General features: G+C 43.9%; 40 protein-coding genes and 2 long non-coding RNA genes across 74 annotated transcripts; 26 read left to right on the forward strand and 16 right to left on the reverse strand.

Annotated features, from left to right (window-relative positions):
• Positions 1-789: 789 nt before the first annotated feature.
• On the forward strand, positions 790-3,022 carry LOC6501310 (intraflagellar transport protein 56). Its single transcript, XM_001954933.4, has 5 exons — positions 790-1,029; positions 1,098-1,265; positions 1,325-2,209; positions 2,267-2,727; positions 2,784-3,022. Exons 1-5 carry the CDS (start codon positions 1,027-1,029, stop codon positions 2,980-2,982), a joined length of 1,716 nt encoding a protein of 571 aa, XP_001954969.1. The 5' UTR covers positions 790-1,026; the 3' UTR covers positions 2,983-3,022.
• A 7,427-nt stretch (positions 3,023-10,449) lies between these two features.
• On the forward strand, positions 10,450-11,983 carry LOC6501311 (heat shock protein DDB_G0288861). Its single transcript, XM_001954934.3, has one exon. The coding sequence runs from the start codon at positions 10,589-10,591 to the stop codon at positions 11,852-11,854; it is 1,266 nt and encodes a 421-aa protein (XP_001954970.1). The 5' UTR covers positions 10,450-10,588; the 3' UTR covers positions 11,855-11,983.
• A 6,024-nt stretch (positions 11,984-18,007) lies between these two features.
• On the forward strand, positions 18,008-19,675 carry LOC6501312 (protein FAM114A2). The gene is made up of 2 exons (XM_001954935.4): positions 18,008-19,121; positions 19,180-19,675. The coding sequence occupies exons 1-2, from the start codon at positions 18,082-18,084 to the stop codon at positions 19,565-19,567; spliced, it is 1,428 nt and encodes a 475-aa protein (XP_001954971.1). The 5' UTR covers positions 18,008-18,081; the 3' UTR covers positions 19,568-19,675.
• Positions 19,676-19,772: 97 nt separating this feature from the next.
• Positions 19,773-20,765, forward strand: LOC6501313 (uroporphyrinogen-III synthase). The gene has a single exon (XM_001954936.4). The coding sequence runs from the start codon at positions 19,907-19,909 to the stop codon at positions 20,666-20,668; it is 762 nt and encodes a 253-aa protein (XP_001954972.1). The 5' UTR covers positions 19,773-19,906; the 3' UTR covers positions 20,669-20,765.
• A 217-nt stretch (positions 20,766-20,982) lies between these two features.
• LOC6501314 (acylphosphatase-2) lies at positions 20,983-21,754 on the forward strand. Its single transcript, XM_001954937.4, has 4 exons — positions 20,983-21,217; positions 21,271-21,287; positions 21,344-21,453; positions 21,506-21,754. Exons 1-4 carry the CDS (start codon positions 21,034-21,036, stop codon positions 21,618-21,620), a joined length of 426 nt encoding a protein of 141 aa, XP_001954973.2. The 5' UTR covers positions 20,983-21,033; the 3' UTR covers positions 21,621-21,754.
• Positions 21,755-21,902: 148 nt separating this feature from the next.
• On the forward strand, positions 21,903-30,246 carry LOC6501315 (flocculation protein FLO11). Of its 6 annotated transcripts, none has more exons than XM_044714051.1 (9): positions 21,903-22,103; positions 23,198-23,978; positions 24,049-25,213; positions 25,600-26,111; positions 26,303-26,701; positions 26,959-27,283; positions 27,352-27,468; positions 27,592-28,486; positions 28,550-30,246. In XM_044714051.1, the coding sequence occupies exons 2-9, from the start codon at positions 23,312-23,314 to the stop codon at positions 29,120-29,122; spliced, it is 4,653 nt and encodes a 1,550-aa protein (XP_044569986.1). In that variant the 5' UTR covers positions 21,903-22,103; positions 23,198-23,311; the 3' UTR covers positions 29,123-30,246. The 6 variants fall into 6 exon arrangements, with proteins under 6 accessions (XP_044569986.1, XP_032307349.1, XP_032307351.1 ...); XM_032451458.2 differs by having other exon boundaries at positions 21,903-22,073; XM_032451460.2 differs by having other exon boundaries at positions 21,903-22,073; positions 26,303-26,641.
• LOC123256987 lies at positions 24,855-30,903 on the reverse strand. The gene is made up of 3 exons (XR_006506869.1): positions 30,767-30,903; positions 25,073-25,380; positions 24,855-24,996 (listed from the first exon to the last, which is right to left on the reverse strand). It is a non-coding gene; the product is annotated as an uncharacterized LOC123256987 (long non-coding RNA).
• Positions 30,199-31,616, forward strand: LOC6501316 (ficolin-3). The gene is given in 4 exon segments (XM_001954939.4): positions 30,199-30,337; positions 30,394-30,712; positions 30,786-31,022; positions 31,025-31,616. Coding segments are annotated over 4 exon segments (1,047 nt in total). The 5' UTR covers positions 30,199-30,331; the 3' UTR covers positions 31,510-31,616.
• A 466-nt stretch (positions 31,617-32,082) lies between these two features.
• Positions 32,083-51,934, forward strand: LOC6501317 (alpha-mannosidase 2). 3 transcript variants are annotated; one of them, XM_014911499.3, is made up of 5 exons: positions 32,083-32,567; positions 44,687-45,109; positions 45,166-47,167; positions 47,229-47,772; positions 50,005-51,934. In XM_014911499.3, the coding sequence occupies exons 2-5, from the start codon at positions 44,744-44,746 to the stop codon at positions 50,774-50,776; spliced, it is 3,684 nt and encodes a 1,227-aa protein (XP_014766985.1). In that variant the 5' UTR covers positions 32,083-32,567; positions 44,687-44,743; the 3' UTR covers positions 50,777-51,934. The 3 variants fall into 3 exon arrangements, with proteins under 3 accessions (XP_014766985.1, XP_001954976.1, XP_032307363.1); XM_001954940.4 differs by lacking the exon at positions 32,083-32,567 and adding an exon at positions 37,152-37,580; XM_032451472.2 differs by lacking the exon at positions 32,083-32,567 and adding an exon at positions 39,932-40,099.
• On the forward strand, positions 48,274-49,940 carry LOC26514320 (peptidoglycan-recognition protein LE). The gene has a single exon (XM_014911785.3). The coding sequence runs from the start codon at positions 48,516-48,518 to the stop codon at positions 49,554-49,556; it is 1,041 nt and encodes a 346-aa protein (XP_014767271.1). The 5' UTR covers positions 48,274-48,515; the 3' UTR covers positions 49,557-49,940.
• A 185-nt stretch (positions 51,935-52,119) lies between the features above and the next one.
• On the reverse strand, positions 52,120-60,145 carry LOC6499275 (DNA replication licensing factor REC). Its single transcript, XM_001954941.4, has 2 exons — positions 57,832-60,145; positions 52,120-52,622 (listed from the first exon to the last, which is right to left on the reverse strand). Exons 1-2 carry the CDS (start codon positions 60,075-60,077, stop codon positions 52,229-52,231), a joined length of 2,640 nt encoding a protein of 879 aa, XP_001954977.1. The 5' UTR covers positions 60,078-60,145; the 3' UTR covers positions 52,120-52,228.
• Positions 53,268-57,826, forward strand: LOC6501318 (nose resistant to fluoxetine protein 6). The gene is made up of 8 exons (XM_001954942.4): positions 53,268-53,721; positions 54,606-54,901; positions 55,775-55,940; positions 56,005-56,708; positions 56,767-56,960; positions 57,030-57,370; positions 57,434-57,576; positions 57,639-57,826. The coding sequence occupies exons 1-8, from the start codon at positions 53,658-53,660 to the stop codon at positions 57,741-57,743; spliced, it is 2,013 nt and encodes a 670-aa protein (XP_001954978.1). The 5' UTR covers positions 53,268-53,657; the 3' UTR covers positions 57,744-57,826.
• A 196-nt stretch (positions 60,146-60,341) lies between the features above and the next one.
• Positions 60,342-60,995, reverse strand: LOC6499274. Of its 2 annotated transcripts, none has more exons than XM_001954943.4 (2): positions 60,855-60,995; positions 60,342-60,796 (listed from the first exon to the last, which is right to left on the reverse strand). In XM_001954943.4, the coding sequence occupies exons 1-2, from the start codon at positions 60,906-60,908 to the stop codon at positions 60,389-60,391; spliced, it is 462 nt and encodes a 153-aa protein (XP_001954979.1). In that variant the 5' UTR covers positions 60,909-60,995; the 3' UTR covers positions 60,342-60,388. The 2 variants fall into 2 exon arrangements, with proteins under 2 accessions (XP_001954979.1, XP_014765996.1); XM_014910510.3 differs by having other exon boundaries at positions 60,342-60,784; positions 60,855-60,961.
• LOC6499273 lies at positions 60,983-63,329 on the reverse strand. The gene is made up of 2 exons (XM_001954944.4): positions 62,876-63,329; positions 60,983-61,481 (listed from the first exon to the last, which is right to left on the reverse strand). Exons 1-2 carry the CDS (start codon positions 63,191-63,193, stop codon positions 61,071-61,073), a joined length of 729 nt encoding a protein of 242 aa, XP_001954980.2. The 5' UTR covers positions 63,194-63,329; the 3' UTR covers positions 60,983-61,070.
• A 214-nt stretch (positions 63,330-63,543) lies between these two features.
• Positions 63,544-64,665, forward strand: LOC6501319 (actin-related protein 2/3 complex subunit 3). Its single transcript, XM_001954945.4, has 3 exons — positions 63,544-63,662; positions 63,808-63,981; positions 64,037-64,665. Exons 1-3 carry the CDS (start codon positions 63,657-63,659, stop codon positions 64,388-64,390), a joined length of 534 nt encoding a protein of 177 aa, XP_001954981.1. The 5' UTR covers positions 63,544-63,656; the 3' UTR covers positions 64,391-64,665.
• A 58-nt stretch (positions 64,666-64,723) lies between these two features.
• Positions 64,724-66,049, reverse strand: LOC6499272 (NADH dehydrogenase (ubiquinone) 23 kDa subunit). The gene is made up of 3 exons (XM_001954946.4): positions 65,665-66,049; positions 65,032-65,483; positions 64,724-64,961 (listed from the first exon to the last, which is right to left on the reverse strand). Exons 1-3 carry the CDS (start codon positions 65,702-65,704, stop codon positions 64,800-64,802), a joined length of 654 nt encoding a protein of 217 aa, XP_001954982.1. The 5' UTR covers positions 65,705-66,049; the 3' UTR covers positions 64,724-64,799.
• A 79-nt stretch (positions 66,050-66,128) lies between these two features.
• Positions 66,129-73,210, forward strand: LOC6501320 (probable ATP-dependent RNA helicase spindle-E). 2 transcript variants are annotated; one of them, XM_032451492.2, is made up of 12 exons: positions 66,182-66,197; positions 66,277-66,503; positions 66,565-66,813; positions 68,523-69,253; positions 69,328-69,980; positions 70,054-70,187; positions 70,240-70,829; positions 70,905-71,052; positions 71,116-72,252; positions 72,315-72,436; positions 72,501-72,713; positions 72,776-73,210. In XM_032451492.2, the coding sequence occupies exons 2-12, from the start codon at positions 66,309-66,311 to the stop codon at positions 72,906-72,908; spliced, it is 4,305 nt and encodes a 1,434-aa protein (XP_032307383.1). In that variant the 5' UTR covers positions 66,182-66,197; positions 66,277-66,308; the 3' UTR covers positions 72,909-73,210. The 2 variants fall into 2 exon arrangements, with proteins under 2 accessions (XP_001954983.2, XP_032307383.1); XM_001954947.4 differs by having other exon boundaries at positions 66,129-66,503.
• On the reverse strand, positions 66,977-68,290 carry LOC6499271. The gene has a single exon (XM_001954948.4). It carries the CDS (start codon positions 68,190-68,192, stop codon positions 67,044-67,046), a length of 1,149 nt encoding a protein of 382 aa, XP_001954984.1. The 5' UTR covers positions 68,193-68,290; the 3' UTR covers positions 66,977-67,043.
• LOC6499270 lies at positions 73,205-82,717 on the reverse strand. Of its 2 annotated transcripts, none has more exons than XM_001954949.4 (15): positions 82,406-82,717; positions 81,880-82,079; positions 80,610-80,837; positions 79,579-80,551; positions 79,130-79,520; positions 78,848-79,067; positions 78,550-78,781; positions 77,995-78,497; positions 77,825-77,940; positions 77,636-77,762; positions 77,360-77,578; positions 74,516-74,659; positions 74,272-74,451; positions 73,605-74,212; positions 73,205-73,547 (listed from the first exon to the last, which is right to left on the reverse strand). In XM_001954949.4, the coding sequence occupies exons 1-15, from the start codon at positions 82,434-82,436 to the stop codon at positions 73,286-73,288; spliced, it is 4,434 nt and encodes a 1,477-aa protein (XP_001954985.1). In that variant the 5' UTR covers positions 82,437-82,717; the 3' UTR covers positions 73,205-73,285. The 2 variants fall into 2 exon arrangements, with proteins under 2 accessions (XP_001954985.1, XP_032307376.1); XM_032451485.2 differs by having other exon boundaries at positions 77,995-78,512.
• LOC6501321 (arginine kinase) lies at positions 75,441-77,351 on the forward strand. Its single transcript, XM_001954950.4, has 3 exons — positions 75,441-75,736; positions 75,807-76,057; positions 76,112-77,351. Exons 1-3 carry the CDS (start codon positions 75,728-75,730, stop codon positions 77,220-77,222), a joined length of 1,371 nt encoding a protein of 456 aa, XP_001954986.1. The 5' UTR covers positions 75,441-75,727; the 3' UTR covers positions 77,223-77,351.
• Positions 82,718-82,926: 209 nt separating the features above from the next.
• Positions 82,927-86,535, reverse strand: LOC6499269 (ATP-binding cassette sub-family B member 6). The gene is made up of 6 exons (XM_014910509.3): positions 86,375-86,535; positions 85,692-86,016; positions 85,436-85,635; positions 85,056-85,375; positions 84,594-84,998; positions 82,927-84,535 (listed from the first exon to the last, which is right to left on the reverse strand). The coding sequence occupies exons 2-6, from the start codon at positions 85,989-85,991 to the stop codon at positions 83,148-83,150; spliced, it is 2,613 nt and encodes an 870-aa protein (XP_014765995.1). The 5' UTR covers positions 85,992-86,016; positions 86,375-86,535; the 3' UTR covers positions 82,927-83,147.
• A 201-nt stretch (positions 86,536-86,736) lies between these two features.
• On the reverse strand, positions 86,737-124,734 carry LOC6499268 (atrial natriuretic peptide receptor 1). 3 transcript variants are annotated; one of them, XM_014910507.3, is made up of 11 exons: positions 124,324-124,734; positions 118,905-119,631; positions 118,314-118,497; positions 118,051-118,253; positions 95,017-95,131; positions 93,100-93,244; positions 91,834-92,260; positions 91,041-91,769; positions 90,788-90,952; positions 88,962-89,145; positions 86,737-88,902 (listed from the first exon to the last, which is right to left on the reverse strand). In XM_014910507.3, the coding sequence occupies exons 1-11, from the start codon at positions 124,357-124,359 to the stop codon at positions 87,258-87,260; spliced, it is 4,560 nt and encodes a 1,519-aa protein (XP_014765993.1). In that variant the 5' UTR covers positions 124,360-124,734; the 3' UTR covers positions 86,737-87,257. The 3 variants fall into 3 exon arrangements, with proteins under 3 accessions (XP_014765993.1, XP_001954988.1, XP_014765994.1); XM_001954952.4 differs by lacking the exons at positions 118,051-118,253; positions 118,314-118,497; positions 118,905-119,631; positions 124,324-124,734 and adding exons at positions 99,194-100,302; positions 105,069-105,346; XM_014910508.3 differs by lacking the exons at positions 95,017-95,131; positions 118,051-118,253; positions 118,314-118,497; positions 118,905-119,631; positions 124,324-124,734 and adding an exon at positions 93,316-93,386.
• On the forward strand, positions 89,194-90,302 carry LOC6502683. The gene has a single exon (XM_001954953.4). The coding sequence runs from the start codon at positions 89,308-89,310 to the stop codon at positions 89,911-89,913; it is 606 nt and encodes a 201-aa protein (XP_001954989.2). The 5' UTR covers positions 89,194-89,307; the 3' UTR covers positions 89,914-90,302.
• Positions 124,735-125,673: 939 nt separating the features above from the next.
• On the reverse strand, positions 125,674-131,339 carry LOC6499266 (globin CTT-VI). 2 transcript variants are annotated; one of them, XM_014910505.3, is made up of 4 exons: positions 131,248-131,339; positions 126,456-126,694; positions 126,230-126,391; positions 125,674-126,170 (listed from the first exon to the last, which is right to left on the reverse strand). In XM_014910505.3, the coding sequence occupies exons 2-4, from the start codon at positions 126,612-126,614 to the stop codon at positions 126,030-126,032; spliced, it is 462 nt and encodes a 153-aa protein (XP_014765991.1). In that variant the 5' UTR covers positions 126,615-126,694; positions 131,248-131,339; the 3' UTR covers positions 125,674-126,029. The 2 variants fall into 2 exon arrangements, with proteins under 2 accessions (XP_014765991.1, XP_001954991.1); XM_001954955.4 differs by lacking the exon at positions 131,248-131,339 and adding an exon at positions 129,690-130,088.
• On the forward strand, positions 130,250-131,307 carry LOC123257000. Its single transcript, XR_006506893.1, has 2 exons — positions 130,250-130,428; positions 131,036-131,307. It is a non-coding gene; the product is annotated as an uncharacterized LOC123257000 (long non-coding RNA).
• Positions 131,340-131,425: 86 nt separating the features above from the next.
• On the forward strand, positions 131,426-136,234 carry LOC6498835 (poly(U)-specific endoribonuclease homolog). 4 transcript variants are annotated; one of them, XR_006506891.1, is made up of 5 exons: positions 131,426-132,988; positions 133,051-133,210; positions 133,272-133,477; positions 133,541-133,762; positions 134,370-134,641. XR_006506891.1 is itself a non-coding variant. In XM_032451555.2 (4 exons), exons 1-4 carry the CDS (start codon positions 132,859-132,861, stop codon positions 133,633-133,635), a joined length of 591 nt encoding a protein of 196 aa, XP_032307446.1. In that variant the 5' UTR covers positions 131,426-132,858; the 3' UTR covers positions 133,636-134,347. The 4 variants fall into 4 exon arrangements, 2 of the variants coding, with proteins under 2 accessions (XP_032307446.1, XP_032307451.1); XR_006506892.1 differs by lacking the exon at positions 133,541-133,762 and having other exon boundaries at positions 131,427-132,988; positions 134,370-134,487; positions 134,547-134,641; XM_032451555.2 differs by lacking the exon at positions 134,370-134,641 and having other exon boundaries at positions 133,541-134,347.
• Positions 136,184-139,568, forward strand: LOC116654911 (poly(U)-specific endoribonuclease homolog). Of its 4 annotated transcripts, none has more exons than XR_006506889.1 (5): positions 136,184-136,322; positions 136,385-136,544; positions 136,606-136,811; positions 136,875-137,096; positions 137,704-137,975. XR_006506889.1 is itself a non-coding variant. In XM_032451550.2 (4 exons), exons 1-4 carry the CDS (start codon positions 136,193-136,195, stop codon positions 137,715-137,717), a joined length of 510 nt encoding a protein of 169 aa, XP_032307441.1. In that variant the 5' UTR covers positions 136,184-136,192; the 3' UTR covers positions 137,718-139,568. The 4 variants fall into 4 exon arrangements, 2 of the variants coding, with proteins under 2 accessions (XP_032307441.1, XP_032307437.1); XR_006506890.1 differs by lacking the exon at positions 136,875-137,096 and having other exon boundaries at positions 137,704-137,821; positions 137,881-137,975; XM_032451550.2 differs by lacking the exon at positions 136,875-137,096 and having other exon boundaries at positions 137,704-139,568.
• LOC6501322 (poly(U)-specific endoribonuclease homolog) lies at positions 139,518-141,158 on the forward strand. The gene is made up of 5 exons (XM_001954956.4): positions 139,518-139,656; positions 139,719-139,878; positions 139,940-140,145; positions 140,210-140,442; positions 140,547-141,158. The coding sequence occupies exons 1-5, from the start codon at positions 139,527-139,529 to the stop codon at positions 140,787-140,789; spliced, it is 972 nt and encodes a 323-aa protein (XP_001954992.1). The 5' UTR covers positions 139,518-139,526; the 3' UTR covers positions 140,790-141,158.
• Positions 141,159-141,604: 446 nt separating this feature from the next.
• Positions 141,605-149,195, reverse strand: LOC6499265 (calponin homology domain-containing protein DDB_G0272472). 7 transcript variants are annotated; one of them, XM_001954957.3, is made up of 8 exons: positions 148,677-149,195; positions 147,704-147,911; positions 146,256-147,647; positions 146,118-146,202; positions 145,689-145,806; positions 143,335-143,459; positions 142,284-143,083; positions 141,605-142,222 (listed from the first exon to the last, which is right to left on the reverse strand). In XM_001954957.3, exons 1-8 carry the CDS (start codon positions 148,916-148,918, stop codon positions 141,710-141,712), a joined length of 3,483 nt encoding a protein of 1,160 aa, XP_001954993.1. In that variant the 5' UTR covers positions 148,919-149,195; the 3' UTR covers positions 141,605-141,709. The 7 variants fall into 7 exon arrangements, 6 of the variants coding, with proteins under 6 accessions (XP_001954993.1, XP_032307414.1, XP_014765989.1 ...); XM_032451523.1 differs by lacking the exon at positions 143,335-143,459 and adding an exon at positions 143,574-143,736 and having other exon boundaries at positions 141,605-143,083; XM_014910503.3 differs by having other exon boundaries at positions 141,606-143,083.
• Positions 149,196-152,295: 3,100 nt separating this feature from the next.
• On the forward strand, positions 152,296-165,059 carry LOC6501323 (F-box/LRR-repeat protein 7). Its single transcript, XM_001954958.4, has 5 exons — positions 152,296-152,782; positions 162,195-163,039; positions 163,100-163,912; positions 163,981-164,160; positions 164,223-165,059. The coding sequence occupies exons 2-5, from the start codon at positions 162,253-162,255 to the stop codon at positions 164,756-164,758; spliced, it is 2,316 nt and encodes a 771-aa protein (XP_001954994.1). The 5' UTR covers positions 152,296-152,782; positions 162,195-162,252; the 3' UTR covers positions 164,759-165,059.
• On the forward strand, positions 157,552-158,835 carry LOC26515261 (PI-actitoxin-Afv2a). Its single transcript, XM_044714402.1, has 3 exons — positions 157,552-157,790; positions 157,845-158,380; positions 158,435-158,835. The coding sequence occupies exons 2-3, from the start codon at positions 158,323-158,325 to the stop codon at positions 158,605-158,607; spliced, it is 231 nt and encodes a 76-aa protein (XP_044570337.1). The 5' UTR covers positions 157,552-157,790; positions 157,845-158,322; the 3' UTR covers positions 158,608-158,835.
• Positions 165,060-165,062: 3 nt separating the features above from the next.
• Positions 165,063-166,138, reverse strand: LOC6499264. The gene has a single exon (XM_001954959.4). The coding sequence runs from the start codon at positions 166,047-166,049 to the stop codon at positions 165,225-165,227; it is 825 nt and encodes a 274-aa protein (XP_001954995.1). The 5' UTR covers positions 166,050-166,138; the 3' UTR covers positions 165,063-165,224.
• A 1,899-nt stretch (positions 166,139-168,037) lies between these two features.
• On the forward strand, positions 168,038-168,943 carry LOC6501324 (mitochondrial import inner membrane translocase subunit Tim16). The gene is made up of 2 exons (XM_001954960.4): positions 168,038-168,516; positions 168,579-168,943. Exons 1-2 carry the CDS (start codon positions 168,354-168,356, stop codon positions 168,842-168,844), a joined length of 429 nt encoding a protein of 142 aa, XP_001954996.1. The 5' UTR covers positions 168,038-168,353; the 3' UTR covers positions 168,845-168,943.
• A 1,304-nt stretch (positions 168,944-170,247) lies between these two features.
• On the forward strand, positions 170,248-197,612 carry LOC6501325 (synapse-associated protein of 47 kDa). Of its 7 annotated transcripts, none has more exons than XM_032451606.2 (9): positions 170,248-170,463; positions 179,245-179,292; positions 186,838-187,095; positions 189,504-189,601; positions 189,950-190,050; positions 190,121-190,395; positions 190,518-190,636; positions 191,391-191,696; positions 194,694-197,612. In XM_032451606.2, the coding sequence occupies exons 1-9, from the start codon at positions 170,249-170,251 to the stop codon at positions 194,930-194,932; spliced, it is 1,659 nt and encodes a 552-aa protein (XP_032307497.1). In that variant the 5' UTR covers position 170,248; the 3' UTR covers positions 194,933-197,612. The 7 variants fall into 7 exon arrangements, 4 of the variants coding, with proteins under 4 accessions (XP_032307497.1, XP_032307501.1, XP_032307502.1 ...); XM_032451610.2 differs by lacking the exon at positions 179,245-179,292 and having other exon boundaries at positions 189,504-189,580; positions 194,694-194,928; positions 195,135-197,612; XM_032451611.2 differs by lacking the exon at positions 179,245-179,292 and having other exon boundaries at positions 186,838-187,086; positions 189,504-189,580; positions 194,694-194,928; positions 195,135-197,612.
• Positions 185,306-185,831, reverse strand: LOC26515167 (E3 ubiquitin ligase TRIM40). The gene is made up of 2 exons (XM_014911914.3): positions 185,580-185,831; positions 185,306-185,522 (listed from the first exon to the last, which is right to left on the reverse strand). Exons 1-2 carry the CDS (start codon positions 185,742-185,744, stop codon positions 185,481-185,483), a joined length of 207 nt encoding a protein of 68 aa, XP_014767400.1. The 5' UTR covers positions 185,745-185,831; the 3' UTR covers positions 185,306-185,480.
• Positions 197,613-197,626: 14 nt separating the features above from the next.
• On the reverse strand, positions 197,627-199,440 carry LOC6499263. The gene is made up of 2 exons (XM_001954962.4): positions 199,044-199,440; positions 197,627-198,990 (listed from the first exon to the last, which is right to left on the reverse strand). The coding sequence occupies exon 2, from the start codon at positions 198,982-198,984 to the stop codon at positions 197,995-197,997; it is 990 nt and encodes a 329-aa protein (XP_001954998.1). The 5' UTR covers positions 198,985-198,990; positions 199,044-199,440; the 3' UTR covers positions 197,627-197,994.
• A 77-nt stretch (positions 199,441-199,517) lies between these two features.
• Positions 199,518-200,402, forward strand: LOC26514712 (zinc finger CCHC domain-containing protein 10). Its single transcript, XM_014911837.3, has 2 exons — positions 199,518-199,704; positions 199,779-200,402. The coding sequence occupies exons 1-2, from the start codon at positions 199,658-199,660 to the stop codon at positions 200,260-200,262; spliced, it is 531 nt and encodes a 176-aa protein (XP_014767323.1). The 5' UTR covers positions 199,518-199,657; the 3' UTR covers positions 200,263-200,402.
• Positions 200,280-200,964, reverse strand: LOC6499262. Its single transcript, XM_001954963.4, has 2 exons — positions 200,653-200,964; positions 200,280-200,600 (listed from the first exon to the last, which is right to left on the reverse strand). Exons 1-2 carry the CDS (start codon positions 200,761-200,763, stop codon positions 200,394-200,396), a joined length of 318 nt encoding a protein of 105 aa, XP_001954999.1. The 5' UTR covers positions 200,764-200,964; the 3' UTR covers positions 200,280-200,393.
• A 63-nt stretch (positions 200,965-201,027) lies between these two features.
• LOC6501326 (retinoblastoma family protein) lies at positions 201,028-203,980 on the forward strand. Its single transcript, XM_001954964.4, has one exon. The coding sequence runs from the start codon at positions 201,160-201,162 to the stop codon at positions 203,518-203,520; it is 2,361 nt and encodes a 786-aa protein (XP_001955000.1). The 5' UTR covers positions 201,028-201,159; the 3' UTR covers positions 203,521-203,980.
• Positions 203,981-203,983: 3 nt separating this feature from the next.
• Positions 203,984-208,796, reverse strand: LOC6499261 (SWI/SNF complex subunit SMARCC2). Of its 2 annotated transcripts, none has more exons than XM_014910502.3 (8): positions 208,545-208,796; positions 208,323-208,448; positions 207,239-208,160; positions 206,851-207,181; positions 206,033-206,786; positions 205,767-205,977; positions 204,467-205,315; positions 203,984-204,407 (listed from the first exon to the last, which is right to left on the reverse strand). In XM_014910502.3, exons 1-8 carry the CDS (start codon positions 208,659-208,661, stop codon positions 204,274-204,276), a joined length of 3,444 nt encoding a protein of 1,147 aa, XP_014765988.1. In that variant the 5' UTR covers positions 208,662-208,796; the 3' UTR covers positions 203,984-204,273. The 2 variants fall into 2 exon arrangements, with proteins under 2 accessions (XP_014765988.1, XP_001955001.1); XM_001954965.4 differs by having other exon boundaries at positions 204,467-205,504; positions 208,545-208,795.
• Positions 208,797-209,509: 713 nt separating this feature from the next.
• On the forward strand, positions 209,510-219,397 carry LOC6501327 (TATA-binding protein-associated factor 172). The gene is made up of 7 exons (XM_001954966.4): positions 209,510-209,998; positions 212,517-212,599; positions 212,656-213,569; positions 213,753-215,863; positions 215,921-217,968; positions 218,030-218,270; positions 218,336-219,397. The coding sequence occupies exons 2-7, from the start codon at positions 212,589-212,591 to the stop codon at positions 218,774-218,776; spliced, it is 5,766 nt and encodes a 1,921-aa protein (XP_001955002.1). The 5' UTR covers positions 209,510-209,998; positions 212,517-212,588; the 3' UTR covers positions 218,777-219,397.
• Positions 219,398-259,102: 39,705 nt separating this feature from the next.
• On the forward strand, positions 259,103-268,140 carry LOC6501328. Its single transcript, XM_001954967.4, has 7 exons — positions 259,103-259,669; positions 262,783-263,288; positions 263,627-263,787; positions 264,283-264,484; positions 264,796-265,985; positions 266,639-266,863; positions 267,239-268,140. Exons 2-7 carry the CDS (start codon positions 262,804-262,806, stop codon positions 267,331-267,333), a joined length of 2,358 nt encoding a protein of 785 aa, XP_001955003.2. The 5' UTR covers positions 259,103-259,669; positions 262,783-262,803; the 3' UTR covers positions 267,334-268,140.
• The last annotated feature ends 4,156 nt before the right edge of the window (positions 268,141-272,296 follow it).

Raw genomic sequence — 272,296 nt, forward strand, 5'->3', positions numbered from 1 at the left:
GTTTCCGTTTTTCGGTTTAGAACGGTACTTGCGGCTGTGAAGTTCAGGAGATCAGGGAAGCATATGTATTATGCTTTATAGTCTAATAGATCAAACCCTTAATATTAAAGTTTTCAAGCTCGAACTGACAATACTCACAATTTGCCATGATTTTGTTGCATAAGATTGTTTTCGATTTTGCACTTATTTTTCCATTTGATGGCGTACGAGTTTGCTCTGGAATAACAAAAATTCCTGACTCATGTCTATCACCAGCGCACACACTCAGGGCTGGTGTGCGGGTGTTCGTGTGAGCCATTATGCTGTGTCAGCAAGGCAGAGGAAAAATACTCTCGTATCCCAAAGTATTGCACACACTAGTGGATCATGGGAGGCGCCCGGATTGACGCATGCATATCTCGCTTGAGGCTGCCTGCATATTTATGATTCGGGTGCGTCTTATAAATAAAGCAAATTTCAAAATGGAAATGCAACAATGCAGCAGCATCTCCACTGTGGAACTGTGTCAACAATGCGTGCCAGAAGGCTGCCACACAACAGCATTTTTCTTCCCCAGCAGGCAAGAGTCTGTTCAAAGTACCTTATGGCTTTCGGAAAATTATTTTCAAAGATTTTTAGGCGATTTCTTAAAAATATACATTCATAAAATATTTAAAATTTTTAAATATGATATAAGAAAATCGCATAGCCAAAAGCAAGCTTAAAATACTTACCAAAAAGGCAAACAAAAAACCATAACACATTTTCTGACAAACGCTGAATATATCCCCGGACTTAAGGGTGGCAGTTCTGTCGGATCAACAGTTGGTTACAGCTAGCAGATACAGTATATGCTCCAGTTACAGATACAGATGCCAAGGGGCGCTTTCTGGGCGCAGTGAGGCATGCATGAACTGCTTTATCGACGCTATGTGGGTTGCCAAGCGACCGTAACCAAGAAAAAATTCAAAACATAAGGCCCAAACACTGAGGAGCCAGCAAGGCGTAAGGAACAAAAATCCCAGGCAAAGGAAAAGCTGAGAAAAAATGGTAAGAAATGCGACAAGCGCCTGAAAAATTTTGTCAGTCCGAGATATACTTATGCGCTTTACAACCAGATACTTTCACGTGGAAAAACCGACTCGGCGAGCTCAAGGAACGCGGCCAGCGGAGGTCCTGGCAGCGGCCTCGGAGTCACCAGGCAGGCACGAAAGACTCCGGTGCCGGCATCCCTCGAGGATTTCATCATCAAGCGAGATTACACGGGTGCCAGGGCTTTTCTAGAGGTATATAGATATTGAAATAGTACAGGATATTAGTTTTTAACACTAGCAGCTCATTTTAGTACGCCAATGAGGACGAGGACGAGGAGGAGGGTGCCCAGGCCATAAAGCAGCGGCAAGTGGATCAATGGATTGCGTTCTGCAACTTTCACCTGGGCGACTACCAACAGGCTCTTGGCCAATACAAGTCTATTCAAAAAACAGCCCCGTTCCCCGATGGGAAAGTAAATCTTAACTTGGCCGTCTGCATGTTCTACCTGGGCCTCTACGAGGAGGCCCAGCAGCTGATGGAGAAGGCCGCGGACAGCCTGCTCAAGCAGCGCCTCCTGTTTCACTTGGCCCACAAATTGGGCAACGAAGAGCAGTGGACTGAGCTCCAAGAGGAGCTCCAGAACTCGTCCAGCTTGGAGCAGCAACTGAGCTTGGCTTCGATGCACTATATGCGAGCTCACTACCAGGAGGCCATAGACGTCTACAAGCGAGTTCTCGTGGACAACAAGGACTATATGGCCATCAACGTGTACTTGGCCCTGTGTTTCTATAAACTCGACTACTACGACATGTCCCAGGAAGTGCTGGACGTGTATCTTGGCCAACACAGCGATAGCACGATTGCCATAAATCTGAAAGCCTGCAATCGATTCCGACTATTTAATGGTCGCGTGGCGGAGCAGGAGATCAAGAACATAGCCGACAATGGAACCTTCGGAGCAGATCTTCTGCGGCATAATCTAGTGGTTTTCCGGAATGGCGAGGGAGCCCTGAGAGTTCTACCTGGCTTGCTGAACATCATACCCGAGGCTAGGCTGAATCTAGCCATTTACTACTTGAAGCAAGGAGATATCCAGGAGGCACATGCTTTGATGAAGGAACTGCAGCCCACCTCGCCGCATGAATATATTCTGAAGGGCGTAGTTCACGCTGCTTTGGGACAGCAACTAGGATCGGTAAGGCAATTTATTAGGGAAATTTTAATAGAGTTCTTTAATTTTAATCCCCTCCAGAAAGAGCACATCAAGACGGCCCAACAGAATTTACATTTGGTGGGCAGTTCGGCCACCGAATGTGACACCATACCAGGCCGCCAGAGCATGGCTTCGGCATTTTTTCTCTACGAACAGTTCGAGGAAGTACTCGTGTACATGAACTCCATAAGGAGCTATTTCGTCAACGATGATGTTTTCAACTACAACTTTGCCCAGGCCAAGTGCGCCACAGGGTATTACAAGGAAGCGGAGGAGTTGCTAATGCAAATTTCCGACATGGATATCAAGAATCAGCACACATTCTGCATGATCCTGGCCAAGTGTCACATCCACTGCGGTCATCCGGAGCTAGCCTGGAATGTGTTTATCACGAGGGACACAAATGCCGAGGCCTTCATCCTATTGCAATTAATTGCCAATGAGTGCTACAGGTGCGAGGAGTTTTGGGTGGCAGCCAAGGCCTTCGACATGCTTGAAAAGTAAGTTAAATTTTAGTGCTAATAACATGAATATTATATTGATATGGTTTCATCAGGCTTGATCCCAGTCCTGAGAATTGGGAAGGTAAACGTGGAGCCTGCGCTGGAGTTTTATTTGCCTTGGCCACTAAAGCTCATCGAGGTCGTCCTGGTGGGGGAATCACCGAAGTCATTGGACTCCTTCGCGATTCATCGAATGGTCAGGCAGAAGCTATGATTAAAACAATAAGAAAGCACATTAATAGTTTCAAATAATTCTTTTATATGGAAATATATATATTTTTACTTAACCAGACTTAACCTGTTTATTGAAAATGTTCTGAATTAATCAACAAGGTGATAAAATAAGTCAGATAATCAAATTTCATCAAGATGTTTCCATCTTAATCAATTGAATTCCTTTGATTTTACATTTGATTTGAGATAATTGAATTTAATTTGCCCAACCAAGGCTCTATTGGTTTTGATGGCTCATTTTAAATTTATTGAGTATCAAGCATTGAAAAATAATGCTAATTTATTAAGGATTCGCCTAGCAGCATTCTTGGCATTATTACTGATTAATTTGCGGCACACACGCTCATCAATTTGTATCCGCAAACCACTTTGGCTAATTAATTTGATAGAAATTTTGCGAAGAAAAGTGACGCTGGAAAATTGCAAAAGTTATGCCAGCCAGTGCCCACTTAATAAATCTGGCACAACAACTTTCAAAAACTAATTGATAATTAATGGAATAAAATCCCATCTTCGTCTTCTCTAGCTGCCGACGCTGCCAACAAAATTCTCTGCTCAATTTAATTCCCTTGAGAGGCAATTATGCTTGAAATGTAGCCGCCTTGTCCTCATCCGGCCCCCATGTTGCCCCCAAATGCCGCCTCTTTCTTTGCCTGCAGTTTGCTTTTGTTCAATTTGCTGGCCATTTTGCCTGCAGGACCTGGAACTGGAACAGAGACAGAATCAGGACCCATTGCCTAGAGTCGGGAGCCTGGAGCCTGAAACCGAAACGGGGCCCAGCAGCAAATGAGAGAAACGCATAATTAATGCGATTAGCAAATTGCGAAAGTGTGACAGCAATAACAACAATACAGACAATGATAATAGTGAAAAGGACACAAGTTTCCAGAAACACTCAGGACATTAAATACTCTCTTTTTATATTTGGGATTATCTCAAAGGGAATGGCATTTAAAGAGTCAAATGAAACTCTCAACTGATGAAATACCAAATTATAATAAAACTAGTGTTCTGAAAGCAGTCTTTAAAATCACTGTGGACGGAAGTCCACGAGGTGACGACCTGCATGCCTAGGCGTGCGCGAGGAAACTCTATATATAGCCGAAGAATTAAAAATTTTCTGTAGGCAACCGATCTAAATGAATGATATACCAATCGAAAGGTATTGTTTCAATTAGATAATTTTTGTCGAAACATATTCCAAAAGTTATTTGGTTTGGGAGAAATTAGGGTGAAAGTAAAAAAAAATTTTATCACTAAAGTGGGGCTGGTGGACACATTTTAGTCCCCAGATAGAATATTTTTATATATTCGCATTCTAGAGCTAAATACGCGTCGATTGGTACCTCAATCGACCCGATCCGACATTTCATTCAGAAGTTATTCAAAAAATTCGATTTTTTCTTCTTCTTCAAAATGAAGCCAGTTTGCGTCGGTTTGTCGGTTTGTCTGTTTGCACTATTTTTATCTTAAAAATCCTGAAAAAAATTGGAAAATGTTTGTTACTATCATATGAGCAACTATTGTTCTACAACTTTTTGAAATACCTTTAGCTTACGTCAAAAAATTAAAAAAACTTTGTTAATGAAAAAATTCATAACTTTATAATTAAGAAAGATATTAAAAAAAGCTTTACACCGTTGAAATGGTTTTTTAAATATCAATTTCACTTTCTTTGAGACCAAACGTCTATATAGTAAAAAAACAAAAATACACTGAAAATAAACTTTTTTTTTTAGAAAAAAAATTATTTTTCAAAATTGACTCGACTGATCCTTTTTTTTTATTGCACGTGTAGATAGCTTTTGAGATGACGCAACTTTCGATATATCGCTTATATCTGGCAAAATCCGTTAACTCAAGATATAGTCCTGTAAGTGCAGCTACCCATTTTGTCCAGCCTCTTGTGAAGCTTGCATTTACTTATACATGTGTGTGTATTTGATTGGCAACTTTGCTTTTTGGAGTCTGCTTATATTTGGTCAATACCCTAAAAAATATGGAGTATGTATATCTTTTCAGATTTTAGTTTATTTATTAAAAAATAAAATCCAAATAAAAAAGGGCTTGAAAAGCAAAACGTAAACATTGACTCAACTTGGACTCGAACCCAGGCCCTCTGTGTTAGGAACCACGACGCTCTCCACTCGACTAACCTAGAACTGTGTTGCTTGATGGCAACTTTTGTTGTAATTCTGCTTTGTGTTTCAGTGTCTCATGTCTTAATGAGAAGACTCAGAAGATTGGTACTTCAACCGACCCGGTCCGACATTTCTTTCAGAAGTTATTCAAGAAATTCGATTTTTACAGTTTTTTCAAAATGAAGCCAGTGGGTCTGTTTGTCTATATTTTTATACCCTTGCAGAGGGTATTATAATTTTGGTCAAAAGTGTGCAACGCAGTGAAGGAGACATCTCCGACCCTATAAAGTATATATATTCTTGATCAGGATCACCTCCTGAGTCGATATGAGCATGTCCGTCTGTCCGTCTGTCCGTCTGTCTGTCTGTCTGTCTGTCTGTCTGTCTGTCTGTCTGTTTCTACGCAAACTAGTCTCTCAGTTTTAAAGCTATCGAGTTGAAACTTTGCACACATCCTTCTTTCCTTTGCAGGCAGTATATATGTCGGAACGGCCGGGATCGGTCGACTATATCCTATAGCTGCCATATAGCTGATTGATCGGAAATGCCATAACTTTGGGGTTTTTTAAGATAGAGGGTTGGCACTTTCCACACATGTTATATTTGACCAACATTGAACATATTGAATTATTTTGCCCAAAGAGTAATCTGTACCAAGTCCCATCTTTCTTACTTAAAAAACACCAAAGTTTGCCAATTCCGATCGTTGTATGACAGCTAAAGGATATAGTCGGCCGATCCTTATGAAATTTTGCACATAAGATATGTTGGTCAAACATAACATGTGTGGAAAGTCCCAACTCTCTATCTTAAAAAACAACGAAGTTATGGCATTTCCGATCAATCAGTTATATGACAGCTATAGGATATAGACGGCCGATCCCGGCCGTTCCGACTTATGTACTGCCTGCAAAGGAAAGAAGGATGTGTGCAAAGTTTCAACTCGATAGCTTTAAAACTGAGAGACTAGTTTGCGTAGAAACAGACAGACAGACGGACAGACGGACAGACGGACATGCTCATATCGACTCAGGAGGTGATCCTGATCAAGAATATATATACTTTATAGGGTCGGAGATGTCTCCTTCACTGCGTTGCACACTTTTGACCAAAATTATAATACCCTCTGCAAGGGTATAATAAAAAAGAGCTTAAAAAAAGTAAAACATAAGCATTTTGCCTCAACTAGGATTAGAACTCAGGCCCTACCGTGTTAGAAACAACAACGCTCTCCACTCGGCTAATCTCGAACTTCGTTGCTTGATGGCAAATTTTGATGTGTTAATAAGAAGAATGCAAAATTTTATGAGTAGAAAGCTTTATATGCATATGCCCCCACTGAGCATATAATGCATATAAATTTACTTAAATTACGTGTTTCGGTCAAATCATGGATTAAAAGCTAAAAAAAAAACCAGGCAAACCAACTCCGCCAATACTTTTCTAATATTTATTATTTTATATCGCACACCCAAAATAAATTGTTACATTCAACAATTGGTTTAACTAAAAAAACTGGAAAAACGAAATTTCCAGTTTTTTTTTAATTTTTTATCTTTGCGCATTTATTTTAGATATAATACATGTTTATTATATGATTGATCGGATATGCAATAACTTGGTTTTTTTTTATAAGTTAGAAGGATGGAACTTAGTACAGATTGCATTTTGGACAATCTTATCCGATTTGCAAAATTTTATTAGGATAATTGGCTTAACTTTGTTGTTTTTGAAGCTAGAATGATGGGACTATCTATGGTTTCCGTTTTGGGCAATCTAATCCTATGTTTCATAAGAATCGGCCAACTATATCCTATACCTGCCATATAACTGAAAGATCGGAAATGGCACAACCATTCTATTTTTAAAGATGCTTGGGGCTGTTTACAATATTTTGATTAGAAATTTTGTTGATGGTGAAATTCTCATAAGGATCGGACAACTCTATAGGATCCGATATATATAATAATAATATAAGCTTCTGCTTAACTGCAAGGGTATATCAAATTCGGCTCCGCTTGAAGTTAGCTTTCCTTTCTAGTTTTTTTTTTATAATTTATTATATAGTGGAAATCTCATAAGGATAGGCCTCTCATCTGTTAATTTGTTAAAACAATTTGGTTTCCCACAACTATGAAACAATTTTGGATTTTAAATACATTTTTGAGCAAATTTTTAATTAAAATTTTTAAACTAACCAAATTCCAAAACCTTTGTAAATTAAAAATACGTATAACTTCAGAGCCACTAAAGCTATCGAAAAATTCTTTACGTCTTTGGAAAGGTTTTTAATTATTCCACCTTCTTGAATGTCAAAATCTATAGAGTTAAGCAAAAAAAGAGTTTTGATGTTTATCCTTACAATTAAAGTATTGCTAACTATGTGAATCGCCTGTCCAGAGGTTACTTCCATATACATATATTCTATATATTATGCGTTCTGTTTTAAATAATTGAAGATCAATATATACAAAAAAACAACTGATATCATATAAAAAAACCTCTTGACGAGGTAAAGTACCGGTGACGAACCTGCATGCGAAACCCAAAATATCTGATATCAATTTTAGTGACGAAAATATGCTATATAGGTGTACAAAATTGCATATAAAAAATATTCTTGTTCGGCACGTGCAAGAAAAACAAAAACAAATCAGTCACGTGCCGAACAAGAATATTTTTTATATGCAATTTTGTACACCTATATAGCATATTTTCGTCACTAAAATTGATATCAGATATTTTGGGTTTCGCATGCAGGTTCGTCACCGGTACTTTACCTCGTCAAGAGGTTTTTTTATATGATTGAACGATTTTGTTAAAATCCCTATTAAATATTAATACATATTCTTGTTATTTTAAAATAAGTTAATTGAGTTAAAGCTCATTACAAACTGAGTATCGTATTCACGATTCCCAAAATTACTTTGAATTTCTTTTTGAACAAGATACAACATACTATTTTGGGTCAGGAAAAATCAGGTTAAGACCCCATACCGCGACAACAGTTAACAGCCAGAAGATGGCTCAGCAAACCAGCGGAAATGTGTCGCAGCCATTTTGTCTAATTGGCTCTGCTTTTGTCCAACACCACCAACAATTTAGTTGAGAGATAAACCGGAAATGGCGCAGCATTGAGCTAAATATATAGATATGTTTTTTCTGATTTTGGCAACACTTTTGCTAATTAGGGAAATAAATATTTAAGCAGGAGCTGAGCTCAAAACTTTAACATCCACAGAGCGGCTGGCATTTTCCAGCAATGAATTTTTTTTTGCTCAAAAAACTTTGACCCGGCTATAAATCAGCAGCTCGCTGTATCTGCCACCCTTCCCGGCCATCCGCTCTTAACAATTCCATTACAAAAATTAAAAGCAAATGCAAAGAGAACTTTTTCCAACAAGCCCCCGAAAAAAGGAAGAAAATAGTTATTAAATATTTCTTTGGTTCAATTGCTGAGCAAACTTTTCCCAGCACCTAAAAATAAACGAAAAGAAAAATTCCCAAGCCAGCCAAAAGGGACACCGAAGTTTTGTACATGCATTTTTCCCATGGTCCTTTTTTTAAGTTCTTGTTAAATTATTAATTTAACTGATTATCGTTTCTGCATTTAAATATATTATACGAACCTCGTCAAGTTCAAGCACTGGATACCTGTTATATGTACACATGGGCAACAAAAAACTCTTTTTTCATTTTTCATTCAAGAAACTTGCTCAAGAACATAAACTTGTAAATTCCATTAAGTCCAATTTGTAGCCGATATAGCCAGACACCCAATGGCGTTAATTTTTTCTTAGCCAACTTAAAGCTGTAACTACCGATAACTTAAGGTCTAAAACTAAAACTAAAAAATATTTTGTTCTTGGGGTTTGATGCAGTCTACAAATCGATTAAGGTACTGCGCTCAAGAATCGGACGGAAATTGGCGAAGATATAGCCATCGCTGTGGGCCATATTGTGCCTCCCTGCGGCTTGTAGGGGGTCCATCCTTTTTGAAGGGGTTCCCCTGGAATTTTGACGAAAAAACTAAAAAATATTTTGTTGTTGGATTTTGATACAAATATATGAAGAATCAGTCTACAAATCGATTAAGGTATTCCGCTTAAGAATCGGATGAAAATCGACGAAGATATAGCTCTGGCTGGGGGCCATATTGTGCCTCCCTGCGGCTTGTAGGGGGTCCATCCTTTTTGAAGGGGTTCCCCTGGAATTTTGACGAAAAAACTAAAAAATATTTTGTTGTTGGATTTTGATGCAAATTTATGAAGAATCAGTCTACAAATCGATTAAGGTATTCCGCTTAGGAATCGGATGAAAATTGGCGAAGATATAGCTCTCGCTGGGGGCCATATTGTGCCTCCCTGCGGCTTGTAGGGGGTCCATCCTTTTTGAAGGGGTTCCCCTGGAATTTTGACGAAAAAACTACAAAATATTTTGTTCTTGGATTTTGATGCAGATTAATGGAGAATCATTCTACAATTCGATTAACGTATTCCGCTTAAGAATCGAACGGAAATCGACGAAGATATAGCCATCGGTGGGGGCCATATTGTACCTCCAAGCGGCTTCTTACTTTTTGAAGGGGTTCCCCTGGAATTTTGACGAAAAAACTAAAAAATATTTTGTTGTTGGATTTTGATGCAAATATATGAAGAATCAGTCTACAAATCGATTAAGGTATTCCGCTTAAGAATCGGATGAAAATCGACGAAGATATAGCCATCGGTGGGGGCCATATTGTGTCTCCATGCGGCTTGTTACTTTTTTTAGGGAATCCCCTGGAATTTTGACGAAAAAATTACAAAATATTTTGTTCTTGGATTTTGATGCAGATTTATGGAGAATCAGTCTACAAATCGATTAAGGTATTCCGCTTAGAAATCGGATGAAAATTGGCGAAGATATAGCTCTCGCTGGGGGCCATATTGTCCTTGCCTTTACTTTTCATAACTTTTGAAGGGGATCCCCTAGAAAATGTGAAAAAAAAAATTGAAAAAGTATTTCGTTTGTAGATTTATATAGGAATTGATAGGATAGGTATTCCGCTTAAGAATCGAATAAATAATGCCAAAGATATGGTTTTTTCTTACATCTTAGGACTTCAACAAAAATCTCAACTTAAAGGCAGCCAGGATATTGACCTTTATGAGTGGCTAATATATGCGCAGACCGACAAGGAAAACTCAAGGTTATCTGCATGATTAACGAGTTGAGTAAATTTGGCAAAAAAAAGTGAGAAAGCATAAAAACTTTGCAGACATTAGAGGAAAAACTGGCCACAGGCCAATAACATTTGAACGTAGAAGGCTAGGTAAAAAAACGTCGCCTTGAAATATGAAACGTTCCTATTACCTTAGTTTTGTTATAGAAATCAAATTGAACGGACACATTTCCCAAACGGCCCGAAAGGTTTAATTAAAATTTAACAAGTAGTTGTATTTCAAGATTTAGAAAATTTGCATAAAACATTAAGTGAAACAATGAGTTCGGATGAGAATAAGATGGAGGCCGCCTTCAAGAATATGGTGGAGGAGAGCCTCAAGACCCAGTTCGAGCAGAATGGAATTATGGCTAAACTCAGAAGCGAAATGCACGTGAAGGTCCTGCAAATGATGCGGGGGCAGCTGGGGATGACCAAGACGGAACCTCTGATGGGTGTCAGCACATCAGATTCCACCACTGATCGCGCTCTGATCAAGGTAATCAATCAGCTCATCATGGAATTCTTCAATTTTTTCGGCTACCGACACACCTTGGAAACTTTCCGCATGGAAACAGGCGAACGTACATTTTCACGAAGTGAGATCGAAAAGCATCTTTCCATTAGCCCTGTTTCCCCGGAAATACCCATACTGGCCCAGCTGACGATGCGCGTCTGGAATCAGAGTCTGGACCAGGCGATATCCAAAAAGGTGGTGCAGCTTCCCAGTCCAGAGAGTCCCAAGCCCCAGCCCCAGCTCCAGCCCCAGCCCCAGCCCCAGAGAATTCGCAAGTTAAAGGACGAACAGGAAATTTTGCAAAGATCTCCTGGCAAAGAAATCAAACAAAAGAAACTAATTCAAAACAATCAGAAACTGATTATGAACGATCCTCTCAGGAAGCGCATCGTGGGGCTGAAACCATCAAAGAAGCAACTTCCACTTTCCGTCAATAAACCTGACCAGAAAGCATGTACTGAAAGTTCAGAGTCGGAATTGGAATCGTATTATAGCGAGGATTCCGAGGATAGTGATGCTTATGCCGATATTCCCGACAGACACGTCTACATCGAGGAGCTCCCACCAGAGGGAAAGTACGATGCTGGCCATGGCGAAGAAGGACCCTACGACGCGAAACAGAATTTCGCCGAAAACCTCTTCCAGCGTTATCAGCGGGAAATCAGTCAGCGGAATGAAGGACCCAGCACATCCAGGAAGACAACTAAGCCAAAAGGATGCAAAGGTAAGCGTCAAGCCAAATCCACTGAATCCGAGAACAGCTCGCAAATGAGCGGCAGGGAAGCCTTGGAGTTGCAACTTAACACCTGTCGAAGTAAGGGTGCAACCTCCAATCCAAATTCCACTAGGAAAGCCAGAGGTACTCTTTGGGCAAAGAGCCATCAGGACATTGGAGAAGAAGCCCACCTGGCTGTCACGAAGCCCCAATGTCCCGAGACCCATATTGGAAGCGTCGATTTGAATAGCGATGAGAATAGCGAGGAGGCGGAAGGGGAAGACGATGAAGACGAGGAAGAGGTCAGCGATTAATTAAGATGACCTTAGAGACTCCATCTAATTTAAATATAAATTAAGATCATTGAATGACATTTAGTCTAGTGAAAATTCTAGTCTTCGTTATGAATAAAGATTTTCATACTTTTTATATAAAATATAAAATTATAATAGTTTTTACTTGCAATAGTTCTATATTTTATTTTCAGAAACTCCAAAAGCCAATCATTTAATTACAGGCAGTCCTCATATGCCCGTACTCTTCGTTAATATTCGAAACACAATCGAGAAAGTTAACAATTAGTTAACATGCCTTTGGGGCTCCACGGGGAATGGAATACTGAGTTGGAGGCATGTTCCTGAATGAGGGCCCAGCGTCCATTGTGCTACATCATTATAATTGAAATCAATATCCCCCAGATGCTCCAATGGGGGAAATGCAGTAAACGCGAAACGGATGCCGCCTGTCAATTGGATTGCATTAAAATGGCGTGCGAGTCTTAACACCATTAATTACAACGGCAATGAGTCAATATTATGACAGTTGCAACTGCGGCCCTGCCACAATGAGGCATTGAGAGAGAGAGGGGAGCAACGGGTAGAACAGAGGAATGAGGTGACCAAAGCCAAGGACATGGCTGACATCTTCAATCAATTAATTAGGCCTATTGGGCTTGGCTGTGAGGGTCCGTGACCCTTTCAAGCATTTTGTTCAATTGGATTGATTTTATGCAGATGGTGAAAGGATTTACAGGAGCAACCCCTAAGGGAGGTCCTTCACAATGTGGATTGGGTGTTGAAAATCAATATTGTTTAGGGTTATGGAGCTGTTTATCATAAAGGAAAAGTCAATGAAAATTATAGTACTTGTGGATTATAAATTATTTATAATTTTAAAACATTTTTATTTAAAGGTGACATTTTTTATTCTTTACATTTACACATTTTCATTTGTAAATTTAGTTTATCCTTTCCCATTCAAATTCCTTCAACTTCAAAGGTTCATCAAATTCCAGGCAAGTACTCACGAAATATTGCCAACTGGTGCCACGTTTAACCAATATCCTTCGACGCTCTACGTTCCTACCTATATGTATCTCCACATACATATGTATACGTATATATATATATACGTAGGGTATATATCCATGGCATATCAATAACCCGGGGGAAGCGTTCGAAAAATGCAATTTTAATTAGCCAGACGTGCGACAAACGCACGTAGAACGCATAACCGCAAGATGGCGCTGCAATTAGGCGAACCCATCAGGATCCTGACCCCGTACCGTCCATACCCTGCCATCCAGCCTGCTCCACTCCCTGGACACTGGCCGAGTCACTCAGTCATCGGCTACGTGCTCCTCCGCCAAACAAAATTATGTGGCCAAATGTTCGCGGACGACGGGAAGGACGAGAGGGAGCTGGTTGGCCGGCTATGGCCAAATTACTTTATCGATTTGCCTGGTACATTTGTACAATTTGGCTTGTTGCATACATTACCCGTCGGATGAGCCCACGTGGGTGGTGTGTGGGTGGCCTGGGCCGCATCTGAGGCAAACTGGACGACCACGCTAACGAGCCTCATTAGTGGCATGCGTGGCATCGGTGGCATCATTTTGTTCTTCTCGCTGACATGTGGAAGCGGCCAGATACGTGATTTCTTATTGCATTTCTCAAAGCCGTAATGAGTGGGGACCACGGAAATATTAAAGGACAAACCAAAGAATAAATGGGTCCTCTCAAGAAAAATGATTTAGTTTTTAATTGAAAAATGTCAGAGTTTAAAGCCCTTTCATTATGAAAAGACAACAGTAGCTACCCAATTTAATCTACAAACAATAATAAATGCAATTACTTTCTCTCACTTTAAACTAAGTTATTCAAAATTTGATTTCTTTGTCCAAACTAATCACATTTTCGACTCAAGCCTGCCAAGATATTAAGCCGGACATCAGAATCAGTTTTAAATAAAATTTCCCCAATTATGAACTTCCGATGTGTTTCGTCCAAACAAAATGCCTTGTGTTGGCCCGGCTTACATGGCGTATGTGTAATATTTGTGGTCAGTTTTCCTGGTCGGCCTTAACTCCTGCTGATCTGTCCTTGGGCTGGGCATGGCCAATGATTTGCGGTTTTATTTTGACCAGGCAAAAAGGACTGAACGGAAAAAGCTTATGAAAATTTGTTTTGTCGGCCCACACACTGTTTACAGCAATTTTATTGTGGCCAACTTTTGACTATCATTTTGTGGCTTCTGGCTTGGCCCACATATTTGTATATCCTTAATCCAATCAGCCACGCCCCCTAAGGGCGAAAGAAAGTTTCAAACTCTGATGAATTGCCAAAGACTAAACAAAAAACAACATTAATGATAGAGCGATCGCCACAAGTTTAATGACACTTCGTGTGACTTACTGTGGCCTGTGACCTTATGTGTACAGTGCGTGACATAACGAGCAGCCTGAAATGCGATAAACGCATTATAGTGATTTTTAATGTAAAAGAGATTTGGAAAGTTTCCATAAATTTGGAAAGAAAAACGTAGAATAGAATAGAAATAGAAATAGAAACGCTATCAAAGTGGAATCAATTTCTACAACAGCATTACATTTTTTTTTCTAAAAAAAGACCAAATACAAGTTGACTGCTACCCAATAACTATTTTCCAATCTCAGTTTGAAGAGCAACTTTCACCAAGTCGAACGAAAGTAATCAGCTTACCCTACCCACCCACACTACAGTAAATATTAATGCCACCGACAGGTGCGATTTCCCACAAACCAATTTAAGCAGATCATATATCGAAAGTATTGGCAATAATATCCGATTTTATGGGGATTATCTAACGAAGGAAAACAGAGAAGGCAATCAAACGAGTGCAATTGCTGAGATTAACATTAAGTTTGGGGGAAGCTCGGTGGAAGTCCTATGCGCTGCCTGGTGTCCTGTTGTCTATTAAGTTTTCCATTACAGGCGATAGCGATCAGGACACGCCTTCGCAGCAAAAATTTTCGAAGCGAAGAACACATGTGGGGCAACTTCAAACGTAAATCGAATAAAAGGCCCAAAGTAAAAGCAGTTACCAATATCTAAGGACTTCAAGCCTTCCAGTCCCAGTTCGCAAATGTGTGTGTGTGTGGGTGGGGGGAGGTCCTGGGAAGTGCAATGTGCGAGTGTGTGACAACAATGGCATTCTGATACTTTTGTGTGAGATTTAATGAAATTTGAATCCTTTTGTTGAGTGGAATGACAACAGCAAGGAAGTTCTTGTAGATGTTGTAAGAGAAGGTACAAGCGGGGGCTCTAAGGAGCAGGAAGTAGCAACGAAACGGGTAAGGATATGGAGCCTTCGCCTGTGGGCAAGTTTCGTGTGGCTGCACTGAAATAAATCATACGTATCAATTTCTATTTAAATTTTCATAAACTTGTTTTGTTATAGAATTGATGAAGCAAAGTTTATTTCCAGGAAACCCTTTTGTATTCGTTACTTTTTTTAATTAACTTAATTTTTTCTCTCGGTGTATTGAATATTCATATAGTTCAAGCATCCATGTGGGTGTGTTGGTATTTATATGTATAAATAAATGTGTACATTCGGGTGTCTTACAACAATAGTAAAACAATCTTCTTAATGCACACTTTGGCCTAAAGGAATTTTTCGACTTGTAAGCGATACTTGTAGGGCAGAGATATGTTTTTGGGTCCAGGACTCCCTCCCTACACCACCTACTTCCCCTTTCATCGGTATCGTCAATTTGGCATTAGATACTATACACTTTTGCGTTTATTTATAGATAGGGCACAGCACAGATATATATATTGACAGAGAAACATGTTAATAAACAGCTGGAAGTTTGGTTTATTGTCGTCAGGAACTCTTCAGAAAGAAACATCAAGTGGATGGGAATAAAATTTGAGAGATGGGAGCGAGACTCTGAGACAATATGCTCGGGGGAGCTTGCCAAAAGGGTTCCTCTGTTTGTCCGGGGTTCGGGGGTGAGGTATCAATAACAACGTTGTCCTGGCGGGGGAACTGCGGTGGGGATTGGGAGCCACAGTAACATAGCTCCTCTTCGGATATTAGTTGCCCGACGAGGATGTCAGCTGGCAGACTGGGAAGATGACGATGATGATGATGTTGAGGACCCCTCCATTAATGGGTCCACATGGGTGCCGATGATAATGGCAGAGTCTCATCTTTGTTGTCGACTCCCTGGCCCACATTTGCAGTTGACTCCCAGTTAAGACAAATTTTCAAGTTTAATTTCGAGTATATTCGACAAAGGACAAAATCAATTTGGCAGGGGCCGAGATCAAAGGACACTGCCGAGAGGACTTAATTGAATATGCATAAATTTAATGAAAATAATAGTTGCATTTTCAATATTACTAAAAAAATAAAAAGCAGAATTTGTTGAATTTTTTAAAGATTGACATTTATTTTAAAAGACAATTGTATCATCGTTTTCTTAAAGTAATTTCAATGATACCTAATATCCTGCTCTTGACTGTGTTACACCTACCTTGCCTGCTTCTTATGGCTATCTAGACAAGTGCCAATACATGTATACATATCCTTTAAACACACACATGTAGTATGCCTACAGATTTGCAAAATTTACATTTAATTTTTGGCCCAGACAAGACACCTAACATGCAATTACTATACAGCATCGAGAATATTTGGTTTGGGGGCGGCACTTTAAGGTAATTTCAGGATACCTTATCTGAAAGTATTTCATTGCTTAACTGACGTGTTAGCGGTCTGAATGGCTTGAGGGCTGTGGCATTCGCTTTTTGGCAAGTTTTTAATTAAAAAATAACTCATATCGCACGCCAAGAACTAGTTGCTTTATTTTTTGCTGCAGCGGAAGATACATTTTTTGGTTTGACGCAAATTTCTGGCTTGACGAAATATTCTTGTGGTTCGTTTTGCCTTTCGCCGGGAAAACTCGGCAAGTTTATGAAAATTCTTTGTTTATGTCAAGGTGTGTGTATGGAGAAGTGTGTGGGATGAGGTAGGTGCCAGTTTTCCACGGCATCTGGGGGCGTGCGTAGAAAATTGTGTTGGTTTGTTAATTTTGCTCTCTATGGCACCGTTGCTGCCAAATTTATATGCTGGTTGGCCCGGGTAGGAAAACTTTTCGGCTTTCGCCCGATGAATGTTCATTTGGAGACGTGCGTGTGTGATTTTCTAATTTATGAGCCCAGTTATATGTGGGACAAAAGTAGAAACTTCGGGTTTCCATTTAAACAAATGAATAGAGCAGAACTCATGCAACTGCGAATAATTAAAACATTTTCTGGCGACAAGATATAAAACACAAAAATTGGATGAGAGAATTTCCTTGTCAATTCAAATAAAATACATTCCAAAAACAAACTCTAATTTAATTATCTGTTAATTTAATTAAAAAGAAATATAGTTTAAGTTCAGCAAGGGTTCCAAGCAATGAAAATAACGCAAAAATCAAACAATATCCATGCAAAATATGGATTTTCATAAATGAAAACACAAATGAACACTGTAATTCTTTGTGCAATCAAGTCGGAGCAGACAGCAAAGTTTAATTGACCCACAAAAGCACAAAACAATGCTGGGAAAACAATAATGTTTGCATTTAATACCAAATAGGAATACCTTCCTACTCACCTCCCAATAGGAAACAAACAAAAATGCATGAAAAAGTAAGGTTTGCAGGTGCGTAAGCCCAAGAAAATACAGGTATTTGGCAGCTTAAATATTTCACAAACTAATATCAATTCAATTTGTATGCATTGGGGTCCTGTGTGCGTATGTTTATGTAGATGCTTGGGCAATAAAAAAAAAAAATGGAAAAATTATTTATGAGTTCTGAACCAGACTAAAATGTGAAACAAGAGGAGTTTTTGTCGCATTAGCAATTCGTTTATTGTCTTTTGGTACAATTGAGTTTTAACTTAAAAAACTTTTTAAGCAAATATATAATGTAAATGAAAGTGATACAACTCCCTTTTAGTTTAAAGAGTCTATTTATTAAAGATTATAAATTATTTATTTAAACGCCACCGTTATGCCCCCGCCAAATATCTATTTATCGATAAATAATACCAAAATTTCGCATCATTTTCCCGCCAAGTTGGCAGTTCAGCAAGGACACAAACCATATGCACTTGGAAAAATGTACAAAAAATGTGAAATATGATGGCATATTTATACAATGAATATCGATATATTGATATTTTGATAATTTATACGTGGAGAAGAAAGTCCAAGGCGAATAATGGCAAATAAACCTAAAAAAGAAGAAGGAAGTGGCAATGATTGGGACCAGAGCGATGAGGACGACAACTGGGACGATTGGGGCGACGACGAGGATAAGTTTGTGCATGTGGAGCCACAGGATGAACAGGAAAAGCCAGAGACAAGGAATCCCACCGCAAAAGCAACAGGACACTTGAGTCAAAAACAGGAACTAGGAGCTTCCGTGCAAGCTACAGCTTCTCCGGTAACGGCTACCCCCTCGACGTCGTCACCTTGGGGCCTATGGGGCGGAAAGTTGAGCTCCGTTCTGAGCACCGCCACCGAGGGACTGGGCACCATAACCACGCAAGTCAACCAGGGCCTGAACCAAATAATTGGTGTGCCCGATCCAGAGGAAATGGCTCGCATTAATGCCGCTGAAAGGGCCAAGGATGCACCAGAATCTGCCATAGAAAAGAGCAAAACTCCAGCGAATACGCCGGAAGAGAATCCAGAAGATGACTCCGAATCTGCAGCAGCCTTTGGTCTGGGCTTCGTTACAAATCTCGGCTCGAAGGTTATCAACACGGGGCTGGATACCCTCGAGGGCATTGGAAAAAAAACAATGACCATCTTGCAGGACAATGATCCCAAGCTGATGAACAAGAGGAAACTACTTGGCCTGGAGGCCAACAAACCCAATCTCAGTGAGGTGCTGTTGGAGGCGAAGAAGGATGCTGATCAAATGGAACAATCGCTGATGCAGCTGAGGCTTGAGAAGCAAAAGGCGCAGCTGCGATTCGAGATTCTGTTCGAGAACTACTGCGGCTTGGTCCACTTTGAGGCACTCGAAATCCTGTCCAAGGAGTCGCGCCTCAAACTGGAAACTCTGCTGGAGGCAGTCAGTGGAAATGCCCTCGCAGAACTGCAGGAAACAATCAACGAGGTGAAGGAACTGCTTGAGCTGGAGGACCTCGAGTGCGAGAGCGAAGGGGACTACGAGGCGGAGGAGTTAGGCGAACGCCTGGAGGCCACAATAGCTGATGCGGAGCTGGGAATTAAGTTCGAGGATGTGGTCAAGTGGGTATTCTCTATAACTTATTTAAACTTCCTATTACATCTTTAGTTCTTTTTATAGACACTGGTCCCAGTCGCTGGAATGGCTTAACTCCGAGGAGGCCACCTCTGCCGATCTGGAAGAGGCGTATGCCAAGAGCATCCATGCTCTCAGCGAAGCCTGCGCCCTGGAAATATGCAAGCTGCACAAGATCGCCGAGCTGCTGCTTGTGAAGCCACATCATAGCACGGCCAACGAAGTGGATGGCGTCGTCAATCTCTGCAAGCAGTTCAACGGCCACCTTCAAGGACTCAGTCACAGATACGCTGCCGTCCTGAGCAGCAAACCCGACAAGGAGGATGCCAAAAGCAAAGTCAGCACCTTCTTTGCCGAAATGCTATCTGCGGCACAATTCATTGAAAAAGCCTACAAACTATTTACTCCAATTCTTCAAATGGGAGCCGTTTAAAAGGATTCAAATTGTTGTACTTGCTATTTTTTACGTCTACTTAGTGTCCTCAATAATGCTTGTTTTCTATAAAAATTTCTTGCAAATCAATGTGATAACATTCCAAAACCAAATTGGGAATATCATTTTCCTGGGATGTGGGCTCCTGAATATGCAATTTATATATTTTCCTTATAAAATAGGCTCTTTGTTGGAATATTTCTTTTTTCTTCACATTTCTATAGTAAGCGAGAAATTTTATTCAAAAACTTTCTGTTAAATTCCCGCACAATTCAAAAGCACAACCAATCACGAAGTTTTCACGATTTTCATTTAGTTCGAGTAAATTATATTTTAACCATGTCAGAGCGAAGTAAGCGACCTGTTATCCTGCTGAAAGCGCCGACCGCAGATGACTTATATGGTCCGACGATGCGTAACCATAATCTGGATCCGATTTTTATAGCGCCTTCCCACTTTGTGTTCAAGAACTTAAGGACACTGCGAGCCAAGCTCATGGAACCGCACAAATATGCTGGGATTATCTTTCCCTCACCGCGATGTGTCCAGGCGGTGCACGAAGCACTGGACAGGAATCCCCTGCCCAGCTGCTGGCGCCCTTTACACAACTACGCCCTGGGAAGGAGCACCCACAACGCGGCCTGGTTTACCCTTCAGAATCTACCCACTATGGGTGATCATGCCGCGAACGCCCATAACCTGTGTGATCTGATTGTGGAGACATTCGGACCCAAGCGAGATCTTCCCCTGTTGATGCCATGCGGCAATGGAGTCGGTCAGACCCTCCGTCTGCGATTGGTGGCCCAAGGCTTTCGGGTGGACGGCTGTGAGGCATACGAGAGCCAATCCCATCCAGACTTTGCTGAGCAAATGCGCCACGCTCTGAAATACAAGCGCATGGAGACCATCGTGTTTTTTGGTCCCTCCAGCGTCCGCAGCTCCCTTCAGTTTTTCGAAAAGTACAATGTCTCTTTGAAGGACCGAAAGCTAATAGCCGTGGGAGCAGGAACCAGAAAGGCCATGGAGGACGCAGGCATGCAGATGGACGCCGTGGTGGACCCCACCGACCTGGGCCAGCTATTGAGAGCAATCAAATCCTAGTTTAGTTTGTTGTTTTTATTTGTTTTTACTTTGGTATGCTTTCCAAATCTGTTTAGTGTAATTCTATAGATTAAAGCTCATAAACGTTAAAATTTAATAATTAAAAATTTGAAATAGTTTATCGTTTCTATAAGTATACCGTTACTCCTTCCGATTGTCTCTTCGAGGTCTGAAATTGAATAAAAGATTTATTTATTAATAGAGTGCCAAAAATTTTCTTTTTATTTGAATATTTGGGGATTTAAGTTTATTTTTTGATGACATATTTAAAAAACGTTTTTTTTATTATTTTATTTTTTATTTTTTGAATATCAGAATGGTATATTTGTAGCGCACTGTCTACGGTCTTACTACAAGCGGTCACTATGGCATTGCGATGTGATTCTATTTTGGTTGTCAGAATTATTGTTTCATTGTCTCTATTGGGATATCTAGGTGCAAACAGTTCCAATTCGACGAAAATATACAATCAGGACGTCGCAATGGCAGGATCCGGAAGTGCCAAGCAGCTCTTCGCTTGCAACTTCGAAGTTTTCGGACGAGTTCAAGGTATGAACTTTAGCAGGTTTCCAAATTCTTTAATTACATTCTTTTTTTCGCAGGTGTCTTCTTCCGAAAGGTAAGTTTAAATACAAGAATAAGTGCAGATTTTTAAGAGATATAATTTTATTTTAGTACACGGAACAAACGGCCCAAAAACTCGGCCTCAAGGGCTGGTGCATGAACACCAAAGAGGGCACTGTGAAAGGGCAATTGGAGGGCCCCCTGCCCCAGCTAAACGAAATGTAACTATCCATATATATTTAACAGAAAACAATTAACAATATTGTTTTGCAGGAAACACTGGCTCCAGACCAAGGGCAGCCCAAAATCTGTAATTGAAAAGGCGGAATTCACACCATCCCAGGAAATTGATTCTGCAAGTTTTTCAAGATTCGAAATTCGACGCTAATCTACAGGACATTGTTACAAGACTGTTATTCGTTTAGTTTAGTGCTCCCATAGTGTACATAGAACCCCACAAAACATCCTCATAGCCAACCTATACAAAAATTGCACGCAAATAATACAAATTGCAAAACAGAATTATCGAACCACCCACAGGGTTGCATTTTTTGGTAGTGTGGCCAGTGCTGGCTTACGCCAAAAAGTAGCGACCAACACTCTATTTGTACTGCTCGCACACCCCACTAGATACGCCTTTGCCATTGAGAACCCATGCGCGAGAGCGAGACCACTAGCTGCGCGACATGCGTACTTTGGTCGAAATCGAAAACGAAACGAGTACAGCTTCGATACACGTCGTTTGCTAAAAGCGTAGCAGGGCAGCAGTAAAGCAATGAAAAAACTAAATGAGGAGGAAAATCCGTGAAGCGAGCACCGTACAATTCCAATCCGCCATTGTGTAAGCAAATATTTAGCCACTGTGAACCTTGTGCGTAAAAACCTAATAAAATATTTGATAATTTTCCCAAGAAAATTACACGAAAAATATTCTTGCGTGCGGTGAATGTGGGCATGTGCATGTGTCTCTCCTATATTCGTGTGTATGTGTGGGTGCGAGTTGAGTGGTATTAGTGAGAACTGGACAATACTTTGGCGCTGAAAACCTTTTTCTACTCCCGTTCCGTTGAAAAATGGCATTTGAATTATTCAGAGCGCATATATTGGGCTGTAATATACTCGAAACTAACAAAGGCCATGGGGAAGCAATGCAATGAGATTGTGTAAATAACTGAAAAATAGTGAGGCACACAGTCGTGTGTGTGTTTGTTGGTGTTGGTGTTGTAAAGGCGCGCTCCTACTAATTGCCGTCGAAAAAAAATTCAATAAACTAAATTACATAAAAACATGGAAGCCCGCACGCATGGCGGGAGGCTAGCCCGCCAATTTTCAATAAAAATGATGCAAAGTTTTCAAAAATTGTGATTTACGTTGCGAGGGAGAGAGAGAGCACCCTCTAGGATTTCGTCAGTATGTAAAAAAAAAAAAAAAAAATGTGTGCGTTTTTCTGTCTGCTTCTGCCAGGCCGTATGTGTGTGTGTGTGGGTTCTATACAGTATTTTTTTATTGCGCATCATTGTGTGCAATAGCGCGTTTTCTGGGTGTATGCGCGTGTGTGTGTGTGTGTGTATGTTAGTGTTTGTGTGTGGGGCCATTCCGTACATAACACGCCGGAAAAGAAATAACGAATTGAGATTTTTTTTTTTTTTTTTTTGTAGGAGGCGGGCGGCTAAAACGAGATAAAAAATTAAATATACAAAGAGAAAAAAAAGCGGCGTTTTTTTTATACATGCCTAGACTTGATTATCCATCCGCCAGGAACTCCTAAAAAAATAAACTATTTCATTAAAAAAATAATTTGTTAAAAATATTGTATTTAAATATTAAAATGAGACTCATTAATCAAGTAGCCCGCGCGTTTTCTTTAAAAAAAAAAAAAGTGAGCCTATCGTTTGCCTTCAAAACGTTGATTTTTGCGAGCGTTTGTTGAAATAAATTCGTTCGTATTTTATTTCGTTTCAAAAGCGACGATCTGTTCAGGATTAGCCCTTCGAGCGTAGAGTCCAAGTGAAGAGATTCCAGCGATTCTACCGTGAGAGAGAGAGAGAGAGGAGCGACCCAAATGCCCAAATCACAACGATGGCACCAGCGCTCACAGCCGAGCCACTAAGTCCCAAGGAGAAGCTGACCAGCACCGCCTCGCCCTCGGCCTCGATCCGCAGCTCCTCCTCCTCTGGCGGAGACGGCGGCGGCAGCGGCGGCGGCATTGGAGCGGGCCTGGCCAAGAAGCCATCAACGCCCACACCGGCCACGGCCACCACGCGGGTCACCCGTTCGGCGTCAGCTGCCCAGCAGCGGTCACCGCTAGTGAACAACAACAACAACAATAAGCGAAAATCAAATAATAGCATCAAGCCGACTAGTAATGATACAATGGGGCTGAGCACGGCCCCCAATCCGCATAGCAGTAGCAGTACAGTGGCGGCTGCTGCCGAGCCCGTGGTGGTGGCCTCCACCAGCGAGAGCAGCAACAGCGCCGCCAACTCCAGCACCACCTCCAGCCCCCTGAAGGACAACTCGACGGCCCAGCTCCTGGCGGATCTGACCATCAACTTCGAGGAGACCCTGTCCGCGGAGATCTGTCTGAGGAAGACCTTACCCGAAGTCAGTTTGGGTAAGGAGCCGGCGACGTCGGCCGCTGTCACGGGTGCCGGCCCAAAGTCCGCCGTAGAAGTGGCAGTGGCCGGCCAGTTACTGATCCCCGCCACGGAGGAGCTGCCAAAGATAGAAACCGATAACTTGGAGGGTAAGTGCGACTAGCGACATTTCTAACTTACCTCCCGTTTCAACGATTTCCATCGCCTGCTTGTTTTCAGAACGCCTTAGTCAGCTGGATGGCAACGCCAGTGGGATTCCCGAGGAGCAGCTGGCGGCCCAGCTGCCTCCGCCCCCGGCGATTGCCCAGCAGGAGCCACCAGCTGCGCCGAGCACACCCAGCAGGCCCCAGCAGCCAGTGCATCCACAGTTGGAATCGCCGCAGCAGGCGCGGCACCAACAGATGACGCCTCAGAGCACCACCAGCTCCATTAACTTCCTCAAGGACGGAGCTGCGGGCGAAGTTCTCGAGGACCAGGACATCGAGGAGGTTCTAAAGGCCCTGAAGACCTTCGACGGCGAGTTCTTCAGTGATGTGTGGGAGGAGGCCGCGCCAGCTGCGCCGATAGCGACAGCGGCACCGGCCAACCTCCCGGAACTTGCCGAGGATACCAAGCCGAGCATTTCCAGTGCGAGCGTGGTGACACCTGCGAAGCCGGAGCGGCCCTGGCAGGAGAGCCATGCCGAGCTAGAGCAGCAGCAGCACGTCCTTAACCGGCGGATCGAGTTCATGCTGCGACGCATGCGGAAGTATCAGGCGCGTCAGATGTGCCGGCACACCAGCGACGAGGTAGCCGGCATCTTCGAATGGTCCGCCCGATCTTCCCACAAGACACCCAACCCGGTGCGGAGTTCCACGCTGACGGAGCAGGAGGCCACGGTACAGTCCATTGTGTCGGGTCGACCCGGTTCCTCCTTTTGGGAGGAGCAGAAGAAGCATCCTTTGCCGGCCAGCCAGATGAGCAGCCTGATCCGCCACATTGCGACAGCGGCGAAGCACCAACAGATCTGCAACAGTGCCAGTGGAAGTTCGGCAACGCTGGCCCCATCGTCCAGTTGGTACAACAGCTCCAACTCCACCACGATCCTGGGCAAGCGTCCGCGAAAGAATCAACTGGAAGCGACGGCAGCGGCAACGGCACCAGGTGGAACGACGGCAGCATCGGGTTCTGTTGGGGATGTGAATGCGCCGAGGGCGGACGATATAGTGCCCAATTATGACACCTATGTGACCAGCGAACTTACCCACGTGGCCGGGCTCCTGCACACGGAGCTGCGAGAGGTCCAGAACGCCATCGATTCGGACGCGACGGAGTCGAGTTCGGGCGGAGAGTCCGCCGACGAAATGGTCACCTACAACAACACCCAGCAGCGCTCCCTGTCCATGTAAGTGGCTCCTCCCGTTTTGTTCGATATATTCCAACTTCCTTCCGACTGACTGTGTGTGTTCCGATGCTTCCGAGTCGAATGTGTTGTCATTTTCTGGCCGTTCCTTGCTGTCAGCTTTTTTATCGAATTAGCCGGGGGATCGATTGGAGTCGTGTCCGATAGACCTGTGGGAACAAAAATGTTAATTTCTGGGCCAAGATCTGGGCAAAGATTTCTTTTTTTTTTTTCAAGCAACCGAAAAGTAAACTATTTTATGACAGGACTGCATGATTTTCATATTTTTTTTTAAACTATCGCTTGAGATTAAATTTTTAGGGATTTCTTTAAAAAATATGATCAGTACTTTAGTCTTTAAATATTTAAACTCTACCCTTCTATTGCAGCTCCCGACGAGCTGTTTGGCGCTACTCGAGGGATCGGGCCGCCATCGCTCTGCGCTGGTCGTGGCTCTGCGCCCAGCTGACCGACTTGGAGATGAAGATCCGCCAGCACAGCGACCTCTACTTGGAGCTGACCCAGACCAAGGGCCAAGTGCAGCTGCTGCCGACGGGCAAGTCCGAAGTCGACCCCCCCGAACCTGCTAATCATCAAGGAGACCGCGCCGCGGAAGAGGCCGCGCCCACCGACTGGCTGTGCAGTCGAGCGCGACCCTTGGTCCTGTCGGAGTTCCGGAAGCGCAAGCTCTTCCAGACGACCAACATGCACACGATTTCGAAGAAGGCCGCCCGGCCCAGCAACATCAAGTGCGGCTGCCAGTGGCCCCAGGTGCCCTGTACCCTGTGCACCGGGCGAGCGGATCCGACGGCGCCCCGCGAGCTGGCCGAGACGATGATGCCCGCCACCCGGGTGGCGCTGCTAGACGCTGGCTACCATCCAGTGCTCAGTTTCGCCAGCGGTGAGTGCCAGATTCGGTTTCGGGTCTATTTTGGGTTTTCGGAAATGGAATGCCATGGACAAAATAAATGTTATTTGAAACCCATTTGCACGACTGTTTCGGTAGACTGTTCCTTTAACCCTTTCTGAATTCCATTTCCCCAAGCCGGAAGGCAGAGTCCGCATCAAAATAATAATCTAATTTGCTTTTAGATGTCAGCCAGAGTGTCCACTTGGAAGCCATTGCCCGCCAGCCGGACTGGCAGTACCGAGTGATGCGGAGCCAGGCCAAGGCCATTGCCAAGAGCGTGTGGAAGGCGGAGCGCGAGGCGCTGGCCTCCGGCGGCGGCACTGGCGGCCATACCGGCAGCCGGCGATCGGGCGATGGTGTCAAGAGGCGTTATATTCGACGCAAAGAGCGCAACAATAACTCAAATAAGGATGCGGGCAGTGGATCTGCAGCAGCAGGAGCTGGAGCTGGAGCTGGAACAGGAGGAGCAGCAGTCGGAGTTGGAGTCAGCGGCGGGGGAGGGGATAGCGGAAATGGTACTGGTACTGCTACTACTTCTTCTTCTTCTACTACGCCTACTACAACGCCACTTGTGGCCAACAGTAAATTATTGTAAACATGACGAAATTCGATAATTGTTATTAACATAAAACAACAACAATCTTTTGCATCTCTTCTTCTTCTTTTTCTTTACACGAACCAACAAAAAAAAATCAAAAAATATCCAAAAAAAACACCCAACAAACATCACAACCAACAAACAACAACAACCAACTTCTACAAATCCTCCACCAAATTGTTTTATTTTGCCATTCCGTTCTTTATCTCCGTCTCTCCGCGCACTCCGGACGGATTACAGCGGGCAAAAGGCAACAATCACACAACCAAAACCAAAACCCAACTGGAACGAACAGTTCCAGCTCGCCGTGGACAGACTCTCGCCAACGCCCACGACCACGCCACCACAGTCCCTCCTCAACCTCGATCTCGGCCTCGATCAGCGGCGCTAAAAAATCCCGCAAGTCCACCAATACCAACAGCAGCAGCATCAGCACTTCCACCCAGCACCACCACACCACCAACCATCATCTGAACGGCTACGGGGATCGGTTCGGAGATCATCAGAGCAACAGCAGCAGGAGTCGCCGCAACTCCTCGCCGTCCCATGGTCATCGAATCGAGAGGTAATAGCTCATGGAATGTGCTTTAATCTTGGGATCTAATATTACTTTCTTGTATCTCTCTCCGGCAGAACCTCGGATCGGCGCATTCGTCCTGTTTACGACATAGATAACATCGTGATTCCCTACAGCATGGCTGCCCAGACAAGAGTGGAGATCCTGCCCTACAAAGAGATACCTACACCCAAGTGAGTAACAAGTTTTCTTTTCAAACGCCTACTGTTTTTTTTTTTTATATAATATATTATATATTATATTCCGACCATATACTTATCTATTCTAATTCCAATTACACTCAACCATCGTTCCAGGTGGCGCATTGTTGACAGCGATGGTGATAAGGCGAAGCAGTCGACGCAGACGGATGAGTCACCGGCCGAGAGCAAGCTCAGCAATGGCCAGACAACAGGCGACCAGGCACCCCAACCACCAGAACAGCCTCCGAAAGTCAATGGTCTGCGCCAGAAGCAGAAACAGGAGGCAGTCAGGCACAACAACAACAACAATAACACAAACGTAAACAACAACAAGAATGGACTGGTGAACGGGAATGCCGGCACCGGCAAGGAGGAAGCCAAGGTGGAGGAGAAGACGATGCCAGAGAAGAGCGACGAGAAGACACCGGCGGAGGAGCCAGCGAAGAAGCCGAAGCTGAATGGAAAAATCACAAAGACTCCGAGTGCTAAGGCAGGCGAGACGTCGCCAGCAGCACCAGAGCCACCACTGCCGAAACGACCCAAGCTGGAGAAGGCGAATGGTCAGGTTGTGGACACACCTGGCCAGAAAGCGGCAGATAAGCCGGAGGAAGCCAATACCGAAGAGAAGGAACGGGAAGCTGAGGTGGAGGACCTTTCGGATGAGGCCTTCATTGCGCGACACCATCTGGCCATGCTCGAGGAGCGTCGGCGGTATGAGACCTTTCTGAAGTTTCCCTGGACACCCAGGCCACGTGCGAACCGGCGGATAGATAGTCGCGCCGAGTCGAGTGGAGCCAACACCCCGGATCCCGCATCCCCAGCTCCAGTTGGCGCCGGGGCCATGGACAACGAAAGCATCCCCTCGCCGCTGGCCCATCCGCTCGAGGGCTTCAACGAGAGCGGCGAGCTGATAGGCACGGGACAGTCGCGTCCCAACCGCCGCCGAACCACCTCCAGCAAGCTGAAGGAGCAAGCGGAGCGGCGCAGCACCACGCCCGACTTGAGGGAGGTCAGTAGACTTGTGTGTATAGTGAAGCAGTCCATTTCCTAACTCCCAGTGCTATCTTTGCAGGCTTATGCGCTGATGCCACCGTCGCCATTCGAGCCCCTGCACTTCCCGCTGTCGGAGGAGGTCTACCAGCGGATGCTGGCCGAAACGTACGCCACACCCAGGTACTTGAACGTCTCGAAGCGAGCGAAGAGCAAGTCAATATCCTCGAACTGCGACGGAAGCAGCTCCCAGGGAGCCGGTAGCAAGGGAAGCCGGCGGAGCAGCAAGACGAAGACAAAACTGAACGGCCAGCTGAATGGGCAGTTGAACGGACACCCGGCGGCCGCGAAGACCAATGGTCTGGGTGGTGGTGGTGGTGGGAAGGAAGGTGAAATTTCCGAGCCGGAGGAGGAGGATATGCTGCTGGAGGAGGAGGACGACGACTATCCCAAACACTACTTGGTGCCGCTGGACGATGAGCAGCAATCGGCGCCAGATGCGGAGCAGGACGTGTACGATGAGGCGATCAAGGCCTATCTGGGGGATCAGGAGGGGATCGATGAGGATCTGGGCAACGATCCGTTCGAGGACGACGACCCCAACGATCCAGAATGGAGGAACCGGACGGACGGCGTTCGCAGCCGGCGTGTCTAGAGTCTAGAGAGGGAATCCGGAAACCAGAGCCCTAATCCCCTAATCCGTAATAGCTATCGATTTCGTTATTTCACATTTGTTTTAAACGATTCGTCAACGTTTTTAAAAACAATTCAGAGTAGAGGACGCAAGCAGCGCATCAATTTTAATTTGTTTCGAAATGGAATTGTTCAACTCACCACAACTTTGCCTACTTTAAGCGATCTTCTAAGTTATTTAGTTCTACAAGCCACAAACACACAGAAAGTGAAGAAACACAGAAATGTACATACAAGATACAACACTAGGCTAAGGCAGTTATTGATAAATGTTAACTAATCGGAAGAGATAGGGACGTAGAGGTTCGTAGAGAGTATGATATGATATGATAGGCAGTTAGGCAGTTAGGAGATGCAGAAACCTTCGATTAAGAAAAAAAAAAACAACACCCGCTTGGGCTTCAAGCCAAAGTGCTTCGATAATAAATTACTAAGTTAACCTTAACACACACATATATATATACGCGAGAACACAGTAAATATATTAAAATGTAATATTAAATGTAATTACATTTGAATGTAAGTGCCGAGAGGGCAGTTGGCAGAAGATTTGAAATGTATTCGCACCTGCACCACACAAAACGATATAACTTACAAGAATCCAAGCAAGAAAATGAAACGTTATTCTGTAAATTGATGATCCAGCTTACCGCCTGGCCTGGCACTCTAGTGGCTCAGCACATTAGGCCTGGCTATGGGCCCGTATTTCTTACTATATATATTATATTTTAAAGTTTATCAAATGTAACTGTATAGAGAGGTCCTCCTGGGAGGGAGCGCGAGAAGCGATCGAACGATATATGTATGTATATGTATTTTTAGTTGCCTAGGCGTTTTCATTTCTACCTTAAAAGTTAGTTGCTAATTCTAGAGATTAAAAATTAAAACAAAAACAACAAAAAAAAAAACTAAAGAATACCTAGTGCGGCTATGTCCGGAACAAATGTTTATTCAATTTCGTTTTCTACTGTACTGCTAGAGACGAGTTTCGTTCGTTAATACTTGAGAAACAATTCAACCATAATGTGAAGATTACCAAGGAGCGCAGAAATACAGAAATACAAAAATCTATATTCATAAAAACTACCACACCAGATGTTCGGCATGGACTGCTCCGCTCGGAGCATGTGGTCTGGTGACTTCATAGTTGCTCTTTGAACTTGGAACTGAGATGAGGGTGAGATGGGGATGGGTTTTCTTAGAGCACTTTTTGCAAAAACTATTCAAAATCAGCTTCCTGTGGTGTTCCTGATGGCGTGGAGCTGCGCCTTCTTTGGCCAGAGTCATGAAATCAACCTGGACCCCGGCTTGGATTTGATTAAAACTTTGTTGGATAAGCAGGCCCAGAGTCTGAGGGAGTTGGAGACTAATCTGAACCGTGTTCTAAGCAAGGTCCTCTTCCTAACCGAACTTTCTGCCGGAGGAAGGAACTGCAGTTCTTCTGGGGTGGATCTTCAGGATCGTTTGGACAAATTACTTCTAAAACTTCAACAGGAAGAGAGCTCTATAGCTATACTTCGGAGGTTAGAAGATTCCCTGAATTCCAAGGTGGGTAAGTTCTACTTCTCAAGTAATCCCCCAAAAAGAGTTATAGCTTCCGACTCACCTGCAAGTCACCTGTCCAGACTTCAGCCAGCCCGACAAATCTGATTGCCACGAACTGGATGAAAAGCAGCGTGTCAGTGGCGTTTATAGGTTTCTGGAACCGGACCTTAACAAGCTCCAGCGGGACTTCAACGAAAGGTACTGCTTCTTCGCCAGGGAGGGACCCGCCTGGACGGTGATTCAGCAAAGAGGTTTCTCCGACACACCCGAGGACTTTCAACGCAGCTGGAACGAGTATCGCGCCGGCTTCGGCAACATGTCCGGAGATTTTGGTTTGGGAACGAGTTTACACACAAGATTCTCTACCGGGACGACTACGAACTCGGAGTGGAACTGACGGATGGAGACAAGCAGCCAAACAGTGACTGGGCGGAGTATTCGACATTTCGATTGGACAGCGAGGCGTACAATTATCAGTTGACGGTGGACGGTGGATTCCGGGGTTCCCTACCCGATGCCCTGGAGTTGCTCAATCAGGTGGACTTCAGCACCGATGATCGGTGGAGTGATCTCTCCGCCACCTCCGGAGCTGGAGACATCTGCAGTGAGTCGTACGGCGGTGGCTGGTGGTTCAACGGATGTACACAGTCTAATTTGAATGGCCACCAGGACGTCCACCAAGCAGCCATCATTTGGCCTGGTTGGGTTTCGGGGATCGGGCAACCCGGACCCAGGAGCTCGCGCATGATGGTCCGACCCGTTGTACGCGCCACGGCACCAACTACGGACAAAGACGAAGATTAAGGAATCTTTGAAAGATTTCATTGAAGGCACTCGGAGATTTAAATGGAAAGTTGAATTGTAGATGTTGCCTCGTATTTACAAATAAACGAACAAATATACGTTACCGATAGCTATTGCTGGTGAAAGCTTCGATAGTGCCATCTCTGGTGAAAGTTTCATCTCTCACGAAAGGGGCTCCCGGTCGATGCAGGAGTTTTGAGGGTTGCCCAGCACTAGTTTCCAGGGCTGTCAGGGTAAAGTATTAATTTTAATTTATAATTTTTAGTAATTTTAAAGAGCGGTAAAGATAATAATAATAAATATATGATATATAAGACTCACAATTTTTATAAACTATCTAATTTAAAGCCTTTAATTTGTGCTATTCATAGCACAATTTCTATGATGCTTGCAATTCCTTAGTAATTATTATTTTACCTAATTTTACCTTATTAAAGCTTCTTAATTGTATTTCTTAGTTGGATTTCTTAGATTCTGGGTAATTTCTTTGTTTTTATTATAAGCGCCATAAATGTTTAAATTTATAGAGTTGCCAGATGTTTCATCCTAACTTGTGTGGCATCGCCATCTCAGATGCAAAAGAAAAAAACTGACAAAAAAATAAACACTCGGAGCAACAACAACGCTCGCTCTCGCTAAAAGTATTTAATTATAAAAGGATAATTAGTTAAATTTATTTATTTTTAATTTATAAAAATATGAGCCACTTGAAAGCTTCTTAAAGTGCAATAAAAGCGTTGAAAAAATCAGTTTTTACTTCACAAGCCAAACGACACCAGCGCGTCGCGTATTTATTGATTCGCAAAGGCTAATATTAAGCTGCAACACAAGTGATAACTAAACAGTAAAAAATAATCGCGAATTAAATAAAATCCTTAATTTATTTAATTTAAAATTTAGAAAATCTGTATAATTTTTTAAAATTGCTTATCACTAGCGTGGGTGTTCAAGTACGTGTGTGTTTGTGAGCTCCTTTCAAGGATTACGGTAAACACCGCATGGTATCTGTGTGTGTGTTTGTGTGAAAAAGTTATTAACAAAATCTGGTTTCAAAAAAGGTGAGAAATAAGTCCCTGTTTTATTATAATTTTCTTAAAAATAAATTTTAATTTATTTATATTTTTTATTGAAACAATTAAGTGATGTCTTGAGCCAATCATCTAGCACCTGAGGCTGCTTATCTTCCTGTCTCGATTCAAAATGGCCAAAAATACTGGCCAAACAAAAAGAAAAAGAAAGAAAAATAAAATAAAATCGGAGCAGACGTCTGGCGCTCCTTAACAAATTGTTACAAAATTGCAATCGCAAGAGGAAGCAGCTGAACAGGTGGGGGGAGCAGAGGCGCAAGCAAGGGGGTCACACTCGGTTCTCAAAATTTGTATCTCAAAGATTGTATCTCAAAGATTGTAAAGCGTAGTAGTAGTAGTTCCTAAGAGATTTGTTATGATTTCAAAGGACCTTGCAAATAAAATTATTTTAAGATTAATATTTATAAAAATATTTAAATGTGAGTAATATTATGTTTAAAATAAAATATGTATTAAATATTAAAAATCTTTAATTTAAAATCCTTTGAACGCCACTGGCCAGATGAGAAGTCGGCCGCTTCTTTAATTTATGCAGCTCATCTTTATTTAGCCCGCTCGCGCTTACTTTATATGCCCATTCATTGAGAATCTTTTCAGATCGGATCCGATCCGAGGAGCGAAACCCGTTTGCCTCTGTTGTGCCATGCAATTCGCTTTTATTTGTGTGCCCTGTGTGCTGGGCATTGTATAATTCAATTTAAATTGATTTTTTCATTGTGAGTGGTGTGTTGCTCTGGCGTTTGTTTCACTTTTCCCCCCTATTCTGTTCGTTTGTTTATTTGGTTTATTTGGCCATTCCCCGTCTCTTTCTCAAGTGTTTGTGCCCTCCTTGTCTGTTCTTGAACCCCGACCGACTAGTCTACGAAATCTCCGCCACTAAGCAGATTCAGGTGTGGTTCGTTATTTTTACAACACCCAGGTGCTAATTGGCAGCCTGAGGTTTTGTTTCTCGTCTAATATTCTTCAATAATCAATAATATATCGGTTCTAGAAGCACTTATTTCTCTCAATGCACTCCAAATCCCAAGTTCCCAAGCACACACAAATAAATACACATGGAAGCCCCTAAATCTATCCATTCTAGTGTTTAGTTTTTTGCGTGTTTAGTTATTCGCACTCGGCCGATTAAGATCTGGCTTGTCACGAACATAAACACGAGATGTCGACTCTATTTGCTTTTTTGTTGGAGCTTCGAGCTTGGGGCTTAGGCTAATTTGCAATTTATAAGCATTAGCCATTTTAATCGGGAATGCCAGAACTGCCAGTTGGCCCAGAACTCGGCTCCCATCGAATCATTCGGCTCATTTGCATCGGCATCCCATTTAGGTGTCAGGGAGGCCTCCCTGCTTGAACATTTCTATAATCATAACCATCGATCGATCGTCAAATGTAATGGCCCCAAATCGTCGTCCTCGTCGCCGGTCGCCGGTGGTCAAGTGGAGCCAATGGAGCTGAAAAGCTCCTAGCCGGCTGCCTCTTGGCCGGTTCATTGACTTCCTTCGAGCACTCCGGGGATGATGACGTTGGACGATGACGATGACGAGGACGGAACCGCAACAGTTACACCAGCGACAACAAAAGCCCCAATAGAACCAACAAAAGCCCTGCCACTTGCAGTCAACAGCTGGAAAAAAAAAAACAAAAACCTACCACAAAAAATTAAACCAACAAAAAACAAGGAGGTGGAAGCAAGTGCAGTTGTTGAAAAAGTGTGAATACCCTTCCTTGGATTATTTTTGGACGAGGAACAGGTGTAGTCTAGGGTTAATGACAATCCAATGTAGAATTTCCATTTTCTGATAAAAAATAATTTAAATATTTCTCCAAACGTCTGGTGACTAGTTTTAATTAACTTTCTTATCACAATCCAAATAGAAATACTTGGCAAACCCTCTGGTAGAGTAAAAACCAAAACAAAACCCAAACTGCTGCTAAACGAAACAAGATTTCAATGTAGGAATCTCCATTACAAATGTTGCGGTTGTTATTGTTGATGTTGTTGCTTGGAGCCACCATGGCCCGGTGCTGTTGACGTTCCTGGTCGGATGGTCGGATGGTTGGTTGGTTGGATGGCTTTTGTCAACTACCGTTGGAGCTATGGGATGTGCTCGGGATTGTGGCCAAATCCGTCGGTTGTCGGTCGTCGGTCGTCGGGGCCCAGAGGGAGCCCCTTGAAAACTCTTGACTGGCAATTTGACAAACGCTGCACGCACTTGGCCAGAAAACAAGACTTTTCCACCGTGGCAAGTTGCACGTTTAGGCCGAGTGGAAAACTCAAATGTCGCTTTGGCTTCGAGTGCTGCTGCTGCCAACCAACTGGGATGCAATTGACCTGCAAAGGAAGTGGACAAAGAGGGGTTAGATCGGTCCGCAAAAACTCGTTCGGTCGAGTTGATTTGGCATCTTTGTATTCATCTTGTGGTCCAATGAGTCAGCTTCAGTCCGGTCCGCATTTTCGATGCTTGACACAGCCTTCTCTGCCTTTCTCTCCTTTCGCCAGAACCCCTTCTTTATTTTCGAATCTCTGCCCTCAATCGGTTGGCCAACAGATGCCATTTGGCAGGCAGGAAACCCCAGACCAGGAGACCCCAGAAAAAGATAAGCAGATGTTCTCATTGAAAATTCAACTTTTATGCAGCCCAGGAATTATCAATATAATAAAATGGATTAAAACTTTATAGACATCTGTCTGGCATTGATTCCAGAGGGCTCTGCAGATGTCTCTTTAAAAGTGATGGATTCTAAAATTTAAGAATAGGATGCTATATATATGTATCTTTTATTGAAGGGCTTATATAGTCTTTGTTGGAAGAATCCTCTAATTAGTCTCCAGCTCCCAGAGTTCGCACATATCTGCTAATTTCTTCACTTGCACTTGTCCGTCTCATCTTAATCAAAACTGCAATTATGGTGGGCTTGTCTGGTGGCCTCTTAAGTGTCGGCGTTCAGTGCTGGCTCATTTGCGTGGGCTTAGGAGACCAGGCCAGACCAGACCAGACCGAGACCCAGAACGAAAACAACAAACAACAACTTTTTCAAGGGCCTGTGCCAATTCCGGGCTGCTCTCTTTTCCGTCTTTGTTTTGTTTGCCATTCCGGGGTCTTGGTTGATGTCTTTTATGGCTGCTTTTACTTCGCAATCAATAAACAACGACCTTTATTTTCCTCTCCCGGCTTTTCACTTTGTTTCGCGTTTGAGCCTCAAAGTTACTGGGCTCTCCAGCGGATTCGGGATTCCTTTGTCTTCTCCGTTTAGGGGAGCTTATTCGCCACTCGAGGCAGCCAGCCAGAGCCACTCGAGATGCACTACCAGCCCAGCCCAGCCTCTTGCCACCTGCCGTCTGCCACTTGCCCCAGCTCAGGGCTTTTTTAAACGTTAATTGCTCGACGGCAATCGTCTGGGAAGATGTGGAAAGGTAGTTAAGGGTTTAGGCCTCTTTGGAGGAGGAGTAAAAGCCTTCTTTGGCTGAATGCTTTAAAGGAAACTGTGGCACAACATCTGCTATTCGATTAACAATTGAATTTAAAGTTATATAAGCGAACAGGAGGCTCATTTCTGGCCCTAATTCTTGGCAGAAAATAGTACCTCCATTAGTTCGCAGATTAAGAGATTTCGAAGTAAAGATTTCCACGTTGTGGCTGCAAGGAACATAAAATTAGTTCGCCAAAAGCCAACAACGTTCAAGAACTTTACAACAATATTACATTTTCTTATCTTACTTTACAAGCAATCCAAGATACAAAATGGACAAAGAACCAGAAATAAATTATTAATTTAATTGCAATTTTCTTCCGAATTTAATCGCAAAATGCTACAGTAATAATAAATAATTACAGCTGTCGCAACTAGACAAAAAGCAGCATATTTGGGAAATATTTTCTTTTGACAAACAAGGAACCAGCTGGAGCTGGAATCCCGTCTGCCGCCTTCAACCAGTTGTAAAACAAAATAATTCCAGCTACTGCCGGGTAAAGAATGGCCAAAGGAGTGAGTTCTGGAACACCTCCGCATTCCAAGGCGTACTTGAGCAGATGGAGGAAGGGATTGGGTTGTTGGGATGATGGGATGTCGGGGTGGTGGCGATGACGGCGCCGACAAAGCAAATAAAATCCCAAGGCATCTGCAGAATACTCAAGGAAAATGAATAAAATATCAGAGATAGCCAGAAATAATCTTAAATTGATTTCTTTTAAGTTCTTATAGTTTCTTTAAATAATCTTAACTTTATAGTTCCAGCTTTTTTATCCTCTAAGTACAGACATTTTCACCCAGACCCTGTATGTAATTTTAATTGAATTTTTCTCAAATCTCAAATCCTAAAAATAATATCCCCCTCATTGTTAAAAATGAGTTTATGATTTAATTTAACAAAATAGTCCAGACATTTCAGTGGCAATGTCTGGAGTTGGCAGCACTGAGCTGTAGCTGGAGAGACCCCCAGTGGGGTGCTGGAGCTGCAGCCGGCTGCTGGTGAGCCGAAGTGACCCGAACGCCGGCCGAAGCGCGACCCGAACGAACCCAGAGCCGCCCTAGCTTCCCGATACTGGGGCCTCAGTTGCGTTTTGTCGCTGGCAGAGGGCGCTTCGCGAGCTCCTCCAGGCTGCTACGGGCTTAGATCCTTTTTGTTCGCCGGTCCGGACAACGCGAGTGGAAAAGTACATGAAACTTTAAAGCATCGCACTGCTGAAGGAGAGTGGTAGCGCCAGGAAATACGAGTGAAAGGTCAACAATAGCTTTGTCTCTAATTACGAGAATCCCGCTGCCAGAGTGCCAATAGAAAGGATTCACTTTGCCGTGCATTCATTTAAATTACGGGAGAAAAGGTGGCAAACTTTTCACAACGTGAAAGTCCCTGTGAAACAAGGAGTAACTTCTAGTCCTGTGAGTGTGGCGGTGTGCGCGCGCGGTGATTTATGTGTTTTGTCCTTGTTCAGCGCCAGGGCGACAGGACTCGTTTTTTTTTACCACCATCCCGTTTTGTGTGTAAGTTGGTAGTGTAAGTTTATGTAATTGACATGTAAATTGTAGTTTATTTTTGGGGAAAACAATGAGAAATGAAGGGCTACAAATAGGGTTTCCCCACAAAGTCAGTCGAGATATAAAAGTATTATTGATTTCCCTTTGATGAAGAGGCATTGCAGTGCTAGACAAGGATATTCTTTGACTGCCAGACAGGCTTTTGTATTATTTTTATGTAAATTATCCATTGATTAAGTCATCTGCGATATGACTTGATTGATTAAAAGTTATAAGTTATAGTTTCTGTTTGTGAAATCAATTCCCAAACTTTTTTTTCGAGCCGGTAACTAAAGCTCACCGTATAATATTTCCTTTGAGAGTCGGGTTACACCGGCTCTGCATGCCACACGCCGCCGATCCCGGCCCCTTCCAGCCCAGCCTGTCACTTAAGTGGGCCCCCGTATCGATTACCTCGATAAGTGTGTTTTCTCGTTTTCGTGCCACTAAAATTAGCCTGTCGGACCAGAGCCGACCCCCAGCAAAGACAAGACTCCCCGGCTCCGAAACTTCGATTCCAACTCCATGTGGTTATTATTTATTTTCATTAGTTCATGCAGCCCGGCCTGGAGATGGGGCTATATGGCGTGCTGTCAATTTTCCGGTGGCAGGTTTTTGGGCTGTGGCAATGTCATGTCATCATGCAATCATATCGCTTTACCGCATAAACCGACTCGCACAAACTTATCGTTCGATCCTCGCCCGGCGGAGGAAGGGATGTGGAGATCCCCCTGCCTCCCAGCCACTGTTCAAGCCATTATCCAACGGCGGCTAATGATGCGTGACAAAAGCTGCCGAGTGGCGGCATGAACTGGCCAAATCACAAGTATGGGACACGTATGAGTTACCGCTGATGGATGGCAGAGTCACACTTCTAAGCTCGGATTTTGGGTTTATTTTTTTGCTAAATAGCGCAGAACCCACGTCAGGGCCTGATGGTCATCATTGGACATTGATATTCTGTGTTTTGTTAGCCGGTGATTAGTGACCCAATTGCTAATGACATGCCATGGGATGTGGGCTAAAAAGTGTCCAATAAGGCATGATTTCCTACACCCATCTAGGTATGTTTATTTAATACGAATAGCTCCATTAATGAAATAGGAATAAATGATCTAGTTTCAGTAGAAGACCTCTTACAAACTTTTTTTGGCTTCAAAAATCCTGGGGCTCTCAATTAGTTCACACTTTAAACAAACAGTGAGTCAGAAGTTTTATTTCTTTGGATAAACAAATAGATACAATGGGTTTGTTGGACCCATTTCACACCAGAGCCCTATCTGGGGGATCTTGGGGAGGGAACTGTGTCAAGCCAACTTCACTCCCAGTTCCCACAACGCCGCACGAATTATTTAACCCATATTTACTTACGTACATATATGGAGTGCGATTGGTAACAGTAAACCCGGCCTACAACCGTGTAGATGGCTTGTACGCATTTTCCCACCACTTGGCCACCTGAAATTGAAACGGAAAATTTCATAACCGAAGCAATAAGCGCTGCTATTGTTTGAGATTCCCCGCCCCGCCCCCGTGTATCTAAAAATGGCAAACAAAACAAGAATTAATTTTCATTTCATTTTCCTTAGCGGCAAACAAAGCAAAAAAGGAAAAGAACCCGAGACTAACAACAGCAAATTCTGCGGCGAAAGACCTTCCCCCGGCACACACAATGTAAAAAGTCTCACGTTCCTGGGAGAAGAAAAAAAAGAACGAGCGTTTTATGAGGCGACTTGTGCTCCAGTGCTCCAGTGCTTTGTCAGCGTTTACAGCATTTTATAGCTTTCGGCGTTAGGGTCTTAGCTCAAGCCATATCAATAAACTAATGTGGATATGGAGCTCGAATAGAATCGCAAATGGCAGTCGAGGGATAAAAGGATGTGTGGAATTAATATCCGCAATTTAGTTTAGAGCTAAGCGAGTAATTAAAATGGCAAAGGACATTGCCAGAGTTTAAATGCATCCACAATGTTATTAGTGGAAGCCCTTCCCTAATTCAGACTAAATTAAATAAACGAAAATAATTGCAAATCTGGGAAATGAAATCAATTAGCATACTTTGATAGCCAACTTGACCAAAACGTGAAATTCCACGGCAAATGTGGTTATCTGACAGGTCCGAAATGATATTATTTGCGGTTGATATGGACAAAAATAGTGGTGAGAAGCATTCGATTGGGGATATCTGCCGACTGGGCATAGAAAATCATTAATTAGTGGAAAATCAATTGGATTCGCCTAATTGGCGAAACATACGGAGCCATAAACCGTGGATAATTTGATTGATGTTCAAGTGGCTGGAACGGAAGTGCTTCCAACGCGTCCATAGTATCTCCATATCGCGGTGCTCGATGGGCCACTTTTCCGCCATCAATTGCAGATATTAGCCAATGAGTTGTGATTGCTTAACAACCGAAACCGCTAGAGTAGAAACCGAACGAGGAGGAAACTGCATCGGGCCACTTTCTCTTGTCGATCGGAGATCGGTGAGTGCTAGTTTATAGTTCCCGGCACCCAGAGGGGCTCCTAGGGGAATAGAAGCCCCGCCGATATGGATATGTCACTGTAGCTCCGTTCGCGAAATTGCTTTTTTCCCGTCGACATTTAATCAACAAACAATCCCTTTATGGTCTGGCTGGTCCGTGCTTTTGGCCAAGTTTATGGGCCCGGACTTTAATGTTGTTGCTGCCGCTGTCGTCTGTTGATGCTTTTTGTCCATATGTCACGAATGGCGTCGCTGCATAAGTGAGTAACTGTGAATTCTGGCCGGGCTAGCTTGGAGTTTCTACTTGTCTAACGGCTTTCGGTTCTGAATACATATCCCCAGCCCCAGCCCCAGCTCCAGAGCTCTACCGCCTGCCGCTTCGTTGGACTCCCATTGACATGGTCTTTCAACAGACACTTTTTTGTTGTGCTTCCATTTAGTCAATTGTGGCTGGCGAGTGGGTGAGTCGCGGGTTTTGGCTTATAGCTAGTAAACACAAACTGGGAAAGGTTTAATTCAACGAGGAGGAGAAGAGTTTCTGTTTTCTAGAATACCTTAAAGGGCAACTAATAAGTACACATTTCATGGCATAACAATTATTTCGCAATACTCATTATTGTGAATATTTTCTAGAATACCTTAAAGGGCAACTAATAAGTACACATTTCATGGCATAACAATTATTTCACAATACTCATTACTCAATACTCACAATTATTTCATTCTCATTTAATAGTCTAGCAGTTCCGAGAAGCAAACTAAAACCAGTTCAAGTGAATTATATAAACGTTTTCATGTTAATTAATGACTATTTTCAGTTATGCAATTACCGGCACATGCTCGACAGAAACAACTAATCTCTCCTAAAAGAATTCTAAAGTATATCTTGGTGAAATGTAATCTGAGAGATGCAAATTAAGCAGAAACCCTATTTTCTGGCTCAACACTAATGGGGCTCTGGATAGTTAAAAAGCAATTATGAAATATAAAAACAAAATTGGAACAATCTTGATCGGGGGAGCTACGTATCTGGGTTTCAACATCTCGACAACTTCCTTTGGCAGAACTGCTCCAGCTGAAACCATCGTCGCCCCCAACAAATTGCCATAATTCTTAGTTCTTGGTTGTTGGTCCGCTGGCTATGCTAATGGCTTATATCTGGGCCCCGGATGGGCTCAAGTTATTTGGAATTTTTTTTGTGTCTCAGACGATAATGGGGCTTGGTGGGCACATGCCAAGCCCACACGCTCGACTGGCGGCTCAACCGCCGCATTACTCATGCTCATCTGCCCCGGAAAATTGCCATAACTGGATGTGTTCGCCCTTTTGTGCCCCCGACTCGCCAGCTCAGCCGCTGCCCTTTGCTGCAACGCTAGTTTCTTTAATTAAAAAAGCGCCAAGTCTTTCCAAAGTTCTCGGGTCCTATAAAGCCCACATTCTGGCATTAACCGTCAAAGGCAGCCCCCAAGTGAACCTCAGCTGCCACTCTGAAAGTCCAAAGTCAGAGTTGAAAATTTCTCTGGTTTTTTTTGGGGGAAACTTTTTGTGTGTTGGGCTCTAAGAAAACAGCTTTTAACCGTTTCGAGTTGGCTGAATGAATGGCCGAAAGGAAAAAGGGTTGCCTTCAGCTGCAGCTGCAATTTCCGTGCCATTTATGCAAACTATTGTTCTTGGACTTGTTGTTTCTGGCCCTCCAACTCCGTGGCTTACCTTTTTTGAACTGAATTTACGTTCACACTTTTGCTCTCTGTTTTCGCTTCTTTTCTGGGCCTGGTTTTTTGGGTTCTTTAGGTGACTGGCATGACTTTCAATTAACTTTCCCAGAGCGAAACTTTTAATTAAAAGGAAATTAAATTGTTTCCATTTAAAGGTGTCGCAGTTGGCACCTTCTTTTGTTTGTCCATGTAAATGTCAGTAACAATAGCCATTAAGAACTTAAAAATGTTCCTTTTAAGAAGTGTAGCAGTAAGACCCTAATATTATATCACATTCAACAGTGCACTTTGTACGCACAAGTTATACACCAGTTCACAGAATATAATCAGAAAAACAGACAAAATTGCAAACAACAAAGTTTACAAATGATTCGGAGTGCTTTCAGAAAAGTTTTCTGAACACAAAACTAAAAATTTGGTTGGGGCGAGGACGTGTGTGAAGGATACCAATCAGTATATCACAGCAACAATGAGATACAATCCAAGAGCTAGACTAGGACTATCAGATACCCATTATTATATAATGGGGGGAATTATAAGTAGAGTACTTATGAATGAATACTTATATTTCATTTAATTTAGAAACATTAAATTATTGTAAAAAGTATAGCGATTCGTAGACTTAAGTCCAATATACCCTAAGCTTTTCTCAGCCATCAGGTATAAAAGATATATCCATTTGCATTGAGAACACATCCATCCACGTGGGTGCTTCAACCTGCAACTTGAAACGAAATTAAGCTACCTGAAACGAGGCGTCAAGGGGCTGAAGGTTAAAGGATGCGAGGCTCCCTTCTCAACAGGGAAGGTGCAGGCGGGTTGGCGGGAAAATTGACTTTGTGAGTTGGGTTTTCTGGTGTCCGGGGACAGAAAAACACGCACACGCCCAAGCCCACACCCACGCCCGCAATCATGAAAACAGGAAGGGCACTAACGGAAAGAGGAGCAACAAAAATCATTTCCCAACTAGAAATTATATTGTGCAGAAGGAGGTAACTGACGGGAAGAAATGGCATGAAAATGGAGAAAAAAAAAGGATACCATGGCAGAGGAAGCCCAAAGGATGCTACGTGTTGACTCCCAGACGAAGCTTGTCATCTATTCTGAGAACACAAAAAGGTTGACAGAGTGCAATTTGCAATGGAATCAAATTTGCCAGAAAGTCTCCACAACATTCGTGATAATAGCCAGAAATCTGGAGTGGAATTCATTCTTAACCAGATGCACTGTAAAATATTTAGTAAAAAAATAGTATTTTTTCATGTACATGGTACTTGGATGGGGGTCAAGGACATCTTATTTTGACTTCCTTTTCCAGGAAGTTATTAAGCTTGTTGGTCGGAAGAAAGTGAAAATGCTGGACTAATTGAAATAATTGAAGCGAACTCTTGAGGCTTCGTACTGGTTCCGGAAACTTTTCTCGCAACAAGGATCTTTAAATGTAGTTTAAGCCTCTTTCTCCTTTTTCATCCTTGTGTGTCCTGTTTCTTTTGACCATTTCCAGAGAGCTTAAGCTTTGGTTTCGCACTTTTTAGACTGTTCTGTGGGGGAAAAACGGTTCTGTGCGGAAATGAATGTGACGCTGGGGGAAAGCGCTTAAATTACCATGGCAGTGGTTTTAAGGGGGAGCCTGGTGGCAGTGTTTTGCATTCTGCTCGTTGCTCCATTGGGTGACAGGTGCTTGTGGCATCCGCACTTAATGTCCGCTGATTAGCATACGAGACCTGCTAGTGCCTCCCCCTTATCTATTTTTTTGCAGCCCTTTTCGGCTAATTGAAGGGAGCTGGGAAACCTGCACTGCCAGACCCTAAATGGCTCTTAAATTTTTAATTATATTTAATGCAGTATTCATTCGCGAATTGGGTGAGAGATAATGCTGTTGCTGCATGTCGAACAGAAATAAAAACATAAATTATCTCCAACGGCCGAACAAACGAAAATAAATCATGTGCAGCCGTGCAAATTGTTTTATGGCCTTTTTTTTCAGGTTCTGTTAACTGGGCATTGTTTTTTCACAAATTACACATATTTTTGCAATGGGCTATTAATTTATTTGTCCGCAGAGGGCTGAGCACTAAGCTCCTGGAGGGGGAGCGGTCGTTGGCAGAAAGTTTCCACCAAACTATGCAATAATTTCATCATTGCAAAAAGTTCTGCGAACATGTGAAGAGTTTTTGATTGAGTTTTCAGTTTGCACAGTTCGTTTAGTTAGTTTGACTTTTGTTTGCAAGAGCACACACCATACACACCATACACACAGTCCTGCTGACGTTAGCCTGAACTTTGAACTTATTCAGGCCTTAAGGAAGACCATGTCCTGCAGTTAATTCACTTCCTAATTCAGAAAGCTAAAAATTGATGCATTGTTTTAAACATTTTGCGTTTTAATGGCGCAACCGAGCTCCTAAAAGCATCCAAGCACAGGGACTTTAGTCTCCTTTATCCCCAGTAATGCTAATGCTTCCGAACCAGTTATGCATTCTTTACACCAGGCCCCAGGCAATGCGCCCTCCTTCGTCCTTGTTATGGTTTAATTAAATTCTACACGAAACTTCCTGCCCTCGTCCGCATGAAATATTCAAACACTCTTGCGGCAAGGACAGCCCAGACAGGATTAGAGCTGCAAAAATAAAATCACTACAAGGATAAGGCTCGGAAGCGAAGGAAAAAGGGCTTTAGCTTTCTAAAAACATAAATTGTTTTCATTTATTGTGCATACATAAGTGATTATGGAAGCATTTATTGATGTTTTTCTTGACACATTCAGGGCTGTTTACATTTTTTAAGAGGACTAATAGAAAGATTAAAAAGTGGAATGTATTATGTGTTATTAATTATTTAATTAACTTGTTTATTAAATTCCTGTTTTTCAGATGTAGAAATTAAACTAGGAAGTCGAATTAGAGATCGCAACTAGTCCACTCACAAGGATGTCGTTTAAACTATTCCGCCGTGGCTCGGCGAGATGCATTGGCCTCCTGTCGGCTTTTGTGACGATCCTCCTCTGCCTCTACTACATCTCCATTGGCCAGCCCAATCCGGCGCCCATCTCCGGCACTGGGCCGCCTACAGCAGCCTTGCGGGGCTCGCCCCTCAATGGCCTGTCTGCATTTAGCGTGGGAGGTGGTTCCTCCTCAATGCAAGTCCCAAAAACACACGTCAGCATCGCTTCGAACACGAGAAGAGCCTCCGAGGATGACTTCACCAACCGGCAATGGGGTAACAAGTGCTATGAGCTCCTCCAGAGCGACACCAATATAACAGCCAGAGAAGAGCACAGCAAGTTCGACTTTCAGGTGAGAAGTTATAATTAAAGTGGAGTTCTAAGTACAATAACTTTCATTTCTTCCAGCCCGAGTGGATGCGTTCGAAGGAGTACTGGGATCGTGGCTTTGAGGAGCGCTTCGAGGCCCAGAAAAAGGACAAGCAGAGACCGCCACTCAAGATCATTGTGGTGCCGCACTCCCACAACGATCCTGGCTGGCTGAAGACTTTCACCAACTACTTCCAATCGGATTCGCGGCAGATTCTCAACCTGCTGGTGACCAAGATGCAGGAGTACACGGACATGACGTTCATCTGGTCCGAGATTAGTTTCCTGCAGCTGTGGTGGGATCAGGCTCACCCCACCAAGCAGCGAGCTCTCAAGCGGCTAATCGACTCCGGTCGGATAGAGATCACCACCGGCGGATGGGTGATGACGGATGAAGCCAACGTGCACATTTATCCCATGCTGGATCAGCTCATCGAGGGACACCAGTGGCTGAAAAACAACTTAAATGTCACCCCGAAAGTGGGATGGTCGATCGATCCTTTTGGACATGGGAGCACTGTTCCCTATTTGCTCTCCGGAGCCAACTTCGAAGGTGCAATCATCCAGAGGATTCACTACGCCTGGAAGCAGTGGTTCGCCCGCCAGCAGTCTGGTGACTTCATCTGGAAGCCCTACTGGAGAAGCAGGAGTGGCAGTGACAAAGGCAGCCTTCTCACCCACAACATGCCGTTCGACATATACTCGATCAAGGGCTCATGTGGCCCCCATCCTTTCATCTGCCTGAACTTTGACTTCCGTAAAATACCCGGCGAGTATACGGAGTACTCCGTCAAGGCGCAGTTCATAACCGACGACAATCTGGAGTCCAAGGCACAGCTTCTTTTAGAGCAATACGCCAGGACTGCATCTCTATTCCCGCACAACGTGGCTCTCATCCCGGTGGGCGACGATTTTCGCTACAACAAGGAGCGAGAGGTGGATCAGCAGTATCAGAACTACAAAAAGCTGATCGACCACATCATGGCTAATAAGAGGCTATACAATACGGATATCCGCTTTGGCACACCCAGCGATTACTTCGAGGCCATCAAGGAACGGATGAGGGACCACACTCCAAGTTTTCCCAGTTTCAAGGGCGACTTCTTCGTTTACTCGGACATCTTCTCGGAGGGCAGGCCAGCCTACTGGTCGGGATACTTCACCACCAGGCCGTTCTATAAGCTTCTGAGCTCCGAGCTGGAGCACCAGCTCAGATCCACCGAGATCTTGTTCACTTTAGCATACAATACTGCTCGCCAGGCGAAACGTGAAAATGCCATAAAGATTTACGAGAAGAACTATGAGCTGATCATTAATGCCAGGCGTAATCTTGGCCTGTTCCAGCACCACGATGCCATTACTGGCACTTCGAAGGCGGCGGTGATGCGAGATTATGCCATGCGTCTGTTCGAGAGCACCCAGAACATGGTAAAGATGCAGGAGTCCTGCATGGAACTGCTGCTGCAGAAAGGAATACCTCGGCATCATGGTTTTCTTTTGAGCGAGTTCGAGCGGGACAACTTCAACAAGCTGCCACGTAAAATGCCCATCCAGATGGTGAACGGCGATGAATCGCCACCCACATCCCCGGCTGCAGGTGGAGGAGCAGCGGCTGCCGGATCCGTGGGCAGCTTTGTTATGTACAACTCGCTCGCCCAAAAGCGTCTGGAAATCGTCACGTTACGTGTTCAGCATCCCAATGTGAAGATCCTCAACGACCAGGGCGTGGAGCTGAGCCACATCCAGATCAATCCAGTGTGGAACATAGCGGATAGTAACGACCAGGGACTGGGTACGACTGCCTCTGGAACTGGTCGGATACGGACCTCGACACGGCAGTATGAGGTGATGTTTGTAGCCGAGCTGGAGCCACTTTCCCTAACCACCTACCGCGTCCAAGTGGACGAGACCAACTACAAGCGGAATGTTGCCACAATTTACTGTGATGACTGCACGGAACAACCTACCTTAGCATCAAGAGCACCGGGAGAACCAGAGCCATTGTCAACTGCAGTTTTCGAAGCTCGGGGCAAGCCAGCGGGTAAGTTAACTACTTCATAGCAAAGATGGAATAGTATACATAGACTTTCTTCCTCCGCCAGGCGACATCCAACTGGAAAATCTTCACATGCGTCTCCTGTTCGACGAGAAGAGCGGATTCCTGAAGAGCATCACTCGCAAAAACCAGAAGAAAGAGCTTCTGAAGCCACTGCAGTGTAACATCAAGTTTGCTGCCTACCGAAGCGCCCAGTTCCACTCCGGGGCGTATCTGTTCAAAACGGATCCCGAGCAGAGCGAGGCGGAAAAGGAGGTGCTCGAGGACGATGCTGACATGCGAATAATTATTACTTCTGGACCCATAGCCAGTGATGTGACCGTCATCTACGGCCAGTTCCTGGCCCACACTGTGCGCATTTTCAACACCCGCACTCACCTGGATTCAGCCATCTACCTGGAAAACGACATCGACTTTGAACCGCCGCCCAAGAACCGGGAGACGGAGCTGTTCATGCGCCTGGTCACAAACATAGATAACATTGCTCAGGCACCTCTGCCGCGGGATCCACTCAAGGAACCAGTGGAGCCGGGCCCCATGCCCGAGCTACCCATCTTCTACAGCGACCAGAACGGGTTCCAATACCATGAGTAAGTATAAAATAATATTTAATACCACAAGTAAAAATAATCTGGTTTTTAAATTGGGAGAATCGTCAAGATATTCATACAATTTGCTTTGTCTTTTTGTTACAAAACGGATAAAGATATTCTATATGTAGATAAGTATAAATAAACTTAAACAAAAGACTGAAACTTATACATACTAATTAAGAAAAGTGATTCATACTCACAAGTTAGCATATGCGGGACTATTTTCCGTGGGGTTTCCCCTAAAAAGTGGTTTTTATTTTACAAAATACCAACTATCGAATACTGACTTGGTTTAAGTTACAAAATTCCATAAAAACTAGCTACTACTTTCGTAATAACATTAAAAATGAATAATAATATTTATAATAATGTATAATAATAAGTATAATAACTTTTATGTAGGAATTATATTAATAATTTAAAATTTTAAATTAATCCCGCGACTCACCATCGATAAACATATCGATAAGGGACAGTGTAAATTCAACATTAAGGTCCGGTTGGTTGAGTTCTAGAGGAATACCCCTAACGCATTAGTTGTCAATATCTAATGCGAATATACATTTCACCACCAAAGTCAGGCTGGCCCAGGTGCCTGCTAATCTTATCGCCCGTGACGGACACTTTGTGAACTTATCAGAGCAGAATGTATATTTCCAACACATTTTATTGATAAACAAACTGGGCCCAGTGTCGAACGCAAGTGATTGGCGAACGGAGTGCTTTTAACCGCCGCAGCCATGTCCACCGAGAAGCCCACGACGACCCCAGCGGCCACGGCCCGGGAGCTAAGCCAGGAGCGGACCCGGGCGTGGCTGGACTCCATGGACGACGAAGAACTGGAGTCCATAACAGAGTCTTCCATTGTGGATAGCCTGGATGACGAATACTATGACGAGGAGTACGAGCATGGGACCAGTGACGAGATAACCACAATGGCCCTGGGCACTCAAATTCCCGCCAGCAAGCAGTCCCTGATCAACGAAACCCTTCGCGACCTGATGAACTCCATCAACTCAATTCAGACCGTGGGCAATGTGAACATCAGCAACTCCACCAACGTGCACATCGGCAACGTGACCAACATCAACGGAAACATCCAAATCATAGCCGACACCCTGAGTCGCAACAGGCCGCGTCGGGAGCGGAGGAAGGTTTCCATCACAGAAGTGCCGGCGCCTAGCCTGGATCCGGAAGAATCGGAGGAGCGAGTGTCCTCGGATGTGTTCATTAATAGCCAAATGTTTAAAATACCCAAAGAACTCTGTTCGATAAATCCGCGGCACACTTGGCTGGCCCAAGAGCCCATGGAAGAGCCGCTGCCACTGAAGCTGCCGGTGAACTATGTGGTCATCCTGCACACAGCCACCGAGAGCTCAGAGAAGCGGGCGATCAACGTCCGCCTCATCCGCGACATGCAGTGCTTCCACATCGAATCGCGGGGCTGGAACGACATTGCCTACAACTTCATGATCGGCTGCGATGGGAATATCTACGAAGGACGCGGCTGGAAGACAGTGGGTGCCCACACCCTGGGCTACAACAAGATCGCGCTGGGCATTAGCTTCATTGGCTGCTTCATGCGACAGCTGCCCTCCATGGATGCCCTGAATATGTTGCGGAATCTGCTTGCCTTCGGCGTGGAGCAGGGCCACATTGCCCCCGACTACCGACTCGTCTGCCACTGCCAGTGCAACTCGACCGAGAGTCCCGGCCGGAGACTGTTCGAGGAGATCCAGACGTGGCCCCACTTCTACAATATCGAGAAGGAGCAACAGTGACATAGACAAAGTTGTCGAACTAATCGCACGTAATCGTAGATAACATTATTTTCGAAAAGATAGTGCTACGGAGCTACGAAAAGACTTACGTTGGTTCTTAATTTCTTTACGGGTATTTAAAATGCGACACTGAACGAGTTTATTATTAAGTTAAAATTGTTAATTTATGTTTGAACTTATCCTTTATTTTTTAAAAGAGTTGATGCACTGTTTGAACACAAAATATAGAATAAGAATTGTTTTACTGCACTTGGATACGCTTACGTTTCTAACAAATATTTGATATATTTTTTAAAAGTTTGTTATTTCTACACTGCACTCCTATGAAGTTCAACAGAAGAAAATAATAAATGAAAAGAAAATGACGATTTTCAAAATTTCAAATCAGTTTATTTTTAAAATATTTAATTTTAAATATTTACTAAACTATCCTCTTTTTTTTTTACAGACGCATCAAAGTGCCTGCCATTGGAATCGAGGGCAACTATTTCCCCATCACTTCGGGCGCCTTCATACAGGACTCACGTCTCCGCCTGACCCTGCTGACCACGCACGCCCAAGGAGCTGCCAGCTACGAGCCTGGCCAACTGGAGGTGATGCTGGATCGAAGGACCCTCTACGACGACTACCGCGGAATGGGCGAGGGCGTGGTGGACAGTCGGCTGACTCGCCACAAGTTCTGGCTCCTTGTGGAAGACATACCCGGGGGTCAGCACGTGGTCCAGCCGCCTAGCTACAAGGTGCTCAGTCAGCAGGCTCAGCATCTGGCTAACACGTTGCGCTACCCACCGAATATATACTTTGTGAACAGCTTGGAGCAGCCGGATTTGTCTGTAGCGCTGCTGCCCCTGGTGAAGCTCCTGCCCAAAGGAGCACTACCCTGCGACGTGCATCTGACCACCCTGAGGACGCTCTCGGATCCGGAGCTGCAGCTGTTTCCGTCCGCCTCGGCGCTGCTAGTGCTGCACCGCCAGGGATTCGACTGCAGCGTCAGTGCCGGTGCAGAGCTCGGCCTGGAGGACGTGTGTCCCCTGTCAAGCAAAGGATTGGGAAACGTGCAGCTTGGCCGACTGTCACTGCACACCATCGAGGCCACCAGTCTTACGGGGACGGAGCAGAAACCATCGACGGAGAGCCTCCACATCCGCTCCCTGTCCGAGATCAGCCTCGAGCCGATGGAGCTGCGCACCTTCAATCTCACTTTCCGCGCGGAAGTGTGAAGCGATCCACGTAGCGGATAAATGCATTGTATTTATTTGTGGCTTACTTCGAATGACTAGTTTTAAGCGCAAGTTGCAAAGTTCTTAGCTTTATTTAGCTCTCGTCACGTCTAAAGTCTGTCTCTCCAACAGTTTTGAAAGTACAAAGCACTACATAGGTACATTTATAGATACACAGGGTGGGTAGATACTTTTTTTTATTTTTTTAGTCAATGAGGATGGAAGTAGTCTAAGAACTAACAATTTCTAAATCAATTCGTCTTGAAGACTGTAACATTTTTCGAACTAATGACCAAAATCAACAATTTTCCATTTGTGATAAGCCCTTCTTTGTTCTGACGAAAGCCTGAAGGTTAAATGCTGAATCCCATAATATATTAATTATTTTGGAACATCCACCCACCCAAGGAAGAACACAAACACACAGGGAAACCTGCAATAGGCCAAACCAAAAACCCAATACGACTGCATTCCGTTTAGATAATCTCCCTCAGAATTGTGCAATAATCACCAACTAAAGGGCGCGATGGAAGTGGTATGGAGTAGCCTAAGGAGTAGCTTGATTTTAGAAGGAAATATTTAGACAGCATATTAGACAAATTTTCGTTTTCGTTGCGCGATTTGCGTTATATTGATTTTTTTTAGACTGATTAGCCTAAAGCAGTTGCAAAATTATACACACTAATCCCATTCACTATCTCAAGCCTAGACATAATTCAAAACTAACAGAATCGAATTGATATATCGAGTGTGAGGCCCTGAAATGTAGGATATAAGTTTTAAATCAGCAACTTAGTGGGGTAGCGAAAGGATAAGCCAAATATAACATTACATTCACTAGAAATATTGTACATAGTCGTATAGGATTTGCAGGCACGGTATAAATAGCTCTAATAAACGATAATCCACTTAGGCATTAGCCTCCGGTCACGTATTCTAGGGTCAATCAAACAGTTACTACTGATTACGCAACTACGGAATCAATGCATCCAACCCAAGCCCAAGGAAGACATCACCCCTAGGATACCGGAATGTGAGGCAAGGCAGGAAAACTATTGACGGAAAGGATACAAAGGATTTGTGTATTTATTTACGAAAAACTTATTACATTATATGTAATTTTATGATACTAAATAATAAAGTATTAAATGAAACCAATTTAAAGTATTTTTTGATTATATTTGTACAGAAAACTATGTTTTAATGTAGATAGTTTTAGTAAACAGAGTAACAGGTTCCATTTAGTCTCAGCACCCCAAAGTATACTTCGAAATGCAGAACTCACGGATGAACAAAAACGATATTCGTTTGAAAACTAAAAACAATATTCTTTTTACAATGGGAAAAATTTTAAATTATATTTTAACTCTAAATAGCGATCCGGTTTAAAGTCACTTAGCAAGAAAAAATGGAACAGACTTACTGTCAATATTGACTCAGCCATCGCTTTGCTCAGTCCGGAACCACTTCGTACATGTTTGCACCCTTCTTGAGCAAATAGCCCCCCATGTTGGCAGTCTCCACCAGCTGGCTGACGCCCGACAAGATGCCCGCCCGCGTTGCGATCTCCTTCAACTCCTCGTACTCCAAAATGCGCCGCCCCAGTGCCTCTGCACGCCGCTGCATCATGAGCACGAAATTGCGCAGTTGGGCGCTTTTTCCGCCTCCCCCACCTCTGCCGGATGCACTGCAGCTGCCGCCTGAAGCACCACCTGCCTTGAGGCTGGTCTGGGTGATGCTTTCCGTCAAAAGGGCGATCACATCGCGCACGTGCTGGGGGGTAACCACGTGAGACAGATCTAAGCGGGCACGGGCCTGCGATAAGTTAATCAGGCCAAGAAGTTGGCTGCAAAGAAAAGATATAGAGCATTATGTTTAAACTTTCGCATAGATATTACATAAACTAAAATATATTGTCCAACAATAAAGTAACTTGACCTTCCGGATACAACCTTTCAGCTATTCCCTTCTTTGCAAATCAAGTTTGTGCCTTAAGTCTTTTGATTTGTCATATTTCCTAAAATTCTCAACGCGTGTTATTATTCTACCATACCGTTTTTGAATATTTCTTCTAAATTGGGCCCTTGGGCTTCCAGTTTGGGCCGTTTTCTTTCTGACCCCCAAATCAATTTCGCATTTTGTCTTATTCATAATCTACGCTGTTCTACATGGTAGGTTTTATTAAGTTATGGAAATAAACAACTATGTTTGCTTCGTAGATCCAAAAAAAACAACGAAAACACGTTTAGATGGAGAACTTTTGGGGGGGAATTACATTGGTAGGCCTCTTGAGTCTGCTGGCCAACAGCTGAAAATATGGTAAGCATAAATCACTCGTATGTGGGCGATGGAGTGCCCAGCATCGAACATGTTCCAACGCATTTTTATTTTGCTTTTGCGTTTTGTTTCCGGGGGAGTTTTGAAATGCCCGAACATCATCATCATTACAGAAAATGCAGCGGCCGCTGAGGTTCAGGCTGAGGCATCACTAGACTTGAACTTCACTTCATTCTCGGCTGGCACGTTGGCGCAAACGGTTCATTAGCTGGTCGGTCCGTCGGTTCGAAACCGTGTGCATTTCCTAACATTGGCATTGGCCGGACAGCAGAAGCCCGTGGGTCTGGGTCTGGTCGCCGGAGCAACTTGCATCTTCCAGCCCACCTCTTTGTTTTTCGCTTCATTTATTTCGTGTCGCATCGGACGCGTCGGTTGATGAAATTTCGCTTCTTATTGTTATTAGTGGTGCGGTGGTGCTGGTGTTGTTGCATTTGATTCGGGTGAGCCCACGGCAATTTGGGTGACGAAAGTGGCAAGAGTCTTTCAAACTCAATCAATTAGAGAGTGCATTACGACCGGGCGAGCTGATTGGATTCATCCCACGATGATGCTACAAATCGTGGCTTTAGCGGCGATTTTATCGGCTGCGCAATCTTTTCAATTGAACAGTAAGTTGGCGACCATAATGGTCAATAAACAGGATTAATCTACCCAATAAAAATGATTTATGAGCCTGTAAAACAGTGCTAGAATTCGTGCCAAAATTGAATAACAAGAAGGCAGTTTCAAAAAATAAAATTTAAATATGTCCATAAATGTATGCCTAGTCATGAATTCTTTTTATTCTTAGGCTGCTAAAAAAGATTAACTAATTATGGTGTGAGTGCTGAAAAACAAAGTTTAGAAAAGCAATCATGGCACATGATTAATTTACCTTGAAATTGCGATTTACACATTTCCTAGTCAAAATGGGGAATTTTCTATCGAAATCACATAATCCATTGTGAAGTGACATCTGATCAGATTGCATGTTATGCTTGCCAATCGATTTAACTATAGAACATTTAGGATAAGTCTGTTATTACCCCCATCTGTCTGCACCCCATCCTCCCGATCGCGTGTTCGGCGGGCCAAAGTTCCCCTCCGAAACTGGAGGCACAAAATCTTCTCGAGACTGGAGTGACGGAGCACAATTTTGACAAACAATTAACTCAGCCAAAGTGTCTGGATCTTGACAAGAGATTGAGGCTCTATCTTCGACAGTGGAAAAATGGCAAAAAAAATTACAATATTTACATTTGGTTTTTTCCCCAACGCAGATTAGACAAAGATGCTGCGGGAAGTTACTAGTCACAGGCAAATGCAAAACAAGTTCAAGTTCGGACAAAGGAACAAGTTTCCTTTCACTCGACTTAACTGCCATTGAACTTGAGGAGTTCTGCGGTTCTAGAAAAAAGGATCTTTCGCAGCTTAAAACTAGTTTTGCTCTTAATGAGCTGATTCATACATCTGATCCCTCATGACGTTTCTCGATCGGTTTTTTTTCTTGCAGTGACGCAGTTCTATGAGATGCCGCCGTTGTACGACTTGGACGATTACGATCGATGCCTCCAGGAGTTTAATGGCCAGTCCTCCACCTACTGCTTTGTCAGGGCGGAAGTTCAGCCGGACGAGTCCGCTTCCGCCTGGCGAGCTATAACCGAGATCTCGAAGTACGATCGGCATCACTTCGATCACCGGAACCTCTACTTTGGTCTCTGCCTGCGTGAGTGCGAGGACTCCCTATCAGAGCTGAATGAGGACGAACTGGAGGCCCTGCAAGCTGGTCTCCTCACAGATAACCCCAAGGTAAGGCCACACAGAAGTGTCACCTCATCCGATTCGATTCAGCGTCGGCTAACGATCGATTTAATTCAATCTAAAATTTGAACAATCAAACACGCTGATGGGCAGGTAGATATTTCAAAACCCATCCAAGGCGTCGCTCGAAATGGTCGATCAACAATCATTGGGCACAGAAGCCGTGATAACAGCACCAAAGTTTATTCAACTCGCAAGCCGCAAATTGAAAGGCCAGGGGCGGTGTCAAAGAGGGATCTATTGATTAAATACCTCTTACTGACACTAAACTTGAATATTTTATTTTAAAGTTTACTTTTGTTCGAAACACATTTTTATAAGATATTGAAAAAAAGAATACCTCAAAGAGTAATTAAATCTTAACGACGGCTTTCAAAGTTTCAACAGTAACATTAATTTCCATTAAATCGACTAGCCATCAAACCCCATCCACATGACGCCTCTGGCCTCCGGTGCGTGATCTTCATCTTCATTTATTTATAAACATTGCATAAATTACAGCCGGAAAATCCGCTGATTAAACGGCGGATAGCTGGGTAATGGTAGCTGCCAGGTGGAAGATACGAATGGGAATCGAAATGGAAATGGGAATGGGAATGGTGTGGTCGATGCCATTGATGCAGTCGCCATCAAAATGCATCGATGATGGCAGATTACACAAAAGCTCTTCTATTGACTTAGGCGTTGGCCAAAATTGGACATCAATTTGGGCGGAGAAGCATCCGATCCGAAATCCGATCCAGTTCAATCAAAACCAAAACAAAGCCACTTTAATCACACGCATTTCTTTCAAGGCCAAGGGCCCGCATTCGGAATCTGGCATTTTAACGACTAACTATCCCATAAATTTTTTATTGGCAGGTGAACGTGTATTTGGACTTGTTCTCGGCGGAAACCGATAACCGCCAACGGCACCAGCGCCTCACCAATGTCTGTCTAAATTGGCGGTTGCAGCGCCGGGGATTTGGTGTCTTGGCCAAGAGCGTAGTGGAGTATTGCAATGAGGCGGGACAGCAAGTGGAGGATGGTGAGTTCTCTAAGGTTTTCCCGAGAATTTTCCTATAAAATTACCTTTTTTGTTCCTCACCTAGATGCCTGGAACCTTAGCTTTTATGGCATCTTGGGCGCCCTATTGGTTTTGGCCTGCCTAGGCAGCCTTGTGGACCTTCTCTTGAAGCGACGACGTCACGACAAAATGCTCAAGGAACGCGATCATTACAAAACCCCACCGAAGAGCACTGCCCAACAAATCCTGCTAACCTTTTCGGTGGCCCGGAACTGGTATCGTTTGAACCAAGAACCCACTGGCAAGATCGGACGCGAGCTGCGCTTCCTCGACTGCTTCAAGTTCTTCGCCATGTTCATGGTTATATTCGCGCACACCAACTGGGTGATATACGAGAGCGCCATCAGCAACCCACAGGATCCAGAGCGTCTGCTCCACACGGCAGCTGGCACGCTCCTTGTCTCCGGATCACTAATCACGGTTACGTTTTTTGTGATCAGTGGCCTGCTGTTGACCATTAATTGGCTGGCGGTGTCCCGTTCATTGGAAGCTAAGAAGGAGCACTGGAGTTTTGGGCAGTATGCTTTCCTCTTTCTGAAGTTTAATGTCTTCCGGTACATCCGACTGACGGTTCCCTACGCCTTTGTCCTGCTCATGAGCGGAGTTTACTTTGAAAACGCCGGAGGTCCTCTTTGGCGGCACATATTCGAGCGGGAGCAGCTGTCCTGTCGCCGCAACTGGTGGACGAATCTTCTGTACATCAATAACTTTGTGCGCACGGATGAGAGGGTACTACGGAGTAAGATCCTTCCACAATGCATCACATTAAAGAACATTTTTTTTTCAGTGCCTGCTCCAGGGCTGGTATTTGGCGGCGGATACGCATTCCTTTGTGCTGAGTCTGATCCTGCTCATGTTGGGTCATCGCTTCGCCAAGTGGAGCAAGCACCTTTATGCGGGAATCCTTGCCACTTTTGTGGCTATCCCAATGGTGCTCACTTACGTCATGGACTACTACCCCATCTTTATACCATCGCCCCAGTGAGTACTATTCGAGTTTATACCAACAGGATATATTTTTATCCTTATCCAAAATCCTTAAACAAACAGGACCCAAAAGGACTCATTTATCGGAGACAGACAGTTTACGGAATTTTACACTTCTTCCCTGATGAATTTTGGCTCTTACTTCTGTGGCGTTTTGGCAGCCTTGGCCTACGACCAACTGACCCAGAAACAATACAAAATCCGGGAGCTGAAGAGTTTCCAGCTTCTTTGGTTCGCGCTCATCCCAGTGGGTGTCCTGTGGCTGTTCAGCGCTCATCCCATCTTCCAGCATTACTATGTGGCTCCGTCTGCCATCTGGGGAGCCATTTATGCCGGACTGCAGCGTAATCTCTGGGGCTTTGGTTTGGGCATCTTCATTGTGGGCATGGCCGGAAAAGTGGGATGTAAGTTTCATCAACCTCGTTTCTTATCCTTATAATATTCATATATTTATTCCTTATCACTAGGGATCTTCCGCAAATTCGCCTGCCTGCCAATTTTTCGGATCCTGGGGCGCCTTACCTACGGAGCCTTCATTGTCCATCTCCTGGTGGCCCGTATAGTTCTGGCCACGGTGAGGGAACCCATCTATTTCGGCACTGGTATGATGGTAAGTCGGTAATCAGAAATAATAAAAATATTTAATAATACTTTATCGTTATCCCCCCGCAGTTCGCGTTTATCTTTTTCACGATGACCATGTCCTATCTGTGCTCCTTCCTCCTGGCCATCTTCCTGGAGCTGCCCGTCTCCTCATTTCTTAAGCTCATGCGATAGCTGAACGTTTCAACTTACAGCCCACTTAAAATTAATGTAGTTTAGTAAGAAGCTCTAACTTAAATATAATATTTACACATAAACTCACCTTGATCCTATCGGGCCGGAGTCATTGTCAGAGGAGGTACTGCTGCCCTTGAGCTCCAGAAAGTATTGAAGGAGGGCACTCATGGCGTCGTCGTTCAACTTGGGACTTACTTGTTGCCGGGCATAGGAAATAAACTTTTTGATGAGTACAGGAGGTATGAGTTCCAGGTCCGCATCTTCCGGCAGGAGCTCCAATCGTCTATCCAGATCATAGTCCTGCTGCATGATACTATCGTTGTCATCCTCCTTCTTAAAGGTTTCATCTACACCGCCAGCTTCAGGTCCGTGAAAAGCTTCTTCGCAGATGGAGTCGCTGATCTTGGGCTTAAGAGCATAGCGAGCTGCGATTCTGGCCCGCTTTTTAGCTCCAGTATGAAGAGCCCGGACGTGTTCCGTCAGAGACAGGTCTCTTTCCGAGGGTTTGTCTAGCAATACGTAGACCAGATGGAACTCCCGCAGCAGGGCTGGTGTAATGTTGATGTTTTGGAGAAGATATCGGCCTTCATCGTACTGGCCTCTTTGCGGGTTGGCACACGCTATTACCGAAGGGTGGGCCGGAAAGATGCCAAAGACTCCGGGAAGCTGTATGCTAATCTCGCCCGACTGCATACACTGAAGAAGAACGGCCTGCTTTGATGCGAGTTTGTCTACGTCGTCTAGAGTGCAGTGTCCCCCTCCGCTGGCGGTCATCAGGGCACCTGCCTGCATGACCTTTTTGTTTCGCCCCGAGAAAGTCACGCCCAAATGCTGCGCAGAGTGAGCTCCTTTTTTTCCGCTAACGTGGGCACCACGTTCCATGATCTGGGCGCAGCTCTGCAGGATCTTGCTCTTGCCAATGCCAGGATCGCCCACCAGGAGCACGTTGATGGGGGATTCTCCTCCAAAGAGCGAAAGCAAGCAGGCAGCTTTGGCTAGTTCATGCCCATAGACTTCCGGGGCTATGGATTGGACCAGAAGCTTGAAGCTGTTCGGTTCTGAATTAATCATGGCAATGGCTTGTAGATCCCGATCACTGAACTCGGTTTTCTTGTTTTCCGCATCCTGAATACTGACCGCCTTGAGATAGGCTTGCTTTTGGTCGTTGGTGGCATCATCCTCTCCTAGTTCCTGCAGCTTCAGCACCCCCGTGACGATCACCAACTGGCCCACTCGAACAGAATCCACCAGATCGTGTCGCAACTCAATATCTATTTCCTCCGGCTGGGTGTTTTCGAAGTCATTCATTAAAGACAGGCTTGACTCCTCCAGGCGAATGATCTGCCTGGCAGAAAGGCGTGTATATGGGGAGCTCCTAAGGGCCAGGAATCCATCGCGAGCCACACACTCGGATCTCTTGCAGTGGTAGGGACGCGGCTGGAAGGTCCCACGCTGACGCATAGCCATCTCCATTTGGCAACGACTGCAGCGAAAAGCTTGCCACGTCAGGTTGTAGGTTGGTTCGCCAATGCTGGTCACGGTCCCTTGAATTGCGAACAGAGTATCCACTCGGTCGTGGATGATGCTGTTCAGCGAATTAACCGGTACAAATTCGAATGGCCTCGCATAGATTTTGCGCAGTCGTTGGGTTGGAGGCAAGTACTGCTCCGGCGTGGAAACAGCGCCCACGGCAGTATCTGTTGCATCCAACAAATGGTTTACAACCACGGTGTGCATGGCCAGAGACAGAGTCGAAAGAGATCGCAATGGGTGCTCCTTTAGATCCTCCTCTAGCCCGGGCCACACTTCTTTTAGCTGCACATCCTGTAGGATCCCTGAAGCGGGCAGTGTGAAGAATCCTTGATCACGGATCTTTACAAAATCGTAGTTTTGCGGATTTCTTTGATAATGAGCTTCCACGGCCATGATCCTTCTAGCGAGATCACTCTCCTCTGCGTAGGTGTCTCTTAAGAAGTACAATCTCCATCCGGAATATGCACGCGGATTGTCCACCGCGATGCTTTGAACCAGTAGCCCATCTTCGGGAGCAGCATAGTTCTCCGGCCGCAGAAAGCTACAGTCCAAGGGTGCGCCACGTCCGCGTTTGTTTGATGACCGGCCCCAGCCCCTGGGTTGGCGGGTCGCTGGAGGTTCCGCGTCCGTACCTCCTTCACCTGTGGCCGCCTCACGATTCGGTTGTCGATTTCCACGAGCAGGGATCACACGCCCATTCCGCCGGAAGTAGAAGTAAGGACGATAGGCACCACCTCCGCGGGCCCGTCCACGTACGAAACGAGAGGGAGCCCGCCCTCGAGCCGGTGGGGGATTCATTTCAGACCTGGAATGTTTACAAATTTACGCGCTCCCTGATATTGATGGGATTTGTTCGATTACTTGCGGATCTGGGCGATAAATATTCGACGCGGCGTTGCCGGATCCGGCATATGTATCTTATATCTTATAGATCCAGACCTAAATTGGATTGGATTTTTCGATCTTTTCGAACTCGGTAGTTCTTCAAATACTATCTTACAAATAACGCTTTGAGAGTTATTAGAATCACTTCAAAAGTAAAAAAAAACGAAATTTATTATATATTTTTACATCCTTTATTTGACCATGATTCCTAAAACCAAAACCTTTTATTTTGAAGTAATTTCTTCAGAAATTTCGAGCATCTTCGTCTCGTGCTTGAAAAGCTCCAGCTGAGAGGGCAACAAGTTCTTAAATATGTCCAATATTTTAGGCTTAATGTTGCTAAAAGTTTCCAGGATAAGCTTCTGCTCCACAATATTGCGCGGCTGGGCGCCATTCAACTCCTGAAGGATGTCAATGCACCCATCCAGCAGCGTCACCTGCCGCATCTGCAACTGCAACAACTCCTTCTGGACACTCTTGATGCTCTCGATTTGCTCATCCAGGCGAAGTGGTATATTTTCAATCGCTGCCATTTGCTCGAGATGCTTTTCGGAGTCGTCAGAGGATGCAGCGCTTAGAGGCTTTGATTCATTATTATCTTCACATTTTTCTGGTTCTTCCTTTATGACGGTCTTTAAGACACTTAAATTTAAAAAATTCACTGGACAATTTTTTTAGTAATACACTTACGAGACGCTCCTTCTTCTGCAATGGCACCGATTTCGATTTGTACTTCTTACCCATACTATTTTTTTTTTTAGCTCTATTACCTCTATGCCTCTATAGAATTGTAATCTCCGATCAAAACTAAGTCAAACTTTTAAGTCAGCGCCTGCTTTTATGAAGTAACTCGATTACAATTGTCTAGATATGGAAACACAAATTGTGAAGAATCGATTTTTGCTCTCAGGACGAGGAGTTCTGTGGGTTTCTCCCCCGTAAGAGCGAGTTGAAGTTGATGGCACAGTTGTCAAGACGCGATAACTGTTTGATCATGTCCTCCAGAAGTAGACTGGGTCCCTCGTTCGGCCCCCGGATGAGCCCATATGCCTCGGCATTGGCGATCCGGTGTTGGAGCAGCGGCATATAGGGTCCCTTGAAGTGCGGCGCTCCATTCGTCAATTCTTTTGGAGGCTGTGCCGGCTGCATGCAAACAGTATCGGTCTTCATGGGTCGACCAGTCGGTTGATTTGGACGGAACTTGGGAACCCGGTAGCCGAACTTTCTCTTCTTCTCTGCCTCGGAATGGCTATCACCCGCATCCTCTGACTCGTAATGATGATTATAAAACCGGAAGCCATAAATTGCGGGTCTTGGCTGATAGGATGAAGTTAAACAAAATATATAACAAAATATTCAATAAATTTAAGATAGACATACATATTTTGCGTTATTTAAGGATAAGAATTTTATAATTTATTTATCAAATTTTTAATATGTTTCCAACCAAATTCTATATCTGTCCTAATATTCATCTTAGTACCTTAAACGATTTGTAAATCGAATCTCTACTAATCTTCATTAAAAGATAGGAAAAGATTTATAAGATATTCAAAAAGCTAAGCTAAAAAATTCTTGGGCATCCCCAAAATGTTAAAAGTGCAGAGGAAGGACAATATAGCACTCAGTGATCGCTGTATATTTTACAACATGCATCCGATTCTTACGCGGGATACCTCAAACGATTAGTAGATCGATTCTCCACAAATCTGCATTAAAATCTAAAAACAAAATATTTTTTAGATTTTTTGTTAAATTTTGTGGGCTGTCCCCTTCAAAATGTTGAAAATGCATGGGGGCGTCCATTGGGCCCCCTGCGGTGGCTATATCTTTGCCAATAATCATCCGATTTTTATGCGAAATACCTCAAACGATTAGTAGACCGATTCTCCACAAATCTGCATCAAAATCTAAGAACAAAATATTTTTTAGATTTTTTCTTAAATTTTGTGGGCTGTCCCCTTCAAAATGTTGAAAATGCATGGGAACATCTATCGGGCCCCCTGCGGTGGCTATATCTTTGCCAATAATCATCCGATTTTTATGCGAAATACCTCAAACGATTAGTAGACCGATTCTCCACAAATCTGCATCAAAATCTAAAACAAAATATTTTTTACATTTTTTCTTAAATTTTGTGGGCTGTCCCCTTCAAAATGTTGAAAATGAATGGGGGCGTCTATCGATTCCCCACAAATCTGCATCAAAATCTAAGAACAAAATATTTTTTAGATTTTTTCTTAAATTTTGTGGGCTGTCCCCTTCAAAATGTTGAAAATGCATGGGAACATCTATCGGGCCCCCTGCGGTGGCTATATCTTTGCCAATAATAATCCGATTCTTATGCGGAATACCTTAATCGATTAGTAGATCGATTCCCCACAAATCTGCATCAAAATCTAAGAACAAAATATTTTTTAGATTTTTTCTTAATTTTTGTGGGCTGTCCCTTCAAAATGTTGAAAATGCATGGGAGCATCTATCGGGCCCCCTGCGGTGGCTATATCTTTGCCAATAATAATCCGATTCTTATGCGGAATACCTTAATCGATTAGTAGATTTATTCTCCACAAATCTGCATCAAAATTTTTTAAATTCAAAATATTTTTTAAATTTTTTGTTTTATTTTGTGGGACATCAACCTTCACCAATAGATCTTTACGAAAATTGTTACATCTTTAGTGAGACTCTAAATGGTAGCAACTACTTACAGCTCTCATATTGCGCTCCTCATTGTATCCATCGTCGATCTCGTCAGAATAATCGCCCTGTTCTTCCCCCAAATCGACCGCCCTTCGGTCTCCAATAAGTGGCACCTGTGGAACGAACTCCGAAGCACTTGCCCTCAACCCTTGACTGGCGACAGGAGCCGGTGGAGGAGCTGGAGCCACTGGTCCCGGTGTATTGGTAATGGTATCCAATTCCAAACATAGTCTCTTGTAGGCCATTGCCGATCTTTCCAGTTGACTTAAATTCAGTTGGCCAGCAAATGTGGCCACGTTATGCAAGAAATTTTTACTGTGATCCATAGAGAGCGAAGGGGACCCAAAGCAAATACTCTTCAAGGAGCGCGCACATCTAAAATTTAATTTTTTAGTTTTTTCGCCAACAAGTGAGATGTCAAACAGTTGATTATAACGATTTTTTTGTGAACCTAAACGGTAACTTTGTTTAAAAAGGTATAGGTAAAAAGTAATTTTTATGAATATAAAAAATTTTTTATTTATATACTTTGCCATATTTATTGAATAAAAGAGCTAAAACAAGATAAATAAAATATTCAATTTTAGTACATAGTATGAAACTTTTCAATATTCAGTGGCGCGAAGTGAAATCAAAGCGGACTTCGAATTTTCGAAATTATCAAAAATATCGATATATCGATAGTAGTACCGCCTCGGCATTCCTGTAAAAAATAACTTGGGCACATTTTAATAAATCACAATAAAATTGTTAATTACTTGTTTTATAAATCTATTTTAGCATTTAATCATGCCGGTGAGTAAATTTAGAAGAAAACCACTTCTAAAATGTAGAAGAAGTCAAGGCGCCATAGTTCATATATGAATTTCAACGCCACTTACACCCCCTGCTAAGCTCGGAATTTTGTTGAAAAATAAAAATAACTTTGAATATTTCACAGGCATACCACTCCCAGATCAAGGAATTTCGCCAACAGGTGGGAAATATGGCTATCTTGCCATTGAGGACCCAGGTTCGAGGACCAGCACCCACGGCAAATACAGAAAGCGACATCATTGATGAGTCACTTTACTTCTTCAAAGCCAATGTTTTTTTCCGCACATATGAAATAAAGGTGAGGTTTTAATCAAGGATAATCTAGTTTATAAAAATAACCTTTTTTGGTTTAGTCCGAGGTGGATCGAGTTCTAATCTATGTTACCCTCTACATAACCGAGTGCCTGAAAAGGCTCAATCGATGCACTAGCAAGGCTCAGGGACAACAGGAGATGTACAGCTTAGCCATCTCGAAGTTTGACATTCCCGGCGATGCAGGATTCCCATTGAACGCCGTTTATGCTAAGCCACAGTCAGCCCAGGATGCGGATCTAATGCGTCAGTACCTCCTGCAAATACGGCACGAAACCGGCAACCGAATGGTGGAGAAGGTTTTCAGCACCGAAGATGGAAAGCCTAATAAGTGGTGGACTTGCTTTGCCAAGAAGAAGTTCATGGAGAAAAGCCTGGCCGGTCCAGGTCAATAAGCAACTCTCAAAAGATTCTTTGCTTGAAAACCCTTGGACTTGTTTTTTATGTTCGCCTAGACAACCGTTGTCAGCTTCCATAATATAATAATTTGGTGAAACTACCTTGCTTTTAGATCGTGACCTGATATCCCAGGTCATAAGCCAAAGTTTCACCACAAAAGCTATTAACTGTTTAAAGTTATACATAAATTATTTTAACTCAAATAAAATCTTTTACATCTTTAATAAATGTCTATTCAGATCAGAAGTTAATACTTCTGGCTAACTATGAATAATTTGTTTTTTCTAGCTATTAACTACAAATGCATTTCAAATGAAGCAACGAAATAGTTAAGACGCAGCCACGGCAACGATCTTTAATTGGAAAATCGTTCTAAACAAGAAAATCTAAAAGGTACAACCAAAATTAACGATAGAGATGATCGGCCTGCAGGTTAGAGGCAATTTCGGACTCCCACTTGTCGCCATTGCAGAGCAGCTTTTCCTTGTTGTAAAGCAACTCCTCGTGCGTCTCCGTGGAGAATTCAAAGTTAGGTCCTTCCACGATGGCGTCAACTGGGCAAGCCTCCTGTGTAAATTGATGATACAAGAATATTTAGAACTTGCTTCTTATAAATTTAAATTGAAAGGTTCCTCACCTGACAGAAACCGCAGTAGATACACTTGGTCATGTCGATATCGTAGCGGGTGGTTCGCCTGCTTCCGTCAGCGCGTTCCTCTGCCTCAATGGTAATAGCCTGTGCCGGGCAGATGGCCTCACACAGCTTGCAAGCGATGCACCGCTCCTCGCCACTGGGATAGCGCCGCAGAGCGTGTTCGCCACGGAAACGCGGGCTGAGAGGTCCCTTTTCGAAGGGATAGTTGATGGTGGCCGGCTCCTTGAAGATGTGTGCCAGGGTGACTGCGAAACCGCGGAAGAGCTCCCCGAAGAACATCGTAGTGGCGGCACGATCAGTAATATCCGCAAACTCCATGCTCTGCTCCTTATTGTTTACGTAGACGTATCCCTGGGGTACTGGTACGATATCTTTCGGTTCCGCCTTTTGAGCAGCCAGCATCCTGGCGCCGTGGGTGCCAAACATGCGCTGACCTGAGGAGGAACCAATCCAGCGTTAAATCACTCATGAAAATCATTTATTTATCCAATTTTGTCCTTTGTTTTGCTATGACATAAGCTTACATAACCTCACTAAGCGCTATTTTTCGCCAGTTTTCACGGTTTTCCAGCGCTTGGAAGTGAGTGAGATTTAAGCTTTCCATTCGCCACTAACCATTGCGCGATGCGGTGAAAATTCGCATAGTTAGCGACATGTTTGTGGCCCAATTAGTCTAAAAACTGGCAAAAAATTGTTTTGCTATTGAATTTCCACGAACTGTTATCGAAATAGTGGCTGCCAACTTAGTTAAAATTGTTACAGTGAAGAGAACTATCGATAAATAATTTCATAAATAAAAATTTGTTAAGGCGGCATTGTTAAATAAGAAAATTATTTAAAAATATGTTATTTTAAATATGTAAATTTTTAAACATAGTTAATTTAAAAAATAAAACAATGGACACAAAAATATACTATATATAGTCGATTTCTAGAAAATTTGCGTCCTTAACGCTCTAATTCCTGCCTATTTGTGCATGAATAAAAATTTAGTTTTATTTCAATTTAAATTAATATGTATTCTGTTTGAAAGCTTAAAAACGGTAACAAAAATCGATAACAAATTATTTTCCCGTGTTGCTTCTCTAGATTCTAGATTTTTACCGTTCAATTTTAGACGCGGGCACAAAGCAACAAGGTTTCGATTTGTGAGATTGAAAACATTCAGAGAATATTTGTATTTAGGAAATCAGATTTAGAAATCGCATTTTCATTACTGTTTTTAAGAGAGGGCTGAGTAACAGCGAACGGCCTTTACTATGGATGCTGAAATAATGGACTTCTTTGATTTCACCAAGGATTTTAGGCGAGAAGAAGCTCCATCTGGCTTCATATCAAGTGATCCGAGCTCTATGGCCACCGAAATGTTCGAGTCAAAACCAATTAAACGTGAGGTGATCGGCACAGATTATGTGGCGGAAATCGCGGCCAAAGAAAAGCTACTCATGAGTGGGGTAAGAAGCAGCGTCGGCATTTATTTTTGTTTATTCTTGACATTTGATTCCTTTCTGATAGCAACTGAAAGCCGAGATTCCGGGCCAATACAGTGGCGGCATGGATGACTTAGACTCAAATGACGATATGGATGACGAGGAAATATCCAAAATACGCCTCGATGAGGAATACTACAAGAAATACAGATTCAACTTGAACCGCGACAAGAACTTGCCTATTTATGCCAAACGCGAGGTGATAGTCAACGCTATAAACACACATCAAGTTGTTATTCTTAAGGGCGAGACTGGTTGCGGAAAGACCACGCAGGTGAGGCGTTCTTCTTCTTTCTTCTCCATTCTTCAGCCATCTTGTCTTACCATGTTTCCTTTCGGCCATTTTGTCATAAATTTGTTGCTGTAAGTTTCTGGCCACGTGCCAATTTAGAACACGTGCATAATACAGCATTGAAAAATAGTTAAATAAGTCTCTATTTTGATAAAATATTTATTTATTTAAGATCTAATTAAGCATACAGCATTATGTCCAAATACTACAACTTAGTTTTCGCTTTCAGACTCAATAATAAAGTCCTCTTCCTCCAACATACGCAGAAGTTTCTCAGCTTCATTTTGTTCATTGTTTTCTATAATACTCAAGTCCTCTTCTGCTTCATTTTCTTCGCAGTCTTCGGTCGAGTCATTGATCATATACTCCCGTTCCACTTCCTCCGGCAACGGGTGCTGGAAAACTGTGGCTGACGACATGCGTCGTTGGTAAGCTTCTGGTGCTTCCAACTCCACCTCTCCTTCATCCTGTCGGGATTCTTCGCTCTGTTCCTTTCCGTACAAGGCTTTGTATCTAACCTGTTGACGCACCTCCAGTTGGTTTTTGGAGCTCATGGGCTGCTCGTCTAGTTCTTTCTGTTCCTTGTCGCTTTCTTCTCCCAAAAGCTTCTGTATATCACCAAAGACTTCGCGCAGCTGACCGAAGATTTTAGTAGGTGGCAGGGCTAGTTCTTGCCCCGCCAGACGTTTCTTCCTCTCATTATAGGCAGTCTCCAAGTCACAGAATGGCTCAGTGGCCAGATGAAGTGTCCGAAAGCCCTCCAGCTCGTAGATAAGGCTGACGCTATTGGGCCGCTGCTGCTTCAGGAGCACATCATTCTTTTTTTGCTGCTTGGCACCCATTTTACTTTCAAGTCGTTTATAATCCACCAGATCGTCCAATCCCAGACTATAGTCTAGGGCTGTAAATCGGAATGCTTGCTCATTGACCAAACGCCAAAACATGTATGCCACCTGCTGGGTATCTAATTTGTCTGGGCTTTCCTGCCGCAACAGCAGGACATAGTCGGTTAACTCCTGCCATGTCCTTTGGGCCACCTCGATCTTCACGAACTGGTGCGTGGGCTGCTTATTATATATCACATACAGCAGATAGAATCCAGCAACCCTTAGGCACCGGGTTGCCTTGAAAAAGTCACCGTTGGTGCGTCGGGAGCAGGCCAATTGCTTGGCTACGTGCAGAGCCGCTATGGTGGTGGCCACAATCTCTATGTTGTTGGACTGTGCAGTGTACAGGTGCTGCATATTTAATTCCAGCCAGCAACGGCAAAACACGTCGAATTCGCATTTCTCACCTTCGTTCACCAGTCGCTGGAAACTCTGCACGAGCTCCCAGCAATCGTCGTAGATATTAGCCTCCATTTAAATAGTTGTTTCGCATCCCAAAGTTTAAGCTTGTGTCTTCCAGCAAATTGTAAACAATCCAAAGGACCGGCTGATGCTATCGATAAAACGATAAGTCTGCAGTGTTGGAAAACAGAAAGACTCCTAAAATACGTTACAATTACACTGTTCAAAAAATGTACTACATATTTTTTAAATTTTAAACATACAATAGGTATTTAAATTATAAGTAACATAATATGTTAATATAAGAAAGCATTTAGTTGGTCCTTCCCCAAACTCCATTTATATATTTTCTTTATTTTTGAATATACCCATTATACACCCATTTCATATTCTTCCGCCCAGGTACCACAATATATTTTGGACGAGGGATTTAAATCTGGCCAGTACTGCAACATTGTGGTGACACAGCCTCGTCGCATTGGAGCCATTTCCATTGCCAATCGAGTTTCCCAGGAACGGATGTGGGAGCCGGACACTGTGTGCAGCTACCAGGTTGGTCTGCATCGCAAGCAACATTTGGAAGACACTCGATTACTATATTGCACCACCGGTGTGTTGCTAAACAGCCTTATTCGCAACAAGACCCTGACTCATTACACACACATTGTTTTGGACGAGGTCCACGAGCGTGATCAGGACATGGACTTCCTGCTTATTGTGGTACGCCGTCTTCTGGCCACCAATTCGCGTCATGTGAAGGTCATCCTCATGTCGGCCACCATTGATACCCGTGAGTTCTGTGACTATTTTTCCACAAAAGTCTCGGTACCGCCTGTGATCAGCGCCAGCCATGGACGAAAACACTCGATTGAAAAATTCTACCGCGACCAGCTCGGCAGTATTAATTGGAAAGACGATCCTGATGATGGATACCAGGCGCGCATTCCGGACGAGGCTTACAAGGCTGCTGTAAAGATAATCCTAGTTGTTGACAATATGGAACGTCAGGCGGCAAATCAATCGGAGCAAAGTTACGACGACGCCAAGAGCCAGGGCGCAGTGCTAATATTCTTGCCTGGCATTTATGAAATCGACAACATGGCCGAAAGTCTGGGCAATATGACTAAGGAAGAGTAAGTATATAATATTTTCAAATAAAATTAATAACATTTTTTAACAATTTGTTAATTGATCCTTTTTATGTCAGACCCAGTATGAAATTATTTATTGTGCGTTGCTTCTCTCTGATGACCCCGGATGCTCAACGGGATGTGTTCTCTCCTCCGCCATCGGGATTCCGCAAGATCATATTGGCTACCAATATTGCAGAGAGCTCTATCACAGTGCCAGATGTATCCTACGTCATTGACTTCTGTCTTACCAAAGTGCTGGTCACCGATACGGCCACTAATTTCAGCTCTCTCCGACTGACTTGGGCTTCGAAGGCCAACTGCCGCCAACGCGCTGGTCGCGTGGGACGTCTGCGAAGTGGACGGGTTTACCGCATGGTACACAAGTTATTTTATAAAACAAATATGACGGAGTTTGGAGTGCCGGAAATGTTGCGCCTTCCCTTGCAAAACTCTGTGCTTAAGGCCAAGCTGTTGGACATAGCTCCTCCGATAGAGATGTTAGCTTTGGCCTTATCCCCGCCGAATTTGTCTGACATTCAAAATACCATTCTGTTGCTTAAAGAAGTGGGCGCTCTCTTTCCCACCGTGGATGGTGAGTACTGCGAAGTGGATGGTGACATTACTTTCTGGGGCATTATTATGTCACGCTTACCATTGGATACTCGTCTAAGTCGCTTAATTATTTTGGGTTACGTTTTCAATTTGCTCGAAGAAGCGATTGTTATAGGTAATTACATTTCCATTATACCTCTTTTTGTTGAATACAAAACATAATACTTAATTTTTAATTTATTTTATAGCTGCTGGATTGTCCATGAGAGGGTTGAGCACTGAAGCAGGACGAGGGCGTCTTACATCCGATGCCTATTGGATGAACTACGTTTTTGCTGATGGCTCCGGTTCTGATTTAGTGGCTATTTGGCGAATTTATCGCGTAAGCCGCTTAATGATTTGTTTAATTTGATTTAATTATTTGTTTTCGATAGACATATGAGAACATGGTTGCGAACGGCATGCATCAGGAGTCGGCGGAGCCGTGGGCAAGGCGATACCATGTTTCCTTGCGGGCACTTAAAGAAATGCATCTTTTGGTGCAAGAATTGAAATCGCGTTGCAGCCAACTCGGCATGATTTCGTTTAATCTTTCCTCAAGTGACATGCCTGACGATCTGGAAAAGGCAATCCTCTTAAAAGTTATTATAGCCGGAGCCTTCTATCCAAACTATTTCTTGCGATCGAAAAAGACCACTTTAGAGCAGGAACGTGACATCTTTCATGTTATCTCTGGTCGTGATCCGTGCCGCACCGTTTACTTTACAAACTTCAAGCCCGCTTACATGGGGGAACTGTACACTCGCCGCATCAAGGATCTTTTTCAGGAGCTCAAGATTCCGCCCGAGAGTATTGAAGTTACTTTCCAGCCTGGATCCCAGAAAGTCTTTGTCACGTTCAAGAGCGATGAGTGTGACACCAACTGCACTCGATTGATTAATGTGCCCGGCCAAGTTCTAACCGAGGTCTACAAGTCCATCAGGATGAGATTATACCAATCGAATCGCACATTTCGCGTGATGGAGTGAGTTATACAAGCCTTAGGAATTATTTAATCAAATTGATACTGTTCTGTTTAATTTATTACCTTCAATTTTAGTCATAACAACGCGTTGAACTATGTGCAGAGACATGGTATTGGAACTCTTAAAGAGGGACATTGGACTCCACCGTCTCGCCCCTTGAATGTGGAGATGCTTGCTCTGCCGTCAGTTTACGAAAAAAATATGACTGGATTGATTACCCATGTAATACAAATACCCTTAAACCCCAGTGTTAATGTTTAAACATTTTTCTTTATACATTTGCAGGTTGATCACTGCGGCAAGTTCTTCTTTCAACCAAAGTCGTTCGCCAGGTGTATTCAAAATATGTCTGAGATTATTAACACGCCGATGCACTTGCAATACGAAATTCAGAATGCTGGTGTTTTAACCAAGGGCATGATGGTATTAGCAAAGAGAAAAGGCACCTTTGAGCGCGCCATAATTGTTCGTCCAGAAACCCAAAACAATCGCCAGCCAAAGTTCTTTGTGCGTTTCGTTGATTACGGCAACACTGATCTAATGTACATAGAGCAATTGCGTTTGATGACAAAAGAACTTTTAAGCCAGTATGGCGATTTACCGCCGCGAGTTTTCGAGTGCCGATTGGCGTTGGTGCAGCCGTCGACAATGAGTAATACTCTTAGTCGATGGTCCAGGGATGCCAAAGATATGCTTATATCTGCCAGCAAGAACAATATCGTTGAGATAGAGATATACTCGTTGGTCTACAATGTAGCCGCGGTTATGGTACATACACGCGACGGATTACTCAACGATAAGTTGGTGGAGCACAACCTGGCTCGCCGTGCCGACGAGAATTTTATGTCACGCCAGGATCATGACTTCCGTATTCGCAAACAGGAAAGCGCGCGCTACATATCCGGCCCTGAAAGGCAGCAAGTCAATGAGGAGTATCTGCGTTCTTGTCAAATGCCAGAGGATCTCGATCTAACGCCTCCTCCACTCGACAAATGCAACATGATCGTTATGCTTAAGGGACCTTACAGTCCGCTAGAAACTTCGATGTTTTCAACAATTCGCGTGGGGGTTTGGAAAACCGTAAAAATAGACAATTCTTCGGTAAATGCCGTACTTTTGGATTCCGATCCACAGGACAATCACGATCAATTGGTAGTATCACATTCAACAGTGGAGAGTTCCAACGGAGACGTGCTAACAGCCCGGGGCACTACCCTAATGCCCAACATTCACGGTTTTGGCCCCCTTATGACCATGCTCTTCTGTCCAACCATGCAGATAAAGTGTAACAAAGATTGCACGAAGTATGTTTCCATTTTAGCTGGTCTTGGATTTGATAAAGAAACCATGAAGCCCTATTTCGAGGAGCACGATATGGTTATGAATTTGGATGTAAATTTATATGAGGATGACGTCCGCATGGTATGTTTTTTTGTGAAGAAATCCTTGCAATGCAATTTTTAATAATTTTTTAATCAATTTAGATCAATCAAATGCGCTACAACATTGACACCATGTTCTTTAACTTCGAAGGAGAGGAGCTTCCATCACTCAACATGAACGACCGCGTGACCATATATAAAGAATTGAGAAAATTGGTAAATCGGTAAGTTCGAGGAAACAATATCAAAAGTCGAACAGCAGTCACATTTTTAATAAAATATATACAGCTTGCTTAGTAAGGACCGAAGCTACATTGAGCTGAATGCAAGCAACTCGGATTTCAACTGGGAGAAGGAGGACAGGATTGAGCCACAGCCCGAACCGTTTGGCAAACGCTGCATCTTTCCAATGCACGTTATTCCAGAGCTACTGGAGGAGGATATCGGAAGGCGCCTCTATCTTATTGACAATTGCAAAAAATTGTACAAGTGGCGTAACTTGTAAGTACTCAAAATATAAGTAGATAATATTAGTAAATATTAAACTGCATTTGACATTACAGCGAAGGAGCATTGGATATCTTAAATTGCAAGTTATGTAACATGTCTCTGGAGACGACTCCCCAACTACGACTACATTTACTGACCCAATTACACCGCGATCGAGAAAAGCAAATTGGTTTCAAAAATGAATAGAATAGTTTTTTCCCTTAGAATGGAATAGGAACATAATAACTGCCAAGCTATAATAGCTGATTGATAAACCTATTTATATAATTATCTTACGATTCAGCGTCGTGCCTTCATTTCTAATTTTCAAGCAAAAAGTTTCATTACCCATTATCTTAATTTTGGAACCAACTTTAAATACTCACGAAAAAGTATTTGTTTTTTTTCTATTTGTTTGTTTTTCTCCTGCAAACTTTCTTGTAGAAGTGAAGTTTATTTAGTTTTCTGTTTAAAGAAACCATCGTTAATAAAGTTAAATAGTATTTCAAGCGCTGGGATTTGAATGCTCTCCCCAGCTGGGCTTCGTTTCTTTTTATTTTAGGATAAACACACACACATTATGCTTATGCAACTACAATAACATCGGAGGAGTTTTGGAGGGGAAAGTGCACGGGAAGTGGTGTCGTGGTCGTGGTGCCCGTCTCCTCAAGTTCGCAGATTGTATAGTTCTGCATGCGGTTGAGTGGCTTGCTGCACAGTCCACACAATTGGTGCTTGTGCCAGGCGTAGATCTCGAAGTTAAGGATATTGTACAAATCGAACTGGATGGTGGCACTTAGCAGTGAACACTCCACGATCAGGATGTTGTGTTCATTCAGCTCCACACTGAAACAGAAAAGTAGAGTAAATTTTGAATAAAAATACTTTGTTGTGAATACCAACCGAAAATCGTAGTCACTGGACTCTAAAGGCCACTGGTAGGGCTTTTGGCGTACATTATGGGGCGTCTGGTTCTGGTTAAGATAGATGAAGACCGGCTCATCCAAGGGAGCAGTATCGGTGTGAACTGTCCTGTTGCGGGGGTGAAGATTGAAATAGTTCTGACCGATATGGACGCGCAATCCGTAATTTGTGGCATTATCGGGGGTCTTCGATGGCGTTAAAAATACGGCCAACTGGGGCAACGGAGAGCAATCGGCCACTAGAAGAGTCGAACAATTGGCACGCACCGCAATCTCCTCCAGATTAATGAGGTAATCGTCGAAGCTGTTGACTATGCCATTGATAACTGAACAGGAGCGCTTTAGTCCCGAGTCATAGGTTAGCTCGTGGGAGGCGTCGAACTTTGAGTCCAGTTTGAAGAGGAAGGGTATCTGATGGAAGCGCCACTTCACTCCATTGACCTCCACCGCCAGCCGGAAATAGTCATGCGGTGTGTGCATGGAGATGTTGATCTCCTGGCTCATGTGGAGGCTGTCCACCTTGTGGGAAGATAGGGCAGACACCACGTGATCCAGGCGGTTGGACCACAGCTCAAACCATGCGGGCATCTAAGGGTTATTTTTAATTTTTTATTCTTTAAACTTATTTAGATTTATTATTTTCTTGCCTTATTAAACTTCAGGTCCATGTCGTATTGTGTGATCGAGGTGAAGTTCTCAAAGTTGCTACGTTTGCAATACTTGGACGTGGGAATGGGCGAGAACTTGAGGACCTCCTTGGGACAGAATTCTGTATCCGTCAACGAGATCTTGCTGGAACGCAGGAAGGCACGGGCATGCTCCGATGGCTGAAATTATGAGGAAGTGATGGATGAATTTCTTAACTTGGTCAAACCTCATCTAATAACATACCCCAGCTCGGGCGGCAAACTGCACCGAGGAGCCGTTCCCTGGGCATTCACCCTCCTCGGTGGCCAGGCCGAATACCACATTGCCGTAGAGTGTGTGCGGTCGTTTGGTGAAGACGAGGGGTTCATAGGTCAACTTGCTGCAGGCCTGTGGATAACAATAAGTTCTTAATGATTTTTTGAACATTATTCATTTGATTCTTAATTAACTTTTTAATTACTTCGAGTGGGGGAAGCTTACTTTTTTAATTGATAAAAGACTTTAAATAGTTAGTGGTTAGTTTATAAAAATCAAAAGCAATCTAGGGATTTGGCGGAACATCTCCTCCATCTCAGTTGATAAATTTAAATTAACATTTAAAGTATCATTCTTTGAATCTATTTCACATGAAGAACTTTAAGAAAAAGAACTTTAGACCAAGAGTCCCATCGGAATAGACAACAAGCCATGCACCTACCTAGTAAGTCAACAATCGGCACTTGACACGAGTCGAGTGCTTTCATTAGGCGGCAGGGACGTGACACCCTGTAAGGTACATGTGGATACACTGATGGACAGAAACGTAGAAACCAAACAACAAGGATACCCCCGCCACCGGGATGTACGGTCGGGCTCACATTACCATGACGAAACGGTAGACAACGGGACCACAACAACGACGACAACGATTAGCGAGCCTACATACATACATCCTGGCTGCACTGGACTGGTCTCCTTCTCCTTCTGCGTGGCACTTTGTTACACAAGGCACAAAAGCCCAACCACTAGCCGTACAGCCACAATTGGTGGCCCACTTATGTGGGTGCCTCTCCTTGCCCTCCTGGCTAGCAGAGGGGGAGCAGAGAACGAACAGAACCGAGTCAAGTAGAGTAGAAAGTCGTGTGTCGGGTCCGGGTCCGGGTAGGCAGGCAGAAACCTGTATCTAGCAGGCAGGCAGGCCTGGTGTCGGACGTCGTCGCGTTTGATCAATACGGGATACGAGCTAAGGGATAGAAGGCAGCCAGTTAAGCTATTGTTCGGACGCATTTCTCCCGTCGTAAATTTTTTGGGAAAAAATTTCAATTTCTTTTATTTTTTAAGAACGCGCTAAAATCTGTTCAAAAGCCAAAGTGCTGTCGAAAGTTTTTGTTTCGGATCTGCCATCGAGACCCTTAAACTTTGTGTTGTGTTTTATAAATTTATGTTTACTTGACTTTTGCTCCAACCCACATAAAAATGACTTCGGTAAGTAGTTACTAGTCAAGCTCTAAATGTATTTCCAAGGATTAACTTCTAGTCCCCCTTGTCTGAATAGATTGAATCGAAACGCGTGCAATACCGTAAGTATCTGGAACGAGCCGGGGTTATTGATGCTCTCAGCAAGGCTTTGATCAAGCTGTACGAGGAGCAGAACAAGCCGGAGGACGCCATCCGTTTCGTCCGCAAATTCATGTGCGAGAGCTGTCCGGATGATGCTCAGTACGACATCATGAAGAACGATCTGGAGGAGGCCAAGACGCACATCGCCAAGCTTGAACAGGAACTCGAGCGTCTGCGCGGCCAAATGTAAGTTTAAAGAAGGATTTGAGGTCCATAACTAAATTTGTTTCAATCCATTAGCAAAAAGTCACCGGAGGAGTACCAGGAACTCACCATTGCCGGCTACAAATCGCTTATGGATGATGAGGAGAACGTCAGTTCCCTGCTGCGCAAGTACCTCTCGCCAGAGCTGTTGGAGGAGTACATGCTTGTCACGACTCCGGCGCCTGTGGACGCATATCTATATGATTGCGCCGTGTCTGGCTTCGAGCATCATGAAGCACCCTTGGGAATTTACGCGGCCGATGCCGACAGCTACGATGTCTTTAACAAGCTCTTCGATCCAATTATCAAGGACTTCCATAACCAGATGGACAACGAGAACGATGTGCTCCAGAAGGATGCTGACTTCGGCAATGTGGACGAGATTGAGAATCTTGATCCGGAGCGCAAGTACATAATGTCAGCTCGCGTCCGCCTGGCGAGGAACATCGAGGGTCTGCCCTTCTTCCCGAAACTCACCGAGAAGCAGTTTATCGAGGTGGAAGAGAAGGTGCGTGCGGCCACGGAGACAATGGATGGAGAGCTGATTGGTTCGTACCTGACCATGTCGGATATTGATGCTGAGACCCAAGCGGAGATGGTGAAGCGTCATATACTCTTCGCGCGCGGTGACGAGCAGCTGACTACCGCCGGCTGCTACCGCTTCTGGCCGACTGGACGTGGTGTATACCACAATCCGGCAGAGACGTTCTTCATCTGGGTGAACCGCTCCGACCATGTGCGCATCATGTCGATGGCGCTGTGCGGTGACCTCGGCGACGTGTACAACCGCCTGGTGAATGGCCTGGCTGAGTTGGAGAAGACATTGACATTTGCGCGTCATCCGCGCTACGGAAATCTCACTGCCTGCCCCACTAACTTGGGCACTACACTTCGCGCCTCGGTCCATATCCGCTTGCCGTTGCTTAGCAAGGATCCGGACCGTTTGTTCGCTTTAGCCGAGGAGCTTCAGTTACAGATACGCGGTACCGATGGTGAGGCAGCCCACATCGAGGACGGAGTTATGGATATATCCAATAAGCGTCGTCTGGGCTTCACTGAGTTTGAGTTGGTGAAGACTTTGCAGGATGGCGTTGTGGCTCTAATCAATGCCGAGGAGGAGCTCGAGATAGCCGGACAGGAGGGCTAACCGGAAAACAAATCCCAGGACTTGGAAACGATACCCCAATGATACAGAGACCCATATAGACACAAGACAGGAGCATCGCATATTTGGTTAAATAAATTTGTCCCGTAGTCACATTAAATATAAAAGAAATATCTCACCTTCCAGTCCTCCTCATCGTCCTTCGAGTTGCGCTGTATCTGGCCAATGAGCTTGAACCAGTGCGATTTGGGCGACGCCTGCACATCCAGGGTGATGTTCCACCTATGCAGGATATCCAAGCGGGATGTTTCATCCGTGTGCTCCAGGGTGAGGCTAATCTGCTTGCCCTTCAGATCAGCGGTTTCCAGCGCATCCTCCGCACAAAAGTTTCCCTCTATCTGAACGAATGCGTTTTCCATTTATTCAGGTTATTCTTTTTAAGAATATAGCCTTACCCTGGTGGCCTTTTCGTTGTACATTAGCATTGTGAAGTTCCTATCGTGGCCGAGGTGAATGGAGCTGAGCTGGGTGAAGCCAAAAATGTACATCAGGACGCTGACGACCATGTTGCCAGAGAAGCCACTGGAATTTCGAAGAAAAAACAAGTTAGAGGGGCATTTCAACTGATTTCAATTTAAAATTACTTCTCTGTAAACTCAGACTTGAGCAGCATTCCCCGATACTTCATCAGTTCATTGAGATTCGTGCTGACGCTCAGTTGAACTCCCAAATCAGGCAGGGAATATTTAAATTGTTGAACCTAAAGAATACATAAATTTATAGATTACATCTATAGTTACAAGGAATGACGTACCACTTCGTTTCTTTTTTCGGGCAGCATTGTCTCGTCGAAAGGAGCCGCTGCACTCTTTGTGATCAGACCCCGGGTTTTGGTCACCACCCGTGATTTAAAGGACAGGCCACTGGTTAGATTCTGCGGACGGGAGAGGGAATAGCTCCGGCACATCGTGTCGCTTTCATTGAGAGTTAGTTCACTACTGAACGGAATGTAAATCAGGAAGCCCTGCTCCCTATTGATCTCATGGTCCAGGTTCAGGAAGGGATTGTAGCTGCGACTGCGCACGGATGCATATGAGGAGTATCGGGCGTCAATTTCCAAGGTGTGCTTGGAGATGGGCGGGCTGCGTTGTTCCGTCATATTACCACGCAGCGATGTCAGCACTGTTGTCTGCAACAGGACATCGGAGGCGGTGCCTAGAACCGTTGGCACCGAGTACCGATTCATAAAAGGCCAGCGAACTGTTTGCATATTTATGTGGCTATCCGTACGGATGACCTGCTGCAAACGCTCCAGAACTGAAATATATAAACCTGTAGGGATTAGGGATACGAATCCAATCACACTCACTGTCGGTGTAGGTCATTTGGTCGAACATTCGCTGATTGAGGTAGTAGGAGAGCACTGTCTTGCCCTCCATTTGCACAATGAACTCCAAGTGAAGATCCTTCGAGTTGATGAGGGGAGCATTCAGCATGGCCAGCAAGGTCTTAATACTTTTAAAGTTGAAGGGTTCGCTGCCGTTCCGCGTCTTCCACTTGTTCAACACGGTATCCGGCAGGCCACGGGCCTTCACATATAGCTTTTGGACCAGATATTTAACTTTATTAGTTTTTTTTAACTGACTTCCCAGTTTCTAGCAACTTACCGCCAGTTGCCCTGTGAACTTTCCCAGTGCTTCTGTGTCAAACTTGAAGAATGCCACCACCGGCATGTCCGACTTAGGATCACCGACCAGAAAGACCTGCAACATGGCTCCGATTCCGAACTTGGAGTCGCGGTAGTCGAAGATGTAGTTTCCCGTAACCCAGTACCTCGGCTCCGGCTTCTGGGGCAGATGGCGGTGCATGTAGGACAGCAGGCGGCGCCTGAAAAAGGTTTCTGGATTAGTTTTGGATGCATTTGTGGCAAGTGAGACGGGAGCACTTGCAGATGCTGGTAGCAGGGATAAGTAGTCTCCGAGATGCTCGTCACCGTGGTCCTATAATAGTTGATCATGTGCGGATCCGTCTCGCTCTGGATGATGCGATGGATGCTGATCAGACGGGCGGGCGTGGGATTGGAGATCAGCAACAGTGTTACGGCGGCCACCCGAAGCTCCAAGCTGGCGTTCCGCGACTCGAAGATTGGCCAGTAAATCTCGTAGATTCTCTCTGCTCGCCGATCCGCCAGAGCCAGAGTAGTCCACGCTGCTTGGAATTTGAGATCATCGTGTTCATTCGGATCCTGGACAATGGGTTCCAGGTAGTCAGCAACATTTCCCAACTGCAGATTGTTCAATCCCTGGAGGTATAACATTTTCTGGTCAAAGTCACGATGGGCTAAAAAGGATTTAAGACAGTTATTAGGACAATTTATAAAAACCTATAGTTAACTTACTTAAATAGTTATTGAAAAACTGCTGCACGTACTCCTCGAATTCCTCCTTGTCGATGCCTCTGGCTACATACACATTGTGGACCAGGGTGGCAAAAGTGAGGATAGCTGCCTGACGCACATCTGGACGCTCCGGTCCGAGGTTAAAGAAGTCCACACATCTGAGGACCAGTTCCCTCGACAATTCAAAGATGTGGAACGGCAGGGGTATGAGCAGTTGCACCGCAATTTGAGATTTGGTCATTTTGTTCACCACCAAATGGTGTGTAAGGAAGACGGAGGCCTTGGTGCCGATTCGGGGTATGATCTCGTGGAAGATGTTGCGGATAGTCTCCTGGCGGTAGGATGTGCCAATATTCACCTCATGGTAGAGTCTTTTCAGGGAATCAAAGTCCATTTCACTGAGCAGCTTAATCACGTCGGAGAGGGTGGAATCGTACGGTTCGGAGAACTTGAATTCCGTGGTCTCTAGGCCTTCGGCCAAAAGGTCCAGAACAGCTGAGGCTTGGGCAATTAGTGTCTCTTGTTGTTGTGGATTTCTTCCGCCAGTGGGATCGTTGGGATCAAGCAGCTGCAGTTCTAGATTGGAGGGCGCAGAGGCCATTGAAGTTTCTATATCGATAGGATTGTCGATGGCTGTCTCGTTCAAAAATTCGAGCAGAAGCTCCGAGTTGATGTACTGGGCCTCTCCGGTGGACTCGAATGTGTGGATCAGAGTGGTGCCCTTGACGTGGGCTGTGTTGAGGAAGTAGCGGGTCTCGTTATGGGGCAGTAGTCCGTAAATCGCTTCGTTTCCAATAATTACGCTCTTCTGATGGTCGTACTCGCAGGTGTTTGGAGGAACATTACTCCTCGTGTTGTGAACTGCTTCCGAGTACGGAAGACAGGTCTTGAGTTCCGGCGTCTTTCGAATGGAGATGTAGTTTGTCTTGTTCGACACAAAGTACTCCGTGGCACAGGTGCCATGGATACCAAGCTGTTTTGAAAGATATTTTGTATAAGAAAGATCGAATACATAGTTCTTGGAATATTACCTCATTTACGACAAAAGCCCCGCTGGATTTTATCTGGAACTGGAGAACGGAAGCAATCGCCCTTTTGAAGTTCATACTCCAGATGGGGTCGCCCTCTTTGAATGCCACGTGCGAGATGGCTCCCTCCGGAGTGAGGACGATTTTGAAGGGCTTGTAGGGTGGGTACATCTCCTTGTTCTGCAGGAACTTCTCGCCCGAGTTGTTTAGCGTTACATCGTCTATGACCAGCTGGAATGTAAGAAGGGGTAAACATTTTGTCGACGATTAGCTGGAACCGGGGAAGCCCCGCGATGCTGTAATCTCCCATCCCGTCTAGGGTCGCGTCGAATCCCTATCCAACCGGCTGATAAGGGTTATCACCGTTTATCGGAATAACATAAAATTAGTCAGATCGGTTTTTTCAAATGAGAATCGCGCTCATTGCCTGATAAGCGAGGGCTACTCCTAGAGTGGCTCAGTCAAAACAATCAGAGCTGATTACCCATTCGTATATATGAGCATTCATATAGTATACCCCACACATTCACTCTTTGACAGGGAACCCGGGGCCCGGGGATATATGCGGCTGTATTGGCATTATCTGTGGGAGCTCAATGAAAGAAGTTCACAGCCGAGTTCAGCTCATTGTGGGCACTGCGCTCTTTCTCTTGGGGAGTCTGTGAAAGGTTAAATTGTCTTCAATTCTTCTGCGAATTCTTCTCGGGTTGTAGTTGGCTCTGGGAATGGGGTATGGGCTGGAGAATGCGCTGATTGAATCGTACAAATTGATAATGAAATCAATAAATTGATTTGATTTTTCACTGATTTTTATTCTCCGTCTATATGCATGTACAGACAAAAAGTTAGTATATATATTACTTAATTAAAATATTTATATACGACGATGATCACACGGCAACCGCCTATTTTTTTTTGTGTGTAAACAATAATATTATTTCAAAAAGCAGGGGAATTAATCATCGGGTCAGTAAAGATCAAACGAAACATTCCTGAATTGCTTCCTAAAAATTCAAAATTAGTGGTATTAAAAATAAAAAGAAATTGTATATTGAAACGCTTATCACTCGTTAGAACATTTAATTTAAAAATTAAGATACACCTGATATCAAAACTTGCACAATAGGACTTGAAGAATTTTAAAATGATTAATTGAAACTAATATAAAGTACTCTTTAAGAAATACCCCCAAAAACATACCGAAGCACCTTTTTAAGCGTTTTTAAAACAATATCCTGAAAGTTTAATCCTGGAAGGATGTCCTAGAACTTACCGCTGCTGCCAAGACAAGTTCACTTTGCCGCTGGAGAGTGAGCTTCCCCCGGACTATCCAGCCGGTGCTGGGGGGCGACGGTTGGCCCTCGTCCTGGGGCTTGGCACCCACCAGGACATTGCCCACATACTCGTAGAGCATCTGTTTGTTGAGCCCGATGATGCTGAGGGCATGACCGGCATCCAAGATCAGGAACAGATCTGCCAGATAGATAGATGGGAAATTGAAGTTCAATTCACACACACAGTATCAGAGGGCTCTTGCGTTCGCTGTGTCGCATTCGGGCGGATGGGCAATAAACTCTTCAATTATCAATTGAATTTTGTTCTTATATATATAAATATACTCATGTGAATGTGTATATAGACTATATTTATATATACGCGTATGAATGATCGCAAAATGCTTTAATCAATGTTGCTCCCCTGCTTCTTTTTATGCGCACTCGTCAATGAAACATTACGTCATGTTCTTGAATTAATTTCTGATATAGTTGGGGATTATCAACTAGGTTACTCTTACGTACACACAAACACGGAACACTTGAGTCGCCTCATGGCCTGCGGCTTCCTTCCGAGTGCGTGACACTCGTTATCTCACGGATTTTCCAAAGATTTTCACTCCGCACAAATCACTCGGAAATTGGATCGTGTTTGGTATGATGCTTCGTTTTAAGGGAAGTGTCTATATATAGTATACGAATGCCACTTTGTATTATCAGATATGTTTCAAAGGAGCCGCCGCTTTTTCTTCTTTATCTGTTATTTTTTCCTTCGTAACACACAACTCGACGTCTGCTCGGCTCGCGATCCAAACTCGGACTGAGGCTGCGAGCCGGAGCCGGAGCCGGAGATCTGGCCTTGCTGGAGGTTCCATTCCACTGATAAGCATCAGCCCTCCAAAGAGCAGCTGGTCCCTCTCATAAGACGCTTGGTCGTACTCTTAGTGATCCTATAAAATAAACTCCTCTTATCCTCCATTCTTAAACATAAAATGTGGAAAAAATCAATGGTTCGTCCTTCATTTTCTTCAAAAATAATTAGAAAGTTAGCATTTATTTTTTATTTGTACTTCTTAAAAAGCAATGCTCTTACGCTCCCACAGATTGTCTATAAAAATCTAAGTGTTTATTTAATATAAGAGTAGCGTATAAGATTACTTAAAGACGAACTTAGACTTTGACGAACAGCTCATACGTATAACAATATACCATTAATCACATGGAAACAGGAATAACAAAAAGTATTTTGAGTGTGTCTGTCTTAGGGCTAACGCGCTCCTCCGTGAGCATGTCCTGCCCTAAAATGGGCTCCACCTCCACCAAATCCTGCACCACTTGGTCCGGCTGCAGGTCCTGGTCCTTTACCACCGGCACTGCGTTTCTCCGAGCCCGAATCCGTACCTGCATCGCCGTTGTCCGAGCCGCTCTGATCCGAATCCAAGTTCTTTAGCTGCTGTTGCCACATGTCCGCATAGACACCGTCATCCCGCAGGACTAGTTGATCGTGTCGGCCTCTTTCAACAATGTTGCCCTCCTTCAGTACGAGAATTTCATCTGCGTGGATGATGGTGGACAGCCGGTGGGCCACAATAATCGTGGTACGATTGGCGCACACCCTGGCCAAAGCAGCCTGTATATTGCGCTCCGTGTGTGTGTCTAGCGCAGATGTGGCCTCATCGAGCAGCACAATAATGGGAGCTTTCAGGAGTGTCCGGGCGATGGCTACTCTTTGTTTCTCCCCACCACTGAGTCGAAGACCCCGCTCACCAACCTTGGTCTCATAGCTCTCCGGGAAGCTGAGGATTTTTTCATGGATATCCGCGGCTCGGGCAGCTTCGTAAACTGCGTCTGGCGAGGCACCCAACTTGGCATACTCAATATTGTAGAATATGGTATTGTTAAAAAGAACAGTATCCTGCGGCACCACTCCGATAGCCTGTCGCAGGCTTTGCTGTTGAACCAACTTTATGTTTTGGCCATCAATCAGAATGGCTCCTGTTTGTACATCGTAGAATCGGAAGAGCAGTCGCATAATGGTGCTTTTGCCGGCTCCTGAAGGTCCTACAATGGCCACAGTTTTGCCGGCGGGCACTGTAAAGCTCACGTTGCGTAGCACCAACTTTTCTGGAGAGTAACCGAAGGTCACATTGGAGAACTCAATGGAACCACCGGCGGTCAGAAGTGGTGAAGATCCCGGTGCATCTACAATCTCCTCCTCCTCGCGCAGCAGATCAAACATGTTCTCCATATCGACAAAGTTCTTCTGGATGGCACGGTAGTAGGTTCCGAACCAGTTCAGTGGCATATACAATTCCATGAGATAGGTGGAGAAGAGCACAAAGTCACCCACAGTAAGCGTTTGATGATGAACCACAAGATAAACACAGAGCAGGGATCCGGCCAGTAGTCCAAGACATAGTATTATGTTTTGGGCCGTGTTTAGCATATTAAGGGTAAGCATGGAAAGGAATTCCTCCTTTTGGTACTTCAAAATGGCCTCCCTGTAGCAGTCTACTTCGTAGTGCTCGGCCCCGTAGTACTTTACGGTCTCAAAATTCAACAGGGAGTCAACACTGCGCGCTCGTTGTTCATTGTCCGCCAAATTCATCCGCCTCTGGTACTTTGTGCGCCACTCAGTAATAGCAATTGTAGAAGCTGTAGGTAAGAAATCGATCAGTAATTGGAAGTTAATTAATTTTGGTGTCCAGGTTACCTATATACAAAAACATGGTGAGGAACACAATTAGTCCAAACCACCAGTTGAATGCGTATATGAAGAAAGCCACAGCCACCAGAAGATCCAGGATTGTGGGCGTTATGGAGAAGACAATGTAATTGAGCAGGTTGTTGATAGAGTCCGTTCCACGGTCCATGACTCGAAGCACTTCTCCGGTCTTCCGGTGCAAGTGCCACCTCAAGGACAGCTGATGCAGATGTCTGAACAGTTCAATCTCAATTTCACGGGTAGTGTACTGCTGTACACGAATCCAGAGGAAAGTGCGCAGATTGTTGAACAGTCCCATGCTGCCAGTGCCACCCCCTTGAAGAAATGATAGAGCTACGTAGATAAGAACGAAGTCCCAGCGGAAGATGATCGGTTCAATGGTCAGACTGTCCACTGTGAAGAGATGGTATTAGCAAAATATGACTCAACTCAACATCCACCCTGACCTACCCAACTTCTTGCGATAAATGGGCAAAAACAGCTTTATGACTCGTCCCGCAAACAGCAGTATGATGCAAAAAATTACCGCCAGCTGCAAGGCCAGATCCTTTTTGGGCCAAAGGTAGGGAAACAATGTCCGCAATTTTCTCCAGCCATTCCTAAAAGCAGAACCAGTTGGCGCCCCTTGGGACTCGCTGGAGGAATCGTCCAGTCTTTGGTGTGGGTTATATGGAGCCATAATTCCAGGGGCCTTTAGGCCCAAAACGAAAATAAGCAGGGAGCAAAAGAAGCGGGTGACGAAGAGTCCCATTTCAATTTCGTCTTTGTTGCTGTAATCGATATAAATATAATTGCCGATTTTAAATAAATATCTACCAGATCAAGCTTACGATTTCAGATGGAACCACCAGTCCTCATGGCGTAGGTTTATAAATGCCAGTGACTCGTTGATGAAAGCCAGCGTCCAGAACAGCAAAAGAATGAGGCCATGCCCTCGTGTGGGTACCGAAGGAAGCTGATAGAAGCGCTCCTTCACGATCAAACATATACTGAACGGGTAGGAGATGCACACGACGCAGGTGGAAAAGATCTGTGGGGTAACAAAACATTTAATGAGATTTATTTGAAATGAATTTTACCACTTACCATGTATCCATAAACCGTACTGTCCGGATATATTCGGGCATTCAGGAAGAAGCGAATTAATGCCAACACTGGAAGCAAGAGCAGGAGAAAGAGTTGCACGGCGTACAGGCGTGATCTGGAAAACTGTGTGGGATCCGTAATCCGCGTGGCATATTTCCTGTACATCAAGAGCTGAATGCAGCCGAAGAGCAGAAGGAATCCGCCATAGACTGCTGGACCCACGGTGTCCATGAAGCAGTGGGAGATGCCATGATTCGTCCAGACCTCACTGAGAGTCACGTTGGGCGGGCAGTACAACATGCTGAGGCCGTATTCCTATGACGGACTGAAGAATAATAGTAAAACACAATGTATGATAAGCTTTGATAGCCCTGATGGAAACGAAAAAGATAAACTCGGACTGTGACTGTTCGCTGAACAATTACTTTGTTTTATGGGGCGGGCGCAATTTCGCAACTAATCACCAAATTATCAGCCGGCACCAATAGGGAAACCACTTTTTCAGTGAAAATACTCTCATCTTTTAATTATATTTAATTAAACGGACCGAGTAGCACTACACCACTGAGTATCAGAATGGGGCTCGTGTGGACCGTGGAAAGTTGCAATTCATCCAATCCGTTGGCTATGTAAAATTATGCAATGCCCTAAATTTAAGGGCACGCTCTTCCTTAAACACTTACCCGATGTAAAAGGCCCAGACGAAACCGGATAACTAATTAAATCAATTAACGATTTAATACTCCGGTAAAAAAATCGCACTTCGACGTTATATTTTTTTTGGTTTGTTATTTATTTACTTGTCGCTTTAGTGCTGCCAGACTATGCGTTGCTCGGCCCGGGTGGCAGTATTGGAAAAAAGTGCTGGAAAATGCTAAATGTGATATTACACATTTTTCGAAAAATCCCGGGCGTTCTTTTGGCAGGACTATAAAGAAAGTTAACATCGTCCTACTTCGTTTATGCCTCCATAATCTGCTTCTTTTGCATCAAAACATAATCTGCATTGCCACCAAAAATTAATTAAACTAGAATACTCAAAAAATGAATTTTCAATCGTAATAGAATATTTGTATTTAATAATTTACACAGAGTTCGTTATTCGTTAATTTCCAAAATAAATATTCATAGTCATCTAATACTTTACTTACAAGAAATTTTCACAAATTGCCTATGCTTATCATTAAAGCTAATTTCTACTTTAAAATAAGTTTCCGAGTTTGGAGAAAATGAATATTCAAAGTGCAAGGAACAAATCGGTCTTGGGAGTAATTTTCTATATACATCGAGTTTTGTTTTTTATCTTTCTTTTTCGATTAATTACATTTAAAATTCGCTACTTATGAGTAAAAGGAAAAGTTAATTTAACGCTAAATAACATTTTTAGAAGAATTCCCGTACGAATTTCGAATTTGATTCGGTCGACTAACGACTATAACTGCTAACTTGTTCAACTTGGGTTTAACTTATTATCACAAACAAGTACATTTAATATGCATATGATTACGAGTGTGTAGTGTGCGGGTGGGAGGCCGACTTTGACGGTCCCCCACCACTGGCTTATAGCTACGAGTTGATCTTGGCCAGGAGTGGCTGGGTGACGCCACTACCCGCAACTGGGGGACATTGCTGCTTGAAGCTCTTCACTAGGTATCCGTAGTGATTGCCCTCCGACGGAATGTTTTGGTTTACAACGCTAGTGCTGCCGCAGTTGCTGCCACTCCCGCTTCCGCTTCCACTTCTCTGGGGACTAGAGTTAAGAGGCAGCGACGGTGAAGTTGAGGGCGGAGCAACTGTGGGCAGCAGGGGAGCCTCATCCCCTTCCGCAAACTTGATTCTCAGCTGACCACTTCCCATGCTGCCGGTTTCAGCGGCATCTCCTGACCTGGCGCCCGTCAGCAGTGTTGAGATCGTGGGCGAGGGCTTTAGCCGGCCGCCCCTGCTGGTACCCATCATCATCATAGGCGGCGGTTGCAGTATGCCGCTCAGATTGGAGCTAGAATTCGATTGTGCATAATTATGACTATTGTTGTTGTTGAGGTGATGGTGGCTTTTGAGGGCACCACTTAGGGGCAGCCGGAAGTGGGCCAGCTCCCAGCTGTCGGAGGTCTCCTCCATGTCTCGCAGACTGCGACTGCTGTAGATGTCGCACTGGCGCTGCTGGGGCTCCAGGTATAAATTCTCAGTCTTGTGATACTCGAAGCCACTGCCGTTTAGCTTGGGCGAGCTGGAGCTGATCTTGCGCTTCACCCGAAGGTTGGGGGAGTCCTTGGACAGGGAGGACGGTGGCGGTGGCAGGGCGATCGTGGGAGTGGCCACCACCTGGGGCGGGGGTGAGGCCACTACCAGTTCAGAGTACTGCTTGTGCAGGTGATGGGACTGACTGCGTTGGGGCTGCTTTAGGGATGATCTGCGAGTTAGCATTAGCTTACTGGGAGAGATTAGGCTATCGGGACGCGGAACCTCGCCCTCCAGCCAGTACGTGAGCATCTCACCCTTGCCCTTCATGGGCACAAAACCACGTCGTGTAGTTACAAATGTGCCGAACTCATCCAGTGCCTGTTTGGTGGTTTCGCTAATATGAATCTTCAAGGCCTCCCCGTTAGACTCCATTCGAGAGGCAGTGTTTACAGTGTCTCCAAAGAGACAGTAACGGGGCATCTTAAGGCCTACCACTCCCGCCACACAAGCTCCCGTATGCAGGCCAATCCTGAGCTTCAGTCGGTCCTCAGGGCGATGGTGGATGCGGAAATTGTGAACCGCCTCCAATAGGGCCAGAGCCAAACGGGCTATCTCTCGGGCATGCTGGTTGCCATTTCGAATCGGCAGGCCCGAAACCACCATATAGGCATCTCCGATCGTCTCCACCTTGTATACATCATAGTTCTCCACTATGGAATCGAAGCAGGTGTATAAATCGTTGAGGAACTGCACCACCTGCATCGGCGTGCTTTCTGCAGAAATGGCCGTGAATCCTACGATGTCACTGAAGTAGATCGTCACCTGGTCAAAGGTCTCCGCAACAACGGGCTGTCCGCTGATTAGTTGCGCAGCAACACTCTGCGGGAGCAACTGGTAGAGCAACTTCTCGCACTTCTTCTTCTCCTCGTGGTAGTCCTGGGTGCGCTCCTCCACCAATTCCTCCAAGTTGTTGGCGTACAGCTCCATGCGCTTCAGCAGGTTGTCAACTATGTTGCCCGTCTCATTATCCCTAAAATAGATTATATATAACATATATCGCTTTGGAAAAATGTGGAGAATGTAGCTCACTTGTTAAACCTCCGTATCATGGACTTGAGGGTATTGAAATCTGGGCGTTCGGCAGGATCCTCTGCCCAACAACGTCGAATGATGCCATTGATGTCCGCTTTTGTGTCACCATTGGGCTCCAATTCTGGCCGGAAGGGCTTCTGCATTCGCTGCGGATGATATCCTTTCACCAGTTCGATAATCTCTGTGAAAAGAGAAGGCCTTGTAATAATTTGAATTAAATAAATTAGCAAGGGAGCAGTTTTTCGTCAGTCAGTAATGTAAATTCCATGTGTTTAGTGTTGTTTTGTGTCAACACATACATATCCTGTTGCCCAAACAAACAACAACAACACCAGCTACTCTAATGTGCTCCAGGAAACAATATTTGGACTGGGTGTGTCCCTTTCTGGTGGAGAGGCCCGTGCGACCGTATGGTCGGGACCGTCAGCCCCACGAACTCTTGCTGCAGGCTATCTGCCGGCAAAAGAAGTGCCTGCCTCACGACCAGTTGGCGGATCTTCTGCGGAACATGACCTTTGGCTCGGCAAAGCACAGGATATCCAAGTCCAAAAAGAGACAGTGTGGCGGTTCGGAGGCAAAACCTGAACCCACGGATGCCGAAGTGGTTTTTCACGACAGGAAGAAGTGGTCGCCTCATGCCGACCGCTGCAGCTGGGGCAGATCCCGCATCGAATGGCTCCAAAAGCTGGAGGAGCAGCAAAAACAGTGTTTCCGGGCGCTCCACGAGCCTTCTGGACCCATCTTGGGCAAAAGCTCTAGCAAGATGAACACCCTAACAAAAAATAATGGCAAAAAGAGGAGCAAGGACAAAGCACGCAGCAAGGATATTGGTTGGACAAAATGCAAGATGCCCGGCTGGTGGGCCTTCATACCATTCTCCTGCGTTTGGGGCCTGCCCCGCACCCATTCAGTCTGCCTGAACGTGTCCCGCCCCAAGAAGAGTTCGTGATTTGGTGGAGGCAGCAACTTTTTGGCTAGCCTGCAATTTCATTTCGATTTGCAGTGCGTCAAGACCGCAATTAAATTCGTCCACAGACACAACTCTCTCGACAAGTGGCAGCCAAAGTTGCATTCTGCCTGGCAGACAAGTGGCTATGCCACGGAGAAGGACGAGTGACTTCTGATTCCCACAGCCGGGGCGCAGCATAATTTGATGAATCCGTCAAGTGTCTGCTTGCCACGACCGACACACTTTTGCCAACTCGAAGACTAAGTTTCCGGCGCCAATTGAAATCGGCGCTAGTCTCGAAAAAGGGCTTAAAGTTTTCTATGTATTTCGAGGGCCGGAGCTTTAAGTGTGGCGGCGCAAAACAATAAAAAACCAGCGCAACCCCAAAACTTTTGCTTTTTATTTTTTGGAATCGGAAACAGAACAAGGTGATAACTAAAACCAATCACTAAACACTTGGTAAAAGTAATTAGTCTAACTTTTAAGAAGTATTATTGGGTTTGCCATTTAAAAAATAGTTCCTTTCTAGGTTTTAGAATTATTTGAAAGTAAGACATTTCAATTTAAATCTATAGGAGTTTAGTAAATACACCAACATTCTTAGGATTTTTGGAGCTGGAATTGAGTAATACTTCGGCTGAAGTATTTCCATCACGTCTCCTGCTAATTTGCCTGTCTCCCACATGCCCACAACCACATCCCACCGAAAGGCCAACTGACGGACCGGAGTAACCGCAGCATGTGCAAAAATCCGGCATTAAAATTCCGTACAGACAAAATCGGCCGCAACACGGAACGAAAACGACCAAGTGAATGGTGGGCAGAGAGGTTCGGAAGAGGCCATAAGGCCCTTATGAGTAATTCCATTGCATACCTTGTGGGGATTTCTCGTAGGCACACTTGCCCAGATAGAAAGGACCTTGTCGAGTGGTTATTTCATGCACAATGATTCCAAAGGCGTAGACGTCACCCTTTTGGGTGCCCTCGGGTGCCCTTTGATGTTCCAATCTCAGCAGTTCAGGGGAAGTCCACAGCAACTCTGTAGAAAGAATAAAATTTTCATATTCATAAATTTTTATATAAATTTTTATGGAAATATTTTCTTAACTTATGGTAAAAGAACTTACTGCTCCAGTAGGCGTGGCTGTTGCAGTTGCCGCCGTCACTCTCGAGGTCAAATCTCGTCCGTCGGAGGCTGTGCAATCCGAAGTCTGTGATCTTGAGCACGAACCGGGAGTCCACGACGCAGTTGGAGGACTTTAGGTTGCCATGTGACCGAATGTCCGAGCTGTGCAGAAACTGCATTCCTCTCACTATGTCGTGCATCAGGGACAATCGGAACATCCAGTCCAGTTGGAACTGCTCGTTCTCGAGGATGTCCTGCAGGGATCCTTTGGGACAGTATTCCGTGAGCAGGAAACTGCGACGCTGGTCCAAGCAGGCTCCATAGAACTTGACCAGATGGTCGTGCTGCAGGTCCTTCATGCGCTTCAGTTCCAGCATGAGGTTGCGGGTGAGCAGGCCGTGAACGTTGTCCACCTCAATGGGCTTAATGGCAACCTTGCTTTTTCGGAACATACCCACAGGAATAAAGATCTGCCGGTCGCCGTTGATCGAGACCATGTCCTCGGACATCAGGGTTAGCTGGGAGCTCTGCTTCACCAGTGAGTGGAAGGAGCCGCGAAGTCCGCGCTCGGCCGCGTCCCGGAACATCACATCCTCCAGGGACACCTTCCAGCTCATCGAGTTGATCTCAGCCTCGGCGATGTAGTGACGATAGCCAAAGAAAAAGCACACGGCCATCACTACCACCATGCTACCCAGGATGATTGAAAGGATGGCATAGCCGGGTAAAGCTGAACAGTAATTGGATTAAATTTCAATATTTAAATGGTTATATTTCAAAGTAAAGAAACTTACAATTATCGGGGCACAGGGCACCGTCGTATCCGCAACTTGGACGATCAGGAGGCGCCTCCTCGCGATCTCCTGCCCAGTGAATCTCCTTGTTGGCCTCGAACTCCAATCGATTGTGCAGAAAATGGGCCACGATCTCGAAGCGTCCTGTGCTGGGATTCATGTCAAGAAGAGAGTAGGCCGAGAGTCGGTCTCCGTTGGCGTCAATGGTTACGTTTCCGGTAATGCCTGTGAAGCTGCGGTTCCACATGCGGCGCACCATGTCCGTGCCGTTGATGGGACGTGTCAGCATGGAGGGATCCTCCCGGATACTGTCGTTAAGGGCATTGGCGTAGAGGAGGACTCCGTCAAAGAAGGAGGTGACGAATGCCGAAATCGGTTCGTTGTCGCTGAACGTGTAATTGTATTTCTCCGCGGCGATGGCTTTGATCTGTAAATGGAAATCCCAGACGCATTAATCTCCCTTTCGCTGGCAGTTAGATTCGCTCCATTCTCCTTATTCCCCCCATTCGCTAAAACCTCTGTCAACCGCCATGGGGCATCAATTGCTAGCCGCTTTCCCAGTAACGCTTTTCCCCTTTAATTGCTTTGGCCCCCGTGAAAATTCAATTACGCGTCCACTCACTCGGACGGAGACGGGATAAAGAAGGAAGCTCTAAAACGTTTTGTCACAATCCATGTGGAAATTATTGCACACCGCACTTCAATCTGCTTCTGGCAACTGGCGGATTTTGTTCGTCGTCCTTCTTTGACCAAGGCTGGAAGGGATTGAAGTTAAATTTCTTAAAGAAACCTGATGGAAACTATAACTTCTATAATCGCAAAATGTTTAAAACACTGAACTGATTTTAGTGCCAGGATGAAGCTTCTTAACACCCCTTAATACCTTTCACTACACCTATTAAGAGCCAGATTCGGTAAAATTCATAGTCTTTGTAAGTGCTCCTCAGCCTTTCGTGCAGCATTTACTATCAACTGCTGTGGCACTGTGTGTCGTAATTTACCATGTATCAACAGAATATTGTTTACAATGCCCAGGAGCCCCCGCCCCTTCCCAATGCAAAATAGTCTGCGGCCGAGAGCACTGGAACGTGCACTAGCATTGAGTATGCATGAGGCTGGCCAAAAGAGGAACACGGCTGACCGAAAGAGGCGAAAGAACCGGCGAAAAACAAAAGAAGTCTGCAAAAATTTTCAAATTGGCTTCCACATCCATTTCCATGCAAATGCCGGTAGTCCCCATTCCGATCCGGAGCCAACAAAACTCACCTCATTGGAGACCCGCGTGTATTCGTTGTCATTCGGTTGTTTGGGTGTTACGGTCAGCATGGCGGTATAGGCCTTCTGTGCCCGCTCATTATTTAAATCCGTATCATTCTTATCGTACCACGGCTGCGACGTCAGATAGGGAACCCTACAAATAAAAAAAACCCCATATATATTAATTTAATTAGGCCGAATAATCATATTTAATCTGACAAATACAGTAGTCTATCAAAGAAGTAGAATAGTTTCCTTTCAACAGGTTTAACGAACTTTTTTTGGATTTATAGTCAAAGTTATGATCTTATTTTTGTAATACAAATGAGTTTAAAAGGAAAGAATTTGTGAAACTAAAATAAATTAAGCATTTACTCATGCATATATTTTGTGTAGAACTCTGTTACTTTTATGAAACACTTAAATTAAAATATATGTAAATTATACAGCTTATTAGACAGTACTATGTAATCATTAAGACTTAAAAGCATCTTAGCAATTTTTTAAATTTTTATATCATTTGTTTACACTTTATAGTCTGGGGTATACTGTATGTAATCTTTGTAGTTTGCCCTTTTAATTGTAATCACGCTTAGAGGTTTTTCGATTTTTGTTTTTTGTAAATATAGTTTTTTGTTATCAATGCAGTTTTAACTCGCCTTTGTGTTGCCTTTGGTTTGATTTTATTACCAGCTATTGATATGCGTCATAAAATGTTTATAAATAGAACAACTAAGTGTGTGGCTCCACATACAAAGGCCTATGAGAACCTATACTCCTATGTTTGACTTCATGTAAATTGTAAATACATTTGAAATTCATTAGACCCCTCAAAACCCCATTCTGCCCGTCCACCCCGAAGTATATTTACCCTGTTATCATCTGGGGCTTGCATGTGTTGTGCTAGCTAGTTGTTAGTGGTTCGAAGCGTTTAAGTTTATTGATTAACTTTCTTTCCTAAGGTGTTCAGTAAAAGAATTTCTAAAATTCTGGGAATAATTTCTACCTAAGGTACCTAAGGTTAAAACAAATTTTAACGATTTTCTCCTTGGCTATCAATCGCATAGCACTCTGATTAGTTTGATCTTTTTCAAACAGGAAATTGATTAGCTAATCCAAGTCGTTACTTGGTACGTTTACCGGCATCACATACTATGTACAATTAGTATATAGATTACTGTGTATATACGCAATAATTTTCCATTGATTGCCAGTGTCATGAAGGTCGGGCGATTAGAATGCATTAAATGCACATGCAAATACAAATATATATATATTTAGTGTGGAATTTTAGGAAGAATTCCAGTCAGAGTCTCACACCTCCCCCGTAGCTTTTCGGAGGCGTTCATTGGATGGACCTATTATAAGCGGGTCAAAAACAAAGACCTGGTCAAAAGAGCTGGCCTGCGAGATTGCTTTGGCAAACAAAGAAGCTTGGGCATTACTCAGCACTAATGCTTATGGATAATCATAATGAATTCGGCTCGGAGTCTGGCTCGAGCACTCTGCTTCTTGGCCATTACTGCTTTTCGGACGGCTGCGACTAGACTGAGAGGGGAAGCTGGGACTGGGGCTTTAATCGATCTGCCATGTGCCGAAATATGGAATTTCCTCAATTTAAAAATAGTTAGGGCTCTTGTGTGGTAAATGCAGAAGCTATTTTTATCCAGTGCTTGGTACATAACATTTCATAACATTAACAACCTTGACTAATGTTGTTCATGCGCAGTTTGTAAAGAATATAAACTTTTTTCCATCCAATGTGCGCGTGGATTTTTTCACAAATGTTTTTTTTATTACTCGATCAAAGTGAAAGGCAACAAATTGTTTGGCAATTGCTATAAATGATCACCTTTTGTATTTGCCCGTATGTGTATCTGACTTTGTTAAGTAATTCATATGTTTGTCTTGTGTTGAGATACTCACCGCGAAAATAATTCAATATTGATGAAAACGTATTCGCCGCTATCGATCATATTCAGCTCCTCGGCTGTCAGCATAATTTGACGTATCGACTGCGGATCGGCGCACATTATGACAACTGCAAAAAAATGAAAAAGAAACACCATAAGGGGTAAAAAAAGAAGTCAAAATAAGATCGATAAATTTGATATTTTTTCTTATTTCTGGAAGCTACCAGTCAATCTAACAGGCAACCAACCACAGCCGTTGGTCTTGTCATTAAAAATGTATTAATTTATTTTAAAGCTTCTCCGGCTTGAAATGAAACTTGTAAGCCTGTCAGTTTCTTTGACGTCAGCGAGTGCAAAGCGTAATTTCGAAAGAGAAGCACAAAATCACATTGTTTCTTAAATTAAAACTCGAAAAAATCTTGATGGTACTTCAGATTCAAGTTGATATATGTTTGACAGTACTTGAAAAAGTTCTCGATATGTTTTAGATCAGAAGAGAATGGGTAAATGTTGGTTGTTGATGAGGAGACTTAAGTCAAATAGAATAGCGTTCAAAAGATTGATGTTTATTAAACTATTTTTGATTATTTTATTATCCAAATACCTTTATTTGTTGAGACCATACTCCCTTTGTGATGTGGTTTTGCATGGAATTTATGCAGTCACAACAAATATTTTATTGTAATTTATCCAAATTCAAAATATAACACAGCTCCTATCAATTCCACCAACTAAAAATTGATTGGCAATGAAATTTACAAACAGCAAGTCTTCCATAATCCCGCAGAAGCTATTAAGCATTGCACATTTAGTTGCGAATACGACGTGTAGTCCATACGGCTTGATATGCAAATATTTTGCCATATTTGCTGCACAAATATGTTGCAGTCACAAATATGATGCAAATATATTGCAGGCAAATTCCACATTAATTGGTAAGCTTTTACCTTTCATTGATAATCACATATCAACTTGCATCTCAACACCCAAGACAATCAATTTCAATTTTGCTGTTGCCTCATAATAGAATTTTCTACGTCATCTTGAATCTTTGTGGCAGATATATAATTACTCAGAAGAGACGGAGAAGCCGTACAGACAATTTCAAGCTCAGGGCAAAAACGTGCAATTGACTTGATTTAATTATACAATTTTTATTTTCCTTACTTGTCTCCTGCTTTCATGTATTACATATGACGCTCAAGTGAGCAGCCACCTGAGTCATAATATTTATGTTACAAATATATCTCAAAAGCATTGTTAAGCATAATTGAGGTGAAATGAATCAAAAGTCTGAGTCGTAAATTTTGTATCAAAATTAACATACTCACATCCAATTATAAATCAATCCGCAAAGAATGCGAATTTTTTTTTTAAACAAAAAGAGAGCAATAAATAAGTCATGATTTCAGGAAGTTATCAAGTTACCAATAAAACGTAAGGAGTTTTTTATGGTACCCAAGCTTTCAATTTAGAGGATAAGGTGATCCCCTGCAAATGCTAAAAGTTTCAATATTCATTCGATCTTAAAGTGCAATAACTTGTACATCGATTCGTTCTCAATCTGCACCAACATCTTGGAACCAAATTTTTTTTTTTAATTTTTGTCACATTTTCTGGGGCTCTCCTTTAAAAAGTGGGGAATGCATGAAAATGCCAATGTGGACACCAGAGAAGGCTATATCTTTGCCAATAATCATCCGATTCCTCCTTAAACGAATTCTATATCGATTATCTATCAATTTCCATCAAAAACTACGAACAAAATTTTTTGTCACTTTTCCTGTGGGATCCCCTTTGAAAAGCGGAAAATGCAAGGGAAAGACAATATGTCCCCAAACGAAGGCTATATATTTGCCAATAATAGTCCGATTCTTAAGCGGAATACATTTAATGATTTGTAGATACATTCTTCATCAACCTGTACCAAAAACGAAATATTTTTTAGCTTTTTCATCAAATTTTTCTGGGGGTCCCCAGGAAAGTTGTAATGGGGGTCAAAAGTTGTGATATGGACATGGATGGAGAATATGGCACCCATCGAAGACCATATCTTGGATAATTTCTATCCGAATCTTGAGCGGAATACCTTAAACGATTTGTAGATAGATTCTCCATAATTTTGCATCAAAATCTAAGAACGAAATATTTTTTAGATTTTTTATCAAATCTTCCTGGGAGACCCCTTCAAAAGTTGTGATATGTACATGGACGGAGAATATGGCCCCCATCGAAGACCATATCTTGGCCAATTTCTATCCGAATCTTGAGCGGAATACCTTAATCGATTTGTAGATAGATTCTCCATCATTTAACATCAACATCTAAGAACGAAACATTATTTTGATTTTTCATCAAATTTTCCTGTGGGACCCCTTCAAAAGTTGCGATAAGTACATGGAAGAAGAATATGGGCCCCATCGAAGACGATATCTTGGTCAATTTCTATCCAAATCTTGAGCGGAATGCCTTAAACGATTTGTAGATAGATTTTCCATCATTTTTCATCAAAACCTAAGAACGAAATATTTTTTAGATTTTTCATCAAATTTTCCTGAGGGTCCCATTCAAAAGTTGTGATATGTAAATGGAAGGATATTATACAAATTCTCTCCATCGAAGACCATATCTTGGGCAATTTCTATCCGAACCTTAACGGAATACATCAAAGGATTTGTAGATAGATTCTCCATCATTTTACATCAAAATCTAAGAACGAAATATTTATTCAATTTTTCAACAAATTTTCAGGGGGTTCCCTTTAAAAGTTATGAAATGTACATGGAAAAATTCCCTTCAAAATGTGTAAAATACGGGGAAAGGACTTTATGACCCACCGCGAAGACCTATAAATTCTTCTCTAAAATGAATTATTTTCATAAAATATTCAAATCACGTCCTGATTTATATCGAAAATGTGCTTGATCATTTCTTTGCCCTTGAACTCGGTTCTATTGTTAGAAATCTTAAAACAACTTCTACTTTCTTTGTCGGCTTCCCAAAATAATCTTTGGCAGACACAAAACATTTAATATTCCAGGCGCATAAAAGCCATTAATATGCTTCATTAAATAAGATATTGAATTATTTTGGCATCATTTGAAATAATGATTTGGATACTTGTAAAATTGATTATTTTGCCATTTGTTTTCAGATACGGTCGGATATGGCTTGATTATTGTGATTTTATTAGCTTAAGCAAATGTTGCATTATGAAATTAATAGCTCTCACCTTATGTTTGCAAATCAATGAACAGTGACCGCGCCAGTGCCAAAAGCTAGTCCAAAATTATTTTCAATTAAAATTCAATTAGCATGGAACTGTGAATCGAATAGCTGCGACTGCCTCACAAAATATGAATAACGATTGTAATTTTTTTATTGTGTTAATTGCCACTAAATGAAATTAAATGAGCTGTAATTAAACAATTGCGTTCCGGCCGCATCGCAAGAATGCAAGTAGGAGAACGGGCCAACGGTACGTATGCTTAATATGCGACTATCGGCTGTCTATCAATCGGCTATGACAGTGACGGCTCCATAACCGCCGGACTATGGTTTGCCAATATGATGTTTTAATTAACTGTACGGGTTCCTCCTCCGATCGGAACCTTCAATTCATTAAATTCATGCATTTCACAGTGTGTACGTTTGTTGGCAAACATTGCTCATACGCGGCGTAGTACCCAGAACGACTATAAATAATATTGTAATTATGGCACATTCACCATCTGCTTTGGTCTGTGGCTTGATTTGTGCATCCACACACTGTTTCCTATTGCTTTGGTTTCTTGAACTTGTCGTCGTTACGTTTGCCAATTATAATTAGATCGATTTCGCTCTCAATGCCGCACGCAATGGGGTCTGATAGTTCAGGGTGGATGCAGGCTGAAATGCATTGGCACGGCAAGTGCATCAGATGGTCAAGTAACAAGGTCTCTATTTAATTTTATTACAGATATCACATGGGTGTAATGTGACTAATAAGATCAAGGGGTAAACTAATTTATGGTAAAATACATCTTTGGGAAGCTCTCCTAAAAAGGTCTAACATTTATTTCTCCCGAAGAGACTCTCACAATAAATCAAAAGAAAAGGTATAATATAGAGATTAAAATATATTTTAATATTTTATTTTTACTTTTAATATTTATTATAAAAATATAAAGTCTTTAAGCAACTTCACTTACTTCTCGTTTGCATGGCCACGTTTTTCAGCATTCGAGTAATGTCCGCCTTGGTCCAGGTGGAGGTATCGAATCCCAGCTGGTACACCGAGTGCTCCTCGATAGTGTCGTGGATGGCGGCCAGGCACAGGAAGCACACCGAGTTGCCCTTGACCTTGGCGTTCTCGTTCTGATAGATAAGGGCGGTGCGTGTCCAGTTAAAGCTGTTGAGGATTGCCCGCACCACATTTCCCAGATTGTTCACCTGGGCGCCCTTGAGCCGAGTCAGGGTGGAGTAGCTCTCCGATTTCTTGTTGAACTCCTTGGCATTGCCGCCGGTGGTGAGGACGGGGACTTGCCACACGTCAGCGTATCTGGAGATGGGGGCTAGGACATACTCGCAAGGCAAGCCGAAGACAGCGTTCACCTCCGGCCACTGGGTGTAGATCTCGAAGAAGCCGATGGGTCCGTACTTAGAGGAGCAGAAGGTGTCCCGGGATATGAGTTGGATGTCGAAGTGAGTGCCACCCACAAAGCCCAGATTCTGGATATGGCGAATGCCCAGCTCTAAGACTGGCAGGACCTTGGGCATTATGCAATCGTTCTTGTTGTCCGACTCCACCGATGGCAGGAGAGCCAGGAATACCAGCTGCCTATGGGCTACGTTGCCATGGCCGTCATCAGTGCGAAAGTGCTGCACCAGCTCCGTGCTCTGGGATTTGTGGGAGTTCTTGGTCTCCGGCGTCTTAAAGCTGTGCTCATCCGAGCCAGCCGCGCCGCCCGAGGGTTCTGCATCGTAGAACCAGGCTGCCGTAAGTCCCCGACTAGGGATCAGGAGCAGCAGGGTCAGCAGCAGCGGCGGCAGGAGGTTTTGAAGCTGGCTCTGTCCTCGTTTTCTGGAGCGGAGCGATTTACCAGCCTGGGGCATCTCGGAGGGAGAGGCTCCTGGAGTTAATTTGTTGTATGGTTTATGCGGTTTGTGTTTGTCAAGCGTTGCTCTCTGTCACTGATTTTGATCGCATTATACATACGAGTACTTAATGTATATGATTATTTTTCAACAATCTTAATTTTTATTTTTTTATTATTTCATCACGTCTCCTTTAATTCATTTTGCAAGGCAGCGAGGCGACCTGAGGCAAATTGAAATTTTTGTTTATTAATTGCACTGCTTTGTATGGCTCAATTTTTATTAATCACTGTCGATTGTTCAAATTTAATTATTCGTCTCGAACTTTTCATTAGTAAACTGGTTCTCACTCTACTGTGTGCACTGGACATGTTTTAACCCTTTTTCGCAATCAATTTTAATTAACCCTGCTGCAGTTTATTATCAAGCCAAAAATATTGAAGCGCTCCAAGATGGGTCTGATGGCACAGATGGAAGCCCCAAATTCAAAACAACAATATTTAATATTTGTATTATTAAATGCAACCCGTGTAGAATACGCCAAGTCACATTGCAGTTCATTCTTAAAGGAAAAAAACACTTGTGTGTGCCTGTTTTGAGATCGAAACGATCAGGGGACTTTAAAATACGCGTTGTAGTCTAGACACTCTCGCAATTAAATTTCATAAAACACACTTTATAAAAAAGTATACAACTTTGAGCTCATTTACAACGACTTCAATTTAGTCATTCCTCTAATTATAAACCAAAAATTGTGCATCCACTCATTGCAAAGGCATTAAATTGTGATATTGAATAAATTATATGTTATTATTAGAATTTCGACCGTAAATCCCCGACTTTCTATACTTTTAATAATAAGATTGGGTTGGACTTTGGATGGTTCACAATTTCACAATTCTTGTAAATAAGAATTCTCCTATTTTTAGCCGCAGCACTTTGAATGAAGTATACTGTTCCCCATGCAAATTAGAAGTAGGCCTAGAAAGTCAAACTAAATCAAATTTGACTAACAAAGGATTTGTAAAAATTGAAATAACATCAAGTTATATGTGGAATAATACAAACCAGCCTGGCACCTTTTTTTTTGTATTTGCTGGCTTGAACTTTGCGTGAAAAAAAGCAAAAAAATAATTGATTGAGAGTCGTAAACAAAATATAATTTTTTTAAACTCACTCCAAGCTGACAAGGCATATAAAAACAAGAGGGCTAAAAATAAACCGAAATGCGGTATTTAAAATTCTCTTGACCTTCACCTGGCCTGGGTAGAATTTGTTTGCGGTTGACACGTATTCGGGGGGGGCTTATGTACTAAATTAGTAGGAACGATTTTGCAGTTGGGTATTACAAAATCCATAAGCATGTAGGTTCCCCTAGATTTAGAATTCGTTGCAAATTTAACGGCAATTAGGAAAGTAAGTAAAGAACGTGAAGAATTGCTTTGTTGTAGACTGAAGAATGATTCAACAGAATCTTCCAATCGCTTTATCGGGGACAGTTCCTGGTCTTGCCAGATACTCGGTCTATAACTATTGACCAATTTTTCCCCATTCACCGGCGCGTCGGTCATCATCATCATCATCAGCCGCAGCTATCCGTTCATTAAACTTCATCCGAATGTGAATAAAGCCATGAAGATAAACTTTTAAAGCTAAAAATAGCTTCAGACAAAAAAAGAGCCCTCCAAGGCATTTAAATCTGGCCAAAAGCGCCAAAGACAAACAAACAATGGTAATAAATACAATGCCAAAAAGAAAAAGTTGCCACAATAGATTTTGGCCAACTAGAAAAAGGTACAAAAAATCTGTAAAGCCCCGTAATGATGCCCTTTGGCGTTCTCGTATAAATATTTTTTATATATTTGACCAAATATAAGTTTTTCGTTTTTCGGATAAAAAATATGTACTTCATAAGTAGTGTAGTTTCTTAAATGATTTCTTATTCGCTTCAAGCTTGTCAGCAAACTCATTTCCTGTGACACCGACGGTTGCCAACACTTTCAGTTATTTCAGGTTTGATTGATGCCTGGCAGACGCAGGGTAACTCAATTCCCAAGGTTGTCTAATTGAACGGCCAAAAAACAATTCGTCAAATGCCAAAAATATTGTTGTATGGGAAATATGGGTCAATTTGCGGCTTGAACGGCAGCCAGACAGTCCAAGCTCTCCCTGGTGTGTTTTTTTTTGTTTGTTCCATGCACTTTTTTGGATTTTTGACTTGTATTTATATTATTTATATTGTGGCTGTTCAATTTTTTAAGCTTCGGATTCGAGTATTTTGAAGCCTTAAGAGGCTACACGTGCCGTGGATTAGGAGACCGCCTCGTTGGAGCCCCTGCTGACTTCTTTTTTTTTTGGTGATTGGGTTACCCCTGCCCCGGATCTCATCGTTCAATCAGGTAGCTTTCAATCGCTAGTGGTGACTTGAGATGCCGTTAGGCCTCCGTCTCCCACTGTGATTGGGCCGGATGATTTATGAGGCTTTAATCTATAATTCGCACATTCGTCTAAGGCCTGATAGCGCTATGGGAATCGGGCATTCATTCATCCATCCAGCCATCCTGTTGTTCACCGGCTTATGCTAATTTACTTATTTGTTTCTCTCGCCTCTGACTAATGAAGTTCACGCTTTATTAATAGGTTGTTTAACTGGCCAACTGGCCAATTGGCCAACTGGGCAATAAGCCCGACGTCACCTGTCGGTTTGTTCGTTTCTATTTTTAGAGCGTAGACCCCGGTTGAATTTCGCCCCGTCCCTCCCCCGCTTGACTGGGCCATGTTGGTTAATTACTCTTCGGAATTTGAAACTATGCAAATAAACCGACGTTGATTTGCTTTCCATTTTGAACAGGCTGACAAGCTGGAACCGTTAAACGTAGCTTAATTTATCATTCGGCCAATTAAAAAATTAGTTCTGATTGAGGTTTATGAAAAGTTTATTGGATTATTTATTCACAGTTGGTTTTTGGCTTAATTATTCATTGGCCAATATTGATTATAACTTATTCGCTGATAAGCTTATTAGGGTGTTAATAGGTCGTTAATGTCGCCACTTTAATAGCCTTCTTTGCGGTCATTACTACCCTCTTTATTTGTTGGCTAATATTTTTGTTTTGGACTCTTTTTTTTGTTTGTTGCTCAGATTTGTGCTGGCCAGGCAGATTTTTGTTTTCCTTTTTTTGTGTCGAGAGAAATATGAGCTGCATATTCTGAGGGTATGGTTTATTTTTAGCTTTACTTTAAGAAAATAAAAACACAATTGAACGACGCGTAATACTCAAAGTTAGGTAATCGCAGACAATAGTAAAAAATACGCGATGAACATCCAGTGTTCCGTAGAATTCGGCAAGGTAAGTCTAATAATAACGCCTCCATTTTGCCATAAAATCATAACTCATTAGTCAAGCAAACAAATTGTATGGGAAATACTTGTTAATTCCTATGAACTCATATCAATTACGCTATTTATTGCATTTATCAATCAATTTAATTAGCCATTTGCATGTTGTGATTCAAGCACCTGCTACAGGTGACAGAATGCAATAGAGTGACTGGGCTAACACATATTAAGTTCACTTTTTTCCGTAGGCGTTTCAAATGCACTTTTTTCATTCACCCGCTTGGCGTGTTCTGTGGAAGTGTGAGCGTTTCCCATTTACAAGAAAACTTTTACAAATATTTACGCTGAACATTTATTTGTACTTCGCACTCTTTATGCTGTGCCGGAAAACGAGCGAAAACCAAAACAAAACAGGGAAATTGAAAACAAAATGTGAGCAATGTTGAATATTCCATCGAGGACTCGCGCCAGAGAAATGCGAAATCTAAACAGAACTATCAAAATAGTCGAAGCTTAGATGCGCTTATTTCGGATATTTTCAACCTTTAGTTTTTAGAGTACACAGTGATGTATTTTAAAGCTCTTCTGGAAATTTTGAGTGAAACATTTTTACAAATGGTACTTCAAGCTCAACACGTCTGTCAACACTGCCGGGAGATCTACCCTGCCCTCAGGCCACCCCTTGGGGAGTGCCCCAACTCATCGATAGTTTTAAACATTTTTGCACTTCATGTCACTCGTTTGTCAGAACATTTTGTAATTCCTATTTTTTTTGGAAGACGAGATGGGCCGATGGGAATATTGCCGTTCCCGCTTAAACCGTTTATGCCAACTGGCCGTTCCATAAATATCTCTGGCAAGGCAATTAAACAGACCGAAAAAACGAAACCCCACAAAAAATATACGTAAGCCTAATAAAACATGCAGGTTGAACCCAATCCTGTTGTTGGTTTGCACCTGAAAACAAGTTTGGCTACTGAGACTGGAATCTGGCTACTGGCCCAGTATCTAAGTGTTTTGTTTGCTTCGATGGCTAATATTAGGAGAAAAGCACAAACACATCAAGGCATCATTTTGCAAAAAAGACAAAATAAATAATATGAGGACACATTCCACTTAAATTATTCATCTTTTGTGACAAGATATAGAAATTGAAACCCTCAAGAACCGCTTTGCATTCATTTGGCAATCAATTCAGAGTTAGATGATTTAAATTCAACGTCTGTGGGCCATTTTTGGCCAGAAGTGTGTAGTATTGGCGTGCTTGTGCCATAAATCAAATATATTGTGTGCCTAGGAAATGGATATTGTAAACAATCGACATTGACAAATAAATAATTGCGGGTTCCGTAAATATTTGGAGAACAAATCAAAAAGCAGATCGATAGTGGTCAGCTGGAGAGTTTTTTTGGCCAATATATTAACGTTAATATTTTCGCTGTCATTGTATTGATATAGGAGTGTTAATTGCGAGCATGGGTTAAGCACTTCATTGCACATTCGTCGGGGTTGTCGCCAACCGGCAGATAAAACATCATCTGGCCGACAATTTTCAATTTCACTTTTTCTCAACTGGTTATTTATAGTTTGCTTTTCCGTTGCTGCACATTTGCTTTTGCTCAAGATCAAATTGTGACTTTATTATTTACTTTTAATTATGCGCTTTTATCTTGTCGCCTTGTGGGGGCAGCGGCTGCTATAGCTGCCTCATTGATAAGCCCAAACCGCTGGGCATACAAGACTTTCAACAATTATATGCACTTGAAAAAACCAAAAGCTGCCGCGCTTCTAAATAAATAATAAATATTGCGAATTTGAAAAACGCGCGTTTTGGCCTCAGAATTCCAACCGATTCTCGATGCGTTTCGTGCGCAGTTTTCTGAGCGCTTCGCACACGCTCGACCCGCAAAACCGAACTGAACGGGCGATTCGGAGGCAGCGCCCGACGACGATGCCGCTGCCGACTGTGGGCGGCTACGGCTGCTACGACGGCGACGGAGACAGCGACTGCGGTGGAGCAGCAGCTCCCACAGCAGCAGAAGCCCCAGCAGCGATGGCGTCGACTGCTGCTGCGTACCGCTCGGCGTATACGTAATATGTGGAATAATTTTAATCAAAAATCCTACCAAAAATTATGTCCTGCCAAAAAGGTTGCATTGAAATATTTTTTAGCTTCTAATACAGTAAGATTTAAGATATTTTTTTTTATAAAATTAATCGAAATAGTAACAAACAGAAAAATAAAATTTGAAAAATTCATTCATAACCCTCTGCTTCTTGATCCCTTGCTTTCTCTCATGATTTTTTTCGACAGCTGTTGTTATGATACCCTCAAAAATCAATTCAAGTTTCGGTTTTGAATTCCAAGTGAATAATAAATCATAATCAACAAAAGGAGGACCGAGCCTTGGGAACACGCATGTGTTTGGCGTAAAAGGTCCGACTTGGTCTTAGCCAGCTCTCACCGGACTGCACACAGTTGCCCGTTGTCCATTACATTTGCAAATCCAATTTGAATTTCAACTACGCTGTAGATACATTCGTCGGCTGTCCTTTTCTCCGGCTTTCGCCCCTCTTCATCTCTTAGTATTCTCTTCTCTGTTTTTAGCATAGATTACATAGCCATGCATACAAGGGGCAGATAATACGCATACGCAGCGTGGCACGCATAAAGTGTTCGGGGCACAGGACATTTCCTGGTCTTCCCGCCTTCATATTTCAGTTTTATCTCCTCTAGTTTTTCTTCATTTTTTTCACAGACCATTTCTAGGACTTGAACCCAATAAATCACTGGGATGAGACAGAATTTTTGGTAGTAAGGACGAAGGAATGAAATGCACTTGTTGCCCATCACTTTATCTGTGTCTACGCTCGGTGTCTCATCTTTTGTGTTTCGAAGGGGAGCATGTGTGCCTGCGAAGGTTTGCTTTTTGTAATAATTGTTTGCCGAGCGGGTTCTAGTTTGTTGTGCCAGCAATTTTCGGGTTAAACTAACTGGGACTATTCAATGGGACTAGAGACAGGGAAAAAGGACATGGAGTGATACTGAGAGCCCTTTATGCATAACCAATTGTGGCCCTCAGACACGGACTGGGCCATAAATTAGATTCTTCCTGTCACGCATCAAATTCAATGGCAGCCATTTCTGCGCAATTCCCATTTCCGGTTTTGGCCATCAAATATATGTATGTGCGCTGTCTGATGGTTGATAGTTGATGGTTGAAAAGATAAGCACGCCAATCAAAAGGAAATCTATTAGTTTGACTCCCGACCTATGCCGATGTGCTACTGCCATTGAAGATGCGTCGGGTTATTGATAATCCTGCTAGGCTAGCTGAATGGATGACTTAAGATGGCTTTGTCGCACGAGTATTGATTTTCTTCACCACCGATGGTGGGGCGATTCAATCCTTCCTTTTGAAATTGAAATTAAATTCCTATTCAGTTTTTCCAGCCACTTTGTCAGCCATTTTTATATTCAGCGAGGACGTTTACATTAAGGTTTTACTGCCAATTCGCAGCTCGGCAATCCATATAAATTGTCAATAAAGCGCAAATGAGTCAAATGAAGTTGCATGGTAAAAATGTAAAGCATGCTTCTGTCCATCTACATCTCTGGTTGCTGCTCCTGCCCTTATCCGGCAGTTGGTCCGGCTCTTTCCGGGCAGGAGGACGAAATGGAAATGGCTGCAGCCAACAAAGAAGGCAAAATGCCATCGAGAGAGAAGGAGCAAGCCGAAGAATGCCAATGTTGATTGCTCCGGACAAGGACACGGCCGGAAAAAGCACAATGACTGGCTTAAGGGACAAAGCAGTTCACTATTGCATATTACGCACTTTTCGGTTGTCGAGAGACCAGTATGAAATGAAATCCTGTCGTTAAGTACTATTTTATCGAAATTAATAAATAAAAAACATTTAATATACCCTCCCCCCTCTTTTCGCTGGCTGTCTCTGCCTTGTTTTATTTCATTTCCCATTGGATGCATTCCATATGCGGCATGCCTGCGGCCGGAACTACAAGTGCTTGCTACGTGCCATTCTTATTTGTGTAGGAGGAGCTCCAGCGCCTCACGCCACAACACAACAAACAGGACCTGAATGCCTATGATAACAAACTGGAGAATTATTGATTGAGGGATACTCTTTAAACAGAACAATAAGTGCATATTACTAAAGCCTAGTAATGATTTTATAACACTTTTTAAAACAATGTATGATTTTGACTGTTGACGATTTAAAAGTGTACAAAATCTCCATATAGCTCTGTCTAAATCTTTCCTAGAAAATAAACCATTCAAAGAAATTCCAAAAATGCTTCACCCTTCCGGAACATGTAATTAAAAAATCTCGCAAATAACTTGTTCACAAGTCAATGTCTAACACACATTTTTATCGCAGCACATGGAAGTGCTTTGTTGTGTGTTAGGAACCATTGTTTTGCCGCTCAAAGGACTCGTTGGCGAAAATCCTGCTTACGACAGACCCCACAACTAGCTGATGTGTTGTGTGTTTTTCTGATTTAATTGTTCCACCAATTAAGATTAGATTCCACTGGGTCTCGACACAGCTCCAGATGGAGGTTCAATTGCAGCAGCTTAGCTCTTGTCGCTGCCTTTGTTCAATTAGTCTTATTATGGTATGCTTACTTCACAAAATATCCGGTTAACTTTGCAACGCAATTACGGCATACTTGTGCCCTTGAACGGCATAAAGAGGGCAGACTATATTGGATAAAATGCAAAACAATGAATGAAATTTATAATTAATTCGTTTGGCAGATTTTAATCTTATGGTTGCATAGTCTTTTATGAAAACTTTGCGGAAACTTTCCTAGGACCTAACCTAGTGCACCGCGGTGGCAGAATGTAGTTTATCAAAACTTTTGCTTCGGCAAAGTCACAAAAATTTTTTATAAAAAAAATGTGGTGCATCCTTGGGCGCAACCATGTGCAAAGTCCACACAAAGTGAATCAGTTTTGTACTTTTACATCCGGCCTCAATCGCCTTCCCGCCTTACAATCCCGCGCGTGACTGTACCCCTGCTTAGTCGTGTGGGTGTCTGTCAGTTTTGTCAGCTTTTCGGTGTGGATGACTGAGTGGTTGGTTGGCGGAGTGGCATACTGGTATGCCAACCGCATATCAGCATTGCAAACTAATACTCAAGCTCCAAAGTGCATTCAAAATATGGCTTTTTAATACCCTTTAATGGAGAGAGTCTAAATATGTCCGGACTTTCAGGATACCTCTATGTTCATCAGTTTCTACAGCTGCCTCCTGAAATAGTCTGTTAAATTTATTTGAGTTAATAAAAAATATTTGAATTATCAGAACAGAAATTGGTGAAATGGATCCCCTTGGTAATATAGCTGCCAGAAAAAATAAAACTTCTAAATATGTAGAGAACAAACTTCCTCTGACTGGAACTCAATTTTTGTGAAGTGAATTTACAGTTCGTTAGTTTTGCGAAATTTGATTGCTGGTACTGAGTACTTGGGGTCTCAGATGGGACGCCTGAGCTATGGCCACATCTGTTGTCGGCGTTATTACCCAGCTCAGGGCTGTTAATGATGCACTGCGGCTGGATGACAGGCAGTTTGGCCATGACACCACCGACCACTACCAACTACCACCGACCACTGTCACCTCTGTCTCTTTTGGGCCAGTCCATTTCTCTGAAGGGTTTTTGGCATTTTATAGCCTTGCCACTTTAACGATTTGGGCCATGCCGCAATGCCCAGAAGCGGCCAGAGCAGCCGGAAGCATGAAAATAATTGAAAAAATAGAAATTGCATACGATTCACATAACAATTTTGGCTAAGCAATTAATTAGTCAGGAAAAAGTTCATATATTTCGTAGCCCGGGGTTCAAAAGTGAAAATATCTGAGATAATAGTAAAGGCACTTGGCCATATTAAAAGCGATATATTTCAAGAGCATTTATATTTCTGAAGCATATCAAGTGCAATAAAGAAGTTATTTGATTAAAAAATATAGATTTTTCTTTAGTTTGAAATATTTGGCTTTAAAGGTAAAACCGAAAATTATGCTTAAAGCAATGTTGGCTATGACCTACAATGGAACGTTTAAAATACTTTTTGGATGCCAATTACATGAGGGAGGAAACAGGAAAAAAGTAAAGCATACAAAATGTATGTTGAACCTTTTTATGACTGCCCTCCATTTGCATTCTGTGGCTGCTTCTGATTGCTGAAATATACGAAACAACATGCAATTGTATAATTTATGTGCAATTTGCGCCTGATTTCGTTTTAATTTGCTAATTGCCAGATAACAAGGTAGAATGTCAGGAAAGTTGGATTGGCCAATTTATGGATGGCCTAATGAATGATATCGAATGGAAAATAAACTATGAAAAATCCTTAAACCTTCTTAAATGTTGCTGTTGGTGCAACGAACTAGTAAACAGAAATAGAAACGACTTGAAGGCATTTGAATATTTTATTAAGGCGCGAGTTCAACCCGGTGGGTAAATATACGTTTGCTTCATTTGATATCCTTGTTTTTCATAAATACCCAATTATTTATAATTAAAGCAATCTGCACATTTGCACAGCCAACTAAAGCTAACATATTGCTATATTAAATGTCACAGAAGCACAAATTGTTAGGCATACCAACCGGGACCCCGCAAATGACATTTGAAAAGTGAGCAAATTGGGGGAATTTAATTCAATTTGTGTCCAACTTTGAGAGTGGAATGTACATTTTGAGGTATTTGACTGTTATTAGCTCTATTGGGGCCTCTGTTTACAAATGATTCAGTTGGTGGAAATTAAGGAAGAAACGTTACAACTACCTTGCTCTTTTGCCCCTAAAATCACAAATATCATTATTTAAGTGTTATCAGTGGCTTGCAGGCAGGATAATAAACATATCCGTGGCACAAAGGTATAATTTGAATTTAATTATGTCTCATAAAAAATTATTAGAACTGCGGCTTGGGTCTAGCAAACTAATTTGCATACCTACATACTGGACTGTTTACACGAAAGGCTCTGCCAGTGGGGCGGTGGGTGATGAAGGGTTATGTTTGCAGGACGCGGTCTAGAAGGAGTGTGGTAACAAGCTGCATTGTGGTCTATTGTGTTGCCAGTTAATGAGGTTTACAGTGTGCTTCCAGACTTGCATGTAACAACTTTTATTGTGGCCCCAACACTGCAGTCTAGCGGGGCACAATGTAAATCATAAGTGCGACTGGTTTTTCGTTGCGAAATATATTTAAAAGATTGTGTGTATTTTATTGAGATACATACCACTGGGAAATGGACTAGATTAGCCACTCCTGTCACGAAACTAGCTAAAAATTAAAACCGTAAATTCAGTTTAAACTTGGCGCTGGATTTAAGCGGATATTCAGCTGTGAACACGGCTTTTCACTCAACGGCGCTAATTGTATGCATTAAAATAAAACTTTTTGCATTTAGCCCCATCCCCATGATGCCGTGTGGGCGGGGATTTTTATCTAACAGTTGCCACCTTAACGTTTAATTTGCTACAAAATGACAAATCAGTTGGAACAAATTTGCCAACTGCCAACAGCCAACTGCAATGGGCAGGCGGCTGTAATGGGAAAAGTAGAAAAGTAACATAAAGTGAGAAATAAATTAAGTATGAAAATGAAGCTGTCAATAAACTTGGTTCAACTTGCAAATTTCCAGTAAATATTTGTTGGATTTAATCCCATTTCCAGTCAGCAAAGTGCTGGCAAACACAATTAGTTGAGTGCTCAGCATTCCTTAAAGATTCTTTTATATTTTTTTCTTTTTTTTTCGTTTTGAAAAAGTTTTTGGTTAAGAGCAAGCAAAGTTTTAACAAACACATTCAGTTTCGATTCATGGGAAAGAGCTTTATTTGATGGTATGATTGTTTCAAATTTAAGGATAAATTCTTTGATTTTTTATGTAAATTTGGTGTTGGAATTTTTAGCATTTTGTGACTGCGATTTTCCACGCTGCATTACGTGGACACGAAAATACAATTTTCCGCCAACTGACAGGCGACAGCTTAGCATACGCTGACAGCAGCAGGACCGGTGTAAAAAAATGGGAAACATAAAATTGACACGGGAAATGGTGGGAAAATCTGTGTGAAAGTTATCACAAAACTGTCCCATTGTTCTACGAAATGCATTAAAAATAAATGGAAAAGAGCTGGGAGAGTGTGAAGTGTGCTGAGCAAAAAGGTGCTTAGCGAAGACCACTTTCTGGAGCGCTTAAGAATTTAAGTTGAGCTTAACCAGACTGCTGACTAATGGGCAAACAAAGGAGGGATTCGGAAAAGTGGCCCCCGAAATAATAAATTACTGGGAGGGCAATTTTATTGCATACTTGCAGGGGCAAGGCGAGATTCCCCCGTTTGCATGTGGCAAGTATCCGCGTGGTATCCTTGTGGCCGACTGCCAGTGTGTTTGTGCCTCTTGACTTCTCCTCGCTGCTGGGGACTGCAAGCTGACGCCAAAGCCAAGTAAATAAAAGCGAGCAGCCACGAAGCTACGAAGAATGGAAGCGGAAATGCAACGCATTTCATGGCACTTTGAGCAGAAAAATGCATTTAAGTGGCATATAAATTTCGCACGCTCACAACAAGCCGCAGAATCAACTCCGTGGCCAGACTCAGACTGGCTAAAGCCGGGTTATAGTCAAAAGTCTCGCGGCGGCGATAACTGTCTGCCGTTGCTATTTATAAACAATATGATTGTTGAACAAATTCATCCTTACGGTCGTGGATTTAAGAGTTAAAGTTAAAAAGTAAAGCGGCATGTCTGGCATGTAAATTGAGTTTGGCTTGGCCGAGTAATGGAGTGCCCATGAAATTCAACGGCTTCGCCAGAAACTGGAGGGTGCCGAGGCGAAGGCCACGGAAAGTGGTAAGACATCTTGCGGCCGGCAAGGCAATTAAAAAATAATTTGCATTCAGTTTTCCAGAGATGGGAGAAAAGAAAGAAGCTCTTGAAAAGTAAGTAATTGAGGGAGAAAGTGTATGAATCATGAATTATATACGACGGAAAATGTACTCGATTACTTTTCAATCACTTAAGGCTGTAAACTGGACATTTTTAGCCAAGGATTCTGTGTAAAAAATTTAATGGTAATTGAAATAAGTGGAAACTGATAAATTCCCCACTCTATTACCCCATTAAATGGAAAATGTATGAGTAAAATAATGGCCCAATTTTTTAAAACTCTTTTTACGATTCCATGTTGCCTTTTCTTGTGGCGAACCATTTACTAACTCAACTAATTTTTGACCCAACCCAGGCAAACACAATCCCGGCGAAAAACCTTTTACGGCTAACGTCAAGTTGTGCCCACGTTTTTTCATGCATGACCGACCTGCCCAGCCATGGCCACGCCCCCCTACGCCGCTTTTGCCTACTTTTACGCTAACCCAATGTCTCAACCCAATAACCCAATAACCCAATACATTTACGTAGAGACAATGCATGGTGAAAAGCGCAAAGCCGGTAAACAAAACAAAAAGAGCAAACGAAACGGAAACTAAATAGGGTTAACAAGCGGCTGAGGGAAGGGAGGCTCGGGTAGCAAGGACCTAAAATTGAAAGCTTGTTATTTTACTTAATTGCATGGCCAGAATAGCAATTTTCATATTTGCCAAGTGACACAGGAACAAGGAAAAAAATATGGAGCATTTGGCTAATGAAAGTGATGGCATGGATGAAGACACTTTAGTGGACCAAGGCACCTTAGTAAATAATTGGTGCCCTAATTGAACACTTCCGGAAGGTTCATTAGCCCAAAATGAAGGGTTTCCAGTTATCATAGGAATCCATAGCTATTTTATTATTGTAGTCACGTTTTCTCGATTTTTTGATTCGATTTTAAAACCAATGGGGCGTATGCGTAATCTCGAAAGCCAACAATCAACAAATTACACAGCGGGCAAACTGAATATTCGCTTAACGTGCCCCGCAACTCGTTCTTTTATTTTCTTTGTTTTATTTGATGTTTGTTTTTCAGCTATGAGCAATTTTCATTTGTCAAAAGAGCACATCCAGGGCGGTATCCTGGCGGAAATGTGTTTACTCTTGTCGCATTAGCAGACAGCTCTTAATGTTTTTTCCTCCCATGTTTTTTTTTGTTTTCACAGCTGATGCTAAATGAATTACATCGTATGCACCATTTACTATTGTTGCCACATCCCTTTTGATTTATTTATTGGGGTCGTGCACTTCATGAAAAATTACTAAGCCTTGGTATTACATTACAAATCTCTGAATATGAAAATAAAAATGATGCGCTGCCATAGTGCTGCAGAATGCATTTTTTTTTTTTAAAGTCCAATAAAGAGAAACGTAAAGTTACTGGCCAAGAATGTCAACAATAAACAAATACCCGCTGCAGTCATAACACTAAAGTTTCGGTTGATTTTCGGGTTCCTCTGCTATCTGACCGAGGCAGCAGTAACCGAAATTTATTAAAGACATTACGGCCATTGCAGAAGTTAAATGTTTCGGGGTTTGGTATGACTTTGCATTGAATTGCAGATTTTTCCAGATTTTAATGGCTTTTCCTGGTTAAACGGGAACATTCATGGGCAACATGCGAAATTCATTATACAGATGAAAACTTTAACTTTTTCCAATATATATTATTTTATAATAAACAGAAACTGCATTTTTCTTCCACATTTGGTTCTGTTCCAAATGGCTGAAATTGTTTTTTGTCTTGAGTTTCTTTTATGGATTTCTTTGCCTCTGGCTCAGATTGGTATTTATGGCAAGCCGAGGGAGGAACAACAAAAATTGCATTCAAAGACCCGGCAACTGCAAAAATTTATTTATTTAATGTCTCCGAAGCATTTCGCAAACGATTTTCCATAGTCCTTCTTTGTATGCAAGGCAGATGATGCAGAATCGCCTAACGAGGAATTTGCGAATATCGATGGAAAATAGTTTCAAGCTTAAGCTTTGAAAATTTTCCAATTTGTGTGAATAAAAGTGGAATAGTATTTCTATAAAGAGTGGGATTTGAAGTTCTCACTATACCGTAACTTGTATTCAAAGTATTTGACTAAAACTTTAAAAGGATTTTGGTTAAAGAAATCTTTTTAATTACTAAAGATATCATTTATGTAATGAAACTTGTTCTTTTACTTCTTCACTAAGTACCCTCATAAAATATAAAAAACCATCGGGCCTTCATTACTCGTTTGCATTGTGGCCGGAAAGTATGCAACAGTTTATTGTTGCCATTTTTTTATGCAGATTAAGTGATTTTTCGTTATTTTAGCCTTGGCTTGGGCGTTACGCAAATGACAAACATGTCGGCTTAGGTACGAGAGCATTGCTCACAATCTGCTCAGGAAGTGCTTCGGATTCTGCATGGCACATTACCCTTATCGCTACCACAGAAGGCATAAGAATGTCTGCCAAGTGCAGGGACAAAGTCTCGTTTTTTCATCCCTTCCCTGCAGGATGTGCTACATGTTCAACATTTGTTTTACGTTTTTCGTAACTTTTTTTCGACTTACTTTTTCGCTTCTCTTCTTTTTTTAGGTGTCTTTTAGAGCATTTTTTCACTTGAGTATCTCAGTTGCCAATAAGCGGCTTACGCTATTTACTATGAATTGCTCTAGGTTTTCCCAACGGACGACTTGCGGTTAAATTAAGGTATTATAGGAAAATTTGAATACTAGTCTACTTCGGAATATTGTAACATAATATTGTAACGCAAGAGAAACTTTTTATAAGAAATATATGTACATATTTAGACACTTCTTATCTTAGCCTTTTTTCTTAAAGAATCTCATTCATTTTTCACAATTAAAAAAAAATTATTTAGCATTTAGCAGATGTGCCTTCCACACCAGAATGGTTTCAATCCCATTCCCTTCCCGCGGGCAAAGTTTTTCTTGACTAATTGTTTTTCTAGGCTTCCTCGCTGACAACTTGGCCAAAGTTGGTGTCATAAGTCGGCAAAAGTTGTCCCACCAGGAAGTTTAGTTCCCAGAATAAGCAAATCCATATTCCCCTTTCTAAGTATGCCATTCATTTAGTATGCCAGTGGCGTTCAACTGTTTATGTTAACAGGTTTTGGCTTTTAGTCCTGCTGCAGTCAACACGTTAGTTGGCTAAATGGGTGTGAAAACCTTGCTGTGTGTGTGGGTGTGCTGGTTAGCCACATATGTAGTACTTTACTTTTTGCGGCAGAGTGCCTGGCATGTGGGTATTGGTTAACAACAACCTGCAATATCAGCATAAAGTTTTTAATCCAGTGGCAAGGCGGAAAAAGTCGAATGTAAAATTTGTGAAAAACTGGTGGAACAATTGGTTCGTTGGTAAAAAGTTTGAGCATTGGCCAACTTTAATTACTGCAGCTTGACAGAGACAAGTTGTTTGATTATTTTCCAAATGGTAATTACTTTTCTGATTGAATCGATGGGATATTTACCGGGATTCCATTTCATATCTATTGTTTTCTAATTTGATTTGGCTCTTCCTGCCAATGGAGCTGGTTCGCTTGTATGATGGCTAATTGCAAATGCACTTAGCAGCCAGTCAGCCGGGCAGCCAGGCAGGAAGGCGGGCTCACACACCCACGTGCAGAGGAATCGCAGTTCTAGAGCCTCATTTGCATGTTTGTTTCTCGGCAAAGCCCCATCTCCATCGCCGTTCTGATTTCCATTGGGCACCTTGAGATGGTGGCGCTTTTGATTCCCCCGCTTCGGGAATGGCAATCAAATTTTTCCCTCTGCATGCCAATGCAATCCTCTGCCAAGGATACACTGCCACGATGTTTTCATTTCCTTCATATGAATAAATAACCGAAATCTACGAAAACCCCATCTGTCTGTTTAAAACTGGAATGTTCTCTTTATAATTTCTGTTGCTGGATGGTTCCTATTAAAGGATAGTCAAAATGGCACAAAGATTACAAAAGTTGGCTAGAAACTATCAAATTACGTTTAGATTAACTACCAACATACGCAAATTTATGGCTTCGCCTTTTCAAACTTAGTTGGTTAAATGGCTCTTGTTGTGATGCATTAACAATAAAAACCTGGGATCCCCGTTCCTTAGGGCTCTTGAATTTGTAGAGTTTCATAGTCCAATGGAGAGTTGCACAACAAGGAAACACTATATAGTTTGATTTATGAACGGTTTAATGTCTGATGATTTAGGACTTGCGAGAATTGTGCGCTCTTTTTTGGTAAATACTTGTGTATTCTCCGTGGCTACCACTGGCGCAAAAACGCCACATGTTCGGGGGCAAGTCAAGAACGGAGAAACATTTTAATTGTTGGTGGCACTGGCACTTGGCTTGCATATATCTTGGCAGCAGCTGCTGGAATGTCCACGGACATGTGGCAAGTGCCAAGAAGGAAGCGCTTTGAATTGGCAGCCAAGAGCCGCCAAAAGGGGAGACTTTCCCTGCATGACAATGAGCCAAAGGAGCCAACTTTTGTTCCAAGTTTTTGCTTAAAATTTTACAGAAAATATATTTTTCCCTAATATTTTTTTGTTTTTCTTAAAAATAATGTCTTCAAATTTTGTCACACTTTTTTTAATTTTTATTAAATTATATAAAAGGCATTTTTCTTAAGATGCCACCCATGCTAGAACTTAAAAGGGACTGCAGTCAACTTTCAAATTGGAAAATTCCATCTGCAGGCTTTATCCCCTTGTTGTCCACACAGTTCTCGATCATTTATCAAATAACGCAGCTTTGGCTTGTCAAGCAGGCCAACGTTATCCGTGCCACACGGCTCAAATTATTCATATAAGTACAATTTCTTTTACGTTTTTCACTGTATTTTGATTTGTATTGTTCTATAAATCCATCAATCATTGCTTTCACTTTTCACTATAATTTCCATTAGTTTAGTCAAGTTTATAACACACTCTCACTTAAACGGCCGATTTCCGTTTCCGGCTACACTCGCTTTTGCTGTTGTTCACTTGACGGTTTATCACCGGCTTCTGGCGCCTTTTCGCCATGTCCCGACTCAATTTGTGTCTTCGTTCTTTTTTCGATGTCGAAGCATTCGAATCTGTGTGCAACCGGCATTTATGGCCACCAACCAGCTGATGTGGCAAGCTGCACGTGGCATAAGCATAAAGCTTTTGCGGGACGTTCAAAGGATGGGGAACGGGTTTGTTTATGTTTTTCAAGTTTACGAGAGGTGGTTGTTTATGTTTAATGGATATTGCGATTGACTAGAGTTATATATTTTTTTATATTATATGACCCATAAATATTAGATAGATGATGAGTTTTTAAAAAACTATTTAAATAATTCATTTTTGCCATTTTAATATATAAAAGAAACGTACAGACTTGAAAAGAATCCTAAATCCCTCTTTTTTTTAATGCTATCCAATATATTTAACTAAGAGTTTCATGTAATTTTAATTATTACGCATAAAACTTTTATTTTTACTTCAAAATTTTTACCCATTCGTAGTCATTAAGTATACGCAGTGTTGACCACTACAAAAGCTGTAACAGAAAAGTTTTATACGCTCACTGCACTTTCTTTGCGGGTTTCTGTCACGGCTAAAATGTTGGTGAAACTGTTAACAGAGTTTCCCCTTCTTGGCCCGTGTTAACAGTGGCTAAAAATCTTGGCTATGGAATGGACACTCACTTGCATGCTTATTGCCAATTTCTCGCCGCATTTCCTCCGTGCGATTTGTCAAGTTGGGCTCCAGGGGAAATTGGGCAAATGTCATGTTCTCGTTGCGCATTTGTTTTCCTAATGATTTCATCATGAGGAAGCAGGTGTGCATTCCGGCGACACTTCGTTGCCCGTCACGTTCGTAGTAGAAGATGGAATGGGACCAATTGTGTCTGCAACGATGCTTGTTTTTTTGGCAGGGATTATGGATATCGGAAGGATAACACTCTTACCGCTTCATCACGTTTATGGTCAGCTCGGATATGGTCTCGAAACTAATCATGCCCGTGCGCAGCAACATATAGAACTCATCGTCGCAGTCGGTCTTCTTCTGTTCAAAGTCGTAGGTGGACCCGCCCACTGAGATCAGGGGCGTACCCTGGCTGTTGAAATACTTTGTGATACGGCTAACAGCAGCTGGTAAAGAAATAAATGGTTTAAAAGAAATTAATTCAGTTTCAGGACTCTATGTACTTTCAACCTCCAATATATCTATGTACCAAAGGACTTATCTTTACCAGTTTATACATTCAAGCTTAAAGATTGAAGCTCTATTCAAGGAAAATTTCACAGAAATTTGCATTTCTTTGTATTTTTTTACTATGTGTTCAATTTTTCATTTTGCCATTTTTGTGACCATAAACATGAAGTGTTTTTTATTTTTCTTGGCTTGGTTCCACTTTTTTTTTCTCTTTTATTATTCTACGAAAAATACTTATATATTTCTTTCTAAATACAATATATTTTTATAGTATTCTAGGAAATTTAAGTGTTTAAATTTTACTTTAAAAAAAGATCCCAATAGAGCCAATAATGCCACTTACCTAGAGAGTAATCGCAGACGGGTCCGAAGATCACCTGGGCGCACTGCTTGATGATCCCATCCATAGCCTTGATGACTCCCAAAGAGGCGTCGCATTTGGTGTCGTGGGCCAACCACTCGAAATCGATATGGGGCGGTATCAGAGCCTTGGCTCGGATCTGTTGCTCAGCCACTTTTAGGATGGGTAGGACTCGTGGCAAAGAGGCCTGGTACATGTTGTCGTCTGGCAATAGGACGAGAGCCCGAATCGAGCAGTTCCTGCCACTCGCATCGCAAATAGCCTCGCACTCCCTGGCCGACTCCTCCCGGCAAGTGGCCTCACATCCTTTGGGGCCCAGAGGCAGAACAACCAGGAGAGTCAGTAGCATTAGGGCCAGGTGTTGTCTGCTCATTTGGGTATTGTTTACATCAGCTCTCGGCAATTGCGCTCCAATCAAATCGAGTGATTCGCAACTCTGGGCTGCTCTGCCATTTTGAAGGACAAATTGCCTGTGCTGGGCTTTGGCCTGGCTAATTTGCATAGTCGTTGCTCTGTGCCTAGGGCCGCCGTACCTCCAGATCCTTTGCATCGCTACCAATCTGCCTCTCCGAAGGACTCTTGTGACAACCGCTGAGTAATTAAGTTGCTTTGATTGCTCGCATAATTGGACCGAAGTTTGGCCGCAACATGTTCTGGCTCTGGGCTGGCTTTTCGTTGAGACTCCCTCCGCGCTCGACTCCTGCGGTTCCTGTTGGTGTGAATCATGTGATTGAAGTCATTAGCAGTTTCCTCGCACTTTGTGAACACATAATTCATTCAAGTTTTAATGGGTTGCCTTTGGCGCTGAAGTGCATTTCTGAGAAACGGTTCGAGTGCTAAGTACTTTAATGTGAAACTGACACTTGCATGCAAATTAGGAGTAGGAATCAAAATGGCAGAGCGAAACGAAATCCTACATACTTAAGCTGTACACTCTATAAATTATTTTTGAAAACCAATTAATAATCAATTTCCGTTTTTATCGACTCTTAAAAATCCGAAACAATAAAAATCTGACCCTCAGCCATAAATTTATTTATTTCCCCTGCAGCTATCACCTTTTTTAGTATTGATAGCGAAAGACACCTTTATCTTCGATGCCATTGCAGTTCTATAGATGCACACACGCTCCAAAGTAAACCGAACCTTTAACTGCAGAACCTTCCTAGGTATGGGTATTAATCATATACCTTTTTATTTACGATTCCGCACCATAACAACATTTTTTTGACAAGCATTGCGGGTGAATGGGTTTTACGATATGCTTTTGGGCCCCACAGTGAGTCATGGCTACTGATGGCCAATAATTTGTTCGATTTTCCCCGACGTTACTGCAGTAGATAATGAACATGGTACCTGTTGTTTGCGGCAATTTCCATAGAATTGTTGTGGATTGCATACGGCCCCTGATAAGATGGCTCAAAACGAAGGCTGTTCGGTGTAATATTCCGTGAAAATCTCTCATTCGAACACCTTTCAATTTTTGGCGTCATAACAAATATTCGTGGCTACAATCTTTTAAAACGTCTTCAAAACTAGCCGGGAAAAAGCAAAAAGTATATAAAAATAATGGCCAGCCCTAGTTAGTCGGTAGGGATTTCTTATCTAATCGGGGACAAGCTTTAAACTTGTGATTGTTTTGTATCGCAGAGCGTTCTTTCAGTTAGAAAAGAAATCGATGGGATAAACTTTGGACTTTTGGTTCTTTAGAAAGATTTAATAACCTTTAAGATATATCTAAAGTAGGCATATTTATTTTATGTATTACATGTAAAGGGTAGAAATGTAGTATATATAATATTTCATTCAAACCAAAGGTATTTACGATGTCGATTTGATTATTACCCTACCGAGTACAGACATTCCGGATATACTTTTCATACCACCGATCGGTAAACTATTTTCGTTTACCGAATTCTATCAACGCCAGATAATTCACTTTATCGTGTTTCCGATAAAGCGTCGTGGGTAGGCTAAATTTGAGATTGCGTATACGCAGTGTGCGCAGAAAGTCCCGATCTAACGACCCACCCTATGATGATGATGGAGCGGGGAAGCCGCATTGCCGAACACATAAAAACACAGCAATCCAACATTTGTGGGCAATCGGAGCTGTCGGCAATTAATATGAATTCATCACAGGAACCGTGACAAAACAGAAAATGGAATGCCAAATGGCAGGGAGATATCAAAACTCAGTGTGGGTCATGTGCCTGCCATCAAGCCGCGGTATCGGAGGCGATTCGAGGCGAAGAAGGCTAATTTCATTTGCGAACCGCAATGACGGTGGGCGAACCGAAAAAGTGCCAACATCAATCATACTGAAGCACACTATTTGCATTGATAGAGGGTCTGGAAATAGAAACAAAACAAACCTTTTCAGCGCTGCGAACGTAAAAATCAAATAAATTTATTTACAAATTGGCATGGACATCATTCGGAGGCCCTTATCAAATTCGTTAACTGGCCCAGTCGTCTTGCCGAATGTCAGTTTATTTTTATTTTTAGCGAGCACTGACTGATTAAGATCGCACCGGTCGACCGAAAGCTACAAAACGCCGGCCGAATCAATCATGTCCGGAGATTTTGATTTCGCCATTGGCTTTGGCTTTGTTTTTGTTTTTGGCCCGAAGCCTGGCCGTAAGCCCATCGACCATATTAAGCCCCGCACTCAGGCACACATGGAAGCATGTCCATGTCCATGGCTGTACTGGAGTATTTGTCGAACTCGCAGTTATGCTCCTCCCTGCCTGTTTTATCAGGCACTCGGCGTGTAAAGCAAACAAATCTAATTCAATGTGATTTTCAGTTTTTTGCATGGGTACTGTAGCTGTTGCTTACCGGGTTTTTCTAATTATAGTTTAGTAAGTAAGTAAGTAAAGAAAAACCAAGCTATCAAGATAGCTAAACAATAACAAATTCTAAAATTTGAATGGCATTCACCTAAAATATTCCACTATTCCAAAATGGAAAAATAAACTAACAATTATACTTTTATTTTAATGATTAGATTATTGAAACCCTTATACGTTTATTTTTACTTGATAAATATTATATATGTTCCAATAAAATTTCCCTTCCATATACCCTTACTCACCCTGCCAGTCGGTCACTTATCAAACCGCAATTTCTATTTATATCCCCAATTGTTCAATGGTAATAAACACAAATATATAAATCAATATTAGCTCACCCCACGAGTGAAAACACTTCATTATGTGTCCCACTTCAATCCCGGCTACTTGAGAGAATTTATGTACAATATCAGTATGTGTATCGAATATATGACCTTTGGCAAACACACACCCGCCGATCGGAATGGAAGTGAACTGCTTACGGTGCCGGCAAGTCGGAAGACAAACCGTCTGCGATTTGGCTTTTTGTCTATTTTTAGAAATTTGTTTATTTTTAATGTGCAATCAAGCTGCTTTCCAGCCGTCTGCCCGTCCCCTTCGATAAGATTACGGAAAAGTCCATAATAAACAGATAGTTTGTACACGATATTGGACACGAGAGGTAAAAGCGAATCCGTAGAGTCATTGGTCGCCAACAAAATTTCAATAATACCTCTATAGCCTTGCCAGTTGGCTTGAAGTATAAATCGATTTTAGATCTCTGACATTTGCATGAAACTTAAATTATCATTTGTCATAAGATAATTATAACAAATCCAAAGGGATTTTATAATTTAAGATTTTTTAATGCGTGCGTATTTCTTAGAAAAAATAGGACAAGAATAAAAATAAACATGCGTGACAACGGATTAATAATATCTCCTGTCATTAAAACAAATAAATTTGCGTGAAAAAGGATTAATAATATCTACTGTCATTAAAACAAATACATTTTCCCGCTCCTCTGGAGCCAATTAGCAATAAAGATATTTTCATTCCTTAATCGTGTAACCCTTTGGCACCGACACGTGTTTTAATGTCTAGACGTGCCCTATAAATTAAGTTTAAATTGTAAATCACCAGGACCGGGGCTTTGGTGGCCCAGAGTCCTGTATAAACATCCTGGCATGCCGCAGAGTGGCCATGCGGTGGCATTTATGACACGAGTGTTAAATTGCAGCGAACTGGTTACTGCTACAGTTTCCGCCCACAGGCGGTTAATGAACGAAATAATTAAATCTGGGCTTAAACCGATTTAATTAATTTTGTTCATGTTTAAGAGACACGGATTGGGGACAACTTAAAGCCACTAAAAATAGTATCTCACTACCATAGAGAATCCTATATTTCTGGCGCCATAAAGTGTGCGCGTTTCAGCAAAACAACCAGAGCATGTCTTTGCCATTCAAACCCTGTGCATTTTCATTGTCCAACATAATCAGCTTTAAGAACTTCCCTTCTCAAACCAAATCGTCTAAACAATTTCAAAACTTGCCACAATGTGGGGCAAGTTGGCAAGGAAAACCATTTCATAAATTGCGAAACTTTAAACGGGTTAAAAATACAGGCCAAGCCTTTTCGCCAAAAACTTGTTCATATTTGTTTGCGTATTAGTTTACAAATTGATTAATGAAAGCATATATTATCCTGCCGTAAAGCCAATAACAGGGTGTGCCCATATATTCACTGGTGCCGACGGCAGTATTACGTATACGCAGTGTAGTGTTTGGCTTACTAAGTGCTGCCTACTTTGCAGCATGCAGAACGAGGATGCTGGCAAATACTCCACAAATTCTATGCTAAACATGCTAGAAAAGTCAACTTTAAAAGGGCAGAAATTCAGTGAAAGGAGGACTGCAAGCGAAAGCTGGATAATTGATGTTTACGCCTTGCCGGGGAATTTAATTTGCAAGTTGGGGTCAAAACAAAGCCGAAGCTGACATTTATGTAAGAACTTAGTTTATCAGATTTGGCTTGTAAACTGGAAAAAATATGCCTTTAAAGTTTTCGAAACTTTGGCTGTAAAAACTAAATCATCAAAGTATAAGAAAAGAACAAGATTCCATCCCGATGATTTATGCAAATTCAATAATAACAGAATGGGGCGTATGAGAGAATTGTGTGCCAGCTTGAAGCCACAATGTCATCCTGTGCCTTTTAACCCTTCCCCACAGCCAAGTCACTTTGTCTAGTCCCTGAACCCGATGGGAATTTCCACAAAGATATTTTATTTTAATTTTGCAAATAGATGGAAAGAACTCTGCGATATTTGCCCTGGGGCAAAATGCTGTTTTGCAATCATTTGCTTTTATCATCATAAGGCGCAAGGGGACGATGGTTCCAAAGTGAATTTGCATGAAATATATTGCTTGAGGGCGTGTTTAATCCAGTGGAGCAGCAGACAAGGCAAACAGGTTGGGTAAGAGCTTAAAAGAGTTGACGATGAATGCCCGGAATGCCTGTAGCAGGCTTCAAAGAAGAAAATCCTACTATCTGGCATGGCTCACCTTTGCTTTTGTGCGGGAAATTATTTCGAACGGCATAGATTTCTGTTCACAAATTCTGTGCAGTCTTTGGGATTTCAACTATTTCTTGCCTCTTTAATTTGGGAATTTATTCATATATTTAGTTGTCGGAACTTTGAATGCTTTGAATCTTTTCAATATATCCACATTTATTGCTGATGCAATCACAAAACTTCGACGTTAGTTTATACAAATCAGAAACCACAAATCACAATCACACCGACGTGGGAAAAAAATACTTTTTGCATTCAAAGACAGCGACGAAAATATCAAAATATCGTCGAGTATATGCGGCTGATTTATTTTCCGTCAAAAAAGAATTTAACGCCCGCATCGGTGCCGCGTTGTACGCGCGTTGCCGGAATTGAACTGAAATTGGCGGTCGCTTTGGTAAACTGCTCACTTTGTTATTTTTTGTTCTGCATTATTGGCCCAAACTATTGAAAAGCTCGTCGAAGACGTTTTTTGTGGAGCATTTCACCAACGCGAGACTCAACAACGTTCGATGTTAGGTGATAAGATAACAGTGCCGCACATAACAGAGTTGGGTCTGTTGGGTCGGTGCCGCTGTTATCTGGAAACGGAGACAATTGGTTATTTGATTCTTTTCAAGAAACGCCCCCCAATAAGCAGACCTGTAAGATATTTATGCTAGCTTTCCTAACAAGGTCTTTTAATTAACTTACTAATTCTCGAGATTCTTCAGAAAGATTTAAAGACTCTCTTTAGAGATTCTTCCTTAAAACTCTTTTTAATATAATTTTACCAAGCCCATACATATCCTACCCTTCCTAGGGCCGTGCTTAATTTTATGATTGCCAGAACTCCACACATTTCGCTAAGCGCTTTTTCATTTGCCAGCACTCGCGCGGGCTCCGTGGCGTATACGCAATGTCATCATGACCGCGTCGCTCATGTGCCGCACATTGTTTTCCGGAGCACGCATTTCGGCTAAAACGCCTGCAGGTCTTCCCCTCCTTCCACTGCATTCATGTGTTTTAAAATGCATGAAAATTAATATCGTTTTACGAACAACTGACGGAACAGTGGCTGAGTGATGTTTGCAATTGTTTGGCCAACGGGAAACTTTTGGCAAGAGCTACAGAGAAGGCTGAAATGGGGAAAAAAGCATAGAGCGGAAATGGTTTTCGAGTGCGCTTAAATGCTTTTTCAGTTGTCCCATTTACGTGTGAGTAAGCAATTATTGTAATTGTAATTGTTTGTGGGGATTTTAAGCATAAAAGGGTAAGTGAAAATTTGATAAATGCAGAGCATTGAAAGAGTACCAGGATTTATTACACAAAGCTGCTTAAATAAAAACTGAAAATGAACTCACTTTAATCCAAACTGAATTTTATTCATAAGCATTGTTTTTCTGGCTGATTTCATTTATTTCTTTGTTATCAAGTGCTTAAGGCTGACAATGGGTTAAAGCTTTACAGAGCAATGCAAGTGCGGGTGTGTGTGGTGTGTGCGTGTGTGTTTGGTGTGTGCGCTTGTATATGTGAATAGCTCTACGCAGAAAAAAGTTTCCAGTGTATCTTTGTTTTGGACATTCGCATTCATTATTACAAAACGAGAATAGCTAACATTTATCAATTACTTAGAACTACATAAGCTGTGCATGTGTTGCATGTTGCATCAGTTGCATCCGTTGCATCCGCAGGTGCCACCTAAAATTCCCTCCTCTACTTGGCGTTGCCGTCCTCGTCAATGGCCTTGAACATAATGCCGTAGACGTGGTCCACCAATTTGGCCCACGTAGCCGCTTGACTCTCGTTCAAACTGCAGGCGGCGGTAAGGACCTCCAGGATAACCTCTTTCAGTTGCTGAAAAATAATAAAGAATTTATGGCACTCCTGGCAATAAAATAAACTAGAATTCTCACATTATAAGACTCCTTTGAAATGGCACGCGGTATATGACTGACGGCCACCTTGGTCCAGATCTCGTCCAGCTTCTCCTGATCGCCATCCTGTCCCAGCAACTGGATGGACTCGTCAAAGACTCGAATAATCCTGCCGGCATGTGCCCTGAAACGGGCATTGCCCTTAAAATATAATTTTTTTATTAATTATAAATTTTTAAAAAGAAAATCCAAGTATTGAACTCACGGGTAGTTCCTCCAATGGAACATCGCGGAAGGGGAACTTATCCAAGGTGGACGGATAGCGGGTGAAAAATAGCATCAGTATCGCCGCTCCGGAGTCTGTGGGTGTTGCCACGGGGATTTCCCAGGTCTTTTTGATCATTTGTACCTCATCGCTGTTCATCTTTATGCCCCGTTTGTCGCAAATTGAAACTATTTAGCACTCTCTTACTGTAGTTGGCCCCTCTCTTTGCGGCGTTTGGTCTGAAAGTGTAGCAACCAGAAAATAGAATTAAGTCAATTTTTGTCGGCCTCTCTTCAGGGCTCAAATTGAAATTGACAGTTTTACAATGCCTTCCTCCCATTACCCGTGGGGGTGCGGAAAAAATACACGAAACCCAAAACAACAAACAGTGGCTTACATAAATATGCGCACAGCACGTGCTAAAAGTCAATGCCTTGGCTGTATGGCAACAAACAACACAAAAATAACACCGTCATCATCGTCATTATCATTATTATTTCCAAGCTCAAATTAACGTCTGTCAGTTGAGCCAAAGCCGAAGCCCAAACCTTTTGCTCGTACATTTTTTATCATCATGAGAGATGGCTGCGTGACTTTAATAACAGTATATATATAATTATACTATATATTAAAATACGAATAAAAAATAAGAGCTTTAGCAAGTATTTTATGGAATTTATATTCCATTTTGTTGACCCTTACTGACCATCCCTAATCAGACCCCGACCCGCATAGACAGTTCTCGAGTTCATTAGCTGACCGTACCTCTGCCCCCAAACGGCCCCCCAGTTGACCCCCAGATACTATGTGGCTGGCTTTCGCTTGCAAAAATTACCATACCCCATGAGTGCCACCAAGAGGTGGAGAAAATGAGAATGGAATTGAAAATAAAAGAGAGCGGTGGAATTCTCCATTCCAAAAGCGGAAATGTAACCAGCAAGAGAATCCAGAAATGCGAAATAATTCGCAGACAAGCCGCCGGGAATATATATTCTGCAAGCTTACAATATGAATAGTTCCACAATACAATCGAATACGACTCGAATAAAAAATATATACTTGGAAAATGCAAATAAGACGGCAGGAAAACAAATTATAATTCGCGTCATTTCCATGCAAATCGGTCATCGGTATAAGGAAAAAGAATAAATATTTATGAAGCCACGAAAAAGCCACAATTGACAAACAAAACTTTTATGAATAATAAAAAGTGTCGAATATTTTTGTTTTTTAACTTGTATTGTTTTTTCAATTATTTCAAAGAAGATTTAAGAGGGAAAAATAAACGACCTACTACAGGGAGGGCTCATGCTAAAGTAAAGTTTTGGAAAAGCAAAACAAGGGTAACGTACAAGTTGATTAAAAATTTACAAGGCAGTCAGTCAGCAAGTCAGAAAGACAGGCCTCGGGCGGCACACGAAAGGAAGACAAGAGTGCACGTTAAATAATAAGTGGCTTCAGTTCATAATTAATTAAATACAAAAATTATATTTTATCGATTTAAGGTTTAATATTAAATATTTCTTCTATGTATTTAAAAGGGTTTAGTTTAAAAAGTAGTACTATTTTTTACTGTGCTTTGATAGAGAAAAGTATTTTAATAAACAGACAGACAAAAACCCGTAGAATGGACTTAAGTGCAGCCGCAGCAGGTGGCCGCCATGTTATTGTTGCTTCCAGGCCTGGACTGGGTTAAGAAGGGGGTCGGTGCAGGCACAGGATCCCACTATAAAAATTTGCCATCTCTCAGTAACCTTGCCTACAAGACACCTTCGGGGCTCACCAGCATGGTACATGGTCCACAGCCCATATGTATGTCTGAATATCTGTGTGTGTGTGAGTTTTGTAATATCCTTCATGCCAAAATGGCCTGTGGCTTTTGCGGTTGTAGTCTGGGCCTGTGAGTGTGTAAGTGTTGGCCACTCACTCGCCCTCTGCGTGCATGTGCGCGTGAGTGTCTGATGCAGTCAAGAGTGAAAAAAGGCAGCAACAAATCAAGCGTTGCCTTGTGTTTCGACACTGCGAGAAAAACTAGATCTATAACAGTTATATTTTGAAGCCATTTAAATAAATGATACTGACAAAAATATTAATTCAAACTTAAGTAAGATAAAACATAATTATACTTTTAAAATTTGGGGCATTGGTCTCATTTTGCACTGTGTATTAATGTTGTCGTCGGTGTGTCCGTGTGTGTCTGTGCCAGTAAGGACATTGAGCGCTTAATTAAATTAAGGCAAACTTGATGGACAGCTACTAGACAGCCGGCCGAGTGAGGAAAGGAGGACTCCTGACGGCCCCCCCGAATGGGGTAGGCAGGCAGAGGAAAGGCAGAAGGCAGGAGGCAGGTCAGGTGTTGCCAAAGTGCCTTGTATTTGTGCGAGTGTTGGTGGATATTTGTTTTGTGATGCTGCCACTCAAGTGTCGCTATGGATTTGGTTGCACTTCTCGCCATCTCGCTTTCACGCTAGCTTTTTTCAACTTTTGGAATGTGTATTTATTTTATAAAAGTCAAAAACAAAATCCTGTTGGTACTGCCAAGTGGCAGATGAGGAGCGCTGTGAGCTCTTGAAATGCGAGTTGGGGATATAACAATTTTTGAAGGGTTGAGGGCTCTTTAAATGTGGACATATAAATTCAATTTATTGGGGCCCAGAATAATAAATACAGAAAGTAAAAGATATGATATAATAATTAAATCTATACGAAACTATAGTTTTATTTCTTTTTCCAGAAAACACTTTTCCTTAAGATTGTGTTTTGTTCCTGAAGTCCTTTTTCATTCCTTACAACCTAATAAACTACTTTCTGATTACAGTTTGAAAATACCACACGTTTAATAAAACATACACTCCTTAGGAGGTCCTTTAAATGGCCTTTAAAGCCGCAGCCTGAATGCTTGATTCCCAGGAACACACAAACACATACACTCACGCACACAGATGTACATCCATGTTCTCATCACAGGCATTAGGGATAATGACTGCCACACCAACAATAACAACAACAACAACAATAACATCAATGACAACAACGGTAATCACAAAAAACAACAATAACAATCTGCTGCTGCCAGAGGCGACACTTGTTTGCAAGGACACCACAGAAATCCATAAATCCAAAGTCTACTATTGTGCGCCTTTTTATGGTCCTCTTCTCTGCCAGTTGGATTTTTTTTAATCTATTTGTTTATTTTTTTTGGGTTTTTTTTTCATAAAAATAGGGGAAACGAACCTAGGGAAACTAAAACAGTGCGAAATAAACGCACGGAAGGTGTGTTAATCAGCTGTTGCCTGTTGAGCGCGGTAGATGCGGACGATAACGCGTATTTACAGTTCGTTTGCCGAGTGCTTTTCGTCGCTTTTATTCACCCAATTCTTTCATAATTCCGCTACCGTTCCACTATAATACACTTGCTGATTTCAAAATTAGTTCTCTTAGTCGTTTATTAGTCGGTGTATCCTGGTATTTGTTTACAATTTTTTTATTGCCGAACTTGATTGGTTTTTGGTGGTGGAATTCGCGAAATATAATCCGAGTCGGAGGGCCGTGCACCGCACACGTTGCGTTCAGGTTGAAAACAATTTGGCGGGTAGCTAATAGAACGGGCCGCATCCGACCATTGTGCCAGATACCGATTACAAACAATGAAATATCGAGAAAACCAGATACCTGACAACTCTTTCCGCTCTCGGAGAACTTTTCTCTCCAAGCCAAATCTGAATAAAAACGTGAAAAACTTTACGCGAAAGCAAAGTGTTTCGTTAAATCACTAAATTTTACTTGAATTTTCCATTCTGGCCTCTTATTGGCGTCTTTTTTGAGTATTGCAAATCCATTTTATGACTTTTAGAGAGATTTTTGAAACTTTCATGAACAAGATTTGAGCGCCCGCCAAAATCGAAATGAGCAAAAGCTCCCCAAGAGAGCGACAATGGCACAGAGGCGCTGTTTAAAGGGGATTCCGGTGAAGGTGCGCCAACTTAGTCAATAAATTGATATTTCATTCAGGCGTACGCCTAACAAATATGGATCTAGCCAATAAGGCACTCCCTTTAATTTACATTGCACCTGTAATCCGAGGATGACCGTAAAAGTAAAGAAATCAAAGTGCCACCTGTAGACCTATGGTTGAGCGGTATTGTCGCTTGAACGCAGGCTTTAGTTAAGCTCTCTCCCGAAAGCTTACGCTTAAAACGAGGAAAAGTCGTTAAAATTGAACTTTAAATTACAAAATATCTGAAAATTTTTTACATTATTTTAGCCATTTTTTTTTAAACCTTAGAATAAAAATTCGAACTGAAAATTTTTTTTGCTGCAAGTTTATAATTTTACAATTTATTTTCTATTTTCATAAAAAATGCTCGTTCCTTCTTATATATTTTCGAAATTTTTTGCATTATACACATAAGACTATTCTCAAAAACTTTAATAGGTAATATTTTCTTTCAATTTGAGCTGCTGTTTTAAAAGATAAGAAAACCTTTCCACCTGATAACACTATAATGCAGCTTTAGGTGACAAAAAAACATAAATATATATTTTCTTATCAATTGTATTTACTATTTTTAAATTTTCAGCTCACTATCAGTAAACGAACCCGTAGAACTTACACCTCATAGGCCACAGGCAACAACAAAAATATTTTCAATAGTAAATAAATAAATTTCTTTAAAAGATGTCACACCACAAAATACAGCAAGTATTCTTTTGTTAATTGAAGAGTGTAATAAACTCAATTGAAAATATTTGCATAGATATGCCAGAATACAATATTTCAATTCACACTCACTGGCTAAATTATTGACTGCCGAGCAACTGCACAGAACGCTGATTAAATTCAAACTGAACACAATTTCTTACCAGACTGGGCCTTATAAAGATTCTCGAACATCGGAAACCAGTTCGGGAACAACAATAGCTGCTGTTGTTAGCTATTGTTGTTCCCGAACTGGTTATCTTCGGTTCCATCTATCATGAAGCCGAAGTATTAGCAATCATTAGTAAATAAACTTGGGAGAAAGTTAAGCTGTAGTCTGTATTCTATTTCTATTTCCCAATATTTAACACGAATTGCGTGAGAAATATTGAAGGTTGTCTAAGACATTTTGTCTTTTAAAAAGAAGTTCTAATCAATAAAAAAAAGAAACTTAATGACTTCAGGCTTAGTAGAGCTTTAGATTACGATGACGAATCATCAAAATGTTGTTTCTATAAATTGTATTAATATAATTAAGGAATTTAGTATGTTTTATATTAAAACATTTTCCATGCTTTATAAGTATTGTGAAGATATGAAATAAGAAGTTGATTATAAATTTTAACAATTCATTTGATTATATTTTTAGAACTCGTGTTATTAATTACTTCTAACTGCGTGCTAAAAAAATTTGGTTTCCCTTTCGTTTCTTATAATTAAAATTTTGCATGTTACTTTTCAAATTTCCAGTGACGAATGTAGCTTCACACTCAACTTTTAATGATATTAATAAACAATATTTTGTATTAAATTGTATACATTCAATGATTTCTCAAGACGTCACTGCTTCCTGTTGGCGGTTTGTGGCCTGGACAACTAATGTTTAGACCCGATTTGGGTGTCATTAAATTGCAGTCGAGGTGGTCATACAAATGACGCGATATTTAACCATACAAAAAAATTGGTAATTGCGTGATTAAATTATTTGTTTAAATAACCCCAAAGAGTACTCACTGATTCTAGACACGTAGAGAATTATGAATGTGTGTGAATGGATTGTTTAGGAATTTTTATACCTGCCTGGCCATATGTTGGCATTTGGTAGAACTTTGTTTGAATAAGCAAAGTATTTATTACCTCAACGATTTATAGTAACAATTGGAAATAATATTTCGTAGAATATGTTTCCTATCTGCAGCTTAACTTCACATTAAGGTTTTTAAACAATACTTCAGCTTTCAAGCTAAAGAATGTTGGACTTTCATTTTTGTTTGAACAATAATATATTTACATATGTAACTGGCCACTTATCGCCATATGCTGACCTAAAATGAAATATCCAAAAAGTGGGGGCAACCTGAATCCGCACCTGGGCAACAACGAGTCTCTGGCGAAGCAGACGACAAAAACAAACACAAACAGATGATCCCCCAGAGAGCAAAAAGGCCCCAACAGACAAAAAGAGCGGGAGAACGAGTTATCCATTTTGGGGGAATTTTGTGCATAATGTGAGCAGTGGGATCAGCGCTGGAGCAGAGCTATCTCAGAGCAGTCTCGACCGTTGTTGTGAGCAGATAAAACTCGATCTCGCAGAAGGCAACTATTGCCAAAAGAAGCTAAAAACAAAAACGAAGCGAGGGAGCAAACAAACAGCTCAAAATCAAATGTTTAACTAATCATTAATTGTTTGTTAATTTAATTAAAATGGACGCAGTGCCGCAGCAAACAAACAACAACAGCAGCCTCTTCGACGGAGAAAAATGCCAGAAACTAAAGAGATTCGTGATTGTTGGCCTGCTGATCACGATTGGCATCTTGAGTTGGCACTTTTACGGTCAGTAGTCTCTTTTATTTTAAGAGAAAATGTATCTTATATAGTACGATTTCTTCTCTTAGAGTACTTCCACAGCAAACCGCTTCCCAAGGCGCCCGACGATGTTCTGACCCTGTCCAAGAGTCTCTACGCGGAGGAGGTGGAGGTCAGTCCATACCTCTACAAGGTGAACCTTCAAGGAAAGACCACATCTGGTGCCCACGATGATCGTGCATCCAAGAAGTAAGTGCTCAATGGAGTATCTTCCCCAAAACAAATTTCATTTATGTTTACCCCATTTCAGCCTCTTTGAACTTCATCAGGATTTGTTGGTTAGGGATGCTAACTCCACCACCGCCCTGCTGATGCGCCTCTTCGATAACTATGAGTTGGATGTGGCCGTGGCTGAAAAATCCACTCCTGAACAGGTGCAGGAGCAGCACGATTTTCTGAGAGCTGTGATGAACACCCGGGTGATGAAGCTAACTATGAGATTTTTGGTGAACAAGGGTAAGATGAGATTCCATGTGGTCTTTTCACTTCTTTACTATCCCTTTTAAAAATATCCTAAAGATATCGTAAGCTCGGATTACGACGACCAGCTGCGTATGCTGCAGGAGCTCTGGTTCACCCCCTACTTTTTTGAGTATTGCAAATCCATTTTATGACTTTTAGAGAGATTTTTGAAACTTTCATGAACAAGATTTGAGCGCCCGCCAAAATCGAAATGAGCAAAAGCTCCCCAAGAGAGCGACAATGGCACAGAGGCGCTGTTTAAAGGGGATTCCGGTGAAGGTGCGCCAACTTAGTCAATAAATTGATATTTCATTCAGGCGTACGCCTAACAAATATGGATCTAGCCAATAAGGCACTCCCTTTAATTTACATTGCACCTGTAATCCGAGGATGACCGTAAAAGTAAAGAAATCAAAGTGCCACCTGTAGACCTATGGTTGAGCGGTATTGTCGCTTGAACGCAGGCTTTAGTTAAGCTCTCTCCCGAAAGCTTACGCTTAAAACGAGGAAAAGTCGTTAAAATTGAACTTTAAATTACAAAATATCTGAAAATTTTTTACATTATTTTAGCCATTTTTTTTTAAACCTTAGAATAAAAATTCGAACTGAAAATTTTTTTTGCTGCAAGTTTATAATTTTACAATTTATTTTCTATTTTCATAAAAAATGCTCGTTCCTTCTTATATATTTTCGAAATTTTTTGCATTATACACATAAGACTATTCTCAAAAACTTTAATAGGTAATATTTTCTTTCAATTTGAGCTGCTGTTTTAAAAGATAAGAAAACCTTTCCACCTGATAACACTATAATGCAGCTTTAGGTGACAAAAAAACATAAATATATATTTTCTTATCAATTGTATTTACTATTTTTAAATTTTCAGCTCACTATCAGTAAACGAACCCGTAGAACTTACACCTCATAGGCCACAGGCAACAACAAAAATATTTTCAATAGTAAATAAATAAATTTCTTTAAAAGATGTCACACCACAAAATACAGCAAGTATTCTTTTGTTAATTGAAGAGTGTAATAAACTCAATTGAAAATATTTGCATAGATATGCCAGAATACAATATTTCAATTCACACTCACTGGCTAAATTATTGACTGCCGAGCAACTGCACAGAACGCTGATTAAATTCAAACTGAACACAATTTCTTACCAGACTGGGCCTTATAAAGATTCTCGAACATCGGAAACCAGTTCGGGAACAACAATAGCTGCTGTTGTTAGCTATTGTTGTTCCCGAACTGGTTATCTTCGGTTCCATCTATCATGAAGCCGAAGTATTAGCAATCATTAGTAAATAAACTTGGGAGAAAGTTAAGCTGTAGTCTGTATTCTATTTCTATTTCCCAATATTTAACACGAATTGCGTGAGAAATATTGAAGGTTGTCTAAGACATTTTGTCTTTTAAAAAGAAGTTCTAATCAATAAAAAAAAGAAACTTAATGACTTCAGGCTTAGTAGAGCTTTAGATTACGATGACGAATCATCAAAATGTTGTTTCTATAAATTGTATTAATATAATTAAGGAATTTAGTATGTTTTATATTAAAACATTTTCCATGCTTTATAAGTATTGTGAAGATATGAAATAAGAAGTTGATTATAAATTTTAACAATTCATTTGATTATATTTTTAGAACTCGTGTTATTAATTACTTCTAACTGCGTGCTAAAAAAATTTGGTTTCCCTTTCGTTTCTTATAATTAAAATTTTGCATGTTACTTTTCAAATTTCCAGTGACGAATGTAGCTTCACACTCAACTTTTAATGATATTAATAAACAATATTTTGTATTAAATTGTATACATTCAATGATTTCTCAAGACGTCACTGCTTCCTGTTGGCGGTTTGTGGCCTGGACAACTAATGTTTAGACCCGATTTGGGTGTCATTAAATTGCAGTCGAGGTGGTCATACAAATGACGCGATATTTAACCATACAAAAAAATTGGTAATTGCGTGATTAAATTATTTGTTTAAATAACCCCAAAGAGTACTCACTGATTCTAGACACGTAGAGAATTATGAATGTGTGTGAATGGATTGTTTAGGAATTTTTATACCTGCCTGGCCATATGTTGGCATTTGGTAGAACTTTGTTTGAATAAGCAAAGTATTTATTACCTCAACGATTTATAGTAACAATTGGAAATAATATTTCGTAGAATATGTTTCCTATCTGCAGCTTAACTTCACATTAAGGTTTTTAAACAATACTTCAGCTTTCAAGCTAAAGAATGTTGGACTTTCATTTTTGTTTGAACAATAATATATTTACATATGTAACTGGCCACTTATCGCCATATGCTGACCTAAAATGAAATATCCAAAAAGTGGGGGCAACCTGAATCCGCACCTGGGCAACAACGAGTCTCTGGCGAAGCAGACGACAAAAACAAACACAAACAGATGATCCCCCAGAGAGCAAAAAGGCCCCAACAGACAAAAAGAGCGGGAGAACGAGTTATCCATTTTGGGGGAATTTTGTGCATAATGTGAGCAGTGGGATCAGCGCTGGAGCAGAGCTATCTCAGAGCAGTCTCGACCGTTGTTGTGAGCAGATAAAACTCGATCTCGCAGAAGGCAACTATTGCCAAAAGAAGCTAAAAACAAAAACGAAGCGAGGGAGCAAACAAACAGCTCAAAATCAAATGTTTAACTAATCATTAATTGTTTGTTAATTTAATTAAAATGGACGCAGTGCCGCAGCAAACAAACAACAACAGCAGCCTCTTCGACGGAGAAAAATGCCAGAAACTAAAGAGATTCGTGATTGTTGGCCTGCTGATCACGATTGGCATCTTGAGTTGGCACTTTTACGGTCAGTAGTCTCTTTTATTTTAAGAGAAAATGTATCTTATATAGTACGATTTCTTCTCTTAGAGTACTTCCACAGCAAACCGCTTCCCAAGGCGCCCGACGATGTTCTGACCCTGTCCAAGAGTCTCTACGCGGAGGAGGTGGAGGTCAGTCCATACCTCTACAAGGTGAACCTTCAAGGAAAGACCACATCTGGTGCCCACGATGATCGTGCATCCAAGAAGTAAGTGCTCAATGGAGTATCTTCCCCAAAACAAATTTCATTTATGTTTACCCCATTTCAGCCTCTTTGAACTTCATCAGGATTTGTTGGTTAGGGATGCTAACTCCACCACCGCCCTGCTGATGCGCCTCTTCGATAACTATGAGTTGGATGTGGCCGTGGCTGAAAAATCCACTCCTGAACAGGTGCAGGAGCAGCACGATTTTCTGAGAGCTGTGATGAACACCCGGGTGATGAAGCTAACTATGAGATTTTTGGTGAACAAGGGTAAGATGAGATTCCATGTGGTCTTTTCACTTCTTTACTATCCCTTTTAAAAATATCCTAAAGATATCGTAAGCTCGGATTACGACGACCAGCTGCGTATGCTGCAGGAGCTCTGGTTCACCCCCTACTTTTTTGAGTATTGCAAATCCATTTTATGACTTTTAGAGAGATTTTTGAAACTTTCATGAACAAGATTTGAGCGCCCGCCAAAATCGAAATGAGCAAAAGCTCCCCAAGAGAGCGACAATGGCACAGAGGCGCTGTTTAAAGGGGATTCCGGTGAAGGTGCGCCAACTTAGTCAATAAATTGATATTTCATTCAGGCGTACGCCTAACAAATATGGATCTAGCCAATAAGGCACTCCCTTTAATTTACATTGCACCTGTAATCCGAGGATGACCGTAAAAGTAAAGAAATCAAAGTGCCACCTGTAGACCTATGGTTGAGCGGTATTGTCGCTTGAACGCAGGCTTTAGTTAAGCTCTCTCCCGAAAGCTTACGCTTAAAACGAGGAAAAGTCGTTAAAATTGAACTTTAAATTACAAAATATCTGAAAATTTTTTACATTATTTTAGCCATTTTTTTTTAAACCTTAGAATAAAAATTCGAACTGAAAATTTTTTTTGCTGCAAGTTTATAATTTTACAATTTATTTTCTATTTTCATAAAAAATGCTCGTTCCTTCTTATATATTTTCGAAATTTTTTGCATTATACACATAAGACTATTCTCAAAAACTTTAATAGGTAATATTTTCTTTCAATTTGAGCTGCTGTTTTAAAAGATAAGAAAACCTTTCCACCTGATAACACTATAATGCAGCTTTAGGTGACAAAAAAACATAAATATATATTTTCTTATCAATTGTATTTACTATTTTTAAATTTTCAGCTCACTATCAGTAAACGAACCCGTAGAACTTACACCTCATAGGCCACAGGCAACAACAAAAATATTTTCAATAGTAAATAAATAAATTTCTTTAAAAGATGTCACACCACAAAATACAGCAAGTATTCTTTTGTTAATTGAAGAGTGTAATAAACTCAATTGAAAATATTTGCATAGATATGCCAGAATACAATATTTCAATTCACACTCACTGGCTAAATTATTGACTGCCGAGCAACTGCACAGAACGCTGATTAAATTCAAACTGAACACAATTTCTTACCAGACTGGGCCTTATAAAGATTCTCGAACATCGGAAACCAGTTCGGGAACAACAATAGCTGCTGTTGTTAGCTATTGTTGTTCCCGAACTGGTTATCTTCGGTTCCATCTATCATGAAGCCGAAGTATTAGCAATCATTAGTAAATAAACTTGGGAGAAAGTTAAGCTGTAGTCTGTATTCTATTTCTATTTCCCAATATTTAACACGAATTGCGTGAGAAATATTGAAGGTTGTCTAAGACATTTTGTCTTTTAAAAAGAAGTTCTAATCAATAAAAAAAAGAAACTTAATGACTTCAGGCTTAGTAGAGCTTTAGATTACGATGACGAATCATCAAAATGTTGTTTCTATAAATTGTATTAATATAATTAAGGAATTTAGTATGTTTTATATTAAAACATTTTCCATGCTTTATAAGTATTGTGAAGATATGAAATAAGAAGTTGATTATAAATTTTAACAATTCATTTGATTATATTTTTAGAACTCGTGTTATTAATTACTTCTAACTGCGTGCTAAAAAAATTTGGTTTCCCTTTCGTTTCTTATAATTAAAATTTTGCATGTTACTTTTCAAATTTCCAGTGACGAATGTAGCTTCACACTCAACTTTTAATGATATTAATAAACAATATTTTGTATTAAATTGTATACATTCAATGATTTCTCAAGACGTCACTGCTTCCTGTTGGCGGTTTGTGGCCTGGACAACTAATGTTTAGACCCGATTTGGGTGTCATTAAATTGCAGTCGAGGTGGTCATACAAATGACGCGATATTTAACCATACAAAAAAATTGGTAATTGCGTGATTAAATTATTTGTTTAAATAACCCCAAAGAGTACTCACTGATTCTAGACACGTAGAGAATTATGAATGTGTGTGAATGGATTGTTTAGGAATTTTTATACCTGCCTGGCCATATGTTGGCATTTGGTAGAACTTTGTTTGAATAAGCAAAGTATTTATTACCTCAACGATTTATAGTAACAATTGGAAATAATATTTCGTAGAATATGTTTCCTATCTGCAGCTTAACTTCACATTAAGGTTTTTAAACAATACTTCAGCTTTCAAGCTAAAGAATGTTGGACTTTCATTTTTGTTTGAACAATAATATATTTACATATGTAACTGGCCACTTATCGCCATATGCTGACCTAAAATGAAATATCCAAAAAGTGGGGGCAACCTGAATCCGCACCTGGGCAACAACGAGTCTCTGGCGAAGCAGACGACAAAAACAAACACAAACAGATGATCCCCCAGAGAGCAAAAAGGCCCCAACAGACAAAAAGAGCGGGAGAACGAGTTATCCATTTTGGGGGAATTTTGTGCATAATGTGAGCAGTGGGATCAGCGCTGGAGCAGAGCTATCTCAGAGCAGTCTCGACCGTTGTTGTGAGCAGATAAAACTCGATCTCGCAGAAGGCAACTATTGCCAAAAGAAGCTAAAAACAAAAACGAAGCGAGGGAGCAAACAAACAGCTCAAAATCAAATGTTTAACTAATCATTAATTGTTTGTTAATTTAATTAAAATGGACGCAGTGCCGCAGCAAACAAACAACAACAGCAGCCTCTTCGACGGAGAAAAATGCCAGAAACTAAAGAGATTCGTGATTGTTGGCCTGCTGATCACGATTGGCATCTTGAGTTGGCACTTTTACGGTCAGTAGTCTCTTTTATTTTAAGAGAAAATGTATCTTATATAGTACGATTTCTTCTCTTAGAGTACTTCCACAGCAAACCGCTTCCCAAGGCGCCCGACGATGTTCTGACCCTGTCCAAGAGTCTCTACGCGGAGGAGGTGGAGGTCAGTCCATACCTCTACAAGGTGAACCTTCAAGGAAAGACCACATCTGGTGCCCACGATGATCGTGCATCCAAGAAGTAAGTGCTCAATGGAGTATCTTCCCCAAAACAAATTTCATTTATGTTTACCCCATTTCAGCCTCTTTGAACTTCATCAGGATTTGTTGGTTAGGGATGCTAACTCCACCACCGCCCTGCTGATGCGCCTCTTCGATAACTATGAGTTGGATGTGGCCGTGGCTGAAAAATCCACTCCTGAACAGGTGCAGGAGCAGCACGATTTTCTGAGAGCTGTGATGAACACCCGGGTGATGAAGCTAACTATGAGATTTTTGGTGAACAAGGGTAAGATGAGATTCCATGTGGTCTTTTTCACTTCTTTACTATCCCTTTTAAAAATATCCTAAAGATATCGTAAGCTCGGATTACGACGACCAGCTGCGTATGCTGCAGGAGCTCTGGTTCACTCCCTACTCCCGGGGTCGTGGCATAGTGGGCAGTTCCAGTTTCGAGCATGTGTTCATGGCCGAGATCCGGGACCAGAAGGTTCTGGGCCTGCACAATTGGCTTTACTTTGCTGATCAGGAACAGCGTGGCAATGTGGACTACAAGGGCTGGGTGAAACATCAGGAAATGGGAAAGGTAATGTGATAAGTTCATCAACGAGGTGTTATTGCGATAATAACTTGAAGCAATTCACAGTTCCCAATAATCGTCACAATTTTAACAAAACTTTTCTCTAATAGCCCAAACAAATGCTTCTAAGTATCCGGCATACGTTCTACAACATCCAAAAGCCCTACAACGGATTCTTTGTGGGCACCTCACCCGAACTGGAGATGAGCCTTTACACAGCCTGCTTCCTTACCACACCGGAGAAGGAGCCTTGCCACATCCAACTGGGTCACGTGAAAGCCTCCATTTACTCGTTCGCCTGGGACTGGAAGGGCAAGGGCCTCATAGCCACCGCATATCCTGATGGATCCTAAAACCCATCCTATGCAAACACTCAATAAACTTAAGTTACATTCGTGTGGCACTACTACCTCATCATAAACGGCAAACCTCCAAAGTCAAAGTCAAGTTCATTTTATTGTGGCACTTTATGAGTGCTAGGCTGGTTGTCGCTGGCAATTGACGAGCTTGTCAGTCTGGACATTTTGCTCCTGTCTGGCCATCACTTTAGTTGTTTTGACAGCTTCGCGTGGTCCTGTCCCCTAGGCATTAGGTCACGAAGTTGTTTATTAGTTCTAATGTTAATAGTTATTACTTGTGAAAGTCAAGATAGTGATAAAGTCAAAGTCAATCCTTGAAGGAGTGCAACATTGGACATAGGAATAAATTTGGCCAAAAAATTACTCAACGTTGTATTTCTCGATTTTCAAAATATTTTTATGCAGTTAGAAGCTCCGAGCCCCAAATAGTAAATGAAATTCCTTTTTTAATTCCGTGAGATTGAATTCAATTCAATTTGTCTTAAATAATGACAAAAAAGTGTTTTAAAAGTTTCCATTTTAGCCACACAAGGATCTTAACTTGGCCAACATGGCCTCCCCATCGATTTATTTCAGGAAAAAGGCCATAACTTTCATGATAATTGTCCGATCGGCGAATGTTATACCTTCCCGATCTTGGATCTTCAAGAACTTTCATTTTCAATCAAAACCTGACCACCTAAAATCGGACCCCATTTTCGAAATTTTTCCAAGGGTGGCGTTAATGGCTAAAATATTCGCAAGGAAGCTGTCATCTTGGCCACTTCTTATTCTGTACAAAAATAAATAGTTTGGAATCCATTTATTTATTAAAAAACAAGAATTTCGGTTACTGGTTTATTGCGGAACACATGAGCAGAAAGTACAATATTTATTTTTACTGAAAAAATCTTTTGCTGGAGAACTGAGTGCCATTATTCCTGATCTGGATCTATATCGCGCACGATGACGACTGTTTCGTTGGCAATGACCCCCTGCTGCTGTATGGCTGCCGGAGCACTCGACCTTCTTGCCGTGATTATGGTGGTGTGAGCCGGAGACAAGCTTAGCTCTTCCTCCTCTTCATAGTGGGAGCCTCCGCCTCCGTAGTCCGGTAGGAGGATGAATGTCTCACTGAGATCGGCCAGCTCGGAGCAGGTCTCGTCGTTTGAGGAGCGCATCAAGCTAGGGCTACTGATGGAGCCCTCCAGAGGCAGGTGGTCCTCGCAGTCGGGACTCCAGCTACTTCTTGCCGGCGGAGGTCGGGGCAGGCTGTTGTGGCAGAGTGGATTTGCTGCCGGCGACTGATCCGACAGCAGGAGCTGTTGACCCCACAGCTCCGCTGCCCGAGCGCGGTTGTGGTCGGCTCGCAGTGGGTATAGGTGCTGCAGATCCTGCTCCGGCACCAGGAGATCCGGCTGATCCTCCGCCTCCGCCTGTTGTTGTGGCTGGCGGTGACGTGATGCCCGTTGTCGCCGCTGACGCTGGTGGCGATCGTTGGTAATCCACTCGCTGCTGAGGAGCTGCCTGGTAAGCGGGCTGCGGCTGTGTGGCCGCGGAGCCTGCTGGCGTGGTGTCATACTGGTATCCAGTCTGTCCGTAATCGGTGGTTCCGTAGTCGTAGCCGGCCCCCGGATCCCCGTAGTCGTACTGCTGGCCCTCGTACTGCTGCTGGGCGTAGGCGTTGGGATCGTAGGCACTCGCATCGTACTGTTGCTGATCGTAGGCGCTGTAGTCCGTGTTGTAGGCGGCCAGATTGGCGCTGCCGGCGTTGCTGATGTTGCTTTCTGGCAGGGATTGCTGCTGCTGCTTCTGCTGCTCCGCCTGCTGCTGCTGCTCGGCCTGCTCCCGTTCCCTCTCCCGCTCCCGCTCCCTTTCCCGCTTTTCTCGCTGTTCCCGTAGTTGCTGCAATTCGCGGTCTCTTTCCTCGCGCTCGCGTTGCCGCTCCTGCTCCTGTTGCTGCTGCTGTTGCTTTTCGCCCAGGCCAAGGTTGTCCTTGAGATTCTCGTCATCGTTATCGTGGAGTCCGTAATCCGAGAGGAGTCCTTTTCCATTGCTAATGCTGCTCTTGCGACCAGTTGCTGCTGCGGCAGCAATACTGGCTGCTGCTGTGGCTGCAGCAGAAGCTGTTGCTGCGGATGATGGTGTTGTTGCAACTGCTGTGGCAGATGCTGGATCTGCTGTTCCGTCCAAGACTCCGCCGGCTGCAGTGGAGTAGTCGTCGTCGCCGGCGCTGTTGTGTGGTTGTGGGGTGCTTTGTATGGGATCGATTGTGGTGCCATATGTGGCTGCCTGGTAGTCGTAAGCGGCTGTGTGGGTACAAGAAATTTAGAAATTTGGGTGGTTAGAGTGGCTCGCCAATCGAATGTTATCGAGTGTCTGAGGGTAAGGGGTGTAATAGTGTCTAAGTCGGATTCGGGACTTCATCCGGCTTCTCCGCATCCTCGATTTCGGGTTCCGGCTCTGATAATGAAATCAGTTGAGAATTAAACAAAACTCCCGCTCTGTGTCTGTGTATCGCTCTAGATGTCTAATTGTTTTCAAAACTCTACAACTTTACCTTTTCCAGGAACTAAGCTAGTATAATCATGTGGTGAGGTATCTAATTTACTCATATGCTCCTCATTACTCAACATGCGATTCGATAGATATTCTAGATTCGATTGTAGAGCAGATATTTCCTCTCTTTGCAGAGGAAGGAAGGATAGATAGAGTTTGTAGAAGGATAGAAGAAATAGAAAGAAGAAAGAGGGAGAGAGAAAACAGACTATTAGTCAGATAGTGAATAAATCCTCTTACCGATAAAGTTTTCATCAAGTGCTCATCATCTCCTTGCATATCCTCAAAGCTCGGCTCTAAGGATCCTTGGTGCACTGGTAATTGTGATTTGTATTTGGCCCAGATTTGTCTGAGGCGTGACATCAGCTGCTCGTTTGTGGCACGTAGCTGTTGTTTCTCCAAACTAATTGTTAAAAAATTATAATTTCTAATGAATTAAATCGAATGGAAAATAGATGTTTAAAGTGCTAAGTTACGCAAAGTTTTACCTTTTAAAAATATCATTTTAAAAAAAATGTTTAACCATTAAATAACATATTTTAAAGTAATACAAAAAAACTGAATAACATCATTTCTAAAAAATAATTTTTACAAACATAATGATAGTGACTTTCCCTTTCTTTCCTTACGATGACAATATACCTTAAACTTAAGACTAAATTGTGGATTAAAAAAACACTATCAAAGCTTTGTGGTCTGCTCCTGCTCCTCCTCCTCCGCTTCCTCATCCCGATCCCGCTGGCGATCCTGCTCCAGCTCCGCCAGTTGCTCATCAATGTGAGCCAGTTCAGGAGCGTTATCGTTATCCGTCTCCTTGACAAAGGTTTCATTGAGAGCATGGGCCACCGCATCCACCTCCTGAACGAAGGTTTCGTTGAGTGAACGCGTGACCTTCGGTTGCTTCGGAACTAGCCGCACATTCACATCCACCTTGACGGGAGGGCGTGGCTTCTTGTGGCAGCCATCGCGTTGCAACAGCTGCTCAAAGTAAAGCTTTGGCTTGATGCTGGCACTCAGAGCATTGCTACCAGGACCTCGGCAGGTGGATTTTGCAGCGGCTTGTGCCGCTTCTGCTGCTGCTGCCATACTTTCAGTATTCACTGTCAAGTTCTGGGCTTGACATGTGGGCTGACAATTGGTGGCACTGCCACTGCTGATGGTCTGGTTCAAAACTAGATGCTGTTGCAGCCAAGGCAACGGATCCGTTTTGTACGGATGACAGCACTCCGAGTGGCGATGCGGCAACTGTTGTTGCTGCTGCTGTTGCTGTTCGGCGGCAATGTTGCCGGTGCGGTGCGTTGAGTGTTGGTGGTGGTGATGGTGGTGTGTGTCTAGGGTGAACTCATGGCCGTGACAAAGCATGCTCTTGCTGTGAGTGGTTTGTGTTCGCGCTTTGCTGCCTGATGTTCCAGCTGCCGCTGGTTGTTGCTGCCTGCTGGCGTTGCGACTTCGGCAACATGCCTCGCTACCGTTGCTGCCGCTGCTGCTGCGTCTGCGCATTGAATGGCTGTGTCGCATGAAACTGGGGCAAAAGCATTTTGGCCTAGTTGCTGCCAATGTTGCTTCTATTGCTGATGTTGTTGCTGTTGCTGATGCTGTGGCATCTTGAGGTCTGCTTCGGGGCTTCTTATAGCTGGATAGCTTTGGCAACGGTGGCATTTTGGCCAGTTCCTTTGCCAATCTCTCGTTGCTCCGGATTATATTCTGCAGGATCTCATCGCCATCGACAGCAGCAACATCAGCAGCCGTCACAGAAGCAACATCTCCTCCCAATTCGGCTATTTCCAAATCAGGCAGCAAAATGAACTCGTTTGCGCTTTCTTTTGTTGCTATTAGTGTTGGTGGCATTGTAGACACTGTTGCTGTTGTTGGGGCAGCTTCGGTCAAAGGTTCGTTTGTTGATGTTGCTGTTGCGGCTGCAGCTATTGTTGTTGTTGGCATCACACGATCGCAAATTGGTTCTAATTAGCGCGGAATATTTTTGTATTGCAGGCAGGCAGCGAAAGAAAAGTTTGAAGAAGTACAAGTACAGCGTGTTAATCCAGTCTCAAGCTAGGTCGAGATGTTTATGTTTTGATATTTTTTGCTTTTGCTTTGGTGTGGAACGAATCTCGGAAAAGAAAATTGGTGTCGGATACTGGTGGGAAAAACTTTGGTTGGCCTTGAATTTCATATTGCGCTGTGCGGTGGATTCCACATATATTTTTTTGCTTGTATGTCAACAGAGTTTCAATCAAAAATTCATATATTCTCAACATTCTAAAGTGTTATTTATGTAATTAATTGGTGATAGGAATAACTAATAATTTAAGGTCTTAACAATAACCATTAAATAGCATTATCAATCATATTTACTTGTGCTTGTAGGTCGTGTCCTCTAACTTGCCCGTCAGGGTTTTACACTCGCCCGTCAGTTTATCCATGAGTTGCTTCTGAGATGTTATCATTTCCTCAAGTTCATTTACCGTTTCCGCTACAAACAGACATTGAACGGTTTAGTTATAGGGCTTAAATGCATATATTTTCGATATGGGCTTAAATGCAACACGCTACAGAACCAAACTCATGGATAAACTATTGAACATCACTCTAAGGACAATTTCGAATTGGAATTCAGGGGGTTTTGATTGAATGGAATGGAAATTTTCTTCAAGACACACACAGGAACGCATTACGAGCTTCAATAGGTTAACCAGAGTTTATTGGCAGGATAGTGACAGGATACTAAAGGGTGTTGATAGAGGAAAGAGTGTTTCAGTGGGGGATGATCCCTCATGTACTTACCATGCTTATCCTGTAGCTCCGAGATACGCTTGTCTAAATCCTTTTTGGTGGGTCGAACCTCGTTCTTAAGTTCTCCATAGGCCAGCTGTGAATAAAAATTATGATTTTCTTCGATTAAGATCAGTTTTAAGCACCTACCTCTTTCTCCAGGTTGGCTATTTCGTCATTGAGACGCAGGACCTCCCTCTTGGAGTGCAGAAGATCGGCATCTCCCCTATCAAGTCGCTGCCTCAATGAGTTTATTTCAGCCGTGAGACGAGCTGCCTCGGTTTTGGTCTCCCTGGCAGCCCGGTCCAACTGAAGTCGGAGCGAGGTGATCTCCTGCTCCAGGGACTGCTTCTCAGCATTCACCTGGGCCATATCCGCCAAGAAGGTTGTCCTATTGGCCCTCAACTCCATCTTGAGCTCTTCAATCTGCGAATTCCGACTGGCCACGTCCCGCTTGAGATCCGTTTCATAGCGCTTTTGCCGCTCCAGATCCAGCTGCAGTTTGGCCACCTGCTCCCACTGGCAGCTGAGATCTCCGCCCAGTTGGTCCACCTGGCTGTTGTAGCGCCTTTCGGCACTGGCACGCTCCTCGGCCAATCTCCGGGCCATTTCGTGTTGCAGCTCCCGCACCCTTTCATGCTGTCTGTCCAGCTCATCCCGGAGATGGCGGACCTCCAGCTCTGCCTGGGATCTCTCCATCTGTACCAGGTCGTTGATGTACCTCTTGGACGAGGCGGTGCCCTGGCTGTGAGCCTTGGCTTCGTCCAGGAGCCGCTGCAAATGGCGCACACTCTCCTCCAGATTAAGTTTATCCTGCTGCAAAGATTCCAGCTGCTTACGGTGCAGATCGCAATTGGCTCCCCCGGTCAGGGTGGCCACCGTGGATAGGGGATCTGTGTGAGACAGCTTCCGCTTGAGCTCCTCATTCTCCGTACGCAGGCGCCTCAAATCGATGCTGGCCTGCATCAGCTCCGCCTCCAGTTCACTGATCCTGGCCTCGTAAACGATATTCGGAGCACTGGCGTATCGAGGACTTTGCACCTGAACCACCTTGGAGCCTCCTTTTCTAGGGGTTGTGGGTGTCTTTCGTCCACTTCCGTAAACCAAATGCTCATCGCTGTCCGATGATGGACTTGTAGTGGCCACCACGGGCTGAGACTTTCCTGATCCCAGGGCCACCAACTCGGATCTTGCATTCTCCGTCAGCTGCTCGTTTTCATTAATAACATCCTTGACTTTGCCAAGGAGATTAGTCAGCTCGTTGCGGCAGTACTTGGACTCCTTCTCCAACTGTTCGATATAGTCCTCCTGTTTCTCTATAAAGCTGAAGATCTCCACCGGAGCTGGTACACTGTCGGCGGGCAGAGGAGCAGATGGAACAGAGCTGCTCGGATAGATAACCGGATTGGAAGCTAGATTTTCCTTGGAGGAAGATATATATCCGGAAGTGTAGCTCTTTTTGGGACGATACGAAGTAATCCGTGACTTTTGACTTGGCGACAAGTACTTAGAAATGTCCGAAAAGACAGGTCGCTCAATAACCTAATCGAGACGTACTTTTAGGAATAAAAATATAACATTTCTAAATATCTACCCACCGATAAGTTATCGGAGAAGTTGTCTCCGGAATCCTCATTGAAATTCCGTAAATAGGAAGAAGTCCCACCGCCCAGTTTCGGTGCCACGTAGGTGTTATCGGCCAGCATTACCTTAAGGCGACCCACGGCCTCATTGTAGGCGTAGTTGGTGTAATCCATGGTCTTGCTCTTCTTGCTGATGCCCTTCGACGACTTCATCGGGAAGTTTCTAAATCGTACAGAAAAGCACTAAATCAGACATCTAGGACATCACATTGTAGTAAAGAAAATTTTGACTAGAGAACTGAGTTGCAACCGAGCAACTGAAAGGAACTAAAAGCTAAAAAAACTGAAGCTATCTGTTGGGGTGACAATTGGGAATTGGTGTGGCTATTGTTGCCAGGACAACAGGTTGACCAAAATACACCGTTGGCCCTTGGTTTTAACCCTGCTCCTGTGGCCGAGTGCATGCGTCATGGTTGAAATAACACCACCTCCTAGGGGTTGTTCAATCCTTGCTTCCCTAAAGCAGGTCCTTTTATGGACCTATATTGGAACTGTATTTATTAAGTAAGTTTACTTATTTATGAACAGACTATCTTTCGTGTGGAAAATAAATTGGGGAGGAAATGTAATCACAAATCAGGATTAATAATTATTTTTTTTGGGAGCTTAACTGAAAGGTTAGAAGCTTTACATTCATTCCAACAGCTTTATTACAGTATTATTGGTCTTTTTAAAAGATTTTTTGTTTTGTAAAAGCAATATCCCAAAAAGTAAAACTATATTCTTTAAAAAGATTAAAACCGCCCTTGAAGTCTTTAATTCTTGCAACATGAAATTGTTACATAATTGTTGAAGAAGAACTAGAGAAGAAGAACTTGAGTTTAAATGTTTTTGTCACTGCGTAGTTTGACAGTTTCAAGTGGCTGACCAACTTCTCGAGGACAACCCGAGGCAGCTGAAAAGTTTATTTTCCTGCAAGTGAAATTACCTCGATCGCCTCTTAATCCTGCCACCCGCACTGCTCACACTGGCGATGCTCTCCCTGTCCGAGTATCCTGCGGAACGATGCTGGGTTAGATGACGCAAGTCGTCGCTCGTCAGGAGCGAGGACGATGTCAGGTTAGCGATGTTTCCGATGTGGCTGCCTTGCGGTTGACTCTGCGAGTGGCTCCGGACACTTTTCGAATTGTACAAAGGGGCACCGTACTTAAGGAAGTTGTCGGCTTTCATTTTATCAGCGACATGGGTGGTGGGGACAGACGACTACCGAAAGTTTCTGCGGCACAATGCAACATGCAACGCGGTGGGAGAAGCAAGCTGGAGGAGCTGTGTAGCTGAGGTGGAGCTGGGGAAGCACTTGTGGTATGCACTTCCTTCCGGCTTGCGGCTTGTGGTTTGCACTTTAATTGTTTCTTTGTTTCTGCGAGAATGTTGAGCGACAGGACGACAGGACGACGACGCGTTGAAGTTGAACTGAAACGGCCGCAAACACAGGCCAAAGCTTTTATAGACTCGGCTGGTTGGTGCCATATAGTATCCCCCACCCGATATGTATATAGTTTAGTGTGCTTCCATAATGTGTTTGGTGCCATGGCGTGCCCTGTCAGCGAGATTCCACAGCACTCCCATTAGCATTTCCCTCCGGTGCAATGCAATTGTCGCCATGGCAGCTCGACAATCCCGTTGGGGGAAAAGTTAAGGAATCTCTACTATATTGGTTCTTCGTCTGTTTGATCGATACCAAAAAGGGGAGCTCGTCAATGCATTGCAGACACGCTCATTTGTGCCAATATTTGGTCATGTATATGTATAAAGTGCCCCCTCTATCATTTCCCATCCCCCGAACGTCTCTTTTTCTTGTTGCTCTGGGTTGTTCAACTCAATATCGAGGCCAAAAATGTTTGCATTGCATATTTTTAGGGGCTTGAACTGGGTTTATGTCTGCAGTTATATACACTTCTTGGTTACTTTATTTACTAAACGAATGCTATCCTGCAGTCAATTAATTACAAACAATTAAAATATAAGACCGCTAACAAGGTCAAAGTGTCAAACAAACCTCAACGAGTTCTGAAGTAGCTCTCAGAAAGTTTTTAGAAACGTTAAGATTTTTTCTTGTCACTATTACTCCTGTATAACTAAAGACTAGGCATTACGCTTTATCCTGCAAGGATTACTCCTTCCGAATTCCTCTTAAAGCCTATTAAATTTCAGAATACCGTTGCCAGGGGCCAGCTACTACTGCCACATGTGGTAACCGCCTAGGCACGCCAACAATTGATTGTCGATGTTCGTATAACTTATGGCCAAATCACAGACATATAATAGCCCAAATAACTCAGGCTCGGGAGCCGTCGAAGATGCAGCTCCCCCACAAGCCCGCGACCCCATCGGCAGCCCGAAAGTCAGCCCGGGCGGACCGAGGCGAGCCGCGGCAAACCCATCCCAAGTGCAGCCACACAATCAATCAATGCAATCTCTGTTATCATGAATAATTTCCTAGCGGGCAAATGCACAGCAGCAACATCAACAGCAGCTTCGAATGCCGCAGCCGAGCAGAGCCAGAAACCCTTTTGGCCAAAAAAAGGAAAAAACACAATGAAGAGCAAGCTACAAAAAAAGAAACCATTTTCCTCTACACTTTGAGCCCTTTTCCATATATTATCAGCTTCTTGCGATTTAATTACCCAGACTATGGAAAACAGCGGCAATAACAGCAACAATAAGAACCACATAACAGCAACAGCAACTGCAGCAGCCGCAAAATTAACCCTCTGAGATAAACGCATAATTCCGTGTGCAGAAATCTGCAAGACAATTCATAAACATAACCTACACGAACCGACTGCTCCACTGTCTTGAGCTGTTCTGTGTGTTTGGGTGTGTGTAAGCGTTATCGATCGTGGTCAAGAGCAGCGGCAAGAGACCCGAACCATGTCCAGTCCCAATCCAAGTGGGAAGCCCTCGGGGCGCTCTCAGCAAATTTTCATTGCTCCATCTACAGCAACAGCTCCAGCTCCACGGTCACAGCAGCTCAAAATGCACCTAAAAAAATAAATAAAAAAGTTTTCTAAAATGAAGTTTAATTATGTTTTGTATTTTCTAATAGTCTCAAAATTTTTGTTAAAAAAGTTTTTTAAAAAAATTTATTTGTCGTTTTCTAAAATGTTGTTCTCTGTTTTGAGCTCCTGCTCCAGCGCTCTGGCCTGATCGTTGTCGCGATCTGCTGGCCAGGTCCTACGACTTGCTCTGATTCTGAGGCCAACAACAACAATGTGGCCCGGACCGCTTACAGTCGCTGCCGGCGTCGCAGCCACGGCCGCCATGGACGTCGCTGCGGCCTCAGCTATTTACAACACTGCATTCCTGCGCTGCAGTCATTCAAGAAGCGGTTGGGAGCCGGAGCTGGAGTTGGAGCTGGCTGGAGTTGGCCAGGAACGCATCCAACTGAGGTGAACTGATCTGAACCGAACTGAGCCGAGCCGAGGAGAGCGGAGCAGAAGTCGAGCGCTGAACTTGTTTCATGCCACTTTGGCTTAGAGCTGCTACCTCTCGCTCTTTTCGCCTCATAAATGCTGTAATAAGCCAACAACAGCACGGCAAGAAACATGTTTATGAAAAGAAAGAAATTCCATTGCAAACAAAAGGGGCGAGCGTGTGGGATCGCTGGGGAGGGGGGTGGCGTGGAGAGGCGTGCGCTGAGCATGCGCGCCTGTAATCCAGCTCACTCACTCGCCCGTACACTCACACCTATGCACAGGTGTGTGCAGTGCGCTCTTAAGCCTCTCTGCCAGCTTTCATCCAAGAATTGAGGCGCTTCCATGAGCGAGGATCTTGATGGCTAGCGCTCTCTTCATTTTTTTTGGTATGCCAGTTTAGCCCACAGGCATATTTAGTTATGCCATGGTGGAAATTTTTTTGCAAAGACTGCAGCTCTGCAGCAGAATCATAAAAGTAGTACAACATGTTCAACACACGAGATAATTGTGGGAAAGGGGTAAGGATTGCAGCGTTTTGGGAAAGTGTGCAACAATTATAGAAATTCTACCCGGATTATCCCAACAGAATACTACCATATGGTGTAGTTCTAATAAAATATTAAACATTAACAAAATATTAATGAATATTTAGAAACTATAAGAATAAATGAATATCTGAAATGATGTCTGAAAAAAATAAATTAAAAATTATTTTTTTATTTTTTTTTTTAATTTTTGTTTTTTATTCTATTTTTTAATATATTTTAATGGACGTTTTTTTAAAATTTTTTAATGGTTTTCATATTTTTAAATTCCTTAAACCTGTGTAGCTAAAATGTTCACAAAAATATTTTATACTTAAATTATTTAAAAAAATTTTAAACTTTATTTTTGGTTAAGCTAAAACTAAAAAAAATTTATGTTAAGAACAAAAAACACTATATTTTTCGCATAAAAGTTTAAATAAATATATTCACAATTTAAAATTTTGAAATTGAAGAAACTCAACAAGTTCGTTGCCTAAGTCTTTCGATTTGCGCCTGGCAATGCCTCTTCTTAACCACTTGTGGTGAATTCTTCCGGTGGCCAAGAGAGCGAACAAACTCTACAGCTGCCATCGGATCGAATCTACTACTCTTCGAGCCTCGACGGTGAGCCCGGAGACTCAGTTGCCATTTACCTGTTGCCGTGCACTGTCGGATCGGGATCGTCGAGGTGTGGAACGGACTTTCGTCTTGAGCATTTACGGGCCGCATTTTGTTGCGTGCCTGCCTACGTGTCTTTGTGTGTGTGTTGGTGTGTTTTTGTGAGTGCCGTGAGTCAGTGAGCGCAAAAAGATAACACGGAGGCCAAGTTAAAGAGCCCAGAGTGAAAGATCGGAGAACGCACACACCGAGACACGACCTGCAATGAAAATAAAGTAGAGAAAAGTGTGTGCGATTTGTGAGTGAATAACAAAAAATTAAAAATAAAAGAGAAGAGAAATCAAGAGAAAAAAGGATAGAGTCCGAAAATAAATGGGAATTAAATGAAGCTGAAAAAACTGCCAAATAAACAAAGTGCTATGCGATGCATAAATGAGAACCCAAAGGGAGTTACGTGTATAATCAGCAAGGTAGAAAAACAAAAAAGCAAAAAACAGCACAACGATCACAACTTATTAAATTGCAATTCAAGATTCAGGTTTTCTGAGTCTCCATCTCTATCTCACCCTATACCTATGCCGCTCTCCCTTTTGGTCTTTGTGTGGCTTCGTGCCATGGGGAAGAAAAATATACATATATGTATATTCTTTAGTTTTCTTTATTAATATTGCCCGATCGTAAAACTTTAATGGAATTATTCGTACGCCCATTCCCCTTGACACCTCGAAAAAAGCGAAGAAAACTCTCTAGGTTCGAACTGCGAGCTGCGAACAACACGAACACGAACCAGTTGCAAAAGTTGTCACATTAAAATCACACCTTTAGAGATATATATTTATTGTTGTTGTTGCCGTTGCTGTTACTGTTGGTGGTGCTGCTGCATGCACCACTTTGGCATATAACTCGTTCGCACAGATACGATACAAATACAGATACAGATGGCCGTGCACGAGATACAGATACACCCTCTTGGCGAGCTGTTGCATGCAAATTATACACGTAGAGGAAGTTGGGATCTCTCGGCTGGTCATTAACTCAACTAGGAGTTGCAGCAACGGATATGTTTATGGCCAACTGATTGAATTTCAAGCCTGCCAACACAACGACTCACTCACACACACACACACTCGCAATATCTATTGGTTGGCAATTACAGGCAGAATACAGAATGTGGAATGACTTTCCTTTTTCCCCCGCGAAAATAGCCGTGTATATTCATAATTTTCCTGGAACTGTCCGAAACCGATGTAGATAATGCCATAGCCGGATAGCTCGGCTGCCTAGCTAGCTCGATGGCTGGCTGGCCAATCTGCGGCACACGTGTTGGCCGAATGTTTTCGGATCTTCACATCATTAGTGAACTGCCCAAGGGGGTGCCCCTGTTGCTATTTTAACTGGAAATACCATATATTCCTAAAGGGGTCCCACAGCAAACAAGCAAACAAATTTATTATGTCGTATTCCCCTTAATGTTTTTGCTTCTCCCTTGTAATTTCTGCATGTTAAATGATTACAAATTGGTCATTTGATATCTGTCAGGCCTGCAAGATTTTGACTTTGATATAAACATTTTGGCATTTGTGTTAAGCATACACTTTCCATGCCGGCGGCGAATCGAAAGCGACGAAAGATTTCGCGGTGCCACAGAGGCATTTGTCCATTTATTCATGCATTTAACAACAATTTAAAATATTTCCTATAAAAAATGTCAACATATGCGCATTGCAATGACAGGCCAGCCAGCAATCCAGCCAGCCACTCGGCCAGCCGGCCAACAGTCGGCTAAAACCATACCCATGTCCCGCAGCCCCAAACTCAATCCGGCGCTGGCAATCAAAGCCAAAAAGCTTTCAAGCCAAAAGGCTGCCGCCATCATTGCAGCCCCCAACCACCGGTGGACATGGAAAAGCCACTCGCCGATTTCATGAGATTTTCAACAGTTTTTTCCTTTATTTATTTATTTCGTAGTTTTTTTTAATATTTCAAGGATCCATTAGCTATGAGAAGAACCTTTAACCTTTTAGTGCAATTTGAAATTCATTTACTATATTTCTTGCCAATTTAGCCAAAGAATTTTTGAAACAATTTTCTACGTATTGGACATAAAAAATGTTGCCAAAAACTTAAAAATGTTTCGAGCAGCAGATTTTTGCATTACAAAGAGAATTAAATTTATAGATCTTCTTAATTTGCATATAGAATAGCACAGTAACTTTATAAGGCCAAATAACGATTACTTTTAATATATTTCTTTATAATACCACACGATTATATGCTTGTTATGATTTTACCAAAAAGGTACAAAAAACCATAAAAAACTTCCATTTAGGAAAGAAATATTAAGACCCGTGTCTGGCTTGTATGATTGTAATATTTTAGTCATTTTATTAGTGGCATGATTTGTTAATTGGAAATTAAGGTCTCCTATGTTAAGGGTGTCTCCATGTCGGTGCTCACCTTCGGCTAATCGACTTTCCTTTCTTGTCCACAACTTTTATTGTATGTCTCCCTGCATTGTGTGTGTGAGTAGGGGTATTTATATGTCTGTTTGTATGATTTCATAGCTCTTGCAACAGCGCAATCAGCAAATACTAAAATGCAATGCGACGTATTTTTTATTATTTATTTTTTTTTTTTGTTTAACTTTATTTTCATTTTTTCTTCTCATTTTTCTGTTATTTTGCTTCGACGTGAATCGTGGCCAAGAGAGCTGGCCCGAGCTGCTGTTGCATTCGAAGTTGCAGTTGCAGTCGGACTCGGAGTCTCTCACGCCACAAGCGACAGTTTTGTATTAGAAACGGCGACTTGTAGCTCCAGCTAGTTACGAGCTTGACGATCGCCCCAACAGGGGAGTGAGGAGGGGTACTGTGGAGCTGGGGGTTTGTGGCTATAGGAAGGAGGTGGGGAGGCAGGCAGCTGGAATGTTGTTTCGCTGCTAGTTGGCAATGTTGCCGAGTGACTGACATAGTTGCTGCTTTAGTTGTTGTCGCAATTGTTGATTTTTTGTCTTTAAGCTCTTTTTAGCAGGGCATTGCTGAACTGAACTTTAAAATTTAATTTGTTAAACAATTTATGTGAAGCATATTAGATGCCAACAAGGAAAAATAAATATAAAGCCAAGTCTATGCGGGCGTCTTTTGGCTTTAAGCATGCGGGTATCTCACAGATAACCTGTTTCCTCCTCCTTCTCTCGATCTCTCTCTAGCCTCGGATATCCCTCCTTTTCTCTGTCTCTGAGATGTCCAAGTGAAAAGTTGCCAAAGAGTCAGACAAAACGGTGCTTTACATTCGGTGTTGTTGGATTTTCTCTTCCACTTATCACTTGATCAACGCCCCATCTCTCTCCCGCCAGCTGGTGCGGTCTCTGTTTGGCCTGTGCTCCTTAATGAAATGTAATTTGAAAAATTGCGCGCGGCAAATTGTTGGCTTCTTGTTAGAAAGACCTCGTTGTCTTCAACAGAATTTCAAATATTTTGTCTTAATTAAAATTTTCCGATCTCTCTTTCGCGCCGAGTGACTCTATCTCTGTTCTACGCCAGCGATGCTGTCTCTTTTCCAAAAAGTCGGGCAACTCTTTTAGATAAATTAACTCTGACATTTGGTCCGTCAAGCATTTGTCGCTTTTTGCATTTGGTCGACATTTTTATTGGACTTTGACTTGGCCTGGATTTATGTCTTTCGGAATCGGGGATCTCCGTTCTCCGTTCTCGGATCTGGGATCTTGGATCTTGGATCTCGGATCTGGGGATTAGCCGTGCCATCATTCACGTCCGCAATTGTTTTGGCCCCGTCAACGTCAGCACTCCACTTGAGACCTCGCCCCCCACCATCCTTTTTAGGTGGAACAGCATGTAATTTGCAATGAGTTTCTGCCTCGTTTCTGGGTCTTATTTTGTGATTTATTTTGCTCTGACTTTGGCTCACTGGGTATTTAATTTTGGGTTAAGCCTCGCTTTATCTACAGTTTCTGCCAAAAGTGCTTTTCGAAGCCAGCAACGCAAAACGAAAGACTCAAGCAACGAACTGGTTGCGCCTGGAATTTGAATTATGCTCTCCAGCCGGAGGAGAAGCCCCAGAAGAATTTGCCTTTGATTGATGACAGTCTCAATGTTTCAATCGCCGACATGGTCGCCTCTCCCTCGCCTTCTTCCTCTTCCAGCTGCTTCCCCCTCCCTTCCCTCCTTACCAGCTTTCCTGCTCTTCTTCACGGTCATTTTGTTCACGGTTCATTATATAAGATTCGGTTTAATTAGTTTGACTAAAATCCGCGCGTTCTCCTTTAATGGGTCCGGTGAAATTTTTAGTTACAGATAATGACGAAGAAATGGCACAAAACCATTAAGGAAACTTAACAAAAACCAAAAACGAGAAGCCACAAAATTGTGGCCAAGACCAATTTTGATGGATGGACCATAGTCATCAAGAAATCAATTTATATATATATATTAAATATTTTTTGCTATCAGATCAATCAGCTAGCTATGTAACAGAGATGAAAAAAGCTGAATGATGGCCGAGTGGAAATTGAAACGAGTTTTTCCACGCTGACTGAACAGCAGCTTCCTGAGAAAGTTTTTGCCTAAGTAATTGAGATTGCAGAATCTACAAATTGATACAAAATTCCAATAATTTACAGTTAGAGAGGCCACAGATATGGCATACCTCCGAGGCAGGCTGAATGCTCTAATTAATTCCCCTACCACAATGAATCTTCATTCATTCCACTCGATACTTCCACCAGATACTTTCTACGAGATCAATCTCTTTCACCAATTCTACGGCCCCATCTACGGCCTATTGATCTGGAACCTTTTCAATGATTGCCTATTTATGCATTCACACTCGCAGACAAAAACACAAATCCCATTTCAAAACGCCGCCCATGCATATTTAATAAAACGAACACCCATTCTCCATATTAAGCCGTCTCTCGGTTTATTTTATGTTTGCCAAAATTTCAAATTCTTTGTGAACTGTGTCAACTTTCAATTCTTTTCATCGGGTATTTGCATAGAGACAACAGCAACACGAGGAGCCACAAAGCCAAACAGAAATGGAGTTCATTTAACTTCAGTGAACGGTTAGCCGAGCTCTGGGCAGCTTGTGCCTGGGATAATTAAATGTGCTTAAATAAATATTTAGGAGAGAGACTAATTGCTTCAGAATGCCATAAAATAAATATGTTTTTTGACTTTTTATAGGTGCGATGTGGGGTAATCCAGTTTTTATACGATGCTTGTGGCATTGGAGGCAGTAACATATCTTCCCGCGTTAAATTGCTTAATGAATATAAAACGCCACTTAATAGGGCATTAAACATGGGGCTTTAATCGGACATATTAATTCTCCTATAAAAGGTTGTTAATATTCGTACCCCTTGCATTTATCGACTTACAAGTTATCGCACATAAATCATGCTCTTCAAGTGGCTATATCTGTGCCTGATCTTAAGTCTTTTTCCGACTTACATTGACTGCCGTGAGTAGACCAAACTATATAGATGTCTTGTGTCTTTATTACAATTCTACAAAGGTCAAGCTCGTTGTCTAATGAATCGAAACAATGGAGTGGGGCCTATCCTTAGGACTCGTTTCTATTTCGACAGGAATGGAAAAACTTGCAGACAATATACATACCGGGCCAGGAGATATAATGAAAATATTATGAGTGGAAATACGTTTGCAACAAGATTTCAATGCAGAAAAGCTTGTAGAGTTTAAATAATAATAAAATTATCCTTTTTAAAGGGTATTCCGTGTATTTTCGTTTTCTGACCGTTTCCACAGATGCAATAATTGTGGTTATTATATTTGTTCAACCATAAAAATAAGCAAGCCTTTTCGAAAAGTGTTTATGAACTTGACTTTAGTAAAGATAATATGATTAAAAATAGCCAGCTATGGAAATAAAACCAATATACATATTTGTTTTACACCACCTGATTTAATAAATTCAGTGGTATAAAAGCCCTGTAACGAAATTTTTAAAAGTTAATTTCGATTGTTCCATCATGAAAATTTTATATTGTCTTATTGTGTTGGTGATTGGCGTGCATTATAGTGAGCAGAGTGAGTGAAGAAATCCTAATTTTATAGATTCTTTAAAATCAAAGCCAATTGTAGCTCAAGTGAGATGTCTTCAGCCTTTGGAACGGGGCAATGGAAAAGCCTACATCCCGAGATGGTTCTACAATTCCACGTCGCAAAAGTGCCAGAGATTCATATTCTTGGGCGGAGTACAAAATAGTAACAATTTTGAGACTAAGGCTCAGTGCCAAAAAGTTTGCAAAGCATAGAATGGAAGGATTTAAAGTCTTCAAAAAATTGAAGATCTATCATGAAAATAAAGTAAACTACTCAAATGTACTCTAAAAATAATATCTGGGAAATAATAGTTAAAATGTCATCTCAAAAGTAGATAGTCATTCTTATAATAACAAGACCAACAAAATTAGTTAAGATTTGAATCTTATTTATAATGTAGAAAATAATAAATGAGACTTAAATAAGCGGAGGCCCGTCAACTAATTGCATTTTGTGTAAAATCGTTGGGAAAATCAAGTTGATGCTGCGCCCAGTTTGTATTTTTTTAGCTTGGCATGCGCAAGAAATATTTTTTATGACTTTTGCTTATTTTTCAAGAAACTTGTCAGCGCCACCCACTTTCTGTCTATGTGTGTGTGGGTGTGGGTGTGTATTTGCCCAGGAGGTGTTAGGCGGGTGCGCTGACAGTACGATGGAACCGCAATAGCAACAGCTACAGCAATACCAACAGCAACAGCAACAGAAATTGCAACCACAAGAGCAGCAGCAATGGCAACGTTTTGCTAAATCAAAATTGACACTATGCAAAAAGCCAACCCACAGAGCGGCAATTGCTGCAGAAAACGGTAGCCACACACAGATACTGCCACATACATGGATAAATAATATATATTTAAGCTTTGGGCCAGACTTGGGGCCAGGCGCTCAGCATGCCGAGCCATGGAGGCCACTGGCCACATGGTGCCCACTGCCCGACTCTGTGTTGCTGTTTCTGTTTCTGTTGCTGTTGTGTTGCTGCCGTGGCGCCAAGTTGTTGCTTTTGTACTTGGAGTTGCTGTTGGCTTTTGGCGTTAGATTTCAACCATGTGCAGACAACGGTCGCCACACACAAGCGCTGGCAATAGCAGTTATTAGTTTGACACAGCGCACAGTGTGGCGAATGGGCTTTATGATTGGCTCTGAAAAAGTTAATCACAGAGCTGGAGAAAATCGTCATAGTCATGGAGTTATTCAATAATTTCTTATATTGAAAGCTGTTAAAAAAAGACACAGTTATTGTTGGCTTAATTATATAATTGTTTTTCAGCATAGGTGTTGCCTTTAATGGTTTCAATTTATGTTAGACGGCGTGCCACGCCAAACGATGCTATTTCCTTGTAATTTAAATGGTAATTTTTCATTATTCAATGGTGTGGATTGATTCCGTGGAAAATCACAATTACTTGGACCGAATTCACCCCACTGTACCTAGGCTGTGTCGGCCTGTTCGAGTGCACTGTGGGCACCAGCATGGCGACATTTGCTCATTAAGCATATTAAATAATTAGTACTTGTTGTTGTCATATTTTATGTGCTCGTTGAGCTCACTTGAAGAGGCTTGGCTCGGACAGGGAAATATGAACAAGCTGGTAACGATAGAGATAGGAACATCGACACAGATCGAGATAGATACCGCCTAGACATGGACATAGACCAGTTTCCAATGGATATCGGCCTTTGCCGGAGACTACAATTTTTATTTGCTCAATAAAATTGTGAAATAAATATGCGGTTTAATTACATGACAATTGATTGAGCCACTTGACAGAAACAAAGGTAATCCGGGACATTAAATAAATAGAGGCCATAAAAGTCATATCGAGTATAATTTACAAATGGGAATTTGTGCATAAAAATTGTTATTATTGGCACATACAAAGTACAGAAATGGGATATAAAAACTTTCTCTTTTAGAAGACTTTTCTTAACTTGGCCGAATCCACATTGTAATCTTACCCTAGACGTGTTGGAAGACAAGAACTTTACAAGATCTGTGGGTTGTTTACAAGGTTTAATGCGTTACTAATGATATTTCAGCCCTCTTCTGGCCCAAAGACCAAAGACTTGGGGAATAAAACAAACAAAGTGAATTACATTTGCATGTAAATTTATGCAAATTCCATGCTGTGTTGCCCAATGAACCATTTGACACTTTTGTCCACACACCGAGCGTGCTTTATTAATTATTTATTGTCCGAGTATTGTGAATTATGGCGAGGGCATTGGGAAAAAAAATTCAAATACCCCTCGAGTGGAGTGAAGTGATCTCTGGCTCGGAGCATTTTCCTTTCTTTCTTCTGATTTTTTCTTAGATGATTTTTTTTCTCTTCTTACATTTTTCGAACCAGTTGAGCGACATTCCATATGAGGCGCGACAGGCGACAGGCGGCTTTGGTTATGGTTTTTGGTTTTGGTTAGAGGCTTTTTTGTTGGCCAGGGTTTTGATTTCGGCTTCGGAGATGCTAAGATTAATCAGCTGCCATAAGCCAAATGACAAGACATATTTCTGTCGGCTCTCCAAATGTGCTAGAGCCCAGTGTTATTATTGCTGCCTATTTGTGTTTATTTATGGCGAGGCCATATGCCACACAAAAATCCAAATTAATTTCAAATTTGATTACAATAAAAATAAAGCTCATAGCTCCGGAGCTCCACTTGTGAGCAGCTTGTGATTTACTCGTCCCGCCGAAGTGTGCCACCCCGCCTCGAAAACTGTAGGTGTGCCGACGGTTTCGACCCTGGTCCGGCCCCACCCAAGAAAACCGAATGAAAAAATGCTGGATTGAAGACTCTGAGAGCCGACAGAAATTTGAAATAAATTTATAGTTTTCTATTTAGATAGCTGGCTGAGTAAATTATGCAAAGCCCCCGACCACAGCCCCTGCCACACACAGAACAGAAACAGAATCTTCGGTGGGCGAACGGTTATGGCTTCTGCTGGCAGATCTCTTGTTCCCCGGACGAATTGGGTTACTTTCGGCTTAATTTAAGGTCTTAAGGTTAGGCCAATAACAACGGGCCAAATTGCGGATGGCCACAAGCCAGCAATAGAACGGCCCACGCCTTCTGGTGCCTCTTCCGCGGTGGAAACCCCACCTCCGACTCCCCCATCTCCTTGCCCCACCTGCACCAAACTGGTTCCGGGCAAACAACAATGAATGAACGCGGCTCAATGGAAATGACAGCATACGTGTGGCCAAAATATAAGATTTAACCAAAAACCGAAAACCAAGCCAATGATTTGTTTCAGCGTGTGGGCGATCCTCTTATTAATTATAAAAATAAAAATAAACGCGCCTGCATCAAATTCTCTGCTTCAAACTACTAACAACCGATAGTTTGCAACAATCCTCTGGCTGGTGATCATTTCACCCACAAATTGCCAGAGTGCTTTTGCATGAATGCCGGATTTGAAAGGTCAACTGTAGTAAACATTCGGAGGAGTGGTCGGCCAAAAAAATATACATTTTATGGCTCCCAGTTATGACTCTGCATCGCCGCATTTTCCTCTAATAATTGCGAATGGCATGGAGACCCACAAAACTCTACCCACACACATCCAAGAGGCATTCCGTGTTCCCATGGCCATCGCAGATTTGAATTCCATTCGTTTGGGCTAAGACCCAGACACCAGACATCGATAAATACTTCTTTCTGCTTTTTTTTCACCTGGTTAAGAATTTGGTGCCTAATTAAAAATAAAAGTCGGAGATCTTAGTGCTGATTTAAGTCTGAATATGCAAACATACAGTTTTTATTGGCTAAGAAATTTTATTAAACTCGAAACTATTTCTTTCAGACTACCCAGCCATTTTAAAGGCGCATAGCCGCAAGAAGCATCCCGAAAGGACACAACCATGTCGCACAAGACGAGCAGTCGGCGCAGTAGCGATCTGGAGTGTCCTTTGGCGTCCTTGGGCCGGAACAGCAGCGCCGTCCGTGATCACTACCATCACCCGCATCCGCTGAGCTCCAGCCCCTTGGATCCGCAGGCCTACAAGATGATGTCCTCCCGCAAATCGCCGAATCCCAGCCTGGAAGTGTCTAATCCACTGAACTCAGATGACTGCGACCAGGGGGCCACATCCTCGACAGCGGCGGCTGTTCTGCACATGGTGCAACAGAAGGCTGCCACGTTTGAGTTGCGTGGACGCCATTCTCGACCGGATCAGGGTACCTTCGGAGCTCATTCCACAGCCTCCGTAGGCCGCCAGGCGAAGAAGTCACCGGAATTGCCTGCCCCTGCAACGAGAGGCGCGGCTCCTATTCCGCAGCCGAGGAACTTTCTCACCCTAGAGCATGTCCTACAATTCGGAGCCCAGAGGCCGAGTTGGATGCATGGCAACAGTGCGGATACGGAAGACTCCAGTGATAATAACGCAGGTGGCGGAACGGGCAGTGGGAGCGGAGGTGGAGGGGCTGGACGACGACGCCAAAATGGTCGCTGCAGTGTTCCCACAGTACTGGGAAGCAATGGGACAAGCAACAATGGAGCGCAGTATCTGCTGGACAAAAAGATGGAGTCGCTGTACTTGGGGAATGCCCTGAGAGCACTGCCATTGGGTGCGGAGGCGAGTCAGTACCAAAACGAGCGATATTATCTGGAGGATTACAGCAGCGGCAGTGGAAATGAGCGATTGCCAGGTGAGTCATCCCATAAAAAATCAATCATTCCAGTCCTTAATGTTCCCCTTTATCCCCTAGAACGCTTGCACCACCCGCGCACTTCCAGTCCCAGCGAAACAAGCGGCTCCGATCGCTACCTGCTGAACCGCAGCACCAACTCCTCCGCCAATGCCTTCCAGCTGGACCATCATCACACCAAAGGTCAGAGCCTATCGGACGGCCTGTGCAATCTGGGACGCTTTTCGCCCAGTCTGGACCAGGGCTATGCCACTCTCGTTTCCCCCTCGCCCACGGGTCACCACTCGAGCGGAGCGGGCAATATCACCACCTCGACCACTGCCAGTGGAGGAGGAATTATGGCCAGCAGCACCCCAGCCACTACACCCCGCCGCGGAGTCTCTAGCAATGGAGTGGGGGTCACAGGAGCTGGGACTGCGATCGGACCGCCGCCCTGGAACCGCAAAGGTCCTTTCCGGTGTGGCCCGCTCTTTGACCGCCTGCCAGACGAGGCCGTCATACGGATCTTCTCCTGGCTGGATAGTTGTGAGCTGTGTAACGTGGCGAGAGTCTGCCGGAGATTCGAGAACTTGGCTTGGCGACCCGTCCTGTGGAAGGTGATCTCCCTGAAGGGCGAACACCTGAATGGTGACAAAACCCTGAAGATGATTTTCCGGCAATTGTGCGGCCAGAGCTGCAACGGCGCATGCCCAGAGGTGGAAAGAGTTATGCTGGCCGATGGGTGCCGAATCTCTGATAAAGGCCTGCAATTGCTGACCCGCCGATGCCCAGAACTTACTCATCTGCAACTCCAAACATGCGTAGGGGTGTCCAACCAAGCCCTGGTCGAGGCCCTCACCAAGTGCAGCAATCTCCAGCACCTGGATGTGACAGGTAAGGACACTACTTTACTTACTCTCTCGAACTACAAACTATTAAAACCATTTTTTTAACATTCATAGGTTGCAGCCAGGTTAGCAGTATCAGTCCAAATCCCCATGTGGAACCACCGCGTCGTCTGCTTCTCCAGTACCTGGACCTCACCGACTGCATGGCCATCGACGACATGGGCCTTAAGATTGTGGTCAAGAACTGCCCCCAGCTGGTGTATCTGTATCTGAGACGCTGCATACAAATTACAGGTGGGTATTCAATTAATTCATAAATATATCTCTTGCTTACATTCACTTTTTATAACTTTCAGATGCGGGTCTGAAATTCGTGCCCAGTTTTTGCGTCTCATTGAAGGAGCTGAGCGTATCGGATTGCCTGAACATCACCGATTTCGGCCTTTATGAGTTAGCCAAGTTGGGAGCAGCATTGCGATACCTCTCCGTGGCCAAATGCGAGCGAGTTTCGGATGCTGGGCTCAAAGTCATAGCCAGGAGGTGCTACAAGCTGAGGTATCTGAATGCCCGCGGATGCGAAGCCGTCAGCGATGACTCCATAACTGTTCTGGCCCGGTCCTGCCCACGACTCCGAGCCTTGGACATTGGCAAGTGCGATGTGAGTGATGCCGGACTGCGTGCTCTAGCCGAGAGCTGCCCGAATCTGAAGAAACTGAGCCTGCGCAGCTGCGATATGATCACGGATCGGGGGGTGCAGTGCATCGCATACTATTGCCGAGGACTCCAGCAACTGAACATCCAGGACTGCCCGGTGTCGATCGAAGGGTACCGCGCCGTTAAGAAGTACTGCAAGCGTTGCATCATCGAACACACAAATCCGGGCTTCTGTTAAAAGAATTCAGTTCCGAGACAACCCACAAAGCACAGAGGCAGGCCATATGAGCAGATATTGTTGTTGGTAACAACTAATGCCACAAAATAATGATATTCTTTAGGGATTCTTACATGTCCGGCCTAATATAGGAAACTCCCTGTAATTGTCAAGTGCCACGCAAATGTTAGCCATCCCAACCGGACACTACAGTTTTAGTTCAAAGGTCATCCAAGTGAAAATTAGGAACTGAATGAGTTTCGAATGACCCTCCAATTCCTGATAAGGAACGGAACCCCTTTAAATAAAAACAGTTACCCAATCATTCCGGCGATGATCAATGAGTTTAGTTGTTATTGTAAATTGTAAATATGGAACAAGAGCTGAACAGGATTAGCGTATCGTAGAACACGTTTAAATAGACTATGCTTAAGTAGACTAATTCTCGGCTTAATAAATTATTTTCCCCACCAGAAATAAAATAATGCTAGCGTTTACGTTTTCCGGTTTCAGCACGGTTTTGATCCAGAAAGTCGTACATCTTGGGCATCAACTGGGGCACGTTCTCGAGGATAAATGGCGGTCGTATGTCCAGGATTTCTCGTGTATAGTACTTCCGGTTCTTGGTAACGCGCAAACGGTCCAAGGCAATGGTGGCCTTCTTTTCCGGTGCCGGATTGATCGTCTTCAATGCGGTCCTGGGGTCAACGTATGGTGTTATCTTCATATTGGTGCATTGACCACGTTCCAAGTAATTGATGGTAGCTTTCAGTGCGCGAATATCACTTATGACCCCCAGAGTTTCTTCATTTATTTTCCGAAGGGTCTTTATACCGTTATTGATCTTTTTAATTTTTCGGTCCACCGAGGATTGAAGGTTGGGATCACACTTCTTTGGCAGTGGCACATCAGAGTCGCATGGGTCACTTTTGGGCAGTTCTGTGGGCTTTTTCGTCCGTTTCTTCTTTGGGCACGGAATGGACAACAAATTCTCCGACACCTCCATAAGTCGAACCCTTTCCGCAAATTTGTCGTGAGGCAACCTTTTTAGAAGATTTTCCAGTTGTTTTTTTTTCTTGGGAGTGAGTTGATGCTTTTTTTCCTGCTTGTAGCGCTTTGCCTCGAGCTTCAAGTGCTCCATCAAGTCCACCCACACATCCATGTCCTTTTTCTCCAGCTCGATCTGGTTCTGTATACGTTGTCGTTTGGTTTTGAAGTGGCGCACCTGCCTCTCGAGGAGCTCCAGTCTCCACTCGTCATTTTCATTTTCCCGGACTAGCCGATGGTAAGTTTTCTCCCATTCGGAAGTCATGACGGTGACAGGAATTGAATTTACTATTTTTTCTATTACTCATTAAAATTTTGAATATTTTTTCTTGCCAAAAATTCTAACACAAAAATTCCTGAATTCCATTCGTGTGTCGTCGGTTCCATTGTTTTGGGCCACTTTGGCAGAGGGTCTACAATTTTTTTGGGCATCTCCTTCATAATGGGGCAAATGCATGGGGACGACTATCTGACCCACAGCGAAGGCCATATCTTTGCCAAAATTGATCATATTCTCGAGTGGAATACAGTAAACGATTTGTGGATAGATTCTCCGTCGATCTGCATCAAAATCCAGGAACAAAATATTTTTTCGATTTTTTCTAAAATTTTCTGGGGCATCCCCTTCGAAATGGGGAAAATGCATGGGGACGACTATCTGACCCACAGCAAAGGCCATATCTTTGCCAAAAATTATCATATTCACGAGTGGAATACCTTTAACGATTTGTGGGTAGATTCTCCATCGATCTGCATCAAAATCCAGGAACAAAATATTTTTTCGATTTTTTCTAAAATTTTCTGGGGCATCCCCTTTGAAATGTGGAAATCGCATGGGGAGGGCTATCTGACCCACAGCGAAGGCCATATCTTTGCCAAAAATTATCATATTCACGAATGGAATACCTTAAACGATTTGTGGATAGATTCTCCATCGATCTGTGGAAAATGCATGGCGACGACTATCTGACCCACAGCGAAGGCCATATCTTTGCCAAAAACAATCAGATTCACGAGAGGAATACCTTAAACGATTTGTGGATAGATTCTCCATCGATCTGCATCAAAACCCAGGAACAAAATATTTTTTCGATTTTTTCTAAAATTTTCTGGGGCATCCCCTTCGAAATGGGGAAAATGCATGGGGACGACTATCTGACCCACAGCGAAGGCCATATCTTTGCCAAAAATTATCATATTCACGAGTGGAATACCTTAAACGATTTGTGGGTAGATTCTCCATCGATCTGCATCAAAATCCAGGAACAAAATATTTTTTCGATTTTTTCTAAAATTTTCTGGGGCATCCCCTTAGAAATGGGGAAAATGCATGGGGACGACTATCTGACCCACAGCGAAGGGGTTATCTTTGCCAAAAATGATCATATTCACGAGTGGTATACAGTAAACGATTTGTGGATAGATTCTCCATCGATCTGCATCAAAATCCAGGAACAAAATATTTTTTCGATTTTTTCTAAAATTTTCTGGGGCATCCCCTTTGAAATGTGGAAATCGCATGGGGAGGGCTATCTGACCCACAGCGAAGGCCATATCTTTGCCAAAAATTATCATATTCACGAGTGGAATACTTTAAACGATTTGTGGATAGATTCTCCATCGATCTGCATTAAAATCCAGGAACAAAATATTTTTTCGATTTTTCTAAAATTTTCTGGGGCATCCCCTTCGAAATGTGGAAATCGCATGGGGAGGGCTATCTGACCCACAGCGAAGGCCATATCTTTGCCAAAAATGATCATATTCACGAGTGGAATACTTTAAACGATTTGTGGATAGATTCTCCATCGATCTGCATCAAAATCCAGGAACAAAATATTTTTTCGATTTTTTCTAAAATTTTCTGGGGCATCCCCTTCGAAATGGGGAAAATGCATGGCGACTATCTGACCCACAGCGAAGGCCATATCTTTGCCAAAAATTATCATATTCACGAGTGGAATACCTTAAACGATTTGTGGATAGATTCTCCATCGATCTGCATCAAAATCCAGGAAGAAAATATTTATTCGATTTTTTTTTTTTAATTTTTTGTGGCATCCCAGAGGGGGAAACTATCTAACCCTCTTTATCACTTAAAAAGATAATTGAACTAACTGTATTTTTTTTATTTTTTAATTGCTATTTTAAAATAACTTTAAAATTAAACTTAAATTTTATACCGTTATAGCCACATTGGCTTGATTATAGCCAAATATTTATCATTCAATATCGATAGGAGGACATTGATATCGGTGCTGCCAACTCGATGACGAACAGCTGACTTTCCAGCTTTGTGCCGCGTTGAGGTTATATACATTGTAGCAATTGGTTATTTGGTTTTTAAATTTAAAAATAAATAAAATGTTGTTCCTTGCGGCATAATGAATTCGAGTAAATAGTAAAGGCATAAGTTCCAGGATACAACAGTCTTTCAATCTGCAGCACTCACCAAAATTAGCTGTTGCGTAATTTAGAATCACATTTTCGTAAGCAATTCAACGAGGAACCAAAACAACAGTGTGCCACAAGTTTTACGTTTGATATCAGAAGCATACAAAGTAGGCACATGGCCAAGTATATCGCCCAAATCATAGTACTGGGCGCCCAGGCGGTGGGGCGGGCTTTCACCAAGGCGCTTAGGCAGGAAATTGCCGCCTCCCAGGAAGCCGCCCGGAGAGCTGGTGGCGGCAAACAGGGAGACAAAAGTGCTGAATCCAATCTGCGGACTGGTATGATATCAATAACTTACATAAAATAAAGTATAAAAGTCATAAACATTACTCCCCTGCAGGTATGACCCTCGAGGAGGCAAAGCAAATCTTAAACATAGAAGATGTCAAGAACGTGGAGCGTATTTCGAAAAACTACGAGCATCTCTTCAACGTCAATGAGCGGTCAAAGGGCGGCTCTTTCTACCTACAATCGAAAGTCTTCCGCGCCAAGGAAAGACTTGACCATGAGACTAAAGCCCAGCAGGCGCGGACAGCGAAAGAAGAAGCTCCTGCAGCGGAAGCAGCAGAGGAAACGTCGCGGAGCAGGGGGCGTCAGAGAAACTGACAACAACCTCTCACTGAAATAGTTAGCTAAAAGTCGATTTAAATACTATGTTTAAGTACAAAAACGAAAATCTATTGTAAATAGAGGTTTACGAAGAAACTGTTGATTGTACTAAATATGTTTAAAGGGGGGTTTCTAATGTTGCTTTTTTAATTTAAATTTTATAACTCCCTAAAATAGTTTTCCTGACTAGGAATTCATTAATTCTAAACTAGTATGTGACTTATATATTGTTTTATGAGTTTTTAAAGGAAAAAAAAAGTTTTAACGGACAAAAATATATAGTTTTTAAATTCCTTGCATCTAATACTGTAGCCCTTTTTACAACCGATTTTTAAAAAAAACTTAGTTCGAATATTAAAAGTGATACCCAAACAGCTGTTTCGATAACTGTTATCGCTCCACCATTAGTCAGCTGTTTGATGGGCAGCATTGGCCAAGAACAAGATAAATCATTACTGCTGCGCATTTTTGTTGCTTGTGGATAAGACGTGTCATTTTTGTTTAACTTTGAATAAGAACGCCAAAACAGGTAGCACATGCGCAAACAACGGGCGGACTTTCCAGCGCACAAAGGAAAACCCACCACCACCCAAGGAAAATCATTGGCCTTCCAGGGAGAAATCGCGAGAGCCCCAAAGTGCTCCGCTATTTGAGCCATCGACATTCCGCTGCTCCGTCAGTTTTCAGAGGACCTTCGAAGTAGGCAGAATTCCAACCCAAAGTATCCTTGTCTCGTTAAGACCAATAAAATAAAAAGAGAAGATTTGAAAAAAGAAATCCAATCCAAAGAAACCCAGAACTCAAGTGGTAATTGGCTGGCGACGCAAGTTACTTTACGGAAAATAACAAAAAGTGCGAAAAGTGTAGAAAATCGATCGAATATTGCAGTCTAAAACTGTCGTGAAATTGTGTGCCACATTTGTCGCCTCGCTTCAGACGATTTATATGCCTGTTTTATTGATTTTCCTCACTGCCTTGTGCAACGTCGTCGTCATTTGGCCAAAAACAACCTTAACTGAATGCTCCTCTTTTCCCTTCCATCTGGACATTTTACAGCGTGCGAATAGCAAAGAATATTGTTAAAATTTACATAACACGAGCCGAGCGTTGAAAGTGAAACTTCTGTGGTGCGAGACACTGAAAGAAAGAAAGGCCCATTACGAAAAGTGTAATAAAAGTAACCAAGGAGCCCACGGAGCGGGAGAGCAGCGTTTGCAGCAAGGAGAGTCAAGTACAGACACTAGAGAGTTATCCTGCCAGTGACTGAGAGCCGAACGTGCGCACGTTTTCCGATTGGGAGTACAGGCTAATCCTTGGTAGCATCAACAGTAATAGTAGCAGAAGCAGCAGCAGCAGCAGGAGGAGGAGCCCTAGGAGCACCAGAAACACAAAAAAGCAAACATGTTCTCGGGACTAACAAATCAATTTACATCGCTGGTGGGAGCCGTGAAGGGCGGCGCCGGCGATGAGGATGTACCAGCACCCACAGGAGAAGCGGCCGCAGCCGCACAGACCGCCGCATCCACATCCTCGGAAGCGGTGGCCGCCGCCGCAGATCCGGAGGCAGCAGCCGCCGCTGGCGCCGAGGGACTCGAGGGCGAGGAAGCTGGCAAAAGGTGAGTCCTCGTCGCTCATCACATTCGCAACTCTGCAACTCCCATTAACGTGGCGTGGAAGCTCCTCCTGGTCTTCCGTGACTCTAAATCCTGACTTCACCTGACCTGACATGGCGTGTCAATGTGACCTTGCAATTTGTACCTTTTAACATTTCGCTAGCTCCCTTCCTTGCCACATTTATCATAGTTTTGGGGCCGGAGGACTCCGCTCGTCCTGCATATTTCATTGCATTCCACACGCGCTCACGTGACTGAACATAATTGCTTAAACTGCAAACCAAATGCCCGATAATTTAGCTCCTTCTCCCGAATATATCTCCGTTCTCCGTTTTAAACGAAGTTGATTTATTCGCTCCAAGTTTTATGGCAAGCAATTTCTATTTGCAATTTCTAAATGCAAAGAAAATTGGGTAGATTGCTTTTGGATGGATGGTTCGTGGAATTGCCAAGTCTTTGACTTGCGATTCAATGAAATTTTATATGGGAAGCTTAAATGGAATTTTAATAGACATTCTCCCAGGACGTGGCTGGTTTATTGGCTCTTCCTTTAAAGTTTCTGAAGGTTGCATTAAAATCTTTGCTGTATAACTGTATGTGCTTCCCGAATATCCTTGAAGTGTCTTAAGAACAACTTTTCTTCCAATGTAAAATGAATGATTGTATTGGCCTATTTCTTTTCCCACTCCTTGTATGCTTTGTCCTTCTCTCTCCCGCTGCTCCTCGGGCACTTCATCAATTCCGGGCATATATTCCACTCCTTTATTTAGCTCCTTTTAGTTGTATCCCCCTCACACCCACACACGGGGGCTTAGACAAATGAAAATAAAATCCAATTATTCGGAGGCTTTTTCGGACAAGTTAAGCCCGCCGTGATGGCCCGTGCTAATGCCACAAGTTGTCGGCTAATCCTTCTAACATCGCAAAGTCAGCTAATGCCCTTGTCCTAGTGCCGAAGCTATTTTTCACTTAATTTCCCGCATTAATATTTAATTGTGGGAATGCTCTCCGGGCCAGGATGTCAATCCGGGGGCACGTTTTTTTAGCCAGCTGTTGGCAGCTGGTGCCGCCGCCGTCTTTGGTGTCCGTGATGTGTCACGCCTACTCCACAACGCCCCAAAACCCCTAGCTCCAACCCCAACCCCAACCCCCGTCCTGCTTTCACTATCAATTGACATTGACAAGTTGGCCCAGCTTCGTGTTGTTTTTGCTCTCTTGGTCCGCTTTTCCTATGAAAATAATTTGCACGTGGCTTTGGCTGCATAACCACAAAATGTTGAGTCATTCGAGCTGGCTGTTGTCCTTTCGTCTCGTTTCGTCCTCCGAGCTAGAGCTCCCCTCCCTGATACATTCAGTTTTTTGACCAGCTTTCTCTGTGCCAGTGCGAAAAACTGTCACCAATGTCAGCGAGCGAAGACGACGACGAGGTGTCGGGTGGTCGGGTGGTAGGGACCGCGGCAGGATGTGTTCCTTTTGGTGGTTGCTTTCCAGTTTCCAGTTGACTTTTGCTCGTTTTGCGGATCGATACAGGAGAGAGCAGAGCGAAGCAGAGCGAGAGCGAAATGTGCACATGTGATGTGGCCAATACGAGTAAAAACGACGCCATGTCCTGCCACCTACTACCCACCACCCACCGCCTACTAGCCATACTGCTCCCCCCATTTTGTCCTTTTGTCAGCCTATTTAATAATTGTGCATTCAGAAAACGTGTGCCGTGGGTGTATGTCTCTTCTCCCTGATTTTCCCCCCATTTCGCCCGACAATCAGCGTTAAATCTCTATAATTTTCAATGAATTAATTAATTCAATTTTCGCTGCCACGCATAAGAGTCGCCCATTAGGCGTTGTCGGCGGGAAATGGAAATGGGTTTAGCCTCAATTGTGGCCAAAATCGATGGGGATTGGGTTCGGAAAGTGAGCTACACTGGAGTAATTACTATTCACCTTCACCTGTAAATGCCCTTCCTCTCTGCTGTTGCCCTTTTTTTCTGTGTGTATTTTCTGTATTTTTTTTTTTTTTGATTGTTGCAAGCGCCAGGGCCAATGTTGTTGGGGCTTTCAAGGGCATTTACACTATTTGCACTTGCTCTCTGCGACTTTCTGTGATTGTGTATGTATGCATGTCCTTGCCTTTGTTGCAGCGAGTGTCTAAAATTATGCCAAAATAAAAGGAAAAGAAATGAAGAGGGGAACTGAGAGTAGGACCTGTTTCGCCTTGCGACCAAATTGCTTGGCAAACAGGCAGGACAAACGAGGCGCTCCAGAAAAGAATGCAATGCATTTTTAACGCCGCTTGACACAATTTACTCGCCAAGCCACTCTCGCAAAAATGCACACGAAAAAATACAGATTCTTTAAGCCAAGAATATTCTCTAAGCCTTAAAAACTAACTAAACTAATCCAATTTAAACTTTAAGTTACTAAAACCCCGATATTTGATTCGCATTCCTTGAACCAAAAATTATAATTTTTACCATTTATTTCTGTGTTTTGTAATAAAGGAACTTTTGATTGCCTCGACAAAAAGTTTTCTTTTCTATTTGGGTCATCATTAAGAAAACAAAGCAGGCAAACAAAAGTTGAGAGGCAAATATTTGCACATGCCGCCTGGATTCGTTTTTTGTGCTGGCCTGCCCTGCCTGGCCTGATTGAAATATGTTTTCTATATGCAAATAGAAAGCTTTCTTTCGCCAAAAACGCCCTGCTTAAATTATGTAAACATTGCATTCGGGACAAACTTGAACCCCAGTCAGAGCTGTGGTCTACATCTTTCCGACCACCTGGAGACGGCAAACATAATAAAATCAAAGCAATGGCCTCAAAATAAATAAATAAATACGAGCCAGCCAAAGGCAGAGTCCACACAAATTTATCGACGCGACATTTGGCCTCCCGAACACACAAAAACACACACACATACACATTTGCCAAGGATATCAAAATAAGGATAAATAAGAGACACCCGGCGGAGAGTGAGAAGAACCCAATTGAAACGCTGCCAAAGCAAATACAGAAGCCGCTCCAACTGGGGCTACTTAAATTTAAAGGCGATATTAAAATTTCATGCCAAGGCAGGACACCGCCGGACATCGCAATCGCCAGGATATAGCCCTATAGCGTGGGTGCTAACGACGCCTCGTTCGACCGTTCGCCATTTGACATTTGCCATTTGCCAGCCAAATTAACGGGCATGGCCGAAAGCAACAATTTTTGCGGTCAGCACTGCACAGGGATCGTGTTCCCACACATTCTCCTTTCTGTTTTTTTTTTGGCGCAATTTCATTTTGGCTTTCTGGGGAGCTCAGTCGGGTCCTGCCTTAATTGCCAACTGCGCCGTGGGGGGGGCTCCTGCCGAAACTATTTGTTTTATGTATTTTTTCAGCTGTCGCATTTAATTCAATAAACAGTGTCCTTTTTTATCCAACAACATGTGGGGGAGTACTGTGTCCGAGCGAGTGTGTATGAGTTGTGTTTAAATCATTTCTGGTCCGGCATTTTGTGTTTATTGTTTGTGCCAAAAATTAATATTTATAGCTCGGGGCTTTTGTTTCGTGCCGCAATCATTCGGCCCACAGAAATAGTAATTTTTATGCAAATTAGGTGTTTGTCACGAGTTTTTCAGTACTTAATTGCAGGCCAGGGAATTTCGCACGCCCACTCGAAGCGAGAAAAAGTGCAACCAGAAATAGGTTGATTTGATTAGGTGGAATTTGGCTTATCTTTGTGGAATTTGGCTTAATTGTTTTAATAAAACAGAAAAACACCTAGGGTGTTCCAGAATGATTTATTGCGCAGGTTCTGGACCATAATGGCTCGTAGCTTTTGGCATTTGTGATTGATTTGAGAAACCTTTGCTAATTTGAAGCCATTAAAGCGCCCAATAATCCTAACACGGATTTTATAGATGCACTTTTCGACCCCGAATTTTTCAAGTCCTACTTCTGCCGCTCAAATTGGCGGTCAATTATGCCAAAGAGCAGTGTGTGCCAAAAGGCTTTTGGCAAACGGATTTTTATGACCCCATACGCAGGAAAAAAACATATATATGTGTATAAAATTTTATGTTGGTCGTAAAGTGACCTCGGGGTTGACCAGCCCCGGACGAACTTTGCAGATGTTTTCACCCAGTCCAGCGCAATTTAAAGTGTAATGAAATCAGGACACGGCAGGACCATATGGAAATCGAGTTAACCAGGTGGAGGAGAACATATGTCGGAAGTTTTTCCTTTTTTTTTTCGAATAAAGATAAATTGAATTCACGTGGGAGGAGAAAGTTCAGGGCCGGAAGTGGACTAAAGCGGGAAACAGGAAGCCCAGTCACAGTCAGTGGGAAAAAGTTTGAGCCTTTTACGATACGATAATGTGGTCGGCCTGCTGCTGCAGACACACAAGATGATAAAGTTGCGTTAAGAGCCAAGACAAGCGTTGGCAAAACATAAATATTAACGGAGCGCGGAAGTGACAGGCCAGGCAAGTAATGGCAACAAACGATGCAACAGACAGCGGGGGCGAAAGCGACAGGGACCCATCCAGCGAGAGGACGAAGGAGACATGGCACCAGGACACAGCACGCACACACAGTATCCCTACGGCAGCTCTCAGGAATTGCTTCAAAGTAGCAAATTACGGCGTATCGTAAACACGGCAGCCAGACTACGTGTTTTGTTTCTATTTTTGCCGCCGTTCCCGTGGCATGAAAAATGTCCTGCCAAAAACTTTCATGGCTGCCACGGAAGCTGTATCTCTCCTTTCAGAGAAGGAAAGTCAAAACTTGTATTACTCAGTTCATGTCTGTTGACTTTTTGGGCAAGTGCTTGGAGAGTCTTTGAAATACGACCGCATTTCAAAGCAATGACTTTAAAAACTTTATATTCTAAACTGCAATAAAATAATTTCGAAAAAAATCCTTACACGTAACTACATTCTGGTCCCGCCTATCTGTGATACTTTGTAGCCGGTTCAGTACACATCTGCAGTGTTTATCCAACTATACAAATGGAGGAGTGTATCACACATCGTTCGCTCTGATCCCTGACAGACACGGCCATAAAGGCAACGGTTCCAGCAAATAAACCGCCTCTTGAGTAATATTTAAAATTTGCATAAAACTGACACGCTCTATAAAATACCAAAAAAAAACAAAAACGTCCTAATACAGAAAAAAAAGCGAGAGTAGAAAACATCAGCGTTTGATAAGCAAACCACCCACATACAAAAAAAGAGAAGGAAACTGACGGGCTGAGGGATAAATACCAAAAACTGTTGGGGTGGCTGTGAGGGGCTCTATTTGCATTGCGTTAATGGCAGCTCAGTTGCCAGTTTTAAAAGCCAGTCCCAATTGCTCATGTGTCTGGGCTGACTGATTCTGGCTGCCGTCCTACCTCAGGTTCTACATTTTCCGGAGGGTGGATGCTGGGTGTGTGTGATGATTTGCTCGAGCGGAAAGCACATAGCCAGGGGCTTTCAGGACGACCATTTTGTTTTTGCCGTGGTTCATAAATTTCTGCCCGGCTCTGCAGTTGAAATTTATGGCTGGGCTTTTTCTGGCTCTTGCCTAATCACAATGACGGAGGCGTATGCGTAATGCAGAGAGCGGAGGTGGCTGGGAGGGCCATCTGGTTAGCACTCACTCACAACCGGCAACAGGACATCTTATTGTCTCCGGTCTAACCCTTTTATTGGAACGACGTCAAGCCTTTTTAGCCTTTGTTTCCTGACGCTCGCCTAATGCAATTCTGTGGTCGGAGACGGGCCAAATGTGTTTATGGTCGGAATGAAAAACACGCGTAATTCAATTTCCGCCACGGCTAAGGCAGCTGCACCATTGGATGCTGGATCCTGGATCCTACATCCTTTGGCAGCCACGTCGCCTCGAATTCAATTTTCGGTTTCGGCAAAGGCTTCGGCTCCCAGGGCCCCGCGAGGCCAGGACGTTAACGTGCGCAATTAGTTCTGTCAACAACAGCCTCTAACAGTCGGTCTGGCTAGGAGAGAACGGCTTGTGGTCGTGGTTTTTGGGGCCACGTTTTTGCTCCGACGCGCAATTTGCAATTTAAATGGCCAAACAGCCAGGAGCAGCAGCAGCCTCATCATCAGCATCGTCCCCAACAAACTAACATTTAAACTCTTTTTGGCTTGGGAGCCAGCAGCTTCGGCTCCTTGGTCTTTAATCCAATTTCGTCGGGACCATTTTCGGGGGAATATAACTTTTAATGAGCATTGCTTGTGATTTGGGACGATTGTAATCAGGTTTCCATAGCGTAAAGAGTGGAAACTTTCTTGGTCGCGGCTTTTCAATAAACAAAATTTCTCAACTTCATGGCTAATGACATTATCCAGGATCCAACTACCGCCGATAGCCAAGCGGGAGAGAAGGGAGAAGCCTTTAAGTGAAAATTCACACATTCCATGGCCTGTACGTGACAGGGAAGCCTTTTACTTGCCGAAACTTGTCCAATTTTCGTGCCTTAAAAGGTTTCTGACTTTATCTTCAAATGGCCGTCAAAGTTATCCGAGCGAAATTAAAGTACGCCCACTCCGTTGGCAGATACATTTTATGGCTAGAGCGATTGTGGCCCGCAGCTCGCCTTGGCAGAAAGGGAAACATTGCCTTGGAATATCGATTCGGAAAATGTGGATATACAAATAGGTATTTCCACTTGTTGTGGTGCGAACTTACATACCGAAGTCAAAAGCATTTCTTAATTAAATGGCGACCTCAGAATCCGGTTGGCTTTTACATTAGATCAGGCTGCCATATTGCATCTTTATGTGTGTCTGTCTGTGTGTGGGTGTTCAATATCCTGCAATTCATTCATTGGTGACTCGGCTCTTCTGTCTACGTATGTGTACGTTAATTGAAAATTGCAAACGGCTTAGTCCTTCCACTTGCCGAGCGGCCTCTCAAACAGTTTGCTTTGAAATTGAGTAATGAAATATGCCGAGTCACAGGACCACAGCTACACAGATACACACCACAAAGCCAACACCAGTACTATCGCATTTCGCTGCATACCAATTAAGATAATACATGGAGTGAGGGAGAGAGACAGTGCTGTGGTTGCGAAAAGTGTGCTAAAGGTCAACACGTTGCTGCATGGCGCAGTCCTTGGATGCTTCATGGCATGGTGCGGCAAGCCGGACTACGCGGCGTATGAGATATGTATGTTCTCCTCCTGCCAAAAATCATAAGTGTATCTTACGTCCAGACGGTTTGGAAAATTGCCACCAAAAAAGCATTGCCTACTTATTGGGGCCTATTTCGGGAACAGATCTCAGACTGGGCACTGGGCCAAATAAAAAATACTATTAATAATAAATGGCTTCAAGTATTACTCGTTGTGATTATGAAAAGGAAGGATCTTTTCCTTCTCTCTTCCATAAGCCACAATCCACGAAAACCCCTAAAACCACTTTCCACTTGAATTATTTCGTTCGCTAATAATACTTATCTTCCTCAAGACGAAGACAAACAATCATTATCTCATCACTCCGAGGCGTAAGCTCGTCACACTAATAACGCCGCCATATGTTGCAAAGTATTGGTTTTGCAGAATACAACCAATGCAGCTCGCGCACAACATGGCGTATACTTAATTAGCCCTATAATGAATGCCACGTTATGTAAAAGAGGACGCTGCTAGGAAACTGACGCAGTAAGGAACGAATGCCGTCGGAAAGTTTATTCTTCGTTGCTGTGCTGTTGCTGTGGCTGACAATTTGCCATAAACAAGTTGTATGGTTGCAAAATGGGGTAGAGTCGGTGTGTATCGGTGCGGTGGGGTGGTGTGTTGTATGAAATAAAGAGCTTCAGTTAATTGAATAAAATTTTCAGCGCTGGCGCTGACTCTGTTTGTGTGTGCGGCATAAATTACGCATGGCCGCACCCCAACATTGTAGCTCCACTCAGTGCCAATAACCAATGTCCTTGTTGCATGCATTTTGTTACATTACGTATACGCGACGTGTGCCAGCTTAGCCTTTTATCTTGGTTGCCCTTTGCTGGCGTTGCCTTTGCCGTGTTGCCTTTCGCAGGCAACGGGAATCGTATGGTATTTTCATTGGGTCAAGGTCGGGCCACGATTTGCATTACATTTCAATTTAAAACTTTCTCCCCACTCCCTTAGTTGAACTTTGTTCTTGTCTCTGTCGGTTAGCCCTTCCACCTGCAAGCCGATTCCATTTGAACAGTATTGTTTATCAATTGCTGTCCTTGCCGGCAAATTGTTACATAAATATCTGAAAAACATCTACTCACAATTCCCCCGCAGAGTTGATTTATGCTAAGAAATTGCTTTTCTCCGCTCAGCTTGAGATTTACGAGCGTACATGTATGTATGTATTGCCCCAGCCGCGTGAACTTTGGTCTTTTATTTCACCAGTCCAGCCCCCCGGTTCTGTTTCGCATTTGTAATCATATCCTTCGGCTTAATTAGACGGTCAGGTCAGGAAGCATTTTAGTTTGTGTGGGCGTTTTGCAGGGCCTTTGTGCCAGGTTTCCTGACCCGATCCAGCACGAAAATGTCTAATTAATTTGCCCAACACATTCAGAGTTGCTGGACGATATACATCTTCATTAACTTTTGAAACTTTTCACTCTCTTTGCAGGTAATTATGCCGACGGTGCACAATGCCAGATGAAAGATGGAAACTCATTTAACTTATTAGTGTTTGCTATTCAGGCACAAAGGGTAACATTACCGAATGTCCTAAAAACCATTTCTGATTTAATTATTTCTTTAATTATATTTATTTGATTTACATTTTGTTTTTTATAATTTTGTAGACTTCCCAAATCCTCATCCCTGGTTGATTCATTTGTCACAGAAGCCACGTAAGTTTTTGTTATTTTGTTTCAGTTTCAGTTCGTTTATAATTTCCGTTTGTACTTTGGCTAAAAGGACTAATTACAAGTCATTATCCAACTCCTTGACCACTAGTGCCTAGCAATCAAAACTATTTACCTTTTCCCAGCACGGAACATGGAGGAACTTTTTCTCGCAGTCGTAAAATCATTACCAGCACAACTTTTTGTTGCACAGAAAGTCGGCCGCGACCACGCCCTTGGGGGGGCAGCAAAAAGGGCTGCAACCAGCGAGAACCCTCGTCATAATCGCTGGTACAAATTGCAATGGCAAGCACTCGGCCGCCGGCGCTGAAAGTTTAATTGCGCCAAAGCGGTAACACCCACAATCATGTAGTGTCACTTGCGACAGGACTCGTCACGACTCCTTGGTATAATAACGGGCAGGATGGCAGGGAACCTCCCCAAAAATCGCCGTGGGAACTTCAAGTCGAAACTGTAATGGCCCGCCCACGTGTTGAGCATTAAGTTGCCACCCCACGGTGCTCGGCGGCCTTTCTTTTGGCATTCATTTCAAGTTAATTCATCTCAATCAGCTTAAATATGAAGCTAAATAATTCATTTGCATTTTCGGGCGTGCTGGCTGCGTATAATTAATGCGCATAAAATGCCAAACACTTTGCACCTTTTTGCTACCAGTTTATTTGCGCCGTGCGTCCTTCGGAGCAACCTGAAGGTGCCCTAAAGCCACGCAGACACATAAATACACATACCCGTTACGGGCCTTGATTGAGTGAGAGGACCCAGTGGCAGGGCCCCAAGGCAACAATTGTCCCAAACCTTTGCCCTGGGATATTTATCATTTCTGGGGGACTGTGACGCAGTCACTCCTTCAGAGTCATTTAATTCAGAATCAGACTGGATGGGTCATCGAGGGCTATAAATAAATGTGTATGTGTGTTGGGTGAAACAGTTAATCAGTTTGGCGCCAAAGGGATATCCGCCCATGTTTACCAAGGACAATTGTATTCTTCTCTATTTATATCCTTTTTCAATCAGAGTCAATCCTTTTCCATTCGATTGTATTTCCTACTCTTGACCGTATTCAACTGCCCAGGCTGTTGGCAACAAAGTGTATTTTAAGAAAAGGACAAAGAAAACAGCTTGTAACTTTAATGGTGGGTGACTTAGACATACAAGAAATAGATATAGTGTATATCTTACTAAAGATTATCCTAAAATAAGTCTATTTTTAGTCTTAAGAATAGTGTACAGTGTAAATAATTGATAAAGTAAAATAAAATACCTGAAATATGAATATATTTCATCCTCGTAGCTTTTTTAAACAGAAACAAAAGTTACCATATCTGTCTACAAATTTCCTGTTTCAACCTCAGTCCTGACCCAACATCCAATGCTTTTAGCGCCACACTCTTCAAAATCCAATACTCTTTGTTGTGGATTTTCAAGTGGAATTCTGTCGAGGCCACAATTGGCATACACCGCAGGTGTGCGTGCTCCGGGAAATGTGAAATGCCTGGCGAGCTGAGAAAACCCCAACCGAAACCGAATGGTAATGGGCCCCGTTCCAAGAGTTGGGTAAACTTACCTGTCCGTCCACCTGTCACTTGCATGCGGAACAGTATTGTTCTTTGCGATGTTTGCCTATTTTTGGACTGCGGCGGCATCCAACTTTTAGCCTAATTAACCTTGTTCATCATCATTTCAGACGCCCTAGAGAGAGGGACCTCCTGGAGGCGGCGCCTCTTCAATAGTTTGTGCGATTTTGCTCACCTCTTTAAGTCCCTACCCGATCGTAATATTATGTTCGTGGAAGAGTTTCCGCCGCAGACTGCTTTGATGATTATGTTTGTTTGTCGCATTTCGGAGCTTATCGCGGGTGTCCTTTTAAATGGATATGGCTTAGGTGCTCGTTTCCTTTAATGTTTCCAGCCCGAGTCGCAGCGACAGCCGTTAAGCAATCATATTAAGTGGCCTAATGGCTGAGCAGGAGAATTCAGTGGCAGGGCTTAATTACACAAGTATGATTATGTCCAAATGACGACAACTAGTGGGCTTTCGGAGAGTACAGGGTAATTACAAACAGCGGATTAGTCCCGAGGTAATTATCCTACTTAAACGAAGAAGCCACAATGACAGAACCAACAGCGAAAAACTTGCTCAAAAGTTGAGATACTTACACAGGCTTGCGGGCAAACAGATTTGGCAATGAATCACCATTCTGGCCGGCAATCTGAGCCTCCTCTCCGTCGATTGGGCTAATTCACGGCACAAAGAGTTTCAATCTCTGCTGGCCAGTTGGTTCATCAATTCTAGCTTTGAATAATTCATGCTCGGCATTTTCGCTTCGGCTTTATTTTTATTCCGTACCGAATTTTCCTCTTCTGCGCTGGGTTTGCCCATGAATATTTGATAGCACACTTTTCGCCAGATATTTATGTTTGTGCAACTCACTTTAATTGAAAATAAACGAAAGTACATAGCAGGGGCGCGTGTGTGGGCGGCAGCAGAATATACATTTTAAATGTATTATGAAAATAGAAATCTGAAAGAGCATGAAAAGTCAAATGTCACATGGCCAGGACCATAAACGGAGGATGGTAATCGTGTCGATGGATGGATGATTCGCATTTATGCAGGCATTTAATGTTTCGTTCATCTTTTATTAATAGCTACACATGGCCATGATTATGTAGATAGTCCGCTTCCTGCCTCCCTCCTCTCCACCGGATTTTCCTGCCTGTGGCTTTCCCTCGTCTCGGCTTTTTTTCCATTTCTGGGCCAGGCTTATCCGCCTTCTGTTTACCTGCTTGCTGGTAATTTGTCAAATGCGGATTTTCCAGGCGTTATTTTGCTGGCTGTTGCGCCTCCAGCACAGTGCGGCGTGTGGTAACTGCGCGAGGGTCGTTTTAGAAGTTCTTCTTAAGGCTTCCAGTAAAGAATTTCAGTGGAACTCTTATAACTCTTATTTATTCTTTAATCTTATTACATTTTCTTCATCGTCATTCGGAAGGTCAAAAGTCACAATTTATTTTGATATATCCTACAAACAGTACTGCCCTCTAAGACAGAAAAGCTTCTTTTGGGGGTGGCTGCTGAAAATGATGATGGTGGAGATTCTTTGGCAGCAGATGGAGTAGTGGAGGGAGAGGCTCAGCAGGTGCCTTTCGCCGGGGTATCATTTATTTTTGCTTTATACACGCATTTAGCTTTATTTCGCCTTGCTTCTTTTTCACGCTTTCGTTGCGAAGCAAATATAATAAATTTCCTATAAGCATTATCTTTAAATACACGGCCATTGTGTAGGTGAAAGCCCTGTCAGAGAAGGGAAGAAAGCAGTGAAAGGACAGACAGATGGAGGGCTCAACATGACGACAACGAATGGTGTTCCGTTGCCATGAGCCTCGGATATTGGCCCTTCAGTTCTGGCCGTTGCGTGTCTCATTGCGCTTTAGACCCTTTGAAATGGGAGAAATCTCTCTTCGACAGCACGAAAACAAAATCTCAATCCAATTACAATCTGTGGGTTGTTGGACGAGGCGCTACTATGTAGCTCCAATTAACTGAAACAACAATTAAAATGGCCAAATACTCGCCGACAGTGAAACCGTAAAAAATCTGCTTCAACAAAAGGAGCAACTGCAACAGTTGACGCCATTCTAAGCTGACAGTGCAATTTTCGCATCAACGCACCGCGGCCCAAGGGGGACTTTCAAACAAAAAAAAATGGGAAAAAATGGAAAATTGGGAGGGCTGTGGCAGTAAAGTGTCAAGCTGGCACGGAGCGTTATTCTCCTCTACTCACATTTTGCCACATTTTCACTCCTCCATTTTCAGTTGCAGTTGCAATTGCAGAACCTTTTTTTCCCCCTTGAAGAGGCGCCAACCACCCACACAATTTCCATCCTCATGCTGCCTGCAATTTACATAAGTGCCATGTGCGTTGACTCTTGTTTTGTCATTCACTTTTCCGAGGGTACAGTGCCATGACTCCATGACAATGTTACAATAAGGGAGGGAAATAAAGGGCGAAATTGTGGAAAATATTCCGACAATGTCTCTAAGGGAATTATGATAAAATGTATGAGGAGCCATATCTAACAAAAGGAATTCAGAGCTTAAGTTGTTCAAAACAGACTAAGGTTATATTATGTGCATTTGCTCAAAGCATTTCTATTTTATAAAAACACGTTCGTTTGCATTCCCACAACAAGGCACGTAATTCGATTTATCTGACGATACAATTGAATCTATGTTATTGATATTGGCAATTAAATTAGTATTTGCAAATGACAATAAACTACTATTTGCCATTTTCACTTTTGAAACTTTACTTTTGATATGTGAAATATGGCAGGGAGCTGCCATTTTTCCATAAAAGCCTGTGTCTTCAAATGAAAAATATTGTTAAATAACAACCTGCAGCAGTATTTATCTTGTGGCTAACCCCTCATATTGATTTCCCCCTCCATAGAGGCAAAGATGAAAGAATGGTTGGACTAATTAATTCTTGCTGGCCCTGTTTACTCCCTGGATTTATGATGAAGATGTCTGGAGAATTGAGGTCAGACGCCTGCGTAGGAAGAATACACTCGAACCCTTTTGTTTCGAGTGATTTCTGTTTTTCTGCCATTGCGGCATGTCGTAATTCTTGTTCAATGCGTTTTCCGCAGAGCAGTCGCCCAAACTTTTATAATTAAAACTTTTCGCGGAAAAAATCCACCGGGAAGACAAAAAAAAACCAGTAAAGAATCCTTAAAAAAAAAGAAAAGAACGCTAAAAAGTCGATATGAATTTGTCGGGACAAAATATGCGTGCAAGTGGATGAAAATTTATGAATTCAGAAAAAAATGTGATGGAAACTTTCCTCGGAAGCTCTAGTACTCCGAGCGGACTACTTTAAGAAAGCATTGCTCAAGTATATGGCCGAGCACTTATCGGTTCTGGCCCGGCTTAGTTATGCAATGCCCAAATGGGAATCCACGGAGCCATAAATAAAACCGGAAAACTGTTGCCGCCGCTGTCAGGTCAACAAAACTGCGTAAAAGCCAGCCAATTCCCCTCAGCCACCCGTATCACGCTTCCTTCCTTTCAACCAATGACGAAGACATAAATCACAAAAAGGGAAGCGGAAAATAAATTGCTGAAGCCGGAACGGGAGCAGGAGACCACTTCCCTTGGAGGCTGGCCAATTGCTAATGATAAGCCGCCATGGACAGGGCGATATTCATTGTCGGGCCATAATACTGATATGCAATAAGTTTGCTTCCTAATTGGGCTGGCCAACATGGCGTATGCTCGATGCGGCCCGACATATGCTCCTTTAATCTCTTGACCCAGTTGGTCGAATTTAATTTGCGGCCGCAATTAAGTGAAGTCGTGGGAGAACTGCAGAAAAAAAAACTGTTGATTTAATATGGTTTCCAGCAGTTTTATTCAATTTGCAGAAAATATTTTCCACAGCGTTTTATTCGCAGTTTCTACATCGCTGAACACAACGTACTTCGATGGCCTTGCCTTGTCATAATGAAGCATAATGCATATGGATCCATAGATATTTAAGTGGAGCGGCATTACCCGACTTGCATAGCGATTGAAAGCGCTTGAAATCCTTTGCTTGTCGCTGCGAATTTCATTTTATTTCCCTTTATATGCGGCAATGTGTGCGTATCCCGACATCCATAGATCCATATACTTTTTTCATTCTGCGACAGCGCTCCGCTTTATTTTTTCCTTGGGCCGCCGCAGGCCGAGCATTCAATATTGCAATATGTGCATGGAATTGCTGAGCACGAAGAGCAAAGGGAAAAAATGGCACTGGGATGGCAATGGCGATGGCTCCCCAATCGATTGTTGTGAAAGACGAAGGGTCTATTTGAAAGCTGGCTAAGAGCCAGCTAAAAGCGGCTCAAAGAGCTTTATCGGCAGCTGTGTCTCAAGGCTCAAGTTTAGTCCTTATATCAAGTTTTTATTGCTCTTTAAAAAGGTTCTAAATGCCAGCTTATCAAAAATGAAACCTTAATTCCAAAAAATTGTTAACCCAACAAAACAACTTAATTTATTTAACCCAACTAACAGAAGTTGTTAAGTAATAAGCAAACAGATATAACTAAAACAGGAAGAAACAGTTGGATTTTGTTGAAAATGCAGAGCGCAGCCCTTAAGCCTCCACTTCGGAACTCACTTGCTGTCGAACATTATGAAAAGAATACTATTTTAACACCGGAGCTCCTTTTGCGCTAAAAGAGAGGGGAAAGTATAAACAAAAGAATATTCAATTAGTTGTGAATGCTTACAATGTAATATTCGAATGGAGCACGGCAGAGCGGACAACTGTTTAAGGGACTCGTGTCGTAGACCTTCCGCAGGCACCGCCTACAGAAAAAATGATTGCACGGCGTGCTCACTCGGTGCCGCATCCGGCAGAGGCACACGGCGCAGGAGTCGCTATTCCCGGCCATATCTATCTCCGCCTTGGTCAAATATCCCAAAATAAATTTTTTGATCGTTGTACTTGTGTAGAAACAATTTTAGTGTGTCGATTTGCAGCGACGTTTAAGTCAAAGGCCAAAATTTTGAGGGGGACTACCAGAAAATTTAACTAAAAATCTTTAAAATATTTTGTACTTATATTTTAATGCGGAATCGTAGTGGAGAATCGACCCACAATTCGTTTAAGATATTTTTCTTAAAAATCGAATAGAAATCGGCCGAGATACAGCCTTCGCTGGGAGCCATATTGTCCTTCCATGCGATTTTCCTAACTTTGAAGGGGACTCCTAATAAAATTTAAAAAAAAATCCAAAAAATATTTGTTTCTCAGATTTTGAAACAGATTGATGGATCAATATACAAATCGTTTAAGGTATTCCGATCCAGAATCAAATGAAAATTACCGAAGATATGGTATTTTCCGTAAGCCACATAGTCCCTCCATGCATTTTGAAGGGGACCCCTTATAAAATTTAACAAAAAATTAAAAAAATATTTGTTTCTCAGATTTTTATATAGATTGATGGAAAATCAATATACAAATCGTTTAAGCTATTCCGATCCAGAATCGGATGAAAACTGGCAAGGATATGGCCTTGCAGAGGTCATATGGTCATATTGGACTTTATCTGATATACCTTATAATTTATACTTTGAGAATTTTGTGTGTAACAGACATACCCTACCCTAAGAGGGTAAATATAATCTTAGCAAATAGGTGTTTTCCCCAGGCACTAAATCAATAAATATCCCCACAAGCTATCATTTAGTATTCACCCTGTATCCTGTATGCGAACTTACATAAGCACTTTCGGATGACAAGAGGAGGCGCCTGGTTATTGTCTGACATGGTACATTATAGATTTTTATCAGGCCCTTATCCTGCGACAGTCAAATGCAAGCATTCAATATTGTCAAATTAGGGCAAAGATTGATTGTCGTTTTGTCAGGCAGGCCTCGTCATTCCGTCAGGCAGGCAGTCAGTTATTCACTCGACCAAGAAGGAGTCTTAACTAATGCTCTTTTCCTTATTTCTTTTCATTTCACGCCGGAAAAAAACAGCGGATGGCTGGGCAGCGCCAAGGGTTGGCTTGGAAATGCCTCGATACCATCGATGCCAGCCATGCCGGCTATGCCGTCGATGCCATCGATGCCAGCCATGCCAGCGATGCCGTCGATACCATCGATCCCGGGACTGCGCAAAGCCGGAGGAGCCGAAGGAGCTGAGGGCGCCGAGGGAGCTGCCGCTGGAGAGGGTGGCGCCGCCGGCAGCGGAGCCGTGAGTGGTGGCGAGGATGACGACAAGTCGAGGTATATTAGGTATGGGTGCCAGCTTAAGAATGACGGAATTGTATACGAAGCAGCCGCTGAAAATGTATTAAGTGAAGATGAGAAGCGCGTTTGTACTTTAGTTCCTTGGTTCGTTTTCGGTTAAGCCAGCCAAAGTTTTGGTTTTGGCCTTTTGTTCAACTTTTTCGGGCTGCCTTTTGTTTGAAGTCGTTAACCGAAAACAAAAAAAATAAAACACAAAGTTTTTTAGCCTCCTTAACAGTTTCGTAAAGAATATGAGCATAAGCTAAAGTTTTCCTTGGTTTTATTTACAATTAGTTTGCCTAACTAACAGTTGAAGCCTTTTCCACACAATTAACTTAAAAACTAACCAATATACACACGAGTTTCTCTCAAACTATATATTTACTATCCACATTTTGCCTATATACTCCACATCAAAGAGGATTTCTTCTCTTACATATACATATTTAGTTGAGATATTGTTGCGCATTTTCACTTAACCAATATATTTATATTTACGTATTTGTTTAATCTACACGACTTATCTTGTGCTGATTCAAAGTTTCACTTCTTCACATATTAATAACGATTTGTACAAATCGAAATACGATCTCTGTCTCTCTCTATAAATCTCTTTATCTCTAATCCTTTTTATCTTTCATACCTTTTAATACAATAATACATACATTTATAAGTCGTTTCAACGTTTTTGTATATAAAGCAATAATAAGTTCAATTGACCGGCAATCGGCTACAGTTGGTACCAAAATTTTGTCCCTTTACGAGATGTTGGTAATCTTTGAACCATGAATTACTTTAGTTACAGTTTATAAAAGAACTTTATAGTAAGGTAAGTTATACTAGACTCCCATCTATAAAAGGATACAATTTTGGAAATTCCAACGATAATTTAAAAAGAAATCTAAAACATACATAAATCATTTCATTCAGCTCATGATCAAGTGAAATTTTCATAAATCTAGGTTTTAAAACCAATTAGAATTCTGTTTCAACACAAAACAAATACATAGACCATACATATAGCAGCCCCATCGTGTTATTTCGTTTTATTTTATTAGAACCATTCATTTAGTTTAATTTTTCAAACGCGTCGAAATCAGAACCAAATCCAAAATACGTTCTTAACCATCATTTGTTTAGACTTTGATAAATGCTCAAAGTATCAGATTCCATCATTATTGAGCGGCCCATCGAACCAGGTCAAGGAAACCGAATTGAGACCCAAAAACCTATCTGGAATACAGTATCCTTTGACTACATACAGTAGATATGAAAACAAGCTCAAACCTAATTGTTGTTGGTAGTTGTTTATCATTGTCATTATTCCGATCATTTCCATTATCATTCTGCTTTTCGATTAAAGCTCATTTTGCTGTGTAGTTATTATTTATGTGTACCATCCTTATTTATCTTCGTCCTTGTTTTTTGTGTAGCGGCTAAGAGTAACCACCTTCCCAGTTATTGGGCCAAATCCCCTTTCTCTCTGTCTCTATATCTCTAAGTGTCTTTCCTGGGTTGCCTCTTTAATTGTCTCTAAATTGGAAAATAATTAGAAAGAATGAATTCATGTTGAATGGGGCTCCTTGCATGGTTTCTTAGTTGTGATCTCTCTGTTTAAGAATCCCTTTCGTTTCATGTTTAGTTACCTCTGTGTAGACCCCTTTTTGGCATTCTTCATCTTGACATTCATATGAGATTCTGTCACTCCATTCTGCATTCACGAATCAAATTGAAAAAGTTCGATAAAAACGATTATCTGTATACAAAAACATGAATACGTGTAAATATACATAAGCGTTATTAAATATTTCCAATAAATATGTATAATATTTTTAAGACTTAAGATGTTTAAGCTCTTTATTGAACTGAATATTCAACGTCTTAAAATGTTGTGTTTTAATTGCCCAAGAAAAAATATATTTGAATAAGAGAGACAGAACCCAAGCATTTTTGAAAGTGTTTTTTAAAGAAGAACGGTAAAAATAATAGCATTCAAAAATACATATCCTTAAATGAATTAAATATTTGTGATTCAGGTGATTTGATTTGAAACTTCAGGTTCTCAAAGATTTCTCTTGCTATTATTTCAACCGAAGTTGTATTTTTTGGCATGTCTTTCCTCTATTTTTGCATGTATAATAAAAGCTTTATGGATTGAGTTTTTTTTTAATTGTTTTTTAATGGCATTTGTACTTAATTTAAAAAAAGCAAGAAATTTTTGTAAAAATATGCATGTTTAAATTTTTCTTAATATATTTAGTTTAGCTGCATTTTGTCTGAATTACTTTTAGAGCTTTATACAATTGAATATCAATTTCCAAACACAAAAATTTACAAAACTTTTCACCTTAATTATTTTGTATCCTTTTGTTTCTTCCTCCTCCCCGCTTTACTCCAAAATTGTGCAATTGCAGCGCCACAGAGGGCGCCGACTCGCATCCAGCTTCGGGCGGTGGCACGCCCACCGGCGACGAGGGTCAAATCGGACAGGGTAAGGGCGATGAAGTCAAAAGTACGTGTCACACTTTGATTGGTAAAAAAAAAACTATAAGAGATAACTAAAAATCTATACCAAAAGTCAAATCAATGTCAACTCGAATTGCCAATTCGAAAAGATTGAGTTTAGAAAGCAGTGACAGTTACTAACCGAGCCAAAGATACTAGTTACCAGTAGTTGAAATAGAGCCCTTTTACTGCCCCTGAAACCCTGATACACCCCTCTTATTGAATCAGTTCCCCCTAGAAAAATGTACTTTGTAGTCAAGTTCAGTTACCTAGTTGCAACCCGCTTGTGGTTGCCCTTCTCGAACAGATATTGGCCCACAAAGTTAACTAAGCTTGCTTTTAATCCGTCCGACAGTTACCACAAAAGTAACACAGCAAGCCAAACACTTTGGATCCTTCTTGTCATCGGCCATCAGCAAGGCTGGCAGCAAAATCAAGGAAACCGTCAAGGATAATGTGAGTAAAGGCCACTCGGCTATCCTTTGCAGACATTTATTTAATTTTTTTTTTAACTTTTCAACTTCAGACTATTCTCGACTCGTTCAATAAGGAGCAGGAGGCCTTCATTAAAGGCCAGGGCGGTGTTGGTAATGGAGCTGCTCCCTGGATAGGTCATGCCAACGAGGCCAAGATCAAGGAGGAGATCCTGGGACTGTCACAGGACCGTCGCAACTTCGTGCGTGCCCCGCCAGCTGGTGTGGACTTTGAGTTTAGCTACGATACCGCTTATCCCACGGCCATAGCCATTATGGCTGAGGACAAGGCGCTGGAGACGATGCGATTCGAGCTGGTGCCCAAGATGTAAGTATCAGAAAGGGTTTTAAATTGATGATTCTTCAGGGAAGCCTTCAGAAAATACATTATAAGAATAGCAAGCCCTGTAGACTTGGAGAGAAAGTATTAAAATAAACATTTTCCCCCAGCATCACTGAGGAGAACTTCTGGAGGAATTACTTCTATCGCGTCTCCCTAATCATCCAGGCCGCCGAGCTGGGCACCCTGGGCGCTGACGGTGTGGGCCAGGCCTCCAGCGGCGAAGATGGTAAGTGGGTTCTAGCTCCATCCACCCGGAGACGAAGTCAAAGTGCAGGATGATATATCTCTTAGCAATGAAATTCAGGAAAACAGTCTGTCTCGCTCACCAAACACACACACTCGTTACTCGCGCGCTCTCTCTCTCTCTCTATCTATCAATCTATCTACCTCTTTCTGTCTTTCGACCTACCTATCTGTATCTGTATCTATCCTCCGACTATCTTTCTCTAAGTATAAGTATTTCAGTTTTTAGTTCACTTTAGCCACACGCGCCTGTTTAACTTATGATTTTCTCTTAGTCCTTTTTCACACACGCTAGCTACTCAAAGTTTTCCGTTTTCTCGCTCTCTCTCTATCAACCTCTTCTATCTCTGTTTAATCATACTATATCCTCCGATTCTCGAAACTTGGCTAGCGTCTGTACTACACCGCCTATGAGTATGCTCAAGTCTTAAGTTGATTCGAACCCTTTGATTTGTATCCGTCCCTCCACCTGCACTGGCTTGTGTCGTCAAGGACTCGAGTCCTTAGTTTTCGGTTCTTTTCAATAGCTCCTCACTCTCCAAAGCCCGTTCATCTCAATCGCGTTTCGAAATTAACGTCGCCCGCCAGCCGTTCTGCGCCTCACCTCAATTTGATTTGTTACTATTTTATGTTTTAATTACGAATTTCCATTTTTCTTTTTGGTATTTTATGATTTTCAAAACACGAAATTACACTTTGAAAACGAATCGAAACTCAACTGGGTGTGGCACAATCAGCCAAAGAAGTGGCCAGTAAAGAGAGCATATCCAAGACTGCGGAGCCAGCCAATAACGATTCGATTAAGGCCATTGCCGATCAGCCAAAATCCTTGATAGATGCCGAGGGCGAGGTATCCGAGAAGGCGACCAAGCCCACGGGCAATGGCGACGGTGGCAAAGAGATGTCTCAGAAAATCTCCGAATCGGAATTCGTTTCGGACGATTTTCAGACCACCTGCGAATCGGACTTGGCTGAGATCCAAGACGGCATGCGAAAATTGGGCATTGATAGCATGACCCAGCAAGCCTTAGCCACGACTGATGGTAAGAGTTGTTTATTTTTAGTTTTTCTCATCTTAAGTTCTTATTAAACATTGCTGTTTATGATTAATTTTGTTTCGTTTATGTTTTAATGACTAACATTTATTGTACATACATTTGCCCCATGAAATTGAATTTCATTGGTGTTCTGGTCCACACGAAACATTCATTCATAACATACACATGCCAGCCAGATTAAAAGACATTCTCACACTAGGACTACATGTAGATATCGAGATTGCTTATCCGGCGAACTTCAGCTCAATTAATCAACTAGTTTTTAGAGGATTATCAGTGCCAATCGGTGTTCAGACACTCTCATTACCATCTCCACACGAAACTGTCTCTTGTCGAAGTGGCGTACTTTCATTTTCAGTACTTTGCATCTCATATCCAATTTTGCAAGCAAAGCCATACAAGAAACGATATTTTTTTTTATACAAATCAAACAGAACAAACTATCCAAAAAACAAACAACAAAAATGTGTGTACAAATCAAGTGTAAAAAACGAACAATTCTCTTTTTTCTCCTCTGCTCTGTTTCTTTCTTTTGTGTCAATTACATTTTGTACAAAAATCGTTTTTTCTTATTACGTATACGTCAACCAACTCAAGCTCTGGCATTTAATTACTAAAACGAATCTATCAATTTGAAAGTAATATAAAACCAATAATAATAACTCACATAAATAAATATAGAAGTAAAATGCAACTAACGGATAACAAAAGTATTATAAATTATATAAACACATATAAACACGTATATATATATTTATCCTGGATAAAATCGAGTCAAATCGTTTCGTTTGCCATTAAGCAAAATCAAATATATATTATATATGTATAATTTGATTTAGAGAATCGAACAAGTTAAGCCACAAAACAAATTTCTAACAAGTTGAGTATGACCAAACTGATCAAGAAATTTATATATTCTACATATATCCTATTGATACAACTTTCGCTCTCTCTTTGCAATTTCGTGCTCCTTTTTTCTTAAATTTGCAATTAAAATTCATTTACCAAAAATAGCTAGATCTTATTTCTGTTAACCCCCTTTTATTCGATCAAGTTTTCGGTTCGCCTTCTATTTATCCACATTTCTCCACATTCTTTAACAAAAAAAAAAATAAAAATAAATAAATTACCTAAACTGGCAGCGACACAAAAACGATCCTTCTCTCCTAGAAATACACCAAATTTTTCCAAAAATATTTTAGAACGAATATTTGAAAGAATCTGTAATAGATCAAATTGTTAACAAAAACATTTATTTTCTTCATATATTTCTTGATTTATTTACAAATCATCTTGCAGAAGATTGAATGGATTAAAAGCAAAATACAAAATAAATCTAAATTTCAAAATGCAAAAACAAAACAAAAATACAATACCAAAATAAACAAGAACAAAATTATACAAAAAATACTACAAAATTGCCCACAAGAAAGAAAAGAAATTGTTAAGCGAACATAAAAGTACTACAAGAAACAAAATTATATACATACTTATAAATATATTACTTGACAACCAAGCAATTTTGAGTTGAACCCAAAAAGTCGCATATTTTAAAAAACTGAAGAAAGAAAAACCCAAGAACCGATACTAAAAACAATAAAAAAAACCGAAACTAAATTTTGTGTGGTAAGTTAGAAATTGTTGGTTGAATAAAAGCAAAAACAAAAACAAAAGAAAAATATATACAAATTGCAACGAATTTTAGTTGTGATATTTTCGTTTCGATGTTGGTTTTTAATTGCATACCATTTCTGTTCAGCAATACTGTATGTAAATATTATCCTACAATTCAAAGTAGTTGCAACTTCAATCATTTCCCTCTACGCTCCTGTGTGTGTCTATCTACTTGTTGTGTACGTTCTAGTCTGTGTGTGTTCTCTATATTGTTTGTTTTTAAATTTAAAAAACATTATTATTTAGCGATTAAGTGTAGATTTCGTGAAAGTGTGTGCTGTGGAAGACCTATTGAGGGAAAGAAGAAAGAAACCTTTTGTGGAAATTGGGCGCTTCTTTCCAAAATTAAACGCTTTTTTATCCTGCACCTATAAAGATCAATTGAAGGACTTTAAATAAGAATAATTCACCTTCTGAATAAGATATTCAATTCTTAGACCAACTCACCACACAAAATCAATTTAAAATCGATGTCCATCCTAAAAATGAAAACCTGAAGAAGCCTCAGACCGTCGTGTAACTCAGTTTCTTTCCCCTGTTTCTCTCTAATCTCTACATGGCATTTTAAGTTTTTTGATATTAAACTATATTGTTTGCCGGCTTTATAAATAATTAATATATGGCAAGCTTCGTATGGTATTATGTGTGTAAATAAATAATATATCGTTAAGTTTGCTTGCTTTTTATGCGTAAATGCTGTAAATACACATGAATATTAATTTCGTTACAACCATTTTACTTAATTGATGGAGTGTGAAACGCAAATAAACCAAGAACACAAATTGGTATTTCGGGGCTACAAGCAAGTCATGGCCTGGGACTGGGACCCACCTACACAGAGGACCTCTGGGTGCACGCTATCCGTTAATTAGTGCTAGAACGAATACTAAATTGATCTAATTTGATGATTGACAAAGTGAAAAAATAAACAAATTCTTAACTACTTGTAGACGGCTATTATTCAGTTACGGTGCGAATACCCAAGCGTATAACTGTCTGTGAAAATCTATGTCTTAGCTATAGCCCCAGGGACTAGACGTTGAAGGTAGCGTTGAAACGTAAGCGAAGAAAGATGATCTGAGAACAACCATGTACTTGCTTGGGATGGTCACCTACCCACACTTCAAATGCTTGCCTAGACACCTTTGATACTAAACCTATGATATATCCATATATATATATATACAACTATATGTAAACCGTGTATGCTAACCTATTTATATACTTATATAAGCAGATATTTGTTATCGAACTGCTAAGCCACGCAAATTCTAATTGAAATTCTCACTGTGCTCCGTCTTTTGCCAGAGGAACAATGGGAAAAGGATCTGGAAGCCGAGCTCAAGGACTACGAAGTTGTTGATGAAGGCGGCACCAGCGGCGGCGGCGGCGGCGGTGGAAGCAGAAAAGGCCGAAGGACGAAGAACGAGGAGGAGGTGGACGAGGAGGAGGACGAACCGACAATATCAAACTTGCGCACACGCTCAACTAACAACGAATGGGAGGAGTACGCCGATTTAATTGAGGATACCGATGATTTAAAGTAATTAAGAGCTTATATCGTAGTTTCTTCTAAGTTGGCTCTAAGTTTATAACTATCTTTACTTTATCTTTCTTTCCATTCCTTTCTAACCTTGTTTCCTACTTGATTGATTGATTACCCCACAATATTGTTAAAACCAACCAAAAAAAAAAATAATACTTAAAAACAAACCAAACCAATTGAAATTTTGAAATATTCAACCACAGAACTTTGAAGTGCCTAAAGCGCACCATGTTGGGCTATCCATGAGACGAGGCAGTCCCAGCGCTCTTCTAGTGCCGGTGGTCCAGAGCCCCACTCCTAACCAGGGGGGCCTGCCTTGTGGTGGCCTATTGGAAAAGTTGGTTGAGATACCCAATGTTACCCCAACCTCACACTCACTCAATTATTGGCTAAGAGCAATGCGTTCTATTCAGTTACCTTCAGACATGATATAAGACACTAAACCAAAAGATATCGATTTTATTCAACCTTAAAGTTTTAATCAAAAAAGAAAAGAAAATGAAATCCCAGCCCATGCCAATCTGGTATTCTATGTATCTACTATATTCTCTTATATTTGGTTCAAACACCGAGTGGCAGCGGTATATAGGGTCGTCGGTATTACTTGCCAATTGTTCAGCACACGAAATCCGAAATCCGGCAGTCAGAGGCCTATCAATAAGTACTTATATAGAATTACACCTATACACACCTACGAATGCAGGCTAAAGGACAAGCTGGCTATAATGCTATAGATGCAGATCATATTTGAATATAGTGACTAACAATTGAGTAAAACCAAACAGAGAAAGTCAACAAATAAGCTTCAAATGGGAAAATTTTGTTATTTATATTTATAAATAAATTATATATACACATATATATATACAGATAAATTAATGCATTTGAATTTAATGTGTAAAAATTATTATAATAAAGATATAGATATAATATATGTAAAGATACGTGACACCCAAAATAAAAGTTGAAAATTTCAGTTAAGATATGCTTTATAAAGCAATTTTCTTTAAAAAAAAAAATAAATTTGCAGTTGATATACATTGAAGCGGAGTAAAAAATGCTAGCAAATCATTAATTGAGAGTAAAAAAATAAATTAATTAAAAACAACATTGAAAAGTATTATTTCTCCCTCAAATAGTTTATAGTTAAACGAAAATATTAAACATTTAATTAATTATCATTGATTGATGCTTAAACCACATGTTAAAGTAAAGAATAAAATTAATTAAAATGAATAAAATAAAAAGTATCTATTGTTTAGCTCAATTAAATGGCTCGCCAACAAGTTTTGTTTTACTGAAGAGTTTAAGTTTGAGACTCCATCTTCTTAAGATTCTTTTAAGCAAACTCTCACCTTGCTGTTCCACTAACGAACTAACTTCCTTGATCGAAACTAAAACCAAAATGCCAAAACAATAATATCTGGATTGGACTTTGATAGGCGGAGGAACTAAAAACGCAATTAACAAATTTCAAGTAACAAATGAATGAAAAGTAAACGCAATTATAAACAATAAGCAGTTCAAAACCTTTGAAACAAATATATACACATATATATTTATATACTTCACTAGACAAATTTTTATGCATAAACTAAAAACAAACAAATTCTATTATCAATGTTTTTGCTCTAAATGTCTAACTAATTGTTAATAAAACGAAAATCAAATTATTTTCTGCAGATGAAACGTTAAATAAAATTGCTATGAATGTGTAATTATTTGTTAGCAGTGAAAAAAAAAATATATGAAAGCGAAGAATAAAAAGTGAGGATTAAATAAAAAAATAAAAGTTATGACATTAAATTGTATATTGTACATTTAATTTTAAACAAATGAAATGTATTTACACGAAACGGCATCAAATATGATAAACTTAACAAATTTTAAAATTTATATTTACTTTGTGCGTTTTTAAACATGTTGGCGACACAATGACAAGCAAATTAGTTCATAAACCAAACTAATAATAACAATTAATGATAAATAATGTAATAATGTTGACAACATACATATGTATTTTACAAGGCAGATTAACCTAACCCAACCCCCCAAACCCAACAACCCGATCCACACCGATCCCGAAAGATATATCAAGCCCTGCATTGGCACTTTCACACATATTTTATTGTCTGCAAACAGTTTATTATTGAAAGAAGCGAAGTATAGAAGGCGAACAATTAAATTAACGTTTATGAGCAAGTTTGTTGAACCGCATTCCATTACTATAACATTGCAAATGAAATAAAATATATGTATATGTACTAATTAAATTATATCACCCCAAAAAAGAAACTGAAAACAAAAAGTATAAATTAGTTGTTTAACGATTGATGATATTTAGACAAAGGAGAACGCCATGGAGCTGCCTCCGAATGCAAAATTAGCCAACAGAAGGCAGAGAAACACTCCTTTAAATGCCATAGAACATTCTTTCCACTTAATGTAAAACAAATCGCGCCGCAGATCGTGGGGTTCCTTCACTGAGAACGCCCTAAAAACTAAGCACAGCAAAACGGGAAATAAACATTTTGTGTAAAGTTCGATGACAGGACCGAAGACACCAGCATGAACACATACGAGTATATATACATAATAATTATATATATGAGAACAATTTAACGAGATTAAATCAACTAAAGTAATAAAGGGAAAGTGTATAACTATTAAAACTAACGAAATCCAAACTCTTTCATTGTCGGTTCGCATATTGCAGTAATTTTTATTCACAAAAATTTTCGTTACATAAATTAGAAGACCTAACACTAAATGGGTTAAAATAAACAACTTTTTGAACAATGCACAATGAATTAACAGTGGGAGTTAATAAGCATGCGATTGTGTGCCCAAATGGCAATCCAATCAAATAATTTACTATATATTGCATTTGGCTAAAATTTAAAATCTCAAAGGTGCCCATATTTGCGATACAAATATGCGGTGATTCGGGATCTGATCTGAGCTACAGGCTTACGGCTAATAACACAATTTGAATGATTTTTCTTTGCCCTTCCACCCTGATCTAATGTTTGATGTTAATCATCTAGCTGTAAGATTTTTGGGTCACCACCTGGGGCTCCGGTGTTGCGGCTCTGATCGCTCGTAGGTAATACGTTTAAAACGAGAGCTCGGCTCTATTTGCGGTTGCTTAGAGACCGGCTGGCCGCGGTTCACTAGGTCCTTCCAAATCATGGTCAGGAGTATGAAGATTGCTCCCACGATTTTGTTTAGGAATTCCAGCAATTTAAACACTATTGGAGTGGCGGTATGAGTGAAGCGGCTCAGCTCGAACAGAAAGCGAACGGCAAAGACTCCAAGGAAGCGCAGCGCCACCGCTGCTCCACCCACCGCCGAGAAGATGAGTAGTCCCAAAAACCTAATAGTACCAACTATATTTCTTTTGTTGACATCGTTGGCCATAAAATCGTAAACAGTCTGCTTGATTCCATCGCCCCATTGCTGCAGAACTGCCAGAAAGTCTGCCATGCCCAATTGAATTTGCTCCGCAGACTCCGGGATTGTTTCTGGTTCTCCTCCAGCCGTGATAGCTTTGATGGGTGAGCTTCTGTTAAGAGAAGTAGATCTCCTAGGAGTCGCCAGCGTTACTTCTTCCACGGCACGAACCATCTTTATTTTCAGTTGCACCTCCTGATCCCGAAATCGTAGTGTCTTTATACTGAACCAGTATTCCCCAAACGCCAAGTCGCTCAGCTCCGTCCAAATACAAGTCTCCAACTGGCCCGGGTGGACTGTATGCGTGTAGCTACCATAGCTGCCGCTGGTTATTCCCACCCACATGTTGGGAACTAATCTCCGGTAAAACATCTGCAGCTGTGCGGCACTATTTTGAAGCATTTTCTCTAGATCTCGCTCACTTCGCTGAAGCACCACCACGTCCCGGTAGCCACCCACCTCCTCCACAAAACAGCGTTCCACATAGTACCCTCGGAAGAGGCGCGACTTGTACAACTGCTTTGTAAGGGATTGCAGAGCTAATTCCTCGGGCGGCATTGGACGGACCGAAGCTGCGGGGACTATGCTGCTGGTGTCCATCGGAATCTATAGTGAAAAAACTCCATTATTAGCCAATCATTAAACCACAATGACCTTACCAAGTGATAATATTTGGACTTTGTTGCAATCACTTTCGCCTCTTAGTCAGCAATTGGCAAATACGGTTGGTTAAGTAATTGCACTAGAAAAACGCTTTCCAATTTTTTTTGCGGCTGTTTTGGTTTTAATTTTTTTTATGTTTATTTCTAACCGTGCATTTTTACAAAGCGTTTTATACATAAATTAGACTGAATAGTAACATTTAAACAAAACCAGGTGTAGAGATAAATATTGGCAAACAGCTGTTAGTAGGTTCATGCGATGAAATTCATGACAATTTAAAATTATGAACATAAATTCGGGATTTGGTAGATATGGTATGATGTTTCTTATTTTTTAAAATCATTCGATCTATGCTCCAATTATGTAAATCAAATGTTAATTTATAATTCGTCTTATAAAATCATGAACAATGCTCCCCATAAACGAAAGAAGAGACTAATTTTCGATAGCCGATAACGATAATGGTTTTATCAGAATAACATATATCGAAAAAAATAAATAAAAAACACTATTGATACTCAATTTTCCTGGATTTTCCACCCAGTTGCATAGGTTCCCACCCCATACCATCAAGATTGTCTCCCGACGGCGCCTTAAAGATTTTCTCAGGATGACTTTAGTGGGACTAGCCGCCCGAAAGCTGGCGCAGAAACAAAGGTGAGAATCCCGACTATTGCCGGCTTTTCCACCAAGCCACGGTAGTATGTTAAAATCCTTTTTCTTTTTTATAGAACCGCAAAACTCGCCGCCGCCTTTCCCAATGGCATTCGCTGCCAAAAGTGCCTGCAGATGGGCCACTGGAGCTATGAGTGCAAAGAAAAGCGCAAGTTCGTGCACCGCAGCTCACGTACCAAGAAGTTGAGCCAACACCTCGCGCAAAAAGAAGCTGAGACGCCCAAACCAACGGAGGAGCTACAAGAAACTAGCTCTACTGCCAGCAAGAAGTCCAAGAGAAAGCGGAAGGCAAGCAGAAGTTCGTCCTCCTCTTCCAGCTCGTCAGGCAGTTCGGGTAGCAGCTCCGGGTCAGGGTCGTCCTCGGATTCTGACTCGAGTGATTCCAGTTCCTCCTCAGGTGATGATGATGACGAAGGCAGTTCATCGGGATCGAGTAGCAGTAACTCGAGTTCGGATAGTGACAGCAGTGAGGATCAAGAGGTGCCCCAAAAGAAGAAAAAACGCGCCGAGAGTTCGGCTGAGTCCTCGGATCAAGAATAATACATAATTTGATTGGGTCCAGTAGCACATATGTAGCTTTAGTAGATTAGTTTTTTTCTGCATCCGAATATTTTTTACTAAATCTATTAATTGTACATTTTAATTATAATTATGTGGAATAAAAGTTGTATTCAGTCCGAGTCCTCTTCCTCGTCGAATGTTTTTAGGCTGCTAGCAACTACACCCAGATTAATTTCCTGACTATTGACAAATGTGGGTTCCGAGACAGATGGATCAGGCCTCTCAGCGATATCTATAGAAAGAGGATCCTTGTTGCGGGTGCCCTGGCCTTCGGTGGCATTCTGTATGCCCATTGACTTCAGATGCAGTTCCTCCACCTGCGAAATGAATTACGTTAAACAGTTTTATTTGACAAAAAACTGCAATCACCTTGAGGGAATTTAGGGCCTCCTGGACCACGGGCAGTACCTTTTCCAGCTTCTTTTGAATGGCAAAGAGTTGTGCCTGCTCTTTTTGAAGGACCCGATTTGTTTGGAACATTTTAAAATTCAACAGCAACACTTTTAACCCACCTATGCCCAAGGGGTTTCAAAGCGTTCAAAAATAATAACCAATCCAAGAAAAAAAATTTGTTTCAATTAGACAATAAATTATTAAGAAACCTATTTTAAATGAGTCTCTGTTCGCATAGTAAAAAACTCATAATAATAATATTTGTTTGGGCAGTCGTGGGCTAAGATTTGATAACGATAACATTCAAAGGCATCCCTAATACCAGGGCTGAAAACAAGGACGATAACAAAGCCGGTTATCGAAGTCATTCGCGCCTTTGGAAAATTTGCATTGTACAGTCAAAACAACGTTTAAACCCAAAACTGTGTGGAATTCCACGTAACTCTGAGAAAATAATAAATATAAGCAAACCATAGAGCTTCAATGAACATCTGCGAGGTGGATGCTCAGCCAGATGCGCTGCTCCAGCGCTACTATGCCAGCTGCGAGCTCTTGGAACTGGACCCCAAGATTCAGATTAGCGCCATGGCCACATACAGGCGATTCGATGCAGATGGCAGCCTGGCTGGGAGTGGAGGAGATGACATGGCTCAAGAGTGGCTATGCTGTTCGGTATACAGCGAGCTGCAGCGCGTGAAGATCCGGGAGATGAGAGAGGAGTCCAAGCGAGGAGCACCAATTGATCCATCGGATCAGATTAAGAGCAGTTGCTGGAACCTGTCACTGACACGCCTCCTGCGAAGCTTCAAGGTGAACGTGTCTCAGTTTCTACGCCGGATGGAACACTGGAACTGGCTGGCCCAGAACGAGGGGACTCTCCAGCTGGAGGTGGAGGAACTACAGCGACGACTCGGAATCACTTTAACCCTGCGAAAGCATTACAAGCACATCTTCGAGAAGCTCTTTGTTCAGCCAGCCGAGGATGCGGACTCCGAGGCAGTGGCACTGTATATGTCCTTGTATGAGTTTGGTTGGCTCCTCTTCCTGGTGATCCGCAACGAGCTACCCGGTTTTGCCACATCTAGTCTGGTGAGCGGATGTCAGGTGCTGGTATGCAGCATGGACCTGCTGTACGTTAATGTTCTGGAGGTGTCCAGATCCGAGGTCATTCGTCGCGACTTTGCCGGAGTTCCTCCCAAATGGGATTCCGAGGATTTCGATAGTACCCTCCTGACCAAGTACAGTGCCTTGGAGGCTATTGTTGACCTCATTCCCCAGCTGCCGGCAAAAGGAGTAACTCAGATGAAGAAAGCCTTTTTCCACAAGGCTTTAATGGTGCTATTCATGGACCACATCCTTCTGGGAAACAACATTCACATGCGCGAGATCGTCAAAGAGGGTATGCTGGACGTGAATCTTGGTACTTTGAACAGAAAGTACGACACTCATGTGGCCGACATCAGTGAGATGGATGAACGAGTCTTGCTCTGCTTCCAGGAGCTGAAAGAAAAGCCAAAGGATCCCAAATCCGTCACACTGTCTATCTCCACGACTTCGACCACTTTCTCTACGTCGAAGCACAAAAAACTGCTTTCCCAAAGCCTGCCACTAAAGCTAGCCCCTAATATCGTGGAGCGTCTGCAGGATGATGGGAAAAGTGTAATAAAGCATTTGGAGCAGACTCTAAAAAGTATGGGCCAAAAGTTTAGTGCCGCTGCCAAGGATTACATAACGGCCCAGGAGGCTGATGAGCGGTTCCGCTTAGCCAGCGGCTTGTACTACAAATTAATAGACAAAATTGTGACTTCGGAGATAGCCCTGAAGCCCTGGCTGAAGATCAGCAAACTAATCAAGCAGCCCACCCTAAACGAAACCCTTCTTGCCTGCTGCTTAGAAGTGGCACTGCATGTCCATCACGAGGACGTGGATGGACTAAAATTCCCCTTTATCCTGGACTGTTACTCGCTTGAAGCCTACGATTTCCAGAAGATTTTGGAGGTGGTGGTGCGCCATGATCAGGGGCTGCTGGGGCGGGAACTGGTGAAGCACCTGCACGCTTTGGAGGAGGAATGCCTGGGATCACTAATCTTCCGCAAGAACTCTCAGCTGTGGAGGAGTTTTGGTAAAGCGCTGCACTTACCCGGCTACCAGGATGTCCAGGCGGAGGGCAAGGAAAACGCCTCGACGGGAGCTGAAATATGTCTGCGAAAGTTCTATGAGTTGGCCAAGAGGCGGCTGTTCGTGCTCTGCCAGAGTATCGGCCTGGTGGATAACTTTGCGCGTATCTGGCACCTGGCCGAGCACTCGTTTACCACCAAAGGAGGCCAGTTACTGCGACAGCGCAGTGTGGATCAACTGCTTCTGTGCGCCATCCATCTGCACGCCCGCTTGGAGGAGCTGCGCCTCACCTTCAGTGCAATCATCCAGCACTATCGACGCCAGCCGCATGCTCGGAGCAGCGTATATCGCGCGGTGGCCATGAACGATGGGCAGACCGGAGACATAATCCGCTTCTACAACAGGATCTACGTTCGCACCATGGGCACTTTCGGGCGGCTGCTCCATTGCCAGGAGCCTCTCGGGAATAAACTGAAAAAAGATCCAAATGTTTTGCTGGAGGCATCGCCCATCGAGGCCCGTGTCGGTAGAAATATCTGCGTCTCCTCGCCCTCGCCGCCAAATGTCTGTGTGAGGGAATCCTGCTCTGCCATCACTCTACAAATAGACCGCGAGTCATCGCCGGTTTCCGAAGAAGCACCCAATCTGAAGCGCACGCTATCCAACAAGGAACTGGGAGTGATTAAGCGGCCGAACATCCTGCGAAGACGCACCTGCTTCCAATGATCCACTGGTTGAATCACCTGGCTGATGTTTATCTTGCTCCTCTAGGATAGTTTGTAAAATATAAGCCTTAACAGACATACCCTGATCACTCGGACCTCTATTAAAAGATAATCTCCTTACTGAATAAAAAGAAATGCGAACTGAATATGAGAACCCTGCTCATGGAGCTGGGACCTAAAAAATATTTTAAAATGTAATACGAACCTAATTTTTATATTTTTTACTGCATTGAATAGTATTCTGGAATCTTTCTTCAATAAATATTAAATCAAAAAGTTTTAGTATGGATCTCCAGATCAGATCATTCCTATGGAAGCAATAAGTTCTGTCTGTTTAGACTCGTACAAGTATTACACAGAAATCCAAAATAAATACTCAATTTTGGATCGAGAGAATAACAATTAAATATCTTTGTAAAAAGAAGGAATATCATTTTAATAAAAAACACATTTAAAACAAGCGATTTGAATTTGAAGTTTAATTAGATTTTTATTGAATGCCATAGTTTTCAGATTCGAAACTTGGTTCACATAATTGTGCATAATGGTTGCTTGGCCTGGATGCAAACGGACACGAAACTAAATACACACAAAACTAGGGGATAATTGGGTGGGGGAGACATGTCAATCGGGGGGAGGACAGTCCACAGATTACACAAGAGGTTGGGTTGGGAGTATACATAATACATACTGAGAGCACATAACTTAGAGCTAGTTACTTTAACGTTTGCTGGCTTACGCATAGGGTTTAAAATTAAGATGGTGGAGCGCCGGGGGCTGCGGCGGAAGGAGCGCTCGCGGGGGGAATGCTACCGGCAGGTGGTAGCGCCGATCCTGGTGGGGCGCCAGTGGGTTCTGCCGCAGGAGAACTACTCGGCGGCGTAGTGTCTGCGGTTCAAAGAAAAGTACATTTAATATTTCCAATCTCTGTCAGAAGAGTCACTTACCCATGGGAGTTGGGGCCTGAGATTGCGAAGCCGCCGCGGCAGGAACTGCTCCGGACTGGTCGTTGGTCGGGAGAGGGGTTCCTGGTCCGCTGGGAGGACATCCGGCGGGCACAATAGGGGGCGCTGCGAAAGGAGCCCCGTTAGGGGGCGGTGCCACGGGTCCGACTATGTGAGGCGGCAGTGGCTGGTGCTGGACTGGTCCCGGTAGAGGTTGCGACTGTGGCGGAACCGGTGCCTGGTGGGGATGCGGATGTGGTGGCACCTGATGCGGATGGGGGTGCGGCGGCAGGACCTGCTGTTGAGGTGGTAGCTGCTGCTGCGCCTGTGGCAATTGCTGTTGCTGCTGCTGCTGCTGCAGGATCATGCCGCCGGCGGCAGCTGCCTGGCCTTGCAGCTCCTGCTGAAGACGATGGTGAGCCTGCTGGCGCGCCCGGAACTCGGCCGCCTTGAGCTGCTCCAAATGGAACTGCTGACGCTCGGTGATCAGCTGCTGTCGCTGGTATTCCAGGCCTTCCCGCTCGCGCTCCATGGTGGCCTCCAGCTCCTCGAAGTGCCGCAACTTAATCTCCAGCTTCTTCATCTGCGTTTCCACCAGCAGCGCCACAAGGGACTTAATTTTGCGCTCCTCCAGAGCAGCCAAGTGCTTGGCCTTCACTGCTGCGGATGCCAGGGCAGCTGCCGCCGCCGTCTGCATGTTGTTCTCGCTGAAGGCTCCCTCCTTCGCGGGAGCTCCTGCTCCCGAACCTGTTCCAGACACCGGCGCCTCCTTGGGCTCGGCACCGTCCTTGGCCTCGCCATCGCCGCTGCTATCCTCCGTCTTGATGTCCACGTCGCCGCCGGCCGCTGGGTCTGTGGGTGAGGATTTGTTTGACTTGTCAGTGGCTGGCTTGGTGGCGGACTTGTCGGACGACTCTTTCTTTTTGTTGTCCGTGTTGTTGGTGGTGTTGCCCGTCGCCGATGATGAGGTGGAGCTCGAGTTTGAGTCTGTGTTCGTGTTGGTCTTATCCGATTTCGTCTTGTCTTTGGGCTTGGCATCGTCTTTTCGTTCAGGTATTATTATTATTTTGTTGTTGTTGGTGTGGTGGTTGATGTGGGTTTTTGGCGGTTCGGTTGTTGGGCGGAACACAAAAACGAAACAAAATACAAATACAGTGCCAGATGGAAAACATTGCGAATTTCGTACGAACACAACATACAAGACATAAAACAGAAACTAAGTACAGCGACAAACAAAGAGTATCATTACTAAACCCTTTTTTCTTCAAAATCCTCATTCCTACATCCCTAAAAGCCGACTTACCGTCCTTCTTGTTTAAATCTTTCATTTCCTCATCTGCTCCAGCCGCTGGCGTGGAACCGCTTCCCTCCTTGCCCTCCTCCTCTTCCTTGTCGTTTCCTGTTCCGGCAATGCCGCTGTTGGCCAAACCAAAGTTTGGATTGAACTTCCCACCCGCCGATGCCTTTTCCACGTTCTTCATGTGGTTGTCCATAATGGTGGCGGGCACTTCATCCTGCAACAGATAGGATATATTAACAAAATTATGTAGAATCTTAGAACCGACTTACCTTAATGGCGGCAAACTCCTCCATGGCAGCCTTGGCGGCAGCCGCTGCTACTCTGGGATCAACTACAGAGGCCAAGAAGGCCACTGTGGACATAATGGGGTTGCCGCTCTTGCTGAACGGAATCGGCTGACAGCCCAGGGGCCCCAGGAACCCACCATCGTCCTCCAAATACGGATCCTCAATGGGCAGCCGCAGGAAGTGGAGAATGCACTCGTCCTGAGTGCGGGAACCCACATGTTCGCAGACCTTGTTCCAGTCATCCTTGTGCATCTCGAGTCCCTCGAGCAGCAGGAGCGTCTCCTGGTCTGTCCATTCACGGGCCATGCTGGCCGCCGTACGGTTCCTCATGGCCGCAGGCTTCTTAGCATACTGGTCCAGCTTTAGGCCGAACTGGCTCACTCCAGAGCTTAGTCCTCCGGCAGCTCCGTTCTCCAGGGTCTCTGTTTTGATCTTGTCCACCAGCTCCGCGTCCTTGCCAAGGGGCTTCTTGTCCAAGTCCAACAAAGTCTTGGCCGCCGAGGGCTGTTGTGTCTTCTGCGGGTTGATGGCCTGCAGCCCAGAGGGAGTATCCGAAAGAATATGAAAGTGCGAGGTCGGAGGCGGTCCCATCGGCGTGGGACGCAGGTCGGCATCTATCTGGTAGTTGATCAAGCCCCACTGCTCGAGAAAGGCGTGCACCCGCATGATGGCGCACACGTCGCCTGCCAGGTTCCTCCTGCAGGCAGTACTGGTCAGATACTCTGTTGGATTCAACCTGAAGACATAAAAAAAAGTCAGTGTAAGTGGGAGATGGTAGAAACTCTATATAATGGGCTTACCTGTATGTATCTATCATGAAATTCCTGTAAGCCATGTAGATTTCTGGCGTCTTGGACTTGTTCTTGCTGTTGAAGAACTCTGGCATAGCCCTCTTTTCGATTACGTGGATGGAGTTGTAATCGAACCAGGCTGAGTACGACGGCACGATGATGTGGTGCGTCTGCTCTGTTACGTTATCCTCCATGTCCTCCTTGGCTGAGGACGAGAACTCCTGCGTGTTGCTGTTGTCGCTTGTCTTTCCGGTTTGTGAGTTGTCCCCATCGCCCGTGGACATGGCCTGGGCGGCACTTCCGCCTGTCATTTCGTCGTCCAAGTCGGTCATGGTGCCACCTAGTTAAAGCGAGCAAGAGTTATAACTTAGAACCAACTTTTTCTTTAAAGACTTACCTTTGATGGGCATCATATCGTTGTCTCCTCGAGATTTTCCGCCAGGAGCCGGACTAGCCGTTGACTGAAGCGCTGCGTTTGCCTTGTGCACTTCCTGAACATTTGGCTCGGCCGGCGGGTCATCCAGGTCCCGCGTGAGGTCCTCATCATCGTCGTCGTTCCGGGACTTTTTGTGGACCACCGCTGGGGACCGCTTGCGTTTGCCGGGCTTCGAGGTGGAAGCCGAGGCGGAGGGCGAGGGAGATCGCCTTCGCTTCTGCTTGCCCCCGGAGCTGGCAGCGGGTTTCTTCTTCTCGTCCCCGAAGGACATGATGTCGTCAATGGACATGCGCTGCTTGTGCGTCTTTTTCTTGCCCTGCTCGTCCACCTCGTAGTCCTCCTCAGCCATCCATTCGTTGTATTGCTCCAGATCCAAAATCCAGGAGGCAGACACGCGCCAGCGCTCAGCTGGTGACTCGGGATTCTCCGGAATGTTTTCCGGCAGGTCGAAGTTGTTTACTGCCCAGGAGTCATACGACTCAGGGAAGTAGTACCAGTGCAGCATAACGTGGCCGCCCCGCTTGAAGATCGGCCGGGCATACTCATCCGGATGTGGGTCCACAATGGGATAGACAATGTGGGTAGCGTCCTCCTCGTCGGTTACGATCTCGACGCGCCGGTTGTCAAGGATTTCACGCAACCGGCTCTCAAAGACCTTCTCGATCTCCGGGCGAATGTAGATGTATGGAATGCGATACAGATCCGCCTCGACCAAGGCCTGCTCGATCTCGATCAGCAGCTGAATGTTTGGATCCTTGCGCGACGGGTTCTTGCCAATGGAGAAGTCGAACTTCTTGCCGCGCTGCTCTGCCCGAAACCGGAACATGGTCGAGAAAATTATGCACAGTCCGCCACCGCTCTTGAAGTCCAGAAAGCAACGCATCTGGGGGAGAAAGGAATATTAATTATTGCACTTCAACAGCAGTCATACATATTTGATTTCTTTCCCACTGGCCAAGTAGAGGGTTAATATTTACGTGTACATACGACACATGGGCCACCCTGTACACAGCAGACACTAACACACACACACTGAAACACTAACCGGAATTCTCGTCGCCGGCGGCTCCGCCGAATTCTTCCCGAGCTTAGCCTCCACATACTGCAGGAATTGTATAAGCAACTGGGCCAGAGACTCCTTCGTAATGGGCTCCGAACTGTGGGCCAAATACTGCGAAAGAAACCCATTTTATTATTCTTTGTTTTTTTTCGCTGCCAGCCGAGCGCCATTTTTGTTGCGGCGGCGTTGTTGCTGTTGTATACGCACCTTTTTGCAGTTCTTCTGCAGCCACTGTCGGATGGATTCGAAGCCCTGTAGCGTTTCCGGAGACTGGAAAAAGTCGATATTTGGACTTCCGTCCTTTTTAGGACCCAGTGTGTTCATGGTTCGGCACTTTTTCAACGCTTTTTCTCACTTATCTTAGCAGTTTTGCACGCCGAAAAGCCTATATTGAAAACTCTGGTTGAACGACGCACAGTTATGGGTTGTATTCGATAGGTTGTGTGCAGCCCTCGCAATGTCAGCTATCGATAACAAGAGAAAATACTAAATATAATTTTTTGAAGGATAATACCAGTAGGATAAAGCTGAGTTTCGAAAATCAAATTCTATCAATGTCAATGTTATATCAATGTTAAGTTACAAATATTAACCTTAATAACTGTCTATTTCTTTCAGAAAATTATCCATAACATGGCCAATACTTGTCAGATCGGCGAATGTTATACCTTCCCGATCTTAGATTTTCGAGTAGCATCGCTTCCAATCAAAATATGGTCATCGAAAATCTGAGCCGATTTTCGCAAATTTTCAAAGGGGTAACATCACGATTTTTGCCAAAAATCGATCAAATTTTTGCTGTCCATATTTCAATGCAGATCTGAGGAGATTGAATCTGCGATACATAAATGGTGATTCTTTTTGAAATCGGATAAAAATTGGCTGAGATATTGGCTAAAAGGTGCATGAAAAGTTCGCATTTTGGTCCAAAGCTATCCATAATGGTATAAACTCTGATAACGGTCTATTTCATTCAGAAAATTCCGTAACATGGCCAATACTTGTCAGGTCAGTGATTTCAATTGACCATATTGTATCTGTGAGTTCCAAGATACATCCTCTGGGTTAAGTACGTACTGTTATAACTGTTATACAAAAATACCAACTAAATAGCTAGCCGTAAAAAAGCTAAGCGGAAAACACCGATTGACAGAGTTTTTGGTAGAACGGCGAATCCGTTACTTGGCTACACTAATCCGGGGCTAAAAACTCGATGCTCCGTTTTGACGCGGCACACTATAAATGCGACTGGCGACGGGCTAACATGGCTCCTGGTACTGAAAAAAGTGTGAAAATTAGGAATAGTGTGCGGTCGGAGTGTGTTTTAATCGGAGTGTGTTGGAAACCGAATGTTAAATTAAAGCATTGAACAACTACGCCCCCGAACGACAATTGCCGCCGCGTTCTAATAGAATTCGCCACGCCGGAGACTGTCCGCCCCCCATCAAGAGTGTGGGTGTCTTTTTTGTGATAGTGTTTGCGTGGAAAATCAATGGTGTGTGCGTGCTGCATCTGCGACGCTGCTGCGAAAAATCCAGACCACCCCCTGCGCCCGCCACGCCCAGCCGCAGCGATTGTACAGTTTTAGAGCAAACAAATCAATTAGAAAATGCAGGGCGCCCGAGTCTAGCTGGGAAAGGGGCGAGCAACCATTGCCAAAGGTGAGTGATATAATAATACATGTACATATGTAGCTAATGGCCCGATCCTCGCCAGCCAAGCTGCCTTGGTATATGTATGTGTGAGTGTGTGTCGACTGTCTGTCTGTGTGTGTGTGTGAGGGGGGCGTTATCGCCTACTGCGCTGCCAGCGTGCTTCCGTTGCCCCTCAGTCGCTGCCTCGGTCGGCAGCGCTGTCGCTGGTGTTGCTTTTGCTCTGCCAGCAGCAGCAGAGCATCGGGCCAAGGGGGCACGCTGTGTGTGATAAGAGAGCGGAGAGGCGGAGAGAGAGGGAGAGCGCCAACGCAGCAAACTAGCACAAGTCCTTAGAGAAGACTAACGGGTTTCCTAGTACTCTCTTGTGAGAAAACAAATAACTCATTCGTATCTGTATCTTTGGAATAAAAGTATCTTAAAGATATAGAAGCTCAAAGGTAGTATCTCTAGTAGTCCTTATTGGATTTGAGGATAAAATATATTAAGTTTACAAGAAATGGCCCAAATATTTCTCACTCTCGTGGATTGGATTTTCCTTCTCCTCTCGGACTCTTGGCAGGCAGTTGCGAGTATTTTTAGTCGCAGCTCGTTTGTTTTCAGCCATCATATAGTAGGCGCCTCTGGCTATTTGTGTCATTGCTTCATTCATGGCATCGCTCATTTTCCGATTTCTCATTTCCGTGGGTGGAATTGGATTAAATCCCAATTCCAATTCCATTCCAAATCCGAATCAAAAGCTCCCTTGCAGCGCTGTCCACGTATTCCGATCAGATGCCGTACCTACGTACATTGGCAGGCGGTACAAGCACCTGTATTTATTTATGGTCCGCTGCCGTAATCGGCAGCGGCTCCACACTCCCCCTCCAGTGCCCCCTGTTGGGGTAGGGCACTTGAACTAGTTTCCAACAAAGCTCGACTTCCAGCACTCCGACGCTCCGTCACTCCGCCACTCTTAATGTTTCGCACTTTTTTTTTCGCTGCCCTGCACTCGTTCGAGTCTATTTTGTGTCGCTTGTGCCTCCAACCTTTAGAACTCGTCGCCGGGATGATGGAGCTCCGCTCCACTCCATAGACTGTTTATCATTCTGCCAGGCAGCCCAATAAATTCGATCTGCGCCAGCTGTCGAAATATTTGCCAAATTTCGCGCAAATATCACCCGACTGTGGAGCCATCACAAAAAAACACACATGTTCCACATTTTCTGATTGTTCAGATGACCCCAGAATCCCTGGAAAACCCTGTTCTGTTTTGCTCCGCTCTTCTGTCGAATCTCGAACACATCATCGATCGAAAACTAACAATGAAAGCACTCTGAATAATCGCCGTTCAAGCCATATTGATAATGAAAAAGTGGCTTATCTTTCACACAAAATGTAAAAATAAACGCTCGTCACACGACAGTGGGTGTCATCAGTATTTTCGTTTGCTTAATTCGGATTTAATAACTGGGATGGTACTAGTACATATGTATCTATGGCTTGTCTACCAAGGTCCCCCAATAGCTTTGCTTCATGCTTCATTGGAGGGCTGATCGGACGAGTAATACTAATGTTTTCATTATAACTTTTACGTCGCGTATATTTCCATTATTTCCATAACTTTATTGCAAGTTTGTGGACAAACATTGTCTATTAAGTTGCACGTGTCTTGAAAGATTTTCGAGTGTTTCCCGGTTGCCTATCTAAGCCCCAGTATGTGTTTCCCTTTAATCTTGGTTCAGTGAACTGGCTCCTTATCGCGAGTGCCGCTGATAAGAAGGGCTCTGGGACTTCTACTTCCAAAACTGGCTCTTCTCAACCCCAAACATCACTCTAAACTGAGAAGAATTAGATTTTCCTGTGGCTCTTCCTACGTAATAAGCCTGTGATTGTCCGCAAAATGGAAATTTCGTAATTTGTTCAATTGTCACGTTCTGCTCCGAGCTGTTAAGAACGCCGCGGCGCAACAGCGAAGTCATTATCTGCCATTCACGTTGAGTGACTCAATTTACACAGCCCGCCACCCCACTTTGGTTACCGGGCTTAATATTTAATGTACACTCTTTGGGGAGGAGGAGGAGGTGGCCGCCAGGAAATCCTATCCAGAGCCACGTGTTCGGCCGTAACTGGTCGACTGAAAAGCGCGGAGGAAGGCTTGTTGGAGTGCCGGAGTGCGTCATGGTCTCGGAAAGAGTCTGAACAGCTTGGACGAGAAATATTGTTTGTTTTTTTAATATTTCTTTTAATAGACGGCCTCTTGCTCTTTTTAACAAATACAATTTTTTTAATCAAAACGAATAAAATGTACTTTCCCTTTTTGTTTTTTTGAAAGTATTAATCTTAAATTTGTTTATCTTAAACACCAGTTTGATTTTAAATGAAAGGCTGTAATGGAAATTGTTAAAAATATGTTGTGAGATTGTATCAAAAAGAGATATTTTTTAGCTTTTCACTGAAATACCCACTGAAATCCCCATCTTAGCTAGTCACATTAATTAATTATTATACTTATAATACTAATTACCAATTCCCTTTTCCATTCCAGATTAGTTACTTAGAGTAGACCGGTCTCCTAGATCGGGAAATCACAAAGCGTGTCACAAACCATCATTGCATAATGACCTCTCGGTAAGTCCCACCCGATAGAAGTCGAATATTATCTATAATGAACCGCCTCCTTGCAGACTCGATCGACTGTTCATCCTCCTGGAGTCGGGATCCACAGCAGCCACCCGCCAGGCGGCCGCCAAGCAGATCGGGGAGGTACAGAAGCTGTATCCCCACGAGCTGCACTCCCTGCTGAACCGGCTGGTGGGCTACCTGCACAGCACGTCCTGGGAGACGCGCATCGCCGCCGCCCAGACCGTGGAGGCCATCCTCAAGCAGGTGCCCCAGTGGCAGCCCGAGCTGCAGGCGCTGCCCAAGAAGGAGCCGGCCACCACGGCGGCAGCGGCACTGGAGGAGGACAGCTGCCAGTCCAGTGGCTCCAGCTCAACGACGGCCAGTGAGCGACTGCTGAGCTTCGATGAGTTCGATCTGCAGCAGATCCTGCACAAGGGCGCCCGCCTGATCGGCTCGGAAGGCAACGAGTTCGATGTCCAGGAGGAACAGCCGGCGAGTGGCGGCGGAGCCGAGGAACAAAGTCTGGCCAGTCGGCTGAGTCGCCAACGGGCGGTTCTGAACGACAAGCTGGGCCTCACCACGGCCGCCAAGCTGGGCGTCAATCTCACCGACATGATTACGGACGAGGACGTCGCCCTCTCCCGGGGCGGCACCAGCTACAACGTCAACGCCGAGAAGCTGCCCGTGGAGCACATCCTGAACATTAAGTCATCCAACGGAGCTGGCGCCGGGCAGACCCAGCTCAGTTGCCGGGAGATGAACCGGGCCAAGCGAAAGGCCCGACAGAACACCGCCTCCTCCGCGGCCGGCTCCGTGGTCACCCCCACCTGCAGCAGGCGCAACTCGAACAGCAACCACAGCACAGGGAGCAACCACAGCAACAATGGCACCAGCACCACCCTAACAAGCTTGGACGAACCGGAGAAGAAGAAGCTGAAGGCCAGCGAGCGCCAAGAGATCTTCTACAGCCTGAACTGTGAGTGGAGGAATCTAGGGGGTGGACTTATCTGAAACTATAACTGGCTCTATAAACAATAATCCCCACTAGTATCTTAACTCTTATCCACAAAAAGGGCTTATGGCTTCAACGAATTGAAGCCCAAAAGCCTTGTGTTTGTTTTTGAATCAATTATTTGAACAAAGACCCTCCTCGTTCTAGGTGCCGTTCCTGATGCCACTGGGACCTGGGTGGACGCCGTCTCCTGGCCGCTCGAGAACTTCTGTGCGCGCCTCTTCATCGATCTCTTCCACGCCAAATGGGAGGTCCGCCATGGAGCGGCCACGGCGCTAAGGGAGCTCATCAACCAGCATGCCCAGGGCGCTGGAAAGTCGGTGCAACAGAGCCGCGAGCAGATGGACGAATCGCACAGCCGCTGGCTGGAGGATGCTGCACTGCGTCTGCTCTGCGTTTTATGCTTGGACCGGTTTGGGGACTTTGTCTCGGATCAGGTGGTGGCACCAGTGCGCGAAACCTGCGCTCAGGTGCTCGGAACACTGGTCAAGGAGATAGACGCCACTAAGGTGCAGCGGATTGTGGACATCCTGCTGCAGCTGATCCAACACAAGAACGAGTGGGAGGTGCGCCATGGTGGCCTTCTTGGCCTGAAGTACGTGTTCGTCGTGCGGGAGGAGCTGCTGCCCATTTACCTTCCGCTGTCCATATCGAACATCTTGGTGGGATTGCTGGATGCCGTGGACGATGTCGGAGCAGTGGCCGCTTCCACTTTGATTCCAGTGTCGTCCTGGCTGCCAAAGCTCTTGAATCCCAGCCAGGTGTCCTCCATCGTGAAGATGCTGTGGGATTTGCTGCTGGACCAGGACGAGCTCACCTCCGCCTGCAATAGCTTCATGGGCCTGCTGGCGGCCATTCTCTGTCTGCCGAAGGCGGCCAGCTGGGTGGAGATGGAGCCCATGGCCACGCTGGTGCCCCGCCTCTTTCCCTTTCTGTCGCACAGCACCAGCTCGGTGCGGCGGTCCACATTGAAGACCTTGCTGACGCTCACCAGCGCCGATAAGGTGAAGGTGGAGCCGAAGGAGGAGGAGCCGATCAAGGCCGCAGTGGAGCAGCCCAAGATGAAGCTCAACTTCGGGGTCAGCGAGTGGAAGTGGCAGTTGCTGCAGCAGGCATTGCGGCACATCTACCAGCGCATCCTGGTGGAGCCCCAGGCAGACATTCAGTCGCTCGCCCGTCAGGTTTGGTCCAATCTCATCGAGCACGCCGATCTGGGTGCCCTCTTGCACGCCGCCTGTCCGTATGTGTCCTCGTGGATCTGTCTGTCCATGCAGCCGCCCCGACTGGCTTTCGATCCGGGTGTCCTTATACGGGCTGGCGGGGATTCGAGCAGCACCTCGCGGAAGAAAACGGCGCGCATTGGCGACGACTTGGGAGGCGCCACCTTGGCCCACACCAATGCCACGCTGAAGCTGTACTTGGGCGGCAGTGAAGCGACGCCTGTGGAGGTGCGCGAGGCAAACTTCATGCGAGCGAGGATCGCCTCCTCTCGAGCTCTGGGAGCCCTCTCCCACTACCTCGTGCAGCCTGCTCCTGGAGTGGTGTACTCGCCGCAGACCGAGAGCCCGACTGATTGCTATACCAAAGTGCTGCTGGTTCACCTGAACGCGCACTCCGCTGTCCAAAGAATAGTGTGCGGACTGATAATAGCCTTTTGGGCTCTGGAGGACGAGCCGGTGCGCCCGGGACCGCCCAATCTGCAGGAGAAACTGCATCAATGCGTCAGCGAGTATATTTACTATGACGAGGTCGCCGTCTCACTGACTCGTCTGCTGCAGGAGGCCCAGGACTTCATCGCCACCCTGAAGCAGAACAAGATTCCCATCAACGACTTCAACAACGCCAAGATACTGACTCTGGATCAGATCGAAGCGGTGGCCACTAAGCTAACCGAAAACCTGCGAAATTATCCTCTGAAGCCCAAGTCGTTGGACTTACTGGAAGAGCGGCGAAGGAGTCTACAGGCGTCCTACCAGCAGACGACCAGTGAGCAGGGAGCCTACCATGTCAGCGCCCAAGCAGCCCTGGCCGGCGCCATTTGCGCCCTTCACTGCCTGCCAGAGAAACTGAATCCAGTGGTGAAGCCTCTGATGGAGTCCATCAAGCGGGAACAGTGCGTCCAGCTGCAACAGCTCTCAGCCGAGTTTCTGGTGCACTTGATGGATCAGGTCTGTGATAGAAATCCTAGTCCCAACAGCAAGATCTTGAACAATCTCTGCACGCTTCTGAGGAGCGACGGGGAGCACACGCCCAAGCTGGTAAGTTTATGGTGATTCAGAAGACCTACAGGAACTAATTGATTCTATTACTCACAGGTCATGCCACTGCAGACTCTTCAGCAGACCCCACCCTCGCCGTGCGTGACCAACAGCTGTGTCTATTACGGAATATTGACATTAGCCCTCCAGCAAGCTGTGACCACGACGACTACTACCAGAGGAGGAGGGGCTGGAGCGGTCACTCCGACTACCCCCGCAGTACCCCGTGGTCCCGGAAGACCGCCGGCCAATGAGATTCTGGCTGCTGCATCCGCAGTAGCCGCACACATAGACTTAAAGGCGCAGCAGGCGAAGGAGGCGGAAGCCAAGCAATGCCGCACTCAGCGCCTGGGAGCAGCCAGTGCCATAGAGAAGCTGTGCAGCACCTTTGGGGAGCACATCGTGGAAAAGGTGTCGGTTTTCCAGCAGCTGATGTTCGGAAAAGTGACTCAGTTTGTTAAGGAAACGGACGAGCAGCAGCTGGCCAACACCTTACCGGAATTGGGAGTCTGCACAGAGCTAATCAGTTCCCTGCAGTTGATAGAGACAGCAGCTCCACATCTCCATGTGGCACTACATCCGCAAATGTTTGCCCTGCTGCCCCCTCTGGGTGTTATTGTGCGACATCCTTTAAAATCCGTGCGTCACATGGCCGCCAGGTGCATCGCTGTGTTGGCGGAGATCGACGCCTGTCAGACGATGCAGTTTGTGGTCCAGCAGTTGCTACCACAGCTGGGAAAGGTCGAGCAGCTCATCGAGCGCCAGGGTGCTATGGAAGCCATCGAACGGGTAGTGAGCCGCCTGCAGATCAAGGTTGTTCCGTATATCGTACTACTGGTGGTGCCGTTGCTGGGAGCCATGAGCGATCCGGATGAATCTGTTCGCCTGCTCTCCACTCATTGCTTCGCCAATCTTGTCCAGCTGATGCCGCTGGACGGCAAAGCGGAGCAGCTTAAAAGCGAGCCACTTCAGGCCCAGAAAACGCGAGATCGCGAATTCCTGGACTATCTGTTTCACCCGAAGAGCATACCGGACTACCGGGTGCCGGTGAGGATCAGTGTGGAGCTGCGCAGCTACCAGCAGGCGGGCATCAACTGGTTGTGGTTCCTCAACAAGTACAATCTGCATGGAATCCTCTGCGACGACATGGGCTTGGGAAAGACATTGCAGACCATCTGCATACTGGCCGGTGACCATCTGCAGCGAACAAAATCCAAGCAGGCTGACTTGCCCAGCTTGGTCATCTGCCCACCGACCCTCACAGGCCATTGGGTGTACGAGGTGGACAAGTTCCTGGCGGAGGGCTCAGTACTGCGTCCGCTGCACTACTACGGCTTTCCGGTGGGTCGCGAAAAGCTGCGCAGCGAGATCGGAACCAACTGCAACCTAGTGGTTGCCTCCTACGACACCGTTCGCAAGGACATTGACTTCTTCAATGGCATCCACTTCAACTACGTCGTCCTGGACGAAGGCCACATCATAAAGAACGGAAAGACGAAGAGCTCGAAAGCCATCAAGCGCTTGAAGGCCAACCATAGACTCATCCTCTCCGGTACACCCATCCAGAACAATGTGCTGGAGCTGTGGTCGCTGTTCGACTTCCTGATGCCGGGCTTCCTCGGAACTGAGAAGCAGTTCGTTCAGCGCTTCTCACGGCCAATCTTAGCTTCGCGCGACGCCAAGAGCTCTGCCAAGGAGCAGGAGGCCGGCGTTTTGGCCATGGAAGCATTGCACCGGCAGGTGTTGCCGTTCCTCTTGCGGCGAGTCAAGGAGGACGTGCTTAAGGATCTGCCGCCCAAGATCACGCAGGACCTGCTCTGCGAACTCAGTCCGCTGCAGCTGCGACTCTATGAAGACTTTAGCAATAAGCACTTGAAAGACTGTCTAGACAAGTTGAGCGACTCACCAGCGTCGGCCATGGTGGCGGAAAATCTGGGTGCCAAAACGCACATTTTCCAGGCCCTCCGCTACCTACAGAACGTTTGCAATCATCCCAAGCTTGTGCTGCGCCAGTCGGAAGACCTAGCCCAGGTCTCTGCCCAGTTGGCGCAATCGAACAGCTCCTTGGACGACATCGAGCACTCAGCAAAGCTGCCGGCCTTGAAGTAAGAACTTGTTCATTCTTCACAAAGGGTTCTTGCTAAAATGTTCTCCTTCTTTTCACAGGCAACTTCTACTAGACTGTGGCATTGGTGTGCAAACCGAGTCGGTTAGCCAGCATCGCGCCCTAATCTTCTGTCAGCTGAAGGCGATGTTGGACATCGTGGAGCACGATTTGCTGCGAAGACACCTGCCCAGTGTCACCTATCTGAGGTTGGACGGCAGTGTGCCCGCCTCCCAGCGGCAGGACATTGTGAACAATTTCAACAGCGATCCCAGTATTGATGTGCTTCTCCTAACCACGCTGGTATTTAAGAGATGGCCTTTCACAAAATTTGAATTCGCTTTTAATGTTAAATTCTTGTACTATAGGTTGGAGGCTTGGGTCTTAATTTGACAGGAGCCGATACGGTGATCTTTGTGGAGCACGACTGGAACCCCATGAAGGATCTGCAGGCTATGGATCGAGCTCATCGCATTGGCCAAAAGAAGGTGGTCAACGTATATCGGTTAATCACACGCAACTCGCTGGAAGAGAAGATCATGGGTCTGCAAAAGTTCAAGATTCTCACTGCCAATACGGTGGTCAGTGCGGAAAATGCATCGCTACAGACCATGGGGACTTCGCAGATCTTCGATCTCTTCAACGGAGGCAACGGCAACGGCCAGGGCACATCTACGGCCGGTTCTACTGCTGCTGGAGGACCCATGTCCATGAACACAATCATTGAGAACTTGCCGGATTTGTGGTCCGAGCACCAGTACGAGGAGGAATACGATCTGGGAAACTTTGTGCAGGCACTGAAAAAATAGACAACCGCTTCCCACTCTAAGACTTCCAGCAAAAAGTTCTGACTTAGACTAGGCTAAGGAGTAATAGGCATTCGAAAGGATTTTTTTTTATTCCATTTCGTAATGTTTTCTTCTGTTCCTTTATAATTGCAAACAGGAAATATGTAGTAATTAATAATAAAAACATTTGAAATTAAAAATTCATTTCAACATATTTTTAAATATTTTCGGAAGCATACAAAATCCAACATAAAAATCGATGAGAAAACATTTCAAACTTGGCTGTAACGTTCAGATTAATGGCTTTTTTTCAAATACTTCACGTACTAGAGATGGAATACGTTACGTGTTACGTTCCTTAATCATAGCGGAATGAATATCGATAGTCAGTAATTTTGAATTACGCGCCACTTGGGTGCGCTTTCGTTCAGTAACGTATTTGTGATGTTTTTGTAATTGGCCACAATGATTGGGGTCCAAAGCATTGTTTAAACTATTGTTTTGAGAAAATTTTGCTTAATATTAAGAGTTTGTTTCTTACCATATACATATACACTATTTGATAATAACGTACTTGTTACCTCTATTCAATTTCGAGTTATGAGTCAAAATTAAAATGTAACGGTCTTTTTTCATGTTTTACCCACATCAGCACCACAAAATACGCATATTCTGGGAATATGACAGAGATCGGGACTTGGGGACTTTGAAAGTTTATCCCAGTAAAAGAAAAATATTGATTGGTTGGTGGCCTCAATGCTGCGGCTCACGGCTTAATCAGGAATGTGATCTGAACCTGGAGCGATTGCGCCACATTGGTTTTACTACTGCTAGTGTGGGGTTCTCCAATCTATTAGGTTACAAGAATCATAAGGCCTCTAAGCAGATTGATCCCCTGGTAAAGAACTCTTCTGTCGGCATGCAGCTGTGGAGACCCACGAAGATGGCGCCAAGAAATGACCCTAGCGGCTCCTTTAATCTTTGATATTCGCCCAGTAAATGATCCTAATGGGGTATGCAGAGTGTGTTTTCGGCCGGCTCATATGGGGAATTATGAGAGAAGGACCCACCGGTAGGGCCAGGCTCGCTGTCCTCGTCAACTCATAAACATCTTGGCCAAGTGGACAGCTGAATGGTGCAGCTGTACCGGGAGGCGGCAGTGGCATTTGGTGCTGCCCCTTTTTTGCCTAAGCGGCGCCTTATAAGCCCCATCAAATACCGCTGCCATTGCCACATCCACCACATCCCATCGATAGATGCAACAGCTCCTTCTTCTGCTCCTGCTGCTTTTGCTGGTGCTGCTGCTGCTACTGCTGCTGTTGCTGCCAATTTATGCAATGACTTTGACTTGGCTTGGACCTGGAATTGGCTGGCGGGGCAGTTAAATTTTATGATGCAATCGCGACAATCTCCAGCGCCCATCTAGCCATCTTCCATCGGCGCTGCAGGCAGCCATCGGATCCAGCCAGAACCAGAGCTCCTGCGATCCTATCCGCTCCAAGTGATGGTGACAATGTAGGCAGGCGTCTGATTGACTCATAACAGGCCACGCAAACATCGCGATCTTGATCGCCATTTGCATGCCAAGGAGATCCGCGCCTCCGGCAGCTGGCAATTTATTTGCCCAGGTCTAGGTTGTCCCGGGTTTCGGTTCGCATCTCCGACTCCATCTCTAACTCGGTCTCCAGCTTGGAACATCCACTAAACCACTCGCAAGAGCAACTGATGGCGATGGCATCTTGGCACGCGATAAGTCAACAACTTATCCGGGTCCTCGCCAGATCTCTGATCTATCCAATTAGGTACGCCACGCCAGTGTGAATTTAATTCCGCCCCAAACCTAAGCAGGGGGCGTGTCAAGCATCTGCGTTAAAAGTGAATTGGGCTAACGGCAACGTGCGTAAACACTTATGTACCCCATCCAGGTCCCTCCGAGCTCCACTGCATCAAGACCCGCTTGATTTTAAGCTCAGAGCCCAGGAAAGTCATAAATTTCTGGCCTTGAAACTGGTTTTTTATTTTCAGAGCCAACTTCGCACTTGGTGTATTAATAAATTTGGTTTTTCTTTTTTTTTTGCCGCACGATAAAAAAATTGTAAAGATGATAAATCTGTGAAATTGCCAGCTCGATGTGCAAATGAACACGGGGATCGATGCTCTATGGCTCCATTTCCATTTCCATTTCCACTTCCACCTTCAGCCACGATCCTCAGCTGCTCCGACTGAGTGCTGCTGTGGTGAATCGATGAACGATTGGCGGTGCTGCCGAGGGAATTTATGTGCTGGCAGCCTGGCAAGTGGCAACTGTGGACACGTTCATAGATCAAACCGGGGAACAGCCCGTAAATCCACTTGAATCCGCCTAGTCGAAGTTTCTATTCCCTGGCCGGGCCATAAACAAACAGGAATTAAGGAAAACCAATTCCCTAAAATTAAGAAATTTATCAAAAGTTTGCCGGCTCACTCTAATGGGTTCGGGGGATTCGATCACAAGTTAATCCGCCAAAAAGCATTAATTTTAAAGGCAGTCCTCCGAGGCGGAGTACCCCATTTGAATGCGGTATTAAAACACGGTTTGTCCGGCTAAAAATTCCTGCAACTCTGTTGCCAACTGTGTTGACAAATGTGAGAATGCCAGGCGGCGCTTCAAAGAGCCATCCTACTTTGACTATGACTTCGAATCCGAATCCAAATCGGACTCTGCCGTTCCCTTATGGCTGGCTCTCGGATGCAGACTGCAGTTCGTTCACTCAGATTGCATAATTTATGGAGCCGCCTGCCCAAATTAGCCAAAATCTTGCCCGGGGCCCAGCTCCCCCATTAATGAGACAACTAATGAAAGATCGCTTGCATTTCCCACACTTTGGAGCATGCAGCTATACAGCAATGCGGCATGGAGCTCTGTTGGGAGATCTCCGTTTGGATTTCTCATGCCACAATTAGTGCAATCATTTCTTCATGCTAATTATTCGTTTGTTCTTCAAAATACCGCTTTCTAGCGTGTGGGCGTGGCACCTGGCACTAGCGGTCATAGGGAAATTCTGTCTGTTTCGAGTCTTCCGCCTTCCGAGTCTTTCAACCTCGACTCCACATTCATATTTCCATCCACGTCACCTGTTAACCCACAAAGTGCATATGGCCAGTGACCAGCAATTAGCCGACTGAGATCTGTATCTATGCTCTGTTAAGTGGCCGCGAGTACATCTAATTAGCATATGAAATACACGTTCGAAGGGGCCGGTCTCGCATTTCTCTGGAGCCGCCCTGGCTGGGGGGTGTTTCTGGGTGCTAGATGCCCAGGGCACACGTATTAATTATGGTCCGGTTATGATTGCGGCCAGGCAGCGGCGATAATCGTTCGCTAACAAGAAGCCGGGAATCTGGAAATGCGTGTGGAAGAGCGTTGCCCCAGCGACTGCGTATACAATTCTAGATTCCTACGGATTCGTGATATAACACTTAAGCCCCTCTGATTGTTATACAATCCCACCTTCTTTATTCAGCAAGCAGACTTGCTTGTGGGCTTAACCAATTAAAGTCGTTGGTGGCAACCTTAACAACGGCCTGGAAAGTGGGATAACTAGATCCTAGAATAGTATATCTTTAAAAATTAAGTTTGCCCTAGAGTTTGCTTGGAATTCGACTTATTTCAATGATATTTACAGCCTGGGACTCCACCTGCTGCGCCAATTGAATGGTCAAGCCGGGACAATGGGTCAGACCAAGCCACTGGCGGAGCTCCTGTCGGAGATTAGGATCACCACTGTTTATTTCCAGCATGTCCGATCGCTCAAACTAGATCAGGCGGAGATATGAATGCTGTTTACACCGTGTCTCCGAATGTTTTCTCTCAATTCCAGTGCTATCTTCGCGTTTATCAAACAATACCGCGACGGCGGCAACAATGGCGCGACAGTTGGAAATTCAGTGAAAGGCCGGCCAATGGTCCGGTGTCTGGTGTCCGGCCTGCTCCAGTTGGATCCCCGCTTTGGAGGCCATGAGCCGGGCTAGAAAGAACCCTCATATATGTTACTAATTTGCTTAAAAACTGGCACTATTGCGGGCAATTCGCCTTTAGGATTTTCGGTCGCTACAAGCACATCGGTGGCACATAAAAGTCGCCGAAAAAGATTTGCACAAATTTATGCTGTAAATTCAACTCGAGTATTTATATGGGCAATTGGCCAACAATAGCGGCCAAGTCCAACACATTTACGTGCTTTATTGTGGCCCCCGTCTCTTTTGCAATCTCCATCCAGTGTTTGCTTATTTTGTGGTCAAATCAAAGTGACTCGACTCGCATTTGACTTTGCAGCCTGAGCAGTTGCAGTTGTATATTGCCATATTTGGGAGATTTCACTTGCCGGGATCTTCTTCGGCGGAGAGTGTCGCGGGGGCGGACAATTAGATATGCACAAGGTGCATTTACTTTCTAACCAAATTAGCATATGTTTCTGGCAGGAATTCCACCTGGAAATTCCATCCTGTGATTGAAAAAGAAAGTGACAGAGGATGACACAGACGATCCTCGCATTGAACTTATGGATTTCCACTGCCCAGACTGCTCTGATCGATTGCCTGACCTCCAGAGGTGCAGTTGGATTGCTTTCGCTGACCCAGCCCCAGCGGAGTGGGGCCATCTCCTTCAATAATCCACTTGACTCAAATGTCAGAGGCTGCGGCTGTGGTTCAAGTTGTACCAATTTTTCAGATCGGTCAAAGCATTTTGTCACGACTCCCCATAAACACCTAGTAGTTACAAATTGAAATGATCGAGCGCCGGCTCCGGAGACCGGACTACAATGGTTGTTATTAAATCGAAGTAATTTGAGCCTGGCCAACAAAAGAAGCCGCCAGTGGGTCTGGGATTTGCGATTGCCGTTGCATTCGGAATGGAAAGTGAAGTTTCGGCCGGCAGATTCACTTTCTGGCCGACACAGCAGCAACAATGGTCACAGAAGCCACGACAACAAGTGCCCTGCCGGGGAAATGGGCTAATGATAATGGCTAGGAAGGGAGGCAGCCCTGCCTCTAATTGGTCTTATTAGACTTTGCTCCAGTTCATTGCCCGTCTCCCACAAGCCATCTCAGCCAGAGCGGCTGCTGCTGCTGCTCTGTCAAATGCATTTAATTAAGGTTAATTTATAGCCACTTCCCATCCGTAATTACCCAATGCTCGCTGGCCACGGCTCGGGCCAACGAAAATGTGTCAGTACGTTGGCAAAACTTTTGCGGTTATGATTTGTGAACAGCTCCAATATGTCGGCTAGCTTTCGGCCATTGTCCAATTCGGCCGGCTTTGATTAATGGAGTGTGTGGCCGCTGGAAATTGGCACACTCCGGTAAGTGGCGAGTTGTGGTGAGCGATGTAGGTGATGTTCCCAAGATCATCTTGGAAGACCTGCGCAATTCTGAATTCAAATTCAAATACGAATGCCAGGCACATACCGGGGCTGTCCAGTTAGCCAAGTTTTTTCGGCTTGTTGGGCTGTCAGGCAGCAGCACAAAACTGACAGCCAACATTGACAACCCGCGACGACCACAGAATGGCCAACAAGGGGCTTCTTTGTCCAGGATCAGAATCACACAGAAAAAAAGAGAAATCAGTAATCAATCACAAATGGACTATTGAAATAAATATCTTTATATTTAAAGTAAAAAATTACAATTCATAGATGAGATAGAACCAGTATTTAAAACTGATTTTTAAACTAGATACATTTAATTATAATTATCATTTAATAATCTAATACTTTTTCCCGTGCAGACTTATGCCGCAACAAAGTCCCAGCAACGGTAGCCCATGTTGGACATTCAAATAATGGAATGATGTTGTACCTGCGGCATGACCCATATCAGTTTTCCTTTGGACTCCAAATGCCCGAAGCTGTACCGCTCTTTCGATTTTTTGCTAGCCCCTGGAAAAGTTCATCGGGTCGTCGACGGAGATTTTTGGCATATGAAAAGTGAAATTCCCCAGGCCGTAGAGCTCATTTGAATGGGACCCACGCTCGGATCGGGGTCTGTGTGAATGAACGACCGGGTAACTGACTGGATGACTGACCGACCGGGCGATTCAACAAATGAACGGGCTGCCTGCCAGCGGACCAGCAAATGAAATGTGTTGACAGTGAGCGAGGCGATCTCGAAGTGAAATGTAGGAGGTTTTATGCTGATTTCCACAAACTGCAGCAAACTGCAAATGCAACAGCTGCTTGCAGGCCGCAATTTGGTGGAAAAATCAAAAGTGAAGGCGTTGCGGGAGATCTTCTTCTTCGGCCAGAAAGGCTTTCATTAAATTTCCAACCGAATTGCGAATTGCAATTGCCTGGGCTCTTGTTGTAAGAAGAACCGAATAACTTATACCGATCAAAAGCCAAAAGTGCTCATCCGACTTTTTTACTCGGCGGAGTGATTTTCCTTTTGTTTTTGCGCTAGAAAACTGGTTTTCCTTGCACCAATTCCACTCGACTTTTCACTCAATTTTCTTTGGTTCTCGGGTGTTGCTCTTTATTTTAATATGCTGGCAAAAATATCCGGGCAAAGTGCTAATGAGACATAATGACATAACAGCCGCCAAGGCCAGGACTAATTTATTATTCCCCGGCCCATCCCTTCTTCGGCCTCGTCCAGGCCGCCATCCTGTACTTTGCGTTGCCAGCTGCTGCCACTGCAGTTGCCTTTGCCAATATTTCCTAATATTCGCAATCATTTAACTTAATGTGCGAACATTAATTTTCCTAGCCGAGGATGAGGATGCGAATGCAACTGTGCCTGCGACTTCGACTGCGAATTTATGCGATGCGATCCAAGGCGCTGCTCCTGCTGGCAGGCAATCTTCCGCTGGATCTCACCGCATTCATCGCTGGGCAAATAACCGAACACGATATTCACTAATGAGACTGGGTAACGCAATGTGGGCGTGTCGCCGCCGGCCTTCGTGAGCCAACAACAAACAATTCAATTTTCAATGCCCGCGGCTTGGGCAGCCGCCCAATACCAATACCAAAAACAAAAAGTACTTTCCGGGAGGGGGTTTCGGATCGAAGGGAGGGAATAAAACATTTGCAATTTATAGCTTAATGCATGCAACGTGCGTCAGATTGCAGCTCCAGATTGCAGCTATGAAGAGGAGTTCCATTCGCCCCCCAGGAGCGGGGGTGAGAATGGGAATGGGAGTGGGACCGCCGGATAGTTGGACAATTGGACACTCGGGAGTTGAGGCCCCGATCTGCCGCATTAAGTTTCACTCCGCAGTAGCAATTTGTCACTCACAAATAAAGTATTCCCGAAGAGATTCTCCTGTTCCGGAGACTGGAAGGCTGTGAGAGCCGTCAGCCAAAGAGGCATCATTAAGTGCGCCGGCCCAGACACTTTTCAATGCCACTTGTGTTGACTTTTCAACCCAAAAACAAAAAAAAAGCGAAACGAAAACGAAACCGGCAGACGAAGCCGTGAAAATGAAAACGATTCCAGAAAAAGAGAAACCGTGGCAAGTGTGTGGGCCATTCGGTATCCGCGTGTGATGGCTGTCACTCACTTGGCCAGAAGAGACCAACTGGGCAAGGGCAATGGCAGTGGCCGAGTCGAGATGTTACCCCGAGTCACTGGGTCAACTTGGTGATGGCAAACACACGGCATAAATATGGAACAGAAACATAAAAGTTATATACCTAATATACAATATATTGTAAACTATTTTACCCCCAAGATATGTATTCTAAATTTTTGTTTATCGTTAGAATACTTTCTATTGACAATACCCCAAAAACAGATTTGCGGTCAAACGACGGCGTTTTAACTTTGTACAATTATGATCCTCGCCATGCAGAGACAAAAGACTTAGGGCACAAACTTGGCCGGAACGCACTTGATGCGTTTCGCGAGTGGCGTTTTATTGTTAGTTCTCGGTTTTTGCCCATTTCTTTTGGCCACTTCAAAGCCGCCGCTGAACACAAATAACACAATGAGCCTTAAACTGCGAGCTGTATGGCAGCAAGTCAGTGCGCGTCTTAGCCCACTTAGAGCAGTGAAAAATCAACATCGAATTATGGCAACAACAAAATCGCAGTCAACAGTCGTTCACCATGTTGCCTTGTGTGCTACAAGTGGTACAAGTACAACACCCTCTTCCCTCGATCCCCCACCTGGCAATCACCCCTTATTGCCCCCTGACTTCTAGTCAGGTTGAGAATTCTGGGCTGTCGAACATTCTAAGCGCACGCGGTGAAAGTCTTGAAACGCTCTCGGCTGCCTCAATGACAAGAAATTCTGGTCTTCATAATGAGGCTTATAAATGTTTTTATGGTGGCAGCTGAGCCACAAGAATAACAAAAATAAAAACAACCACGTACCCAGCTATAACACCGACTATTCCTCTCATTCTTAGATGGTCTAACTACAATTTGGCATGTGCACCATTTATTAGAGTCATGCAAAGCCTCAAACTCATGCACTTGGCCGTGTGGCAAATTGGTTTTTTAATTGCTCTGTTTCATATTTAACTCGCGTATAAATTTTCCGGTGCAAGTTGGCTTCTTGGTCATTATGCAGGTGTATTTCAGTTGTTTGATTAATCTATTGGATCGATGTGGAGATGCCGAGATATCTCCACGAAGTTGATTGTACTGATGTGCGGAAAATGCGCGTCCCCATTGGAGATCGGCCGAGTCGGATCATTAATCTGTCAAATTGAAAATGGGAAATCGCTTCTCTGGCAATTCGAACGCTTTGCGACCGATCATGGGAGCAATTTGTGTCAACGCTATCGCGGATCGGCCAAATATATGTGGTAGTTGGGGATCATGATCCCTCGGCGAGATCTCTTATTCAATAAGCGATTGTTGAATGACAAATTGCAGCCGGTTAAATTCCCAGGATTACAGTTAGGGGCAGAGAGTAACCGCCTCTTCCGTCTAATCAAGCCGATTACCTCAGAACCTAAGACTCCATTTCCATATGCATATCCACGGGTATTTGCAATCCAAGTGCCGATTGCTATTGCTTCCTGGGTTATGACTTCTGCGGCTGTGCCAGGAATTAGTTGTGGAAAAATTAACACCACGCGGGAACGGCATTGACCACAAGGCTGCTGATTGTTCTTCTGGGTCCGAGGAAAACTGAAAACAATTTATGGGAACCGTACGGCCGGTGCAACTGCAACTGCAACTTCAACTGGCCAAGAACCAGCTGTTTGGCCAAGTGCAATGACCGTCTGCAAATTGCACTCTTGCAGCCATCTCGCTGCACAAATTGATTTGAATGAAAGCTGCCCAGGTCAGTACTTTGGACAGGAGGGGACCGATTTGGAGGGAGTTACCAGTTCCCCCCATTTACCATCTTTTCTTTTACTGTTAGCTCATCTCTGATTGATTTCTGGTGCCGCTGCTTCTGTCACCTTTGACACATTTGGCAACAGGTTGGGCCGGATCGAACGGAGCTCATCAATTGGCTGCTGGCCAGGAAATGGAATAGGAAGATAAATGAGAAGTCTTAGCCTAGATTATAGAATAAAATAGAATACTTATGAGTGTATATTTTTCAAGGTAGGAACTGCTGTTCGATCTATCGAATATTTATTTACCATTCGCCCTGCCCAGAAGCACAACCAACTTCCACTAATCTTGACAATTGTCCGAAATCGACATGTAAGGCCCTTAAAATGCATGTATTCGTTCTCGGGTTGGGCTGTGCCAAAAACAGTGGGCGTGGCATAGCCCCTGCCCAGGAGTTGGCTAACCAGACCACCGAGCGCTCAAGTCCAGGCCAGAGCCGAACAGAGGTTTTTGGCAATTATCAAGATGATGTTTGCCAGTTGTTGTTGTCTGCGACATTCGTTAGATGCTCCAGCTTGAAGCCTCTGCGTGGGCGGGAGGAGAGAGGTTTGGCCTGGTCTTGGAACCGAAACTAGAACTGGGTGTGGGCGCAGGCATAGATGAGGGTGTGGGTATCGCAGACCCTATCCCTATCCCTAACCCTACTCCTATCCATGGCCCTGTATCGAATGGTCATTAGTGCAGAGCAATCGTTAGACTTTTAAATGCCCACCACGTTCTGCCAGTTCTTGGATTTTTTGGCCTGTTTTCGTTACGAATATCATACCAATTAAGTTCGGGGAAAAACACATATTGAAGGTAAACCAAAATAGAGTGTTGGGCATCAGAAACACGGCTTTAATCACGTTTTAAATGATATTATCCTCTGAATAAAGGGTATTAGTGGGTAATAACAAGGGAAAAGTTAAGAATATGTTACTATACAGATTTATTGTTGCTTAGAATAGGTATTTAAATCTCAAATAGGTGTACAATTTTGTTTTCCTATTTTTGATTTTAAGGGAAAGCTATGAGTACTTAAACGGTATTAGCCAGTCGATTTGTGGGGCTCATTAGTGGTACTTTTTTTTTAGCCTGTCCGATATATCATCTTAGCAGCTGCGTGGTACTACTATATGGTATGTGGTCGGATCCTCTCGCATGTACAACCAATTAGCCGATCGGCGTAGAACGAGATCGAGAGCAGACTGGCAGTGGTAGTGGCACGCAGTGGCGAAAGCAGCAACCGATTCATAAATCAACAAAAAATTATAAAACAATCGGAATGCCGGTTGCCAATAAACGTTAATTGCGAGTACAGGACAATGTGATGCGACGATGGCCATGAAAGCGTGGTATGAGGATATCGATATGGATGCAGCGACACCGAAACCGACACCGTCTCCGGATCGACCATCGCTGGAGTCGGTCATGGACACAGTAGCACAGAGCATACTATGTACATACATCAGCAAAACATCAGCATCAGCGAATGCAAATTGCTGCGGAGCATCAAGCTATGTTGGTGCTGCTGTTGAGCGTGTTGCGCCAATTTGCTTGGCCTGCCAACGTCTGTCAACGTGTCTTGTGGCCCTTCTTGGACTCTTCAGCTACTGCTCAGAGCTTCTGGGATCTATAGCTCCTGGATTTTCCACAGCAGATTGGTCGGTCGGTTGGTCGGTCCTTGTCGGCCATTGGCAATTACATGCAGCTCACGTCCTGTCAAAGTTGAAAGATGACAAATCAACTTGACAGCCGCGCCAATTTGCATGACCACATGGTTAGAGTCGCCAAGACTGCGATGATAATAATGATGATGATGGCGGCGATGATGATGATTATTATGCCTACGCCATGTGGGGGGCTGAGATCGGAGTCCGAAGATCGGAGACTGGAAGATCTCCACTGGCTTTCGCCTTGACGCCCGGCATTGTGTAATAATTGGCAGTTCGTGGAAAGCCGATTTTGATGCCGATTAATTGGATCGCCTGTTTGCAGTTGCATTTTTCTTAATTTTGCATTGATGGAGCGGCTTGTTGCTTCTTTGCCTGATGGAATGCTGGCAGGAGGCCAAATCGCACAAGCTTGGCAGGTGGAATTAGCATATTAATTTACGGCCCCGGCGATTGCACTCATTTCATTTGCAATTCTTTCTCCGCGGTAATTGCGATTGACGAACGTCCATTAGAGTTAAATTTTATTGCTCTCGTATAAAAGCGAATTGAAATGGGCCCCAGAGCCCCGAGGGTTGCCAAATAGCCAAATAGCCGAACAGCCGGCGACAGCTTCCGTCAAGTTAATGGCTTGGTCATAAGTTCTCCTCACAGGAGGCGGCTAGCCAGTGGCCATCCCAGCAGGAGATCCATCTCCGACGGTGCCGAGATTCGACATCGTCCACTTTTCGCGCATTGCTATCTAACTGAATGGCAAAGGAATGGAGCTGGCTGCAGGGGATTGGAGTGGAATGGAGCGGTGCAGTAGCTGCCCACAGGTTTGTAATGAAGGCAACAATGCCGATCTTTGGCCATATTTCAATTGCAAAGAAAACGTAAGGGGGCGAAGCTAAGCCAGGCTAAGTCGTTCACGCAAATTATTTACTCATAATTTTTGTAGATCACTGTCTGCGGAGAATTCAGGGCGCACTTGTACTTCAAGTTACTGCCATTTAGTCTTCCTGGTATGATTTATTTTTTTGTTGTGCTGGCCTGTTTGTTCACACGACTTTCATGTTAGCAAGTCGTTGTTGTAACAGTAAAAATCAATAAGTACCAGGCTGCCTATTATGAGCCAGCGAACAGTGAACTAAATAACTTGGCTCACAGAACATGCAGCAATCATCGTTGATGCTCGTCTCCCCCTTCTAACAAGCCATTAGGCATTAATTTTAGCCATATGCACTGGACCGTATGCTATATACACCAGGGACTCTGGCAAATATGTCGCAACTCCAACTGCAACTGCAAGAGCAATATTGCAAGTTGCAACTGCAATCTGAGCAGCAACCGCAAGAGCCAGGCACGACAAAAGGCAAAAAATAAATTAATGACATAACTTGGACGCAACACACGACGAAGTAACGATACTTCGTTCGGATGGGAATCAAGTTTATGAGTGCCCGTTGTGGATAAGGCACAAGGATAAGCAGGGGCCTAATAAACTGCACTAATTTCGCAATGTAATAGGAATAACATGCTCGTGCCTGCTCATATTTGATCGACCTTTGGCCTCCACCTTTCACCATCCCGAGAGCATCGGGAGCCAGCCCAGAGATTGGACAGTGCGGCTTATGCAAGCCCACTCCATGGCAGAGGCAGAACAACCTTTTTCGGGGTTAAATTCACATTACAAACAATTTTGTAATGCCCAGTTAGGCAACAGGACTGAAATTTGTTTTCAAATTATTTAAGTCGAGCATGGATGAGCGGATGGATGCTGTGCGGCAATGCAATTGCAATTTACGTAAATTAAAGTAACATAATGCAAGACGTGTGGGTGGTTCGAGGTCAGAGCACTTGCAAAAAAATATGGAAAATAAGAATCGGTTGGGATTTTATTAAAATTATTATTTGAGCTTCTTTAACTACATTTTCTAACTCAAATAAATTCACAGGCTAAGTTTTGTGTAATTGACTCAATATATCTAAAAGAAATTAAACTTTTTTCTTCCAAGGTGCTCCCAAGCAAACACAAAAATGATTGCTAAGATTGAGCTGTTTTAAACTGAAGTTTTCCCAGAAAAGAATGCATGACAATCTGGAGTGGCCTGGGAAAGCTGCAACACATTTCCATTTGTAACTCGTGTGCTCGTGGGCGGCCGCCAGAAACATTGGGCTGGGATGATTTTAAAAGGGCGCATAATTATCCGAGTGGTCAGCCTTTGTCACACAAATCGCAGAAGACGCACAAGAATTTGACAAGCTGTTGTCATCGAATGACAGGCGGAGAAAACGGGCTTCTATGGAAAAGAATGGACAATGTAAAAGTGAGAGGGAATGCTGATAAGCCCTGGGCACAAAGAGGCAAGAAAGTCGCTGCGGAAGAAAGCCTAAAATCGGAAGAAATGGCGACAGGGGCTAGATATGGAAAGTGGGCTTCCTACGGAGATTTCTGGCGGAGATGCATATTCAATCGACCCCAAACCTTAACCCTCACGTGCCGCTGTCCTCGTTTGTCAGGCACTTGTCATGGCTGGGGTCCATTAAACATGACACATGAATATACAATACAAATGGACGTTCACTTCTTGGCCGCTAAAAGGAATAAAATGAGCTCTTAATTAAGCATCCGTGTCAGTTGTTTCTCCGCGCTTGGCTTTTTTTTGAGGCAGCCTCATACTCATTCTCGTATATGAGCCCCACATAGCCTGGCTGGCATCCTTGAGCTGGTCAAACAAAAAAGAAAATACCAAAGCGACATGCAAGTTTGTGGCAAAAGTCTTTCGTTTTTGGCCATGACCATGGCTTGGCCCAAGTGCAAGTGGGTCACACAGCCAGCTCGGCTCGGCTCTCTGGCCAAACTCATATCCAAATCTAAAGCCAAAGTTAAAGCTCAAGCTAAAGATATAGTCATGGATCTGGCCCGGCTCTGGCTGTTCGATTTTCTTGTAAAACTGGCGCCTGGCCATGGCCATGGCCATGCATAAATAAATATCATACGTGCATCGGCCGAACGGCGGGCATCTGGTTATGAGGGAAGAAAAACGCAAATAGAAATACAAATAAATAAAATAAATTTCCCCTCCAGCTTGTTTTATTTGCTAGTGTGTTTTGCGGGTTTGTTTGCCCAGCTCTGCCATTTGAGCAATTTACAATTCGCACACATGCTGTGCAGAGTTTTGGTTTGGTTGTTGCTTCTGCTGTTGCAATTGCAATTGCTGTTGCTATGGTTGTTGTTGCTGGTGATGTTGCTGTTGCCATTTGTGTTTGGCAACGAAACCGAAAATAAATGCACGTTAAGAGGAGAAGTCCTGTCATCGGTCAACTGGTCGCAGTTGTTTGATATGCAACAGCAATAGGAAAGCAACAGTTGCCCCTTGAGCACGAATTTGAATGAAAATACTCTTACCAATCTGGGCTATTGTAAAAATTTGTTTTTTATGGTCAAATCAAATGTTTTAGATTATTTTTTAATGGAGATGCTAATGACAGACTTTTCCCTATCCTAAAAAACAAACTCCTATTGCCTAATAACATTTTATGCGGCAGTTTTGGACAATTTTAAGAATTTGTATGTGCTGCTTTAAATTAAGTAATAAAGCTTCCATATAGTGTCTTTTATTTTTATGTATTATCAGATTAAGACTTAAATAAATGATACAGTTTATTGTTAATATTTAAGTATTATAATAGCGCTAATAAGCTAAACTGTACAAAATAATAGATAATTAGTATCATATTCATTAATCTCAACCCATTTTATTAGGGTATTCCCGATGCGATTAATTGAAGTAAAATCGAGTTTCCCACCTCGTTTTTACTTTCTGAGTACTCTGAGAGCGAAATAAACCTCTTGCCGTTTTATGGCTGCAATTTCACGAGCCATGCCGAAAATCATCAGCCATCATTAGGGTCAGTTCGTGGCTAAGATTTGCGTAAGGTTGGCCAAGAGAAATGAAGCGATGCGATGCGATGGGGCTGATGTGTGACAATTTCTGGAAATGATCGGTGACCCTGTAGATTTCGCTAATTTGAAAACGAAAGCCGGTGAATGAATGTCTTCTTTTGCTTACAACCTCGGAACTTCAGTTGTATTTTTCGGGCTTGGACCTTTTACTTTTCAGTTGTTTATGCAAATAGCCGAGAGCTGAAGCGAAGCACCAAAAAAATCCAAACAACGTACAACAATCTGCCAACACTAGCATTAAAATTAATTATTCTTATGGGTTTCTCTTTCGGCTTCCCGACATTCTAGGCAACTACGCACTTGTCCAGAAGATTTCGTTTAATGGGGGCGTAAAAAACTTAGTGTCAATAAAACGCCAACAACTTGATGACACAAACCAGTTTCAAGGCTGTTTCGGGCGTCATGTCGTGTGTGACACTTTCCATTTTTAGATGGGTGTTAATAGCGAAAGCAGTTATCGCTCAATTCTGAACCATCATCGGGGGCTTTGTTGGGAACACCCACCGAAAGATGATCGGTGGCTACTGAGAAGATCCTTTCACTTTTGTACACCTAACTGTTAGATATGGAAGGGGTTAGGGCCCCAAACAAACCATAAACATCAATCAAGCAGCAATAAAACAAAAGTCGATTCTGGCCTTTTGTGTGCTTTTTATTTCGTTTATCATGTTAATTTTACCTCAAAGAATGGTGTGTCTTATCCGTCGCTTTACTAACCGAGAGCTACCTGAGTGGAGTCACGGAGCAAACTAAAATGAGCGGGATGTGGATGTGGAAGTGGAAGACTGGAGGAGGATCCCAGTGGGCGTTGAATCCAGCTCTCAACGTCGTACAAATTAATCAACACGTAAACGAGACGCTTTGGGGCCAGATCAAAGAGAAGACCTTTTGTCCCAGTTGGAAGATCACGCCCGCTCACATATGGGAATTTGGATGGAACGGGATGAGATGGGATGGCCTTCTAATGGGCTTTTTATTGGGTCACCAGGCGACGCAATTCACACAAGGCAACACAAAGGGGCAGCAGCAGAGTAGGGGTCGGGGAACCAGGCATCGGGCATCGGGCAGACACCTGCCAGAGACCCACATTTCATTAATTGCCTTTTAGCCCGAGTCGTGAGTGAGCCAAAATGGATGCTGCCCCTCAAAGAGGGAAAGTTCAAATAGCCAGCAAGTCAAGGAGTTGCAGATCAAAGCGGTTAACTTGGATATTCAGTTCATAAGCCAGAGATGGGTTTCCTCAATACAGTCACTCAAGGTGATGGCATCACTGGTATAGCAGGTGACACAAAATATTACTTAATTGATTTATGAATTCTTCTGTCTAGACGAGTTCCCTAAAACGCCAAGACAGTTATGCGGCAGAAGCTTTTATTCTCCTGGGAATCCATCGTCGGATTCTGGGGCATGTTTATCCGTCACTTCCAAGAACTGTCAGCACCGTAGATGAAGCCGCGTTCCCCGTTTGTGGATCAATAATGCGACAGAAATGGCCTAATGAGTAAATTAATTGCCGCCGGCCATGATCTTGTCCAGCCTTTATTTGATCAGCACTAATTCGCAATAAAGACTCAATTAATCAGGCGAGAGAAACGCCCCCCACCTTGACCCAACAATCGGGTGGTAATTACAGATTGATCTCGGAGCATCAGAGGAATCATTAGCAGAGGTTAAAGAGTTGTTCAGCCTCGTATGTAGATGCCACGAAAGTGCAGCGATTTCAGTGCTTTTCACTTTCCTTGCAAGCGTGTTAACAATTGCTTGGCCCTAATGACGTCTCATGCAGGTTATCCATCGATTAAAGTCGTTCACTTCAAAACAAATAAATAAAGAAATGGAAAACCTGCCTAAGAGATGGACTTTGTCAGATTAGCTGGGCTGCTTCATGCTGGTTGCTCCTCCACCCTCTAGCTCTCACTTTTTCCCAATCCATTCGGGGGACGTTTCAAGTTCCCTTGGAAAAGGGAAGAGTATCTGCAGAACCGCCACCTCCAATACTTTGTCCGCGGTGTGAAACGGGAACTGCCACTAAATTAAGACATTTACGACCTGGTCAGATGCGAATCAATAATGAAATGGCCATGCAAAATTCTAGACACAACAAGCGAAGCGTTTAAAAGCCGCCTTGGGGAATGCCGCCGCACCGAGCAACGGTAAATGAATGGCTAGAAGAGAGGGGAGAGAGGGGGCGGACTTCATGACTGCAGATACCCGACTTGAGATTAGAATGAATCATTTCCAGCATCCTAATTGAGTTGTGGCCGCGCTGGCAGGCCGAAATATTAGCAGACGCCTTGTCGATGTCCAAGTCGGAGTCCAAAATCCACCGTCTGAGGCGATGTTTGAGCTGGTCTTGTGGAGAGGTGTGAGGCTATTTAGCCAGGCCAGCTAACCCGGACCAAGCAGAAGCGATTAGTCGCGGATTTGGACTAGGACCGAGTCTGGGACGAAGGCAAGGAAGTGGACGAACTCCTGGCGAAGGGCCATTTATCAAAAGCTGCTCGTGTCTCGTCTCTTTGGCAAATTAACCGTTCCCCGACTGACTGACTGACTGACTTAGAGTCTGGCTAACTAGCTAACGGGAGACAGCCTGGATGATCCAAGGGAATTCCCACCACTGAGCTCACCCACTTTAATTGCTCCATCGATGCTCTCACACCGAAAGTGTGAGCCAGAAGACAGAAGCCAGAAGCCTAACGAAGTCCAACTCCGAGGGAATGTAGTTCTCTGGGTCAATGCGAGCACCTGAACTAATCAAGCCGCAGAGACAGAGGCACGAGCTCAGTCAGTCGATAATTTCCCTCGACTCTGGCAGCTTTCACAAAATAATTCGCGAATGCTGCACGCATCGGGAGTGTGACAAGAACTTTTGACTTGAGCCGAGCGCAGATACGCAGAGTTCGATCGAGTGACAGGCTCTGAACCCGAACCTTAACTCCCAGATGAACCCAAAGGGAGGATTAGATCATATATATGTGTAGAGATATCTGTGAGAATTGGTACTCGAGCTGAACCTCACGTTCGATGTGGAAAAGGGTTCCATAAAATACAATGGAGCATCTCCTGTCCGAGTTCTATTGTTCTATCGGTGGCCATGGCTTGCAAATTTTCGGCAGCTTTAATGTTTATTCATGAATTCCAACATGAAACTGCAATGCAACTAGGAAGAGACAAGTTCTCCGGCCAGCACAAACATAAATCAAATTGGCCAGGAGCCGAAGTCAAAGCCAGAGCCAAAGTCTGAGCCAAAGCCAAGTCAGGGCAGAAACTGCAACACGCAGTCATGGCCAACTGATTGAGCTGTCGCGTATTTGGGTGAGGTGAGATCGCCCAGTGCCTAAATGGCTATAGAATGCTGCAGATCGGGGATTGGGCCAACTATTCCTATTTCTGGCTTGGCATTTGAATTTGAATTTCGTGTCGCGGCTGCTTAGGAAAATCTGATTCGGAAAAACCCAATGAAAATTTCCATATAGCTTGTGCTCTTATATGGCTCTAGATCTTTGCCATTTCCACGGGCTTTTGTCATATCAAATGGTAAATTGCCATCCTCAATCCTCCTTAAATGCCTCGCTGCCCCAGGCCCGCCCACAGTTGCCACATGCATCCTGACCAGATCAGCGCAAGTGGGTCAACGGCAATTGGCTAACGGAAGTCGGTTATCATTTTTATTTTTCTAACTCATATAAATGCACACAGGTGCGTACTCAAAAACCGTTCGAACCAGGGGGACAGGGGTGGTGTGTGGCGGATAATACTCGAATTTCCTTGAGCATAAACCCGATTTAATCCGATGCGGCTGCTGATCTTTATTTTGGCATGGCGCTCCAGATTTAAATTAGGGAGGGGACTCTCCTGCCCGGCGGAAGAATCGAAAATGATTTCCATGCAAGGAATAAACTCATAGAGTTCGGGAAGTCGGAGCTCTCGGACCACTGATCGCGGATCGCGAGTGCCGCACTTATTCTATTACAAATTTTATTATACTTAAATGCGGGGAATGAGCCGAAATGTGTGCCATGGTGCGGCGGACTAGTTGAGCCATGTCTAATCCTCCGGCGGGCGATCTCTTTGAAGATCGGCTCCCCAAATTGCGCCCACTGATGTAATGTTTGCTCGATCTGGTCACGTTGCACGTAACCGCAGCGCGGCTTTTATTTAATGTGCGGTAATTGCATTAATAAAGAGCCCAAATCCCAAATTATATTGTACAAATTGAGCTGCGTACAATGAAAGCGAAATTGTTTGATTTCCAGCCGATTGACGATTGCCGATGCCACAAAATTAACTCGAACTGCATTGGTACTAGCTTGGAATCAATCAAGAGTGGTATGAAAAAGAAAAAAATAATAATAAATAAATCGCAGCAGTCGAGACACGAACTTGTCAAAAGGCGTCTTATGGGAAAAGAATTTAGCTGAGGTTTATCTTCTTTGGATTTGAGACTTAACTGTTTCGAAATAAACCAGAACAGTAATGACGTTTTATATGTTTTTTTGATGATTCTATTATCAGTTTATGGCCTGGATGTATTTCGAAATAACTGCTTGATGAACAGCATTTAACACTTCCATTTCCTTCGTGCCACAGAATGCGATCTCATTCTGGATCTCCTCCGCTGTCTGACTTGATTTACGACTCTTCCACAATAAAGCCAACTTAAAAACCCTCCCACAGATTAATTTCGAATCCATAACTATCTGGCCAGATGCAAGGAGGACTATATTCTGTTCGGTTTCTGGAACCCAACTGGTTGCACCTGTTCCACTTGGCCGCAGGTCGTGTGGCCATACCACATTTTCATGTTCAGCGGAGCATTTTGTTTTTACGACAACATCGAGGAGTCTTCAGAATAGAACAGAACAGGACAGGCCAGCGTCTGGGTCTGGGGCAGCGGATGCAGCTCTTCAGGCTTCGAAGGCGACCTGGACTCTGGTACCTAAAACCTGGAACCTGGCAACCTGGTACCTGGAACTTGGACTCCTGTCATGTGGAACTGCTGGTCGTTTCTATAATAAAAAGCCAGCAGCGCTTTTTGGTGGCGGTGGTGGACCCGCTGTGCTCTTAATGTTGGCATTTATATGCCATAGAGTTCTTAATGCGATTAGTGCAATTAATTGCCAGTCCATGGACTTGCAGATTTCAGTGGTCTCTGTTGGCGGAAGTGGTCATGGCGAGACCGGAGTGCCCCGACTACTTGGCAGCCAATCAGCCACCTAACGGTCATTGAGGCCCAGTCCATCGATCGCTTTTCCCATTAATAATCCCGGCTACACTGCTCCGAGATGTTCGTCCAGGAATGCTGCGGGTCGAAGACGACGACGACGAAAGCTGGGCTTCTTGAAAGTGAGAGTCGCCCGGGGCCAGGGAATTGATTCGAATCAATGCGTGGCTACAAACAAACGAAACTAAAAACAATGATTTATGAGGAGGGATTCATGTGAAAATTTGCCGTACCTGCTGATGTTCCACCCACTTTACTTTCGTGTGAGAAAGTGCTCGATTGGCGGCACAATCAGCCCTGGACGATGATAAATTCGAGACCCCTGTGCAATTACCAACGCTTAGCATAAATCGCGCAACCCAACCGCTCTGACCCACATTAATCCGCTGAAGAACATTGGGCCTAGAGCCAGAGCGGAAATTAACTAAGCTCAAATCTGGCCAACTGAACGGGTTACACTAAAAACGAAAAATGTATAAAAATATGCATAATTAGTTCTCTCCCATTGTCTTCTTAAACTGAACTTGTCTGATCGACTGATCGAATGGGGTTAGCTACAAAACATTATATATATTTTTTTATGTGTAGAAAATAGAAGCCGCTGCGCACGCGCCACAAACTTGCCTCATAACTTACCGCTGCAGTGGCGGTCTCGACTTTGTTACATATTATTTATTGTGTCGGCCCAGCTCCGACAAAACTCCAAGCCCAACCTGGCCCGACTCCACTCCTGCCCCAGCCAAATCCCAAAATTCCCGTGGGCGGTTAACGGCATCTGGTAAGATGCATATTTGCCGGCAAGTCAAAAATTCGTGTGCTGATCTTGAGGAGCGCCTAATGGATGTGGGTGTCTGTGCCGGAGCTCCCTGGCTGTGGATTACGGGAACGGACCATATCGGTGGCAATAAAATTATGTAAAGAGCATTTCCCCCAGCTCTCTTTGTTGTATTTTTGGGCGGTCAGACTTTGGCAACAAGTGCCAATGCTGAAGTGTGGGCGATGTAGGAAGGCTGGTAGAACAGGCAAAAGCAATTTGTGGCTACATTCATGGGCGGGAGGCTCTAGGTGATAATGTGTTATGGCCGTGGCTAAGCGTAGTTATTGAAATTGGCAATTAAATGCTTTGGTGTTTCAATTCCATTTTATTGCCTAGAAATTAATTTAAAAAGTGTTGTTCTGGAAAAAGGACTGCCAAGTTCATGCAAAGCGTAAAATAAACAAGATGTCTGCGTATTTAAAAGATACTTTCATATCACTTTCATTGGCTCGGTTATTTCAGGTTCCCATGTGGAAATACGTGCGTGCTAAGCTCTAGAAAATCGGCTTACGGACTATAAGCGGTGAAGGTCAAGAGGAGCGCCGTTGCCTAGTGTGACAAATAATAACAAGATAATGCCACTTAGAACCTGTCTAACTAAGAACTTGACTGGATCTGGTTTTGACGGGCCCAAACCGAAAAAAACCGAAAGTTGGTAATTGAAAGTTCGGAAAGAAAGTTGATGTGTTAGGACCTCCGAGGAGGGGAATTCAAATTAGAAAAGCGTGTGTTTGATCAACACAAATCTTAGGGGCCCGGCCCGATGAAAGGAGAACTTAGTCGGTCACACAGTAGCACACTTTGTATACCCCGGAGAGATGGATGGACGGCGATAAACTTACACTGGGCCTCCTCTAAAAGGTTGTCTTTGTCCATTAAGTCTAACGGTTATGAACATGAATGGGCAGCGTGTTAAATTTATTCATTTATGGATTCTAATCTGCCCATGAATGGCTTTAGCCAGCTGAAGCCGAGTGGTAGCCGAGTTTTCGAAACAATTTTTCTGAGCTGATTAGGCAAATTATCTAATTAGCTCTTCAGCATTTCGGAGTTTGTTTGTTTTCTTGGTTTGATTTAATTAGCTTCATAATTATAGTGCTTCAGACTCATTAGGAAAATAGAAAATCTACTTTGCTGGGCTCTTTATGCAAATTTAGTAATGTAAATGTAAGCACTTACTCAGAAGAGTGTAAAGTCCCCCGCCAAGATCATCAGACAGACATTGACCTGCCGTAATTGAAGTTCAATTAGACATCTTGAAAATACCTGAAAGCCTCAAGCTAAACTGATTTTAATTGATGGAGCATAAAGTCTCAAGATCGCAATTTCCCACCCTCTCGCATCGAATGAAAAGTGAGGCCGCTTTCTCTCTGACTTTTCATCCTGTCAGAAACTTAACCCTGTCAATATCATTTGTGCAAAGCGTATAAGCATAAACGAACCCGCTCCATCGAATCTCCCGTGAGTTGTTGAACCCGCCAGTCGAGATGAATAACGATAGATTAAGTGGCAAATTGTTTTCTGATGAGTGCGAATGAAAAATTGGAGGGTTCACACAACGATTTGCGCCAGAAGCCTTGCGAATTCTTATAATACGATTTGAGTAGCTTTTGTTTTTAAAAGTCTATTAGTAAACGGCAATTTGTCGCGCCCATACATAATCCATTTGGACTCGAATAAACTTTCTTTGGTAGCCGGTAGCGTGTCGGATTTTGGCCAGAAATAGAATTGCAAAGAATGGATTGTATGACCTTTTGTTATCAATGGGCTTTTGTAATTACAAAACGGTTTCGGCCGGTTCACAATGCAAATTGTTCGGTTTGACCCACATACGCAGAGGCTTCTTTGCCATTGCCAAGAATGGAGCCGACTGCTGCAGAGTTCAATTTAATCATACGACGGCTCGGCTCGGCTCGTTGGGGTTGGGAAAATAAGCCAACTTAGTTAACTAACTGGCACAGCACAGGAGCCAACGGAGCCTCCACCAAACGAACCGAAATGTGGGATCTTATGTAGGTAAACAAGCTTGGAGCCATTGGCTCAATAACTCATTTAAAAGCGACGTGGACTGCGGCCCCAGTAATGAACAAATAAAAACCGAAATCTGCCGTTCGCATACGACCCATCGAACAATGCGCCCAGGAACTAGCGGATAGATTCTACAAGCACTGGGTAATACCAAAACCCCGCTCAAGACCAAGACCAAGCCCGAACCCGAATCCGAGCTGCAGTTTGGGTTGAAGCCTGACCAATTGACCGCAAAAACGGCACACTAAAAAAACCAACTGCAAACAATGCTGGCAAAAGCGAAAAGGATGTCAGTCATAAGCCAAGATACATTGCCTCCTGTTGCTGGCCCATCTTCCTGGCTCTGGTTATGGCTATGACTCCGACTCCTGCTGTAGTGGGAGTTGGTAATGGTTAATGTGATATGGCCAAGATACTGCCCCACAGCATAAATCACTGAGCAGGTTGGCCGTACCAACAAGACTTATGATCGCTCTGGAGCCGAAACCGAAAATCGAAAACCAAACCGCATTCAGTCGAAATGAATATGTTGCCTGTGAACCAAACCTATTTACTCAGCAACCAACACAGCGAAATCGAGAAAAGAAATTGATTATGTCGATTTACATACGATCCCCAGTCAATTGAGTTATGATGCGACTGCTGGTTGTGCATAATATGTACATACATCTAAATTGTGGGACGAATCCAAGCCAATGTGATCCGTGGATCTGTCCCACTTGCCCTTAACCCAAATAGTCGCAAAATGGGTTACAGAATCGCATTTATGACAAGCTAGCCGGGTTTCGTGTCTGGCTGCCACAAATAAGTCAGGCTCGACCAGCTCGTGCTGTAAATGATGTTGTTCCCTTTTCGGGCATCCGAGTGCAGTCCCTACTGTTCTCAGTTCTCGTTGCCAGTTGTATTTGCGACTTGCATAAATTTCAGCCAAAATTTTATCGAAAGTGTGCATCTTACGCCCGCTGCAAATGGTTAGGAGGAGTTTCGGTCCCCGTCGCTCCACTGATTTCTCGTGGCTTGGCTTTGCATGTCTATTTAAATCTTAACATGCCGCTGACAAAATGCTCAGCAATGAAGACAACAAGAAGGAGAAAAATGCTGCTGCGGAATTAGAAACCACAATAAAAAGCAACGGGAAGACGTCTGGCCTGGAAATTGTGCCAGTAGTGTAGACATGGCCACATTTAACAGGAGCAGCAGGATCAAGTCTTGTTCGAGTCCCTGTCCCATCCCCTCCCGAAAACCAGAACTCCCATAGTCTCCATAAACCCTAGTCCCAGATCCACCATCGTTTGTCCCCAAGTTGTTTCCCGCCTGTTTAGGCGATGTCAGTACTGATAGGCGACGCTGGCTGGGATCGGGTCATGCCGCAGAAGGAGATGCAGATGGGCCAGGAGGCGAGCCCCCGCGGGCTCAAAGTTCATGACATCCTCCTGTGTATCTTTGTCTCTGTGCGGTTGTGTCTCTTTGTCTCCAATCCGAAATGTTGTTAATTCTGCTTGTATGATGCGATGTTCTCGTGGGGCAGATGCAAGATTAAGAAATTTGTGTTGGCCGATTGTGTGAATTGCGCGTCCACACATCTTCCATCATCCATTAATCTGAGAGCAGACCTTTCGTTTACTTAATTATAGAAAGGTGTTCCCTGTGCCATTCGAATTCCCCAATCAAAAGATATGGGGCGTGTTGTACGACTCTGATTCCCTCCGATTGCGAGTGACCTGGATACCATAAATCATCTTGGCTCCGTGCTAATTGATTCTCGCGAAAATGGAAAGCAAAAGTTCTTCTCCCGCCATCAGATTGTGGGTCAAAGCAGTTTCCAGGTTGTAGTTTGAGCCGGCATCGCGGATTGCTCATATTTATGGCTATTTGCATAAATCTGAAATCTAAACTGAAGAGAATGTCATCCATGTGCGTGAGTTAAAACCAAATTGAAGCCAAGAGTCGCAAGAAAACCTGTTGATTTTCGCCGGTCGAAAGTTTGAGGATAACAAATGAGAATCTTGACGGCTAATGATGCCCGGCTGCCTCTCTGGTCAATGGGTTATCTATTATGCCAGGGCATCTATTTCTGCGAGTGCCAGGCAATTATCGGCTATTAGAGGTTTCACTTTTAACAGATCTTTGGCATTCGGTGGCGACACTGAATTCTTTTCTCTACCGATTTAATGAACTTTCATTTCCTGCCCCGAACATTTGCAATTCTCTGGCTAGCTTAGCATTCTGCATAATACATTCGAGTGGGAATACGAATCGAGTGTTACCGCCATCCCAGCTCAAGCTCCAGCTCCAGCTACTGCTTCAAGCTTGATTCTCATTCCGATTCCAGCTGATGCATGGCCATCGCTCATCTGCTGTCTGTGGTCAGAATCGTGACGCGAATGCGACCAGCGACATATCCAAGGATGTGCCAAAGAGACCTTGAGGAGGATGGGATACTGAGTCAAATGTGTGTCGATCGCCAAGTTTTGATTTAGTTGAAAGCCTCTGCCGCTTGACACTCGACATGGGTGAAATGTTCATTCGAGGCTCTGCATCTGCGCATTCTACATTCTCCTGGCATTATTTCATTAAATCCGTAGCCGTTTGATTGGAATCACTTTCGGTTCGCTGGGAAGTGAAACTTCTGCACGACGCACTTTCGATGGCACGTGAGACAAGCGGAGTGCACTGCGAACTCCGAGCTGACCAGGAGACCTGCGATCTGAAGAACAATATATGGGAAATCCCTCGCCAGAGGGTCAACTCACTTTGGGAAAAGGGGAGGCACTGGCAAGTGAAATGAAATGAAAATTGCAATAAATTTCACTCTTGTGCGAAGAAGAGCGGCATCTAATCACAGGCAAGGGCAGACTGTTCAACTCCCAACTCTCCGCTGCCAGCAACGACTTCAGATGCAACTGCAACTGGTTGCCGAAATGCAACGTGAGCCACATGCAACTGCAGCGTGCAGCACATAACAGCAAAGTGGAAGCTCAGAAGAAAGAGAAACAGAAGTCGCAGGAGGAGAAGCGGCAGAGGAGGCAGTCAAAGTGGCAACGGCCTGGGAATTGGGCTAATTGATGTTTAGCTGCACTTTTACCCGAAACGTGGACATCGAACGAGGAGGAGCAGAGGAGCAGCCGTCGATGCATATCCAATGCTCCAGCCAGCCCGACATCGTCAAATGCATATTACATGACTTCGGAGTGGGCCACATCCAAATCGAAGTCCCAGAGCGATCGCGATCGCAGCTCTTGTCTGCTCCAACTGCATCTTAATTATTCCGAGCATCGCCTGCTCTGCAGCTTCGGAGCAGGATTTTGAGATCCCCAGACGAGAAGGAGGTTTTAATTGAATACAATTAATTATTGACACATTTCGCCAGGAATCCAAATCCAGGCTTTGCCCTCAGATAAGCCGAGTCGTGAGCTGACTTTGGAGCAAAGCGAATTAGGAAACAGCCCAGCGATGCATATGGAAATGCACTTTCTTCGCATTCCCCTATTTGATCCTGCATGCTAAACGCTGTTCGTTTTATGCAAACTGCGGTCTTAACCCACTTTGTTGGGGGACTCATTGGCGGCATTCTCCGGCCAGGGAGTTAATTGCTGCGCGAGATTCTCCCACTGGAATGCCATCCACCCAAGCCAACGGTACTGGAGTGCTTGCCGATTTGCTAGAACACCGAACCAGCCTCCAGCTTTTACAGATGGTGCTGACAGGTGCGGTGGACATTTTTTAAGGCATTCAATTGGATGAGACACCAAACAGAAGGAGGCAAAGACATGGAAGAACGCTGACAAAGTCGCGCAAACATTTCAAACATCTGGTGCCTGTTTGCGTTGAATGTAGGCACATTGGATTGGGTATGGGTATGGAAAGGGGATCCGAAAAGGTGGATAGGACGCAACGGCTCACTTTTCTCACCCGGCCATGTCGACCACAGGCATCCACGAGGAACATGGCCAACAATCGATTGGAATGCCAGTTGCGGGTGTCGCTGGCTCGTCGATCCACCAAAAGTCTATTTTGCTGACAAAAGGCAAACTGCCCATGCCCATGCCGGTCGGTACCAACTGGAGACAAGTGCCCGCTCCTGACGCCCCCAACGGTGCCATTTGAATATCAACATTTGTCATCGTGTGTCGTGTCGCATTCCGCGCTCTTTCTACTCACTTCCCGGCTGGAAAAGTGCCCAAAAGTAAACAGAATCCAATTAAAGTCAAGTGGAACATGGCCAGGGATCAGGAGCATCAGGCGGACATGGGCCCGGAGGAGAGGATGGAGAGAAGCCAGGCTTGTCTTCGGCCTTTTAATTGAGCTAGATGCTCTCATGTTGCAAATGCAAATGTGGGCCAGCCAGTGGCGGAGGAAAGAGCTACTTTAAAGGATTGTTGCGGAATGGAAAATGCAACTGCAATTACTTTGCGGATCAATTTCGAACACTTTCCCTGGGGGAGTCGAGGCGCAGGAGGGGAAAGTGGGAACAAGGTTCGGAGAACGAGACAAAAGGCATTCCCCGCAATCTCCCAAAGATCAGAGCAGACCAATGAAATTGGGAACGCGTTTGCGGATCGAGAATTGTAATTGAAACGCATTACCGCCAAATGGCAGCCGCAGAGTTCGGACTGTGTTTTTAGCTCTAATGGGCGTTGCCAACAGATCTCCGCCAGCAGCTAGCCGCCGCTAGTCGCTCCACAACATCCACAGAACAGCGACAGCGACAACGTAGGCGATGACAGCACCGGGAAATCGGAGACCAGAGCTACGCACAGCTCCCGGAGGGGGCATGGAAATGGGGGGCACGAAATGCGACATGCCAGCAGCCGAAAGTAGGTGAAGCAGCGCTAACGAAGGCAGCCTGGAGGAGGTGGAGGATCCCAGGGGCAGGAGGATGGCGGTGGCGGGCTAGAGGTAGTGGCGTATCAATGGAAGGCAATCGGACATGCGCGACGCATTGGCAGCCAACATAGACACTGGAAAAGAGGAACAGAAACAAACAAACTAACCAGGTCCAGAGTGGGAGGCACTCGACTCACGCACTCGCCTGCAGGATTGTCCCCGGAGCTAGAGCAGGATTGTCCAGGGGAGAGGGACTATCTTTTAAGGCCTAACAATGCGCGGTTCGATTTGTTTGCGATTTGGTTAGAGCAAATTTACGGCAGCCGTGGAATGCCCACTGACTGCATAGTCCACATCTCTCCCAGCATCGCCGTAGGTGGCCCAACACCAGGAAGGAGGAGTAAACGCCTTGGGCACTTCTTGCATCTGCTCATGATGATCAACTGGTTATGCACTCATCTCAGAACATCGCACCATGAAGAAGTGCGTGCGATTAGGAGGCTAATGGGGAAATGCTGGGGAGATGGCTTATTCCTCCACTGGCTGCCCATTTGTCATATGCATCGCAAGACCTGCCTAACGGACCCATTTTGGCATCACAAATATGCACTATGGGAATTTGTGTCATTAGAGAGGCTAGTCCACACCCCTCGCCTAATACTCTTGGGAGGGTCACGGGCAGGAGAGTGAACGTTTTCACCTTGACAGGAGACAAAAACGTGGTCTCATCAACGATCGATGATCAGCGTACCAAATGGACTCGGGGGACACGAGATTCCAGGGCAAGAACCGTTTTTCCAACTGGAAATCAGCAGGATGCCCTGGCCGATAAGAAATCAAGCAATTAGTTGACAAGGACTGGGGGGATGGCCAGGAACAGTGACTGGGCCAGTGATGTTGGAGGTGACTGTGATGGGCACGACGGCTCCTTATTGGTAACATCTGAGGATCAAAAGTCCGAAGCAACAGATTCCCCAGTCGTGATGAGCGGCACGTTCGTCACTTGTTCGCCCGCTGGAATCGGTTCGGATTACCTCAGTTCGGGAGCAGTTCCCAGTTTCCCACTCCCCTTGTTTTCTAGCTCGATCGTTGGCTTAAATGCCGTTAAAATGAAATGACTTCACGGCCGTTTCCCAGAAGCAACTCAGAAACGACACAGAAACCGAATTCGAAATCAGCATCAGAATTGAATTCACAATTATGATTCTTCTGGTCTCGGCTCTTTCTCGTAGTATTTATCTCTGCCTAGGCTGAGAAAACTCATCAGCAGACTGCGATGCTCGGAAGATGACCCGAATTCCGCATAATTGTTTCACTGGCGGCCCCAGATCTCCTGATATACTAGCCGCATCACTGGCCTCGGAGGAACCACCTCGTATTCCTTCTCTCCATCCTCCAAATATATTCCTCTAACCATCGCAAATTCTCCCCAAAAGCGAGAAAGTTCATTATGTCCGGGGATCATTTTCAGGCGGATCATTTCCATTTGCGTGGCGTCGGCGGCTGGCAAATTATCCTGACACCCGGCTGTACTCCAGCTCTAGCTCCAGCTCGATCTCCATCGCTGGGGCAGTCCGGTTTGGATGCAGTCCGGCCTGGACAGCCACTTGACCATCGTTCAGGTCGACACTTGCGTGTTTTTAGATTTCGGTTTCGTGTTGAGACTGCCAGCCGCAATGGGGCCGAAGGCGGCAGTGGGTGGGACAAGGCGTTATGTCGACTTTGATATTATAACCGCAATTAGTAGACGTGGTCTGGAGTGCTATCTATGGCATCTGCATTCGCAGGCCACTCCACCCCCTTACCGTGCGATTTTCTCAGACCTCGCAGTGAGAGTTTGGCTCGATTTGATTTTCCTGCATTTCTGCCACTCTCGAGCCTCTCGAGCGGCGAGTCTCGAGTGGCGGGTGATTGGGCACGAGCAACACTGGACACTGGGAATGCCTCCTCCCAGGGAGTGACTCAGCCTTCCACCCAGATTCAGATAACGATGCCCACGGAAAGGAGATTGAGATCGAATCGCTTTTCGAGTGCGAGTGGAAAACTTTCGATTGCTTCGGGTCAAGAGCTCAGTCGGAAAAACGGGAAACTGACCGCAGGATGCCGTTGAACTCTAGCCGCAAATTCGCTGTCCGCATATTGCAGATCTCTTAATCGATGGGAACCGGCTAAAAATAAGTTCGGAATTGGACGCCGCTATAATAATTTCCTGTCAATCAGCGCGGCGACTGCGACGAGGTCTCCGCCCCTTCTGGGCTACCAGGTTTACGGGGAATGTCTCCCGGCACGCAATTAATTAGTAGCTTGGCCAAAGGGAGCAGGGCCTCCGCTGGGGACAGGTCCAAGAGGGAGCTGCTGGAGCGAGGCGATAGACGGACAGCAAGACAGGTGGAGCGAAAGACAAGAGGAGTTGATCATCTACTGACCAGCGGAGCCCATCAAGCCACCTACGCTTACGGTACTTGGTCAGCTGCAAATTAATCTCTCCCTCCTCCACTTCCACTATGTTTTCTGGAGCAGAGGCTCTGGGAATCGGGAGCGACCGAGTTCCCCCCGAGGCCTGCCACACTTCTGAAGCCATTTTCCAAATGTTTGACAATTTATCATTTCGTTTTATTTGGGCAATTTTTCTGCTCGTCAAGTGCTAGTAGCGAAGTGGAGAGTGGAGCCAAGGGAACAGTGCGGAAACCAGCAGAAGCAGAAGTCAATGGCTTGTCCCGAAACTGGGTCAGACTGATTGAGGAGCCCGCGGCCGTCGACTGCCAAAAATGTTAATTAATTCGAATTAAAACGTTGCGAACGCGGTCCGCTGACAGAATCCGGCAAAGGAAATGGACTCGGACTTGGAACTTGGCTCCGTTCTGGACTAGGCAGAGGAGTTCTGAATCGGACTAGAGAGGAGCTCTGGAGTTGGGCAGATATGCCGAAGAAGGCGTTGGCGTTGGCAGTTTACCGTTGGCTGGACGCCCGCCCGACTCACCTGAGCGGTTTTGGCAACCGTTGATAACTCGGCTCCGTTTTTGTTTTTGTTTCCATTTCCATTGCTATTGCGATTCCCAAAGTTCCGCGGACCAAAGGCCAGGCCAGAATTTTGATATTGAAATTGCTACCTTGGCTCACCGACTCCGGCACTCCGCCACAGAGGAAACTTCTGCCCGGGGCCGTGGTTTGATAACATCAGTCCAAGGGGAGGAGCAGCTCCCACTATAAGAAAACAAAAGACAACAATTCCATTTGGTAAACGTTTGCCCAGCGAGGAAAGCGGGAAGTCCAACGCCACGGAGGGAAGCAGAATGAACAAGAGAGGAAAACAAACTTTGCGCGAAGCCGAAGTTTATATACACTTGCAGTTTAGAGGATCCCTCAGAAAATTTTACGACAATTCGAATGAATATTTTGTTGTATTTTAAAAGAGAACGATTAAAATGAATCTATAAATCGTTTAATGTATTCCGCTAAATACTCCAAGATATAGCCAATGGATAAAGCCATATCCTTCCATGCATTCTTCACAATTTGAGTGAAGGAAAATTTACCAAAAAATCTAAAAAATATTTTGTTCTTAAGCTTTGATGCAGAATGATGGATAATCGATCCACAATTCGTTTAAGGTGTTCCGCTCTAGAATCGCACAAATATTGCCCAAGATATAGCCATCGATTGGGGCCATATTATCTATCCCCCCATGCATTCTTCTTAATTTTTAAGGGGTAGCTCCACAAAACTTAATAAAAAATCTAAAAGATATTTTGTTCTGAAGTTTTGATGCAGAATGGTGGAGAATCGATCCACAATTCGTTTAAGGTTTTCCGCTCAAGAATCGGACAAATATTGCCCAAGATATAGCTATCGATTGGGGCCATATTGTCCTTCCATACATTCTTCACAATTTCACCCACAAACTTGGGAGAAGATCCTGATAAAAAATATATATTCTATATGGGTCGAAGGTGACTCATTTACTGCGTATCGCATTTTTTAACAAAATTAAGATACCCTCTGCAAGAGTATAAAAATAATCTAGAGTTTGGATGTGAGGTTGAGTTGGTTTCAGCTCGGTTTGGTTTGGTTTGGGTTGCATTCGGACTGCATTCGGCTCGCGTTTGCGCTTGCGTTTGCCTTGGCCAAATGTAACTACAATTTAAATGCTAATCTGGCATCTGCTGGCGGTCGGAGGTTGGCGGATTTCGGATGGCGGCTGGCGGACAATGGCATGGCATGGGCAAACAGCCCCGCCTCCTAATGCCGCCCATCCGAGGGGGCAACTGGTAGGGGTGCGGGGGTGTAGCCACACTTAGCGGTTAGAGCCGTGATTTGCATTTGCTCATTAGCCGCCAAAACAAACCCCGAGCCCTAGAACGGCGGGGTCTTCTGGATGGCCGAGGAGGTGCTTTATTTATTGTGCAATCTGCTGGCTTGATTCCTGACTGACTCCGCTGTCTAATTAGTTTTCACGCCTATAAACTGCCGACTTTATTTGCGGCGGATGCCTGCTCTGGATTCCCAGCGAGATTCGCCACAAAAATGTTGGATCGCGGATCTCTAGCCGTAAGTTCAACGGAACAAAGAACCGCTATTTCCCCTCCGAACTCTCTTCGGCAAAACCGCGACATTTCGGGGCAACTAAGTACAAATGGAATCAGAAATAGAGGCAGAAACGGAAGCAAAATCAAAAGCGAAAGAACATTTGTAAACTGCCAATTATTATGAAATGAGAAGACAGCAACAACAGCAACATGAGCCAAGACCAGGGGAGACCACAGCGACATCCCAGCTACAGAACTAGATTCTAGTTAGTTAGTTACTCTCCGTCTAGATGGAGACCGAGGGGATCCATCCAAAGAACAGAAAGCGCGTCACGCCGAAATCCCGAAATTCTCTGGCGATGGCTCGTTACCATTCCGAAGGTTTAGTTTTCGGTTTGGGTTTGTGCTCCATCTTGGACTTTGGGTCGACGGAGCGCCGCTAGTCGGAAGAGCAGACCCTCCATCAGCTCCAGCTCCCTGCTCCACTCCCAGTCCGCCCAGTGGACGTCTGCTTCCTCCTCTCCTGCTTCCATTTCTATTTTTTCGGCTCGCGTGCTGCCAAACCGCCAATTACCGAACATCAAAAAGCAGTTTCCCCACCTCTTCCCTTTTCTCTACCCAACCCCATGGCTTTGTCCAAGTCTGCCCAATAATTTGCTCTTTGGCTTGTGTGTGGCTTTGTTTATAGTTTCTTCAGTCTGTGACCCTTTGCCCAGCCCCCTTGGGAACGCTGCCGCCTCTCCCCTATTCCCTCAGTGGACACCCAAAAAGGTGTTTGAATGCCAAGAATCCGTTGCCGAATCACGCAACTTGGGATTGGGGGAGGAATTATCCGAACAAATGGAAATGCAAATGGGAAATGGCAAATGCTCCCAAAGATCTTCGTGGCTCACGCTTTGATACATTTCGGGCCAAGTGCCACGCCCACTCTGCTGGCTGCCCAGCCGACGGTTCCGTTCTGAACAGAAATTAATTTAATTATATCGGCTGTAATAAATAATGTGAGTTATCCAACACGGTCTGCCCCCGGGTCTGTTTTGATATTTTAATCACGTCGGCCGGGGAGTCGCTGGCCCACTTAAGAGGCGTCGCATCCGAGGTGGGAGTGGGATTCCGGTGTTCTTCCTGAAGCGTGACTTAAGAACGGGAAGAGGGCAGATTGGGAGAGGAGCCCTCCTGTCCCAGTCCAGAGGGAGTATTCACCTTTCAACTGATTGCGGAAGACAAAACGATTTCGTCTCTCGCTGAGATCGCTAATCACTATCATCAGATGCTGTTATTGATCGGAGTCTGAAACATATCACCATTAGCAGTTGCGATAATCTTTGTCCGCCCGATTGATAACCCACTGATCCATAAATCGAAGATTGCTTCCCGTGTCGCATCACAGAAACGAGGGACTTAATCAAGATCATTTGCATTTCACAATATTTTTTCCTCCCCAGGGTTTATCCTTTTATGGCTGCCTCTGTTTGATCAGCCCGTTGCTTCTCTGTTTCTGCGTGGGCCTCCATCTGCAAGTTCCAGGCTTAGCAGGCTCAATTGTAATGACAATCACGTTCCTCCAGCAGAATTATCTCTCATCTCCCGCAATCATCATCTGCCGCTGAGATCTCTATGAAAGCTATGGAAACTAAGATCTGGGATCTGGCCGGAGCTTGCTGGCTAATGTGCGAAGCGTGGGTCGGGCTCCCAGGGGACTACCGGGAAGGAAACTGGCAACAAAGTTGCGGCAACAAGTTGCTGATTATCCCAGCTGGCTTGATTAGATCAGCCTTCGAAATCATCTGTTGGATGAATGGCTCCTGGCCAGCTCCGCTATTCCACTTTATCACTGTTCCACTATTCCATAGCAGTTTCCCATTGCCTAGGATGACGGAGCCGAATTATGAATGAACGCGGAAAACTGAAGACGCTATTCAGAGCTGGGCGAATAAAGGCAGTGCCAATTTTCCGGCCAAATTACTGCGCCGCGTGCAAATGAAATATTTAAGGCATCCTGTTTCCATCATTGATCAGCAATCCAAGGGGCACGGCATCCGGAGGAGATCCGTTTTACTGCCGCCTTGATTTATGCAACATTTTCCGCAATAAAACTGCCAACAACTCGAAGAATTATTACATCATCACGTAATAGGCCTCGGACTCAGGTGGGACTTCTTTCGAAGTAGCAGCCTCCGCTCGGCCTGGGCCAGGGCGCCACGCCTGCCGCCAAATTGCCCTCCGATGCCAGATCCCCGCGCCGGACACACCCCTCACCTTCTGGGGAACCATTCACTTCAGTCTTGCGCGCTGTCATAAATCAGTCGCCTGCCCCGAGAGGCAGAGGCATTAAATACTCGTACTCTCCTCCTAAATTGCCGGCCACGAACAACGACGGCGCAGCAACAATGCCGCTGTTATGTCGTGTCATCCCCGAAGATCCATCATAGCCAAGACCCGACCAGAAGATTTGCGGCGCAGAGAAATTTGCCTGGCACGTGTCCATCATGGCAAGTGTTGCAACTTGCAAGTGGCAACAAATTCCAGCGGGGGAGTACCCGGAAGAGCCAGAGAGTGCGGGGCATCCGAGGTGTGAAGCTGTGAGCTGAATACTCTCAGAGGCCATAACATAAAGGCTCTCAGGGGAGGAGGGGGGGCGAAATTGCATCACTAGAACTCCGCATTTTTTGTCCACGCCCCATCGCACCCTTGGTCCTCGATGAAACTCGAAATGGCCCATTGTGCCGTGACACCAAACACGGAAGTCGCAGCCTGTGCACTCCCAAAATGCCCATTTAATATTATTTCGATTATTTCTGCCAACTCTCGCAACTGGCAACTGCCACCAGGTGACAGTTACAATGCAGGAACAATATACAACGATCCGAGTTCAGCTCTTTGGAGGATTCTGAGTGGGGACATTGCCACGAGGCCAAGGAGGCCGCAAAGCCAACCTGTCTCTGTCCCACACCCACTCCCGGTCCCCTGGTTGCGTTCCCCAAATGATCATCATAATCGTGATCGTTTCAGGGATCGGGCTCGGACTCCACACTCTCTGGTCGGCCACTCCAAGGTTGTCTTGTCCTCGGGGATCCATTTTTGGCATGCGTTCGGCAGCAAACACTTCCTGTGGCTGTGGGAAACACTCGAGTGGCTGTTCCCTGGATGCGACACGTTGGCCACGATTTCTGGTCAGCCGCTTTGCAGCTCCTAGTTTGGAGTCCGATGCTCCCACCCACATGGAGTGTAATCCATTCGCTAAAAGTCACCTCTTAGCCCCGTTTGTATTGCAAATATTTTGGGAACGCGTTCACATAAATCAATTAGTCAAGTGTAACAGTTTCGGGATGGGATGGTGGTCTGGATTTGGTGGGTTCCATGGGCTGGGATGGGCTGGGCTCCTTGGTTATGGTCTGTTCCATTTTGTGGTGCATGCAACATGCGCAGCGGTCATAAATTTCCGAGGCGATGCCCCTTTTGTGTTGCTGCAAATGGCATTCAAACTGAGAGATCTTCGCCTGGCTCTGCCTTCTGGCTCCGGCTTGTGAAAATTGGTGCAAATTGATGAGAATATAAATGGAAAATATTGGGAGCCGAGTGGAGGAGGAGCCGCTGCGATACCCCAGATCGTTTCCAGCTCCCAGACTGCGAAAAGCGGCCAGGCCAGGAATCTGTTTACTTTGTCAAGTGCCGCAATGGGGGAAATTGATGGAAATTGCAACAATTTACCGGTTCGCACACCCGCAAGATGCGAATCTTGTCCAAGCTGTTTACCAACTCATCTCCCCTTGGAACTAAGAACCCCACTCAAGGTCGCGGCAGGTGGAAGAAGTAGAGCCGGCGGACGGAGAACAGGTGTTGCCTTCATTGACAGTTGCCTTGATTGGCTTGTGTGGCATGTCGCACGCCTCGTGCTGCCTCTCCTGGAAGCCCAGAGCACCTCCTCCATTTCCTCGTCCCATTCCACACCCAAGCCCATGCCGGGCACACCCCTTCATTTGCAGAGACAGAACCCATGCGAGAACCCTGCCAGCCTCAAAGACAACTGCATTTTGGGTCCGGATTGGAAGAGGAAGCGTCTAGTTGGCGGCTTGGCCACTTGGCGAGCTGGTGTGCCAACGCCCAGAGCAAATATTGGGAGAGATCTCACTCCATCTCCCATCTTCATAACTCGCTGCAATGTCGTCGCTAATCGCAGGCTCTGGGATTGTAAATTAAAAATGGAAGCTCCGATGGCAGGGAGATTGCATCACCGTTGCTCACTATTAAATGTGTCCGGCATCCATCAGCACTGGAATTAATGATGGGAATGTGAAACCGCCAATTTGCCTAGCCTGCTATCGATGAGCCATACATCGATCGAGTGAGCAGGGAATCCGAAAAGGAGAAAAGCTTTCCAATCCCCTTTCATATGGAGCCAACAATCGAATTGCCATCGCTGCGAGGCCATAACTCCTTCTCATACTTCCCACCCACCCTCTAGCCCCTTAACCCAATATATCCGAATCCAAGTCCGGCGGAGACTTAGCAGAAGCAAAAAGTGCAGCAATTAGAAGCAGAAGCTGCCGATGGCAGTTGAATGTTGGCTGGTGATTGAGTTGCAGCTCAGGTGGACCCTGACCCCCTCTTGGCAAACCTAACTCTTCATCTCTAACCGGCGAGGAAACCCATGGTGGAGGGGAGTGGGAGGCAACGACAACGGCAACGACCATCGGCAGCAAACAGGAAAATTCATATTACGAAAAAACTGCATCGCTTAAGTGTCATTATTGGGACCAGAATTTCAACAAGTCGCTGCCGTTGTCGTGTCTTCTGATTCAGCTGTAGATGCTGCAGAGGGGTGGAGTGTGATGTGGTGGGGAATTGTCCAGGGGGATGAAGATGGAGATGGAGACGGCAACTTTCACCGCGCTCAGAATTCCTTTGTGCAGAGAGCAAGCGGTTGGAGCAGAATGTGGCAGGAACCAGAACCACAGCCAGACATCGCTCAATCTCCACCACTATACCACTCCCCCTTCCCGACCCTTCGTAGGTGCGCCAATATCCGCTGGCCACAATCAACACCTCCGCACCGCCCACCGCCCCTTGCAGCGAGGTGGAGCCATCACTCAACTTCAGTCCGTGGCTTTTCGAATCTTCGCCAGCGGTTACCCTCTCACGCCCCCCGCACTGCCACTGCCCCACCCCCTCGTCGTTGTTGTTTTTACACCTTGCTCGTTTTTGTGGCCATGGTCTCGTGTCGAATGGAGCCCAACTTGGGTGCAGAGTGCCGCGTTGCAGGTACAAGCCGCTTCCAAGACAAACTCGGAGCTGGTGTCGTCGGCTAAGGGCGTTAACTGGGTTAAACGCTCGTTGACAGTTTTATGCCGCCGACCAAGCCAGGCCACCAAGCCAAGACCACATCCGAACCACCTCGAGACCAAGACCAAGACCAAATGGTTGACAGTCAGTCAGTGGCACAGGCCAAACGAGACACTTATTAAGAGTGAAAATTCTGATAGAATGGTTTCCCTCCTTCTGCTTAGAAAGCTGCAATTAGAAAGACCCGAAGGGAGCCATTGAAAAGTGAAACAAACAAATCAGATGGCGTTGCAATTAGAGTGAACTTCGTTACCATTCCACAATCGTAAGGTTTGTCGCCTAAGTCTTTCGTTCCACTAAGGCCACTTTCATGCGTGCGATTCTTATCGTCAATTAGGAGGCTTCCTCCAGACTTTCCGCTCCCAACTCCTGCGGGGAGCATCTGCTGATTTATACACACTACCTGAAGAAACGCCTGAGCAGATTGATGACTCACATTTGTATCTTTGCGTGCCATCGAAATCCTTTCCATTTCCACTGCCACTTCCAAAATTCTCGGCATGCACTCCGAGTGAAAGTAAACAACTCCACTGATCACCCGATGTGCAAGGGGCGGGAGGAGGAGGTCGCTCCACTTCTAATGAGCAAACTTGAAATGCATCGCAAGTGGGGAGGAATCCCAGGCGGAGGCCGATCAATTTGCAAACAATCGAGACACGAGACGAATAAACGAGCTGCAAAGCGAATTTCCTCCGATTGATTGCCGGAAACATAAACAGCGATCACTCTCGCGATCGGAGACAGCTCCTGCTCCTGCTCGACCTCGACTTTCTTGGTCGGTTTTTGGGAGTGGGAGTGGGAGTGGGAGTGGGTCAGCCCACGCGGCAATCAGAGAATGTGCGAAAAATCGAAAGGAAATTTGCATGTCACTCAATTGAGCGGAGCGGGTAGAACGACACAATCGTTGGGCGGAGTGGAGAGTGTTTCCCAGTTTGTTTGCTCTGCAAACGAACCTCGCCGGATCGCGACCAGATCGGAGGTTGTCTCTGTCACTTTCATCAGCTTTTTAAGCAGAGCTTGGCACAGTTTGCTACGACTTAGAATGCAAACAAATATTTGAATATCAAGTGACACGGAAAAAAGAACAGAAATACGGCGATGGCCCACAAAAATCGCTTTGCCATTTCCTCCTAACGGTCGAGTATTGATATATCTCTGGGCCATCCGCCCGGTCCAATCTGGCCTTGATAAGAGCCCGGTCAAGAAACTCGGCACTCTGTCCGGGCGAACTGTAAATGTAAACGTTGTCCAGCCGTTCGCCAAATTCTGGGTAAAGATCTAAGAAGTCGAAGTAATTCCACAGAAACTCCACTTAAGACTGACTTCATAATTTTGGCAGTGATCTTAGATAACAATTAGAGCACAGCTCTGCCAGCTCCAATTACTCAATCAGAAGTAAAGGTGAGTACTTCGGGGGAGTGGGATTCCACGGTCCGATCAATCTCTGGCCATCATCAGAACTCCCAACTACATTCACACGCCAATTCCAAAGTCAAGGCCCGAATCCGGATGGAGGATGGCGATTGCAGACTTCCTACTCCCGGAGCTTTTCCGAAAGACACAATTTATATAATTTCTTTATCAGATTCGTTGGTCGCGTTCATTGTTGGAAAATTGTATAATTCCCTCAGAGGCGTTAATCGAACGCAGAGAGCCTCAATTATGGCCACAAAGCGACAAATGCTGGATGCCAGCATCTGAAATCTTAAATCATCGCCTCAATTGTGGCGATCGGATGCCGCTGCAGTTGCATTGAGATGCATGAAAATGGGGGAAAAGTGCGACGAGTGCAGTTCGCTGTGCTTTCGATGATTGCGCGGCAATATTTAATTGCATTATGTGACGGACGAATTCGAGACAGCCTCCGCTTTCTTTGTGGCGCAATGGAGCCAGAGGTTGCATAAACGCTCGCACCAAGCCCGGTTGCCTTGACTAAGCTGCCCCCACAATCAGTGACCTCATTCCGCCTGCTCATTCCCCCTGCCTGCCTACCGTTTTTAGTTTTTTACCTGCTCGTTCGATTGTTATCGCGCACTTAATTAGGCGTGCGTTGAGGTAATGCTCGTCGCATCGTGTTATTCTTGGGGTGCTTACAACTTTGGTCATTAAATGAAAAGCTGCAAGGTTCTTCGCAGCTCTCGACAGCTCCCTCCCCGTAAAATCGCAGCATAGTTGCTTGTTCTGGCTGGCCCCTTTCTCAATTTAGGTCTGTTCTTAGGGAATTCATGCACCTGCAGCATTAAATGCCTAGGCCCTCGGGCATGGTGGTTATGGCCCGCTGTGGAACTTCAATTTGGCATTATTCAGTGCAATTCAATGCCGAAGCTGCGTGTCAGGCAATCGCATTAGAAAATCATTTGCCTCGACTGTTATAATTGCATTTTATTACTTCCGACAAGAGCTCAAGAAGCTGAAGACCCCAGACAGGGCCGAGATAAAGCCCCTGCAGCTTGCAAAGACCTTCAAGAAAAGCTGCTGCTGCTGTCGTTGCTGCTTCTGCTGAAGAAAGTCTTCGCCGAAGAGAGAAGACTGGAAAGAGAGCTGGCAAAGAGATTGGTAGTTGGCGTTAGCTTTCCGTCTTCTACCGGTTTGTCTTGGCCAAGAAAAGCGCAGAGAGGAAGAGAGCGTTAGTTAGTAGCTGGTGGCAGCCGTTGGTAGATGGCTCTGCCAACGCCGGCGTCGACTGCGACGCAGGGGCTTCGTGGGCTTCCCAACTCCCAGCTCCCAGCTTGAAAACGTTTTCCGCGGCCTTCGCAGCCAACATTCAGTGTCAAGGTGCTCGAACTGGCGGTCGCTAGCGCTCCTCGAGTAATAGAAGCTAACGAACTCTGAGAGCGGCCCAGTCCAGTCCAATCCCATACGATTTGGTTCGATTCGATCCGAATTTCCCCAGCATCTGGAATTCGTAGCCTGCTGCTCAGTCGCAGTCGCAGAGCTGGAGTTTCGTCGAAGAAGTTCGCATAAGAACGTTTAGCCAAATCACATGCCCGGCAGTTAGGCGCTCCACTTTCGACAGTGAGGACGGTGATCGCACGAGCGGTTCGGCGGTTGACGGTTTCGATCAACTGTTTCGGTTCAACGAATCCAAAGGAACAAAACATTAATCAATAAAACGTTTTTCAAATCAATAACAATCAATCGTCGATTGTTGGTGCGTGTCCTGCATAAAAGTGAAACTTTAAACCACATCCCAGTGCAATCAATCGTCTGAAGGTAAACTTAAAATCATAAAACAAACTGCTGAAGATGGAAAGAAAAAACGCGTTCTGAGCATCGATTGACATTCAATGCCTGACAAGGTGTCAATTGTCAGCCGAACAGGATGTCCACATGTCCATCAATTAAACGAAAATGGTCAATGGATCATTAGAGAAAGCTTTGGGTGAATGTCAGTGCAGTGGCGAGTCAAGATCGCCGCCAGCCCGATCGATGGAGAACAAAAACATGGTCAGCCAGCCTGAGGAGATGTCACATTAGTTTCCAGTTGCGAGATAAGTCCGAGCAGAGCAGGCATTTTTGCAATGCCGGAAACAACGGTGCAGAGAACTCGTCAACTCCCAAATGTGCAGAATTCTGCAGGCAATTAACTTTTGCCTGGTCAAGTCTCCTAACTTGTTCTCCCCTTGTTGGCCTTCTTCACTTGATTTACCCACTTGGGATCCTGCTGTTGCTGCCCAATGATTTGGGTCAGGCAACGGTTCGGTGCGACAATTTAATGGCAATTAGTTGGAGACCAGAATGTCAAAGCTGGTCTCTATAACTTTCGCTTACCCCCATTAGAATTGGACAGCCAAGAAGTCACATTCCTTCTCACTGACAAATCTTTGGGCTACGTGCCCGAAACATGAGCCGATTTAGCTCACAATTCATTTTCCGATTACAACATAGTCGCAGCTCCGTCGGAGCTCATTTGTATTCAGACAAAGTATTCTAACCACTGATGTATGTGGATTCCTCATGATCCGAAGTTAATGCGTTCACAGTTAGAGCGACTTCCTCGTGAGCTATGGAGATCATGTCTGTGCTCTGTTTCATGTCGAGGGTTTATGGATTGGGTGAATAGATTAACTTCTCGAATGGCTTTCGAATTGGTGCGGTTAATTTGCCGTTAGGTCTGGCCATGAAATGAAAAGTTTTGTCAAGATTTTCCCAATCAGTGAGTGAGTGGGGGGAAGCTACCTAATGCTTTTGATTTACCGCAGTCGGCAAAGGGAAACGAGTTTTTATTTTGGAGCCAGAGTCTTTTGATATTTGAGAAATTTCACTGGCCATTAATTGAAGATTTGTCGCTAACTTTGAGAAATTTCTGCCAGTAACAAAAAAGAAATTCTATAGAAATATCTCGGGCTGACCCACATCGGGCCAGGCCAGGCCAACTGCTCCTTCCGCCAATGGCCAGCGGGTGCAGTTTTCAAATTGCCAGCCATGAAATGAAGATAGCTCAACCAAATAGTTGTTGGCCAGGTTGCTTGGATGCCTGGTTGCCCGTTTGCTTAGATGCCAGCTTGCAAGTTTCTTAGCCATCCAAGTGGCCAGCTCCATCTGCGGTGGCATCCACACATTGCTTACAGTTACATTGAGCAGCGCTTCAATTGAGATAAGCCTCCACTTGGCAGTTATGTCATTCGACGGGCATTTTACTGGCACACTTTTCCAACCAGTCATCCAGCCAATCACTTGGCGAAGCATCGCCGGTCCCCATTCTAATTAAGTTGTAACTAGTTTTTGGCGAATTGGTGTCATAAAAGTGTTTTATCGGCACCTTGACAGACAGATAGACAGGCGATGCTCACAGCGGGATTAGCCCAAATATTGAACCAGATCCGAGCACTCTCGAATCGCCAGTCGAAAATCCTCCAATCCAACCACTCTCGATTCAAGTTGCGCTCATTAGGAGGCCTTACTCCTCACTCCATAAAACCCGACTAAACAAACTGTCAAATTTGGCTGTAAATATGCTAAAATAAAACGGGTTACTAAACTGGGCAACTGCAACTGCCTGATAAATGAACAAACATCCCGATGCGAGCATGTATATATAAATCTCCATTCAATTCGAATTGAAATGCCTGCCAAGTGGCCTTAGTGGCTTTGGTAGCAGCCACATCCAGCAGGAGCAGCTTGCCTGCCAAATGGAAATTTATGTCCATGTCCGAGAGAGTGCAACTGCGGCAACTGGATGTGGGGATCGCTGCGGCTGCGACTGCGGCAGACTGCGGATTAGTTTATTGGCCCACTAAGGCGGCTGACCCACAACATTAAATTGTGTGATTTGAGTGGGCCAGTAGCCAAAGTCGGGCCAGCAAGGCACAACAAGGCCGTAACACAAAATACATGAAATCCGATCCACTTTTTCGAAGAGGTACTGGGGTTCGGTTAATTAGAATGTGCATTATTTTCCAGGCATTTCTAGTGGCTTTTGTTTTTTTATGAAGTTGGAATCAAGCACGCGACTAGCTCGACTTGCCAGGGCCGGTGTCATTGACCAGCGACCATGAACATTGATTTGCAGGCAGTTGCAGGCAATTGCATAATCGCTGATTATGAGCCACTCACGACGGACCACGGAGCAGCCAGTCAGTCGGATTCGATTAGTGCGGAAATCAATCCAAACCTATCCGAAGCTTTTCGAGAGCATGTGGAAAACTGTCCGTTGTGATCTCTGTGATTTAACGCATATTACACGTAATGCATTTTCCATGCCGCAGCTAAAAAAGCACCAGCTGGGGCTCAAGAACCGCAAAAGCCACTAACGATCCGGCAGCCAGCATCTCAGAAACAACGTCCGACATAAAACATCCAACTGTTGTGTTGGCTCCGTATCGATCGCATTGTGATCAGGGGGCCCAATCAGAATTCCTTCTGACCATTTCAGTTAACAGCTTGTGCCGTGGCCCAAGTTCCAGCTGCTGCTGGTTTTTCTTTGGCTTTTATTTTCATTATTTTTTTTTTTGCCTCTCATTTTTGCCCCCTCAGTTCCTGTGCGTGCGCCTGGCTAAGTGGCATTATTTTAATTCCTGGGCCCCTGCGTGTGAGCAGAGCTTAGATCGGAGAACGGACCACGGGCGATGGAGTAGGGGGTAGCCCATCAGCTAAATTGATTTTGCATCTATTTCTTTGCAATTAATCAAATGCCTCTCGTGATGGTGGGCGTTGCAGTTGCAGGAGTGGTAAACCCATTATTACGGCTTAACTGTAACTGCTGGGGCAATTAATCATGAGATAAGCATGGGGACTGGCAAACTGAAATGCTAATTAAAAACCAAGCTACCAAAACATTCTTTATGGCTCTTTTCATTCTGTTCTCTTCTCCATTTTTTTTGCAGTCAGGCAGAGAAATAAAAGCAATGCAACTACAGCTACGGTCAATGACAAAGAAGCGAGTCAGCATGATGAAGACGACGACAAGTTACCTGGCGCTGATCGCCTTAATGCTGCTGCTGGTGGACAGCTCGGTGGCAGCACGCAAGTTGCCCAAGCGGCCGGTGAAACCGTTGAAGACATTTCCGCGCAACAACGCCACACCAATACCGGCAACGGGAGCGGGAGCAGCAGCGGGATCGGGAACTCCACTGAACGGAAGCGAGCTACCAAAACCGTTGACACTGCAGTCCGGCAGCGAGCCAGCGGAAGCGATTGTTGTATCGCCACCTGGAGCGGCAGCCTCAGCACCTGTAGTAGCTGCCTCACCTGCTGTTGCCGCAGCTTCCCCTAGTTCTGGACTAGAGACTAAAGCTGATGATCTCGGTCCAACTGCAACGGCAACACCTTCCAGCTCCTCGGCTGACGAGGATTGCGAACCGGATATGATTGGATTTGAGCTTATAACAGGGTAAGTGTCACCGCTTCGGATCATAAATTTTAATTGCGGGCAATTAGTTGCCCCATGTTGCAGGGACAATCCCAGGATGGAGCATAACTTAAGCGCTTCCAAGATCAAGAAATATGCAGCCTGTTAACACATCGTAAAGAGCTGGCCAGGAGGGTTCAGGCTCACCTCGATTTATAATACTGCAACCCACCCACTTGGGGGAGGCCTCCGGGAACTGGGAACCCAACCCGAGAACCTGTTGCGCCTCCTTCACTCTCTTTTTTTCCCCATTTTCGTTACCAACAAATGGCTAACCGAGAATTTATGTGCGTTACTTTCCGCCTAATCCACCATCGCAGGTACGTGCTATCGGCGCCATCGAAGCAATTGGAAACGCTGCCCGGCACCCTCATGCTGACCGACTGCCTGGAGGCCTGCCAGGCCAATGAATCTTGCAGCGCGGTTAATTACGAGACGGGCCTGTGTGTCATGTTCCGCAGTACCGCCGATCAGTTGCCAGGTGAGTTCAGCTCAGAAAAGAGAAAACTTTTGGTTGTAAACAAAGTTCAGAATAGGTTAACATACCGGCGACAAAAATTAAGTTATAAAAAAAGCTATTAATGAGTATAATTTTTATTGAATTGAACATTGAGTTCATGTACACCAGAGTCACACTTGTTGACACCCTGTAATTGTTCAAATAATGAGTACTTAAGTTTATGTCAAGGTGGTGTTTTTTTTTTGTTAGTCAAAATATTATTGATCCAAAAGGTCACAGTCTTCTATCTTACCACTATATGTGTTTTAAAAACTGCATACCCTGCTGATCGAAGTATACAGGGTATAACAATCCAATGAACTTTTTCCTTGTGTAATCTTTGGGCCAAGACTGCACTCTGAACAGCACTCGATCTACCAATCTCAAGCCCATGGCCCGCAGCTTGTATGTTAAATGTTCCCCGGTAATCACAATAAATACCCAAAATCCCCCTCTCTTCCTTCCCGTTTCTTGCAGGTTCACTTTCCCGGTCCCAGTATCCCGTCTTCACCGTTTACGCGCAGAAATCCTGCTTTGGAGTGCGGCCCTGCTCGAAGGCCTGGTGCATCGATCGCGTCCAGGGCTACCGGCTCCCGGAGCGGGCCAAGGCCAGCCAGAGTGTGGCCACGCGGCGGGACTGCATCGAACTGTGCCTGGGCGAGACGGAGTTCACCTGCCGGTAAGTGATGCGATACCGTTACAACGAGCCACCCTCTTGAAACGCCCCCTCCACAAAATACACCTCTATGCGCCTCTTCAAGGCACTCCATACTCCATACCAAACAGAGAGTCTTGCACAGTGCGAAATAAGCTTGAAGTTCAGACAAAGATTAATTTTTAGAGTTACACTTTCTATAGCTTAATTACTTACTTAATATTAGAGATTTATTATTTTCCTTAAATGAAAATATATTTCTTATGAGAAAGGCTCTAAATGTATTAAATTTTTGTTCATATTTTTTCTCCTTGTGCATGGCATTCCTCTTGAAGATCGGCCAACTACTATGCGCACTCTGGCCTGTGCGAGCTCTCGGACATGGATCGCATTACGCTGTCGGACGAGGCGAACATCGCGGCCTACGATGGCGCCGACTATTTGGAAAACAACTGCGCCGAGGAGCCCAGCAAACTGTGCGAGTTCAAGCGCGTCGCGGGTCGCATTCTGAAGACCGTAGACTCGGTGCATCAGAATGTTCAGAGTCTGGACGAGTGCCGTGACCTCTGCCTGACTGCTCCGTTCCGGTGCCACTCGTACGACTACAACGAGACCGGTGAACTGGTGTGCCGTTTGTCCCACCACAGTCGCGCTACTTTGACGGATCTTTCCGAGCCTTATCTGAGCATCGAGGAGGCAGCTACCTACGAGCAGTCCGCCTGCTACAACGTTTCGATCGACTGTCGCTCCGGCGAGATGGTGACCAAGATCCGCACCTCCAAGCTCTTCGATGGCAAGGTCTACGCCAAGGGTGCGCCTAAATCCTGTGCCGTGAATGTCAACAACTCCCTGGAGTTCGATCTGCGGATGCGCTACAATGATCTGGAGTGCAATGTCCGCCAGAGTGCGTACGGCCGGTACATGAACGACATTGTGATCCAGCATCACGACATGATTGTGACTTCCTCGGATCTGGGACTGGCCGTCTCCTGCCAGTATGATTTGACCAATAAGACAGTGGTGAACAATGTGGACCTGGGCGTCACCGGCGAGATCGAGTCGACGCTAAGCGAGGAGATCATCGTCGACTCCCCGAACGTCATAATGAAGATCACCGCACGTGATGGCAGCGACATGAAGCGCATCGCCGAGGTTGGCGATCCGCTGGCACTGCGCTTCGAAATCGTCGACGCGAACAGCCCGTACGAGATCTTCGTCAGGGAACTGGTGGCCATGGACGGGACGGACAGCGCCGAAATCACACTGATCGACGCCAACGGCTGTCCCACGGACCAGTACATAATGAGTGCCATGCAAAAGCTGGCCGGCAATCGCAAGGTGCTGCTCTCACAGTTCGACGCCTTCAAGTTCCCCTCCTCGGAGCTGGTGCAGTTCCGCGCCCTGGTCACGCCCTGCATACCGCGCTGCGAACCGGTTATCTGCGACAACGATGAGAACGGCGAGCTCAAGTCGCTGCTGTCCTACGGTCGTCGCAAACGCTCGGTGTTCAACGGCACCGATGGCGGTAAGTGAACGGTTCTTCTTGTCTTCCAGGGATGGCGATTCCATCCACCATCCGCCAAGTGACCTCTCCCCAAGTCGGGTGCATGGTGCGGTGGTGGAGATAGTGGCCGCGTTGAAAAATCACCAGACTTGCCCATATGACATTTACCACGATGCCAGGAATGGTTACCCGGCTGGCTGGCTGAAAAGGTTAAATTGTTAATTAGGAAAGACTAGAAATTCCTTGCTGGATATTTATTTTGTTCAGTTACCAGGAGAAGCATAATATCCCATTCCTTACTTTTTTTATTGGTTCCCATTTAAACGGTTTTTTAACTTGACCTTTAGTGTTTCTATGGTCTTTGAAGCTTAGCTTAACTGTGTTTCTTTGCTTGCTGGAGAAGCCTCTATTTCCATCGCGTAGCTGTCTAAAGTACTATATTCCCTGTATGCAATATGTTTCAGTCAGCCAGTAAAGTGCAACCTTATATGGTATCTCGTCGTGGTAGGCAATCCATCCCTGGTCAGTTGCACTGATCCCAGAAAACATATTTCATTTCTTGTTTGCCTCTTTTCCGTTTCTTTCCGCGCCTGCACTTTTGTGCTTTGCTTTTTTTATGTTGCTGCATTGCTGTTGTGCTTTTCTGATGTTGTGCTGCTGCTACCTTTTCACAGTTGAGCTGGCCATTAAGTCGGAACGCCAAAAACGTGATGTGAGTCATCAGGCGGCCAGCGATGAGAACATTCTGCTGGTGCAATCGATACAAATCACCGATAAGTTCGCCTTCAATGGCGCCGATGGAGGCGGTGGCGGCACTGGATCGGAGGCTGGTCTGGATGGCCTGGCTAAATTGCAACTGGACCTTGGCACCAAGTCGGACACTTGCATAAACGGTTATGGTGAGTAGATGGAGGCTATAGGGGCAGGGAGATGGGCTGGGGCTGTGGCAAGGAAGCGGCTGGGGCAGGAACTGGACCCGGGCAAGGTGGCCCCAGAATATCATCAGGGTTCGGTAAGGTTGCTGGCTTATGGGTAGCACGGTGGCGATCGCAGCTCCATCTATTTGGTATCGCCGAGCGTGGCGAATTGATTTGCGTTAATCGCGTGCCGTCGCGCCATCTAGCCTCAGGTTTCAGCCAGGGTTCTTAGCCGGCCCGCGGCCGAGACTTGGCCAACTTGCTGACTTGCCGACTGAGTGCCCAGCTAATTAAATAAGCTCGTAAATTTTCTTCAACTCTTTTTACAACTCTATTACCAACACACTTCACATACAGGTTTCATAATTGCCGGGGCGCTGTTCCTGCTGCTCCAACTGACGGTCATTGCTGTTTGGGACAATATGCAGAAGCGCGCGTTACATAAGCGATAAATGCAGAATCGATGCCGGAACGTCAAACGTAAGTGAATGGCCTTTTAACAAGCAACACGAAGGGGCACCAGTTGGAGATGAAGACGGCGACGGCGATGGAGATGGAGATGGACTTAAAGATGGAGATTGGAGATGCAGATACAGATGCATTTCCAGGTGGAGGTGAAGTCGGAGATGGGAGAAGAACTAGCATGAAATTCTACTTAGCTCAAAACTTAGCACCGCTCATAATCTAGTTAGTAGATGTACGATCGAGGGATGGAGACCCCGAGGAGAGCCCTTCCCCCGAAACTTCTCCACAGGATAGTTGCCAAACACAGAGCTGGATTACTCTGTGAACGAAAAGGCGCACCGGTACAGAAGAAATGTGGATGGATGGCTGAGTGGATGGAAGGGCGGAGAAACTGTAGCTTAATATTTATACTATACCTATATGCTCATATAACGTTTAGGCGACCCCTTTATAAGACTTACCGCTAAGACTACTCTGAATACGTCGACATACTATCAGCTTAAGACTCGGAAACGAAAAGCTCCTTAGTTGTAGTGCGAACCATTCAAACCTCTTAAGCGAGTTTCGAACTGACAACCACTGGCCAACAATGCTCGTTTAAGAGGTTTGACTGTCTACTAATACTTAAATACTTAACTTAATGCTTATATATGCTAGGCCTAATCGAACACAAATACGAACACACATACACCACACACTCAACAAGAAACAAAAAAAATCAAAAGGAAAACAAAATGTAACAAGAGACAAAACTTCAGATGCTATAAAAGGTAAATAAACGTATTAGAAAGATACTCGTTTGCATTGGCTTTACTTTTCTTTTTACCTGGGTTGCTGGGATTCCTTGGCGTGTTCCTACGGAAAACAAAATTTGCCCGTCAATGTCAATGCCAATTGATTGACTGTATCTCTTGGCCGGGAAGTCTAACAAGACCAACCTCAAGCCATGGCCATGATTGTTGGTTTTGGCCTAATCAACGTTGATACAAATCAATCAGAGCGCCGTTTAGCCCGTTCTCCCACCCGCCATTGCAATGGCGAACAGCTCCTCCTACAATCGAATGCCACACTCACCAGGTGGAAAATTGGCCAGAGTGAAACCGAACCATGTCTAAACGGCACTGAACTCGGCTAAACGGCCCTCAACTTGGCCCAAAGTGTAGCTGCAGTAAAAGTGACAAACTAATTGGGCGAGGAAAAGAGGGCTATGAATTGCAGGTAAACAACTTCATTAACAAGATTTCACCTACATTTGAAGTCAAGACATTGAAATGAGTTTCAAAAAGGGCGGGTGGAGCAAATTACATTTGCAGCGACTATAAAAGTTTATTAGGGTGAATGTTATATACTCGGCAGTATAAACTCCGTCCTAGTAAAACAATTTTTATAAATAAATATTTTGCAAATTACAAATAATTTAATGGCATTGTAAAAGCTTACCGATCATTATCCTCCATTTAAGATTAAAAGAAAAATTCCAATTTCCAGAGAGAGTTTACACTGCCATTCTTCACCTTCGCTAAGATGAAAAGTCACCATAATTTTTAGTCATAATTATTACTGATTTTCTATCGACCCACCCCAAGATGGCAGTCAGAAAGAACAACAACACCAAGATCGACAAAACAGAAAAACAATTTGAAAGGAAATGTTTAACATTATCTTGAATCTGATGCTTTGAACTCGGCGCAAGTTGGCAAACATGAACATGAAAAGTTGCCAAGTCAAATGCTGTCACCGACATGGCCATCCAAATTTAGACAAAGCCTCCGCGATGGCCTCCAGAGGAGGCTCAACTGCTCCTCTGCTACTCCTTTTTTTGTTAATTTTTTTCTAATACTTGGTCGGACCAACTGTCCCCGACTTGTGCTCTCTGGCATAGCGAAAGTCTTTGGACACTTTCCGTCCTCGGAGCGCAGCAGGCTGCTTCACAGCATCCGTTTGCTGGCATCTTTCTTTTCTAGATTTTTGTCACTGCAGCGGGCCGGCTGGTTGGACGGGGGGGCACGCATAACATAAATTCTGCAATGCGTATTTCAAAAATTGCCAGCATTCGATGACAAAACGAAGGAGGTGGAGCTCCAGCGGCCTCGGCGGCGTGTCGTCCGCTCTTATAAGGAGCCGAACAGAGGCCTTGGCCATTCAGTTGTCCGCTGGGCAAATGTTTATGTCAAACGCGCAGCAAATAAAGTGCTCGGCTTGACAATGTCCGCGGCAATGTCAACAGCAGCAGCCGCGATGAGGAGAACGCCGCCGACTGCTGACTGCCGATGGCCCTTGGGGACCAATCTGGGTGGGTAGCAATTTTTTGTGGCCACTACTAGCAGTCGGGCTACTCTGCTGCCAGTGGCTCTTTTCATAATTTTTATGAATTACTGTGGAGACAATGGCCTGACGGAAGTGAAATAGAAATTGAATGTAATAGAAGGAATTATCGACAAGTATACAACTTATCATTTTTAACAATAATGCACTATTCCATTTGATAGAACAAAGAAGAAGGCTTTTTGTTAAAAAAATCAAAAGACTTAGGCGACAAACTTTTTTTAAAACTTTTTTTTTTAAATCAAAAGACTTGGGTAACAAACTTCCATCTTTTATGCACGACGAGCAAATATCGGCACACATAAGTTAAAAATAAATCCGTAACTTTTTCTATTTGTTACAATGGCCTGACGGAAATGCAATTGCAAACCATTTGCAAATCATTCCACAGAGCCAAACAAAGAATAGGCCAGTACCAAATTGAATGTGGTAGAAGGCATAATTGATAAGAATTAAAAAATAACGCCACTTGCTCGAATCACGCACGCGAATTCAATGCCCGAAACGTTCTCGTTGCCGGCAATAAGATTGGGCCAAGATCATCGCCAGGTGATCGATACGGGAGCAGCAGTTGCATTTTGCCAGACGGCAGCTGGATCGTTAGCGGCATTGCGGTTCTTTTCTTTTGCCTCAGCGGCAGCATGGAAAATGCATTACGTGTAATATGCGTTAAAGCACGAAGTTCAGCTTACAGATGAGATATGTGAGGAATATTCCAGCGGCTGCGATTGATTTCCGCACTAATCAAATTCGAATTTAGCTTTGATTTTTCATTTTGAGGTGGTGGATACTGTGGTGTGTGCACAGAAAGAAATTCTACGATATTAACATAAATTTTAATGCCTAATAGTGTAAGAACCATGAAATTGCACTGAACATACAATTTACTCGTAGAAAACCATATTAGAGTAACTACAATGATTCGTGTTTTAATTATTTTTTATTTGCAAGTCAACGCTTAATGATTGACCTCAATTTTATGCGACTTTGTTTGGCAGTGTAGCTCTAATCAACAATTATGCAATTGCCTGGCTGTAAATCGATTTGCATGCCTGCTGCCAAGCCTGGTCAGCCTTGGTCAATGACATGCCCGAGTCATTAGCGAAACCCCAAGAATGAGTCGCGTGCCTCTTGCTATACCGTTTCTCCTCTCACTCTAAGAACCTGGGTGCCGGGAATCAGGGAAACTCCATACAAAGACTCACACAAATGCAGGCCACCACACTGGGGCGTGAAGAGTCACAGATGGGAATTCTAATTACTCGATTTCTTGTTGACTCCACTGACTTACATGAGCAAGAACATGCCGAACAGAAATGAACCGGCCAGTTCTGGCGCTGCAAATGTGGCTAGGAGGTGGGGGATAAGCGAAATTTGCAGTAAAAATGTTCGTTTGCCCCACTCAAATTACAATTTAATGTTGTGGGTCAGTTGCCTTAGTGGGGCAATAAACAAAGTTACAGTCGAAGTCCGATTCCCAGTCCAAGTCCGAATTCAAGTCGCAGATTCCTTGCAATGCCCAGGCCACATAAATTGACTGTGTGCGCACAGCACACAAATGTCCGAATGATTGTGTGCCGCAGGGAGTGGGGCGTACTGGAGTTTTTTCTATAAATTTTCTATTTTTTCTTTTTTTTTTTATTGTGGTTTGCATGTACAATTGCTGCCGCGGCGCGCTTTGGCTGCACATTTGGATCCAAATTCAAATTCAGATTTAGACTCGAATTCAGGTTCGATGGCGATTTATTTAGGCGAATAAACAAATGGCATGTGCAGAGTGTTAATTTATCAAGTGGCCGGCGCACACCATTGAGAATAAGTGCGAGGAAATCACTTTGCAACGGCGCATTCCCCGACTCAATGCTTTTCACCAGCTCAGAAGATCCCGAGATGCTCAATCTTGAATGCTCAATGCCCAATGCTCAGATGCTGTCGGTTGGCATATTTATGGCCCGGCTGCTCATTTTGTCAGCCCAAAGTGCCTGCCATATATCAGGGGAGCATATCTCATTACTTTGTGATATTGCCAATGCATTTTGTCTGACCCAATGCGACACCTACGAATAATGAAAAGGACGCAGATACCCCATGCCAACATGGACGCGGATGTGGAGAAAAGATTTGGGCAAAGCCAACTGGATTTCTCCCAAAATAGAAAAAAAAGATCCAACATCGAAAATACAAGCGACTACAACAGAAGATACGAAAGACTTAAGCGACAAACTTGATTCGAATGAAAAACTTTACAAGGAACATTTTTACCGACCTAATTACATCACAAATTTATTTGAAAACCCATGTATGTCTATTTAGCAACATTTTCCGATCAAACGAATCATTCAATTCGAAACCATTAATAAAAAACATAATTTTTTTTACCCATAATAGAGAGCAATAATAGAGAGAGAGATAATAATAGAGAGAATAAATTCATCAAATTGGATCTTTGGGAGGTCCATCCACCTTCGCTGCAAGCCACATCACATTAAATGAATTTCCCTATAATTTATTGTTGATCTTTAGGCCTCATTAAAATGCTGCTCCAGTCGCGGCTCCACTTGTGCACAACCGGGCTGTAAATGAACTCGACCACATAGATCATTCATAAGCAAAAGATCTCGTGGC

Source organism: Drosophila ananassae, chromosome 2L (assembly GCF_017639315.1).
Source record: "Drosophila ananassae strain 14024-0371.13 chromosome 2L, ASM1763931v2, whole genome shotgun sequence".
Classification (NCBI taxonomy): Eukaryota; Metazoa; Arthropoda; class Insecta; order Diptera; family Drosophilidae; genus Drosophila; species Drosophila ananassae.

What these genes read in the sequence shown, in the direction of transcription:
- LOC6501310 (XM_001954933.4), top strand. An exon ending in GTGCCAGGGCTTTTCTAGAG is followed by an intron (nt 1,266 to 1,324) that starts GTATATAGATAT and finishes AGCTCATTTTAG; the next exon opens with TACGCCAATGAGGACGAGGA. An exon ending in TGGGACAGCAACTAGGATCG is followed by an intron (nt 2,210 to 2,266) that starts GTAAGGCAATTT and finishes AATCCCCTCCAG; the next exon opens with AAAGAGCACATCAAGACGGC.
- LOC6501311 (XM_001954934.3), top strand. Translation starts at nt 10,589, where the DNA reads ATGAGTTCGGATGAGAATAAGATGGAGGCCGCCTTCAAGAATATGGTG.
- LOC6501312 (XM_001954935.4), top strand. Translation starts at nt 18,082, where the DNA reads ATGGCAAATAAACCTAAAAAAGAAGAAGGAAGTGGCAATGATTGGGAC. An exon ending in AAGTTCGAGGATGTGGTCAA is followed by an intron (nt 19,122 to 19,179) that starts GTGGGTATTCTC and finishes TTCTTTTTATAG; the next exon opens with ACACTGGTCCCAGTCGCTGG.
- LOC6501313 (XM_001954936.4), top strand. Translation starts at nt 19,907, where the DNA reads ATGTCAGAGCGAAGTAAGCGACCTGTTATCCTGCTGAAAGCGCCGACC.
- LOC6501314 (XM_001954937.4), top strand. Translation starts at nt 21,034, where the DNA reads ATGGCATTGCGATGTGATTCTATTTTGGTTGTCAGAATTATTGTTTCA. An exon ending in CTGCCCCAGCTAAACGAAAT is followed by an intron (nt 21,454 to 21,505) that starts GTAACTATCCAT and finishes ATTGTTTTGCAG; the next exon opens with GAAACACTGGCTCCAGACCA.
- LOC6501315 (XM_044714051.1), top strand. Translation starts at nt 23,312, where the DNA reads ATGGCACCAGCGCTCACAGCCGAGCCACTAAGTCCCAAGGAGAAGCTG. An exon ending in AGAAACCGATAACTTGGAGG is followed by an intron (nt 23,979 to 24,048) that starts GTAAGTGCGACT and finishes GCTTGTTTTCAG; the next exon opens with AACGCCTTAGTCAGCTGGAT. An exon ending in AACGCCACTTGTGGCCAACA is followed by an intron (nt 26,702 to 26,958) that starts GTAAATTATTGT and finishes GACGGATTACAG; the next exon opens with CGGGCAAAAGGCAACAATCA.
- LOC6501317 (XM_014911499.3), top strand. Translation starts at nt 44,744, where the DNA reads ATGTCGTTTAAACTATTCCGCCGTGGCTCGGCGAGATGCATTGGCCTC. An exon ending in ACAGCAAGTTCGACTTTCAG is followed by an intron (nt 45,110 to 45,165) that starts GTGAGAAGTTAT and finishes CATTTCTTCCAG; the next exon opens with CCCGAGTGGATGCGTTCGAA. An exon ending in AACGGGTTCCAATACCATGA is followed by an intron (nt 47,773 to 50,004) that starts GTAAGTATAAAA and finishes TTTTTTTTACAG; the next exon opens with ACGCATCAAAGTGCCTGCCA.
- LOC26514320 (XM_014911785.3), top strand. Translation starts at nt 48,516, where the DNA reads ATGTCCACCGAGAAGCCCACGACGACCCCAGCGGCCACGGCCCGGGAG.
- LOC6501318 (XM_001954942.4), top strand. Translation starts at nt 53,658, where the DNA reads ATGATGCTACAAATCGTGGCTTTAGCGGCGATTTTATCGGCTGCGCAA. An exon ending in GCAATCTTTTCAATTGAACA is followed by an intron (nt 53,722 to 54,605) that starts GTAAGTTGGCGA and finishes TTTTTCTTGCAG; the next exon opens with TGACGCAGTTCTATGAGATG. An exon ending in GGGACAGCAAGTGGAGGATG is followed by an intron (nt 55,941 to 56,004) that starts GTGAGTTCTCTA and finishes TTCCTCACCTAG; the next exon opens with ATGCCTGGAACCTTAGCTTT.
- LOC6499275 (XM_001954941.4), bottom strand. Translation starts at nt 60,077, where the DNA reads ATGAATCCCCCACCGGCTCGAGGGCGGGCTCCCTCTCGTTTCGTACGT. An exon ending in TCCGGCCCGATAGGATCAAG is followed by an intron (nt 52,623 to 57,831) that starts GTGAGTTTATGT and finishes TTTTCTTTGCAG; the next exon opens with CCAACTTCTTGGCCTGATTA.
- LOC6499274 (XM_001954943.4), bottom strand. Translation starts at nt 60,908, where the DNA reads ATGGGTAAGAAGTACAAATCGAAATCGGTGCCATTGCAGAAGAAGGAG. An exon ending in TGCAGAAGAAGGAGCGTCTC is followed by an intron (nt 60,797 to 60,854) that starts GTAAGTGTATTA and finishes AGTGTCTTAAAG; the next exon opens with ACCGTCATAAAGGAAGAACC.
- LOC6499273 (XM_001954944.4), bottom strand. Translation starts at nt 63,193, where the DNA reads ATGGATCACAGTAAAAATTTCTTGCATAACGTGGCCACATTTGCTGGC. An exon ending in AGGAGCGCAATATGAGAGCT is followed by an intron (nt 61,482 to 62,875) that starts GTAAGTAGTTGC and finishes TCATCCTATCAG; the next exon opens with CCAAGACCCGCAATTTATGG.
- LOC6501319 (XM_001954945.4), top strand. An exon ending in TCCGCACATATGAAATAAAG is followed by an intron (nt 63,982 to 64,036) that starts GTGAGGTTTTAA and finishes TTTTTGGTTTAG; the next exon opens with TCCGAGGTGGATCGAGTTCT.
- LOC6499272 (XM_001954946.4), bottom strand. Translation starts at nt 65,704, where the DNA reads ATGTCGCTAACTATGCGAATTTTCACCGCATCGCGCAATG. An exon ending in TTTCACCGCATCGCGCAATG is followed by an intron (nt 65,484 to 65,664) that starts GTTAGTGGCGAA and finishes GTTCCTCCTCAG; the next exon opens with GTCAGCGCATGTTTGGCACC. An exon ending in TCTACTGCGGTTTCTGTCAG is followed by an intron (nt 64,962 to 65,031) that starts GTGAGGAACCTT and finishes CAATTTACACAG; the next exon opens with GAGGCTTGCCCAGTTGACGC.
- LOC6501320 (XM_001954947.4), top strand. Translation starts at nt 66,309, where the DNA reads ATGGATGCTGAAATAATGGACTTCTTTGATTTCACCAAGGATTTTAGG. An exon ending in CGAAGAAGCGATTGTTATAG is followed by an intron (nt 69,981 to 70,053) that starts GTAATTACATTT and finishes TTTATTTTATAG; the next exon opens with CTGCTGGATTGTCCATGAGA. An exon ending in TTGAGAAAATTGGTAAATCG is followed by an intron (nt 72,437 to 72,500) that starts GTAAGTTCGAGG and finishes AAATATATACAG; the next exon opens with CTTGCTTAGTAAGGACCGAA.
- LOC6499271 (XM_001954948.4), bottom strand. Translation starts at nt 68,192, where the DNA reads ATGGAGGCTAATATCTACGACGATTGCTGGGAGCTCGTGCAGAGTTTC.
- LOC6501321 (XM_001954950.4), top strand. An exon ending in GAGCGTCTGCGCGGCCAAAT is followed by an intron (nt 76,058 to 76,111) that starts GTAAGTTTAAAG and finishes TCAATCCATTAG; the next exon opens with CAAAAAGTCACCGGAGGAGT.
- LOC6499270 (XM_032451485.2), bottom strand. Translation starts at nt 82,436, where the DNA reads ATGAGGCGACTCAAGTGTTCCGTGTTTGTGT. An exon ending in ACGATGAGGAGGACTGGAAG is followed by an intron (nt 74,660 to 77,359) that starts GTGAGATATTTC and finishes TGTTATCCACAG; the next exon opens with GCCTGCAGCAAGTTGACCTA. An exon ending in TCCAGTGACTACGATTTTCG is followed by an intron (nt 73,548 to 73,604) that starts GTTGGTATTCAC and finishes TTTCTGTTTCAG; the next exon opens with TGTGGAGCTGAATGAACACA.
- LOC6499269 (XM_014910509.3), bottom strand. Translation starts at nt 85,991, where the DNA reads ATGTTGTACTGCCCGCCCAACGTGACTCTCAGTGAGGTCTGGACGAAT. An exon ending in GTACGGTTTATGGATACATG is followed by an intron (nt 85,636 to 85,691) that starts GTAAGTGGTAAA and finishes GTTACCCCACAG; the next exon opens with ATCTTTTCCACCTGCGTCGT. An exon ending in CACCATGTTTTTGTATATAG is followed by an intron (nt 84,536 to 84,593) that starts GTAACCTGGACA and finishes TCTTACCTACAG; the next exon opens with CTTCTACAATTGCTATTACT.
- LOC6502683 (XM_001954953.4), top strand. Translation starts at nt 89,308, where the DNA reads ATGTGCTCCAGGAAACAATATTTGGACTGGGTGTGTCCCTTTCTGGTG.
- LOC6499268 (XM_014910507.3), bottom strand. Translation starts at nt 124,359, where the DNA reads ATGCCGTTCGAAATAATTTCCCGCACAAAAGCAAAG. An exon ending in TGCCCTGTGCCCCGATAATT is followed by an intron (nt 91,770 to 91,833) that starts GTAAGTTTCTTT and finishes ATTACTGTTCAG; the next exon opens with CTTTACCCGGCTATGCCATC. An exon ending in ATGATACGGAGGTTTAACAA is followed by an intron (nt 88,903 to 88,961) that starts GTGAGCTACATT and finishes AATCTATTTTAG; the next exon opens with GGATAATGAGACGGGCAACA.
- LOC6499266 (XM_014910505.3), bottom strand. Translation starts at nt 126,614, where the DNA reads ATGAACAGCGATGAGGTACAAATGATCAAAAAGACCTGGGAAATCCCC. An exon ending in TTCCATTGGAGGAACTACCC is followed by an intron (nt 126,392 to 126,455) that starts GTGAGTTCAATA and finishes TTATATTTTAAG; the next exon opens with GGCAATGCCCGTTTCAGGGC. An exon ending in TTTCAAAGGAGTCTTATAAT is followed by an intron (nt 126,171 to 126,229) that starts GTGAGAATTCTA and finishes ATTATTTTTCAG; the next exon opens with CAACTGAAAGAGGTTATCCT.
- LOC6498835 (XM_032451555.2), top strand. Translation starts at nt 132,859, where the DNA reads ATGGACGCAGTGCCGCAGCAAACAAACAACAACAGCAGCCTCTTCGAC. An exon ending in CTTGAGTTGGCACTTTTACG is followed by an intron (nt 132,989 to 133,050) that starts GTCAGTAGTCTC and finishes TTCTTCTCTTAG; the next exon opens with AGTACTTCCACAGCAAACCG. An exon ending in GATGATCGTGCATCCAAGAA is followed by an intron (nt 133,211 to 133,271) that starts GTAAGTGCTCAA and finishes ACCCCATTTCAG; the next exon opens with CCTCTTTGAACTTCATCAGG.
- LOC116654911 (XM_032451546.2), top strand. Translation starts at nt 136,193, where the DNA reads ATGGACGCAGTGCCGCAGCAAACAAACAACAACAGCAGCCTCTTCGAC. An exon ending in GATGATCGTGCATCCAAGAA is followed by an intron (nt 136,545 to 136,605) that starts GTAAGTGCTCAA and finishes ACCCCATTTCAG; the next exon opens with CCTCTTTGAACTTCATCAGG. An exon ending in GAGATTTTTGGTGAACAAGG is followed by an intron (nt 136,812 to 136,874) that starts GTAAGATGAGAT and finishes AATATCCTAAAG; the next exon opens with ATATCGTAAGCTCGGATTAC.
- LOC6501322 (XM_001954956.4), top strand. Translation starts at nt 139,527, where the DNA reads ATGGACGCAGTGCCGCAGCAAACAAACAACAACAGCAGCCTCTTCGAC. An exon ending in CTTGAGTTGGCACTTTTACG is followed by an intron (nt 139,657 to 139,718) that starts GTCAGTAGTCTC and finishes TTCTTCTCTTAG; the next exon opens with AGTACTTCCACAGCAAACCG. An exon ending in AACATCAGGAAATGGGAAAG is followed by an intron (nt 140,443 to 140,546) that starts GTAATGTGATAA and finishes TTTCTCTAATAG; the next exon opens with CCCAAACAAATGCTTCTAAG.
- LOC6499265 (XM_032451523.1), bottom strand. Translation starts at nt 148,918, where the DNA reads ATGAAAGCCGACAACTTCCTTAAGTACGGTGCCCCTTTGTACAATTCG. An exon ending in AGGATTAAGAGGCGATCGAG is followed by an intron (nt 147,912 to 148,676) that starts GTAATTTCACTT and finishes TGTACGATTTAG; the next exon opens with AAACTTCCCGATGAAGTCGT. An exon ending in GACACGACCTACAAGCACAA is followed by an intron (nt 143,737 to 145,688) that starts GTAAATATGATT and finishes TTTAACAATTAG; the next exon opens with TTTGGAGAAACAACAGCTAC.
- LOC26515261 (XM_044714402.1), top strand. Translation starts at nt 158,323, where the DNA reads ATGAAAATTTTATATTGTCTTATTGTGTTGGTGATTGGCGTGCATTAT. An exon ending in CGTGCATTATAGTGAGCAGA is followed by an intron (nt 158,381 to 158,434) that starts GTGAGTGAAGAA and finishes AGCCAATTGTAG; the next exon opens with CTCAAGTGAGATGTCTTCAG.
- LOC6501323 (XM_001954958.4), top strand. Translation starts at nt 162,253, where the DNA reads ATGTCGCACAAGACGAGCAGTCGGCGCAGTAGCGATCTGGAGTGTCCT. An exon ending in TGGAAATGAGCGATTGCCAG is followed by an intron (nt 163,040 to 163,099) that starts GTGAGTCATCCC and finishes TTTATCCCCTAG; the next exon opens with AACGCTTGCACCACCCGCGC. An exon ending in CCAGCACCTGGATGTGACAG is followed by an intron (nt 163,913 to 163,980) that starts GTAAGGACACTA and finishes TAACATTCATAG; the next exon opens with GTTGCAGCCAGGTTAGCAGT.
- LOC6499264 (XM_001954959.4), bottom strand. Translation starts at nt 166,049, where the DNA reads ATGACTTCCGAATGGGAGAAAACTTACCATCGGCTAGTCCGGGAAAAT.
- LOC6501324 (XM_001954960.4), top strand. Translation starts at nt 168,354, where the DNA reads ATGGCCAAGTATATCGCCCAAATCATAGTACTGGGCGCCCAGGCGGTG. An exon ending in TGAATCCAATCTGCGGACTG is followed by an intron (nt 168,517 to 168,578) that starts GTATGATATCAA and finishes ACTCCCCTGCAG; the next exon opens with GTATGACCCTCGAGGAGGCA.
- LOC6501325 (XM_032451606.2), top strand. Translation starts at nt 170,249, where the DNA reads ATGTTCTCGGGACTAACAAATCAATTTACATCGCTGGTGGGAGCCGTG. An exon ending in GGCGAGGAAGCTGGCAAAAG is followed by an intron (nt 170,464 to 179,244) that starts GTGAGTCCTCGT and finishes ATAATTTTGTAG; the next exon opens with ACTTCCCAAATCCTCATCCC. An exon ending in AGCCTTAGCCACGACTGATG is followed by an intron (nt 191,697 to 194,693) that starts GTAAGAGTTGTT and finishes GTCTTTTGCCAG; the next exon opens with AGGAACAATGGGAAAAGGAT.
- LOC26515167 (XM_014911914.3), bottom strand. Translation starts at nt 185,744, where the DNA reads ATGGCCGGGAATAGCGACTCCTGCGCCGTGTGCCTCTGCCGGATGCGG. An exon ending in CTCCATTCGAATATTACATT is followed by an intron (nt 185,523 to 185,579) that starts GTAAGCATTCAC and finishes CCTCTCTTTTAG; the next exon opens with CGCAAAAGGAGCTCCGGTGT.
- LOC6499263 (XM_001954962.4), bottom strand. Translation starts at nt 198,984, where the DNA reads ATGGACACCAGCAGCATAGTCCCCGCAGCTTCGGTCCGTCCAATGCCG.
- LOC26514712 (XM_014911837.3), top strand. Translation starts at nt 199,658, where the DNA reads ATGACTTTAGTGGGACTAGCCGCCCGAAAGCTGGCGCAGAAACAAAG. An exon ending in AAGCTGGCGCAGAAACAAAG is followed by an intron (nt 199,705 to 199,778) that starts GTGAGAATCCCG and finishes TCTTTTTTATAG; the next exon opens with AACCGCAAAACTCGCCGCCG.
- LOC6499262 (XM_001954963.4), bottom strand. Translation starts at nt 200,763, where the DNA reads ATGTTCCAAACAAATCGGGTCCTTCAAAAAGAGCAGGCACAACTCTTT. An exon ending in AGGCCCTAAATTCCCTCAAG is followed by an intron (nt 200,601 to 200,652) that starts GTGATTGCAGTT and finishes TTCATTTCGCAG; the next exon opens with GTGGAGGAACTGCATCTGAA.
- LOC6501326 (XM_001954964.4), top strand. Translation starts at nt 201,160, where the DNA reads ATGAACATCTGCGAGGTGGATGCTCAGCCAGATGCGCTGCTCCAGCGC.
- LOC6499261 (XM_001954965.4), bottom strand. Translation starts at nt 208,661, where the DNA reads ATGAACACACTGGGTCCTAAAAAGGACGGAAGTCCAAATATCGACTTT. An exon ending in TTCATGATAGATACATACAG is followed by an intron (nt 206,787 to 206,850) that starts GTAAGCCCATTA and finishes TTATGTCTTCAG; the next exon opens with GTTGAATCCAACAGAGTATC. An exon ending in AGATTTAAACAAGAAGGACG is followed by an intron (nt 205,505 to 205,766) that starts GTAAGTCGGCTT and finishes CTGAACGAAAAG; the next exon opens with ACGATGCCAAGCCCAAAGAC.
- LOC6501327 (XM_001954966.4), top strand. An exon ending in GATCTTCTACAGCCTGAACT is followed by an intron (nt 213,570 to 213,752) that starts GTGAGTGGAGGA and finishes TCCTCGTTCTAG; the next exon opens with GTGCCGTTCCTGATGCCACT. An exon ending in GCAAAGCTGCCGGCCTTGAA is followed by an intron (nt 217,969 to 218,029) that starts GTAAGAACTTGT and finishes TTCTTTTCACAG; the next exon opens with GCAACTTCTACTAGACTGTG.
- LOC6501328 (XM_001954967.4), top strand. Translation starts at nt 262,804, where the DNA reads ATGCAACTACAGCTACGGTCAATGACAAAGAAGCGAGTCAGCATGATG. An exon ending in GTTCAACGGCACCGATGGCG is followed by an intron (nt 265,986 to 266,638) that starts GTAAGTGAACGG and finishes ACCTTTTCACAG; the next exon opens with TTGAGCTGGCCATTAAGTCG. An exon ending in CACTTGCATAAACGGTTATG is followed by an intron (nt 266,864 to 267,238) that starts GTGAGTAGATGG and finishes CTTCACATACAG; the next exon opens with GTTTCATAATTGCCGGGGCG.